The sequence below is a fragment of the Heptranchias perlo genome, chromosome 3, assembly GCF_035084215.1.
Source record: "Heptranchias perlo isolate sHepPer1 chromosome 3, sHepPer1.hap1, whole genome shotgun sequence".
Taxonomy (NCBI): Eukaryota; Metazoa; Chordata; class Chondrichthyes; order Hexanchiformes; family Hexanchidae; genus Heptranchias; species Heptranchias perlo.
The window spans coordinates 130,921,357-131,209,714 of NC_090327.1; the positions used below are offsets into that span (position 1 = coordinate 130,921,357).

The window sequence follows — 288,358 nt, forward strand, 5'->3', positions numbered from 1 at the left end:
TTTGCCTGAGGAAGGAGAAAATCTCCGAAAGCTTGTGAATTTAAAATAAAATTGCTGGACTATAACTTGGTGTTGTAAAATTGTTTACAATTGTCAACCCCAGTCCATCACCGGCATCTCCACATCATGACTACCATCGACACCACAAACTGCCGGCTCACAGTGGAAAGGATATCCAAGAAGATCGCGCATTTAGACACAGACATCAAGTTTTTACAGAGCTGCAAGAAAGCAGACAAGATCCCGAAAGGACTCCAGATCACGAACCCACTCAAGTCCACATACAACTCGGATTACGCTGAGAGCCTCTGCCGCCGTACCTCTCGCACACTCCGCAACCATCTCATACACCAACTCTACAGCAGACGCCACAACCTCGAAACCAAGATAGAGTCCATACTCTCAACCTGTACTCAGGACACAGCAGACCAGCTACGTTATACCGCCAAACAGACGAGGCAACGGAACTACGCTGCCTACATGAAAACCAAGAGCAGGAAGCTTGAGAAACTCGGCATCACCACCAGCAACGACCAAGCTTCCCCTGGTACCACGGTTGCAACCACAGGGAAGTCTATTGTCAATTTATCCGACCACACCCTTCAACCAGACGAAATCGAAGTTCTCAGCCGAGGGCTCAATTTCTGCCCCACTACCAAAATGGACCCCACTAGTCTCGCGGCGGACACAGAGGAATTCATCAGGAGAATGAGGCTCCGGGAATTCTACCACAAACCCCAAGATTTCAGCAGCGAACCCAATGAGACAATCGACGATCCGGAACAGCAGACAGAGGGATCCGCGGTACAGCAACCGAAGAGGAAAGAGTCAAACTGGACTCCTCCGGAGGGTCGCTGCCCTCAGCTGGACATGTATGCTCAAGCTGTCAGGAAATGCGTCAATGCCAGATTCATCAGCCGCACTCAGAAGACAGTCCAGAATGTCACCCGAGCACAACGCAACGCCATCAACGCTCTCAAGACCAACCGCAACATCGTCATCAAACCAGCGGACAAAGGAGGAGCCATAGTCATACAGAACAGAACAGACTATTGCAAAGAAGCATACCGACAACTGGACAACCAGGAACACTACAGACGGTTACCCGCAGATCCGACCAAAGAACACACCCACCAGCTCAACAAACTGATCAAGACCTTCGATCCAGACCTTCAAAGCATCCTACGCATTCTCATCCCACGTAATCCCCGCGTGGGAGACTTCTACTGCCTCCCAAAGATACACAAAGCCAACACACCCGGACGTCCCATCGTATCAGGCAACGGAACCCTGTGTGAGAACCTCTCTGGATACATCGAGGGCATCCTGAAACCCATCGTACAGGGAACCCCCAGCTTCTGTCGTGACACTACAGACTTCCTACAAAAACTCAGTACCCACGGACCAGTTGAACCAGGAACACTTCTCACCACGATGGACGTCTCGGCACTATACACCAGTATCCCCCACGATGACGGCATCGCTGCGACAGCATCAATACTCAACACCAACAACAGCCAATCTCCGGAAGCCATCCTACAACTCATCCGCTTCATCCTGGATCACAATGTCTTCACCTTCGATAACCAGTTCTTTACCCAAACACACGGAACAGCCATGGGGACCAAATTCGCACCCCAATACGCCAACATTTTCATGCACAAGTTCGAGCAGGACTTCTTCACTGCACAAGACCTCCAACCAACACTATACACCAGATACATCGACGACATTTTCTTTCTATGGACCCACGGCAAGGAATCACTAAAGAGACTACACGATAACATCAACAAGTTCCATCCCACCATCAAGCTCACCATGGACTACTCCTCAGAATCAGTTTCTTTCTTGGACACACGAATCTCCATCAAAGACGGGCACCTCAGCACCTCACTCTACCGCAAGCCCACGGACAACCTCACGATGCTCCACTTTTCCAGCTTCCACCCTAACCACGTCAAAGAGGCCATCCCCTATGGACAGGCCCTGCGAATACACAGGGTCTGCTCAGACGAGGAGGAACGCGATGGACACCTACAGACGCTGAAAGACGCCCTAGTAAGAACGGGATATGACGCTCGACTCATCGATCGACAGTTCCGACGGGCCACAGCAAAAAATCGCATAGACCTCCTCAGGAGACTAACACGGGACGCAACCAACAGAGTACCCTTTGTCGTCCAGTACTTCCCCGGAGCGGAGAAACTACGCCATGTTCTCCGCAGCCTTCAACATGTCATCAATGAGGACAAACACCTCGCTATGGCCATCCCCACACCTCCACTACTCGCCTTTAAACAGCCACCCAACCTCAAACAGACCATCGTTCGCAGCAAACTACCTAGCTTTCAAGAGAACAGCGTCCACGACGCCACACAACCCTGCCACGGTAACCTCTGCAAGACATGCCAGATCATCGACACAGATACCACCATCACACGAGATGACACCACCCACCAGGTGCATGGTTCATACTCCTGTGACTCAGCCAACGTTGTCTACCTCATACGTTGCAGGAAAGGATGCCCCAGAGCATGGTACATTGGCGAGACCATGCAGACGCTGCGACAACGGATGAACGGACACCGCGCAACAATCGCCAAACAGGAGGGTTCCCTCCCAGTCGGGGAACACTTCAGCAGTCATGGACATTCATCCACCGACCTTCGGGTAAGCGTACTCCAAGGCGGCCTTCGAGACACACGACAACGCAAAATCGTCGAGCAGAAATTGATAGCCAAGTTCCGCACCCATGAGGACGGCCTCAACCGGGATCTTGGGTTCATGTCACGCTACACGTTACCCCACCAGCGAACAAATGTTATCTGTTTTTAATATAATGGGTCATTTGCTGGCTCTCTCTGCCTTCCGGATGTTTCTGCCTCTCTCTGTGTTTTTTTTCCCTGTTTGTTTTTTTGTTGAATGTGTATTCGGAGGTTCTGCAGGTAACACCTCTCTGTCTGAACACGGTGATTGCCTTGGCAACGGGCAGTTGCAGGGGCAGTCTGTAAACACCATGTATTATTGTTCAATATGTATAAATGCGTAGGCTTCAAGGAGATCTTGAAACATTTGCCTGAGGAAGGAGAAAATCTCCGAAAGCTTGTGAATTTAAAATAAAATTGCTGGACTATAACTTGGTGTTGTAAAATTGTTTACAATTGTTTTTGTGAGTTGACGGCTTTTCTGAGGTTTGGAGGTTGGCTTGTAAGCAGAGTAGTTCCTGATCAGAATTGGCTACCACTGGTACCAATCATCACTAAGGTTGCCAAATCTGGTTGGATGTATTCCTGGAGATTTAATTCCATAACTTCCTACGTCTATAACTACCCTTCCTGGTCAAACCACCCTTTTCTCTATCTCCAATTCTTTTATAATAAATGAAAGTGTTCAAAGAAATTGAACAAAAAACCCCACTCATTTGATTCCAATGATCTTTCTCCTCGGCTCCTCTCAACAGTTTCCAGGAGCTTAGATTCCTGGAGGCTCCAGGGCAGTCCTGGAGGGGGGGTGGGTGGCAACACCAGCCTTCACGCACACACTACTTTCCTCAGGCTGGAAGCCTCTGAGGGCCCCGGGAGAAACTTGTCGTGTCGTTCAATAATGATGTTTTAACTCATCCTGGGCGCTAAGGGGCCGCCATCGGCTGACTGGAGCCGCACCGGAAAACCAACAGAGTGCCGCAGTGGAAACTGGCAGTCCGCGCGGCGCAACGGCTGCTGGGAGTTGTAGTTTCCCCGTCTCGAGCCGTCGGCAGTAAAGGGACGGCGGGAAACTACGAATCCCAGGGTGCTCCGCGCACCCGTCGGTTATTTGAATAGTAAAGGCGGCGGAGTGAGGCCGGGCTCCGAACCGTTCGGTCGGTCGGTTGAGTGAGTGAGTGAGGAATATTTAATTTAATTTAATTTATTACCATTAATAAATATATGGCTCAGGATTTGTTTGGGGTTTTTTTTTTTTTGGGTCAGTGACACGCTGTGTGTTTTCTCCAAGTCCCGGGACCGAGTCGCAGTTCACAAACACGCAGCAGTTTACCAGCCCGGACTCGGGGATAAGCTCAGTAGCCGCAAGCAGCAAGCAGCCGGCGGCGCCTGGTACTGGATTGAAAAGGGCGGGCCGTGTTAGTGATGCCATTTCACATCAGTGAGCGACCAATTCAAAAATATCAACAACTAAAAAAAAAACCCCCAGTGACGGTTCTCGTTTCGGTGGAGAATTGTTTATTTTGTTTTTGAGAGTGCTCGTTTGTTGACACTTGACAGGTCCGGAAAGGTCTTTAAAAGGGATGTATTTATGAACAAAAATAGTTTAGAAACTTTTGGGGGTCAGGGTGAGGATCTTAGAGTGTTGCAGCACGGAAGCAGGCCATTTGGCCCATCAAGTCTGTGCTGGTACTTTTTTTTTCTACCTGAGCTAAATAGTCTAATCCCACTTTCCTGCTTGCTTTCCATATCCTTTAAGATTCCTCTTTTCAAGCAATTATCTAGTTCCCTATTAAAAGAACTTGTGGACTCTACTTCAGTCTAACCATCCAGCTCGTAATTTTTTTCCCAACCTTATCGTTAATTACTTTGTGATCATAAATTTTTCTAGTTTCTGACTTGCTGACCAATGGGAACAATCACTATTTATGTTATCATTAACCCTTCATAATCTTCAAGTCCTTGATCAGGTGGTGAATGTCCCTCCTGTGTGGTGCTGAAAGTTAAGAACATAAGAAATAGGAGCAGGAGTAGGCCAATCGGCCCCTCAAGCCTGCTCCGCCATTCAATAAGATCATGGCTGATCTGATCCTAACCTCAAATCTAAATTCATGTCCAATTTCCTGCCCGCTCCCCGTAACCCCTAATTCCCTTTACTTCTAGGAAACTGTCTATTTCTGTTTTAAATTTATTTAATGATGTAGCTTCCACAGCTTCCTGCGGCAGCAAATTCCACAGACCTACTACCCTCTGAGTGAAGAAGTTTCTCCTCATCTCAGTTTTGAAGGAGCAGCCCCTTATTCTAAGATTATGCCCCCTAGTTCTATTTTCACACATCCTTGGGAACATCCTTACCGCATTCACCCGATCAAGCCCCTTCACAATCTTATATGTTTCAATAAGATCGCCTCTCATTCTTCTGAACTCCAATGAGTAGAGTCCCAATCTACTCAACCTCTCCTCATATGTCCGCCCCCTCATCCCCTGACCCAAAAAAACCCCAAAACAAATCCTCAGCTACATATTAATGGTAATAAATTAATTTAAATATTCCTCACTCACTCAACCAACCGACCGACCAGTTCGGGGCCCGGCCTCACTCCGCCGCCTTACTATTTAAATAACCGACGGTGCGCGGAGCACCCTGGGATTTGTAGATACCAGGTTCGAAACAAGTCGGAAGCGAGTGAGTTGACCTAAATCGTGGTGAAAGTAGGGCTGCTCGAGTTGCCCTTTGTCCCTTCCTTTTCCCAGAGGCACCATCAGTCAGGTCTCCAGTTATGACTGTTCAGTAAATCCCGCTCTGTGTTTAGCCTGGATGTATTCTTACAGATCCATAAATGATGTGCTGCACTGGAAGACTTTTTAAGACCACCTCTGAGTTTTTTTCATTGGAGGCAGGTTGCTGAGCTCTACAGACCAGGAAGCTCCCAAATTTAATCAGATAGATTTAGTTGTCCTCTTATTTTAATTTTACGTTGTCTGTGGTTAGAATTTTTAGAGGTGATTGTACAACTTGGTTTCAAGAACGTGATTTATTTTGTTCCCCCGTTTAGATGTATATCCTTCCGATTTAACTGTATGGAAATGGGTGCTTGCATAACAAATACAGTGGAATGTATGAACTATGGATTTAATTTAAATTCTCTGTTTCATTGTCTATTATTACTGTGCACAGGTTGATACAATTACAGGATGCCGGGACGGTCGAGCATAATGCCTGTGATCTCCTTCAACTCTGTGGATTCAGCATTGTCCTCGCTGAAAACATGTCAGGTGTCTATCAACACTGGAATTGAAGTCACAACAGATGTCGCACTTGCCCTTACTGAGCATGAAGGTAAGTGATGAAAGTAGATTTTTTTTTCCTGTTAAATATGTATTATGTCTTTTAAAATTGATGGTAACCCAGTTCTAAAATGTACTCCAAGAACTTTATTGAAAACCAAAATGTCCACTCAGACACATTTTGTTTAACTCAAAATCAGAAATCTCTCTTTGTTTTGTCGGCTCTATTACTTGCATCACCCTTTCAGTGGGGCAAATAAAAGTATCATTCATATAATTGTTTATGTTGGACCCGAGAATTTGTATTTTTTTAAAAAAGAGAACCTGAGGATGTTTTATATTTTTAAAGGAATTTTTCACAAGTATTGTAACAGTTTAAAAATGGCTTTTGTGACTGTTTTGTGGCAGAAATTTCTATTGTAGCTACAGAAGAGGGAATACACGAACTGCCTGGATTTGACATGGAGATATGGGGGTGTATGGTCTGCCTTTTTATGCAGTTCCTTCATCAGGTTACGATTGGTTGGTTAATCACCTCTGACTGCTTAATATATACAGGGTTGTCACTGGAAGATAAATTGCTATTGTTATCCCACGAAAAATAAGCTTTTCTTCCCCAAGAAGTTAGCCGAGTGTACATTATGTCATAAAGAGCATCTGAGTAAAGCAGATGCACGGTTGTTCTTGCCAATCACTGTGGTATGTGATCCATCTCCTGCTGTTATGTCTTTATTGTGATTCTTGATTGACAGTTCTGTAGCCAGAAGTTATCTAAATCTGGGGGACGAATATGGCAAGCTTTCCCGAGTTCTTCAGTTCACTTCACGGAGTTTCATCATATGTATGTGCCGCTGAAATGAGGCAGGGCTCTGAATTTGACAGTGGGCACTTGTGTAATAACAAAGATCTTTGTTACTTTGGCTTGACAAAATGTTTTAAAGGAACAGTGAGAATTAAAGACGTTTTAAATCTGATTTATGTAAGTTTACTTTTGAATAAACTCAAAATTAGTACATTTTAGCTCAAGCTATATTATCTGTTTTCTGTTGGTTCAAAGAGATCTTGAGGATACTTTGGGGAGGCTGTATTATTTCTAGACTTAATTCATACAAGGTTCATTATTCTCCCCGTGGTAATGCTATCATTGATACTGTGTGCATAAGGTCGTATTCTGGTTCGTAGAAAATGCAGGCTTGCCTATGGAAGCTGAGCACAAGTAAAAAGTATTGGAAGGAATTTTGAATCATAATAGGTGCAGGGAAGCTGGCTATTAAAAACTATTATTGCACTGGTTGCTAAGCTATTAATATGTTGACATTTTGTTTGTCTGACTTCAAAGAAGTTGCATGAACTTCAAAGGGAAAAATATCCTCTTGCAGCACTCATTAGTGTCTGTTCATCGTCATATGTAGTGAAGGTATGTTGAGCTATATAAGCAGCTCAAACTGTAATAGTAAGTTCTCTAAAACCTGTATAAACAATCAGAGACTGTATTTTTTGAAGAGTTTGCCAGAGAGGCTGGGCAAACAAAATACATGCTTTTTAAAAAAGCATCACAGTTGTGTGTAGTGTAAATTAAAGAAAGAAAGAACTTGCATTTATATACCATCTTTCACAACTTCAGGACGCCCCAGAACACTTGACAGCCAATTAAATACTTTTGAAGTGTAGCCACTGTTGTTTCTAGGGAAACACAGCAGCCAATTTGCGCACAGCAAGGTCCCACAAACAGCAATGAAATTAATGACCAGACACACTGTTTTAAGTGATGTTGGTTGAGGGAGAAATATTGGCCAGGACACCGGGGAGAACTCCCCTGCTCTTCTTAGAATAATGCTATGGGATCTTTTACATCCACCTGAGAGGGCAGATGGGGCCTTGGTTTAACTTCTCACCCAAAAGACGATACCTCTGACAGTGCATTAATTAAACCTGCATTAATTAAAATTGATGTCGCTGAGTATTCATTTTAAGTAATACATTTTTCCAGGTTTCTGATTAAATACTTCCATTGTTTTCAAACAGATTCAATTTTTTCTTTTTGTGCTTTCACTTGTGCATTGAGGAATCTTTTTAAATCTAGAGTTATATAATTACTGTTTCTACTCAGTGATTGTCACTTGTCAATGTCTTTGTTTCAGTTTTTCTCTTCTTGCAGTCTTGTGACAGATTTGTTGTTGTTTTTCTTAATTTCTTCCTGTTACAGTGCTCCCATTTGAAACTCCGGCTCCTTCTCTGTGGTCAATCTTCCAGCTCCCTCTCTAGGACTCTGCTGCCCGTATCCTAACTCGCACCCAGTCCCGTTCACCCATCACCCCCTGTGCTCGCTGACCTACACTGGCTCCCGGTCTGGCAACACCTTGATTGTTTTCAAATCCCTCCATGGCCTCGCCCCTCTCTATCCCAGTAATGTCCTCCAGCCCCACAACTCTCTGAGATCTCTGAGCTCCTCCAATTCTGGCCTCTTGCGCATCCCCGATTTTAATTGTTCCACCATTGGTGGCCTTGCCTTCAGCTGCCTACGTCATAAGCTCTGAAATTCCCTCCCTAAACCTCGCCACCTCTCTATCTTTCTCTTTTCCTTTAAGACGCTCCTTAAGACCTACCTCTTTGACCAAGCTTTTGGTCACCTATCCTAATATCTCCTTATGTGGCCAGTGTCATATTTTGTTTGATAACGCTCCTGTGAAGTGCCTTGGGACGTTTTACTACGTTAAAGGCGCTATGTAAATGCAAGTTGTTGTTCTCTCTGTTTTAGTTTCAAGATCAGTTACATTTTAAATAAAAATCCCTGTCCCTCTCTGTGATGTCCCTGTTCCACCCAGGTATTCCTCACCTCATGGCATATGTTGCTGAGACCCCCTGCGTAAGACTGAGCTTACCCAGCATGTCCTGCGATACCTAAACTCCACTGTTATTTTCCATGGAATTTAGCTACAAGCATCCACTGAGATTCAGAGGGCAAAGAAGTCCTTGAATCTCTGCTACTCAAGACAAAGAGATATGCAGCTTGAGCTGCAGCAAAACGCAAGATTTAATTGGACATAGAAAAGATTAGACTGTTGCAGGAATTCCTTGACTCTGTGTGTGTTGGGAAGCTAGTAAAAGGGAAAATTTCTATTGAGATGAGTGCACTGATTTTTAAAATTGCTGCTGATGTAACCACTTTAAAACATTTGGCAAACTAGAAAAGAGCTGAGAAGTGGAATTGGCTTCCATCATTTAAAATGAACTGCCCTCAGGACGTCCCAAACCGCTTTATAGCCAGTGAATTACTTCTGAAGTGTAGTTACTATTGTTTTATAGGAAAGATGAATGGCCAGTTAATCTGTTTTTGGTGGTGTTGGTTGAAGGATAAATGTTGGCCAGGACACCAGGAGAACACCCTTGTTCGTCTTCAAATAGTGTCATAACATCTTTTACGTCCAACTTGTTTAATGTTTCTTCTGAAAAACAGCACCTCCACCTGTGCAGCACTCCCTCAATACTGCACTGAAGTTGCTGCCTAGATTCTGTGCTGAAGTCCTTTTTCAGAAGAAACATTAAACCAGAGATGCAAGAGATGTCATGGATACACTGGCTCCTTATTGTAATAATCTCTGATAACCCTTGGACCTTTGATTCAACAAGTATTCGTTCTGACTCCATCATTAAAACAAAAAAACCCAAATCAAACAGCTTCTTTGTATGTTCTTTGTCAGTCTCCAAGAGACACAAACATCATGGTGGAACAGGGGTAGTGTGTCTCACGTTAGTGGGATTTTTAAAATCCTTTTTGCATAACTAACTTCAGAGTCCACAAGGTGGATATTGCACATGTATGAAAAATTATAATACAAAAGTCCAGGACGGTTATCGTTTACATACTATTTTCAGAATTCATTTCATGATGGCTCTCAGGTTCTACTAGTAATTGTAGAATAAATAAAATTTGGAATTGCTCACTAGCGACTGAGAGTTTATGGCTGTTTTTCATTGGTGCAAAAAACCTTCTTTGCTTGCCCAATACACCAAATTTGGTGCATTGTTACAAGGAGTTCTGAAGAATTAACAAATGCTGTTTTGATTGCAAGATCTTTTACAAAATTTTAAAAGAATTTAAAATGCTATGGTAGCATCTGATTACGATGCATGAATTACCCATTGACACTGTATGTGGATTTGCTGTGTTTTAGCTTACCGTACTAATTTAATATTATAGACATGTTTTAACCTTTTTTCAGTAGGGGGCAGTATTGACAATGATTTAAATACTCTGCAATAATAAGTTGCTTTGCACTCACAAAAATACTCCAAATTCCATTGTTAACAATGGTAAAAACAATCCTGATCGCTGGCAGTAATTGTTACCATCTGGAAGTGATCATTCACAAATTAAGCTGAGTGTCAACCGTGTGATAATGCTCCAAGTCGATTGGTGTATGGGTTACAATTGAAGTCAAATCGTTACAGTTTGCCACCTCAGCAGGTCGAATGTCTGTCTTGGACTCATAAAGTCCAAGAAAGCTCCAGGTGCGATCCTTGCTGTGTGCTTTTTTAAAAATTTGTTCATGGGATCTGGGCATCGCTGGCAAGGCCAGAATTTATTGCTCATCCCTAATTGCCCTTGAGAAGGTGGTGGTGAGCTGCCTTCTTGAACCGCTGCAGTCCGTGTGGTGAAGGTTCTCCCACAGTGCCGTTAGGAAGGGAGTTCCAGGATTTTGACCCAGCGACGATGAAGGAATGGCGATATATTTCCAAGTCGTGATGGTGTGTGACTTGGAGGGGAACGTGCAGTTGGTGTTGTTCCCATGTGTCTGCTGCCCTCGTCCTTCTAGGTGGTAAAGGTCGCGAGTTTGAGAGGTGCTGTTGAAGAAGCTTTGGCGAGTTGCTGCAGTGCATCCTGTGGATGGTACACACTGCAGCCACGGTGCGCCGGTGGTGAAGTGAGTGAATGTTTAGGCAGGTGGATGGGGTGCCAATCAAGTGGGCTGCTTTGTCCTGGATGGTGTCAAGCTTCTTGAGTGTTGTTGGAGCTGCACTCATCCAGGCAAGTGGAGAGTATTCCATCACACTCCTGACTTGTGCCTTGTAGATGGTGGAAAGGCTTTGGGAAGTCAGGAGGTGAGTCACTCACCGCAGAATACCCAGCCTCTGACCTGCTCTTGTAGCCGCAGTATTTATGTGGCTGGTCCAGTTCAGTTTCTGGTCAGTGGTGACCCCCAGGATGTTGATGGTGGGGGATTCGGCGATGGTAATGCCGTTGAACGTCAAGGGGAGGTGGTTAGTCTCTCTCTTGTTGGAGATGGTCATTGCCTGGCACTTGTCTGGCACGAATGTTACTTGCCACTTATCAGCCCAAGTCTGGATGTTGTCCAGATCTTGCTGCATGCGGGCACGGACTGCTTCATTATCTGAGGGGTTGCGAATGGAACTGAACACTGTGCAATCCTCAGCGAACATCCCCATTTCTGACCTTATAATGGAGGGAAGGTCATTGATGAAGCAGCTGAAGATGGTTGGGCCTCGGACACTGCCTTGAGGAACTCCTGCAGCAATGGCCTGAGACTGAGATGATTGGCCTTCAACAACCACCACCATCTTCCTTTGTGCTAGGTATGACTCCAGCCACTGGAGAGTTTTCCCCCGATTCCCATTGACTTCAATTTTACTAGGGCTCCTTGGTGCCACACTCGGTCAAATGTTGCCTTGATGTCAAGGGCAGTCACTCCCACCTCACCTCTGGAATTCAGCTCTTTTGTCCACGTTTGGACCAAGGCTGTAATGAGGTCTGGAGCCGAGTGGTCCTGGCGGAACCCAAACTGAGCATCGGTGAGCAGGTTATTGGTGAGTAAGTGCTGCTTGATAGCACTGTCGACGACACCTTCCATCACTTTGCTGATGATTGAGAGTAGACTGATAGGGCGGTAATTGGCCGGATTGGATTTGTCCTGCTTTTTGTGGACAGGACATACCTGGGCAATTTTCCACATTGTCAGGTAGATGCCAGTGTTGTAGCAGTACTGGAACAGCTTGGCTAGAGGCGCGGCTAGTTCTGGAGCACAAGACTTCAGCACTACAGCTGGGATGTTGTAGGGGCCTGTAGCCTTTGCTGTATCCAGTGCACTCGGCCGTTTCTTGATATCACATGGAGTGAATCGATTTGGCTGAAGACTGGCTTCTGTGATGGTGGGGATATCGGGAGGAGGCCGAGATGGATCGTCCACTCGGCACTTCTGGCTGAAGATGGTTGCAAACGCTTCAGCCTTGTCTTTTGCACTCGCGTGCTGAACTCCGCCATCATTGAGGATGGGGATGTTTGCAGAGCCTCCTCCTCCCGTTAGTTGTTTAATTGATCACCACCATTCACGACTGGATGTGGCAGGACTGCAGAGCTTTGATCCAATCCGTTGGTTGTGGAATCGCTTAGCTCTGTCTATAGCATGTTGCTTACGCTGTTCAGCATGCATATAGTCCTGAGTTGTAGCTTCACCAGGTTGGCACCTCATTTTTAGGTATGCCTGGTGCTGCTCCTGGCATGCTCTTCTACACTCTTCATTGAACCAGGGTTGATCCCCTGGCTTGTTGGTAATGGTAGAGTGAGGAATATGCCGGGCCATGAGGTTACAGATTGTGCTGGAATACAATTCTGCTGCTGCTAATGGCCCACAGCGCTTCATGGATGCCCAGTTTTGAGCTTCTAGATCTGTTCTGAATCTATCCCATTTAGCACGGTGGTAGTGCTACGCAACACGTTGGATGGTGTCCTCAGTGCGAAGACGGGACTTGGTCTCCACAAGGACTGTGCGGTGGTCACTCCTACCAATACTGTCATGGACAGATGCATTTGCGACAGGTCGATTGGTGAGGACGAGGTCAAGTCAGTTTTTCCATCATGTTGGTTCGCTCACCACCTGCCGCAGGCCCAGTCTGGCAGCTATGTCCTTCAGGACCCGGCCAGCTCGGTCAGTAATGGTGCTACTGAGCCACTCTTGGTGATGGACATTGAAGTCCCCCGCCCAGAGTACATTCTGTGCCCTTGCTACCCTCAGTGCTTCCTCCAAGTGGTGTTCAACATGGAGGAGGACTGATTCATCAGCTGAGGGAGGGCGGTAGGTGGTAATCAGCAGGAGGTTTCCTTGCCCATGTTTGACCTGATGCCATGAGATTTCATGGGGTCCGGAGTCAATGTTGAGGATTCCCAGGGCCACTCCCTCCTGACTGTATATCACTGTACCGCCACCACTGGTCGGTCTGTCCTGCCGGTGGGACAGGACATACCCAGGGATGGTGACTGAAGAGTCTGGGACGTTGGCTGAAAGGTATGATTCTGTGAGTATGGCTATGTCAGGCTGCTGCTTGACTAGTCTGTGGGACAGCTCTCCCGATTTTGGCACAAATCCCCAGATGTTAGTGAGGAGGACTTTACAGGGTCGACTGGGCTTGGTTTGCCTTTGTCGTGTCCAGTGCCTAATGGTCCGATGCTGGGTGGTCCGTCTGGTTTTATTCTTATTGTGACTTTGTTTAGTGAGATTTTACAACTGAGTGGCTTGCTAGGCCATTTCAGAGGGCAATTAAGAATCAACCACATTGCTGTGGATCTGGAGTCACATATCGGCCAGACCAGGTAAGGAATGCAGGTTTCCTTCCCTAAAGGACATTAGTGAACCAGATGGGTTTTTACGACAATCCGGTAGTTTCATGGCTACCATTACTGTTATGGAAGGGAAAATTGCCTCGGGGTCCCACTTCTGATTGCTGGACAGTGAGCCCCAATGGAACCGTGTTTGTGCAGATGTCAGGTGAGGACTGGATCAGGTTCAGTAATGATATCCTCTACAGTTGGCTAGTCCCCCAGCACTCTCAGTCAAGATTCACGCATGAATTGTAGTCACTTGGCTGAGATACTGGAGGGCAATCGTTGCCCTGAGCAGCACAAATAGAAAACTAGAAGCCAGCATCTATTTAAAACACTAGGAACATACAGGGAGGCATTCTATGACCGGTACAAACACGCACTAATAATGGCATCGCCTGGGGCAATTTAGCATGAGCTTAGAATTCGTGACAATAGGCTAACTGTAGCCATGTCTTCATTGAGTATTTGTCACGATCAGGGACTCAAAATCAGTATAACATGTTGTCTAGTGCCTTTTTAAATCATATTTTTCAGCACTTGGGTGAGTTTATAAAAACTCCTGTTACTGGGAGCTTGGATGGTGCAGTGAATACATTCTTTACTCTGGGTCTAAATCCTACCCAGACTGATGGGATGAAAGTTTTTTCTGTCTGATTGATCTAGTGATTCTATGTGAAATGAGTTTGGGCAGTTTTAATCTAGTCCTTGATGGGCATGGGCTCACAATACAAACTTGCCCCTAATTCTGGACCAATTACAGCCTCACTCAGAAATGGCGTGGGGGAAAATGCCACACTTGTGTAGCAGTAGGTTGTCTTCTGAGGTTAAGACTCAGATTGGATGCTGACAGGGAATGTCCTGAAATATAAAGTGTTCCATTCCCCAGGAATAAAGCCCCTTGTCTTGAGCACAAAATTGACAAAGTTTTTTAAAAAAATCTTCCTAATGTGGCTAACATTGCTGCCAATCTTCAAACAATTTAAAGGTTTACCTTGTTCTTTCACTCCTAATCGCAGTATAAATCATTAATGATTTGATCATAAATAGTAAAATTCGGCAGGGCCACACTTACAGGGATAACTGCTTTAGACTTAATGCAGTTTTCACAGTGGTCTGATATACTTGTGCTTCCTTGATGCTTTTAGTACATCACTGCAGTGGCGGGTGTTTGTGTGATCTGGTCACAAATGGTCAAGGCTCATTGCAACAAAAAATGTTGATTTTTGTGTTACAAGCTATTAGGTTTTGTTGTGGTAAGTCTTCGAGTCAGTTATGTATGGGCTGAATTACACTAAATAATTGTTTAATTTAACAATCTCAGTTTGAATATTTTTGGGATTTAAATTGTTTTTCAGGAATTGGGTGGCTGAATTGATTGTGTTGCAAATGTGTTTTTGTAATAAAATAGAGGCTGCAGTCTTATGTCTCTGTGTCAAGAATGAGCTCGAAGCACGGAATCAAACACTTGCAGGTTTATTGAGGGCTACATGAACAAACATACTCACAGCCAACAATTACAAAAGATATTTTGCTGCGGAAGAATGCACTTTACAGCCAGTTGAGCTCAACCTTCTTTCCTCTCTGTCTCTTCTTCTGATTTCTTCTTCTAACTTTCTTATAATGGTATTGCTTTTTAAGCTCAGCTAAAGGGTCATTCCATCGCCTCCTCCATGACCTTCACGCTTGGTTTTACATTAGGTATTGTTAGCTCAATGTACCAAGTCTCAAAAAGGCTCCACATCTCAGGGCATAACATAAACCACATTATCTATTTACATGTACAGAAAAGAAGATACATATAGATGTATCCATGAGAAGATTAGAACTATCTAAGGCTATTTTGTATGATGATAGTTACAGATTTGTTGACATTCTACGGATATTGCCTGTCCACTACATTTGCAGGTTTTTAGTTTTATGTTTTTAACCATGGAGCTTGACATAAAATGGAACCTAATATAAATAGATTCTGTTGTAGAAAATGGATTCCTTTACTAGCTCTCAATGATGATCTCTAACAGTTGGAATACTGTTCCTTTACCACTGGGACTAAACTAATGGAATGAAAACCCCTTCGCTTTGGCTCCTGAGAGAATGAATAAGGATAGTTGCAACCCACCTTGTAACACACACATGTCAACCACATAAAACTGTCTGGAATTCAGAACCAATTGATCTGTCAGCTGCCACAAGGGTGGTTAATGTTCGAGGTGGAGAGTGTATTCTATGTCTCTGTGTCAAGGATGAGCTTGAAGCACGGAATCAAACACTTGCAAGTTTATTGAGGGTTAAATGAACAAACATACTCTCAGCCAACACCGAGATTACAAAAGATGGTTTGCATTAGGGTGAGGATGTCTAAACTGCCGCCCTTGAGCCTTGATAAACCAAACCAGTATGTGGTTATATTTCCTGTTTGTTAGTTTGTCTTGTTTCAGTTTTGTGAATCTGAAGGTTTGGTATGCATTTGGTGCTTTTGCCTCATTGATGGATAAATCCTCAATCAGAATACCAAGATCTGCTGTTGTTAGCAACTTGAGATATATGAGGTTGTGGGACCGTGGATATAAACTTCACACCTGGCCCCCAAGTTTGGACACCCCTGCAGTTAGGGATGCTGCCCAAATAATGTGTACTATCGAAGAAGCCTTATGATTATGCTGTATCTAAATTACCCAGTCTGTAACGGTAAACTAAGGGCAGATTTTAAGATGAATATGCTCTCTTCAACTGGAAACATATCAAAACTGAGTTCAGAATTGTTACTATTTTGAACTAGGCCCCTTTCTGGAGTCGGTCTGATGCTACAGCCAGTTTGGGTTATGAATGTTGACATAACCCAGTATAAACTGGCAGCTGACTTGGAACTACCTTCCTTCTGTCCTCCCAATGCTATCTTAATCTGTCTTTGGATTTGCTGTGCTTTAGTTGTTGCTGTTGTATTGAGATGTGATTTAAGTAATTTCCAGTAGGGGGCAGTATTGCCAATGATTTATATGATCTGCTGTACAAAATCTGTTTCATCCTCGGAAATATTCTCAGAATTTCAGTGGTAATAATTGTGAAGAAAAATCTGATTACTGACAATGATGGTGATTGTGAGCTGTTATTTGCTGGCAGTTAAAATTTGATCATGGAACTATTCAGCAGTATAATTGGGCCAGCTGAGTTCATTTCTCCTATGAAGATTAAATTATTGAGCTTTGATTGTGGCATTGAGCTTTAGTATAAATGAAGTATAACCCTTTGCTGCACTTGACCTGAGAGATGTTGAGGCTGACACATGAGACAAAAGGTGAAATTAGCCCCATTCTTCACTATTAACATCAGTCTTCTTGATGAGCCTAGAGCATTCAATGTTTTTTTTCAAAGCAAATTTTTACTTTTATTGCATTCTGATCTGGTTGGGATGGAAAGTTACTTTTAGAGTAGACTGGTAAATATGTTCTGTGCAAAAATCCATTGAGATTCTGACAGCTTTCATTTTTTACATGATTCAGTGAACTGTACATTACCCCTTTCATTTGCTCACTGCATTGCCTGGAAACCTTTTGTAAGTCATGCACTTGGTGTTTTAAATAATGTGACATTTCAGAGCAACAAATGATATATATTTCAAAGTGCCAATATGATAAAAGTTGTTTAATTCTACTTCCACCCTCCCCTTCCATAATCATTGGATTCACTGTGTGTGGCTTCTATTAGTATCAATATTTATGTTTCGAAAGCATAAACCCAACTTCATTTTAAAGTGTAAACTACCGGAATTTGCTTCAAACTCTCTTTTGTGGAGATTTTAATTTTGTTTAATGGGGTTTTTTCTTTCTATTTAAATATTTTTTTAAGATTCATCTTAGGGCCGGAACAAAGCTAAACTTCAGTGCAGGTGGCATTCCCTCCTCCCCTGATTAAAGTTGCATGGTAATTAATTATTATACAATGTATTAAAGAAATTATTAAAAATTGGCCTGAGCCATCTGCATTGAGGTGACAATATATAATTTACCATAAAACTATCAAAACCTTTAACTGCTCTATTTAATATGGTCTTTATTTTTTAAAGTGCCGCATCAATCTATGTTTAATTAAAAGACTTGCATCTAGTGTGTCTGTCGCATTACACTTCAAAGATGTCACACCTCATATGTGTCAAAAATCGTGATTGGTTCAAATCACCATTGTCTGTTAAGTTAGCCATGCTGATTGTAATATTTCACCCAATCAATAACCAGTTCCATTCTCTAGACAAGTGGGAAAAAACCCATCAATTAACAACCAACAACTCCTAACAAATAAATTGCTGATTTGTTTTCACAAAAGTAACCAACCAAAACAGTCAAACAATTTTCTTCAAATCCTTCGAATGCCATGTTTTTCCCTCAAAGATACATACACTTAAAAATTACATTTATGTACCATAATAAATGCATTAAAATTACATAATTATGACTCCACCAACTAAACTTACCATTAAGTTAGCTTTGAACGCTAGTTATGCTTGCAAAAAGTTTCCCCCACATGGATCCAGCCTACTCGCTCTCTTTTGGAATTAGGGTTTGAGTCCAACTGTGTTCCTCGAGTTTAGATTCTTTAACTTGGGTGGGCGGTTTGCACGCGCTTGTGTGTGTGCGTGCGTGTGTGTGTGTGTGTGTGTGTGTGTCTCTGCTGCATCATGGCAATGATAGATTTCTTCCTTCTGTGGAACTACATTACCCAGTATGCATTGTGAAAACCTGCGTTACATGCAGAAAAGGATAGCGCGGCTCTGATTGACACATTCTGTGAGAGATGCACAATGGAAATTTAAAACAAAATTCCCCCAGCATTTATATTATTCAATTCAAAATCTGAACTAAAGATGTTTGGAGGATGTTGAGGAGGATCCTTAGAAAGGGCTGTTTATGAGACACTTTGATGCTGAGCAGCAAGACTCAGACCATGATGCATGACCGTCTGTTCAAGGCACCGGTCACTGGAGACTTGATGGCAAAAATCTCCTCGGTGCAGCGTCATGCCAATGATCCTCCTTAACACCAGCTTCACAAAGATCTGCAAATCCACTTTGGAAAGAGCAGGAGGAAAAATACTTTGGGGAGGGAGGAGGAAAGAATAACAAAATAAAGTACTTGCATCCTAAGTAAATACTGCAAATATAGTAACTAACTAAAATGAGAGGTTTTGCACAGGAAAAAAATGAACTTCTACTTATGTCTTGAGCACATTTTCTAAAATGGGAGATAAATAGCGTTAGAAAAATTATATCTGTGGACCCTTGTATCTAAATGTGATATTTTTACATCTTTATGAATCATGTTGTATCCCGTTTCAGTAAACTTGCTGCATTATAGTAATGAGCAAACATCTGTCATGTTTATACTGCTGTGGCACCATAGTTAGCATCAGAAACCACACTCCAGGTTCCGGACTACTTTTATGAACAATGTCACAGAAGATGACCTAGTACCTCCTAATAAGTTCTTTTAATTGTACAGTGCCAAGATTACACAGTGTAGTGAAGGCATTTTACTTAACCTACAGTATATGCAAGCTTGTGTTGAAGAGGTATGTCTTATCACATATCACAACTGTCTTGTTATTGAAGTATAATGCTTTATCAGCTGTTTGTACTCTAATATTCCTTAATAGTAATTGTCGGATGAAGTCTGCAATGAAGTTAGTCTGAAGACATTAATGTTCTGAGACCTTTCTGACTGAAATGTTTCATCTGTTGAATTATAGACCGTTTTTGTATTGTGTGCTGATGTTCATTGGGAAGTAGGTTGAGACTAATGGAATTTATTTCACTCTGCGTTCTCAATGTGAATTAGGGAGAGGGTTTTGTTCAATTTAAATGCTTGTACTGGAGAAGTGAAAGGCTGTTGTTCCAACAAAGTGTGATTATAGAAAGAACTCTGGCAAGAAGTCCATTGGGGCTTCTTAGAAAGGAAATGAGCAGTGTGCTAATCCTTCATTTTGAGGAACAAATATGTTATAAATTTCTGCCATTGGGCTTCAGCATATTTGTCACACTTTTCCTTAAGCTCCCCTGCATGACGCTGACTTCAGATTTTAAGTGTATTTGTAAGTGTGCCTGATTATATAAAAAAACGTTTTTGTATTCTAAAGTTGATGTTATATACTAACGTGAAAAAGGACAGAAAAAGACCAGCTGGTCCATTAAGCTTCCACATGGTGCAACCTCCTCACACCATGAAATCCACCCACCTGTCCCCTCACCCCACAGCTGTGCAGTCTCCTGGGAGAGAAAAAAAAATCCATGGGCTAATGAAGGGGAAAAAAAAAACTCTGGGAAATTCCTCTCAGACCTCTATGCCATCAAGCAAGCTCCAGGAGACCATGGTAACCGTGCGACTGTTCCCATCAACCCACCTACTTTCTATAAGATGAAATGTTTTCCACTCGCAGGAACTCATCCAGCTGCCTTTTGAATGTTTGCAGTGAATCCACACGCAGGTTGTTCCAGAAGTTGACGACTCTTAGTGAAAAGAAGAATCTTCTGGCATTTAACTTGACTTTCTGTTTATGTATTTTGTACTGATGTTCCCTAGTTCTCCCCTGCCTACCTACCTCAAGTAACCTATCCACTCGGACAGAATCTAATATCTTCATAAGTTTAAAGACCTCAATCATATCTCCGCTCACTCTTTTTCCATGGTAAAAAGCCTCTAAGCACGATAGCTACAGGCCCTTAAACTAGGTATCAGTCAGGTTTCCCTCCTCTGAAACTCTATACCCCGAACACGTGAAGGGACCAAAAGTGGACCCAATATTCCAGATTCTTTTAGTTTTATATTTAATTGTTCTAGCTGTGAATCCTAGCACTCTATTTGCTTTTGCAACAGCCTCGTCACAGTGGTCACGGACTTGTGAACTATAACCCCCAGGTCTTTTTCCTGTTTTAGCTGCCTTGAATGTGCAACCGTGCATGGTGTATCCATGCTTAGAACTGCAACTGGTCAAATGCATCACTCTACATTTAGCTATATTAAAAGACATCTGCCGGACATGGGGCCCATTCCTCCACTGCTTCATAATCTGTCTGTATCAGCTGCAAACTTGAAGATCATTCCTCCAATGCCTTCAAGATTGTAATTTAAAGATGCCACTTGGCAGGTGATATGATTATTATAAATAAAAAGGAAAACCTGTGAGTACTGGGGACCTGAAATTAAAAAGGAGGAAATGCACAGCAGGTCAGACATGCCTGAAAGGATAAATTTTCTAGTGGGGTCCTTTATCAGAACAATTCATTTTCAGATGCTGACTGACCAGATATGCATTTCAAGCATTTTCTCTTGTTCTTGCTTTATTTTGTTCATTCAGGGGATGTGGGATTGCTGCCAAGGCCAGCATTTATTGCCCATCCCTAATTGCCGTTGAGAAGGTGGTGGTGAGCCGCCTTCTTGAACCGCTGCAGTCCGTGTGGTGAAGGTTCTCCCACATTGCTGTTAGGTAGGGAGTTCCAGGATTTTGACCCAGCGACGATGATATATTTCCAAGTCGTGATGGTGTGTGACTTGGAGGGGAACGTGCAGGTGGTGTTGTTCCCATGCGCCTGCTGCCCTTGTCCTTCTAGGTGGTAGAGATCGCGGGTTTGGGAGGTACTATCGAAGAAGCCTTGGCAAGTTGCTGCAGTGCGTCCTATGGATGGTACACCCAGCAGCCACGGTGCGCCGGTGGTGAAGGGAGTGAATGTTTAAGGTGTTGGATGGGGTGCCAATCAAGCGGGCTGCTTTGACCTGGATGGTGTTGAGCTCCTTGAGTGTTGTTGGAGCTGCACTCATCCAGGCAAGTGGAGGGTATTCCATCACACTCTTGACTTGTGCCTTGTAGATGGTGGAAAGGCTTTGGAGAGTCAGGAGGTGAGTCACTTGCCGCAGAATACCCAGCCTCTGACCTGCTCTTGTAGCCACAGTATTTATATGGCTGGTCCAGTTTAGTTTTTGGTCAATGATGACCCCTAGGATGTTGTTGATGGGGGATTCGGCATTAGTAATGCCATTGAATGTCACGGGGAGGTAGTTAGACTCTCTCTTGTTGGAGATGGTCATTGCCTGACACTTGTGTGGCGTGAATGTTACTTGCTACTTATCAGCCCAAGCCTGGATATTGTCCAGGTCTTGCTGTATGCGGGCACGGACTGCTTCATTATCTGAAGGGTTGCGAATGGAACTGAACACTGTGTAATCATCAGTGAACATCTCCACTTCTGACCTTATGATAGAGGAAAGGTCATTGATGAAGCAGCTGAAGATGGTTGGGACTAGGACACTGCTCTGAGGAACTCCTGCAGTGATGTCCTGGGGCTGAGATGATTGGCATCCAACAACCACTACCATCTTCCTTTGTGCTAGGTATGACGCCAGGTATGTTGTTCTTCTAGATGATCTCTTGTGGTGTTGCTTATTGGTAGCCTGAGCCCTATAGTTGTGGTGGTCATTTATCTTCTTGCTATTTGCAAATTGGCTGCCATGTTGCCTATTTCACAACAGTAATTACACTTCACAAGTAAACCCAACCTGTTCCTTTGGAACAACTCCTTAAGTATTCCACTAGTAAGTCATCGAAGTAGGTCCCAAGGTCAGTTAGAGGCTGATCATTGTTGTTGAAGCAGATTAGCAGCTGCTTGGCTCTCCTGCTTGTTGATCCAGGTCAAGAAAAAAAGCAGGAAATAATTGGGATTTTTTTCTCTTAACATTTTTTTAAAAAATTGTTCAGTTGTGACTTCTGGTGTTTTATGCAGTGTGGAATGTGTCAGAAGCTCTCAAAACTTTCACTAGGCAACAGTAAAACATTCTATTTATATGAAACAGAAGTGTGTTATACATTTGAATCTTAACCTAGAATAGTAATTTATAGTGAGTGATATTTTATGTGCTGATTTCTCTAAGTGATGTACGTTCAAGATAGCTCATTTACTGGTATTCGTAGTATTCCGTCAGAATGTGACAAGCTCGCTAGAATAAAACAAGCTTTATTTATTGCTTCGGTCTTTGAGTAAAATTAAAACTTGTCAGTTTCAAAATGATGTGTCATGTCACCTGCCCCCTTGGGATTGGCTATTGCACAAGAACTGTGTTTCATCTGAAAGTATTGAGTATTGACTATATAATGTGGCATTTCAGCTATTAATAAATAACAGGTTGATTTACAGGTCCATTTTTCATCAGTGCTGTGGGGTTATTTTCAGTCAGAAAGCGTTACATGCCCTTTAAAGTATCTTGCATGCAAAGTAGCCAAGCACTTCTGACAGTTTGTAAATACTATCTGTATGTAGTTCGTTAACAGCCCTCTCAGATTTCTTCTTCTCTGTCCCTAGTCATTAAAAGTCAGATTTATCAGTCATAATTTAAAATCATAGTCTCCTGTTTTCTTGGAGCACCACAAATTGGCACGACATGTTCACATTGGCTATACGCCTAATTTGAGGTATGCCTAATCATGGGGAGACCTTGGGGGTAATTTCACCGCGCGCAGCCGAAACTCGGAAGTCCCGGCCTCACTTACAGCTGGCGGGCGATACTTAAAGGGACAATGTACCTCGTAGCAATAGGGAACGTGGACGACATCAAGTGGGCCTTGGAGAAGATCAGGGGTCCAGTCTGGATGAAGCACTCCTGCTCCTCCGGGCCCACAAGCAGTGCAATAAAGGCAGGAGTTCCTCAGAGCAGTGTCCTAGGCCCAACCATCTTCAGCTGCTTCAGGTAATATTTTCTGCATTACAAATATAAAACACACTTAACCTTACCTGTTCGGATTTCCCGTCGTTTCTGATTCACGTCAGGTGAAAGCAGGCGGGAAGGGCCGGATCCAGGAGATGAGTGCCTTTATTGCACTGCTTGTGGGCCCGGAGGAGCAGGAGTGCTTCATCCAGACTGGACCCCTGATCTTCTCCAAGGCCCACTTGATGTCGTCCACGTTCCCCACTGCACCACCCCCCCACCCCAACTCGCGGCTCCTTTCCCTTCCGACAGGCCGCTAGACTGTCAATCTGGCTGCCTGGTGCGTGGGAAATACGGATGCATAAATACTTACTTTTAATTGAGTTGCGATCACAGACGTGGCTTCTGGGTTCCCCACGTGAATACCGACAGACGTGCTGAGTTCCTGGCTCAGAGCTAAAATTATGCCCCTTGAATGGGAAAACCAGGCGACAGAAACTTCCTTGTGGTCATGTGGCAAGCAAGAAAACCACCTATCCATTTTCTCAACCTAGTATGGTGTGAGGAGAACACAAAAGGGAATTTTAAATCACGAATAGATTGGAAAAGCTACCATATCTATAGCTTCAGAATAAGTATTTTTCTGACTACATAAGTTTTACGGTGGAGTTTTGAACAAAGAAAGGACCTGCGTTTATATAGCGCCTTTTACATCCTTGGAACTTCCCAAACTGCTTCACAGACAATTAATTACTTTTGAAGTGAAGTTACTGTTGTAAAGTAGACAATATGACAGCCAATTTGCAAATAGCAAGAATATAAATGACCAATTAATGTGTGTTTTTTGATGGTGTTGGTTGAGAGATAAATGTTAACCAAGACACCAGAAGAACTCTGCTGCTTGTCTTCGAATAGTGCCATGGGATCTTTTATGTCCACTTGAACGCACAAATGGGGCCTCAGTTTAACATCTCATCTGAAAGATGGCACCTCCGATAGTGCAGCACTTCCACAGTACTGCACTGAAGTATCAGCCTAGATTATGTGTTCAAGTGCTGGTGTAGGGCTTGAGCCTATGACCTCCTGACTCAGAGGTACGAGGTACCACTGAGCCAAGCTGACTCTTGAAGGGATGCCTCTGCAAGATACTGTGCCAAAGAGAGGGGGAGGGCACATCTTAATGGCTAAACTAGTGGCAGTACTGAGGGTGCTTGCAGACACAGGACACACTGTCCAGATCTGCTGGTTGGAAAACAAGGGCTGTGTCTTCATATCTTGTACCACCTTAACCTAGCAATAAGGTCATCTGCTGATTGGATATTTTAAATTCATTTGTTGATCACAGATAGAAAGTAAAGAGTTTAGTTGTGTTTTGTTCATTAACTTGTGCCTCATCAAGGTCATAGCATGACCAACTATAGTACACGGGGCAAGATAAAGCAGAAAAAGAAAGCTTATGACTGTCACAGAAAACGAAATACTGTAGAAAGCCTAGAGGAGTATAGAAAGTACAGGGATGATGTAAAAAAGGAAATAAGGAAAGCAAAGAGAGGGCATGAAAAAATATTAGTTAGTAAGATTAAAGAAAACCCAAAGATGTTTTATCAGAACATTAAGAACAAGAGGATAGCTAAGGAAAAGGTGGGACCTATCAGGGATGATGAGGGTAACTTGTGTGTAGAGGAAGAGGATGTGGGTAGGGTTTTAAATGAATATTTTGATTCCGTATTCACAAAAGAAAGGGATGATCTGGACGTAGTAGTTAAAGAGGAGAGGTGTGAAATATTGGATACGGTAAACATAACAAGAGAGTAAGTACTAGAGGGACTGGAATCCTGGAAGGTTGATAGGTCACCAGGGCCAGATGGATTGTTTCCTCGGCTGTTGAAGGAAGCCAGGGAGGAAATAGCGGATGCAGGGGAGGTACCGGAGGACTGGAAGACTGCAAACGTGGTACCATTGTTTACAAAGGGTACGAGGGAAAGGCCAAACAATTATTGCCGGTCAGCCTTACCTCAGCGGTGGGCAAACTATTAGAATCAATACTGAGAGATAGGATAAACTGTCAATTGGAAAGGCATGGTTTAATCAGGGATAGTCAGCATGGATTTGTTCAGGGACGGTCATGCCGTACAAATCTGATTAAATTCTTTGAGGAAGTGACAAGGAGGATTGATGAGGGTAGTGCAGTGGATGTTGTCTACATGGATTTTAGTAAGGCATTTGACAAGGTCCCACATGACAGACTGGTCAGAAAGGCAAAAGCCCATGGGATACAGGGAAATGTGGCAAATTGGATTCAAAATTGGCTCAGTAGCAGGAAACAAAGGGTAAAAGTCGACGGATGTCTTTGCAAATGGAAACCCGTTTCCATTGGTGTGCCAGAGGGCTCAGTGTTGGGTCCCTTGCTGTTTGCGGTATATATTAATGATTTGGACTTGAATGTAGGGAGCATGATTGGCAAATTTGCAGACGACACAAAAATTGGCCATTTAGTCGATAGTGAAGAGGATAGCTGTAGACTCCAAGAAGATATCAATGGATTGGTGGAGTGGGCGGAAAAGTGGCAAATGGAGTTCAACCCGGAGAAGTGTGAGGTAATGCACTTAGGGAGGGCAAACAATAAAAGGAAATACGGAGTAAACGGGAATATATTGAGAGGGGTAGAGGAAGTGAGAGACCTTGGAGTGCATGTGCACAGGTCCCTGAAGGTGGCAGTACAGGTAGATAAGGTTGTGAAGAAGGCATACGGAATGCTCTCCGTTATTAGCCGAGGTATAGAATACAAAAGCAGGGATGTAATGATGGAACTGTATAAAACGCTGGTAAGGCCACAGCTGGAGTATTGTGCGCAGTTCTGGTCACCACATTACAGGAAGGACGTAATTGGTCTGGAGAGAGTGCAGAGAAGATTTACAAGCATGTTGCCAGGGCTTGAAAATTGCAGCTACAAGGAGAGATAGGTTAGGCTGGGGTTGTTTTCCTTGGAGCAGAGGAGGCGGAGGGGAGACTTGATTGAGGTGTACAAAATTATGAGGGGCCCAGATTGAGTAGACAGGAAGTACCTTAGCGGAGAGTTCAAGAACTAGAGGACATAGATTTAAGCTGATTGGTGGAAGGATTAGAGGGAACATGAGGAAAAACATTTTTACCCAGTGGGTGTATGGAATTCGCTGCCCAAATTGGTGGTAGAGGCAGGGACCCTCAACTCTTTTAAAATGTATCTGAACCTGCACCTAAAGTGCTGTAAGCTGCAGGGCTACGGACCGGGTGCTGGAAGGTGGGATTAGAATGGGCACCTGGTTGTTCTTCGAGCCGGCGTGGACACGATGGGCCGAATGGCCCCCTTCTGTGCTGTATCTTTGCTATGGTTCTATGGACTATGTTGCTGAGCTCCAATGTCTATACTCTCCTGTTCACACATTTTTCATGCAAGCCTTTGCTGAGTTTGCTGCTGTTTTTTTTGCCATTTCTTTGCTTTCATTCTCTTATAATATGCTAATATAAGGGAGTGAATTTAAAATATGATCTCCCACTGTTTGACTTTTCCTTAGTCTTTATTAGCTGCTTTTCTCTCAATCCCCAAGTTCTTTGTTTATTTGTTCTTGGGATGCAGGTGACATTGGCACGGCCACATTTATTGCCCATTCCTAGATGCTGTTACAAGGTGGCGGTGGACCATCTCTTTGAAATGCTGTAGTTCTTATGATGATGGAGCTCCCACAATGGTGTTTGGTAGGAAATTCCAGGATATTGACCCAGCGACGATGAAGGAACAGCAATATAAATCCTAGTCACGACTTGGGTGGGGAAATTTCAGCTGGTGGTGTCTCCATAACATTGCTGTTCTTGTCCTACTATACTAGCTCCAAGATAATGCAACAAAATTACCAGTGAAGTTCTCTGAAAATACGAGATTGTATTTCCTCCAAAATCTAGATGCTCATTTTAGTAGTTTGTTGGTATCTTAAAAATCCCATAGAAGTAGTGAATTAGTGTCTTTATCAATTTCTTTTTGTGTCCCTATTTAGGTCAATACCGAAATCCCTATAAATGGGAGTGCTATACAAACATTGCTGGTGATCAAATTAGGATAACTGTGGTAGATGTGTTACTGAGCTGAAGGGTACGGAGAGCTGAAGTAGCATCAGAAAAGGTACAGTCAAAAGGCAGATGTTTTGATGATCCATGCCATTTTACCTGCTGTATTTGAATTCAGCTTCCACACACACTTGATCTCAGTAACTTTTCCAAACCCTGACGATATCATCAATGTTCACTATTTAAACAAAAGAAATGTGGAAAGATGAAAAAGACAAATGCCAAGTGAATATTAGACAATAAGGTTGTAAAGTGGCTGTGTTATTTCATTCATAGACCTAAGTGCTCCTCCTTTAATTAAAATGGAAAACAAATCATGCAGTGCTGATGGGAGGCCTGCTTAATCTGTGCATTAGCTGTGCACTGTTTCCCAGGTTGAGCACTGAAACATGATGTTTGGCGACTTGGCTTTGGCCCAGAGTTGCTTTTTGCTTTCATTGAAGCAAGAAGGGAAGTATTTTGAGCTGAGGTTAAGTACCTGGAAATAGTAAGAAGATCGATGCCCCATTGGGAGGCCAGCCACTGCATGGCAAGTTTCAAAAAGTAAAAGAAAGCCAGGTATAAAAGCCTACGGGGCTGATTTTTTGCTTTTCACAGTGGCAGAAAAATGGCGCTAGCATATCGGCTGCCCGTTAAACACCCTATCCCAACTTTCCTTTCCATTAATTTCAGACCCCCAGTTTTAATATAAATTTTGCTCCAATTAAGACCATAGCTTCAGCTGTCTAGGCTCAAGCTCTAGAATTCCCTCCCTCAACCTCTCTGCCTCTCCAACTCTCCTCGTTTAAGACTCTCCATAAATTTACCTCTTTCACCAAGCTTTTTAGTCACCCCTCCTTTGGCTTGGTGTCAATCTTTGTCTGATTATGCTATATAAATGTAAGTTTTTTTAAAAAAAAATTGTCCTCCCGTTTTTCAAAATTATTTGAAGAAAAGCTACTAAGCAGAAAGTGAAGAAGCAGAAGAAAAATTTAGTATCTGTACAGCTGTTTGAACGGTACTGATGCGTCTAAACTGCACATGCTCAAACTACAGCATTCAAATAGAAAGTCACAGGTGCGGGCAGAAATATCTACTCCAAGGCCAGGCTTTCGGGAGAGGCTTCGGCCTTGAAATAAAAACTTTAGTGAATGGATTAAAAGTCAATTCAGTGGCTAAATTTAATCATGTGGCGATTAAATATTTGATTTTTGAATTTTTTTGTTTTGTTTAAACCCTTATTTCTGATGTTAGGAATTCTAGTTACTGAGGAAACAAATGGGAATGAAAAACATTTTCAGAAAGCATTTTGAGAAAATTTTTGAACCCAGTGGCCGTATTGTGGAATCAGATTTTACATGGACAAAACCTATAATAAATGTGAACTTGGAATATATAATAGAAGAAGTGGTGCAAACAGGAAATGCAAACACATGCAAGATTTTTAATATGTGTATGATGTTTACCTTGATTGGGTTTTCAGAGAGGCACACAAACTGTAACTGGTGAAATTCAATAAATTTTGGTACATTATTCATGCTGTGCTCAGGAGTATGGTTGCAATGCACTTGCACATTTTGAAGTGAGTTGTGCTGCCATCTTGACAATCTGGAGGAGTTCTGGTACCTGCTATCTGCTTAGTGAAGGATCAAACTGACACTCGTTAGTTGTCTAATGGTCAAGTAATGATTATCCTTCTTATTGGGATTAGGTTGGCTGCAAGGTGACTTGCCTGCTGATGGGAGATTGGAACTAAGTGAATTCTCTGTGGTAAACTCAGTAATCTGATGATTGAGCAGGCAGCCTGGCTCAATTATGGTACCTGGTTGAGTAGACGACTGGGGTAACACTAAGGACAGTTGGGAACTATAATTTTGGGAACTCGAATTTGAGCCAAAAGAGTATGATAAAATCTCACTCTTGTCTCACCCTGAAGCAGAAGAGAGAGCATTACCATACAGGGAAAGGTGAGGCAGTTGGATGGTGCCTGAATTGGGGCTCTTTGTTGTAGCTGCTGTCAGTGATGAGTTTGAGCACGGTGCAGGTTGTAGCAGCAAGAGTGCTGATCACAGACTGCTCTGTCCTGCATGGTGTCAAGATTCTTCAGTGTTGGTACCTTGAATGTTGCTGTACCCATCCTAGCCAATGGCGACTATTCCGTCAGACTTGAGTGTTGTATATGGTGCAGATGCTGTGAGAGGTCAGGTGGTAAGCCACTTGTTCTTGAGTACCCAGTCTCTGTCCTGCTCTTGTAGCAACCTTGTTGATTTGGCTAGTGTAGTTAAGCTTCTGATCAGCGTTCACCTTTCGCGATGTTGATGGTGGGGAACTCTGCAATGGTAGTGTTGTTGAAGGTCAGGGGTTGGTGGTTGGTCCTTTCCTTGTTGGAGATGGTCATTTTCTGACACTTACATGGCACAGATATTACCTGCTACGTAGCCTAAGCCTGAATGTTGACTAGGTCCTTCTGTAGGTGTAAGTCAATTGCTTCATTATCACAAGAGGTGAGTGGAGCTGAACACTGTGGAATAGTTGGTGACCATGCCCCACTCCTGACCATATGATTGAGAGATGTTCATTGATAATGCAGCTGAAGATGGATGGGTCAAGGATGCTTCCCTGAGGAAGTCCTGGGGCTGCAATGATTGGCCTCCAATAACCACAATTATCTTCCTTTGTGTCAGGTATGACTCTCGCCCCTGGAGAGTTCCTCTTGACTCTTATTGTCCTCAGTTTTGGTAGGGCTCCTGGGTGCCATACTCAGTCAAATGCTGCCGTAATGTCAAGGACAGATACTTTGCCCTCACCTCTGGCATTCAGTTCTTGTGTCCATGTCTGCATTGAGGCTATGAAGATTTCTGGAGCTGAGTGGTTCTGGCGGAATCTAATCTGAGTGTCAGCGAGAAGGTTATCGATGAGTAGGTGTCGCTTGACAGCACTATTGATGACTCCTTCCATCAATTTGCTGATTATTGAGAGAATGCTGATAGGGTGGTAATTTGCCAGCTTAGATTTGTCCTGCTTTTGCCAGTGTTATAACTGCACTGGAATAGCTTGGCGAAGGGGCGGGTGATGGACATGGCTAATTTTAGTGCAGAGGTCTTCAACATCTCAGCCGGGATGATGTCAGGGTCCATAGGCTTTGATGTCCAGTGAACTCAGCTAGTTCTAGCTGATCCTAAGATCTGACAGAAGAGTAAACAAAGAAGGATAAAAGTGAGAAGCTGAAATGACAAAGAATGAAAGGAAAAGAATAGAATTGGAAAGCAGAATTAGAAGTGTGTGTGAGGGAGAAAACATCTAAAGATGAACAGTGGAAATATATGTATAAGTGAGGAAGAAAACTGAAGACCGTTCAAATACCGTTATACCCCGCAAACTATATTCCAAACATGTCAGAATGGGAATCGAAGAACAATTGTGACAACATTAAATGTCCTTTTTCTTGAATCAACCAGGCCAGTGCCTTCATTGCACATTCACTCTGAATTAGAAGCTCAGGGTCATATTTTGATCTGTTTTTATCTGAATCTGGCATTATTCAAATAATGAATTTTAATTTTGTATTTTAATCATCTTTTTAAGACAGTTATATTGCTTTGGGTGATGGCATCAAATTGAACTGTGATTAAGAATTTTAATGATGAGCTTTGATCATGACATTGCCTTGCTAATTTGCTGTGGTAATTTGGAATTGTGTTGCAAGTTGAACGTACTTCCTCTTCAAAGTAACCTCACATCTATAGATGGGGGATTCAAAACCTCTGTGGCTTTACTGAATAAGGGTTTTGGTTTTCACAGTAATTGAGGTATCAGAGTATATTTAATTTCATCCTTTGTTTGCAGCCATCTATTGCATCAGGATTAACAGTTTGCAGTATAAAGGTGTGACAAAAAAGTACTTTTTGCCTGTCTTGACTTTTTTAAAACTTGTATTTTGTATTGCTAGAAACAGCACGTAAAGGGTTAATATCGATTCAGCCCAGTCCAGACAAGTTGGCTAGAAAGGACTCCACAAAGTGTGAGTTTCTACCACTACCACAATAATAGATGTTAGTTCTGATGAAAGGTCATCAACCTGATGTGTTAACTCTGCTTCTCTCTCCACAGATGCTGCTTGACCTGCTGCGTGTTTCCAGCATTTTCTGTTAATATAATAATGGCCTGAGATGTGAACTATTTAATTGACCAGGACCATTGCATTTAATGATCTAAAAACAGAAAATGCTGGACAACACTCAGCAGGTCAGGCAGCATCTGTGGAGAGAAAGAAACAGAGTTAACGTTTCAGGTCGATGACCTTTCATCAGAACTGGAAGATGTTCGAGATTAACAGTTTTTAAGCAAGTACAGAGCCAGCAAAAAAATGTGAGGTGGGGAGGAAAGAACAAAAGGGAAGGTCTGTGATGGGGTGAAGGGCAGGAGTGATTAAATGGTGAAAGGGATGATGGAGCAAGGCAAAGGAGGGTTAGTAATGTGACAAGTAAAAAAAGCAAAAGAGGGGCCCAGAGGAGGGGTAAATGGTTACATTAGAATATCAGAGGGGGAGGGAAGCATGGAAAATCTGGCAGAGAGGAGAAGGCTCTTGTGGCCCAGGAACGTGGCGGAGAAAGATGGGTAGACCCCAGGGGTGCCGACCACCCTGCTGGCTGTGTACCGATAGGCGATCTCCACCCAAAGCACCAGCCCGCACCTCCCCCACTCCCAGTGGCTCTGGTGCAGCCATCCTCCATTACCAGCACCTGCAATCTGAGAAAATGGGAGCAATGGTTAAGATCCAAAGTTCTTTGCCATTGTCAAAGTTGGCTATCCATTCATACTGATGAATAGTTGTTTAAATTAATGTAATTGAGCACTGCAGCTATCTATTTCCTTTTGTTTCCGGATACTTCAAAGGAGATTGGATTGTAATTATTTGAGAAGCCTGGTTTATCTGAAGATCAGTTTGTGGTTGGTGTTTGACTGTCTCAGCCAACAGTTTCAGAGCTGTGTGTTTTTAAAGTTTTCAGTCAGCCTATCAAGAGGGTTTGGCTAGATTGAGGCTGCTGTGAGTAAATTTCTGTTTAAAGACGTAATCTGGTCCGACACTCCAGTGCCAGTACTGAGGAAGTGCTACACTGTTGGAAGTGCCAGGTGAGACGTTAAACTGAGGCCCCATTTGCCCTCTGAGTAAAAGATCCCATGCCACTACTCGAAGAAGAGCAGTGGAGTTTTCCCCTGGCAAAATATTTATCCCTCAACCAACATCCCTAAACAGATTATCCGGTCATATATCTCATTGCTGTTTGTGGGATCTTGCTGTGTGCAAATTGGCTGCTGCATTTCCTACATTACTTCAAAATATCTCATTGGCTGTGAAGCGCATTGGGACGTCCTAAGATCGTGAAAGGCACTATATAAATGCAAGGTTTTTTATTCTTTATGTTTAGAGAGAAGTGAGTGGCATCTTTATTATGTATGGAAAAGGGTAGGCGAATATATATTTCACTGTTTACTGTTTATTCATCTGCCTTATGTAAATAAAACCATTTGTTGATTCAAAGTCTGAATCTCGGTTTAGCAAGCGTTCGTATCCAGGCAGTTTTGGAAGAGAGGAGAATCACATGGTAATAGTAGCCAGTGTGCAGGATAAGGGTTCTGTATTACAATCCCTGGGACTTGCTACTGTTTACTTAGCTATTGGATAGAAAAAGGCACACTCATGATCATAGTGGATGCAAAGCCCATTTATGGGAGTGGCCAGTGACAGTGACCCTGAGAAAATATTTAGCGCACAAACCCAAAAATGTAATAAAAGGAAACTGCAAATGGCTAATTTGGTCACCGTGAGCTGACTACCTTCTATGCTGATTTTGACCATTCAGCTGTGTTTCCAACAGACTACGGCAGTCAGTCATCTGCCCACATTTACTGATTTTGATATATTAAAGAATCTGTGCCTTCATCAGATCAGAACTTTGTACCATATGAAACGGTTACAAAGAATTGTGATTCATTTTAATGTCCATTTTATACATTTTGTCTGCCGTTTCTAAAATTGTGCTGGTGAAGTCATGATAAATGACCTTGTCAGGTGAACTGGCTAACTAGAGTTACTGAGCAGTGTGAGGGAGCTAAACAAAATCACAAACCATATTTACCAACCGTGCCACTGGGGATGCAGTCTAGTCATTTGTGTGATTCGCTACTAGCCATACAACCCAGGAAGGTTCCAGGCTTGATCCCTGCCTGTGCTGAATTAGCTGATCCGAGCTGGGGACAGTGGTGAGGCAATAGAGCAGGCCTCAGAATCTTCCAGACCAGGGAGGAAAAAAACAGCTGGGTTCCTGTTCCTGATCACTGTCCAGTGACCCACTGCTCTGCCTCTGTGCCTGTGCACACATCAGATGAGAACAGGATTAGGCTTAGCTCCCATCGTAGAACAGCCTGCTGACAATCACTGTTTAGACTCAACATGTGAGGAATGGCTTGTTGCACAAGGTACCCCAGAAGGCAGCCTATGCCTGTGGAGCTTTAACCTACGTGAGTCACCACAGTCAGTAGAGGTGTGTGGGGGGGGGGGGGGGGGGGTTGTGTGTGGAGAAGTAACAGAAATGACAAGATTTCTGAAACACTATTTAAAATGAAGCAACCCAGTAATATCATAGATCCCAACCTAAAGAACAAGCAAAAACAGCTTCTTAAAAGCTGACACAGTCACCCAAAAAGCTGACCACTTGAGTGGCCCTGACATTGCAAAACAAATAGCTATGAGTTTTGTAACTCAAGTGGTAGGTATATATGACTTGTATTGGAGGGGGGATAAAAGCACGTACTTTTCTTTTGCTCCCTCGCTCTGTTCATTCTGGCACTCTTTGCCTGCTGTTCCCTCCCAGTTCATACTATCACTGTTCCTCCCCACTCCATCTCTACTAATGCTGGTTCTTAGCTCAAACCACAACTCAAGCTTCTACCCCATCGCTCCCCAAAATGCTGCTCATCATCTTGCCCCCACCCCAGCACTGCTTCCAGATTCTGTCCAATTCTCTCTCCCTTTCATTACCATCAATTTCCCCCTATCCTTTGTTGCCATCCGTTTGCATCCCCTTTCAGTGTCATCCATACTCCCCTTCCTTCCTCTTAATTGCCATCCATTCCCTCTTTTCACTGCCAGCTACTCCTTTTCAGTGCTATTCAATCTACTTTCTTTACTGTCATGCATTCTGCTCCTCCCGTGCCATTCATTGGACCCCTCCCATCCCCTTAACAACGACAGCAACAATAATTTGTATTTATATAATGCTTCTAACTTGGAAATGTGTCCCAAGGCACTTCAGAGGGATAAGGCAAAAAATGGATGCCAAGCCAAAGGAGGAGATATTAAGTGGGGTGACCATAAACTTTAAGGAGGAGAGGAAGGTGGAGAAGTATAGAGAGGGAATTCCAGAGCATGGGGCCCAGGGAGCTGAAGGCATGTCCATTAATGATGGTGGTGCACTCGAGGCCTGAGCCAGACGAACAGAGAGGCTGTAGTGCTGGAGGAGGTTACAGAGATTGCCATCCATTCGCTCCCTCCCCTCACCATCCATCCCCCGCTGCGCCCTTATCCAAGTCCAGTGACTTGTACTTTTTTGTGAGAATTCCCAACCACAATATACAGACTGTGCAATCCTTGCCATTAGTGTTAGTGGCATGTTGAGAGGAGGAGCAGGGGACCAGAGGGGAGCTTGGTACTGTTTTTGTTGGCAAACACTGACATGCCGACTGGGCCCCGAATACGCTGACTATTGACGTGAAGTGCTGACGGTTGGTATGTATAGTATAGGGTAAAGCAATAAATTATAAGTAGTGCTAATACATTTGTGCTTCAAACAATAAGATAAAGTTATTTACTATACCAATTGGTCATTGTGAATTGTAGTATTTTGTATCTGTGTAGTTAATATAAATATGTATACTGCAGATAGGGAAATAAAGGTGTGGTTCTGGGAATTCATTGCAATGTTAGAGCATTTTGTTCTTGTCCAGATGGGAAGTTATAGATTTTGTTCAGATAAAAAGAAAAAAACATTGAATGCTAGAAATCTGAAATAAAAACAATGTGAAAATGCGAAAGATAGGTTAGCATTTCTGTGATTAAGAATAAAGCAGTTTTACTTGAGGTATTTTATAATTTCCTCTTACTACAGTAATGGGTTAAAATCAGGTACAGCTGCAGGAATGAACCCTTGCTGGCTGCTATGCATCAGATGCTAACTCCACAGTTGATGGGGCTACAAAATGCTGCTATGAAGTTAGGTGGCTTGATCGTGTTAATATATTTAAATGACCAAGCTATTCAATTCAAAATATACTGGCACACAGGAGGTCCAGACCTGGCCCAAGCATCGTCTGTGTTTATTGGCTGTGGCTATTGATCTAATGCAGTTATGAGAGATTCAAATAAAAATAAAAAAACTGAAAATGCTGGAAATCTGAAACAAAAAATCTATTGAGAGAACAGATTAGTTAATATAAATCATAGAATGGTTTCAGCACAGAAGGAGGTCATTCGACTCATCGAGCCTGTGCCAGCTCTCTACAAGAGCAATCCAGCTAGTCCCACTCCCCCACCCTTTCCCCATAGCCCTGCAATTTTTTCCCTTCAAGTACTTGTCCAATTCCCTTTTGAAAGCCACGATTGAATCTTCCTCCACCACCCCCTCAGGCAGTACATCCCAGAACATAACCACTCGCTGTGTAAACAAAAAAAGTTTTTCCTCATGTCACCTTGGGTTCTTTTGCCAATCACCTTAAATCTATGTCCTCTGGTTCTTGACCTTTCTGCCAATGGGAACAGTTTCTCTCCACCTACTCTGTCTAGAGCCTTCATGATTTTGAACACCACTATCAAATCTCTTCTCGTGTTTCACATCGTTCACCTGACGAAGGGGGAAGCCTCCGAAAGCTTGTGAATTTAAAATAAAATTGCTGGACTATAACTTGGTGTTGTAAAATTGTTTACAAATCTCTTCTCAACCTTTTCTGTTCTAAGGAGAACAACCCCAGCTTCTCCAGTCTATTCACGTAACTGAAATCCTTTATCCCTGGAACCATTTTAGTAAATCCTTTCTGCACCCTCTTTAAGGCCTTCACATCCTTCCTAAAGTGCGGTGCCCAGAATTGGGCAAAATACCCAGTTGTGGCCGAATCAGTGTTTTATAAAGGTTCATTATAACTTCCTTGCTTTTGTACTCTCTGGGCTCGATTTTAGCACCCGCGATCGGTTGCGTTCCTGGCGGGGGGGGGCTACGAAAATCGGGGATTCCCGGGGCGGATCCGGAGCCCGGCTCCAACCTGCCCCATTTCTGGGTTCCCCACTGATGCGCTGACATGCGCGCGCAGCCCCCGCATGGGGACTCCCGCCGGCAATTAAAGCCGGCGGGGTTCCACTTAAGGTATTTATTTAGGTATTTCAGGTCGTTTAGAGACCTGATTAACATGATATTTTAGGAGGGTTGGGATTTTGCAAACAACTAGGACTGTTTCCCGTATTGGGGGAAACACTCCCAGTTCAAATGGACATGTTGCAGGCATCAGCCTGTGGCAGCTGCAAAGGTCCATTTGACAGGTGGGGGGGGGGGGGGAAGACCCTCACTCATTGCAGGAGGCCACTCTGTCACCTTGGACAAAGTTTGGCCTCCACCACCCTCCTGCTAGCAAAATTCACCAACTTGCACACATACCCCGGTGTCCAAACACATGTACCTACCTAGAGGACCCCCTGAGATGTGCATCTTCCGGATGGGGGCCGCCATAGCTGCAGTCATGACCTCCTCGGAGGGCGAACAGCATCGCCAGCCACGCCGTCCACCTCTGACACGTGGAGCTCCACAACACAGTGCTGTGACACATCCACCTGCACAGCAGGAGGGAGGGCAATCGCAGAGAGAGATGGGTCGCAGAGGGCACTACCCTCGCCACAGGGTCCATAGACCGAGGCTCAGCTTCCTGGACCTCTCTGAGCAGCAGTGCACACGGAGGCTCAGAGTCACTTGACATGCAGTCGTGGACATCTGCAGCCTCTTTCATGCCGAGCTGCTCCCGGCTGGCCCGAGCACCATCTTCTTACCTGTCGCTGTCAAAGTCATCTCTGCCCTCAACAACTTCTCCGCATCCTTCCAGGGTGCCACCGGGGACATCGTCGACGTCTCTCAGTTGTCTGCACAAAAGAGCCCTGCAAATACACCTACACCCACTCTGCAGTGACACAATGGGTGGCATCAGTTGTGGGTCTTCATTGCGATCCTCAGGAAAGGGCATTATTGCACAAACCAGACAAGATTCGTAAAGACGTGGCAGTAGTGGTGCCAATGTAATTTGTAATGTGAGTTGGTCAGAAATTAAATATAAGTAAAAACCATGACAAACCCTCAAACACCCTTGTGCATCCCCTTCATGCTCACAACACATTTGCCTTACGCTTCCTACTACACATATGTGATGCATGCCCTGTGGCTGCAGCACAGATAGTGGCAGGTTGAGTGAGGCTGACTGTGAAAGAGATGCATGAGAGGGTGAGTATGAGATAGAGCCATGAGATTGAATGAGGATTGGGTTGAGTGGTAGTGGTGGGATGAGTACTGGGGAGGTGAGTAAGTGCAGGTAAGATGAGGATGATCTTTGAGTAGGTGTGAGGAGTGATGTGACAGAGTAGTGTTGGCAGTGCAGAAGGAGATGTGGGGTGGGGGCGGTGATGTGGCAGACGGAGTGTAGGGGAATGAGTAAGTGTACTCACTTCGGCTGACCTACTTAGGTCACTGCAGTGCCTCCTGCACTGTATGCAGGCGGGCGATATGTTGGTGGTGCTGGTGACCTCCTCTGCCACCTTGAGCCAGACCTTCTTGGTGGCAGAGGCAGGCCGCTTCCTCCCGCCCGCCGGGGGGAAGATCTCTGTGTCCCCCCCCCCCCCCCCCCTCACCCCATCCAGTAAGAGCTGGAGTGAGGCATCATTAACCTGGGAGCAGCCTTCCCCCTGGGCTGCTCCATGTTGTAATTTTTCCTATTTCTTGCAGCATCAGTCAGTGGAGGACTGCCCCTTTTAAATAGAGCTCCTTCAGCTGACAGACCTTACTGCGCATGCGCAGTCCGCCCGCCGCGCAGCTTAGCAGCGGGGAACCCGGAACAACAGGTAAGTGGCTTCAATCAGCCTGTGATTGCGCGTGGGGCAGACTGATTTCACTGGGCGCGTTACCCACGCGCCCAATCGACCCCCTGCCGCGAAACCGCCGCCTTGGTAATATCGGGCCCTATATCTCTATGTATAAAGCCTAGGATCCCTTAAGACTTTTTAACCGCTTTCTCAACCTGCCCTACCACCTTCAACGATTTGTGCGCGTATACCCCCAGGTCTCATTGTTCCTGCACCCCCTTTAGAATTATGTCCTTTACTTTATAATTCCTCTCCTAGTTCTTCCTACCAAAATGTAACAATTTGTACTTCCCTGCGTTAAATTTCATCTGCCACGTGTCCGTCCATTCCACCAGCCTTGTCTATATCCTCTTGAAGTCTATCACTATCCCCCTCACTGTTCACTATACTGCCAAGTTTTGAGGCATCTGCAAATTTTGAAATTGTGCCCTGTACATTCAGGTCCAAGTCATTAATATATATCAAGAAAAGCAGTGGTCCTAATACCGACCCCTGGGGAACACCACTGTACACCTCCCTCCAGTCCGAAAAACCATTCACCAGTACTCTCTGTTTCCTGTCACTTAGCCAATTCTGTATCCATGCTGCCACTGCCCCTTCTATTCCATGGACTTCAACTTTGTTGACAAGCCTATTATGCAGCGCTTTATCAAACACCTTATGGAAGTCCGAATACACAACATCAACTGCATTTCCTTCATCAACCCTCTCTGTTACCTCATCAAAAAACTCAATCAAGTTAGTTGAACACAATTTGCCTTTAATAAATCCGTACTGGCTTTCCTTAATTAATCCGCACTTGTCCAAGCGACTATTAATTTTGTCCCGGATTATTGTTTCTAAAAGTTTCCCCACCACCGAGGTTAAACTGACTGGCCTGTAGTTTCCGGGTTTATCCTTATACCCTTTTTTAAACAAGGGTGTAACATTTGCAATTCTCCAGTCCTCTGGCACAGCCCCCGCATCTAAGGAGGATCGGAAGATTATGGCCAGCACCTCTGCAATTTCCACCCGTACGTCCCTCAGTAACCAAGGATGCACCCATCCGGATCAGGTGACTTATCTACTTTAAGTAAAGCCAGCCTTTCTAGTACCTCCTTTGTCAATTTTTAGTTCATCTGGTATCTCAACTACCTCCTTTTTCTGTGACTTTGGCAGCATCTTCTTCCTTGGTAAATTCAGATGCCTCAGCCATGCCCTCTGCCTCCATGCATAGATCTCCTTTTTGGTCCCTAATCGGTCCCACCCCTCCGCTTACTACCCGTTTACTAATTATATGCCTAGAGAAGACTTTTGGATTCCCTTTTATGTTAGCCGCCAGCCTATTCTCATACTCTCTCTTTGCGCCTCTTATTTTCTTTTTTACTTCTCCTCTGTACTTTCTATATTCAGCTTTCTCACTTATTATCAACTTAACATCTGTCATATGCCCCCTTTCTCTGCTTCATCTTACTCTCTATTGCTTTCATCATACAGGGTGCTCTGGCTTTTGTTGCCCTACCTTTCTCCCTTGTGGGAATGTACCTGGACTGTACCTGAACCATCTCTTTAAACGCCACCCATTGTTTGATTACAGTTTTGCCTGCCAATTTTTGATTCCAGTTTACCCAGGCCAGATCCATTGTCAACCCACTGAAATTGGCCGCCCTCCAATGAAGTATTTTTACTCTACGTTGCTCCTTGTCTTTTTCCATAACTAATCTAAACCTTAAGATGCTATGATCACTGTTCCCTAAATGTTCCCCCACTGACACTTGCTCCATTTGACCCTCTTCGTTCTCCAGAACTAGATCCAGCAATGCCTCCTTCCTCGTTGGGACAGAAACATACTGATCAAGAAAGTTCTCCTGAACACACTTCAGAAATTCTGACCCCCTCCCCCCTTTGCCCTTTACACTATTACTATCCCAATCTATATTAGGATAGTTGAAATCCCCCATTATCACAACTCTATAATTCTTAGACCTCTCTGTAATTTCCCTGCAAATCCATTATAGCCTTCCCACTAGTTGATGGTCTATAGAATACACCCAGTAGTGTAATGTCATGATGTATCATTCCTCATCGTGCACTTATTGTTGCAGTATAAAAAGTGACCGTTTGTGTGTGTATCTATAAATTCTTCGGCTAATTGAACAGTAAACATAAGTCTTAAATTGGAAAAGATACCAATTTAAAAGTGCTTAATATAAATATTTTTCATAGACTAGTGGGATTGAAATTTATTATCTTGTATATCTCCCCAGAGGTACAATAAGGGTAGGTGAATATTTTTTCTACGGAAGTACTTGGGAAACAAAACAGCGCCAGCCTGTCTGCGTTCATAATCTGTGGTAAGTTTGTGCCTAAGGTTGATAGTCTGGAATTAATTGAGTGCCATATTGGATAAACATCTTGAATTATTGTGTTGATGCAAAGATTCCCTTTCCTTGAGTGGGTATGTAAGTCTCAAATGAAGGGGAAGCCTTAAGAGGAAATATGGTATTTGCTGAGTTGTTTGCTTCTTTGCTATGTGGAGTTGTGAGATGGCACATGATTGTGCAACACAAGTCAAGCAAACAAAGATTTGCTTGTTTCTTACTATTAAAAGCAGCTGAACACAGTTAACTGGTATGAAGCAATCTTTAGTGCAGATTGGTTCATCTGTGCAGAAGTAATGCATAAATAACTTCTGCTACAGCAGCCTCACTCAAGTGCTGGATTGCCAAATACATCATACCATGGGAATGTGAACAAAGTGGGAAATCAGAATCTTGGGGGAAAATAAGGTGTAGAAGTTGCAGCTTTTTTCCTTTGTAATCCCTCCATACAAACATACGAATTTAGAGCAGGAGTAGGCCATTCGGCCCCTCGAGCCTGCTCTACCATTTAATAAGATCATGGCTGATCTGATTGTGACCTCAACCCTACTTTCAAGTCTATCTACTATAACCTTTGACTCGCTTGTTAATCGGGTATCTGTCTAACTCAGCCTTAAAAAATATTCAATGACCCTGCCTCCACCGTTCTCCGGGGAAGGGAGTTCCACAAACTCACGATCCTCTGAGAGAAACAATTTCTCCTCATCTCCGTCTCCCATTCCAGTGGGGAGAAAAAATGAGCTGATCAATGAGTATTTTTAAGGGATAAAGTGCATTAGTTTATGTTAGGAGCCTGAATCAAGTCGCACCGCTTGAAACCTTTGCTGACAACAGATGTTGTTTCACATTTAAGCAGCAAAAAAGTTATGGAAGAATTGAAACATAGGAGTAATTGACTTTTATGGAATATTTTAAAATAGTGAATGTAACATCAAAGATGAGGCTGTTAATGTTCAAATATTTAAATGTAAGCCAACTGGGAAAAATGGTTTGTTTCTTGCTAAATATTTAAATGGCAAATTGGGGGAAAATCTGCCAAATAACTGTCATTTTGAAAGCAGCATACTTTCATTCTAGTTACTGTGAATGAAACCTGTTGCACATTAGTATTTCAAATAGGGAAATTACAGGAAAGGGGTGGCAAATGTGTCAGCACATAGTTCTGTTGCTTTTGGTACCAGATCCATCCCAGACTGATGGGACAAAACCTTTGTTTCTCTGATCGTGGAACGAGTACTAATGAAATTGAGCACTTTCAACCAAGTTAATGGAGATTACAAATTCATGGGATAAAACTACACATAATTCAGCATGGATTGACAATCTCAAGCTTCAAGTCAACTGATTTCAGAAAAGGGAGTGTTACCCTGGGACAATAGGGGGTGCTCTTTTAGGCCTGCCCACTTTTCTCTGGATTCTGGCATGCTAAGATTTTCCTCTGTGCACATTTCTATGCATATTTGGCAATCCAGTATTTGTGATGCCACTGTGGCTGAGGTTATTTATGTGTTGTTTCCACGCAAAATGAAGCAATCTGCACTGAAATAGCTGCATGCTTAGTTGCTTTTTATAGTAAGAAACAAATGTTTCTATTGGCTAAAGCACATTATTATGGCATTAAAGGGAACTTTATTCTGCCTCTAACCCATAATATTTCTGGTCTTGGATTCCTTCATGCTGATAATGGATACTAAATGTTAAAAAGCTTTCTTGATGCCACATTCACATTCCCATCCCATTCTTAAGCACAACAAACCTTTTCTAAAAAGTGTACAAATGACTGGACTTGTCTTTTTTGTTGAAACATGCTAACCACATTAAATAACAATGCTGTAACAAAGTGGAGTTTAAATTAGATCTAGGTATTTACAAATAATCCATTACATTGAAAATATATAAACACTGATATAGTAGTTCGAAGTACATTTATAAAACAGGCATAAGTACCAGGTACCTCTGCATCATGATTGGCAGGTATTGAAGCAATAAGATGTGATTAGTTTTGAAAAGTTGCCCAGGTAGAAGTACAAATAATAAGACTGTCTGACACCCATTTACAGTGAGATGCCAGAGGCTTGTGCCAGTTTGGCCCATGAGGAATTTAATTTTCAATTTGGATCTGCCCTTTTTTACTTATACCTTGGACCACTCTTCATTTCAAAAGATGTAATCTGTGACAAACCTCATCAGTCCTCATTGCAGGTGACGATCCGGATTCTTTCCCCTCAGTCTGGTTCAGTAAAAACTGAAGTCGAATACATTTTAAAGTTCAGCACAACTTTAATAGCAGGGTTCTTAGTCTGCAGCATTGATTTGGATTCCTGATAGAGTCCTTCTATGCTGGCAGAGCAAGAACAAAAACATACAGAAATCCACACGTTTTTATACAGATGAATAGGGTTGGAACATACTTAACGAGGGTCAACACCAATCATAAGCCGGGCACAGGTTGCCATGCGAGGTTACATTATTTCCGGCCAATCATAGATCGTCCATGTGCTGATCATGCTGCTGTTAGACATCAAAGGGGATACTTCCTCACCTTCCAACTTGGAATGTTCTTCCCTGTTCCTTCTGTTCCTTATCTCCCAACCTGGAATGTCTTTCAACTTTGGCTAAGCTCGTTACCTATATTGATCTGCCATAAACATGGAGACATTCAGACCAGTCCTTGAATCACATCAAAGACTCTACATTGATAAGACCATGCAAACCTGCTGACTACGCAAACATATGGCCCAGCAGGAGGGCCAGGCCACCTGTATCAATCTCAGTTACTAACTAATTAACCCTTTCTAACCATTTTGCATTCTGCTTCTTTGCCACGAAGACATTTTAATATTTTACAGAAAACTGACCACGTAGGGATTCTCACAGGTGCCAGCTGGTAAAGGCTGTGCCCAGTAAGTTGTCGCCCTGGATTCATGATTACTTGGTTCTGACTTCATACGCTGTAGAGTTCTGCTTTATCCACTCAACAGATGATATTTGACAGGGAAGGAGCACATCTGAAGTTAATGACTTTAATTTTGTAGTATTTAATTTCAGTATTTACACTTCAACATAATTTTATTTTTAAGGAAGGTGATACATTAACACTTTTGAGATACCAGTAGTTAACTGCAGTAGGGTTATTATCACCATGACTTACTTTCCTAATATATCAAAGAAAAGTCTCTTTTGGGTAAGGTAAATCATCAAGTGTTTTGGTGTTCAGAATTAATCCCCTCTGTATAAGTTGAGGGAAACATTATAGATTTTTCCTTGGTCAACCACAACAGTGGCAGAGACACATCAACAGGGTATACTAGTGAGGTGGTGGTTTTTTTTTGAAGAAAGCAAGCAGTAATAAATCTGCATACTTACTTGGTCACCCATCCACACACTTTTTTGAAGTGTATGCTCATAACACAAAAAAATGGGAGATGCACATTTGAATAGTACATAAAGGGTTGTAGTTCATTTGAGAGGAATATTTTGTTGCTGTTGTTGCTGAGCTATTGAAACTCGTGGAGAATAAGACAGTTACTTTAATTCTGGTGCTATGGTGGAGTAATGTCCTTTAAAGGTCATAAAATCTAATTGTTGTTAAGTAAACAGTTTCAGATAAATCAGAGTTTAATTGCTGGATGAGCAAATGGTGCAAATTGGAAAATGCAATTAAATTTTCAGACTGAGTTAGAAGAACACGGCATTGTCTTTGGCTTTCTTGCTCTTTTTTTTTAAGTGCAATTGCTAATTCCTGGGTGAATGAGGCATTTTGTATTGCTGGGAAGAGTTCCTCTGAAGTTGCAAATAATTTTTTTTTCTCTCTCAAAATACTTGTTTTTGGAAGTGTGGCATGGAACTTGCATATTAAAATTTGATGTGCTGTATTTTTATATATAATAGCCAATTTCTGTGGCGCTGCTAATGGTAAGTTAGTGATGCACTTTTAGATATAAAGACAGGAATATTAAATCATGTAAAATGTACGTGAATTCCTTTGAGACTACAAAGTCTAATTGTTAAGTAAACCCTGGCTTAGTTCATTCAATGGTTAATTACGATTTAGAATGGAGATCAGAATCCAGGTTTTGTTTGCTGAGACCCATTAAGTCTACAGACATTCCAGTTCCAGTATTTTCTGTTCCTGCAGAATTTTTCTGTACATTACAAATAACTGCCTTTGTTTCTGTATACTTTTTCTGTATACTTTTGCATTAGAAAATGTGACTTCTGAAATGTGACTGATAGGAAGCCTGGATATAATTTAAACAGATCTCCTGTGGCATTGCTCATTGAGTTGGACGATCTGTTTTATGCTATATAACGTTATATAACGTTCAATATGTTATCATAGCCATTGATTTATGGTGATTGAGTATTGATTGCACACCTGTGCTTGCTTTTGGTAATCTTCCCATTCTAGAACATTTTATTATTTATTTTCTCTGTGGGAAAAGTTGAATTGTGTCTTTTGTGTATAGCAATATTTCAATTTGTTTTTGAAAATGATTTGAATACAAACTGGACAAAGAATTTAGGACAGTTTGAGTTAAAATCTCACAAAAGCTATTGACTTTTTATCTTCAAAATGAGTGGAGCTGAGGGAGATGGAGCCACTGACACTCAACACCTTTCTTCTCTATTGAATACATTTAGATTCCAGGACAAATCGCTGTTTATGTAAGATATGTTTAATAGCTGCAGTGGGTGAGGGAAGCACTAATTATTTGTTGAGTGATAAAAGATCAAAACATGAGAACATTATTTTTATATAATAACCGGACAACATAAAGTATTTTATCATAATTTTATGCCCTTCCCTCCCCCCCCCCCCCCCAAATAATTTGGAACCCTTGGATAAATAATGTTTCCTGAGGTAAATTTTGCAGATGCTTATGATTGACAGCAAGATTGGCCATTCACAGAAAATGCTAATTTCAAGCCCTACCCCCTCCTGCCAGTTCTACCAAATCTTAGGTTACCCCTCTACAGTGCTGCCAACCCCCAGGACCCACCATCCCTAGTGCTACAAAGTTCCAGGATCATCTCCTCCAGTGCTACTAAAGTACGGGGCAAACTTCCCACTGCTGTTAACTCAACAAACCCCCAGTGCTGCTAAATACTAATTACCTCCAACCTGGCATATCTTGATTACTATCTTTCCTGTTTTTCCTGGGCTTTACAAAAGGCAAGAGATAACAATTAACTACATTGGTAAAGAAATATTTATTAATAATCAAGACCACTCATTTATGACTTTTACAGAGTCCTGGAATTTGATCCCAAAATACTGTTTAAATACCCCAATAAGAAAAAAAAAGCCATGCTTTTCATCTAGGAAAGGTTTTCCATAAGCAATAATGACACCTCAGTTAAACCTCATTAGCTACGATACTGTCACTGTGCAAAGATTGTTTAGTGAAGTAACAAATTTACAAGCAATTTGCTGACCTCAGCTACATTTTACAAGCATCTACAACTGTCTGGATTTCTACATATAGTACTTGTTCTGTGGTCTTAAAGGGATGGACCAGGTTTGCACCCAAACGTCACAACCGTGCCCTAGACCCCAGACATAGCCTCAAGCAATGGCTCAGAAGATCCTTCAATATCTAATGAAAAAGAATAGTTTACTTATTTTGTTAATTGAAAGATGTAATTAAAAACCCCGAGAGTCTTTGCAGTTCATTTCATGGTTATATATTTGTCACATAGGTGCTATTTGACATTTATAGTAGGACTGGTATAAAACTGTGTGTTAGAGCTTCATGTGTTGAATGTTCATACAGAATCATAGAATATTGTAGCAAAGAAGCAGCTGTTTCACCCATCAAGTCGGCACTGGTATTCTTCTCCATATGAGAAGTCTAATTCCATTCTCCTGCTCACTCCCCAGACCTTTTTTAATATTCCTCTTTTTCAAGCAATTGTCCAATTTCCCTCTAACATAATTTATGGACTCTGATTCAACAATGATTTGTGGCAGAGAATTTCACCTTCTAACCACTCTTTGTGTAAAGAAGCTTGAGTTCAAAGCTTTATCATCCCAAATTGCTGTTCACCAGACAATGAACATGCTTTCAGAACCTAGTTCTTGCTTCCTCAAGTTCCAGAAGCACTTAAATTGCAAACATTTAATACACTTAAAGCTTCAATGATCAAATCAGTTAGAGGTTAATTACCAGCTGATGCCGTCATAATTTATTGATGTGTTTGTTTTCTAGGTGGTTCAGAAGAAGTAAGCAACATGGAAGACCTGATGCTAAACTATGTATCTATGGATCGAGAGCTTGAGCAGTTCATACAGGCTGTGGATGACGTCACAAACCAGGTAGGAGATCAAGGCTGCTCTGATGCCTTTATATTCCACTACTTTTGTGAGCAGTTCTGCTATATTGACTCTGATTCCTGGGTATTGCAGAATCAGCCCTATTTTTATTTATGGGTGGATTTCTTAGCAGCTGGAAAAATGATTATGCTTGCCATTCAGAACTACGCATCTGGCTATAATACAGTTTCTAACGCCTGAGGAAAGTATGTACATTCAGCCTGGTGATCACAAAATTGCTTCACTGGCTTACTTAGGCAGGCTGAGCCACTCGTAGCCACATCCGATGACTAATCCAGTTCTGTTTATATTGATCTTGGGGATGGTGCTTTCTCTGGAGGTGTCAATGAGAAATAAATATAATTGTGAGGCAGTGCATTTTGGTAGGAGGAATCATAGAATCATAGAACAGTTACAGTGCAGAAGGAGGCCATTTGGCCCATCGAGCCCATGCCAGCTCTTTGTAAGAGCAGTCCAGTTAGTCCCATTTCCCCAGAGCCCTGCAATTTTTTTCCCTTCAAGTAATTATTCAATTCCTTTTTGAAAGCCACGATTGAATCTGCTTCCACCATTCTTTCAGGCAGCGCGTTCCAGATCATAACTACTCGCTGCCTTTGGTTCTTTTGCCAATCACCTTAAATCTGTGTCCTCTGGTTCTCGACCCTTCCACCAATGGGAACAGTTTATTTTTATTTACTTTATCTAAACACTTCACAATTTTGAACACTTCTATCAAATCGCCTCTCAACCTTCTCTGCTCTAAGGAGAAAAACCCCAGCTTCTCCAGTCTATCCACACAACTGAAGTCCCTCATCCCTGGAATAATTCTAGTAAATCTTCTCTGCACCCTCTTTAAGGTCTTCACATCCTTCCTAAAGTTGGGTGCCCAGAATTGGACACAATACTCCAGTTGTGGCTGAATCAGCATTTTATAAAGGCTCAACATAACTTTCTTGCTTTTGTACTCAATGCCTCTATTTATAAATTTTCACATCGTTCACCTGACGAAGGAGGAAGCCTCCGAAAGCTTGTGAATTTAAAATAAAATTGCTGGACTATAACTTGGTGTTGTAAAATTGTTTACAATCTATTTATAAAGCCTGTATGCTTTTTTAACCTCTTAAACTGTCCTAGCATCTTCAAAGATTTATGCACATACACCCCCAGATTATATTGCCACTCCTCATTCTTCCTGCCAAAATGTATGACTTTGCATTTCTATGCATTAAATTTCATCTGCCATGTGACTGCCCATTCCACCAGCCTCTTGAAGTCTATTACTGTCCTTCTCACTGTTTACTACACTTCCAAGTTTTGTGTCATCTCCAAATTTTGAAATTGTGCCCTGTACACCCAAGTCCAAGTCATTAATATATATCAAAAAAAGCAGTGGTCCCAGCACCGATCCCAGGGGAACACCACTGTGTACCTTCCTCCAATCCGAAAAACAACCATTCGCCACTACTCTCTGTTTATTGTCACTTAGCCAATTTTGTATCCATGCGGCCACTGCCCCTTTTATTCCACGGGCTTCAATTTTGCTGACAAGTCTGTTATGTGGCATTTTATTAAACGCCTTTTGAAAGCCCTTATACACACCATCAACCGCATTGCCCTCATCAACTCTCTCTATTACCTCATCATTATCCTTGCACCCTTTTTTGAACAAGGGTGCAACATTTGCAATTCTCCAGTCATTTGGCATCACCCCCGTATATAAGGAGGTTTGGAAGATTAAGGCGAGCATCTCTGCAATTTTCACCTATACTTCCCTCAGCACCTGAGGATGCATCCTGTCCAGTTCGGGTGACTTATTTACTTTTTAGTACAGCCAGCCTTTCTATTCTCCTATTTATCAATTTTTTTTTGCCCATCCAGTATCTCAACTACCTCCTCCTTCACTGTGACTTTGACTTCCTTGGTAAAGAAAAATGCAAAGTACTCATTTAGTACCTCAGCCATGCCCTCTGCCTCCAAGCGTAGATCTCCTTTTTGGTTCCTAATTGGCCCCACCCCTCCTCTTACTACCCGTTTACTATTTATATGCCTATAGAAGACTTTTGGATTCCCTTCTATGTCAGAGGTCGGTCTATTCTCATACTCTCTCTTTGCCCCTCTTATTTCCTTTTTCACTTCTCCTCTGTACTTTCTATATTCAGGTTGGTTCTCACTTGTATTTTTTTTAATTCATTCATGGGGTGTGGGTGTCGCTGGCAAGGCCAGCATTTATTGCCCTTTAGAAGGTGGTGGTGAGCCGCCGTCTTGAACCGCTGCAGTCCATGTGGTGAAAGTTCTCCCACAGTGCCGTTAGGCAGGGAGTTCCAGGATTTTGACCCAGCGACGATGAAGGAACGGCGATATATTTCCAAGTCGGGATGGTGTGTGACTTGGAGAGGAATGTGCAGGTGGTGGTGTTTCCATGTGCCTGCTGCCCTTGTCCTTCTAGGTGGTAGAGGTCACGGGTTTGGGAGGTGCTGTCGAAGAAGCCTTGGTGAGTTGCTGCAGTGCATCCGCCGGTGGTGAGGGGGGTGAATGTTTAGGAACCCAAATTGAGCATCGGCGAGCAGGATATTGGTGAGTAAGTGCCGCTTGATAGCACTGTCGACGACACCTTCCATCACTTTGCTGATGATTGAGAGTAGACTGATGGGGCGGTAATTGACCAGATTGGATTTGTCCTGCTTTTTGTGGACAGGACATACCTGGGCAATTTTCCACATTGTCAGGTAGATGCCAGTGTTGTAGCTGTACTGGAACAGTTTGGCTCAAGGCGTGGCTAGTTCTGGAGCACGAGGCTTCAGCACTACAGCTGGGATGTTGTCGGGGCCCATAGCCTTTGTTATATCCAGTGTACTCAGCCGTTTCTTGATATCACGTGGAGTGAATCGAATTTGCTGAAGACTGGCTTCTGTGATGGTGGGGATATCAGGAAGAGGCCGAGATGGATCATCCACTTGGCACTTCTAGCTAAAGATGGTTGCAAACGCTTCAGCCTTGTCTTTTGCACTCATGTGCTCGACTCTGCCATCATTGAGGATGGGGATGTTCACAGAGCCTCGTCCTCCTGTTAGTTGTTTAATTGTCCACCACCATTCACGACTGGATGTGGCAGGACTGCAGAGCTTTGATCTGATCCGTTGGTTGTGGAATCGCTTAGCTCTGTCTATAGCATCTTGCTTCTGCTGTTTAGCATGCATGTAGTCCTGTGTTGTAGCTTCACCAGGTTGGCACCTCATTTTTAGGTACGCCTGGTGCTGCTCCTGGCATGCTCTTCTACACTCCTCATTGAACCAGGGTTGATCCCCTGACATTTGTCATATGCCCCCTTTTTCTGCTTCATCTTACTCTCTATCTCTTTCGTCATCCAGGGAGCTGTGGCTTTGGTTGCCCTACCTTCCCCCCCTTGTGGGAATGTACCTGGACTGTACCTGAACCATCTCCTCTTTAGAGGCCACCCGTTGTTCGATTATAGTTTTGCCTGCCAATCTTTGATTCCAATTTACCAAGTCCAGATCTGTCCTCAACCCACTGAAATTGGCCCTCCTCCAATTAAGTATTTTTACTCTAGATTGCTCCTTGTCCTTTGTCCATAACTAAGCTAAACCTTATGATACTATGATCACTGTTCCCTAAATGTTCCCCCACTGACACTTGCTCTACTTGACCCACCTCATTTCACAGAACCAGATCCAGCAATGCCACCTTCCTCGTTGGGCTGGAAACATACTGATCAAGACAGTTCTCCTGGCACACTTCAGAATTTCCCCTCCCCCCCCCCCCCCCTTTGCCCTTTACATTATTTCTATCCCAGTCCGTATTTGGATAGTTGAAGCCCCCCATTATCCCTGCTCTATACTTCTTGCATCTCTCGGTAATTTCCCTGCAATTTTGCTCCTCTATATCCTTCCCACTAATTGGTGGCCTATAGAATACACCCAGTAGTGTAATGGCACCTCTATTGTTTCTTAACTCTAACCAAATAGATTCTGTCCTTGACCCCCTCAAGGATATCCTCTCTCTCCAGCACTGCAATATTCTTCTTAATCAATACTGCCACCCCCTTCCTTTTTTTCCTTGCCTATCTTTCCTGAACACCTTGTATCCAGGAATATTTAGTACCCAATCCTGCCCTTTTTTGAGCCAGGTCTCCGTTATTCCTACGCATCATATTCCCATGTGGCTATTTGCACCTGCAGCTCACCAACCTTATTCAATACTCTTTGTGCGTTTACACACATGCATTGTAAACCTATCTTAGACCTTCTTGTATTCTCTCTTAGTCTGATCCCACCTAATACTGTACTATCTCTCACTCTAGTGCTATTTGTCTCTCCCAGTCCTTTGTGCTCCTAGTTTCTCCTTTCTAATGCTACATCCTGGTGCCCATCCCCCTGCCAAATTAACTTAAACCCTCACAGCACGAGTGAACCTCCCTGCGAGGACATTGGTCCCAGCTGTGAGTTGCAACCTGTCCATCTTGAACAGGTCCCTCCTGCTCCAGAACTGGTCCCAGTGCCCCAAGAATCTGAAGCCCTTCCTCTTGCACCATGTCTCTAGCCACACATTAACCTGCCTTATCTTCCAATTTCTGTACTCTGTAGGAATAAGGAGGTTATCTATTGCTTGGAAAATAAGAATGGGGTAGAGGTGCAAAAGGATCTGGGGATAATGATTCACAAGTCATTAAAAGTAGCAATGCAGGTTAATAAAGCCATAAAAAATGCAAACAAAGCACTGGGGTTTATTTCTAAAGGAATAGAATTCAAAAGCAGGGAAGTTATGTTAAACCTTGGTTAGACCACACTCAGAGTACTGAGCTCAGTTCTGGTCTCCATTTTGCAAAAAGGATATAGAGGCACTGGAGAAGGTGCAAAAAAAATTCATAAGGATTATACCAGAACTGAGAGGTTATAACTATCAGGAAAGACTGAACAGGTCAGGGCCCTTTTCTCTAGAAAAGAGAAGGCTGAGAGGTGACCTGATAGATCTCTTCAAAATTATGAAGGGGTTCGATATGGTAGATGTAGAGAAGATGTTTCCACTTGAGGGCGAGGCTAAAACTAGAGGTCATAAATATAAGATAGACTGTAATAAATCCAGTAAGGAATTCAGGAGAAACTTCTTGACTCGGAGAGTGGTTAGAATGTGAAACCTGCTATCACATGAAGTATTTGAGGTGAACAGTATAGCTGTATTCAAGGGGAAGCTAAATAAGAACATGAGGGAGAAAGGAATAGAAGGATATGTTAACAGGCTGAGATGAAGTAAGGTGGTAGGAGGCTTGTGTGGAGCACAAACACCGGCATGGATCTATTGGGCCAGATGGCCTATTTCTGTGCTGTAAATTCTGTGGAATTCTATGTAAAGCTATGTCAATCTTGAAAATTACTGCTAGAGTTCTTTCTTTGTGTCAGCCTTGGCTCAATGGTTGAACTCTCACCTCGAGCACATAACCTTGGCTGACATTCCAGTGCAGTGCTGAGGGAGTGCTGCACTGTTGGATGTGTCGTCTTTTGGATGAGATGTTAAACTGAGATTCTATCTGCCCCCTCAGGTGGACATAAGAGATCCCAATGGCACTATTTGAAGAAAAGCAGGAGAGTTCTCACAGTGCCTTGCCCAATATTTTCCCCAACCAACATCACCGTTTAATTGGTCAAGTATCTCATTGTTGTTTGTGGGACTTTGCTGTGTGCAAATTGGCTGGTGAGTTTCCCAACGTTCCAACAATGACTAAACTTTATTGGGATGTTCTGAGGTTGTGAAAGGCTATAAATGAATGTTCTTTCTTTGAATCAGCCTGGGGCATGAGAAATAATGGAGAGAAGAGGTTTGAGGTGTGCCACTTGTTCGTATGTGGAACAATAACTTAATAGTTGATGTTTTCCTGGAGCTTGATGAGTAATCTATCAGGTTCATGATTCCACTTCATTTTTGAAATAGTTGATATTCTGTGATCACACTAACTTCTCACCTTAGTAGCTGAAATATTTAAAAAATAAAAATCTCCCTTTCCTCTCTCTCTTCCTGCTTGTGCATATGTCAAATGACTGTGTTTATGTTATCTATCAACAGGAGTTTTTTTGTTTTTAAGTGCTAATTCTTGCTAGTTTTAACTATTTGTAGACTTTTTAAAAAATAAAAACTAGTCTGTATCTCTCACTTCCACCATCCATACCTATAGACACACATTTTCATCTCTCATGGCCGTTCCGCTCCCAAAATTTTGATCATTGACAAGGCCACCTCTTATCGCTTCCTATTTCCCTTCACCTTCCTTCCACCTGCACCCTCACTAATTCACTCTCAAACTCCCAACTCCTTTTACTCTAGCCCTCTACTCTTTATGCTACCTTGCCACCGTCTGCACTGCCCTCATTCCCTCCAAATAACTCACCATCTGTCCCTCGTGCCATTCTCCCCTGTATCGTCCCAACCTTTCGTCCCACAAGTCAGAGTGTTGCAAACTTGAACACACCTGGGGCACAACTGGTCGAGTCATTCATCGCTAGATTTGGCTCAACCATGTTAAACACTACTATGTCTTGCTTTTCTCAGTGAAAACTGCCTATTATTTTAGGATCGCCCTGTATGGCAAGGATAACCCAAGGCAAGGCTCCCTTTCTCCATGACTTGTTAAGCCCCTATGCCCCCAGACCCCTCTACTCTCACATGTAAAGCAATTGTGAAAATTGCTTCGTCTCAATCTTGGAGATGATCATTGCAGCTACATCTGCCATTAATCGCCTTCCCCTTTCTCTCCTGACGCCCAGTCTCCCATCTATTCCAGTCCCAATCCCCTGTCATTTTGCACTTTGTCTCCCACCTTCCTTCCATGAAACCCACTCCTACTTCCTTGATAACCTCCCCACTCCACTCGATCACTCAATTAGCCATCCAAGTCCCCATAATGGCTGACTCCTCAAAAAGCCCACCTTCCTCCCATCTGTCCTCTCCATTTATAACATCCCTTTCCACTCTAAGGTCTTTGAATGTGTTGCCGCCTCCCAGCTCTGGCCCACCTCTCTCAAACCTTTCTGTGTGGCATTCACCATGTATACAGCACCAAAACTGTTCTGCCCAAAATCACGAATGCTATCCTTTGTGACCAAATTGCACTATCCCTCTCTGTCCTCCTTGGCCTTGCCATAGCATGTGATATGGCAGACTGTGCCATCCTCCTTCATCACCTCTCTGTTATCCAGTTGTGGGACTACCCTCACGTGGTTCCACTCCTACCTTTCTGAACTCAGCCAGTATGTCTCCAGCAATGGCTTTTCTTTTTGTCCCTCCCACCATCACCTCCAAAGTCCCTGAAGGATCTACCCATGGCACCCTCCTGTTCCTCATCTACATACTTCCTGTAGGTGACATAATTTGCAGGTATGTATGTGCTAACAGCACCCAGCTTTATGTCTGCACCACAAGCACAAGTCAGGAGTGTGATGGAGTACTCTCCACTTGCCTGGATGGGTGCAGCTGCAACAACACTCAAGAAGCTCGACATCATCCAGGACAAAACAGTCCGCTTGACCGGCAGCCCATCCACCACTTTAAACATTCACTTCCTCCACCACTGGCGCTTCGTGGCTGCAGTGTGTACTATCTATAGGATGCACTGCAGCAGCTCATCACGGCTTCTTCGACAGCACCTCCCAAACCACCTCCACCACCAAGAAGGACAAGGGCAGCAGGTGCATGGGAACACCATCGCTTCCAAGTTCCCCTCCAAGTCACACACCATCCCGACTTGGACATATATTGCCATTCCTTCCTTGTCGCTGGGTCTAAATCCTGGAACACTCTACCTAACGGCATTGTGGGAGTACCTTCACCATATGGACCACAGCGGTTCAAGAAGAAGGCGCGCCACCACCTTCTCAAGGGCAGCTAGAGATGGGCAATAAATGCGGACCACGCCAACAACGCCCATATCCCATATCCAAAAAACATCCCTCAACCTACAAGCCAGCTCCGTGCTTTTGGAATACCTGTCTAATTTTAAGTCGTGGATGAGTCTAAACTTAGTCTTGTTGAACATTGAGAAAAGCTAGGCCATAATTTTTGTCCCCTACCATAAACTCCGCGCCCTTATCACTGATTCCATCCCTTCCCCAGCCACTCGCTCAAGTTGAACCAGGCCATTCGCAACCCTAGCATCCTATTCAACTCAGAGCTGAGCTTAAAACCCACATCCTATCCAATAGCATGACCACTTATTTCCACCTCTAATAATGTCACCCGCTTCTGGCCTTACCTCAGCCCCTCTGCAGCTGAAACCCATATCCATACTTTTGTCATTTCTAGACTTAATCTCTCCAACATCCTCCTTTCCGGTCTCTCACCATCCACCCTCCACAAATTCGAACTCTTCTAAAACGCAGCCATTTTTATCCTGCTTGGCAACTTCCCCTTCCTGCTGAACTACATTGGCTCCCTTCCCTCAGTGCATTAAATTTAAAATACTAGTCTTCAAATCCCTCCACAGCATCATCCCGCCCTATCACTGCAACCCGCTTCAGTCTTGTATCTCCTTTTGCACCCTATGATTCTCTGGTTCTGGCCTTCTGTGCATCCCTGCCTCCCTTCACCTGACCATTGGTGGCAGAGCCTTCAGCTGACTTGGCCCTACTTTCTGGAACTCCCTCGCCGAATATCTCTGCCTCTCCATTTGCATCTGTATCTTGTAACAACCTTCTCAAAACTCTATATTCTTTTTGCACAAGTTTTCTGTCAAATAAATCTATCTCTTTACTCAGTTCCTCTGCCCTATTCTTCGTAAAATGCCTTGAGATGTTTTCTGCGTTAAAAGCATTATGATAGTGCAAGATGTTGTATTTGGATGATGGTTTGTGAGATTTTTTTTTCTTTTATAATTTGAAATTAAATCATAGTCCAATATTGAGATTGAGTGTATAAAAATAGCTAGCTTTTGGAATTGTAACTTATGAATAATTATTTTCATTTTGTAAAATTTTGCCTCTGTCCGTAATGTGTTTCAAAGTTGTGAAATTCTATTGTTCAAACAGAAATGAAGAAATTATAGTTTTAACAGAAATATGATACGTCATTTGGAGCGACATTTGTTCAATCTTCCCACTAGGTTTGTGTTAGTGAAAGAGTTAAATTAGAGACATAGGAATATAGGAACAGGAGTAGGCCAATTTGCCCCTCGAGCCTGTTCCACCATTCAGTGAGATCATGCCTAACTCCATCCACCTGCATTGGCTCCATATCCCTTAATCGCCTTGGCTAGCAAAAATCTCATCTCAGATTTAAAATTATTAATTGAACTAGCATCTACTGCTTTTTGTGGTAGAGAGTTCACACTTCTGCCACCCTTTGAATGAAGAAGTGTTTCCTAACTTCTCTCCTGAAAGGCCTGGCTCTGATTTTAAGGCTGTGTCCCCTTGTCCCAGACTCCCCCACCAGCGGAAATAGTTTCTCTCCATCTACCCTATCAATTTCTTTCAAAATCCTAAAAACCTCAATCAAATCACCCTTTAACCTTTTTATATTTTAGGGAATACAAGCCTAGTTTATGTAATCTCGCCTCATTATTTAACCCTTGAAGCCCTGGTAACATTCTGGTGAATCAGCACTGCACTCCTTCCAGGTCCAATATATCCTTTCTAACGTGTCCAGAACTGTACTGTACTCCAGATGTGGTCTAACCAGGGCTTTGTATAGCTGTAACAAAACTTCCTCCTCTTTATATTCTAGCCCTCTAGTTATAAAGGCTAACATTCCATTAGCCTTTTTGATTATTTTTTGTACCTGACTACTACATTTTAGTGATTATGTGTACACGGACCCCTAAATCTCTTTGGACCTCCACTATTTCGAGCTTTTTACCATTTAAAAAATACTCTGATCTATCCTTTCTTTGGTCCAAAATGGATGACCTCACATTTATCTGGGTTGAAATCCATCTGCCACAGATTTGCCCACTCACATAATTCCAGGAAAACTAATAATGAATCGAGGCATGGAACTCACTAAAGTTAACCAAAGCAAGAAAACCGTATTAGAAAAAATAATGGCACTAAAGACTGACAAATCCCCAGACCTGATGGTTTCCACTCTCTGCCTTCTACCGCCTAATCAATCTCCTAACCAGGTCAATAATTTGCCTTCAATTCCATGAACTTTAATTTTAGCTAACAGTCTCTTATGTGGACCTTATCCAATGCCTTCTGGAAGTCCATATAAACTACATCCATGGACATTTCACTGTCTACTACTTTAGTTACTTCCTCAAAAAATTCAGATCGGTTCGTTTGACATGATCTACCCTTTACAAACCCATGTTGGCTCTCTCTAATTAGCCCAAATTTCTCTAAGTGTTCAGCCACTCTGTCCTTAATTATAGATTCCAATAATTTCCCCACAACAGATGTTAGACCAGCAGGTCTATATTTTCCTGGTTTCTTTCTCTCACCTTAAATAATGGAGTTACATTTGCAATTTTTCAATCTAAAGGGACAGTTCCTGAATTGAGAGAGCTTTGGAAGATTATGATTTTAAAAATCTTCAGTTTCCTCACCTGTTTCCTTTAAAATCATGGGATAGAAACCATCAGGTCCTGGGGATTTGTCAGTCTTTAGTGCCATTATTTTTCCTAATACTGTTTTCTTGCTTAGGTAAACTTAAGTGAGTTACATTCCTTGATTCATTATTAGTTTTCCTAGAATATCAGGTGCATCATCCTCTTCCTCTGCTGTGAAGACTGACACAAAGTAATTGTTCAACCAAGAGACCAAAGTCTTTTGGATGAGGTGTTAAACTGAAGCCTGTTGTGGTGGATGCCACGATTCGAAGAAGAGCAGGGAGTTCTCCAGGTGATCCGGCCGACGTTCCTTTCATTAACACCACCACCAAACAAACTGGTTATTCATCTCACTGTAGTTTATGGAATCTTGCTTTTCACAAATTGGCTGCTATGTTACTTGCATAATAATGTTGAGTACTTTTCAAAATAATTAGATGAATGTGAAGTGATTTGGGGTTTCCTGAGGACGTGATCAGGTGTTTCGTAAATACAAGTTATTTATTTTGCATTACATATTACATACATATATGATATATATTACATACACATTATATATAATATTGATTTAATTGGTGGTATAATTGAGACCTAGATTACCTGTTTTGGAAATAGTTGTGCTTCCAATTTTATTTTCAATTTTACCTAAGAGCAGTGGGACTGTAGAATTACTGTTATAAAACATTACCAATGACCACCTCCCATGCATTTCCATACTTGGCACTTGAGAGAGAAAAAACTTGGGCTAATGCTTCCATTAAAATAGTGGACAGAGGAATGTCACCTGAATACGTTCAACATATGCTATTGGCAATAGTAAGTTCTAGGCTTGGCACATAACCCGTGGGAAGGTGAGGCCAAAATCCTTCATGGCACAGTGCCTACAATGCTTTGGAGTCCCCACAAACTGTGCTGCCTCTCACACCATGTGGTACAACTGCTAATGCTTCACTTGAGGATGTTAACTGCATAAATATTTTTTGTATTTTATGCAATGATACAGGTAAGGACATACAGTTTGCAAGAGATACATTTCACAGTGGTCTCACTGCAATTCATGCATCAATTTCCTTTCCATTTAAAGTTCAAATTTAGATCTAACCTTTTATCTTTTTTTTATTGTTACGAACGCATATTGTAGGCAGAATCCAAGACGAGGGGCCACTTGTGTGCTGCCCATTTGACTTTGTAACTAGGGAATTATTTGGTCAATCCACCCGTGGGATACAAATCATATCATGAGTACACATGATGTCAACTCCATTAAAGTTTTTTCTTATTTCATACAAATAATCTCATTATATTTTAGTCACTGAAACTATTTTCTCTGGAAAAATTGTTTGAAGAGAATGTCCAAAATACAAATATCCTAAAGTTGCGCTATCAACAGTGGAATAATTAGCACTAGAACTTTCTCTGTCTGTAATGGAACCAGACTACAAAGGAACGTACTGCGTCATTAAATGCCTTTTTAAAAAAAATCATTGCTGATTACCTTTTCAGATTCAGTTTTAGGAAAAAGGATAAATGGAATACATTTTGAAGACCTGAAGAATTCAATTGATTCCTCACTCTGCTGCCCACAATCCACTCATTATTTCATCACTTGTATGTCTTCATAATGTATCCTGTATATATTCTTCATAATGCACTATAATCTGTTGCATTCTGTGGGATCTGTTTTGTTGAACAACAAATGGAATAGTTGTGAAGTTGTTTTAATTGTGATGAACTATGACGATCTGTTGCTTAGCTGTAGCTCTAAAATGGGCTTTCACATAACACCAATCTATAAAAATTGGTTACAGAAACTTACAAAATCAAAAAAAAAATGAAATGCTTGATATGTCAGTATAAATATAAGTGTTTAAATTCATGGTATAAGTTGAGTGTTGGAACTTGTTGCTCTCTGCTGTTCGCAGTGGTGGTATGAATTGTGCTTCTGGAACCGGTTGAATGTGTTAGAAGAATTTCCATACCAACATTCTGATTTGTATAAATTATCACTGGGCAAAACAAAATATTCAAAATACTTTTCTCCCCAATTATCTGTTTCCATCTCCAAAACACTGCCCATTTCTGCATTTACCTCATCCCTTTAATACCTCACCCCCACTGCTACTGAAACTCATCCAAATCTTTTGTCACCTTTTGACTTTTCTTATGCTATCCCTGCTCAATTCCCAAGCTCCACCCTACATAAACTTTGAACCATCAACCGCTCTGCACCCCGCATCATATCCTGCACAAGATCCTGTGAGTCTATTACCCCGTCCTTGCTAACCTGTTAGCACAAAACTTCAAAATCCTTGTCCTCGTTATGAAATCCCTCCACAGCTGTACCTCTCCCTAACTTTAGAACCTCATTGAACCCTATGTCCCTGTCCACACCCACTAGTCTACTGTTGAGCTCCTGCCTCCTTCCACTCTGGTAGCTGAGGCTTCAGCTGTTTGCTGCCATATTCCATCCCTTTGCCTTGCTGCATCTCTCCCTACCTTCGTTATCCTCCACAAAATCTCTCTCTTTGACTCGCTTTCTCCATTTTACATGGTGTCACCGGACCACTTTCTAATTCATATATATCCCTCCTACTACTACTCTGGTCTTATTTGAAACTCTGCATTGCTTGTATCTCTCCGATATATTAAAGATGCTTCATAAGATAATTACAGATCAGAAAGGCCATTTGGCCAGTCTTAATTCATCCATCCAAAGAGATCCTGAAGTCTTCCCCCATTGTAGCATCCAATTGTTTATTAAATTATTCCTGGGTTTTTGCTTCCAATGTACTCTTTTCTTTCCTGAAGATACTTTCATGCTGGAGTTTTAATTCTATGGGCACCAACTCACCCTGTGGCCATTCTTCATGTAGGAACCTAAAACATGAAAGTTGAGAAGCTATTGACTGTGGGGACATCAATGTCACACATGAACTTGTCTTCATCCAATCTCCACACACGCAGATTGCAGCTAGAGTCATTGCTCAGCGATCAGGAGCAGGATGTAAACTTATGGTGTCAGTAATGGTTTGTGCTATTAGTGAGTGGGTTTTTCCAGTTGCCTTGATGTCATTGCTATGGCTACTGCTGGTATTTGTTAACTTTTATACATATGATTGCTTCACATTGAAGAAAATTGCTTCATACTCAGATTGAAATTCTGCTTCATTGGGTACTGAGTGTATATAAATCTGAATATCAACAAAATGTATTTGTTATATTCTGCCTTGCTTTTACATTGGAAGACTATCGCCCAATGTGAGCAGTTAATGTAATGTGATTAAAATTAAACATTGCAAAAGCCTTCACTAAACATTACTGGGCTTGGTTACAAGTTAAATAGTTCACTGATTAATATCTAGATAATGGTACTGATGATTTTGTTGATATCTGATTATGGAAAAAAATGTAAGTGGTATATTTGAAATTATTCTGTTTTTAACATTGAAATTTCCAATTAAGTCACTGTTGCAATGTCAAAAGACTTTTTCCTGCAAGAGTAGAACCGTTTTCTAATGACGGATGACTTTTGCACTCTGGTGTGAATTTAAATTTCAAATCATCAGAAAAATGCAACAAAGTAAAATGGCATCCACAATAAAGATATTGCTTACTACTAATATTTAATGATCGAAAGGGAGGTGGTATACTATGTCCACTCCTCTCCCTTTCTGTTTAGCACTTACGTAGTATAGATAATCAGGGCCACGAGTTTACTTTGAGTGAATAAGTCAAATACTGCTTTTATTGCTGTGAAAACCGCAAAAGAAGTAGCGTTGGTTATTACGCTATGCATTCACATCAGTTAACTGTAAAAGACTTGTCTTGAACACTAACCAGAGCAATAAGCATTGCACATATGCAGCTATGCATTAAAACCAGCAAAATGTACAGTACAAAAGGAGGCCATTCAGGCTATCGTATTTGTGCTGGCTTTTTACAAGAACAATCAAAACTAATCCCACTGCCACCAAATTGTACATCAATATATTAATCATGCATTCACATATTAACCGTGAGGCAGCCTGCAGAGACGTTGCACCACAGATTCATTACGCGTGAGCTCTCCCCATCAATTTCCCAATGTCGGACAGGACATTTCAGTGAAGCAAAGAGCTTCACGAGGAAGGGAAAGTTAATGAGCAGGATTTTGACCCACGTCATTCTTTCATACTTCTTTTGAGGTTTGACTTTTATAATGCTCTTCGAGCTGCCCTCAGTGCCTCAATTGTCCACATGCTTCAACTCATCCAAAATGCTGTAGCCTGTAGCTTCACTTGCATAAAGTCCACACTCCGATCACCATATCCTCTCAAAACTCCACTGGTTCCCTTTTCCTCCAACAAGTTGGCTTCAAAATTCTTATCCTCACTTCTTCATGGCCGCATTCTACCCTCCCTTAGTGATCTCTAGCCTTATACCTTTATATGTACCCTCTACTCCTCTAATACCAGGCTTCTCCATATCCCATGCTCTCAACACGAATGTTTGCTCATTCAGGCTACTCTAGAATGCCCTACCTGGTTCCATCTCCCTTACCATCTTCCTCCCTGCTTTCAGAAACCTCTTGAAAACCCACCTTTCGATCATAGCTTGAGTTCCTCCTTCCTAACTCTCTCCATTTTTCTTTTCCTCTTCTGCACAGTATCCAGTGTTTATTTTCTTGCTTAATGTATTACAGTGCTTTGCGATGTCTTCTAGCATGTGAGGAGCACAATAGAAATACAAGTTGATGTTCTTAGTGACTGGTTTAACAGTATATTGGCAAAAGCTTAGTAATGCCTAGCCCCCATCATAAGTAAATGTGGAAATTAACACAAGTCTAAAAATAACATAGCAATTGATTGAAAGGAGGTGGAGAAAAAGTTGCTTTTTGAAGGAAGGAAGGAAAATTGAATATGATTACATATGAATCACAAGTGCAGAACAGTGCTTTAAAATCTTCAAAGTGGCTTAAATTTCAATTCATAGACAGCATTAGGTCAATACTGATGAATCAACTGCTCAGAATCCATGCTTGTGCTGCCAGTGCCATGATTTTGACTGGTTGGTACATGAGTGATTCATAATATAATTAATATTAACCAGTACACTGTAGCATATTCAAGCTTAGTTATATAGCAATATAATGTTTCTGAAATTAATATAATTTATTTGAAATTTTGGATGAGTTAAATAAAGTAATATTGTATTAAACTGAGACTTTAGAGGAGTAATTTTACAATTTCACATTCCTGGTAAGGACCTTTGCCAATCAAGAGCACACAACAGCAATTTTGCAGGGAGGAAGACCTTGCTATAGGCTTTGGATAGGAGGATACACTGTTCATAAGGACAATAATATGGCAACAGGTAATGCAGATTGTGTTGTTCTGCTACTAAAGTACAACTGTGTGTATCTTAATGTGCCCCATTAAGATCACAAGTTCTATTTACTGTGCCTTCCTATGTCAGTTAAAGGCTAATTGGTTATAGGCAGATCCTCACAGAAATTGGAGGTCGGAATGTCTTCTTTTTGTCATGTACTTTTTTTATTAAGCGTAACTCAAATATCCATGTGTGACACGATAAGTGAGATGGATGCGTCTCCACTGCTATGTATACCAGTAGATTGCCCGTGACATTTTTCACAGTGAGTTAGAAGTTACACTGTTACAAGGGAGAGTTCTGGAGTGTGGAAGTGGGGAACAATGTATAGCTTTACTCAAAAAAAAAAATTTGGAAAGAAGTTTGTAAGAGATCTCACTAGTATTTTTTTTAACCACTGCAGGTAGACAGATAAAATTGTTCCCATTATATACTAAATTTACATAAGTGAATAAATCTCTGCTTTTAATATGAGGAAGCAGCTGTTCACTTGCTCTGTACCATCTGCATAAGGTGTAAGTTTTTACAGTGAAGGACAAGAAAAATGTCTAAAAGTTAAGAATAGATTAATTTGTATTTTTACTTCTATGCCAAATATCAGTGCAACAGTTACCAAAAGGTTCTGCTTAAATAAATGTTTAACTTCAGGACTTTTATGCAGAATTTGTCATTTGTGAAGACCTGAGTAAGCATCAGAAAAACAGATCTTCAATTTCTTCCAAAGCTCCAAACACAGTTATGTATACAGAACAGAATGTATTTAATAATAATCTGTAACTGTGATACAAGGCAGAAACTGTAAGTCTCGCACGCACTCACACTCACTCACGCTCACTCACTTGGATCATACACATTTTACATGCATATTTTGCTTTCCTGATTGTTTTTGAGTTCTGAGATAAAGATGATATAAAAAATACTCTTATTTTGGTCATGTAGAATACATTACAAAATATAAAGATTTGCTTTGAGCCTTTCTCCACCCCGCGGGTTTCCTCTTCAGGTGTGTCCATGTTCAGGGCTCTTACTGTGCTTGCCAACTATAGTGCTGCCTGTAGTTGTAGAAGATCAATTAGGTCAATGTTGTATTATATACTATGTAAACGCATCATTGTGCAGTCTAGCCACTAGATTCCCACAGATCGCTCGAACTGCTTTCTGAAAATATTTCCATCTGCCACTTTATTCTCACTATCTGAAGTTTTTAAAAGTTGTAAATAACTAAAATAAATGCAAAAATTACAGTTTACAATAATATGATTAAACATATCCATTACATTTTCTTTTGTGTCTTTTAATGCCTTCATTAGTTGTGAAAAGTTTTGGGACATCCTGAGGACATGAAAGTCTGTATGTAAATGCATGTTAATTCATTTGTTGTTCCTTCATCAAAAGTTTACCTGGAAGCCTCAGTGTCTTCCAAAAGCATGGGATTGGACTTGATGCTTTTGCCCAGAGCTGTGACTCTGAGCTGAATTTGGATTGCTCCCTAAGCTTTCCTTATATATCCCTGGCCCCACAAAGGAAAGAAAAAACATCATTTTTTTGGCCTCTTCTGGTCTAATCCTCTTCTGTCCTGGATTGGCCTGATGGGAAAACCACAGTGAAAATTGTTGTCAGGTCCTGACGATTTCATCGGGACCCCACATACATACGTAATGAAGAACCCCACTAGTTTTGGAGGATTGTCCTTGTCGCCTGCTCAGGAACGCAGGTTAAAATCGCAAATGGCAGGATCTTAGCAGCTGTCCTGCGAGTAATTGACCTGTTTGGATGAGTAGGATTCAAATTGGCTCCAGTTGAATTTTAAAAGCAACTAATTATTTCCTAGAAATGAGTCATTGCTAATCGCGTACACCTGAGACAGAGGTGCTAATTTATAACAACTATGTGAGAAAGAAAGAGGAACATTGTTGTTTCATTATTCTAATTGATTACTTTCAAAATTCAAATTTTTAAGAAAAGAAAACAAAGCCCCTGAGAGAAACAGATAGAAAGGGGGGGGGCGGGGGGAGGGAAACTGGTTGTCTTGAATGGTCCTCTGGCCTCTTGGCATCCACTCTTGAGGGCAGTAGGAGTGTGGGAGAGTGGATGGAGGGTTGAGTGGTTCATTCAAAGAGGAAAAGATAGGGATGGGAGGGAGGGGTGATATGAAGCAGAATGGGTGGTAAGGTGGAAGGGACAGGTAACGTGATGGGTCTGAGGGATGGGCAGAAGCATAAATAATTGGGGGAGGGGTGGGAAGGGAGCTGCTGATGGCCATATTTCCCTGCAGCCTGTTGCTGTCAGTGGATCCTTTTTCTGTCACACGACCCATCACCTCCGACCTGAAAGGAAAGAAGAAAAAGATAGAGAAACAGAAAGATGAGCAAAAATAAGAGTTAAAGGGAGAGAAGAGAAAGAGAGTTCAAAGCAGGGGAGAGGAAAAAGAGAATCAGCAACATGACAACCTCAGAGATAGGTGTGAGAGTGATTATATTCTCTGACTTTATGCAAGCAATGTGATGTTATGTTATTAGATGGGACCTAGGTTTGCATATTACTGGCAAAATAACAGTGAGTTTTAATGCGTACGCCATTATTAGTTTGTAAATCATCCAGCAACTTGTGGCAAGGGAGAGATACCATGTGCATTGCAAATCGCCGCCAGTTGCTGGATAATATGCGCTGCTCTGCCGTTAGCCTCATGAAAGCGGCAGCTCATCCTCAACCTCCCGTTGAGTTTCAAGAAATTGCTGCATTTGCACATTGCCAATTAAGCTTGCCGCAGAAAGTTAGGGCTGGTACTTAACAACGTAAGTACCCTTTTAATGATAAGGTTTATGTTCCTGCAATGCCACTCACCCTCTCTGGCCCAGAAAGGGATCAGTTGAAACTGTGGAGTCTGAGTCCTGCAGGTAGTAAATTGTTTTTAGAGATTACAAACTTGAAAATTCTTCTCTTACTTTTCCTTTCTGTCTCTTTTTTTCCTCTCTCTCTCTTTCCTCTCCCTCTCTTAATCCAATCTTTCTATCCCTCTCATTTATCTTTCTGTACCTTTATTTGACTCCAATTCACCCTGTTTCCTTCTCTGTCATTCCTGTGTTTCTTTCTCAATCCTTAAATCTCATTGGTTAAGGAGATAGACTATTGGTCCCGCCATTCACCAAGGTCCCAGATGCCCCGTTATAAGCTCTCACTTCCAGCAACTTGCAGTGCAAAAATTTTTTAAGCTGAAGGGTGAGGGAAAAAGTCTAATTTATGGGGCACGCCATGAGATGCCCAGTTCCAGCAAATTCTGGGCCAATATTACTGAATGGGAAGAGGCTGATGTGGAATTTTACTGAACAGGGACTGAGTTTCTATTTATCTATATATTTATATTAAATTTGCTGTGTATGTTACACACTGTATTTGGACATCACCATTCTGTGACTCATTGTCATATCTGCAGATGCTCACTGCTACCACTAAACTCCATGCCTGTACTACAACAAGAACAACTTGCATTTATATGGCGTCTTTAACGTAGTAAAACATCCCAAGGCGCTTCACGAGCGATTTTCAAATAAAATTTGACACCGAGCCACATATGGAGATATTAGGACAGCTGACCAAAAGCTTGATCAAAGAGGTAGGTTTTAAGGAGCATCTTAAAGGAAGAGAGAGAAGTAGCGAGACGGAGCGGCTTAGGGAGGGAATTTCAGAGCTTAGGGCCTAGGCTGCTGATGGCATTGCTGCCAATGGTTGAGTGATTAAAATCGGGGATGCGCAAGAGGCCAGAATTGAAGTAGCGTAGAGATCTCAGCGGGTGGTAGGGCTGGAGGAGATTAGAGGTAGGGAGGAGCGAGGAGGAGAACAAGGATGAGAATTTTAAAATCAAGGCATTGTCGGAGCAGGAGCCAATGTAGGTCACGGAGCACAGGGCTGATGGGTGAACGGGACTTGATGCGAGTTAGGATATGTGCAACAGAGTTTTAGGTGAGCTCAAGTTTATGGATGCTGGAAGATGGGAGGCTGGGAAGGAGAGCATTAGGAATAGTTAGGTACAGAGGTAACAAAGGCATGGATGAGGGTTTCAGCAACAGATGAGCTGAGGCAGGGATGAAGACGGGCGATGTTATGGAGGTGGAAGTAGGCGGTCTTTGGTGATGGAATGGATATGTGGTCGGAAGCTCACCTCAGGGTCAAATAGGACTCCAAGGTTGCTAATGGTCTGGTTCAGCCTCAGTCGGTGGCTAGGGAACGGAGTTTGTGGCGGGGACCAAAGACAATGGCTTCAGCCTTTCCAATATTTAGTTGGAGAAAATTTTTGCTCATCCAATACTGGATGTCGGACAAGTAGAGTGACAAATCAGAGACAGTGGAGGGGTCGAGGGAGGTGGTGGTGAGATAGAGCTGGGTGTGGTCGGCGTACATGTTGAACCTGACGTGTTTTCAAATGATGTCGCCGAGGGGCAGCATGTAAATGAAGAATAGGAGGGGGCCAAGGATAGATCTTTGGGGGACTCCAGAGATAATGGTGCGGGAACGGGAAGAGAAGCCGTTGCAGGTGATCCTTGGGCTACCACTAGGTAGATAAGAATGGAACCAGGCGAGCGCAGTCCCTCCCAGCTGGACGACGGAGGAGAGGCGTTGAAGGAGGATGGTGTGGTCAACCGTGTCAAAGGCTGCTGGCAGGTCGAGAAGGATGAAGAGGGATAGTTTGCCACAGTCACATAGGATGTCATTTGTGATTTGGATAAGGGCCGATTCTGTGGTAGGGACGGAAACCTGATTGGAGGGATTGAAACATGGAGTTGTGGGAAAGATGGGCACAGATTTGGGAGGCGACAACAAGTTGAAGGACTTTGGAGAGGAAAGGGAGGTTGGAGATGGGTGGTTGTTTGCAAGGTCAGAGGGGTCAAGGGTGGGTTTTTTGAGGAGGGGGGTGATGATGGCAGATTTTAAGGGGAAGGGGACAGTATCTGAGGAGAGGGAAACATTAACAATATCAGCTAACATGGGGGTACCGACAGTTTCACTAATTGGCTTGGAGGGAAATTTGCTTTTTCCTGACCTGTGAGCAAAGCTCTGGGAAATCCAGTAGTAATCTATTAGAAAGTGCACGCAGACATAAGATTTTTACCATCTTTTTCAATTATGAATTTCTTTGTCTATATTCATATTTAAACTTGTTACACTATAATTATATCCTCTCCTCAAATGAGGCGCAGTAAAGTCACCGGGAGGGTGTATTTACAGCTGACAAGTTTATGTAAGCAGTCTCCGTTATAAATAGGAATTTATAATAGAAATATATAAAAATGAGGACAAAATATATGACTTTAAAATGGGGGATGAATTACTTCTGCTTGCTCAGTTACAATTATTTCCCAACATCTGGCCCTGCTTCACCTGGAGACCAGTCTTATCTTGACTGCCCATGTGCAACATCATGGGAGATCAACCAGTCCAATGAAAGGAATTAGTTACTTTCATTGTTCTTGAATTGGTTTCCCTGGCGGTTTTTATCTGTAGCAATTTTCTATTCAAAATACACAAGTTGGAGAGGCATGGGAGAGGCAGGTGGGATGCAAACAGCAAGTTCTGTTATGCTCTGTCAATAGTCAGTAGTGCAGTCAATCATATACAAATAATTGTGGGTTTAGGCACAAATGCAAACTTGGAGCTGTAGCCTACTATCTTGAGTCTATTCAGCTGCGAGTGTGGTCCATCAACAGAAAACATTGGAGGCATTTTGAACAATTCTATTATATAGACAAACTTAATCCTCTTGCAAATTTTGTAATCTTTTTATTTTTATATTACAAATCTTATTTCCATTAGTAAATCTTCAGCTTGGTGGAAAAAGCAAGATAGTGGTTTAAAGGATTTTGAAAAAAATACTTAGCAATTTCAGTGGGTTCCCTTCTGCTTTTTGCTATTCAGAGTTATCTGCAGACTGCTGATTTTTAATTTGTATTCATGATAGGTGATTTACATTGCTGCTTTTTGATTATTACATCCCCCAGATGTTCAGTTGTATTTTGTGGCTGTTTTATGAATATAAAATTTGCCCAGTGTGAGGTGCAGATGTAACATAGAAATTTGCACGTGTGACAGACAAAAACAATTCTTGTGAATCTCCTGGGTCATTGCTTATGGGTAGTCACTAGTCTGGAGCACATTTGTGATACTTAGCTGCTAACCTAGCCTGAGCCTTTTAAGGCCATCTCTCTAAATAGCTAAATCCAGATAAGTGTAACTATGGAAGGTAGTTGTTACTGCTTGTAAGTTTTAGGCATCAGGCCAACACCTGGATTTCATTCATTGTTAAACAAAGATTATTTTGCATCTGCCACAAAGTGTGGCACTTGGTGGGTGACAGATGTGTGCTAAATGCAAGCCTTTTAAAATATATTTTGCTACTCTCTTTGGTGTTGCTTGAGTTAAGTCAGAGCATGTACTGTTTTAATAATGGCTGAAGCATTATACCATATCATGGAACTTGAATTTTCATGGGTAGTGTGTTTTAAAGTGCCATTTTCTGCCTTTCTCAACCTGCTTAGGAGTGAAGGGAATTTCCAGCTGGTTCCACTAACAGTTCCACTACATATGGCACTAGTTCTGCTCCCTGGTAATTTAATCTAAATTCTAATATTAAACAGTCAGTGAGCAGAGTTCTCGCTGACTGTATGGCTAGCTATTCCAGTAACCAGCTGGAAATCTACTTCAATGATAGGTGGGCTGAGGGCAGTAGAGAGCAGACATTTAAAAAAATGTCCCGTTGATTAAAATGGAGCTCTGACATCTCTCTCTCACACATAATTATAAGTCATGACAATTTCTAGAGTTTATCTCTGATAAAAACAATTTATCCCTGCTAAAGTCCCAAAATTTATTGTTTTCAGCTTTACATAGCAAAAATAGTTATTTTTTAGGCTTTCATGCTTTTCATACTGGACAGCACAGAGGGGATGGGGGACTTACAAACAAGTCCTGGCATGTTTTGCAAATGTTCACTGGATTCAAAAGAGAAGGATTCTTAATTATACTGGGAGCCCAATTGAAGAAGGGAGAAATTGATTGGTTACTTTCTATGTCAATCACAATCACAAAGCGAATAGTTCAAGCTCCAGGCAACTGCTCCAAATCAATCTCTCCAAGAAAACATTTTCCTGGGATTTACACCATCATGCAGGCAACATTATTGAGTATAAGAATTAGCATTTTATGCAGAACTGGTTAATTTTTTATGGGATTTTAGATTATAAATATTACCTTTATTAATTTTCAGCTGTGGAAAAATTTGAGATGGCTCAAACCAGCATCATAATTTTTGGAGTGATTTAATTGGTTCAAATTGTGCATTTTGCTTGATGCCCATCCTTGGTTCGTTCCTTTCATATGTGCTTAGTATTTTCTCCTTTTAAGTTTCTAGTTGCTTTGCTTGCTTTTGATTCATTTTGCACATTCTCTACCTACTGACTTCTGATTTGTTGCTCTTTTTTATTCATTCATGGGATGTGGACGACGCTGGCAAGGCCAGCATTTATTGCCCATCCCTAATTGCCCCTGAGACGGTGGTGGTGAGCCGCCGCCTTGAACCGCTGCAGTCCGTGTGGTGAAGGTTCTCCCACAGTGCTGTTAGGCAGGGAGTTCCAGGATTTTGACCCAGCAACGATGAAGGAACGGCGATATATTTTCAAGTCAGAATGGTGTGTGACTTGGAGGGGAACGTGCAGGTGGTCTTGTTCCCATGTGTCTGCTGCCCTTGTCCTTCTAGGTGGTAGAGGTTGTGGATTTGGGAGGTGCTGTCAAAGAAGCCTTGGCAAGTTGCTGCAGTGCATCCTGTAGATGGTACACACTGCAGCCACGGTGCGCCGGTGGTGAAGGGAGTGAATGTTTAGGGTGGTGGATGGGGTGCTAATCAAGCGGGCTGCTTTGTCCTGGATGGTGTCGAGCTTCTTGAGTGTTGTTGGAGCTGCACTCATCCAGGCAAGTGGAGAGTATTCCATCACACTCCTAACTTGTGCCTTGTAGATGGTGGAAAGGCTTTGGGGAGTCAGGAGGTGAATCACTCGCCGCAGAATACCCAGCCTCTGACCTGCTCTTGGAGCCAAAGTATTTATGTGGCTGGTCCAGTTAAGTTTCTGGTGACCCCCAGGATGTTGATGGGTGGGGATTCGGCGATGGTAATGCCGTTGAATGTCAAGGGGAGGTGGTTAGACTCTCTCTTGTTGGAGATGGTCATTCCCTGGCACTTGTCTGGCGCGAATGTCACTTGCCATTTATCAGCCCAAGCCTGGATGTTGTCCAGATCTTGCTGCATGCGGGCACAGACAGCTTCATTGTCTGAGGGGTTGCGAATGGAACGGAACACTGTGCAATCGTCAGCGAACGTCCCCATTTCTGACCTTATGATGGAGGAAAGGTCTTGATGAAGCAGCTGAAGATGGTTGGGCCTAGGATAATGCCCTGAGGAACTCCTGCAGCAATGTGCTGGGGCTTAGATGATTGGCCTCCAACAACCACCACCATCTTCCTTTGTGCTAGGTATGACTCCTGCCACTGGAGAGTTTTCCCCCTGATTCCCATTGACTTCAATTTTTACTAGGGCTCCTTGGTGTCATACTCGGTCAAATGCTGCCTCGATGTCAAGGGCAGTCACTCTCACCTTACGTCTGGAATTCAGCTCTTTTGTCCATGTTTGGACCAAGGCTGTAATGAGGTCTGGAGTGGAGTGGTCCTGGCGGAACCCAAACTGAGCATCGGTGAGCAGGTTATTGGTGAGTAAGTGCCGCTTGATAGCACTGTCGACGACACCTTCCATCACTTTGCTGATGATTGAATAGACTGATGGGGTGGTAATTGGCTGTATTGGATTTGTCCTGCTTTTTGTGGGCAATTTTCCATATTGTTGAGTAGATGCCAATGTTGTAGCTGTACTGGAACAGTTTGGCTTGAGGCGCGGCTAGTTCTGGAGCACATGTCTTCAGTACTACAGCCGGGATGTTGTCGGGGCCCATAGCCTTTGCTGTATCCAGTGCACTCAGCCGTTTCTTGATATCCCGTGGAGTGAATCAAATTGGCTGAAGATTGGCTTCTGTGATGGTGGGGATATCGGGAGGAGGCCAAGATAGACGATCCACTCAGCACGTCTGGCTGAAGATCGTTGCAAATGCTTCATCGTTGTCTTTTGCACTCACTTGCAGGACTCTGCCATCATTGAGGATGGGGATGTTCACGGAGCCTCCTTCTCCCATTAGTTGTTTAATTGTCCACCACCAGTCATGACTGGATGTGGCAGGACTGCAGTGCTTTGATCTGATCCGTTGGTTGTGGAATCACTTAGCTCTGTCTATAGCATGTTGCTTCTGCTGTTTAGCATGCATGGAGACCTGTGTTGTAGCTTCACCAGGTTGGCACTTCCTTTTCAGGTATACCTGGTGCTTTCATGGATATGAGGTGTGATTCCCGAAGTGGGATTTGACCCGCAGGAAATATGTCCATGGGCTATTGTACTATATTAAAAACTGTATTGTTATATAGAGATTATGTATTGGAATGTTCACATTTAAAAGGGTCTCCTATATGTAAATGTTTTTACTTCAGTAAAACATTGAAACTAATTTGCTGAGGTGATATAAGCTGAGGGGATTTTCATTGAGCAATCCACTTCAGACTGTTAGTGTCAGTGCACTTTGTTTCGTCAGTCATTGCTGAGTTTTAGTAAAACGAGAAGAATAAACTGCAGGTCGGGGGTGGGGTGAGGCACATGTTGCAAATCAATCTCAGAGCAGACAGATTCCACTGAAAATAATGGTAGAAAGTAGACAGTCTCCAAATTCAATTAAAAAGAAAACAGAATCTGCCCGTCGGACTCCTGGACCATGAAGAATGACATCATTTGATATTTATTTTTCCATACACCACACTGATGCGTGTGTGCATTGTAGAATTTATTTTTGTAGGCTTTTTACATTATGCAAATCGACTACCCAACTACAGAATTGTAATTGCAAACTGCAGTTGAACTAGGCCTGATCAGAACACAGACACTGAGTTACAACACGATACATTGCTGGTACAAATATGCCACTGGGGATATAGACTACTGATAATTCAAAGTTGCTAAATTCTAATTACTGGATAAGCAATTTCATATTGTGTTTAAAGCCCTCCATTGTTGTCTTAATTCAGTTTCTTAATTCGAGTTACTGGATGAAATCAATGACTTAGAGCAAAAAAAACACTTTGAATTATCAGGAGTTGACTTGTACTGTTCTGACCATAATCATTCAACAAACAAATGCCCAGGCATATCAGTCGGTTCAGCCATCTTCCTTGGTAGTAGCAACACATAGTTTGTACATCCTTGGGGCCTGACCTGCTTCGCCGGTGGAAACACAATAGAGGAAGACGCAGACTCTGACCCAAATCCTGGGGATGAGGCCCTTTAAACGATTGGGATGGGCGGCCCGGACTTCTAAAGGCACGACAGATGCCACTGCCCTATTGCACCAATCGAAGTCTGAGTGGTTCCCAGTTGCTCCAACGGGAACCATGGGACCCCCTCCCAGTCTGAAGAAAAAAGGCCGGGACCGATTACCTTTTGTCTCTAGAACTTCTGGAAAGGCCCACACGTTTCAATGGAACTCACGCCTGGTCTTAGATGGTGAGAGTTCTGTTCAGACCTTACATGGGTGGAATCCCTCGGGTCGCCAGCTAACTCTCCACGATATGACCCCTTGCTGTCGAGGGGCCAGTGGAATGTTTGCCCAGTCCCCCCCCCAGCCAGCCAGCCAGAATGGGGTGGAAACCTGGTTCAGCCCCAAATTCAGACCCCCTTCTGTCCCTGCACCCTCCCCCTGAAAAGCGAAGAGCCATCTGTCCTCCCACTTTGGCCCCAGGAATTTCAGACCCTTTATTTCCTTTTATAATACATCTATTTGGTGTTTGCTGTCAATTGTTGTGCATCTGTTCATTTAAATCCTGCATGTTTATAGGTGTAGCACATGGGAATAACCATCATGTAAGTTGAGTTTCATTTTGGGGAGCAATCTAAAATGGATGATAAATTAGGGGATCTGGGGTGGTGCTATGAAGGGATAATATCCTGAATACATCTCTGGCACCTGAGATTGAGTCTTATTCACATGACGTGACTTGATCATCTTGTTTTTTTTAATGGTGCTAAAGGTTCTTATTGCATTGATAAAGGGAATACTCACAGGTTCAAATCACTCTCCCAATCAGCCAACTGATGATTAAGGTGGAAAAGGAACTAGTTTACATAATGTATTTTCTGGAACTAATTTGTATTTTTGTGTTCAGTGTTTTGTAACCGTACAATAAATGAAGTCTCGGACTATGCACACCCGATTGCTTTATTGTTCTTGAACATTTGACCTTTACTTGGATTTAAGCTTTGATTTTAACTGTAGCAGGGCATTTTTTGGTAACCAAATGCAGCGATTTCTTATTTTAGCAGTTTGGTGACTCATAAATTCTAATATAATGAGCATTGTTCCCCTTTCAAGATGCTTGAATGTGGCCTACTACCAGCTCAATATATCAAAAAGATTTGCATCTAGTGCACGTCTGTTGTGTCACAATTTTAAGGCATCCATTGGGCAAAAATTAGGGACTGGTTGAAATTAAAACTTATCTATTAAATTATCAATGAAATATCTGATTGAATAAACATTGAATGAGTCAACAATAATTTGATTCAGCCGCTAAGTATAAATGAGGAATGAGTAAGCAGCAAAAAATTGAACATCCGAGTCACCCAATTTTGTTTTGAAAGCTACCAATCCCAAACTAGCAAATCAGAGGGACCAACTTGTCAAATCATTCATAAAATTTTGTGAAGTTGATTTGAACTGCTAAATGAACAATTCAGAAAATGCTTATTCTTACTCCTAGAGTTGCCTGTGTCGTGTTGTAAATCCTTGGAGAGGATTTCTTTCATGGGCCTACTCCTGGATTGTGAATGCGAGGCCTGAAGAGTCACTCGTTGGCTTGGGCTTTGCTGTGGTCAGAACAGTTCCCCAGTATGCATAAGCAGCCTGCAGCCCAGTGGCATGCAGTTTTTTAAGTTATGATGCAGCTTTGTGTCTTGTGCTGTATTTGCATTCTAACATCCTGCTGTGACCGATTTTCTTCTCTGCTTTGCAGCTGTTTTCTGAGCCCTTCAGGGTAGCACTTATGTGTCCTCTTTCTTCCCTCTGCCCCCTCTCCCCGTTCTCCTGTTGATTGTTTCTTTACCCAAAGCTGTCAAATCTCAGTACCCTTGGTCCCAGTGCTGCTAAAATCCATGAGCACCTCTCCCTTGGTCCTGTCAAACTGGTCCAGTGCTACCAAGCTTCAGGAGCCCTTAGTGTTTCCAAACTTCCACCCCACCGTGTTGTCAGTCCCCAGATGCCAACCTCGAAATGCTGCCATGCCCAAGTGTTCCTGACTCTCTGAAATCAGCAGCCCAAGCCCTCCCTGTGAAGTACTGACAGACGCCACGTTCCAGCTTCTTCCACATAGCCAATCAGATTCCAGTTGTTATCTTCACACCCACCCCCAGCGCTTCCAAAATCCCAGGTCTCCCAGACCCATTAGTACTTCTAACCAGCGACTTTCTTTCAGGTCTTTGTCTTCTGTGCCCACTCATTTCCATGTGCCAGCCCAGGTCACACCATCTTCTGCTTCCTTCTGGTCCCTGCCTCCCCAATCCCTCCCAGGCAGAGCTCCCTCCACCCGCAATTTCTCTCTCTTGTTGCCACTCCGACAGCCTCTGCTTGTCTGATCCTGGTACCTACCTCCAATCTAATACATGTTGCCTACAATCTTATTGCATATCCGAGCCTTTAAAGAAAATAAAAGATTGAAAAAATGTAATATTAGCAATGGATCATATGTGAGAGCCGTGTAGAGAGGGGACACAGTAAAAGAGGGACTTACACAAGCAGTGAGAGAAACTGTTAAGCGAGTAAACAGACACCACAGTGACAAAAAGTGTCAACTAAATAGAGGGAAAGAATGGAAGACAACAATCAATTACATTTGTGTAACACTCTCGGGTAGGAAAACTCCTCATGGCACTTGACAATGAGGAGAAACAGCACACTAAGTGAACGGGGAGAGGGGTGAGTGAAATTAAGGGGAGGAGGTAAACCAAGAGCACCAAAGAAGGGAGAAGATGTTGAGAGGCTTTTGAAGGAAGTGAGAGAAGTTGTGAGGTAGAATTTTTCAGAGGGCAGCGGTGTCATGACTGAAAGATTGACCATGGATGGTAGAGTGGAGGAAGAGGAGCATGAACAATAAGGCAGTAAGAGGGGTGGAGGGTGCATGCTTGGATATTTGGTTGGAGGAGCTCACTGTGGAGGCATTTGTAAATGAGGACCAGAATGTCGAAATCAACTTGCTGGTGAATAGAAGTCAGTAGAGGTTGGCAAAAATAAGGTAATCCTGTCTGCGAAAGATTTTGGGATGCAGAGTTTCTGGATAATTGATATTTGTGAATGTTGAATTTGGGGATCCTGTGATGATGGCATTTGAAATGTCAATTTTTTTACATTGGTTAGGATTTCAGTGGAAGAGGGAGAAAGTAGGGTGGGTATAAACCCAGACTTGATTTCTCTAACTCCTTCTCTGACAGCCTTTCAACTCTGCACAAACTGCAACTTGTTCAAAGCTGCATAACATGCATTCTGTCTCATCCTAAATCCCACTTGCCCATCAAGCCTGTCCTCGCTAACTTCCACTGACTTCCTGTCCCCAAACACATTGAATGCAAAATCCTGTACTTTTGTTTACAAATCCCTGTATGTCTGCAACCTCATCCACTTCACATCTGTAACCTCTGCCAGCCCTACATCCCATTTTGTGCCCTTTGATCTTTCAACTCTGGCCTCCTGTGCATGCTCTTTGCTTTCAGTCCACCATCAGTGGCAAAGCCTTCAACTGTTAAAGCTCTACTCTGTTGAACTCTCCCCTAAACTCTTCCGCCTTACTACTTCCCTTCCTTCCTCCTCAAAATATATCTTTTCAACTATGCTTTCTGTCATATCTGCTAACTCTTCTGCTATCACTTGACATGTTTTTCCCTGTTTGTTCTCCTTAGCCCTAGGACCAAGCATTTCCAAATTCCTTCTCTGGAAAGAAGAGTTATGTTTAAATGCTAATTTAAAAGCAAAGTGTGTTTGAATAAGTTTTTTTTTAAAAACCACACTGAGATGAAAGGTGATGAAAATGCTAATGAGCTCGGCACTGAAGTTGTTCCCCAAGGACTGAAGAGAATAAACAATTTGTTAGCCTGCCGTGGTAATCAAAAACACCTCGCATTCATTGTGTTGGCAAGTCCCGGGTGCTTGGCAGGGGTTGTCTGGCTGGTTATGAACACAAATAAAATAGGGACAGAAACACATAGTGACAGAGAAATTTTAAAACACAAGGCTGCTAGGCCAGGCTTTCATCCAGAATCAGAAGGTTGGGATGCAAGAGAGTAGTTAGAACTAGTTATTTAAATCGAGCATGACAATCCACTAATATGGGGATGCATGCTGTGGCGGTAGGCAGTTCTGCTTTCCTCTGAGATGCACCGGCTTCATCCTTGGGGAAGCCTTGTGGCAAGCTTTGTGTGGTCGTCTTTCTTCTCCTGTCTTCCTAGTGTTTTTTAACCTTGCAAGTACCTGTAGTATAATTATCTGTAATGCTGTGCTGGATTTTTCTCTGTGCTTAGAAACTTAAACTGTTAGATTAACTGTTGTGATACACTTTGCAGTCTTTTACTTCTGCTTGGCTAACCTTTCTTAAACCTTCCAGCTTCTGCTCGTATAAACCTTTCAGCTTTTGAGAATCTGCTTCAAAAGCTCTTAATCACTTTCTTGACCTTCCTTCTTACCCTTCTCAGCTTTCTTCAAAACTCTCTTGACCTTCCCGAACCTTCTCATTTGGGTATGATCGTAAATATCTTAAAATATCACAAAGGACATATCTCTTGAGGGACAGGACCATTATTGACATATCAAAATGATCAATTTAATCACATTATCTTTTTCCAAGATGTCATTTAATTGGAAAGATAAATATTAGAAACTATAATTGCTAGATTTTAAATATTTTTGATAAAAATAAGTCTTCCAGTGAGGTGGTTCACTCCTCCCTCTTTCCGAGTGCTTAAGTTATGTTTAAAAATACGTATTTTCTGATATCAGTGTTTCCCTGAGAGGTAAGTCATTACTCAAGGACTGTAGCACAGTTTGTTATGCTGTTTCTATGGCAGGCCCAGCTCAGGCTGGCAGCAGTGTGCTAATTAGGGAATTCTGGCTATACCAGAATATCTGAATGCTTCATCCATGTTATAAGGAGCTTCGAGAAAGTGAAGATTAACTTGCTTAATTGATGGTATCCCAGAATGTGTAAAGTATCCCTACAATATTTTTTTATCTTTTCTATATACTGTAATATCTAAATTTAGAAATAAGGTTAGTGAACATTTCTTAATTGTTTTTCATTTGACTGAATCTTGCCAGCTGCATTTATACAAGCTCATGTTCCCAACAGTCTTTGCTGACCCTGGGGTCAAACCCTCCAAGTTCATCACAGTCTGCATTTATTTCCAAAGGAAACTGGGATTTAAAGGTTTATCTTCTGTATTAGAAATGTTGTAAGTTTAAGTCCAAGCAAATTCATGATATTTTACTTACCACTGATACGTTCTTTTTATCTTAAAATGAACGCTTAAAATGTCACCATACAGTTTATAGAATTGAAAAGCAGCCCATTGTGCCAGTGGCGGCTCTTTGAAAGAGCTATCCAATTAGTCCACTCCCTTCTTTTGCCCAGAGCCCTGCAAATCTTACCTTTTCAAGTATTTATCCAATTCCCTTTTGAAAGTTACCATTGAATCTGCTTCCACCACCCTTTCAGATAGTGCATTCCAGATCATTATAACTTGGTTACCAACCATCCTGCCAATGGAAACAGTTTCTCCCTGTGTACTCTATCAAAGCCCCTTATAATTTTGAACACCTCTATCAAATCTCCCCTTAACCTTCTCTGCTCTAAGGAGAACAACCTCAGCTTCTCTAGTCTCTCCACATAACTGAAGTCTCTCATCCTTGGTACCATTCCAGTAAATCTCCTCTGCACCCTCTCCAAGGCCTTGACATCCTTCCTAAAGTGTGGTGCCCAGAATTGGACACAATACTCCAGCTGAGGCCTAACCAGTGATTTATAAAAGTTTAGCATAACTTCCTTGCTTTTGTACACTCTGCCTTTATTTCCCTAATGCTTTTTTTAACAGCCTTATTAACTTGTCCTTCCACCTTCAAAGATTTGTGTACGTAAATCCCAGGTCTCTCTGTTCCTACAGCCCCTTTGAAATTGTACCATTTAGTTTATATTGCCTCTCCTCATTCTTCCTTCCAAAATGCATCTCTTCACACTTCTCTGCATTAAATTTCATCTATCATGTGTATGCCCATTTCACCAGTCTGTCCATGCCCTCCTGAAGTCTGTTACTATCTTCCTAACTGTTTACTACATTTCCGAGTTTTGTGTCATCAACAAACTTGGAAATTATGCCTTGTATACCCAAGACCAGGTCATTAATATATATTAAAAAGAAGAGTGGTCCTAATTCCACCCCCTGGGGAACTCCACTGCCTACTTCCCTCCAGTCTGAAAAACAACCATTCACTAAGCCAGTTTCGTATCCACGCTGCCGCTGCCCCTTTAATCCCATGGGCTTCAATTTTTCTAACATGTCCATTATGTGGTGCTTTTTTAAATGCCTTTTAAAAGCCCATATACATAACATCAACCGCACTACCCTCATCAACCCTCTCCATTTCTGCATTTACGTTTTTATACACTGAGTTAGGCTAACTGAGGACTGGGGGTGTGTCTACTGTGTGCACACTTCAGTGTGGAGATGTGCAAGTTAATGCATATTGGAACATGCAACACAATTGCAGAATTATAGGTGACCATTTTAAAAAAAAAAGAAAAGAAAATGAGAGTGTCCAGTCAATGTAAAACTATTGGTTGACCAGGTTAATAAATGGGATACATTTCAAGGGCAGCTTATTGGAAGCCCAAATAAGTTATTAAAACCCTGCACAAACCATTATTAAGCATGGTCTCTGCTGTGTTGGGGAACTTATCAGAAAAATGAATGCATTGGGGAAAGTTCAGAGAAGGAAAAGAAAAATAATTGTGGAACCTGTGACTCTAGGCTGTGAAGAGAGACTCAGAACTGAGTTGCTTTCATTGGGGGGAAAACAAGACTGGAAAAGGAAAACTCAGCGGGTCATTCAGCATCTGTGTAGAGAGCATTTCCAGTATGGACCTTTCATCAGAACTAAAAGATATTTCAGATGAACAGTATTTAAAAGGAAGGGGAAGAGAAAAATATGTGCGCACACACGAGATAAAATAGAATGACCTGTAAAGTGCATAAGTGGATTAAAAAAAAAGAGATGATTAAATGACAGAAGTGATATTAGCGTGACACAATAGGAGGCATAATGAGAAGGATTGAGACTTCCAACTGGAAACTCAAGTGGACTAGTAACAGGCTCACAGGCATGGATCCGAACAGTTTTTTTTAAACTGTCAGGAAAAATAACTGGGTCATTTGTTACGGAATTCAATTATTGTGCTGTTGGTCTTACACTATACAGTAGCCCGAGGTGGTTGTTGTGGTGTGGTTCAGAGTGCTGGTTAAGCAGTGACTAAACACAAATTAAACAGCTGCCATTTTAAGATAGCAGTAACCAGGTTTTAGATTCCTAGAAATGACAAATAATTTACAAATTGATCTCATAACCAGGAGTTATTATAATACTTCCCTGAACTGTTACATTTTTATGTACTGTGTATGACTGAACTGACCTTTGCCAATTTTTCTTGGGAAATAGTTTGTGCTTTAAGAACTGGAAAGCTGCTGCTGCATGCGGTTTAATGCTGCACTCAATGTTCGTTTATTTTAAATATTAAAAAGATCTTCGACAAACCTATTTCCAACATGGGAGGATAGCAACCAGATGCCAATTCCAGGATGCCTTTTGGTGTTCATCAGGGTCTGGGTGCGACTTGACAAAGTGAGGTTAAATTGGCACCATTTGTGGAGCAGTGTGAGTACTGCCCACAAATGCTGTTTTCCAGTTACCTAAAGCAGTGCAATGTGCATCTATAGATGTACTTCGAGTTCTTGCATCACATTACACCTTACAAAGGCACCACAAGTCCAAAGTCTCGTACCTTGTGGTCTTGTACCTCCAAAGTACCACATGTCCATAGGGCAAGTATGTGATTGGCTCAAATAATAATTAATTTCTTAAATTATCAAATATCCAATTGACTAAATGTGAATGAATCAAACAGAAGTAGAAAGTATCCATGAGGGATAAGTAACCAGCAGAAATTAGATCCCTCAGTTTTTTTTTCAAAACTACCATTCACGAACCAACAAGTATTACAAAATCAACCAAATTGCTGAAATAATCTTGTTTTTGTCTACCATTTTTCTATGATTGCATCATTTGTGCACAACTTGAAATAAAATTTATGTAGCATTCCAAACAAATAAAAAAAAGTCTGAAAAATAAATCACTAAACTTCTCCATAAATTGGTTAATTTATGTTACAAATGCCTGCAAGAAGTCTCCCACAGATTTTGTTGGAGCAGGGGCTAGAGCCACAAATTTCATCTGGGCCTGGGTGCATCTGTTGTCAACAAATTGTGTGTGTGTGTGAGTGAGAGAGAAAGATGTGCATAATGGGAATTATAGTTTCATCATGCTACTATGGAACTACAATACCCAGATACACTAGGGAAACCCATGCAACATGACAGCTTGGTGGGAAAGGGTCATAAAGTTCCAGCTCGTGGAGAAATCTTGTGCATGAGATGGATCTTAGAAATTACAGTTTGCACTTTCTTCCTGTAGAACTAGAGTGTACTGTGACTTGGGGATAAAATTTGTAACTGACAGTGGAATGTGAATGTAGGAAGAAAAGTAAAAAGCTTTCATTTTTTCAGGTTTCTATACAGTTTAAGCCATAAATAAAACTCTGAGCTTACAACTCAGGGTTGAGAGTTTTTCTTGTGTTGCTGATGGGGGCCAATTTTTGCATCATTGGGGGAGGGGGTGGGGTAGGGTGTTTGACATGTGTTGATGATGTGGCCATACAATATTGAAATTCCACCTCAAAATCACTGGATAGTTATAGATGGGAAAGGCCATTTGGTTCAACTTAGTTCATCCACCCAGGTAGATCCTATTGCCAAGTGTTTAATGACCAACATCTGGACAAGTGAAGATGAAGCCCAAAGTCCCTCCATCTTAGCATTCAATTGATTCTTAAAAGATTCTGGCGTTCTCTTCTCCACTTCTCTTCCCGGCAGTCTGTATCTAATGGTGGTCACTCCTTGTGCAAAGAAAAAATCCTGACATCAGTCCTAAATTTACCATTTGCTAGTTTGAATCTATGCCCCAGCAAGCAGATGAACAGAGCTCCGGTCTCTGAACGCTGTGTTGATATCCAGCAGGGTTCCAGCATCCGATGGGAATGGAGTGGTGACTCCCCATTGCATCTAGCCGATTCTCCTGGTCGGGAGTTGTGAGTCATGCTAAGGACCTGCCTATGTGAGAAGGGACTTCATTACCGAAACAACCCAGAACACAATCTGCTGGATGTGAACGGAAGAGCAGAGTTTGCATCTATGCCCCCTTACTCTCATTGTTTAACTTAAAGTAATAATCTGGGTTTACTGTTTCCATTCCCTTAACTATCTTATAAGTGGCTTTAAGATCACATCTCAGATGCCTCCTTTACACGTTAAGAAGCCCACGTTTCTTGACTGTACCCTTATAACTCATATCTTTGACATTAGGGATCAGCCTTGTGGCTCGACTTGGCGCTGCCTCCAGTGCTTGAATGTTTCTCTTTGTCTTGGCAACCAGAACTAAATGCAGTATTCAAGATGTGGCCTGACCAGAACACGATGTAGTTTGCTCTTGATTTATTCTGTCTGGTGTTCTATTGTTTTGGCTATGTAGTTCAACATTTTGTTGATTACTGCTGTGCAATGTTGGTAATTTTTTGGAATTTTTTGTTTTGTTGAAACCCTTACTTTGGACATTAGAACTTTCAATGACTGGAAAAAAAATACTGGATTAAAAAAAAACACAATTCAGAAGGCATTTTGAGTGATCTGTGGAAACCTGGTAACCAGACTACAATCACGGGGTATATTCTTACTTTGGAATAGCATGATGTGGAGATGCCGGTGATGGACTGGGGTTGACAATTGTAAACAATTTTACAACACCAAGTTATAGTCCAGCAATTTTATTTTAAATTCACAAGCTTTCGGAGATTTTCTCCTAAAACATTTGCCTGAGGAAGGAGAAAATCTCCGAAAGCTTGTGAATTTAAAATAAAATTGCTGGACTATAACTTGGTGTTGTAAAATTGTTTACAATTTGGAATAGCAGTTATTGTGTGTCATGTATTGTGAACCTTTAATATTGAAAAGGCTGAACACAGCACCACCTACTGGAGTAACAAGTACTTCAGGTACTTATAATGAGTTTTCAATTAAATGTGTGCCCATGTACCAAATTTAATATATACTGTAATAGATAGATGTTCACTGAGATTTTGTAGACCTGTGTTACAGTAGATAAATCAGAAAGAGTTAGTTGACTTTTCTGATCGGCGCTATATATCTTAATAGGGTGACTGTTACAAGGATAATAGGCACTCGCATCCTTCTGCTGCCTGTGTTGGTGGTCAGACTGAACAGAGATGTTTATAACTGGACTGCAGCAAAGCTTTAGAGATTTTTCCTGGGCACGTTTGATCTAAAACCTTGTGTTTGAAGCTCTAATTGTGTTGCTCTGTAATCCCTACAGATTTTAGCTGCATTCCCAACCAAACCACAGAAGATCTAAATATAGGTTTTGAAGCTTCAAGACTTCCAGTCCAACATGCACGTCAAGTCTTGAAGCCAAAAATCATATTTAGAAACTAACTTTACGCTGCCCATAACAGGAATAGTTACAGTACATCAGCGCTGAGTATGTTAATTTAAAAAGTTGGTACTTAGTAAAGATGTGTCTGTTAGCAGTTTGCCCATACTTGATTTTCATAAATAATACAGACTTGCATTTGCATCTATATGTAGTTCATGTTTGCAACACTTCCTGTATCCACGCAAGAATGGATGTTAACTTAAAAAATAATAATTTAGGCAGGGTTATCTTCAAGACAGAGTACTCCCTCCATATGGTTTAAGAAGACTATTTGAAAATTTGTTTATTCTTCTATCTATTAGGATGAATTAATTTATCATTTGCTGGCTGCACACTAGCAATCTGCCATGTTAGGGTTTCTGTGATCTGGGAGAGGGCTGCTCCATTGGTGTATGGTCTAAACAAAGCACACTCAGTATGGAGTACAATATATTTACCAATTCTGGACACTGTTAAAGTAAAATATGTAATTATTGTTTGGAATTCTTCTGGGTGGGAGACCCAGCAGGAAACTTCCCTAATAGGGTGGCTGATCCATGTTTCACACTTAGTAAGTTGTAGTCAGTGTCCGTTTATTCTCATTTGCAGACGTAAATCTACATCAGTCCTGGGACAGAGAGCAATTGAATTACCTTGGGAGCAAATAATTATGGTGGAAGAAGTACCCACTGTTCAGAATGCAAGTGAAAGCCCTCGGAAAGTACCGTGCAAATGTTTAGTACAAGTTCTCTGCATTGTGAGTACCTCCAGGACTTGGATTCGAATCTATTGCAGGCCTATGAGATGAAAACCTCTGTTTGCTGGCCGTAAGGTTCCTCTGTAAAATAAGTTTGGACAGTCTCAATCCAGTTCTCGTTGGGCATAGTCTTTTGCACAAAACTACCTAATTCAGCTCTAATTGACAACTGCACTCAGAAACCTACGGCTGGTTGGCATGGGAAATATGCCACACTGATGTAGGAGGAGGTGCTGATCTGAGGATGGGGTTGAGGCACATTGTTGGGCAGAATGGAGGAGATTTGTTCCGTATCTAGCTGTGCTACACCTGACCTGGGAGTGCTTGATGCTGACACTGGGCACTGGAAATGGTAAGTGTTCCATTCCCCAGCAGTAACATCCCTCACCTTGATCGCAAAAAAAAGTTAACAATCAAATCTAGCAACTGAGAGGACCAATACAAATCCACAATAGTCCACCCTTCTCTGCAACAAATGAGGGTAAATACCCAATATTTTAGCCACAATCTTCTACTATAAAAGTAAATATGAAGTGGGTCAAACAATGGTAGGTGAAGTTTAATGTGGATAAGTGTAATGTACTGTATATGACAAGGAAAATGGGTGATAGACGTACTCCACGAATGGTGTTAAAATAACTAAGAATGGATTTGAAAGAGTCTTGGTACACACAATGGTCAACATGGCCAACTAATGCAGAGCAGCAATCAGCAGAGCCAATAGAACTTTAAACTATATAGCTAAAACAGTAGAATACAAATCGGAGGAAGCCGTGATCAAACTGTACAGTATTGGCCATTGAGACACTAGGAAGACATTCAAGCATTGGAGGCAGTGTAAAGAAGAGCCACAAGGCTGATCCCTAATGTTCGAGGCCCGAGTTAAGAGGAAAGATTGGAGAAACTTGGGCTTTTCAGTCTGAAAAGGAGGCACCTGAAAGGTGATCTTATAGAGATATATAAGATAGGTAACAGTAGGAAAAATTATTTTAAACTAAATTGCGAGAGTAAGACATGGCGACACAGGTTCAAACTTATAAAAAGCTAATTTAGAACTGCTACCAGGTAATTGTTCTTGAGTCACATGCTAATCCATACATAGACTGGACTTTTGAATAGAACAGTGGAAGCAAAAACCCTGGAATCATTTAAGAACCAACTAAATTTCTGGGTCTTTCTGAATGGCCTTCCTCATCCGCAATTATCTTGTGATGGAATGTTAGTTATACCTGTAGCTTCAGTCATGACAATCCTGTGTCCACTGCACTTTTAGTGTAACTACATTCATAGGCCTGCCTATATTCCCAGCTTTTTCTTTTAAGTTGTCAGCTTTTTTGAGGCTGTGCAGCTTTTGCTGTGTTTTTTTTAATGTTAGCATGTATATGGACAACATTTTTATGACATCACCTAATAAATAGAATAAGCAAATTATTGGGGGAGAAGTAGTAGCAGACTTCAGGAGTACATAGACAAACTGGTGAAATAGGCAGACACGTGGCGGATGAAATTGAATGCAGAGAAGTGTGAAGTGATACATTTTGGAAGGAAGAATGAGAAGGGTACAATTTTAAAGGGAGTGCAGGAACAGAAGGACATGGGAGTTTACATATACAAATCTCTGAAGGAGGCAGGACAAGTTGATAAGGCTGTTAAAAAAGCATATGGGATTCTTGGCTTTATAAATAGAGGCACAGAGTACAAAAGCAAGGAAGTTATGCTGAACCTTTATAAATCACTGGTTAGGCCTCAGCTGGAGTATTGTGTCCAATTCTGCGCACCACACTTTAGGAAGGATGTCAAAGCCTTGGAGAGAGTGCAGAGGAGATTTACTAGAATGGTGCCAGGGATGAGGGACTTCAGTTATGTGGAGAGTCTAGAGAAGCTGGGATTGTTCTCCTTAGAGCAAAGATAGTTAAGAGGAGATTTGATAGAGGTGTTCAAAATTATAAGGGGTTTTGATAGAGCACATAGGAGAAACTGTTTCCACTGGTAGGAGGATTGGTAACCAGAGGACACAGATTTAAGGTAATTGGCAAAAGAACGATAGGGAAGATGAGAATCTTTTTTACTTAGCGAGTTATGATCTGGAATGCACTGCCTGAATGGGTTGTGGAAGCAGATTCAGTAGTAACTTTCAAAAGGGAATTGGATAAATACTTGAAAAGGAAAAATTTGCAGGGCTATGGGAAAAGAGGAGGGGAGTGGGAATAATTGGATAGCTCTTTCAAAGAGGCAGCACAGGCACGATGGGCCAAATGACCTCCATGTGTGCTATTCGATTCTATGATTCTATAATTCTATTAATTACTCTACATTGAAAGCACTTCTCAATTAGAACCGTAATCAAATATTTCTTTTGCTGTTTGAATGCCTTGTTTATTTTTTTTTTAAAAGAGTCTTCCCCAATTTTCTCTCTCCTGTCCTGAAAGCAGTGACTTAAGCTGGGATACAATTCTATTGACACCGCCTACTCTCCAGTGCCATGCCCAAATGCCATTCTGTTTGTGTGAGCCAAGAAGGTGAGTATAAACCCTCAACTGAGCTTAAACTCCACAACCTATGTATCGCCAAGATCACTTAACTTCTATTTCCACAACATTCCCCTGCCTATCCCCCTATCAGCCCCTCTGCTGATGTAACTCATATACATGCTTTTGCTACTTCTAGACGACGATTCTTGCACCTCCCTTGATGACCTCCATTCTTTATTCTTCACTCTCCGCTCTCCAAACCCATTCATTCCAACTTGTCCAAAACTGTGCCACAAATATCCTCTCCTGTGCCCTGCTCGCCCATCACTGCCTTCCTCATTGAACTGCATTGGCTCCTCGTCTCTCAAAACATTAAATTTAAAATCCTCAGCTATAAGTCCCTTCATGGCCTTATCACTCCAACTCCTCTGGTCCTATATCTTCTCCTGAATACTCTGTTTCTCTGGTTTTAACCACCCCTCCCCTCCATTTACCTTCACCCCACCATTGGTAGCAGAACTTTCAACTGTCTTGCTCCTAATCTTTGGAACTCCATCACAAAACTTCTCTGCCTCTTAAAAACCTTCTTAAAACACATCTCTTGAACCAAGCTTTCAATTCCTCCTCCTAAACGCTTCCTTCCTAGCTCAAAGTGTGCTTCCTTACACCTATTTGTGAAGCGCCTAGGGAATTTTGTTAAAGGCACTATGTGAATGCAAGTTGTTGTCATTGTTGTTTGACAGTAAAGGTATCGTAGCTGAGCCCAAGTGTGTCTTTACCCAAAATTGGTGCGTGCATTTTCCAGTAGCAGTCACTGAATATCAAGAAGCAGTATTCTGCTCAAAATATTCCCCTCCTTAGCCCATGGGTGTTAGCATCCATGGTAGCACTCCAACTGCTACCTTGGGTGAAACTGCCTAACTCACCAAAGTCAGTTAATTGAACCGAAGCTTTCCTGGTTTGTATGGTGAGGTAGCTAATTAATAACTGAGCCATCAGAGAAGATGCTGCTCTAAATTTTTGACTCTTATTTCAGAATCTATGTCTTTTCAAAGTAACTTTTGAAAATTAAAGATTTTGGTTAACTTCTGTTTATGTATTTTATAAGTGAAATATCTTTCTTTTTAAATGATGAGTGCAATGAAACCATCTCAGAAACTGCCTTGGAGGAGCCATTGCGTCCAACAACATGAGGTGGCTGAATTACTGTTTACAGTCACAATGACCTGGTTGCTAAAGCTGCTTGGGTTAAAAACACTCTCTCAGGACGATAATTCACCCTCTTCGTATTGCCGCAATTCAGAACTTTTTCTCTTCAGTTCCCTGGATGACACATTAGCACGCATTGTTCATTTTTCTTTTTCATTTTTAGTATTTTCTGAGGGGTGCAGCGGGAAGCTATGGTTTCTTATGAGCCATCAGGACTGGCCAATAAGGGATTTGCATCCCTGTCGAGGATTCCAGCAAGACCATGACTCTGTCTACAGCCAGGAGAAAACTCTTAAGTATTTGGCAAAAAAGGATTTGGGATTTTTTTAAAAACAATTCTGCATAGTTGGGGGTGGGTGGGGGGTGCAGATGTGGGGGGAGGAGAGAGTAGCGCAGTGCAAGATACCCATCTTGAACATTCTGAATTACAGTTCACAGCTGAAGGTATATAAATAATTGGCTATTTGTATTGTCCCCAAAAAAGCGTGGAGCATTTGGCATGTGATAAAGGTATCTTGCTAGAAGCGGTCATCAAGCCTTCAGACAGTAGCCTGCTCTCATAGCACTCTGGTGCTAGAAAAGGTCACTGCGTGTATAAAATGCCCTATTCTGTTAACTGGTGACATTTCATTGACGGCATCTACAACAGTGTAACAAACCTAATTGTATATCCAATTAAACAGTTCGAACATTGGACTGTCCATATGACCTCTGCTTCCCATACAAGATAATAAAGAGGGCAACCAGTTCAGCTATACCCTATGTATCATACTATTCGCAAACTCAGTGTCCTATTCGATATCGAACTGAGGTTCTGACCCATATCCTGTCCATCGTAGAGACCATCTACTTACATCTCTGTAACCTCGCCTGAGATACTTGTCTCAGTCCATCTGCTGAAACCCTTGTGTATTTCTTTGTCACCTCCAGACTCAACTATTCCATTGTTCTTCTGGCCAGACTCTCATCCTCCACCCTCTAAACTTCAGATCATCCAAAACTCTGCTGCTCCTATCCTGTCCCACTCACCCTCACCCCTGCCTTCTGTGACCTATATTGGCTTCTCGTGTTAAAATCCCTCATGGCCTAAACGTTGCCTATCTCTGTAACCACCTCCAATCCTACAAACACCGCCCCTCCGAACTTTACGTTCCACTGGCCTCTTGTGTATTCCCTTCCCCCTTTGTCCCATCATTGGCAGCTATGTCTTTAGACACCTAGGCCCCACACTCTGAATTCCTTCCCTAAACTCCTCTGCTTCTCCACCCCTCATCTCCTTTAAGACCTCCTTAAAACCTACCTTTTTATCCAAGTTTTAGTCCCCCACCGAATCGCTCCTTTGGCTTAGCGACATTTTCTCTGATTACGTCTCTGTGAAGCCACTTGGGATGTTTTTCTATGTTAATGGCATTTAAATGCAAGTTGTGATTGTTGTTTTGATATGGAGCTAGCTCGGAACTTGGACCACAGAATGTCGGACCAGAAGAAAATGGATGTGTAATAAAATAAGGTATCCAGCAGTAATAGCTCACCAGTCAAGTGGATCCTTGTAAGACAATATCAATTCATACAAGGATTTACCTCATCCATTGAAACTTGGTGAACATCCTGCAGATTCTGGTAAAGGTACAGATGTGGCTCATTAGTTGCGATCATTGAGATATATAATAAATATATACCTCAATATGGCCTAGAAACATATGCAAGAAAGGTGTCCTATAATGGAAATGAAAAAAGAATGGGATTTGTGAATGATTATTGTCAATTCACTGAAAAGTCAACGTGAACCTATAATTCGCCCAGCTGATCGGGTACTGGGATGCCTCAAAGATATTTGATCATAAATTGAAACAGGCTGTTTTAACTCTGTGCAACTTATTGGCAAGGCCATATTTAGAATATCTTGTGCAACTTTTGGCACCATACCTTTAAAAGAACATTAATTCATAGAAAAGAAGCAAGAATAATCTCAGAATTATGACTTCAGGTTATGGAGAAACTCAGACTGATACTGTTTTACTGGAGGAAAGGTTAAGAGGTGTGGGGTGGTCTTTTGGCATCTCTGAGTAAAGGAGGCCGTTTGACCCTTCATCAGAACATGGCTCTGGTGGGTGAGGGATCTTCATCTTCAGTTGTAGCTTTTTTCTTTTTTCGGACAGGCGAACCTACTGTGTGATGCCAGCATTTCCTGTTCTCATGTTGGATCTCTTGCATCGTTTTTCCTCCTTTTTCCATCAGCTTCCCTATCCTCTGGCCTTTTTTCTTGTGTGGGCTTTCCAATGCTTCTATTACATATTCTTTCATTTCGGTAATGTTTTCACTGTTTCACTACATCTAAAAGGTTCCTACTTGTCCCATTGAGCAGTTTGCATGTCAGTCAACCACCCCTTTCTCTCGCTCTCTCTTTTCTCTTCTGCCCAACAAATGGGTTTGATTATCTTTCAGTTGAAGTTCTGAGAAAGGGTCTTGCATCTGAAATGTTAACCTGTCTTTTCTCTTTACAGATTCTGACAGAACTTATATAAATTTCCAGCATTTCCTGTTTTTATTTCAGATTCCAGTATTTTGCAATTTTTTTTACAGTCTTGCGAATATTGGGAGACTTGCTCCCTGCATTTACCTTACTGATGCCAGCTGATGATGCTTCATAAAAACTCACATTTTCAGAGTTCTGTGATGTTCCCTTACTCTCCCTAGCCTCTGGGCTCTTCCCCCTCCTCCTCCTCCGGGCTCTTTCTCCTCCTCCTCCTCATCCTCCTCCTCCAGGCTCTCTTCCTCCCTCCTCTTGTATTTGTCAAGGGATTGGACAAAATGTAGGGTCTTAGCTGTGCAGGCTGACCCATGAAGCATGTGAGAAGTTCACAAAGCATTGGAGAGCTTCATGAGGCCTGGTGGGATTTGTTTTGGGGAAGCTGTGGGACAATGGGTTGGGTATGGTTATGGGTGTGGTTTATGCTCCATATGAGCCTCCTCCCACCCCTCTTCATCTAACCCTATCAGCGTACCCTTCTATTCCTTTCTCCCTCATGTGCCTATCCAGCTTCCACTTAATGCATCTATGCTATTTGCCTCAACTACTCCTTGTGGTAGTGCATTTCACATTCTTATCACTCTTTGGGTAAAGAAGTTTCTCCTGAATTCCCTATTGGATTTATTAGTGACCATCTTATATTTATGACCTCTAGTTTTGGACTCCCTCACAAGTGGAAATATTTCCTCTGCATCTACCCTATCAAACCCTTTCATTATCTTAAAGACCTCTATCAGGTCTTCTCTTTGAGCCCCAGCCTGTTCAGCCTTTCCTGATAAGTATACTCTCTCAGTTCTGGTATTATGAATCTATTTTTCACCACCTTCAATGCCTCAATATCCTTTTTTAATATGGAGACCAGAACTTTGCACAGTAGTCCAAGTGAGGTCTAACCAAGGTTCTATACAAATTTAACAAAACTTCTTTGCTTTTCAATTCTGTCTCTCTAGAAATGAACCCCAGTACCTGGTTTGCATTTTTATGGCCTTACATTGCTACTTTTAGTGATTTGTGTGTCTGTATCCCTGGATCCCTTTGCTCCTCTACCCCATTTACACTTCTTATCCAAGCAGTTTGTGGCCTCCTTATTCTTCCTACCAAAATGCACCACCTCACACTTGTTTTGTTTGTGTTTTTGTTCCAAAATTGTTGAATTTTTCTGTGTTTATCATGTTCTAAATTTTATTTTATGGGTGTATAATGGACTGGATGGAGATATTTGCAACGAATTAAAATTGGGGAGAAAGATTTTGCTTGGAGATTAATGAATAACTAAAGTATGAAGAAAGTAGAAAATAAGCACTCAAGAAGGCCACAGATTTACGGTAACTGAATAATTTGAATTCCATTTTAAATTCCATTTTTATTGCACAGGATTCAAGATTTTTATCGGGTTTCAGCAATTGCATTCTGCAAGTTAAATTCTATTTTTATTAGATGGGATTTTGGGGCATTTTTAACCAGTGTTTTGTGGATTGGATTTCATAATTGCATCCATTTTCTGTGAAGACCGCAAACCAATGATCTTGCCAATTAGAAAGGAGAAAAACTGAGACCTAAGCAGTCGACTGATGAGGAAGAAAATTGACTGATCGCTTGATGGTCACATAGATGGTAGACACAAGAAAACTTGCCTTCAATAGATTGAGGGGCTGCAGTATATACAACTGTGCTTGTGTACTGGCCTACAGTTCGGTGGTTGAGTGCTAATTATATGCAGATGATGATTAAAAGAGATTGAGTTCATATGACTACATATATAAACCTATTGTGTTCATTATTATTGAATAAATCTTTTCTAGATAAAGCAAGAGCGGCCAGAACGAATGCCTGATTTGAAAGCATTAGTGGATAAAAGGTTTAATGAACTGAAAAATCTGAACAACTTTGAGGATCTACTCAAAAGTGATAAATTTATACACTTTAAAGGACAGCTGAAGGAGATGAAAAAGCAAGGTAAGTGTTTTTGTTATTTAAAACATCTGTATCATTGTTTGCAGTTTATAATCTCATATTGGAAACCTGACATTGCATAATAGTTTGTATGGGTGCCACATACCCTTAATGAAAACTAATAGTAGCAGTTCAATAAACATGGAAATATAAAAATTGCTAAATGACAAAAGACCAAGGTCCATCTAGCTCGCTTTCTACCATCCTGTTGGTCGCATGATACAACGATCCTGTTATTGTTTCTATCTATTTGTCATGTGTCTGTAATATTGTATGATAGTGACTCTCTAACATTGCTGATTGATCCATGCTGACCTATCACTTGGATCATTTTGAGAAAAAAAATCATTGTTTTCAGCATTGTGGGAGCGGGCTTGGAAGCCGGCTCCAACGCGCCGACTTCCAGGGTTGCCACAGACGCACCTGTGTGTGTGCGTGCGCTCCCACAATTTGATTTTAAAATCGAGCCCTTGGTGTCAATTAAAGCCGATGGGACGAAAGGTAAAGAACCAAATGTACTTCATTGAGGTACTTAAGTTACTTTATTTCTGACGTAGTAGATCGTTAAAACGATTTTAAACTTAACTGGGCGGCTTTCTCACAGCTTCCGATTCACGCCTGGTTTCACCAGGTGTGAAGGGCTGGATCAGGCAAAAATAAACAAAATAAATTAAGTAAAAAACCATTGCACAAAGTTTAAAAAAAATAAAATAAACCTACCTTTCCACCCTGCTCCGCTGTCCGATGTCTCCCTCTCCGATGTCCCTCTCAGCCCCCGAAGTCTCCCTCTCCAATCTCCCACTCTCCGATGTCCCACTCAGCCCCCGATTTCCCCCCCCGATCTTCCCCTCCCTCCCCCCTGATCTTCCCCCCTCTCTTCCCCCTCTCTTCTCCCTCCCCCCCGATCTTCCCCCCTCTCTCTCTGCCCCCCCGATCTTCCCCCCTCTCTCTCTGCCCCCCTGATCTTCCCCCCTCTCTCTCTGCCCCCCGATCTTCCCCCTCTCTCTCTCCCCCCGATCTTCCCCCCTCTCTCTCTCCCTCTGATCTTCCCCCTCTCTCTCCCCCCCCGATCTTCCCCCCCTCTCTCTCTCCCCCACGATCTTCCCCCCCTCTCTCTCTCCCCCATGATCTTCCCCTCTCTCTCCCCCATGATCTTCCCCCCTCTCTCCCCTCCGATCTTCCCCCCCTCTCTCTCTCCCCCTCGATCTTTCCCCCCCTCTCTCTCTCCCCCCGATCTTCCCCCCCCCCTCTCTCTCCCCCCGATCTTCCCCCCCCTCTCTCTCCCCCCGATCTTCCCCCCCTCTCTCTCCCCCCCTGATCTTCCCCCTTCTCTCTCTTCCCCCCCCCCGATCTTCCCCCCTCTCTCTTTTCCCCCCCCCCCGATCTCCGCCCCCCCCCCCCCTCTCCCCCCCGATCTTCCCGTATCTCTCCCCCGACACCACAGTGCAAAAGGAGATCTCCTTATTTTTGTTGAAATTTATAATAAAAGTTGCATTTTAGTCTTTGGTTGGGCTAACCCCTAATGGCGCATAATAGGTTAAGATGGATGGAAAATTGGGTTAGATTGTAGAGGGCAGAGAGAAGAGGCACTTGAAAGTGGGTGGATGCAGGACGTTAAGTTTTTTTCATTGGGCAGAGCTTCTCGTGAGTTAGATTACCCAGTTGCAAACACTGTAGCTTTTTTCTTGAAGGAAAATCCAGCTGTAAAACAAGATCCAAAAACTAATTCAACAGCAAGAAAAATGTTAATGGTAAAGAAGCAACGGTGCAGGTGCTTTTGTTTAAAAAAATCCCTCAGGTAGACATTGTAACACGCAACACCTTTAATGTTGGATTTGCAGCTTAATTTGTAATCGTAGAAGCTTTCTTTTATGTTTTGAAGCTTTGTATAACAGGACTACTATTTACATATATTTTAAGTGATTATTTTATTACAAAATATATCATTATTTTTGGCCTGTGAGGTTATATTTAGTAATAAAATTGAAACTATAAAGCCTATCTTTCCACAGTAGTTACAGGTAGGCTTTTTAAAATGAAGTACAGACCAGATGACATTATCTTTTGTACTACTGTTGAGCTGAATTACTTGGTGTAGAGAAGGTTATGATTCACTGGAAATTGCTTCTGTTGTGCAAATTTGATTTGCATTGTTTAGTTTAACTTCTGCAAACCAACAACAAGGATATTGAAACATTATTTAGTGATAATTTAATTGTGCATGCTCACTACCTCTACTGGAAATAGTAGTCTACCTTTACAGATACTGAAAAAAAAATATTTTGTTTATAGAATAACAAGGCACGGATGATGTTGATGTGCCTTGTCGCCATAGTGTGTATGATCTTTATATTGTGTCACACACGGATACCTGTAAATGTGCTGGTCATTCTCAAATGTGTTTGGTACTACTGCTGGAGTTTAACCAATTGAAATACAATAATAGAGTACTCTTCCTTCTCAGAACAGTTACGAACATACGAATTAAGAGCAGGAGTAGGCCCCTTGAGCCTGCTCTGCCATTTGATAAGATCATGGCTGATCTGATTGTGACCTCAACCCTACTTTCCCATTTACCTACTGTAACCTTTGACTCCCTTGTTAATCAGGAATCTATCTAACTCAGCCTTAAAAATATTCAATGACCCTGCTTCCATCGCTGTCTGGGGAAGGGAGTTCCACAGACTCACGACACTCAGAGAAAAAATTTCTCCTCATCTCCATCTTAAATGGGAGAACCCCTTATTTTTAAAATGTTTCCCCTAGCTCTAGTCTCTCCCACAAGGGGAAACATCCTCTCAGCCTCTACCACTTCAAGTCCCCTCAGGGTCTTATTTGTTTCAATAAGATCACCTCTCATTCTTCTAAACTCCAATGTATACAGGCCCAAATTGTCCAAACTTTCCTCATAAGATAACCCCCTCATCCCAGGAATCAGTCAAGTGAACCTTCTCTGAAACACCTCTAAAGCAATTACGTCCTTTCTTAAATAAGGAGACCAAAACTTCACACAGTATTCTAGATGTGGTCTCACCAATGCCCTGTACAAATGTAGCAAAACATCTCTACTTTTATATTCCATTCCCCTTGCAATGAATGACAACATTCCATTTGCCTTCCTAATCACCTCCCAAACCCACGACCTCTACCACCTAGAAGGACAAGAGCAGCAGGCAAATGGGAACAACACCACATGTACGTTCCCCTCCAAGTCACACACCATCCCGACTTGGAAATATATCGCCATTCCTTCATCATCGCTGGGTCAAAATCCTGGAACTCCCTTCCTAACAGCATTGTGGGAGAACCTTCACCACACGGACTGCAGCGGTTCAAGAAGGTGGCTCACCACCACCACCTCAAGGGCAATTAGGGATGGGCAATAAATGCTGGCCTCGCCAGCGACGCCCACATCCCATGAACGAATAAAAAAAACTTGCTGTAGCTGCATACTAACTTTTTGTGATTCGTGTACTAGGATACCCAGATCTCTCTGCAATCTCTCTCTACTTAAATAATATACTGCTTTTCTATTCCTCCTGCCAAAGTGGACAAGTTCACATTTTCCCACATTATACTCCATCTGCTAAAGTTTTGCCCACTCACTTAACCTACCTATATCCCTTTGCAGACTCCTTATGTCCTCTTCACAACTTACTTTCCTAAATACCTTTGTGTCATCAGCAAATTTAGCAACCATACATTCGGTCCCTTCATCCAAGTCATTGATATAGATTGTAAATAGTTGACGCCCCAGCACCGAGCCCTGTGGCACTCCACTCGCTACATCTTGCCAACCTGAAAATGACCCATTTATGCCTACTCTCTGTTTCCTGTTAGCTAACCAATCCTTTTTGTAATGTGTTTTCTGTTACAAAATTCAGAATATGTATCTTGTTATAATTAATTTAATTTATTCTAGAGCATTATGTTATAATGAGGGTTGAATATATTGCATTGTCTTGTATGCCTGTATGACGAAATCTGTTGCTGAGCATTGCACCAACAAATCCAAGATTGATGATTATGAAGAGGCAGTAATGCATTCTGGATGTCTACTAATATTGCATTTGAGCAATTTCAATAATCACCCAGGGATCAAAATACTGTAGCTATATCTTCTCTTGAGCAGGACAGACAGGAAATCAAATAAGGAACGCTGGACTGTATTGCTTCAGGACCAAGTACAGTACATATCATTCGTATTTAGCATTGCATCACAAAGAACATAACCAAGATTGTTGGAGCACCAATGGGCAGTAATTTGGCCTACAATTACTGTGTGCTTAGGAATCTAATGTTGATGAGTTTGAATTTGCATTTTAATTTCTGCACTATTTTTATTTCCCTACCTTTTGTATCATTTCCAGGCCAAAAGGATGGGCAGATAGCTTGCTTTCAAGCCACTGCCAATTCTGCTGTGCAACTCATTGCTATGGCATGTGTAAAAGTAGCTCAACTGACATTCCCCATCATTTTTGCCTAGAAGAGAAATCTGATACGCTCTGTAAGAGAACTGATCCCCATTTGATCACAATATTAGTGAGTAGACGTGTTTAAAAGGGATACCAATAGTCGGCATCACTCATCGCATTTGGGCCTCTGAAAGTTCTGAAAACAGGGACGAATGCCTGAACATTGGAAAGTAGCTGATGCAACACCATCTTTAAAATAGGGCAAGGGAACAACCCAGGAAACTATGGGTCAGAGAGTCTAATGTGATTATTGGTAAAGTATATGAAGGCACCCTGAAAGAGTGGATAATAAATTATCTAGATGGGTATGGAAAGAGGGAATTCAGCCTCGATTTATGGAACGGAAATCTTGCCTAACAAATTTACTGAAGTTTTTCAAGGAAATGATGGACCTTGTTGATGCGATTATATAGTGCAGCAAGGCATTTAACAGCGCCACACAACTGATTAGTGCACATGGTAGAACGGCACGAAATAGGAGAAAAGCCTGCAAGGTTGATTGAAAATTGATTATCTGAGAAAGCAAAGGGTAGTTGTGATAGGAGCTTCATCGACACAGCAAAGGGGGTCACTAGGATGGTGCCAGAGGGATCGGTGTGGGGTCACTACTATTTACAGTGTATATAAATGATTTGGAACTGAGGACAGAAACTAATAGGGTGGGAGGAGGGGGTCTGCTAATAGGGAAGAGGCAACCCAAATACAAAGGGATCAAGATAGATTGGGAAGACGGGCTGATAAGTGGAAAATTACACTTAATGTGGACAAAATGCAAAGTAATGAGACTAGGGAAGGAAAAAAACAGTTGGAATATGCTAAATCGCTCTAAGCTGCAAGACACAACACAAGAGAGAGAGCTGGGGTTTTGGGGGATAGATCACTGAAGCCAGCAGTACAATGTATGGCAGCAGTAAGGAAAGCTAACTGGATTTTGGGATGTATAACCAGGGGAATGGAGCACAAGTTCTGGAAAGTAATGAGGCTGTAAAAGAGATACAATACTGGTCGCTGTGACAAGGCATTTTGAGCTATCCCAACTGATTTTGAAATCTATGTTGTCAGAACTGGCACTTCAAACAGCTGAGCAGTGCTGAACTTAGTGAGTGACTATCTGAATTCCATGAAGTTCAGAGCCCTCACCTCCTGGAAGAGGTCATTATGTTGGTGGTAATGGGGGAAGTTATTGGTGGCAAGCTTATGGGTAAGTTTGTTTGTAATTTGTTGCGGGGGAGGGAGGGAGAATTTTTTGTCTGTTATGTGGCTTTATTTTTAGGGATATATGAACTGTCATGGCAGCTGTATTTTGGAGAATTTGTTTGGTGGAATGTAATTGGAGAGAAAGGGTTTGGTGAATAATGAAAATATAAACAGTGGCAAATGGATTTCGATGTAGGAAAGTGTGAGGTCATCCACTTTGGACCTAAAAAGGATAGACCAGAATACTTTCTAAATGGTGAAAAGCTCGAAACAGTGGAATTCCAAAGAGACTTAGGGGTCCATGTACATAGATCATTAAAATGTCATGGACATGTACAGAAAATAATCAAAAAGGCTAATGGAATGTTGGCCTTTCTATCTAGAGGACTGGAATACAAGGGGGTAGAAGTTATGCTGCAGTTATGACACGAAGCCCTGGTTAGACCACACCTGGAGTACTGTGTTCAATTCTGGGCACCGCACGTTAGGAAGGACATATTGGCCTTGGAGGGAGTGCAGCATAGATTTACTAGAATGATACTTGGACTCCAAGGGTTAAATTACGAGGAGCGATTTCACAAACTAGGGTTGTATTCCCTGGAATTTGGAAGATTTAATTGTAGTTTTCAAGATATTAAGGGGAACTGAGGGTAGATAGAGAGAAACTATTTCCACTGGTTGGGGAGTCCAGGACTAGGGGACGTAGCCTAAAAATTAGAGCCAGGACTTTCAGGAGTGAAGTTGGGAAACACTTCTACACGCAAAGGGTGGTACAAGTTTGGAACTCTCTTCCGCAAATGGTAGTTGATGCTAGCTCAGTTGTTAATTTTAGATCCGAGATTGATAGATTTGTGTTAGCCACATATCCCTTAATACCTTTAGTCAAAGCAGGTATATGGAGTTAGGTCACAGATCAGCCATGATCTCGTTGAATGATGGAACAGACTCGAGGGGCTAAATGGCCTACTCCTGTTTCTATGTTCCTATAACAAAGTAGAAAATAGCCAATTAGCAAGAGAATAACTTTCCTAAATACCGAGGAAGAGAAACTTGACTGGCTGGGCAGTGACTATGTGAACAAACTCAACATTGTGACGAACAGAAAATTTTAGTAAATGTGCAGATTATGAATGGTGCTGACATAACTGTATGATGCGATGTCTAAGTTTCAGTGATTTTGGTTAGAGCATATAGTTTATTGTTAATGCAGGCTATGAATTTATAATAGTGGAATTTTCATTTTAAATAACTTTTTCTAACATTTTGAGCCTTTGTTTTCCTGGAGTTAATATAATTAGTGAACTTAACTTGAAAGGAACAAATTGTGAATTTCTTTTTAATTCATGGTTTCAGTGGGCAGACGATCAAAGAGTCTCGGATGCTGCAGATTTACTTTGCAGTTTCATTTTCACAGTATGTTCTACTTTTTGGTTTATAATTTCAAAGTGTAGCAGACCAAAGCCACAATATTTTCTTTTTAATATTATTTATAATTATTTTTTCTCTTCCTCTGAAGTTCTCAAGGGCATGTTGTAACCTCTGAATGCCACTTTGAAGTAATTGCCTTTGGTTCTGCTTTGATTGTGGAAGCTCCTTAAGAGGGTTTACATTTTGGGGAATTTTGGAGTTAGACGCAGTGTCTGTGTTTTGACATAAAATAGAGACTTGCCAAAATGTTCCATTTGCCCTCTTTTGTGTAGAGCAACTACAGTTCTAGTGTGAAACATTACCAGTTAAATGAGCATTGGTGATAATTATTCAATAGGGACTCTCCATAACACTGACTTTGAAACCCTGTCAGAAAGTATCTTGTAAGGACGATATGTTACAGAATGGTTTGTTGCTGTCTTAACGAGGAAGCCATAAAAAATTACAATAGGTTTACACCACAGGTTGTGCTACATGGTGCCTCTTCACAATGTTATCTATTAGCAGATGTCAGCTTCCAGAAGGATGCTGGTGGCATCTTGCTCTAATTCTCTCCATCATCCTTGATTCCATAAAAACGACTATGCTGTACTCTAACTTATGTTTGAAAAGTCATCCTGTTCAGCTCCTAACAAAAGCTCGGCACGCTGTCCCCCAAATCTATCCCCGTCACTGAATGCTTGCTCAGACTGAGCCTGAAGATGTGTAGCCTCAGTGTCCTTTTTGATGCTGTGATTCAAACCCCATATTCATTCTATGACTAAGACTACCTATTTCTACTTTTGCAATATTGTCTATCTCTGCTCTCACCTAGCACCCATTGCTGGTGAAATCTTCATCCATGCCTTTGTCGCCTCTAAAGCTCCAGCCCACATAAACTTCAGTTTGTTCAAAGCTCTGCCACTCGCAACTGATGCAACACCAAATCCTGTTCGCTTACCACCTTTGTTGAGATGGTAACCACAATGTGGCTTTATATAGTGCCTTTTAATGTGCCAAGGCGCTTCATAGAGGAGAGGATGCAAACATGTATTGAGCATTCAGCAAAGAATTGAGGGAAGTGGCCAAAAGGCATGGTTGCTCTGTATGTTCATGATGAGAAATAAACCAGCTTAACATTTCATATCAATCTTCCCCTCACCAAATGTTCACTTGGTCCTGAGAGATTGAAGAACACACATGCAGAAGACATAGATATCCAGTTCAGGTCACAAGAGGGTGCCATTGTTACACCCTTGGGTCCTGCTGTTATACAAGTACATACAGGGCAGTATCAGTCGACTCTCATAAAAGTAAGACACTCAGACTACTTAAAGCAGTGACTGATGTCACTGAACCCAAGACGGTATCTAAGGCAGCTCTGAATCAATAACAACATAGAATGGACTTTGAGATATAGTAGTTGATAAGAAGACCCTGGGATTATTTAAGAAACAGTGGGATGCTCCACTAGAGAGACAAAAGGGTCTCTGGATGAATGGGCCGAATGGCTGAATATCTTGTGATCACTCCATCCTACCACTACAACCTTCTTCAGACCTATGTTCCAGCTTGTAGCCTCTGCCCTCTTGACTCTGGCCTGCTGTACATACTCTCCTCACTCCACAACACCATTGTTGGCAAAGCCTTTATCTATTTTAGGCCTGACAATTTAGAACTCTTTCCCTAATTTCCTCGGCATTGCTCCTTTTCTCCCCACCAATACCTATCTCTTTAGCCTCGCCTTTGGTTACCTTCCTTAATCCTTAATTAGTATCCTTCAACAACAGCAACTTCCATTTATATAGGGTAACTGATAGCTTGGTTAAAGAATAAGGAGTCGCACAACACCAGGTTATAGTCCAACAGCTTTATTTGTCCACCCCAGTCCATCACCGGCATCTCCACGTCTTGGTTAAAGAGGTGAGTTTTAAGGAGGATCTTAATGGAGGAGAGGGAAGTAGTGAGTTTTAGGGAGGGAATTCCCAGGTTGGCAGGTGGCAAAGTACCTGAGAAGAAAAATGAAAGGTGGCATGACTAGGCGACAGGAAGGGGAGGAGGTAGAAGAGAAGGGCTCCAGCGGGCGAGGACCTGCAGCCAAAATGCGGATGTGAATGGCCGCAGAGGGAATTCAGGCTACAGAGACATGGCAAAGATTTGGGGAAGCATGTTCTGGTCGTATACAGAGGGCAGGGAGGAGACAATATGAGGGAGTCCAAAAGTAAAAATCGGAGGCCCTGTGGTGGGAAGACGTTGACTTGTTGACACCCACCCCTTACTCTGTGAAGCACTTTGGGACGTCAAAGGTGCTATATAAATGCAAGTTTATGTTGCTATTCCAAATAGTTATTGTGAACTCTTCTTTGACTTCAAAAATGTTCTGCAGTAACTAGGAAACTTAGTCAAAGTACAAAACCAGGATCCTTGATTAAACCATGTCTGCCCTGAGCTAAAAAAGAAATCAAATGTCTTGCATCAAAATGCAATTATTATAACCAAGGGCTTTTGAACAGACTGTATAGCACTTTGTAAAATAGTGCAAGTATTCAGAGATGTGCTGTGATTCCCTCCCCCCCCCCCCCCCCCCCACTGAGTCTTAATTTTTAATGAGTTTTGATCATGTATTTGATGTACCTGTATACTTCAAATGTACATGAACAAGCTCTGGATTGTTTTGTACATCATGCACTATAATTGAAAACAAAAGCCTGCTGACAGTCATGCAGAAACTTGTAAAGGAACAGCAGCATACTTGTTAATGACCTACTTCAGTTCTAGACTTTATTTGCAATCAATGTGTAGTTGTACGACAGGTACTATTAAGAGGTATTTGTCTGACTTGGGGTGACTGTCTCATTTTTCTTTGGCTACATCACAGTCGCAACTACACTTCAAAAGTAATGCATTGATTGTGTAGTGTTTTGGGATGTCCTGGTGACGTGAAAGGTGCTATATAAATGCAGGTTCTTTATCTTATTTTCATTTGTTTATCTTTTATATTCTTTCATCATTTTCAGTGACAAAGCATCTGATCCCTACATGGCACCTCTTGAAAATGGTGTGTTAAGACTGGTAATTCACGATAGAACAGACCATGTACACAACTTTGAACTTACCACATGTGTGCCACAGTGTGTTGGAGTCATGCAGTCCTATGGTTTTTTAAAATTATATATTTGTTATGGATAAAATAATTTCTATATATATGTATTTTTTAAAAAGTTTATTCCGAAAAAGCTTTATAATATAATGAGTTACCATCTTGCTTGGAACAGTATTTTCTTAAATGCGATGCCATTTTTAGAGGAAACCATTATCCTTCATTATGCATCTTTGGCATCTGTCATGATTCATGATTTGGCTTTGGATACTGAGTAAGATAAGACTATGCCACTAAAGTTAACTTGGAAATGCATCAAGATTTCACTTGCAGATTTCTTCATTGGTGTTGTTCTACAACTGCAGGTTCCAGTTTGTTACTGGTATCTGCTTAGAGCGATGCACTTCACTGCTCCGTACAGAGCTATGTATATGTGCCAATGCACAAGTGTAGAGCTCCATTCACCAACATCCAAATGCTGGTGACAAATTTAGTGTTAACAAAGTGTTGACTATCCTGATAGCTTTTTACTAACACTAAAACATTTAAAAATGAACTTTTGAAAGTTCGCATCATACCAGTTGCAGATAAACCGCAAGTCTTACAAAAGCAAAGCAGTGTGAGACTACCTCATCAAGGTGCTTGCCAAAATGCAATGTGTTATCGATTTGGCACTTCGGTCCCCAGTTATCCTACAGTTTAATTGTCAATGTGAAAACTGTAATGTAGCAAGGCTATTCATTTTAATAATGTATAATTCAAAATTTACATATATGAGGTGTGTGCAACCTAAAATTTTATTTAGGCAAGTGAACCATGAATACTGTTTATCCGCTAGCATGTGGCCAATAAAGTTATTAGACCATAGGCTGAATTTTAAAAGCAATGTCCGGGTGCGTTGTGGGCGGGGGAGCAAAGAAAATCGTGTTTTTTTTGGAGCGGGCAGAAATCCCGGCTCCAACACGCTGAAGCACGCGCACAACCCAGTGTCATCTGGGTGCGCGCGCTGCTCCCGAACCCAGAAGTCCCACCAGCGGGACGATATTTAAAGCAGCAATTCAACTAGTTGAAGTAGTTTAAAAATGAATAAATGCAATTTATAACGAAGGCAAGCGATTTCGACGCTGCCTCAAAGTGTTTCCGGTGCTGTGTGAAACACACCATGGTGAAGAAGTCGTGTTTCAGCCGGCAGCCATTTGGACATTTAAATGCCTGTTTGACAGATGGGGATAAAAGGTGAGTTATTGCAGCAGGGCACTCAGTTCTCTCAGACAAACTTTTGGCTGGGAGTTCTTTGTATTTAGACTGAGAATTCTTGGTTTCCACTCAGAATTGTTCTGTTTACACATGTGTACCAACTTTTTGGACCCCTCCCAAATTGACACCATCAGGATGGGGGGGCGCGATGGCTGCATTCACCACTACATCCGAGGACGGGCAACATTACCAACCTCGCCAGGCATGGCGTGCACTTCCACCACTTGTAGCTCTACACCACAGTGCTGCGCCACAGGCACCTGCACAAGAGCACAGAGCGGAACAAAGTCGCAGGAGGCACTACCCTCGTCAGAGGGCCTATAGCCAGAGCCTCAACTTCCTGGACCTCTCTGAGGCTGAGGATGAGTCGCCAGGTGGTCGCAGAAATCTGCAGCCTCTTTTATGCCGAGCTGGGCCTGGCGGCATCTCATTACCAGTCGCAGTTAAAGTGATCACTGCCCTCAACTTCTTCGCCTCCGGATCATTCCAGGATGCCACCAGTGACATCGCCGGGGTCTCTGTCGTCTGCCTATAAGTGCATGAGGCAGGTCACCGATGACTTGTTTTGCAGAGCCTCACAGTACATTAACTTACCCACGGACGACCTCAGCCACACGGAGAAGGCAGTGGGATTCCGCTGTGTGGCTGGCTTCCCACGTGTACAGGGTGCAATCGATTGCATGCATATAGCAATCCAAGCACTTCCACACGAGCGAGGACTGTTCATCAACAGAAAGGGATATCACTCCAGCACTCAGCTCGTTTGTGACCACCGCAAAAGATTTCTTCATGTGTGTGCCTGGCAACTGCCACGATTCGTTCATTCTGAGGGAATCCAACATCCCGGGCCTCTTCTACGCACCGAACACCCTTAAGGGCTGGCTCTTCGGGGACGAGGGATACCCCCTGCACACTAGGCTCATGACTCTTCTGAGGTACCCCATCAGCGAGCAACAGCGTCGATACAACGACAGCCACTTCGCCACCAGGTCTATAATTGAACGTGCAATAGGACTGCTGAAGATGCGATTTCGGTGCCTCGATCGTTCTGGGGGAGAGCATCAATAGGCATCAGTGAGAGTGGGTCGCATTATTGTAGTGCGTTGTGTCCTGCGCAACAGAGAGGGGTAATGGTTGAGGAGGCCCCATCCCCCTCATCTGCCATCCACATTGAGGAGGAGCAGGAGGATGAACCCATGGGCAGAGCAGCAGCTCACCTGGCTGCTCGTGAGGCCAGGGAGTCACTCATTTGTGAACGGTTCTCGTAAGATCAGAAAGTGAGAAGAGTCCAGTCCTCTTACCACCTGGAATGACCAACACCATCACCTCCCCCCTGCCCCCCCCCCCCCCCCCCACCACACCACACGAAATGGTCCTGCAACTGCACATACACCCACCGTAAAGTGACCCACTGGCATCAAGTGTCAACGTTCATGACGAAGCACATGAAAGGGCGCTATCACAAAAGCCAGTTAAGAGTGGGCAAGACGTGGCAGTAGTGGTGAGAATGATAACATTTAATGTGACTGTAACAAAAAACAAATCTAAATGAAAAACATGACAGCATGTCAGACACCCTTGTGCATACCCTTCGTGATCACTAATCCTTAGCTTTTCTCTTCCTACTGCTTCTACCGTGGTGCATCCCCTGTGGCTGCAGCAGAGGTAGTGGCAAGTTGCTCATGTCCATGGCCAGACTGCTAACATCAATTCTTAACATCAATTCATGTTGTGTGTGATGAATGTTAAAGTTGTGTCACCAGATGTTTGTGGGGTGCCAGTCTCAGCATCTCCGACGGACAGGCACTCGAGGGTGCAGCTGATCTCCAGGGCCGCCTCCTCCACGTCTGTCAGGACCACTATTTGTTGTGGCCCCCCTCCATTCCTCGCCCTCTCGCATGCATTTTGTGCACCCTTCTCCTAGAAGGGGAGAAATACAGATGTGTGTGAGTGAGTGACGGTGAAGTGGTCAGCCAATGAATGCATTTCTTTGGGTGAGGCTGACCCTGAAAGAGGTGCATCAGAGGGTGAGTATGAGACAGAGACACCACATTGGATCAGGATTCGAGTGAGTGGTAGTGGTGGGGTCACAAATGGGGAGGCGAGGAAATGCAGGTAAGTTGAGGATCAGCCTTAAGTGGGTGTGAGATGTGATGTGATTGAGTAATCTTGGCAGTGTAGGATGAGGGGGTGGGGGCGTGATGTGCACCACGGAATGTAGGAGAATCAGTAAGTGTACTCACGTTTGCTGACCTAGTTGGGTCATTGAAGCGCTTCCTGCACTGGACCCAGGTGCGGGAGATGTTGCTACTGCTGGTGACCTCCTCTGCCACCTTGAGCCAGGCCTTCTTGGTGGCAGAGGCAGGGCGCTTCCCCTTGTCGGCCTGGTAAAATAGTTCCCTTCTCCTCCTCACCCCAGCCAGTAGCACCTGAAGTGAGGCATTGCTGAATCTTGGAGCAGCCTTGCCCCTGTGCTGCTCTATTGGGTCGTCTTGCTCTTTGCTCCAGCAAAATCCATTGGAGCAATGGCCCTTTAAATCTAGATGCTCCAGCTGACAGCCTGTCATGCGGGTGCGCAGTCCGCCCACTGCGCAGCTTTCGGACGGCAAACCTGGAAACCAGGTTAATGGCCACCAATTAAGTCGCGATCATGTGGGGAAAGGTAAGTTTTTATTAGTCGGGTTTGCCACGCGCCCATTGACCCCCCGCTGCCCTTTTAAAATTGAGCCCCATGCGTCTCAGAAACATATCAATTAATATATTAAAAATCTTGAACCTGGGCACACTTCCTGTTTACAAAATCTTACTCCCTGTTGTTACTGCAAAGAAAAACTCCTTTAACTCCATTGCTGCGATCATTTCTACTTCTTCTCAAATTGCCACATTTAGTATTTAGCTATAAATAATATAAAAACAAAGTACAGAATATATGACTTTAAACTGGGAACTGAATTATGTCTGTCCACTTCGGTCCAATTTATCCCTTGCCCTCTAATTTTTCTTCACCTGAAGACTAAATATGGTCTTGACCTGCCGTGAGAAATGCCATGTCAATAGCTTTTGCATACAGTGCCTGAAGAACCTGGCTCTGGCACCAGGGCCGCATTGCCCACCCTCGTATTTCTTGGTAAAAAGGACCTCCTTCGAACACGGTTGTTAAAATCTAATTTTTCTAAATTTTACTTGTGTTGTGGTAGCAGCTGTCGTCTTGTTGCAAGCCACATGTTGACCTATTGTCTTCTGGGCGGCAAGGGAAAGTAAAAGCTGTAATGAACTCTGGTTATTACTGTGGGTTGCTTAAGAGTTTCTGTGTACCTTGGAGTGGTTTGATATATTTTTCCATGATATGTCGGCAAGGTGACAGTTTTGGTAGCCATTAACCTTGAGTCGCTCTGGCATCTGTCCACAGCTGAATAAGAATGTTGCACTAAGTAAAACTGACGTTATTGCAGGTGTTTAGTATAAATAGCCTGCTTAAACTTTAGAAAGTGTCATGGAAACCCGTGTTTTCACAATTTGCTGAATTTACAGTGAGTTGAATATTAACTTGGATCCCTGGAAGCAGTATAAATCTAAAAAAAAGCAGTGTGACTCAGTATGAGTCATTCACTTCAAGTGATACTGAAGTTGTGCACATTGAATAATTTGGCAGGCATTCTGTTTACTGTGCTATAGATTTTTTTTCTAGGAACTCATGATTACATTTAGTTCTTCTAAATCCTCCTTTGTAACAAGATTAGTTAAAAGTGCCCATGTGCATTCAGTCTTTGATTGCAAAGTGAATCATATTCACAACTAGCACAGAACGTATAGAGCAGATTACTTAGTGACAGCCATAATGTACTTACGGTTCTGTACTTTGAAGAATGAAATTTGCAGTTCCTGGTTTGTTCCCAGTACATTCCTGTTATTGTGATTATAGATATTGGAATTCCATTTGCAAATCAAGAAGGGATTTTCTGATTCAAGAAAATATAACTGATAACTTTAAATGGAGATTGGGATTACATTTTTTATTGAACACTCAAATATAAGTCAGCAACTACAACAGCAATTTACCTTTTGTCCCTCGCTCTCGCTTGCTTTCTCTCTCTCTCTCTCTCTCTGGCTCTCTCTCGCTCTCCTCCACCCCACAGAACCTTCTGTCTTTTTGTGTTATATACCAAACTTCCCCGTCACCTTTTCCCCGCAATCCAACCCATTGGTTGTTAAAGACTAGCTAACTACTAGTCTCTTGTTGCTTTGCTTTGTATGCTTAGATATAAGTTTAATATTCACATTCAGTAATGCATCTTTGGCCTGATTTCTTGATCAAGTGTTCATAGGAAATGCTGGCCAGCAAATCATAGGTCTGCAGCCTTGGTCCAAACATGGACAAAAGAGCAGAATTCCAGAGGTGAGGTGAGAGTGACTGCCCTTGACATCAAAGCAGCATTTGACCGAGTGTGGCACCAAGGAACCCCAGTAAAATTGAAGTCAATGGGAATCGGGGAAAACTCTCCAGTGGCTGGAGCCATACTTAGCACAAAGGAAGATGGCAGTGATTGTTGGAGGCCAATCATGTCAGCCCCAGGACATTGCTGCAAGAGTTCCTCAGGGCAGTGTCCTAGGCCCAACCATCTTCAGCTGCTTCATCAATGACCTTCCCTCCATCATAAGGTCAGAAATGAGGATGTTCGCTGATGATTGCACAGTGTTCAGTTCCATTCGCAACCCCTCAGATAATGAAGCAATCCATGCCCGCTTGCAGCAAGACCTGGACAACATCCAGTCTTGGACTGATAAGTGGCAAGTAACATTCGTGCCAGACAAGTGCCAGGCATCTCCAACAAGAGAGAGTCTAACCACCTCCCCTTGACATTCAACGGCATTACCATTGCCGAATCCCCCACCATCAACATCCTGGGGGTCACCAATGACCAGAAGCTTAACTGGACCAGCCACATAAATACTGTGGCTACAAAAGCAGGTCAGAAACTGGATATTCTGCGGCGAGTGACTCACCTCCTGTCTCCCCAAAGCCTTTCCACTATCTACAAGGCACAAGTCAGGAGTGTGATGGAATACTCTCCACTTGCCAGGATGAGTGCAGCTCCAACAACACTCAAGAAGCTCAACACCATCCAGGTCAAAGCAGCCTGCTCGATTGGCATCCCATCCACCACCCTAAACATTCATTCCCTTCACCGTTGGCGCACAGTGGCTGCAGTGTGTACCATCCACAGGATGCACTGCAGCAACTCACCAAGGCTTCTTTGACAGCATCTCCCAAACCTGGAACTTCTAGAAGGACAAGGGCAGCAGGCACATGGGAACAACACCACCTGCACGTTCCCCCTCCAAGTCACACACCATCCCGACTTGGAAATATATCACTGTTCCTTCATCGTCGCTGGGTCAAAATCCTCGGCCTCCCTACCTAACAGCACTGTGGGAGAACCTTCACCACACGGACTGCAGCGGTTCAAGAAGGCAGCTCACCACCACCTTCTCGAGGGCAGTTACGGATGGGCAATAAATGCTGGTCTTGCCAGCGACGCCCACATCCCATGAACGAATAATAAAAATAAGCCTGTGAATTTCCGTTCATTTAAATTTCTTGAGTTAGTGCTTTCTATGAGGGCTGCTCCTTACCAAAAGTGCTGAATTGGGGAATAAGCCTTGCTTTGTCCATTTGACAAGTTCTGCCTTCCCTCAGTTTTTTTAATTCATTCTCAGGATGTGGGCATCACTCGCAAGGCTGGTATTTATTGCCCATCCCTAGTTGCACTGGTTTGATACAACTGAGTAGCTTGCTGGGCTACTTCATTTTGGCATGAAACTAGATTCGCATATGAGCCAGACTGGGTAAGGATGACATGTTCCTTCCCTAAAGGATGTTAGTGCATTCAAATTCGCAAACTGCCATGGTGAGACTTGAACTTGGATTTTCTGGATTATTAGTCCAAACTTCAGGATTGCTACTCCAGTAACATAACCACTGCACTACCCGAATTGTATTTCAGGCATACACATAGAGATGATGCAGTGGTTTGTTTTCAATTTAACATTTTTAAACTTGTATAACCATTTATAATGGGAGTGACATTAAACATTTGATTATTCAGAATGAGGAGCACTCTTAAGGTTTTTTCTGTAGTCATCTTGGAAGAAGAAAGAACTGCGTTTGAAATTCACCATTGTATTTAGGTGGTAATATTCCTGCTGTTGGAGAGGGCAAAAGGAGTTTCCAACAATCTACGTATGGCACAGTTAGTTAATAGGTGTTAGAAATCCTATTTGAAACCAGTATTGTTTTCCTTAAATATAACAATAACAAAATATAATTAACTAACAAAAACAAGAACTAAGTTTTTTTTTAAAAAGCAATAACATTATAAACAGCTTAAAACCATTCTATTCAGGGAAGAGATAGGATTAAATCCTATCATGTGACGCAGACCTGTCAGGTGTTCCGCCAATGTGCCAAAAACTCATGCATTTTCAATTGCAGTCCAGGGTGGCCACCACTGTTGCCTTGTTCTTCTGTGTCTTATGGACAAAAACAAGTTTCATATACTGCTGAAAGTCCAAATTGAAAGTGATTCCTATTAACTGCAGAAACATCAAGTAAGCATTTGGCATTTCAATGGCCAAGCAGTAGCTCGCTTTTCATTTTGAAATTTGCATCAACGGAAAATTTAAAAGACATATGTTTTACCTATTAGTTGCCTGGAGTATAGACTCAGTCTGTTTGTTCACTTTCACTGTGCCATATCTGGAGGATCTGGCTTGGAAAATGGAAGAGAGGAGAGAGTGCAGGTCAAGAGAGCATTTTATGAAGGCAAAGAAAGCAGAGGAAAGAGGGACCACCACAGCACTAATGGAGAGAAAGCTGCAGTACCTCAGTCTTAAACCTGGAGGACTAAATCCTGTATTTGGCTTTCATTGTTTTATTTAGTGTAATTTTGCTATTTGCTCTGATTTATTAGAATTTTTTGTTTTTTAGACTAGATTTTTAATGTTGCATATTTTAAACTTTTTTAATGTGAAAAACTTAAAACTTCAGAAACAAGATTTTAATTTCCTTTATTACCATAATCATTTTGTAGCCACATTTTTTTATGGCCAGCTTTTTCAACATGCTTTTCCATGGATCTTGTTTGTTTAATTACATTAAATATTTTAATTTTAATAAAGTCTATGTTTAAAACAGACTGTGGGCAGCTATCTGTAAATTCAGGTTGTTGTTACATTCTTTTATTTTACAATAATGTTTTACATCTAATTTTGTATGTGCTTTGTATTTTATTATCTTAGTTTTAGATTTTAATTTTTGTTAAAATGTTACATATACTGAAGAGATGATGTCCCACCTTTTAGTGTTTTGTGTCCCACATTGCAGTCAGCAGGTTGAGAGGGATACTGGTGCTTCTTGTGAAATGATGTATTAAGACTATTAAACATGTTGATGAAAATGTTTCCTCACGCATTGCACAGGACAACTGCCCTTTTGATTTATTGGGCTGATTTCATACTGTAAATGTTTTAATAATCACTCTGATTAGTTTTGGATAACCTCAGCTATTTGATTATACATGATTGGAAAATAATTTGTTTTACTGTATTATATTCAAAATGTACATGATTTCATACATATTAAGCAAGGATAGTTATACAACCCAGTAGATGCTGGAAATGGAGTTGCAGGTTTGTGCACATAATCTGCCTGCCATTTTATTTCTAGGAGGATGTGATCTACTCAGCTCAGAATTCAAACATTTAAAGCGCAGGGCCTGGACTGTATCTATGTCTTAGAGAATTACTAACCTGATAACGACATTATCATTAATATGCTTGGATACAGTTCCATGGCACCAGTGGTCCTCCAAGTAACCATTCTTCATACATAAGTGTTAGCTGTTTGACCATGAGGAGTATCACATCTGAACTCAGCCTGTCCTCACCCATTGTCTAAACATGTACGTTTTCCAGCGAAGCTCATTGGATAGCAGTCAGGGTAATCCCTTTTCCCCCCAACCCAAGCCATATGTAACTCCCTACTACTGCCCAAACTAAGATCAGGAACCTTAGGACAAACTAGAGATCTAACTTTACTGATTATAACTCTACTGATCTGTACCACACTCGGCAGTACATGCAAATAATATTGTTTTTCTCGAATTGAAGTTTTGTTTGGCTCAGTGTCACTTCTCTATCAGCAGTTTCAGTGTAATTGGTAGATTCTGAATATTACTAATCAACAGTTAATGGAATGGAGAAAACATTGGTTGCAAATCTGACTGTGTCTCTGTACTATGACTATTTCCCTAATTATTTGAAGATGCATTTCCTTCTATAAATTCAAACCGGTTTCCTACTTCTTAAAAAAGGATTGTGGTCCTGAAACTGACTTTCCTATGGTGGAATTGGAATGAATGTTGTTAATCTATTTGTGGTAGAAAACGGGAGCTGACTCAGCACGGCTCGTGTCTGTCACTGTAAATGTCACAAGCCAAATTTCTTGAAACTTTTGTCATCCTGCTGGTGAACATTACTACATTATAAATGGGTTGATTTCACCAGCAGAAGGCTAAAACCTCAAGTGTGTAGAGATGCTTTCAGAGAGGGAGGGGGGAGAGACGAGGGTATAAAACTGTAAATTATGACTGAAATTTTGACTGTGGAGGTAGAGATTAAGTGCTTTAGGACTGAAGGCCAATTCCAATGATCTCTTAGGAGCAATTTACTGCTTTGTATTGAGGCTAAGCAATAAAAGGGTAACACTCAGATTTTTGCAATAGTTTAAGTATAAATGAGTTTAATTCCATTCAGTTACATAGAAATAAGTAAGTTTGGGATATTGAAATTTCTTACGATACATAATGGAAGTGCATTGCATCATGTGTATATAAATGCAAGTTATTATATCATTAGGACTGTATACGTGATCCTGCTAGTTCCTCTGTTGAAGTATGTACAACAGTATTCGTAATGTATGTTGTAAACGGGAGAATTATGTTGTAAATGGGAGAATTTTCAGGGTGGTAGTTGAATAATTTCTCAATGCCTTCTTTTACATATACTTTGGGAATGTCATTTGTGTTTCGGTGATATCAAAATAAGCAGAGCCAACCTGCTTTGAATCCACTGTCTGCTCCTGTTTTGAACCAGTTTCTAGTCTTGCTACTGAGAACATTTTTAAAATGGTTGTCCTAACAATGCACTGAGCACCTTGTTGGAGAACTGTCTGGTGAGTCAGTCCCCTACTTGGCTGAGTTTCTGACTTTCACTGTGCTGCTGCCTATGTTTAGGTTTAAATGACTTATTGGAAAGAAGAAAGACTTGCATTTATATAGCGTCTTTCACAACCTCAGGGCGTCCCAAAGTGCTTTACAGCTGCTGAAGTACTTTTGAAGCGTAGTCCACTGTTGAAATGTAGAAAATTAGGATTGCAAACTACCTAAATTATTTACTGTTATTACATATTGATTGTTATGTTTCTTTGTGATGCTTTTTAATCACTTCCTCATTTAATGTTGTGTGTAAAGAACTTTGTACAGGCTATTAATTGTTTACTTTTGTGGGTGTATATATACTGTAGGCTCTGTCAATGATGGGTGGCACTGATGAACTAACTGTCACAGTATCCCTGTTGTGCATCTATGTAAACAATGTATTCAGGGAAAATAACTAGGAAATGGGCTGACTAATTGAGAAACCTTGTGAATGGCAGGTTTCACAGTAGAGAAGCAGTGGCAAAGTTAATTTTTCATTCATGAAGAGTTAAAATAAATAAAGATTTATACTCGCTAGTGTTTGTGTTTTTTGTCTTTTTCTTTTTCTCCCTCAAATACAGTATAATTTAGAATGTGCCGATATTTCCTTATAAACAAAAATTGTCATTTCATTTTTGGTATAAATAAAAATCCACAAATTGTGATGGATTTATATCATAATACGTTCATTATTTAGGTTGCTTTCATTGCAAGCTGGTGAGAGGCAACCTCCTGGAAGGGAGTGGAGGGTAGTTAGTGCACTCTGTAGTCAGTGAGTAATATTGTGTTTATGGCATCTAAAACCACTTTGCACTCTGTGTGAGAATGGCATGATGACGGCACTGTGAAACAGATTGAGAATATTGTGAAAAGTTGATGTTTGACGATCCCATGGCCACATTTGGCCAGTGGACTGCCTCATTCATTCCTTTGAAGATGCTGTTTTTCTGACTGTCTGTCCTGACTTTTATAATTTTTTATTGCATCAAGTCAGTAAACAATTACTTTCATGAAATAGGCTGAAGGAAGTAAGATTTTAATATTGTACTCAAACATAGAAACAGAAGGTGTATGGGCACATGCCAATAGACCCTTCCATTACATGATTTTTGTTTGTTGTAAATGACAGTAGGGAGTGGCAGGAGACTAATGAGGACAGAATTGAGTCTGGTTGTTGCTGAGAAAACATGAAGTTATATTGAGTCCATTGGCATCGGTTTATTAATGGATGGCCCTGCAAAATGTCCAGCCACTGCACCATAAAACTCTGGGGAACAAAAGAAATTGCACCAGGTTATTGTACTGGGGTACCAAAGGGAAAGCCATAGATTTCCTGCAGCTTCATGCACCTCTAGGCACCTTGGTTTTTGAAGTGATGGTTAACTTTGCATTTAAACTTCTTTCTTAAAGGGACAGTGTTCCTGTTGATAAAATTGTCAAAGTTCTACAGGTAGGAGAATCATTGCATGAAGCTTCACTGCTGGCAGTCAGGACACCCACTCTAACAATAGAAAAATCGAAAATTGAAATGCAATAGATCATATGACAGTGAGCTTAAGGCAATAATTCAACCTACTGGTTGGTCTTAAACTACTTGGTTTGTTCTCGCAGCTTGTGATTTTCTCAAAAATATTAGTTGAATTGCAAAATGTTTTTACGCGTCTGGCCTACTCCTCCATCAACCGTCTGCTGCTCAGTTAGCAGTCCTTTCCTGTTCACTTAGGCTTTCTCCCTCTTTTTTTTGCCTGCAGCAGGTCATCGATGCTACTTCCCAAACCCGTGACCTCATCACCTAGAGGGTTAAGGGCAGCGGGTGCATTGGAACACCATCACCTCCAAGATCCCCTCCAAATCACACACCATCCTGTCTTGGTCACGTATCACCACTTCTTCATTATCACTGGGTCTAAATCCTGGAACTCCCTCGCAAACAGCGTTGTGGGAGTATCTTCACGGCACAAACTGCAACAGTTCAAGAAGAACTACCACCACCTTCTCTAGGGCAACTCTGGAGTTGGGCGATAAATGCGAACCTTGCCAGCGATGCCCATATCCAGAGAATAATTTTTAAAAAAAGGTTCCCTCCACTGTACGTGTGCCGTCATGTATTGCTGATTCCCACACATGCATGATCTTGCCATTTTGTTCTCATGTCGTACACTTCTTTATCTTTACTTTAGCACCAAAATAAATTCTTCATTACATATTTTAATTCTTGTCCCCTTATAAAGACATCATATCATCTGACTTACATACCATTAACATCGTTATGAGAGAGCCACTTGTGTAGGTACAAAAGTCTTGTGTTTAGTGCACATTAGTTACACTTGAGACATCACATTTCAAACTTTCAAATGGATTTTAGGAAAAGAAAGTCATCTGTTCCCTCCTGATTTTTGTGACCTTGATAATCTGCTGTCTCCTCAAGGGACAGGAGCTAAGAGTTTACATGTAAGTGCTAATCCGTAGAAATTTCATTTAGCAATTAGCCTATAATAAACCTCAAAATGTGCCTATTTTGATTTAGCCTATAACGAACGTCAAAATGTGCCTATTTGAATCACCTCCGCAAAGGGACCATCTGAACGGTGGCCTTAAAGGGACAGAAAGACATGACTTAATTACTGATGCTCAATATTATAGGGACATTTTCTGACTTTGACAGACCTGCATTTATATAGCGCCTTCCATGACCTCGGGACGTCCCAAATCGCTTTGCAGCCAATAAGTGCTTTATTTTGAAGTGTAGTCACTGTTGTAAGAAATGTGACAGCCAATTTGCGCACAGCAAGGTCCTACAAACAGCAATGAAATAATGACCAGATAATCTGTTTTAGTGATGTTGGCTGAGAGACAGACAAAGACACCGGGGAGAACTCCCCTGTTCTTTGAATAGTGCCATGGGATCTTTTACGAAGACCTGATGGCGTAGACGGGGCCTCTGTTTAGCGTCGTCCGAAAGACAACGGGGACTAAATTGGGCCATGTAGTGCCCGAAAATGGTGTCTGGAATGCGCACTCACACTTCTAGCGTGATGTGCGCCGGACACCATCTTGGTAAAGGCGTTCGCGCACATGCAGGTAACTAACGCCGGCACCATGTAAAGTAGGTAGAATATGTGGTAGATCAGTGTGCAACGCTGATTTAAAGGGACAGATGCAATTTTGAAACTCAACACTCCAGCCAAATGCCCTCTCTTAACCTCGCACAGCTAAACAGATCTTAAACAGCATGGAGGACTTCCCACCAGCACTATTTAAAGGAATCATGCAGAAGTTACAGGTTAGTTGCTGGATTATTGCTTCTGGCTGCTGATGCATTTGTACCTGTTTTTGGGGTCTCTTATACTTGAATACTAGGACTAGGGGACATAGCCTAAAAATTAGAGCCAGGACTTGCAGGAGTGAAGTTAGGAAACAGTCCTACACACAAAGGGTGGCAGAAGTTTGGAACGCTCTTCTGCAAATGCTAGTTGATGCTAGCTCAATTGTTAATTTTGAATCTGAGGTTGATAGATTTTTGATAACCAAAGATATTAAGGGATATGGGGCTACGATAGATATATGGAGTTAGGTCACAGATCAACCATGATCTCATTGAATGACGGAACAGGTTTGAGGGACTAAATGGCCTACTCCTGTTCCTATCTTCCTATGTTCCTAAAATAAATTTTCAATATCCTCCAGGGCATTGGCTGGCTAGCTGACAGGGAACAGCAAGGGCACTGGCAGAGTGGCAGGGGTGGGACAGGAATGCTGTCATTCTGAGAGAGGACAGCTAGTTCAAGTTCCATGGAGCTATTGCCACCTGCTGCTTCCTGTTATGCACCTCCTTCTCCTGCAAGAAAGTGAGACGTGCGTCGGCGAGTACCCTGCAAGATGTTTGGGTGATGTGGCTGTCATGGTTGAATAACCGCCAGTGTGTGTGACCTGTGCATTGTGGGTTTGCAGCTTGAAACAGTAGTAATGTGTAAGAGTGAGAGGAAGCATCTGATTGAAAGAGTTTGTTGGTAAGTGGGTGATGGGGGGGTGTAGTACGTGGAGCAGTGGATACGGCTAGTGGTGCAGTTGATAGGAGACGCCACTTGACAGTCGATCTCACTCGCCTTGACTACTCGTCATAGCATTGAACTTCTTTCTGCACTGCATCCATGTTCATGGTGTTATGCGCCTGGCATTGACTTTGTCTCCTACTGCCTCCCACTGCCTCGGGAGCATATGTCTGGAGGGCCTCTTGCCCCCACCCCACCCCTGCGGATATAGGGGGCCCCTCCTTCTTTCCACCTCTTGCACCCAAGGTCTCTAGTGCACCATCACAGAACCTCGGTGCACGCTCTCTCGCAGGCCTGGTACAAACTCAGATCGGCAGATTGGTGAAGTCTGGCATGCAGGTTGGAGGATGTGGGAGTTAGCAGTGCGCAACCTTTATTCAATGTTTTAACATAACTCAACAGTTTGTAAATATAGGGACGGGACCTGCATCTGTGTTTTACGTGAGTGATGTCTGATCTCCGTTCAGACTCCATGTGGACCCGTATCTTATATTTTGGAAATATCAGAGTCCTGCAAACATTGAGCAGCCCAGTTGTTGCTCATTAAACATTCCAGAGCTCCCATCATCACCATGTTTTATTATATTGCAGCAGAGATTTACTTCACCATTGACTTCCACCACTTCCTGCAGCTACAGTGGACTTTCCCTTTAAGAGGTGCAGGCTGCCTTTAAGTGGTGCTAGCCACTCTCGATATCTGGGCCTCCTGTTGGTGAGCAGACTCTCAACAGCGCAGGTAGTGCTGGCTGCACGCAGCAATCATAGAAATCACCAGGCAGCACGAATGTTACGACCCCCATGCCCGGTGTCGGAGGCTATCCAATATAACCTCCAATAGTGCAGCACTCCCTCAGTACTGCACTGCAATGTCAGCCCAGATCATGTGTTCAAGTCTCTGGAGTGGGACTTGAACCCACGACCTACTAACTCAGAGGTGAGAGTGTTACCACTGAGCCACAGGTGACACTATGTGTTCCGAGCGATTGAGACTCCCTGCCGGAAACATGAAGTTGGACAATCTCCCCATATATCTTCAAGATGTGGAGATGCCGGTGATGGACTGGGGTTGACAAATGTAAGGAATCTTACAACACCAGGTTATAGTCCAACTGTTTTATTTGAAAATCACAAGCTTTCGGAGGCTTTCTCCTTCGTCACCTGACGAAGGAGAAAGCCTCCGAAAGCTTGTGATTTTCAAATAAAACAGTTGGACTATAACCTGGTGTTGTAAGATTCCTTCCATATATCTTCAAAGTAAATGCAATGTATTTTCTACTAGGGTAGAGAATTCCAAAGATTTAAAACCCTCTGAGTGAAGAAATTCCTCCTCCTCATATTTATCTAATTGGCGAACCTGAACAAATAATACATAGCAATATGTTTTCTGTTAATCATGGATATAAATGGAAATAAATATAAATAATACATTTTAGAATTTAGAGATTATTTTGTTATAAAAGCAAGGTGGGCTAACTGGATTAAAGTGATGTGTCATAGGGTGATTTCATAGAAGACGTGACATCTTTTCAAAACAGCAGAAAAAAAAATTCTGCTCTTATTGTCATGTCTATGACCACTCAAACTATTTAAATTGGTTAGTTTGGGTTTCTTCATTGTTGGCATCCTGGTTGCTAAGTGAATATTTATTTGGCATAGGTTTTTCTGCAGTATGCCTGAGAAAAGGAAACATACAGCAAAAAGCACCCATATGAGGGGGAAAACAATCATATAAAAATCGTGTCTCATGAGTTGAACAGTGCAGCCCACATAAGGTGGCATCAATAGAAACTATTGTTACTGAGGGATGAAAGAAAAAGAAACAAAGTAAGATGGATGAAAAGGGATTGGGTCAAAGTCTGAAGGGTGTAAGTGATAAAGGAATCTTACTCTTAGCAAGGCATAAAAGCAATTTAAAATTAGCCATCCCTTGGTTTAATATCAGCTGGATTTCAATTACCTGTTGAAATCCTTCTGAATTTTGAAATTAGTAAAAGAGCAATTGGAGAGATCCTACTAAAGGCAAATAATTTTTCAGAGGTACTATAATACAGAAACTTATTGGGTTGATTGCTTCAGACCACCTTAGTAATATTTTTACACAGATTAAACTTTTTGTTGTACTTTCCATTTTCACTGAAACTACCATTTTATGCAATGCTTTAGTCAGGTGAAACAATTTGCATGGTTTTTCTAAAATGTTACAGAAAATTGTAAAAAAACAGATATGGCAAAAATAAGTCACATTCTTAAAGAAAGAACTTATATATAGCACCTTTCATATCCTCAGGATGTCCCAAAGCACTTCACAATCAGTGATTTACTTTTAAGTGCAGTCAGTGTTGTTACATAGGTAAATATGATAGTCAATTTGCACACAGCAAGGTTCTACAAACAGAAATGCAATGAATGATCAAATAATCTGTTTTTGGTGGTGTTGGTTGAGGGAGGAATGTTGGCCAGGACACTAGGAGAACTCCCTGTTCTTTGAATAGTGCTATGGGACCTTTCACAGTCTGAACAGGCTTATTGTCTCATCCAAAAGATGGTATGCCCAACAGTATAGCACTCTCTCAGTGCCGCACTGAAGTGTCAGCCTAGACTATGCGCCGAAGTTTGTACTGGGACTTGAATCAACAACCTTCAGACTCATGGGAGAGAGTGCTAACTGAGCTAACCTTGGGTGAAAAATGTTGCGGGATTTATTATAGTTGATGAGTACAATGCCTTTCACCTCTGTATGTGGAGATGCCGGTGATGGACTGGGGTTCACAATTGTAAACAATTTTACAACACCAAGTTATAGTCCAGCAATTTTATTTTAAATTCACAAGCTTTCGGAGGCTTCCTCCTTCGTCAGATGAACGATGTGAAATCACATCGTTCACCTGACGAAGGAGGAAGCCTCCGAAAGCTTGTGAATTTAAAATAAAATTGCTGGACTATAACTTGGTGTTTTAAAATTGTTTACAATTTTCACCTCTGTAGGAAGGGTTTGGGCAATCCCTAGTGGGTACAAACTGCATCCAAAAACTGTACACAACTGGGCAACACATTTCCAGTCTTGAGCCACAAAAGTGGCAAATGTAAAAAGTCAAACTGATGCAGATGATGGAGGTTGGGTTTAGAGATCTTACAGCAGATTAGAGGAATCTTTACTCTGAATTTGATCCATGTTAACCTAACCAACCTGCCAGTATTTGACACTGACACAGTTCCCAAAATGAAAAAGTGTTCCATAAATATTCATCAACATTTTTTTTAAAACATGGCATCGTCCCATGCTCCCACATTTCACCAGTTTAGCAGGATTTTTTAATCCTCTTTTTGTTTCCCTGTGCTGCACACTGCTCTCCAAATCGAAACAGTACTGTGCCAGCCATTAGAAGTTGCACAAAAGTATCCTGTGTAACTTAACCTCCAGTTTTTCATTCACTGTAATAGTAATATTGCACTCACATAGCACCTTATTGTACCAAAATGCCTCAAACTTCTTGACACAATGAATTGCTTTTAGAGTAAAATGACTCTTGCATATCCAGTAAATAGCTGAGTCAAAAAGACCAGAAAGACCTTCTGGTACAGATCAGCTGTGATCTAATTGAATGGCGGAGCAGGTTCGAGAGGCTGGGTGGCCTACTCCTGTACCTAATGTTCTTTATGTTCCTAAGACTAAGCTGAACTCAGCCGGGGCAGTGGTAGCAGTGCTACAATTCATTTTAACACCCATGCATTATACAGTTGGAAATGTTTAACATTTTCTCACTGCTGTGTCTTGATGGTATGGTTGAAGTTGGGAAATTGCCATTCCATGACACAGCATTTTGAAATACCAATGCACTTGGTTGCCTGCAATTTCTCTCGACCCCCTTAAATTAATAAATCTGTTGGATTGACCTATATCACTAATCCATTGCTTTATTCGCCTTGAATGAGAGGTTTTGGAGTTAATACTTCAGATTGAAAATGAATCTGATTCTAAATAGAAAGGTACTCCGATTACTAGAGCATAGTCTTTATCAGTTCTTATTTATTTTAGAAAATAAACCTTGTGGTAAATACGTTTTATATGAAAGTCTTCAATTGCCAAATCATCATATACTCCATGCAAGGTAGTAACAAAAACTCACTCCATTAACTATTATCTACATTTCTTGATAGTACTGTACTTATAACTGAATACTCCGAAATGAAGTGAATAGTTGCTGCAAAATGTCACTGTCTATTTAGTTTTTTTTTTGAAGATGCATTAAAATGTTAAGTTTGGTGGACCAAATATATTCTTCCCAGTTTTATTTTCGTTTTCATAATCTGTTCTACTGGTTGTGATTTCATTTTACAAGGTGTAATCCAGTTGAACAAATTATGAGAAAAATAAAATTCCTTCACCTCTGCCTTTGATGCCCTTGTCACCAGTAAAACCCTTACTCCCTCCCACCCTGGTCGTTCCCACTGGTACGGGCCCACCTTCGCTCCCCTAAGATCAAGGAGCGCAGACTTGAACGTCACGCAGCGAGTTGTAATGGTCTGGAATGCACTGCCTGAAAGGGTGGTGGAAGCAGATTCAATAGTAACGTTCAAAAGGGAATTGGATAAATACTTGAAAAATAAAAATTTGCAGGGCTATGGGGAAAGACAAGGGAGTGGCACTAATTGGCTAGCTCTTTCACTGGCTCGATGGGCCGAATGGCCTCCTCCTGTGCTATATTTATTATGATATGGCGCATAACAGGTTTAGCCACTCATCGCCAGATCATTCACTATCGAGCCCTGCTCTCCTCTGTTCATTACTCCAGAATCATCCTGTAATGCAAAGATAAATCCCCGGCTTCTTTTCTTTACTACCAACTGTCGCCTTAAACCACTCTCTCCTGCCCCCTCAACCCTCACCTGCAACAATAAGTGTGAGGACCTCATGGACTTCTTTGTCACTAAGATTGAGGCCATCCGTTCAGCTGCCTCAGCCGCATCCCTCCCTTTGGTTTGCTCACCAAGGCAAGCTTCTCCCTGCCCTAGCCCTGAATCCGCATCTTTCTTAAGTTTCTCTCTTTTTGTCCTCTCTGAGTTCATCTTGTCCATGAGCCCCACCTCTTGCTCTCTTGACCCTATTAGGTAAGGAGTTCCAGGTTTTTGACCCAGTGACTGTGAAGGAACAGAAATATATGTCCAAGTCAGGATGATGTGTAACTTGGAGGGGAACTTGGCGGTGGTGGTGTTCCCAGGCACCTGCTGCCCTTGTCCTCCTAGGTGGTGGTGTTCCCAGGCACCTGCTGCCCTTGTCCTCCTAGGTGGTGGAGGTTGCAGGTTTGAGAGGTGCTGTCGAAGAAGCCTTGGCGAGTTGCTGCCATGCATCCTGTAGATAGCACACATTGCAGCCACGGTGCGCCGGTAGTGGAGGGAATGAATGTTTAAGGTGGTGGATGGACTGCTGAACAAGCGGACTGCTTTGTCCTGCACCCACCCAGACAAGTGGAGAATATTCCATCATGCTCTTGACTTGTGCTGCAGGAATAGGAGCATTGGCTTCACTGTGAGCCTTCTCTTTTTACTCCAGTTAGCATAGAGCAGGTCATAGAGTGAGAGGAGGGTTTCCTCCTCTGTGGTAGGGAAACAGCTGTTTGTGGCTGAGGAGGTAGCCTGGCAAATGATTTCAGCTGTCAAAGGGGCTTCAATTTGTTCGCCCCAGTGTGCCTCCACGTAGGCCGCGTCTTGGAAGGGTAAGTGGCACAGGAAGTACTAAACACTGCCTCCATCACTAAGTGTAAAATACAGCATTCTGCAACATGTACAGAAGCAGCAAAATCATTTTTTATTCAAAAAGGCCAAAAACAAAGACCGTTCTTGGCAATACCAGAAAACAGATGGGGCCCAAACGGCAGTTCTGGGGAGTTGTTTACACAGATGTTTATCGTATAGATATTTTTAAAATACTAACAATATTTTCAAGCCAGTAGAATTGGGTAGACTTGCGTTACTTTCAATGCATTGCACATCAAAAATGGCTGCTTATTTTTAAAAATGTGTTCACAGGATGTTTGTGATGCTGGCAAGACTGCATTTATTGCCCCAACAAGGTTGTGGTGGGTCTTCTCCTTGAACAGGTGCCCATAGGTTTTGCCCACTCTCTTTGTCTATGTCCCTTGGTAACTTCCTGCTCCTATCTATATAACATTTTGCCCCGTAACATTGCCCAGTGCTATTAGAAGTCTGAGCATTGATCTCTGACATTAATTTGCATGAAAGTTATATTGCTGTGCCCTCTTCAGATAATGATGCCCTAAAAGTCATAGAGGAAGTTTGTGTTCAGGACCATTCAGGAGCAAAATGGAAGCAAAGGATTAGCACCCATTCTTCCGCAGCACTACATGCATTTTTTGGTGTTACCGGCCCTCCCATTTTTCCTTATCCTTCTCAATCTCTCTGATATCTTTGATGCAGGCAACCGCTCTAGCCTCTTTCAACGTCTCTTCTCTGCAGTTCACCTCTGGGATGCTACCCTAAATGTATGTCCAAGTTTGCAGGTGGTACTAAGTTAAGCACAGCATGTTATATAGATAGGAGCAGAAAGTTACCAAGGGACATAGACAAAGAGAGTGGGCAAAGCCTATGGACACCTGTTCAAGGAGAAGACCCACCACAACCTTGTTGGGGCAATAAATGCAGTCTTGCCAGCATCACAAACATCCTGTGAACACATTTTTAAAAATAAGCAGCCATTTTTGATGTGCAATGCATTGAAAGTAATGCAAGTCTACCCAATTCTACTGGCTTGAAAATATTGTTAGTATTTTAAAAATATCTATAGGATAAACATCTGTGTAAACAACCCCCTTTAAAATACCTATTTGTAATTCTCAAGACCATCTCAGGGACTTCTAATCTCATCAGGGATTGGACTGTCAACCCATTTTTTTTACTTCATTGGCAATGCACAATTCTGTCTGTAATATGGCAAATACGTTTGCAACACACAAGCAAGCTTGTGCAAAACCTGAATAAGACTTCCCTTTATCTTGTGCTGCTGTATGTCAGGTAACACCTAGTAGAACATGGGAATAGGCTTGAAACACTTGAAAATATCACACTGACACTAAACGTAAACACAGTGTAGAGAAACTAATTGTTTGCTACGGTATTAGTGATAAATAAATGTTAAGATTCACTCAAGTTCCTGCAGTTTTCAGTGTTTTTAAGGTTTGGAAATATGTGAGCTGCTGTAGCATGAATGGGAGCTGTGTGCTTTGTTCATACAAAAGACTGTAGGCTTGGTGAACTTTTTAGAATGGGAATGGGGAAAATGTAGATGGAGCCCACCAAGCATTGAGCCATTGTATTTGTGAAGGAAAGGTCTTCCAAGTGAGATGGATTTCTGAATGTCTTTGGCATCTGGCAAAGGGTTAGCCTCATCCTTTCGCCATTGCTGTTGCTGGGTGCCGTCATCCCCCTTGTCTGTCTGGCTTCCTCCGAGCCCTCTGTGAGGAGACCTCTTTGCAAAGCAAAGATACGGAACATGCCACCACAGACTTGAGCTGTACTATATTGAGAGCCCTTCTAGATTGATCCAGGCAACTGAACCATAACTTCAGCAATCCAAAGATATGTTTGATGAGGACCCTGAGGTGGCAGAATAGATCTCATTGTAACAGTACCCTGGTGTCCTGAGCAAAGTACACAAATGCCATCAACCAAAGCTGCACGGGGGAATCTTGACCTTCCAGGATCCACTCCGAAATTTGCCTCTCTGGCTGGAAAAAGTGGTGGCATGATTACTATCTTAATCGAAAAATAAGCATTGACTTGTATGATACAATGTTGAGGGTCACAGCTGGGCTGGACATTCAGGAAGTGGTTAAAACGTCCTATTATTGTAAATGACTGGATTGATGGAGGGAGTATGTAAGGCCACATGGGTGAACCCATGGCAGGATTCCCCATGGATAGAATTGCACGGCTGCTTTGTGTTGATGCTGGGCATCCACAGGAAAGCTAATAAACTGGCTGGCTTGAGCAAACAATGCATCAGTTACCTGCCTGATGCACAGGCGACTCAGTAATCTTTGTAATATTTCCAGAAACGGACCGAACTTAGCTCATGGCATGAAAGTTCGGTGCAATGGTGTGTTTGACGGCCACTAGTACCGCATTGTGCATGTTGGCAGTGGTCTGCAGGTTATGTTGCAGTATGTTGCCCAGTTCATTGATGGTTCCCTTACAGAGTAGAGCCTCCTCACCCCTTTCTCTGGGTGAGGTACATGTACGAATTTGTAGATTCTGGTAGTTGGAAGGCAGCCGCCTGACCAGCCTGTCTGTCTTCTATTTCTGCTCCTCTTCCACCATGAAAGTCAAATACATGGGTATTCAGAAAGAGAACCCCACAGTGACCACTGCAGAATGAGTAAGTGTCCAAAAGCTGGCAGTAACCTAGCAGTAGACCTCAAGGTATAAGTTACCGTCTTAGAATATAGCAAAAAGAAAATAGTCTAAAATGTTTGCAGCAGTGAGATTTGGCAGCAGCTGCAATGTTTTCATATTAAGTTGCAGAAGGGGGCATACTACGTTGGGAGAATTATTCCTGGTGTATGAAGGAAACAAAGTCAAGCTGAAAAATTGTTTATTCACTGAAGGTGTAGTTGGCCTTGTTTTTCAATTTAAGTTACATAAGAATATGAGAAATAGGAGCAGGAGTAAGCCATACAGCCCCTCGAGTCTGCTCCGCCATTTAATAAGATCGTGGCTGATCTTCGACCTCAACTCCACTTTCCCGCCCCATCCCCATATCCCTTGATTCCCTTAGTGTCCAAATATCCATCAGTCTCAGTCTTGAATATATTCAACAACTGAGCATCCACAGCCCTCTGGGGTAGAGAATTCGAAAGGTTCACAACGCACTGAGTAAAGAAATGTTTCCTCATCTCGGTCCTAAATGGCCGACCCCTTATCTTGAGACCATGACCTCTAGTTCTAGACTCTCCAGCCACGGGAAAGAGCCTCTCAGCATCCACCCTGTCAAACCCTCTCAGAATCTTATATGTTTCAATGAGATCACCTCTCATTCTTCTAAACTCCAGAGAATATAGGCCTGTTCTACTCAATCTCTCCTTATAGGACAACCCTCTCATCCCAGGAATCAATCTAGTGAATCTTTGTTACACCCTTTCTAAGGCAAGTGAATCCTTCCTTAGGTAAGGAGACTAAAACTGTACACTGTACTCCAGGTGTGGTTTCACCAGAGCCCTATATAATTGTAGCAAGATCTCCTCACTATTTTATACTCCAACCCCCTTGCAATAAAGGCTAACATACCATTTGCCTTCCTAATTGCTTGCTGTTCCCGCATGTTAACTTTCTGTGATTCATGTACAAGGACACCCAAATCCTTTGGCCTACTAACATTTCTTAGTCTCTCATCTTTTTAAAAAATATTCTGCTTTTCTAGTCTTTCTGTCAAAGTGGATAATTCCACATTTCCCCACATAATACGCCATCTGCTACCTTCTTGTCCACCTACTTAACCTGTCTATATCCCTTTGCAGCCTCTTTATAGAATCAGAGAAGTTTGCAACATGGAAACAGGCCCTTCGGCCCAACATGTCCATGTCGCCCAGTTCATACCACTAAGCTAGTCATAATTGCCTGCACTTGGCCCATATCCCTCTATACCCATCTTACCCATGTAACTGTCCAAATACTTTTTAAAAGACAAAATTGTACCCGCCTCTACTACTGCCTCTGGCAGCTCGTTCCAGACACTCACCACCCTTTGAGTGAAGAAATTGCCCCTCTGGACCCTTTTGTATCTCTCCCCTCTCACCTTAAATCTACGCCCCCTCGTGAAAGACTCCCCTACCTTTGGGAAAAGATTTTGACTATCTACCTTATCTATGCCCCTCATTATTTTATAGACTTCTATAAGATCACCCCTAAACCTCCTACTCTCCAGGGAAAAAAGTCTCAGTCTATCCAACCTCTCCCTATAAGTCAAACCATCAAGTCCCAGTAGCATCCTAGTAAATCTTTTCTGTACTCTTTCTAGTTTAATAATATCCTTTCTATAATAGGGTGACCAGAACTGTACACAGTATTCCAAGTGTGGCCTTACTAATGTCTTGTACAACTTCAACAAGACATCCCAACTCCTGTATTCAATGTTCTGACCAATGAAACCAAGCATGCTGAATGCCTTCTTCACCACCCTATCCACCTGTGACTCCACTTTCAAGGAGCTATGAACCTGTACTCCTAGATCTCTTTGTTCTATAACTCTCCCCAACGCCCTACCATCCTCCTCACAGCTTACTTTCCCACCTAGTTTTGTATCGTCAGCAAACTTGGATATATTACACTCGGTCCCCTCAGCTGTGTCATTGATATAGATTGTAAATAGCTGAGGCCCAAGCACTGATCCGTGTGGCACCCCACTAGTTACAACCTGTCAACCCGAAAATGATCCGTTTATCCCTACTCTCTGTTTTCTGTCCTTTAACTAATCCTCTATCCATGGTAATATATTACCCCCAATCTCATGAGCCTTAATCTTGTGTAACAACCTCTTGTATGGCACCTTATTGAATGCCTTTTGAAAATCCAAATATACTACATCCACTGGTTCCCCTTTATCTACCCTGCTGGTTACATTCACAAGAAACTCTAATAAATTTGTCAAACAAGATTTCCCTTTCATAAAACCGTGTTGACTCTGCCTATTCATATTATGATTTTCTAAGTGCCCTGTTACTACGTCCTTAATAATAGATTCCAGCATTTTCCCTACTGATGTCAGGCTAACTGGCCTATAGTTCCCTCCATTTCTTCTCCCTATAACAACTTTCCCACGCTCCTTTCGACTGGATGTTGACCTATGATGTCGTTATAAGGTTGGATTCTATTCCTGCATATCCTGTGTGCAAGAGGTTGAAATAGCCTTTGGCATGAAAAAATAAGCAAAAACCAAACAAGAAGACAGTTGCTCTGGGAAATAAGGAGCAAAGATCTAGCTGCGGAGAAGTCGACTCTTGTTGGATGTTCCATTATGAGTGCTCTATATTACGCAGAAAAGTCCCTTTGTTGTAGCGTGCCATTCCATCTCACTTTAGTGCTTTTCACCTGGTGGAGTCAGTTGACAATCAATATAAAATAATGCTTCTGCTCATTCAAACCTAATAATGTTAGCACAATTACCGGTTAAAACAAAGAAAGGATACTTAATATCACTAATTTTTTCTGATTATAATCATTGCTTTGAAAGAGAAACTGAACACAACTGTTTGAGGGTGCTGGCTTAACATGCACATGCTGATGGTGAACAATGCTCTCTGACCATATCTACTGATACTGAGGTTCCTCACAGGTTTGGGCTCTGTAACTAATCTAGCCTAGTTCCAGCAGGGGGCAATACTCTGTTCATGTAAAAATGTTTTTAAAGAAAGGCTAATGGTGATTGATTTGCAGCTGTATCACCTGCACATAAAATTATGTTTAAACAATAGGCAATGATTACAAAAAAAAGGTGTATGTTGCCACGCAGGCATAAAATGGGTCTTGAGCTGTTACTGGATACTACTGGTGTACATTGAGTGCTAAGAGTTTTCACTCTCAAGGGTTTTGATTTCTAAAGAAGTGAGGCAAATCCTCACATATGCTTAAGGTGCAACTATAATGTTGTTATAACATTTTACATTAACATAGTAATAGATCTTTGCAGTAATCTGTCCCTAATTTGCACAAAACAGATTTGTTGGATTAACACTTAATTGTCATACACATGCATGTAAATCGAATTACCTGTGCAGAGCTGCATATACATAATGCTCACACCATGTTAGCACGGTAATCCCCCTATATACTGCAGAGTTACCTCCTTGAGTGGAGAGGAAGAGGGGAAGTTTGTAGATCCCTTCAGTGGAAAATGCCAGTGACAGCAAAGCTAAGCAGCTTCTACTAGTGGTATTTGGAGTTGGGTTCCATGGCTTGGGCTTTGCAGTTGGCAAACTGACTTTCCTGCCCATGCATAAGGCAGCAGTACATTTTGCTGGTCTGTACAGACCTTCCCCTGACATCAACCAAATAATTGTATGTTCTATATTCATGTTTGTCCAGTGGTCAATTTGCAACTAATAACTTAAGGAATATGTTCAGTAAAATGACGCCTAGGTCATGCTGGTGTAAAACTCACATGGAGGTTCACCGAGTGACAAACATGACTTACACCTTGGGTTTCCAAGGTGCATCAAGGAGTGACTTGTACATTGAAATTTATGTAAAGTAGATTTAGGATTTACCTGTTTTTGCATGTGCAAATTTAATTGTATATTTTTACATAGTAGCTTGGTACTGCAGCCTAGATTGAAATTTACTTGAAAGGTTTGAAAGGTCATCCTTGCAGTTAGGTTAGCACACCCAATGAGTAATGTACTTCAATGATTTGAACTAACTTTCCTAGTAACTTGTGGGAGAATAGTTTTATGATGGCCTGCTATAATTAGAATACTGAAATGGGATGTTATACAACAATGACTTCAATGGCAATGGTAGAAAAAGGGTGTGTTGCAAAATTGTTTGTTGGTTTGTCTACATGACGCACATTAATAACAACTGGTGATGCATTGCCTTGGTTAGAATGAGTTGAATGTTATTTATGAATAATTCCTTTGGTGTATTTCAGGATGTCAGTGGGAAGATAACATGGTATGAAACAGGGCTTTTACACATACAGGAAAATAGTTCTATTCTGGAAAATTGTTCTTAAATAAAAATTCTCTCCTCCAGTTCTCTAATTTTTTCTGTATTTTTGTGCGTGAAAATATATATCACACTTTCTCTTGTTCTATGTCTCAAACTCTCTGCCTTCAACTTTGTCTCAATTTCTGACTTGCTGTTTTTCTACATTGTTCTCCTCTACTTCATCCTTCTGCATGTCTCTCGTTGTTTCTCCACATATCTTATGCATTCCTTGACTGATTTAATTTGTATACTTTACATTTGTTAAAAGGTCAGCTATGCAGTAAGATGATACCCAACATGGTCAGAGGTGGATTTTTGGGCGAAGCAGGGAGAGGCCAGAGCTGAGCTAGGTGTAGCCATTTTAGGAGGTTTTGCAATCAGCATAGGTTTGAGAGAAACTGCCAGCAAAGGTTCTGGCCAGGAGGATTGAGGGATACCACAGCTTGTCTTGGGAAATAGCAAATGGTTGGGGTGTGTGGGGCGGGGGGGTGGGGGGTGTGGTGGAAGGGGAAAGAGCTGGATAGCTGGATATGTCCTGAAAGAGAGCAGTGGATCTAGAGTTACCCTTGGCCAGATGGCATCCTTTTGATATCATGACTGACAGTGCGGTGTCTGTGAGCTAAAAGAGCAGGTGTGGGCGAGAGAGGAACTGGGGGGCATGAGCTGAGGCCTGGAACAGAGACATCATTGGTCCAAGACAGGAAAGTGGAAAGAACTGGATAGGGCTTACAGCTCAAAGCAGGAAATGTCATGGTTTAGAAGCATGAAGATGCAGCGCATAAGAACTGCAGCAGATCTTGCAGTTGGAGCAGCAAAGGAGTGGAATACAGCCGAGAGCAAGTACTGAAAAGGAGGCATGGGAGGGAACGCATTGTCATCCTGGTCACTCTGTGTTTGGGGAGTGTTGTCCTTGTCCAAGCTGAGCGTACAGCAGAATGCTGCTGTAGATTCGCAGTGCAGTTTAAGAGGGTGCACAGACTGAGCAAGCATTGGGACTAATCAGTTGATTTGCCAAGTGCTGAATCTGCTGTTTCTGTGCTTCAGTCTTTAGAAGCTGTGAATCTGCCAGTCTGTAAATTGAATGAGCCTGCCTTCCCACTTCAAACTTGCACTCCCAGTCTGCCCGTTGATTTGGTCAGCAGGACATAGAGGTGGGAGTGGAGCCATTCCTACAAGTACTGCAAGAGGAGAGAATGGCACTGGAGCTGACCTGTTTGGTGGGCTTCAGTAGGAGGGAACAGTTAAAGTGCTTGGCAATTGAGGAGGAAAAGCTAGAAGCTGAGCAGCAGGATGAAAGGGAAAATGGGAGAGGGTTTGGGGGGGGGGCTGAAAATGCACAGTTGCAGAAAAGGGTTTTAAAAAGCTTTTAGAAGGCAAAGAGGGAGGTGACAAGGTGGAAGTATTTGGGAAGGGTGTTTCACAGGGAACAAGTGTCGTGCCTGAAAGAATGACCAGGAGTACAGAGAAAGGAGTTGTCTGGTATCGAAGGAACAGCGGATACGTGTTCACATAAGGCTGGAAGAGTGGTTAGCAAAGATCAGTCTGCAATGGTAGAGATTCTCTACAATGAAGTATTGTTGCAATATCACAGACACAATATTTTTGGTAAAATGAAAGATGGGAATAAATTGGAATCTAGGTATTCTGTTCTCATTTGTTCTTAATGGGAGTAGTTCGATCGTCGGTTTCAAAATTAGATTGGGGGGGTGGGCGGGTTAGCTCACTTTATGTATAGGTATATTACTTCTGATGGAAGATGATCCCCAAAACATGCCGCCTTGGTTGACATATATTTTGTTGCTGCTGTGTAATCTGGATTTTCAGAGTATTTGTCTCATGTTATTCTTTAAGTTGCTGAGTATAGTTTCAATGGAATAAGTTAATTTGCATACTGTGAACAGTTTAAAATGTTGCAGTGAAGTTAATCAGTTGTTATAGCTATTCTAAATAGTTTTTGAGTTTGCCATTTCTGTGCGCTTTATTCTGAATTATTTAGCAAATTATGTTAGGTTATGGTTTCCTTGGCACAGAATTCAGTAAGAGTAGATTCTCTTCTAAGAGGTAGATTTTATGCTAATATAGGCCAGGTACGATGGCCTCTGTGGCAGATAGTTTAATACTCGCTGTGATGTGAGTGGTCCCTTTTGAAGGGATTAACTTGGAGATTCCCTGATCGTGGCTGGCGAGATGGTGCAGGAGGGAGGGCTTTAGATTCCTAGGGCATTGGGACCGGTGCTGGGGGAGGTGGGACCTGTACAAGCTGGACAGGTTGCACCTCAACAGGGCCAGGACTAATATCCTCGCGGGGAGGTTTGATAATGCTGTTGGGGCGGATTTAAACTAGCTTGGCAGAGGGATGGGAACCTGAGCGTAGATTCAGAAAGGGAGAAAAGCAGAGCTGGAAATGGAAGGCAGAAAATTAGTAAATGTGTTTGGAAGACAGAGGAAATATAGGTTAGAAACTAGACAACAAAGGAGTTTGGCAGTGCTTAATGGTATATACCTCAATTTAAGGAGTATAGTGAATAAGGCAGATGAGGTAAGGGTACAGATAGACGCGTAGAAGTACGATATCTTAGCTATTACTGAAACATAGCTTAAACAGGGGCAAGAATGGCAACTCAACATTCCTGGTTACAGGGATTTCAGATGAGACAGGGGTTAAAAAAGGAAGGGGGGGCGGCAATATTGGTTAAAGAAACAATTACGGCTGTGAGGAGGGTTGATATGTTAGAAGGATCATCAAATGAGGCCATATGGGTTGAGCTAAAGAACAAAAAAGGGGCAGTCACACTACAGGGAGTGTACTATAGACTCCCAAACAGTCAGAGGGAGATAGAAGAGCAGATATGTAGGCAAATTTCTGAGAAATGCAAAATCAATAGGGCAGTAATAGTAGGGGTTTTCAACTACTCTAATATTAACTGGGATACAATCAGTGTAAAAGGTTTAGAGGGCACAGAATTCTTAAATTGCATTCAGGAGAACTTTTTTAGCCAGTACATAGTAAGCCCAACAAGAGGAGGGGTAGGCAGTTCTGGATTTAGTTTTAGGGAATGAAGCTGGGCAGGTGGAAGGAGTATCAGTGGGAGAGCATTTTGGTGGTAGTGATCATAATTCAGTTAGATTTAGCATAGTTATGGAAAAAGACAAAGACAGAACAGGAGTTAAAGTTCTAAATTGGGGAAAGGCCAATTTTACTAAGCTGAGAAGTGATTTAGCAAAAGTGGACTGGAAACAGCTACTTGAAGGTAAATCAATGTCAGAACAGTGGGAGGCGTTCAAGAGGTAGATTGAAGGGGTTCAGAGTAAACATCTTCCCACAAAGAAAAAGGGTGGGACTACAAACCCCTGGATCTCATCTGAAAACCCTGTAACCAGCAATGTTGAGCTGCCATGCCTGCCCCTGTTTAAGCAGATGACACAAAACTTAGAAGGGTAGTAAACAGTGAGGAAGATAGTGATAGATAGCAAGAGGATATAGACAGGTTGGTGGCATGGACGGACATGTGGTAGATGAAATTTAACGCAGAAAAATGCAAAGTGATACATTTTGGTAGGAAGAACGAGGAGAGGCAATATAAATTAGAGGGCACAATTCTAAAAGGGGAACAGGAACAGAGAGATCTAGGGGTATATGTGCACAAATTGTTGAAGGTGGCAGGGCAGGTTGAGAAAGCAGTTAAAAAAGCATATGGGTTCCTGGGCTTTATAAATTTAGTATAAATACAAAAGTATGGAAGTCATGATGAACCTTTATAAAACACTGGTTCTGCCACAATGGAGTATTGTGTCCAGTTCTGAGCACCGCACTTTAGGAAAGATGTGAAGGCCTTAGAGAGGGTGCAGAAGAGATTTACTTGAATGATTCCAGGGATGAGGGACTTTAGTTACGTGGATAGACTGGAGAAGCTGGGGTTGTTCTCCTTGAAACAGAGACGGTTGTGAGGAGATTTGATAGAGGTATTCAAAATCATGAAGGGTCTTGACAGAATAGATAGAGAGAAACTGTTCCCATTGGCAGAAGGGTCAAGAATCAGAGGACATAGATTTAAGGTGATTGGTAAAAGAACCAAAGGTGACATGAGGAAAAACTTTTTTACACAGCGAGTGGTTAGGATCTGGAATGCACTGCCGGAGGGGCTGGTGGAGGCAGATTCAATCATGGCCTTCAAAAGGGAACTGGATAAGTAGTTGAAAGTAAAAAAAATTGCAGGACTAAGGGGATAGGGCAAGCGAGTGGGACTAGCTGGATTGCTCTTGCATAGAGCCGGCACGGACTCGATGGGCCGAATGGCCTCCTTACGTGCTGTACCCATTCTATGATTCTATAAAGAGCAAGAGGATACCTAAGGAAAGAGAAGGGCCTATTAGAGACTAAAAAGGTAACCTATGTGTGGAGACGGAAGATGTGGGTATGGTTCTTAATGAATGCTTTGCGTCTGTCTTCACAAGTGAGGGGGACGATGCTGAGATTCAGGAGGAGAAGGAGTGTGAAATATTGGATGGGATAAACATAGTGAGAGAGGAAGTATTAAGGAGCTTAGCATCTTTGAACGCAGATAAATCGCCAGGCCCAGATGAAATGTATCCCAGGCTGTTAAGAGGAGCAAGGGAGGAAATAGCGGAGGCTCTGACCATCATTTTCCGATCCTCCCTGGCTACAGACGTGGTTCCAGAGAATTGGAGGACTGCTAAAATTATACCATTGTTTAAAAATGGAGAAAGAGATTGACCAAGTAATTATGGGCCAGTCTAACCTCGGTGGTGGGCAAATTATTGGAATCAATTCTGAGGGACAGCTAATTCGTCATTTAGAAAGGCACAGGTTAATCAAGGACAGTCGGCATGGATTTGCTTAGGGAAGATCATGGCCGACTAACTTGATTTAATTTTTTGAGGCGGTAACAAGGAGGGTAGATGTGAGTAATGTGTATGATGTAGTGTACATGGATTTTAGCAAGGCTTTTGACAAGGTCCCACATGGCAGACTGGTCAAAAAAGTAAAAGCCCACGGGATCCAAGGGAAAGTGGCTAGTTGGATCCAAAATTGGCTCAGTAGCAGGAAGCGAAGGGTAATGGTTGACGGGTGCTTTTGTGACTGGAAGGTTGTTTCCAGTGGAGTTCTGCTAGGCTCGGTATTAGGTCACTTGCTTTTTGTGGTGTATATTAATGATTTGGACTTGAATATGAGGGGCTTGATCAAGAAGTTTGCAGATGATACAAAAATTGGCTGTATGGTTGATAGTGAGCTAAAAAGCTGTAGATTGCAGGAAGATATCAATGGACTGGTCAGGTGGGCAGAAAAGTGGCAAATGGAATTCCAGAGAAGTGTGAGGTAATGCATTTGGGGAGGGCAAACAAGGCAATGGAATACACAATAAATAGGAGGATACTGAGAGGTGTGGAGTAACCTTGGAGTGTATGTCCACAGATCCCTGAAGGTAGCAGGACAGGTAGATAAGGTGGTTAAAAAAGCATATGGGATACTTTTCTTTATTAGCCGAGGCATAGAATATAAGAGCAGGGAGGTTATGCTAGAACTGTATAAAACACTCGTTAAGCCACAGCTTGAGTTCTGGTCACCACATTACAGGAAAGATGTGATTGCATTAGAGAGAGTACGGAGGAGATTTACGAGGCTTTTGCCAGGGCTGGAGAATTTTAGCTATGAGAAAAGATTGGATAGGCTGGGGTTGTTTTCTTTGGAACAAAGGAGACTGAGGGGAGATTCAATTGAGGTATATAAAATTATATAGGGAGGACCTATTTCCCTTAGCAGAGGGGTCAGTGACCAGGGGGCATAGATTTCAAATAATTGGTAGAAGGACTAGAGGGGAGCTGAGGAGAATTTTTTTTACCCAGAAGGCGGTGGGGATTTGGAACTCACTGCCTGAAAAGCTGGTAGAGGCAGAAACCCTCAACTCATTTGAAAAGTACTTGAATGTGCACTTGAAGTGCCGTAACCTACAGGGCTACGGACCAAGTGCTGGTGAGTGGGATTAAGCTGGATAGCTCTTTTTCGGCCAGCAGTGACAGGATAGGCTAAATGGCCTCCTTCTGTGCCATAACTTTCTAAGATATGCCAGGACATGCACATCTCTTTGGCAAGCTACTTTTAATGACCTGGCCTCCAGGTTTCCACAAATCACTCCAAATGGCAATCTGAACATTTTCTTAAGTGCCATTTTTTTCTCTAACTGAAATTTCTAATGTCCAAAATGAGGGTTTAAACAAAATAAATTTAAAAAGACTTATTTCACAATAACAGGATTACATTTATCTATTGAATTATCTTTTAGCATCTTCATTAAATGTTTAACTTGAAGGCCACAGCCTCTCCCAAAAGCCTATCTTAGATTTGATATTTTTGCCAGAGCTGTGACTGAACTGAATTTGGATTGGGCGCTCTGAGGGTGTGTAGGGCACCAGATTTCCCAGCATGCATCAACACTGTTCACTCAGTTATAGTGATTGGATATTTTTCCAGTTGTGTGCAAGGATGTGTTCTATAATCTTATAATCTTTAAAAAGTGTATTAAACTGAGGGTTTCTTCATTTAATATTACTTCAGTTTTAGAAAAGAAAGCAGTTAAATTTTGATGCCGACTAATTATCTCCATCAGCATGTGTTGACATTAAGCAAGGGTCAATGGTAATTACATACACTTGTTAGACAAAGGTTATAATTTCTAACATATATGAGACAGGGGAGGGGGGGAGAGAGAGAGAAACAGGTTGGAGTTTCTTTTCTCATTCTAATTTGATTTTTTTTTCATGTTGAATTTTAAAAGCAAAGAAAGTCTCTAAGGGAAAAAGGTAGGATGGGAAGGGAGGAGGGAAACTCATTAATGGTGAGGGGGTTATCTGGCCTCATGGCACCCACCCTTGACAGGAGAGAGTGGGAGAGAATGGGTAGAAGGTTAAGTGAGTGACAGCAGAGCAACGGAAGATTCAGGGGTTGAGTGTTCAGTTCAAAGGGGAAAGGGGTAGTGAGGGGCTGCAAGGAAAGGGAATGAGCAGTGGGAAGATGAAGGGATAAGGGATAGGAGTGAGGTGGCAGGGGACAGACAAGAGATGGGGAATGGAGCTGCTGAACGCCACGTTTTCCCTGCAGCCTCCACCTCAAATGCAGCCTGCAGCCATTTGTGGCTCCTTTCCCCTGTCATACTATGGCACACTGCCCACCACCTCCCAACTGAGGTGAGGAAAGAAGAAAAGATAAAGACAGAGAAGCCAAAGAGGACAGAGAGAAGCAAAAAGAAGAGACAAGGGGAGAGAACCAGCAGAAGAGAGAGAGAGAGAGACAGAGACAGAAACAGAAACAAGAGAAGAAACAGAGGAAACAACACACAAAGACATCAGGAACAGCTGTGAGAGTGTCCACATTCTCCAATTTACTGTGTGCTGTGCCAAGGGAGTTTAACCAATATTAGTATAAATTTAATAATCTTTTAAGTGCTTACTAATCCCAGTTGAAGAACTTGAGCACCGATAATCAAAGGCACTGATTATCAGAACTTTCAGGTATCTTCAAAAAGACCATTGTCGTGCAGCAGCAAGCTTTGGTAGTTGCATCACCTGGATTTATTGAGATGATAAAAGTTTTGTTATGAGCAACAAAGTACAGTAACCGTGGTTACCAGACAGCAAGGCTTGATAACCATTGTATTGCTTGATGTGTCATAATGTTTTCTTTACCAGTTAAACAAATAGAATTCAATTTATATGAAGTTTTATGGCATCTCTCCCTAAATGGTTCACTTCAAGATTTTTAGAAAATCACAATATATCTGTGCCATTTTTTTAAAATTGCAGAAAGTGAAAATTATGTAAACCTTTGCAAACAAATTCAACTGTGCAAGTTTCTTATAACCTCCAGCAAAACCATAAACTATATTCTTTGTCTTCACTCATTCCTGGGCTACATTTTATTTTGGGCAGATTGGAAGTATCAGTATTAGTGGCACCATTTAACATGCCTCTGCTCGGTGGGTGAATAGTCAAAAGATGGGGCTGAAAATCCTTGGCTCTGCTCTGCTGGTGGAAGTGCAGCAGAGCAGGCACCGGTGACCTCTGCTCCTCACCCCACTGGCACATCTTCAGAAAAGTGTGGTTGATTTTCCTCTGAAGTAGAGTTTGAATTTGATCATTTCTTTTTATATGAAATAAAACTTCTCCAACAATGTGTTGGGAAATAATACTAAGAACCAAGTGTTTCATTCAGTAGAAACATGCAAAGTATTTTGTAACCGCATCTGTGGAAAAAGGGGATGAGCTTTTGACTTTTTATGGTATGATCAGGTTTAGACTATCAAATGACTGTCCACAGAACAGGAAGTTGGGTAGAAATGCTCCCAAGTGGAACTAGAAAGGTGGAAATTACATGATGTAATTTTATCAAAGGTTCCTGTGGTCCTTCTTCCACATAGCAGAAGAAGTATGCTGGTTCCCTATGTTATGAAATTGGTTTTGAATGGATACACAAAATAATTTTCCAACTTTTAAAAAAATCATTTTATTGCAGTTATTCTCGGCTTATCTTGTTCATATTCCATTCGCATTATACAAGTTACTGTGTACGTGGGACAAAGCAATAGGTGAATGATCCTTTACACTGGGTCTGGCTTGTGGAATTGGATTGGATCAGTTATGGGATTGTGACATTTGAAAGAATATTGAACTTTGTGAGAATACTCACTAAAGTTTGAATATTTGTTAGTACCAACACTGACAACTGATATGAAGCGATTGTATGGCAATTGCATTACGACTATTATACTGCGAGCGGATCAACCTATTTGGATTGTGAAATGAATGTCTTTGCCCTTTCTGGGAATTTCCAGGGAGGCTTGCTTCCTCAAACACTGTGCTTTGAAAACAGACCTCACATTAATCACCATTTTGACCAGTAGAAAAGCCTGTGCTTCAGCGAGTATGATGCCCACTGTATTGTGAAGTGCTGCAGTAGAGTTTTCACTGGGCTGTTTTTACCCTTCAAAAGTGGCACAAAAATTAACTGCTTCTTTGCCAACTTTTGCTAACAATTATCTGGTAAACAGACTTATCCAACAATGTGGCTTCCCCTTCAGTGTCTGTTCCAATGAGAACTGGGTCGCTGAGCGCTGTTCAGGTGCTCCAGACGCAGTATGGGGCAACTGCTTAACTGAAGCGAAGCTCGTGATAGGGGGTGGGATCAAAACGAGCCGAGTCCAAGCTAAGAACTGTTAAATCCTGTAACCACACATAGAGGAATCAGACTCCAAAGGATCCCCAAGAAAGAAATCAGTGGCCGACCCGCTCTCTCGACCCCCTCTCTCTTGCTCTCTCGACCCCCTCTCTCTTGTCCCCTATCTCTCCATGCCTCCAGTCCCTCTCCCCTCTTCTGCTCTCTCTCCTCCCCCGCCCCCTTCCTTGATTCTCCTTCTCCTTACCTGAAAAGTGTCCTTGGCCTTGACCCCATGTGCAGTGCTTAGGGATATCGACTAGTAATATGTTAAAAATCTTATATCGGGGCACACCTCTGTGTCATCCTTTTTACAATTATAAATTTCTATGTCCCCATTTATAATGGAAACTGTCTATGTAAACTTGTTACAGTGTAATTACATCCTCCAGCCAGTGGTGGCGCGCTAGTTCTCCAATTTTGCATCTCTCAACTCCTGACCCTTTACTTCCATAAAACTGTTACACTCCAACCAACTCTTTCTCTAAATTCCAAACTGCGAAACGTTTTGCTAATGTAAAATCAAAGTATTATATCAAAATAAGGTCGCAATGTATGCCTTTAAAATGATGACTAAATTACTGAATGCCCTGGTCCCAATTATTCCCCGTTCCCTAACCTCACTTCAACTAAAGACTACACTTGGTCTTGACTTCCTGTGTGCAACACCGCAGGAGACTCACTAGATTTTTTAAAAATGTAGCCATATTGATACCTTGCCTTCCCACTAATGGTTAGGATCTTGTATGTAATTGTCTGCATTGTGTGTTACGTATTCTACGTAAGTATTTTGGCTCGGAGAGTTTCCCTCCTTAATGAGGATTGATCTCTGAAATACAGTTCTTCTTGGTTAGTTCTCAAAAAACAACCGTTAGAAGTTAAATGCTGCATTGGAGATTTTCACAGTTTAAGATGAACTACTGTTTAAACAAGTGAACTCTTGTGTAATCAGATTTTGTCAGAAAGTACCTTTTGAGAAATGAAAGGAGCACTGTTGGAATTTAATTCGGATATTTGCCACCACTTACTTTTGTCAGTACATGTTGCAACATAAACCTTTCCTTTCCCTCACAAAAGCAAGAGAGCTTCTATTTCTGTTCGCCTCCTGCCAGATTTTGTTGTTTAATCCGATTTTCAAGGTGTTGCTAAACAGGTTTATGTAGCAAAAATCCACTCTATGCTCAATATTGCTGTCTTTTTTTTTAAGAAATAGCATACCCAGCTAATTTGATTCCGCAAACAGAAATTGTGCAACCTCTATCACCATTGTACATGAACTTCAATCAACCTCCAATCGTACAGTAGTTTTCTTTGAAAATGTTGACTAATTCAAATCTGGATTAAAATTTAACTAGTTATTGTTACCCAATGTAAAAATGCTATCGCCAAGCTAATTTATTAGAACTAAAGGAAATGGCTTTACCGATTGCTTGATGGATAAGGGCACAGCCCAGTGTAGAATGAAGCCAGACAGCCACAGGTTCAGTTCCTGGTCTGTGCTGAGTTAGCTGATCTCAGTCAGGGCACATTTGGGGTGCTACAACTGGCCACAGGCTCAGTCCAGGTTCCTACTCCCGATCCCTATCCATTGATTTCTGCTAGAAAGTGTGTTGTGGAAATTGGATAAGAACATGTTTGTGTTAGTTGCAAGGCCCCCTGCGATTAGCTATCTAGCCTCACACATGAAGAATCAGAATGCTGCTGGTGTCCTTGGAATCGTGCCCCAGCAAAAGTCAGTACCTTGAGGAGCGGAGGTTGACTAGTGGGGAAAAAACTGATGGGATAATAAGGTAACATTGGTGTCTGACACCTTGAACTTTGGGTAAACTTGCCACCAGGAGTAACTTATCAGAAAACTGCCTTATTCAAGATTAGTTGGTGGTATCTTTCAAACATTTGGCTATGTTAAAGCCATTCCCTTTGTGACAGTATTTGTTGGTTTATTTTATACTGCCCTTTTGTTTTACTTTATATAGGACCAGTTTGTTTCTGTGTCACAATACAACAATTAACTGCACTTGGAAGAGATGTAATTCTACTTACTTAAAGCTGAGCTTTTTCTCTCTTGTTAAGTCAAAAATTACTCGCTAAACTGGTACTCCGATACCCAGTACTGTGGGCTGGTAGGACATGGGTTCCACCTATGATTGCCTGCATTGTGACTTACTCATCTGAATTATGTTATTGAGAAGGTGCAAAACGGAAGCTTGGCAAATCCCCACACAAGGAGAGAGAGCAATTGCAGGCTAGTCACTTGGCTACTGTCACACATCTTTGAATAGCAGTTTTAAATGAGGCTTAGTGGTGGGAACTGTATATTAAATGATCTATTTCTCATATCCTATCCCGCACCAAGTCCATCACCACTGTCTTCGCTTACCTACATTAGTTTCCAATGCCCAGCACCTCAAATTTAAAATTCTCATCCTCACGTTTAAATTACTTCATGGCTTCACTCCTTCCTATCTGTGTAACCTCCAGCGCTACAGCTCCCTTGCCGGAACTCTCCGTTCCTCTGACTCCGACACTCTTGTGCATTGCTCACGTCCCTTTGCTCCACCATCAATGGTCACCTAGGCTCCACGCTTTGGAATTCTCTCCCTAAACTCCTCTGCCTCTCCACCTCCCTCTCCTCCTTTAACACCCTCCTTAAAACCCACCTCTTTGACCAAGCATTGGTCAACTCTCTTATTACCTCCTTTATTGGCTCGGTGTTCATTTTTGTCTGGTTACACCTCTGAAAAAGAAAAAGAAAGACGCATTGATATAGCACCTTTCATGACCTTAGGACATCACAGCCAGTGAAGTACTTTTGAAGTGTCATCGCTGTTGTAATGTAGGAAACGCAGCAGCCAATTTGCACACAGCAAGTTCCCACAAACAGCAACTAAATAAATACCTAGATCATTTGTTTTACGTGTTGGTTGAGGGATACATGTTGGCTAGGATTCTGGGAGAATGCCCCTTCTCTTTGAATGGTGCTGTGGAATCTATTACATCCACCTGAGAGGGTAGATGGATTCCCGGTTTAACGTCTCATCTGAAAGATAGCACCTCCAACAATGCAGCACTCCCTCAGTTCTGCACTGAAATGCCAGCCTAGATTATGGATTCAATTCTCTGGTGTGGGGCTTGAATCCACAACCTTCTGACTCCAAGCCGAGAGTGTACTTTAGGATATTTTTCTTCTTTAAAGCCGCTATAAAAATGCAAGTTTATGTTAAGGAAATGAAGCAGAAAAATATTAGTTATTAGGAAAGATTAAGGAAGTTGTATTTGTGCTTTGGACAAGAGCAGACTTGGAGGTGATTTAATTGTAAATTGTCAGCATTCTAAAGGGCAGTGCCAAAATTGATCCAAGCAAATTATTCACTATGGTGAAGGTTCAAGTATCAGGGCACAATAGTTTAAAACTTGAGAATTTAGAATTAAGAGGAAAGTCAGAAGAACAAGGGAGCAAAATCTTAAAATTAGAACTAATCCATTTAGGAATAAAATCCAGAAGCATTCTTTCCACACAAAGGGTAGTGGAAATCTGGAACTCACTTTCCTCTAAAGGCTGTGGATGCTGGGACAATTGGGAAAATTGAAGACTCAGATCAGTTGATTTTTGTTAGGGATGTGGAGCAACGGCAAGTAAATGGAGTTGAGGTACAGATCAACCATGATCTAATTAAATGATGGAAGACACTTGTGGGGCTAAATGGCCTACTCCTGTTCCTATATTTCTAGTTTGCACTTCAAAGGTAACAAAGTTGTAAAATAAGTTTTCAGGGAAAGCCACTAGAGCAGAGAGTATAAGTTGGTTTCTAGAGATAATCGTATGCATTTCTGAAGAAAGAAGTGATTAAGGATTATGGTGAGAAAGCGGATGATGGAGTGCCATGCTTCATGCTCCGGATTCCATTTCCACGGAAAAGATCTAGATGCGAGTTATTTTAAAATGTGTGTTTTGAGTTGAAGCTTGCTTTTACAGTGGTTAATTTCTCAGGACAACCCCAGTAGATTGTGAATCCTAATATGCTAATCGAATGTTGTTTTTCCCAGTGCCCAAATAATAAGCCATTTGGGGCTTGTTTCAGTAAGAAATAAATACCTTGCACCCATTGTATTGGGGAGCTGTTGATCTCTTCCTGACTGTAAACAGTCAATAATAAAGCAGAACACAGACACCAAGGAAGGCTGTCTGATTTTTGGGAACCGGGCTACAGTCAGTCAGGCAGCAAAAACCTGTGAAAGGAGAGTGATTCTGATCCAGGACTGCAGGACAGAATGCAGAGAGATTATTCTGTTTAAACTAAGTAAGACAACCCACCAATAGCACCACATGTACTGTATTTTGTACCATTACACAAACATGTTGTACCAGTTGAACTAAGCAAGTGTAATCATACCTTTGTGTTTCACTTTATTGTGGAATTAAGTTGTTTATGAATTAAACCAAACCTTGCTCCATCTGGTGGTAACTCGGTCTGCTGACATTGCAATTGAAGAGGTACTAGTGAATAAGCGATCCAGACCAGATCTCAAGGGAGTTTCATTGTTATGCACCCAAGTCCCACTATCTTATAGGTAGATTTGGGACAGTGTAAGTCAATACTCATCAAAAATAAGGCACTCAAACTGCTTACGGGAGCAACCGACATCACTGAACACACGAATGTATATGCGCAGACCTGAATTCGTAATAGTGGCATGTATTTTACTGATATGTCTCAGCAGTGGTCAACTGACCTCAGTTGGGGCAGCAGAAAAAAGAAAGGACAGGTGCTAATTCACCTGGTCTCTCTTTTATTATATTGTTAAGGATATTGATGGTTTTTATTTGCTGCAGCACAGCATATTTAAAGTAAGAATCTAAATCTCTAGAACCTTTTTAAAAGGTGTTTTATGACAAAGTAATAACTGGTTCAGAAAGTAAATGCTTTTCCTTATCAAATCAAAAATTAACTGCTGTGGTGATTCAGAAGCGAAAGGCTGCTGTAAGCCACAGCAGATGTGCTTTAGCTGCTGGCATGGTTGTAAAACATTTTTATCATAAGAACTTGAAGCATCTCTGCGACTAGAAGAAGGTTTTCACGAGTCATGTTGCTGCCAAGTTGATTCAATTTTTTTGTAATATTCTCCAAAAGTGTAAATACAAATCTTACACAGTTGAAGTGTTACAAAAATATGTGTTTCTTTCTAGAGATGAGCAAACTCCACCCAAACCTTTGATAATTTACACAGGATCTTTGTGCTTTTTCTAATGTTTTCTTTCAGGTTGTGTTTGGCACACTCTATGCAGCCATACTTTCACATAAGCATAAGGAGAGGCAGTGTGAGACAGTTCTGAAAGTCAAAATGGTGGAAACTTCCTGTAGAGCAATTTCACCAATGTTAAAGACGTTGCATAAGAAGATTCATTTTAATCTGGTTATAGCATGCTCTTTGTATCTCAATGAAAGAGCACTTTTTTAAAAAAAACAGTTTAACCAACATTATGGAGGCCGCTTAAGATGGCATTTTGTTTTAACTTTGTTATAGTGTGCTCTTTGTACTTTAATAAAGCCAGTCTAAAAAGCATCTTCACATACCATGGGATTGGCACCATGTAAACCCAGGTAAGGTTTTTTTCTGGAGTCTATCACACGGAAGACAAACTTAATTCATTGTCATCTGTCTCAGTTTTCCAAGTTGAGCAGGCAGGACTATTTAACAGAGGGACATTCTGTGTGCATGGTGTCAGCAGATCAACCAACTGAAAGATTTGCTTGATGATTTTGGAAAGTGAGTGTCTTTTAAGACAGTCAATTTTCCCCCTATCTTACAGGTGATTTAGTTTAAACTGAACTCATTTAAGTATATGTCAGAACTGGAATTTTAATTTGTGCATCCCAGGTTTGTTGCGTTGAATGTTGTCCTTTAGAACATAAGAATTTATAAGCCTGCCTCTTTTTCGGTGATCATTCCCACAAGGCAATTTCCCTTACCTTTCTTCATAACTTCTTGCTAAACCTTTACAAATCACTGGTTAGGCTCAGCTGGAGTATTGTGTACAGTTCTGGGCACCACACTTTAGGAAGGATGTCAAGGCCTTGGAGGGAGTGCATATGAAGTTTACCAGGATGATACCAGGGATGAGGGACTTCAGTTATGTGGAGAGATTGGAGAAGCTGGGATTGTTCTCCTTAGAGCAGAGAAGGTTAAGGGGCAATCTAACAGATATTCAAAATAATGAGGGGTTTTGATAGAGCAAATAGGGAGAAACTGTTTCTACTGTCAAGTGGATTGGTAACAGAGATCATAGATTTAAAATAATTGGCAAATGAACTAGAGGGGAAATGAAGAGAATTTTTTTCACAAAGAGGGTTGTTAAGATCTGGAACACACTACCTGAAAAGGTAGTGGAAGCAGATTCCATAGGAATTTTTGAAAGACAATTGGACATGTACTTGAAGTGGACTAATTTGCAGGGTTATGTGGAAAAAGCTGGGGAGTGGGACTAAATTGGACAGTTCTTTCAAAGAGCCGGCACAAACACAATGGTTCGAATGGCCTCCTTCTGTGCTGAAGATTCTATGATTCTATTCTATGATTCTATTTTAATTACTGATACTTAAATCATTTATGTTGCTTACATCTGTATCCTTTCAAGGGCATTAATAACCTTCCTAAATGTCCAGAACATCACATCCTACTTCAGATGGGATCTGACAAAAACTTCTATAGGAACAATACAACTTCTATTCTAATAAGCATGCTGTGTCACTGCTCCACTTACCTAGTGCTCCTTACTCCCACACAAATTATTTTATACTTATCTACGTTAAATTATGTCTATTGGTTTCAGTTGCATAAAAGATCTAAATGCTTTTAAAACTGTTTGCATCATCCTTCATTATTTATCTTGCATCACAGTTTGTTATCATCTGCAAATTTGGAAATTTTGCTTATATATCCGTGTGTGTGTGTGTGTGTGTGTGTATTTATGTAATACATATAATCAAGGATCCCAAGACTAACTCTAGGTCATGCTGCTCATAACCACTTTCTGGTCTGAAATTTTCCTGTTTTTAAGCCAATTTTCTGTCAAATGCTATACATTACCTCCTGTTCAGGGACTCCTTGCTTTAGTCATTAATCACTAATGTGGAACTTTGTCAATTACTTTCTGAAAATCTGAGGATAACTGCATTTGTCCTGTTAACCAAATTAGTAATGTTTGTTAATCAGCAGGTCAGCTAAACATGACCTCCCTTTCCAGAATCGGTGCTGACCGTCCTTTACATTTGATGCTTTTTCAAGTGTTCACTAGATCTCTCAATCGTTTAACAGATATTAAACTTACTGATCTGTAGTTTCCAGGCATGCCTCTTGACTCTTTTTTAAAAAAGATAACGGAGGTTAGTCAATTCTTAAACATCAGGATTCTTTCCCAAATTTAGCAAACTTGCAAAAAATGTAAATCTTCACAAATATGGGTGTTAGCTTGGCTCAGTTGGTAACTCTTCTCTGATTAAGAAGATTGTGAGTTCAAGCCCTACTCCAGGACTTGAGTACATCATCTTGGCTGAAACTTCTGTGAAGATGTAAAGGAGCGCTGCACTTTTGCAGAAGAAACATTAAACTCATGTTCCATATGCCTTTTCAGGTAGATGTTAATGATCTCATGGCAATATTTGAAGAGGAACAGGGAGTTCTCCCCATGTTCTGGCCAATACTTCTCTCTCGACCAACACTACCAAAAGCTGCATTTGTCCTTATAACCACAGTGACTGCACTTCAAAGTAATTAAGCTGAAGCCCTTTAGGACATTTCTGAGAGACATGGTCAGTTACTACAGAAATACAAGTCTTTCCTTTAATTTCAGTCACCATCTCCTTTTAAGAAAAAAAGAACTTACATTTTTATAGTGTCTTACCATGTCCTCAGAACGTCATAAAGCATCCAATGATTTCTGAAGTGTACTCATTGTTATGTGGACAAGTGGAGCAGCTAATTTGCGCACAGCCCACAAACAGCCAAGGGATACAAATGACTAGTATCTGTTTTTGGTGGTATTGGCTGAGGTAGAAATGTGGGCTAGGATAGTAAGAGAACTCCCTCAGCAATGCAGCAGTCCCTCAGTACTATTTAAATTATGTGCGCAAGTCCTCTGTCATAGAAACAAAAGTGCTACAATCCCAGCCAAACTGACACTAAGGGGTCAATTTTCAGATGGCCGAGTGGGTGCGTTCGTGGCGGGGGGGCTCCTAAAATTGGGGATTCCCAGAGCGGGTCCGGAGCCCGGCTCCAACCCGCCCACTTCCGGGTTCCCCAATGAAGCGAATCGGTGCGCGCGCAGCCCCCGCATGAGGGACTCCCACCGGCAATCAGAGCCGGCGGGATCCCACTTAAGATCATTATCTGAGTACTTGAGGTCGTTTACAGACCTCATTAGTTGGAGATTTTAGGAGGATTCGGATTTTGGACTACCCAGAACATGTTTCCCATGCTGGGGGAAACACTCCCTGTTTAAACAGACGTGTTGCAGCCAGCAGCCAGTGGCAGCTGCAAAGGTCCATTTAACAGGTGCGGGGTAAACCCTCATTCATTGCAACAGGGCACTCTGTCACCTCAGACAAAGTTTTGCCTGCCACACCGTTGACTCCACACTCCAAATTATTAAATCATACCCTAAACTCTGCAGTCCAAACACATTTACCTACTTTGTGGACCCCCTCACACTCACACCGTCAGGATGGGGTGGGGGTTTCCATTGCTGCATTCATTACTCCATTGGAGGACGACCAACCTCACCAGCCTCCCCAGGCATGCCGTCCACCTCCGCCACGTGGAGCTACACAACACAGTGCTGTGCAACAGGCACCTGCACAAAATAGTCGTGCAACTACACATACACCCATCTTCAGCCAGAAGTGCAGAGTGGATGATCCATCTCGGCCGCCTCCCGATATCCCCACCATCACAGAAGCCAGTCTTCAGCCAATTCGATTCACTCCACGTGATATCAAGAAACGGCTGAGTGCACTGGATTCAGCAAAGGCTATGGGCCCCGACAACTGTAGTGCTGAAGCCTTGTGCTCCAGAACTAGCTGTGCCTCTAGCCAAGCTGTTCCAGTACAGCTACAACACTGGCTTCTACCCGACAATGTGGAAAATTGCCCAGGTATGTCCTGTCCACAAAAAGCAGGATAAATCCAATCCGGCCAATTACCACCCCATCAGTCCACTCTCAATCATCAACAAAGTGATGGAAGGTGTCGTCGACAGTGCTATCAAGCGGCACTTACTCACCAATAACCTCACCAATGCTCAGTTTGGGTTCCGCCAGGACCACTCGGCTCCAGACCTCATTACAGCCTTGGTCCAAACATGGACAAAAGAGCGGAATTCCAGAGGTGAGGTGAGAGTGACTGCCCTTGACATCAAGGCAACATTTGACCGAGTGTGGCACCAAGGAGCCCTAGTAAAATTGAAATCAATGGGAATCGGGGGAAAACTCTCCAGTGGCTGGAGTCATATCTAGCAGAAAGGAAGATGGTAGTGGTTGTTGGAGGCCAATCATCTCCGCCCCAGGACATTGCTGCAGGAGTTCCTCAGGGCAGTGTCCTAGGCCCAACCATCTTCAGCTGCTTTATCAATGACCTTCCCTCCATCATAAGGTCAGAAATGGGGATGTTCGCTGATGATTGCACAGTGTTCAGTTCCATTCGCAACCCCTCAGATAATGAAGCAGTCCGAGCCCACATGCAGCAAGACCTGGACAACATCCAGGCTTGGGCTCATAAGTGGCAAGTGACATTCGCACCAGATAAGTGCCAGGCAATGACCATCTCCAACAAGAGACAGTCTAACCACCTTCCCTTGACATTCAATGGCATTACCATCGCCGAATCCCCCACCATCAACATCCTGGGGGTCACCATTGACCAGAAACTTAATTGGACCAGCCAGATAAATACTGTGGCTACAAGAGCAGGTCAGAGGCTGGGTATTCTGCGGTGAGTGACTCACCTCCTGACTCCCCAAAGCCTTTCCACCATCGACAAAGCACAAGTCAGGAGTGTGATGCAACAGTCTCCACTTGCCGAATGAGTGCAGCTCCAACAACACTCAAGAAGCTCGACACCATCCAGGACAAAGCAGTCCGCTTGATTGGTTCCCCATCCACCACCCTAAACATTCACTCTCTTCACTACCAGCGCACAGTGGCTGCAGTGTGTACAATCCACAGGATGCACTGCAGCAACTCGCCAAGGCTTTTTCGACAGCACCTCCCAAACCCACGAACTCTACCACCTAGAAGGACAAGAGCAGCAGGTACATGGGAACAACACCACCTGCACGTTCCCCTCCAAGTCACACACCATCCTGACTTGGAAATATATCGCCATTCCTTCATCGTCGCTGGGTCAAAATCCTGGAATCCCCTTCCTAACAGCACTGTGGGAGAACCTTCACCACACAGACTGCAGCGGTTCAAGAAGGCGGCTCACCACCACCTTCTCAAGGGCAATTAGGGATGAGCAATAAATGCCGGCCTCGCCAGCGACGCCCACATCCCATGAACGAATAAAAAAAAACGCCCTCTGTAGGGTGACACAATGGGTGGCATCAAGGGTGTTGATGGAGAACCTCATGAAAGGGCATTATTGCACAAGCCAGTCAAGAATGGCCAAGACGTCGCAGTGGTGGTGACAATATAATATGTAATGTGAGTTGATCAGAAATCAAATACAAGTAACAACCATGACAAACCCTCAAACACCCTTGTGCATCCCCTTCATGCTCACGACACGTTTGCCTTACGCTTCCTACTACACATATGTGATGCATGCCCTGTGGCTGCAGCATAGGTAGTGGCAGGTTGGATGAGGCTGACTGTGAAAGAGATGCATCAGAGGGTGAGTATGAGATTGTATGAGGATTGGGTTGAGTGGTAGTGGTGGGATGAGTACTGGCGAGGTGAGTAAGTGCAGGTAAGATGAGGATGAGCTTTGAGTGGGTGTGAGGAGTGATATGATAGAGTAGTGTTGGCATTGCAGAAGGAGATGTGGGGTGGGGGCGGTGATGTGGCAGATGGAGTGTAGGGGAATGAGTAAGTGTACTCACTTCGGCTGACCTGGTTAGGTCATTGAAGCGCCTCCTGCACTGTATGCAGATGCGTGATATGTAGGTGGTGCTGGTGACCTCCTCTGCCACCTCGAGCCAGGCCTTCGTGGTGGCAGAGGCAGGCCACTTCCTCCCGTCGGCTGGGGAGAAGATCTCTGTCCTCCCCCTCCTCCTCACCCCATCCAGTAGGACCTGGAGTGAGGCATCATTAAACCTGGGAGCAGCCTTCCCCCTGGGCTGCTCCATGCTGTAATCTTGGCTCCTTTCTGCAGCATCAGTCAGTGGAGGACTGCCCCTTTAAATCGGACTCCTCCAGCTGACAGCCTATGATGCGGGTGTGCAGTCCGCCCGCTGCGCAGCTTTCTAGTGCGAAACCCGGAAGCCAAGGTAAGTGGCTTCAATTTACTTACGATCGCGTGAGGAACCCACCGATTTTACTGGGCGGGTTACCCACGCGCCCAGTCAACCACCCGCTGGCAACCCGCCTCCCTCCTAATATCAGGCCCTAAGACTCATGGATGCAGGTTGTCTGGGCCAGATATCTTGTTTTAAGAGCATCAAATCTTTTTATGATCGTATCCTTTTTGTAAATCTATCCTTCATTATTTGTATACTGTCCAAGTGCTCCGGTGATTATTTTTTTCATTCTCGGGATGTGGGCGTCGCTCGCAAGGCCAGCATTTATTGCCCATCCCTAGTTGCCCTTGAGAAGGTGGTGGTGAGCCACCGCCTTGAACCGCTGTAGTCCGTGTGGTGAAAGTACTCCCACAGTGCTGTTAGAGTGTTCCAGGATTTTGACCCAGGGACGATGAAGGAACAGCAACTCGGGATGATGTGTGACTTGGAGGGGAACATGGAGGTGATGGTGTTCCCATGCACCTGCAGCCCTTGTCCTTCTAGGTAGTGGAGATTGCAGGTTTGGGAGGTGCTGTCGAAGAAGCCTTGATGAGTTGCTGCAGTGCGTCTTATAGATAGTACACGGTGCGCTGGTGGTGGAGGGACTGGATGTTTAACGTGGTGGATGAGCTACCAATCAAGCGGACTGGATAGTGTTGAGTTTCTTGAGTTGTTGGAGCTGCATTCATCCAGGCAAGTGGAGAGTATTCCATCATGCTCTGGATTTGTGCCTTGTAATTGGTGGAGAGGATTTGGGGAGTTAGGAAGTGAGCTACTTGCCACAGAATGCTCAGCCTCTGACCTGCTCTTGCAGCCACAGTATTTATGTTGCTGGTCCAGTTGAGTTTCTGGTCAGTGGTGATCCTAGTATGTTGATGGTGGGGGATTCGGTGATGGTAATGCCGTTGAATGTGATGGGGAGGTGCTTTGGCACTCTCTTGTTGGAGATGGTCATTGCTTGGCACTTGTATGGTGTGAATGTTACTTGTCACTTATGAGCCCAAGCCTGGATGTTGTCCAGGTCTCGGTGCACACGGGCACGGACTGCTTCATTATCTGAGGAATTGCGAATGGAGCTGAACACTGCAAACAATCCCACTTCTGATCTTATGATGGAGGGAAGATCATTGATAATGCAGTTGAAGATAGTTGGGCCTAGGACGCTCAGAAACTCCTGGGGCTGAGATGATTGTCTCCAAACAACCATAACCATCTTACTTTGTGCTAGTGACTCCAGCCACTGGAGAGTTTACTTCCTGATCCCCCATTCACTTCAGTTTTATTAGGGCTTCTTGGTGCTACACGTCAGCCGAATGCTGCCTTGATGTCAAGGGCAGTCACTCTCACCTCACCTCTGAAATTCAGCTCTTTTGTCCTTGTTTGGACCAAAGCTGTCATGAGGTCTGAAAGCCAAGTGGTTCTGGTGGAACCCAAACTGAGCATCAGTGAGCAGGTTATTGATGAGTAAGTGCTGCTTAATAGCACTGTTGACGACTCTTTCCATCACTTTGCTGATGATTGAGAGCAGGCTGATAAGACAGTAATTGGCCGGGTTGGATTTGTGTGCAGGACTGTCAAAACCTGGTATCTGACTTTGGCAGCATTCTTCCTCTTCCTTGATAAAGGCAGATGTGAAGTATTATTCTAAAAGTAACTTTAATAACTATGTATTTCTTTGTCTGAAGAATCCAGCTCACTCTATCTTATCCAAGTCGACCAATACTTTTGCCAGTATTTATTGCATATATATTTGAAAAAATCTTTCATTGTTACTTGAGATATTCTCAGCAATCTGATAATGCAGTTGAAGGTAGTTGGGCTTCTTTTATTTGTTCTCTTAGCTTTTATTTGTTTTGCATGCCCCTAGCATGACAATAAAATACTTAGCTTTCCCTCTCTGTTTTATTATTTCTCATCTCTCTTTTTGTCCTTTGTTCTTTTTTTCTCACCACTTCCTTATAAGCACTTTTCCCTATGAAAAATGTTCTTCATTGGTAGCTAGTCTACCTACTATAGTCCATCACTTCTCTAATACTCTGGTTTACCCTATAACAGTCCCAGTTATCTGTAACTCCTAAAGGCATCATCTGGCCAACCACTCATTTGCAACCAAAATTGTACTCAGGAACTCATTGCCTTCACCATAGACTGAAAACACAGCTTTACTCTCTTTCAATTTTCTTCAATATGTCCAAGCGTTTCTCTTGCAGACAAAAGACCACAATGTTGGTCTTCTCTGTGCGGCAGAAAAATTTGTCCACATTTGACGTTATTCCCACTACCATTTACCTTCCTCCTTTCTGGCACCACTGAGTTCTCCCTCATTTCCCAAGCTGCAATACAAGAGTACTGCAACTACAAAGAGTACAGTACAAAATCACTGCTCTCCCAATGGCTCCTCCATACAGTGCTTTACTGGCCTTGATGCACAAAATTGAAATCAAAAACGCTACATAACTTTTTAAAAATCTGCGGACAGATTTTTTTTCCCAAGGCACATACCGTTGGTGGCAAACAGTAAAGAGGCCTGCTGTTAAGCCTCCATCAATGCTTATCTGAAACTAGGTGCTCAAAGGTGTATGAGAGCAATCTAGAATAGACTCAGATTCCTCCCTCCCTTCCCTAATGAAGTGTAGCCTGCATCGCATTGTTTTTGACCAATAGCTTCGGTCAATTGATTTTTAATAAAGAAACTTTTTTTTTGCTTCCTGATTCTTGGAACTGCTCATAGTGTAAGCCTGGAAACACCAATTTCCAATATGAGTTCAGGGTTCAACTAATGAACAAGACAGAAATCATACTTAACTAGCTGATCATAAGTAGTGGTGAGCTTTATAGCTTTTGGGCAGTTGCTGTTAATGAGAGGACCACACCAGGCAGGAGCCTAGCTCACATGCAACAAGTTTGAGTAGGTCTATTCCTTTTAATCAAGGATGTGGTCTTCAAACGGTTAATCAGAAGTGTACTTGAATGATCAGCCACAGTTGCCAACACAGCTCAGACTGATGAGACAGAAACAGGAAGGTCTGCATGACTCATGAACCATTCTGAAGTGTGCTCTCGCAGATTTTGTCGTGAGTCACGTTATTACAACAGGTTATTTCTTCATTTTGCGCAGTGCTTTTATTCTGTCATCTGCCATTAATAGTTATATTAATTTTAAAAATTTAAGAAACTATTCACATATGACTGCAAAGGTATATTGCATCTTTCTAACATGCAATTGGTGGTATCTTATTTAGTGCATAAATATTCACATGATAATACGTCTTTATTTGTACAGAAGTCTGGGTTTAGTGATCCTCAGCATACAGTATTTATTTTTTGATCATGCTTTTTGTAAATGAGTTTAGATGCTGTTATGCAATGGTTATAAGTTTCAGCTCTGCCACTTTCATGGCAAGTAGTAACCACCTTTCCCTTCAATTTTGGTGCAAATGAATGATAATCACCTGTTTTTCTGAAGGTTGTTAAGCAGAGCAATAGAAAACAACAGAAAACATATTTTGTTAGCAAATGAACATCTGTATACTGTATTCACGACATTTTGTAATCAATATAAGCAGCACGTATGTAAGTTGATATTGCAAGATTATGATTTTAGCTCCATGGCATCAGATTTGAAAATAGCAATCCCTTCTTTTGATCATGAAATGTATCTGCTGCAGTTCTTAATGAATACGTTTCATCCCAATACAGTCATGTTGTTTGTTGCTAACTAATGTTTGTGCACAGTAAGAGTAGAATACGCAATGATAAAAAGCTCCTTTAATTCAAAGTAGCTAATTAGTAATTAAACCAGAATCGAGTGAACAAAGATGAACTTGCAGAGGCCAATGTATTCACCAATCACCTTAGCAGCCGTTGTATTTACATCAATTTTGTTAATCATTGTCATTGTAAATTTACTGTGTAGCCTTTAGATTCCTCTTCCCACCACGATAATGAGGAAACATAGTTGAAAGTTAACCCTATTGAACGTAGTTGAGTTTTTTTTTAGGTTAATTTGTTATCTACAAAAGTGTAATACTGAAAAAAAAAGTTTTCACTTTTCAGCTTTTTTAGAATTGTGGGAAGGGCTCTACTTGTGAATTTCAAAAGAAGAAAAAGGAGAGTGATAAGAGTTTAATATTTGTGTGAATTAGTGTGGGAACAAATCTGAACTATCCAGTGCCTTAATATGCAGTCAAAAGAGAAAGTCCACTTTTTTCCCCTGTGTTACCTTATCTTGTCACTTTCTTATGACTCCATTAAACAATTATTAGTTCTGAAAATATCTTAACTCCTATATTGTACAATAGCTTTTTAAAATTCTGTCCCTTAGTGTTCCTTTGTTTTAAATGATTTCCCCTTGTGCTACGTGCCTTCTTTTGGCCGAGAGTGCAGTACCAAGTTTACTCTTGGGTCTCCGCCAGTATGAATCTATGATGAAAGAATCTTACAATCAGGACTCTTATAAGAATCAAACAATTAGAAAGAATTATGATTTGCATTAGAATTCTTTTCTCCTCTTTTCAGTTGATTTTTCTTTTAAAAACCAAAAATCTTTGACATCAGCATGGTTATGAGGCCCTACAGTGCAGGGGAGATGAATTAAAATACACAACTGACAGTATATCATCCCTGCATTTATGATTATATCCCTACCAATGTTGATTCTGCTCATCCATAGAAAGTTTCAGGAATCCCTATAATTCAGTACTTGCCAGTGATTTCACTAGTATTCACCGTTTAAACAAAGATATTTCAAAAATGTATTTCCAAAAAAGGAACAAAACAACAGGATGTTAATGTTTCTTTGTAACTTTTTTAAAAGGGCACTTAATGGTGAGACTCCTTCTTTAACTAGCCATTATGAAGTTTGAGAGACTGGCACACATTGACGACCCATAATTTTTCCTCGATCCTGGTAAATAATTTTTCTCTTTTCCTGGAACTCCTCCAGGTGGCTTCTCTGAGGTTGGGAATTCCCTGTACAGTAAACATGCTTTTTATACCATTTGGTGGCTTGATTTTTTTTGTGTGCATTTGCTACGTTACTGTTAATATTCATCAGAGACTGAAAAACCCACAGACTAATTCCACTAATCCCCAGTGTTGTGAAGAAAGTTGCATCCAGTGGGCATTGCCTTAGCCCCACTGTCTGCTAAAGGAAACAGTCAAAATGCAATGCCATGAGAAACCTGGTAATTTTTTTTTAAATTGTGCTTTTATGAATAAGTTCTCAATAATACAGTAAGACCCAGCCTACTAAAGCAAACAACTGGCACTCATTCAGTAGACCAGAAGTTCACTAGTGCTCAATTTACACTTCAGTACAAAAAGAAAATCGTGGCAAAAAGAGTGCCTGCCTGGTCCTATGGTATTTGCCACAAAACCTACGCACTCCTGACTAATCTATAACTTCTGAGGCCTTTGGTAAAGCCAAAGTTTTGTAATGTCAGGATTTGGTGGCATTGGTAGTAAAAGCCCATGGGATCCAAGGGAAAGTGGCATGTTGAATCCAAAATTGGCTCAGTGGCAGGAAGCAAAGGGTAATGGTTGACAGGTGTTTTTATGACTGGAAGGTTGTTTCCAGTGGGGTTCCACAGGGACCTTGCTTTTTGTGGTATATATTAATGATTTAGACCTAAATGTAAGGGGCATGATTAAGAAGTTTGCAGATGATACAAAAATGGGCCATGTGGTTGATAGTGAGGAGGAAAGCTGTAGACTGCAGGAAGATATCAATGGCCTGGCCAGGTGGGCAGAAAAGTGGCAAATGGAATTCAATCCAGAGAAGTGTGAGGTAATGCATTTGGGAAGGGCAAACAAGGCAAGGGAATACACAATAAGTGGGAGGATAATGTGAGGTGTAGAGGAACAAAGGGACCTTGGAGTGCATGTCCCCAGATCCCTGAAGGTAGCAGGACAGGTAGATAAGGTGGTTAAAAAGGCATACGGGATACTTTCCTTTATTAGCCGAGGCATAGAATATAAGAGAAGGAGGTTATGCTAGAACTGTATAAAACACTGGTTAGGCCACAGCTTGAGTACTGCATACAGTTCTGGTCACCACTTTACTGGAAAGATGTGATTGCACTAGAGAGGGTACAGAGGAGATTTATGAGGGTGTTGCCAGGACTGGAGAATTTTAGCTATTAGGAAAGATCGGATCGGCTGGGGTTGTTTTCATTGGAACAGAGGATGCTATGGGGTGATTTTAATTGAGGTGTATAAAATTATGAGTGGCCTAAATAGAGTGGATAGGAAGGACCTATTTCCCTTAGCAGAGGGGGTCAGTGACCAGGGGGCACAGATTTCAAGTAATTGGTAGAAGGATTAGAGAGGAGCTGAGGAGAATTTTTTTCACCCAGAGGGTGGTGGGGATCTGGAACTCACTGCCTGAAAGGGTGGTAGAGGCAGAAACTCTCATCACATTTAAAAAGTACTTGGATGTGCACTTGAAGTGCCGTAACCTACAAGCCTACAGACCAAATGTGGGAAGTGGGATCAAACTGAATAGCTCTTTTTCGGCCGGCACGGGCACAATGGGCCGAATGGCCTCATTCTGTGCCATAACTTTCTATGATTCATACAGTCCCATTAGTCTTGCTTATAATTGTCTTTACTATTAAGCTTCCTTTCTGTTAGTTTTTTGTTTGGATGGGTATAGCTGTGTAATGTTGATGCCAGGTGAAATGTGATTACAGCTTTTCAGGGCAGTGCTATATCTGTAGAATGTTGGACTTTGCATAATCTTTAAACTCATTCTTGACTGACATTTGAACTCACCTGAATGATTTGGTCTGCATCTTGGCCAAACTCAATGTTCGTCAGTAGAGTACATGGATTTTTGGAGTGGATGGACAAGCACAAGGAGAACCAATTCTGACCTGTAGAAATGGCTCAGCGAGTTTATCCAGTGAGCAGTTGAGCTATACAGACCAGGAAGATCCCAGGTTTGATCTCGTCTCTGTACTGTCTCAGCTTGCGGCCAGTATGGTACTGCAACTGACCTCAGTGCCACTCAGTACTGGAGGGAAAAATCAGCCATTGTCTCCTCTCCGGCCTCTGCTGGAAGTGTGTGTATGTGGACAGGAGAAGGTCGTCTTGGTTGCGATGACCCCTGTGCCGAAGCCTTTCAGTGATCACCATCAAAGCTTGCACATGAAGAATGGCCACTTGGGTTACATACCAAGGATTGACCAGCACCTGTGAAAAGGCATGCTGCTACCGAGTCAATACCTTCCCTTTGGGAGAGGGCATTCAGGGGTGGAGGGGGAAATGAAAAAAAAAACAATGACGTAAACTAGAATTTGTACGCTGAATGCAAATTAGAATTGATCAGAGCCATGGCAAGTTCCGAAGCCCAAAGCAACCAAGCCTTTTGCCACAAGGAAGTATGAATCAGCACAAATATGTTTTAAAGAAGAAGAAATGTTAGTAGTAATTATTTTTAACAAATTTGTGTGAAATCTAAAAACGGAATGCATTGTTTCTAAGAAGTTGCAAGGAACTTGAACATGAAACAGATTATTACTCATTGCACATAACAACGATGCTCTGTTACATTTATGGGATTTGGGGAATATTTTAATTTTCTATGTTAAGTTTATTTATAAAGAAAATAAAAATTAAAAGTACAATAGAAACTTAATTGCAATAAATTTGTCTTCTGAAGGACATTTTATAACAGAAGCTTGCCGTTAGCTGATACATCCCCTCTTGAGCAGCAAACATTACAGAAGTATCCTGATTATTGAACTGCCTGCTGTGTGTTTTCCAGCACCAGAATCCTTGGAACAGACAGGGCCTCGTTTTAACATCTCATCTGAAAGCTGGCATCTCCTGACCGTGCAGCACTCCCTTAGTACTGCACTGAAGTGACAGCATAGGAGTGCTGTGTGAACGTGGAAATCGCATTCAGTACCCACTGCAAAACTTCTCCCCTACCATTGTTCTCCCATTTTCCCCTCCTGAAACAGTTTTCCCCATTGTATATTGCAAACAATGCCTGATGCACCAATATCTGGTGACCAGATCTGTTGAGTATTAACAATCTTCTGATCTCCATTGATGTGCAGTTTCTTAATGCCCATGCATTTTACACCTTGCAGTCTTCATCTGTAAGATATGAAATGCACAGGGATTATGTATCCCGATTGCTTAATCAGAAGCTCTTTGTTTTAATTTAGTGGTGTACAATGCCTGGAAATCCATCATCATGTTTGAGTCCCCAAACCAAACTACTGAGAAATTTACACATACAGAATTTTTGTTGCCCCCACCCCAGCCAATATGGGGTGCACACTCCCTTCTTCATAGGGACACTTGGCTAAATCCAAAGAGTTCAGCTGCAGATTGATAAAATAATTGCCTCGGGATCCCAGGTGTATGCAGGGGGACTGATAGAATTTAGCCAGTGAAAATTGTGCATTTTACCAGTACACTTACCACTACTTGTTCAGCTATAACCACCCTTCCTCCTAGGACATTGACTTGTAGGGTTATCTGAATTGTAGCTTCTAGCCATGGGTCTACCACCACCAACTCCCCTTCCCCTCTCTGCCCCAAGATCCATTGGTAAGGCAGGCTGGTTGGCCAGCCATAAACAGTGTCCTGGAATACTGCTCACCTGATTGGTTCGGGTCTCAGATTACTTAGCCTACCACAGAATGTTGGCTTGGTTCTCAACTGCCATTACCAGCAATGTCATCTTGAAGCCACATCAGCCCGAAAAGTGATATAGAAAAAGGGCAGGGAAATGGGACTAAGTGGATGGCTCTTTTGGAGAGCTGGCACAGGTGTGATGGTCTTCATGGCCTCCCTCTGTGATGTAAAATTCTATGATTCTAGACCCTGACCCAGAAAGGAGTCCAGGACATATTGTAGAATGAATGATTTTCCTACCTTGTCACTTGATTACTTGTACCCCAGTCCTTATTTGGATAATTAATTATAATTATCATGGCCCTATTCCTGCATTTTTCTCTAATTTGTTTGCATATAGAATCATAGAATCTTACAGCACAGAAGGAGGCCATTCGGCCCGTCATGTTTGTGCCAAAAGAGCTGGCCAATTTAGTCCCACACCCCAGCCTTTTCCCCATAACCCTACAAATTAATCCTCTTCAAATACATGTCCAGTTGCCTTTTGAAAGTTCCTATGGAATCTGTTTCTACCACCCTTTCAGGTAGTGTGTTCTAGATCTTAACAACCCCCTGTGTGAAAAAAATTTTCCTCATTTCCCCTCTAGTTCTTCTGCCAATTATTTTAAATCTATCGCCTCTGGTTATCGACCCACCTGCCAGTGGAAACAGTTTCTTCCTACTTGCTCTATCAGAACCCCTCATCATTTTGAATACTTCTATTAGGTCTCCCCTTAACCTCCTCTGCTCTAAGGAAAACAATCCCAGCTTCTCCAAACTCTCCACATAAATGAAGTCCCTCATCCTGGTAAATCTCCTCTGTACCCTTTCGAAGGCATCCTTCCTAAAGTGTAGTGCCCAGAATTTGTACATCATACTCCAGCTTAGGCCTAACCAGTGATTTGTAAAGGTTTACCATGACTGCTTTGTTTTTGTATTCAGTGCCCCTATTTACAAAGCCAAGTATCCCATACGCTTTCTTAACCGCCTTATCAACTTGCCCTGCCACCGTCAAAGATTTGTGACTATGCAACCGCAGGTCTCTGTGCTCTTGCACCCCCATAAAAATAGTACAGTTTAGATTATACTGTCTCTCCATGTTGTTCCTCCCAAAATGCATCACTTCACACTTATCCGCATTAAATTGCATCTGCCATGTGTCTGCCCATTTCACCAGCCTGTCTATGTCCTCCTGAAGTCTGCTACTATTTACTATTTGTAGTAAATAAGACTTTACTACAGTGTGTGTGTATATATATATATATATATATATATATATATTTTCACCGTAGTAATTGAAGATGTGCATTACTATAGTAAATCTTTTACGATATCCCTTCCTCTATTTCCTTTCAACTATTCAGTCTATAATGTAGTTCCAATAGAGTAACTGTTACCTTCATATTCTCTTATCTTTCTTAAATTCCCTGTCGCTTTTTGTTTTCCTTTCTGCTTTCTCATCTCATTATCTCCCTTCCCCTAACAAATTAGTTTAAACCCTCCGCCACAGCACTAGCTATACTTGAAACCAGGATATTTCTCCCTGCCTTCTTCACTTGAAGCCCATCCATCCTGTAAAGGCTACTCCTGCCCCAGAATTGATTACACTATCCCAAGAATCTGAACCCTTTCCTCCTCCACCATCTTTCCGGCATATATTTAACTCCATTATCTTACTGTTCCCATGCTGACTTAGTATGTGACACATGGAGTAATCATGAGATTACTACCCTGGAGATCATACTCTAATTTATTTCCAATTTAATGAAACCCCCTTGCAGGACCTCAGTTCTGTTTCTTCCTTTGTGATTAGTTCCAACATGAACTTTGTTCCCTGGGCTGTGCCCTTTCCCACTAAAAAATCTTTTGCACCCACTCAATGACATCCGCACCCTGGCACCTGGAGCAGCACATCATTCGAGGCCCTCGATTGCAATTGCACAAGTACTTGTCTATTCCCCGGATTATGGAATTCCCCCATTACTACTGCATTTCTGCACTTCACTTCCCCACTATTTGGTAACCACTTGCTCCATGGTGGTGTGGTTTGCTCATGGTTGTTCTCTTCTGACACTGCGCTATCTACTCTTCCTACCCCAAGGGGTGGTCACCCACTTGCCTTCTTCTCTAACTTGCTCTGAAAGCAAGATAGCTACTTTCTGTAATATATCTTCCCAGAACCCTTCAGCCTCTCAAATAACAACAGTGTCAGTAGCTGCTCCTTAAGCTTAGAAACCTTGAGCTCAAGAGCAACAAGTCAATGACATTGCTGCATGTGTGGCAGGTACCGCACATCACGGACTTCAGCTGCCCACCATACTAAACTAAAGTGTTTTCTCTTAAAAGTCTAGCAAAATTAAACCCAACCCGTCAAATATAATTTTAGATCACATGCACCTCGAGGATGAACTCCTGCTGAGGCTAGACATTAAGCTCCATACTTTCCTGGTCTTTCACTATTCACTGGCCTCTGTGCTCAAGATGAATCTCACGGTTTATCTGCTGGAGTCAGGCTAATTATAATAATTAAGGTGGCCTTCCTGTAGTATATCCAGTCTCACTGGGTCAATTACTTTGGGTGAGAGAAGAGAAATTGCTGCGGCACTTGCCACACGTAGCGTGACCAGTGGCGCCATTTTAAAAAATGTTAAATGTTTTCACATTATCCTGGTTTTCCTAGTGCAATTGATTTCACTAGGCTAGCATTCCCGTTAAATTTAATCCCCCCCCCCCAAGAAATGCTAGGAGCTGGGAATGCAATAGCATTCCTGACAACCAGCGTTGTTATGAATTAATGATGGAGAATAGTTTGGATGACCTATTTTCATCATTTCATTTGAATGCACCTGCTCAAATAGGGACGCTGTATTCAACATCCGCTGTTACTTCTTGCACTTGCCACCAAAAAATGTCAAAAAAACAGATGGTAAGGAATTGATAAATCCGGACCCATGTTTTTATTAATCAACAAATATAGACAAATTGAAAAACCTAATGACAGGCAAGCAGAAATCTAATGACCTCGAGGACCCACCCTCCAGGATCTCCCCATGGACCAACTATGGTCTGGGACCACAGTTTGAAAACCTATGCTGCGAGGTGTGGCAGTCTGAGGTGTGACACTCTCCAGTGTAATGCATTTCATGGGGCACTCAAGAAACCTTCCAGTTTCCCATATGGCCAGTCCATGCCGGGAGGTGCCATGGGAATGGATTGATCTTTGATGGAGAGTGGACATTCCAGCACTTCTAATCTGAGAGCACCTTCTGTGATCTGGAAGATGCTATGTCACTTTATAAATACAAATAGAATATTCAGTTGTGGAGACCTGAATGCTTACTGCTTTTTGTGGGATTGTTCAGCACAATCTTACGGTTATAAAATAATTTCTTAATCAAATTGCTAAAGATACCTTATTAAAATTCAGAATATTCTTACAAACCACAGTACAGAGCTTTGGCATATTGGTACTGCGCGTTTTTAAGGTGCTATCACAGTAGCTTCAAAGCACCAAGCTTTACTGACTAGTCAGCAAAATGCTATCCACCTTAAATAATAAAGTAATGAAAGGATCGGTGTCAGAATTAAGGTATTTTGCCTGCTACCTATCCAGATTAACAGCATTCTTGTACCAGATAACAGTCAGTTCCTTTCCATGGAAAGTTGCGTAATTATTGATGATGAAATTACAGAGGTATTAAATGCTGTTTGATGTGGGGAGCAGATTTACGTTGGCTGTTGCATCAACGGTTATAAATGAACAGGGTAGATCACTGCTTCATGCAATGTTTAGAAATGTTTTCATCAAACTCCAGTTAGTATGTGGAAAGTTTTTTGGAGGCCACAGTTAGTCACTGCTACTGCTTACAGAGCTTTCCAGAATTTTGATAAACAAGTATAATTTTTCCAAGTTTCCAAATTTTAGGTGCAAGATTGAATGGTGTGGCGTACCAATAAAAGGCTAAACAAACAGCCAGGTAAATTAACATAACTAAACAAATCATTGGCAACACCATTTGCACTGTTTGAATCAAGGTCACCTTGATAAAACTAGGTTGAGAAACTGGTGGCTTTAATGCCAGCAGTTTGCGAATTATCACTTGCAGCTATAAATCTGTCTTGACATGGTTAGCCAAAACCGGAATTTTATGCAATCACAACTTTAGCACCACAGACTGCATCTTTATTTATCCCAGCTTGAGTGAAATTCTTCACATTCTTGTCTTGTTCATCGTAGTACTCAATCTGCTGTCAAGAATCACGGTCATGAGCCCAACTTTGATGGCTCGAGCCCTGTTTGTATTGGCTACCAGTTGGGTAGCTCTGCTGCTGATCTATGTGCTGACTCTCAAATTCCATTCCAGTGACGTGAATGGGAAGTGATGGTCACAGTCTACTGTTCCCATTCACAAAGTTCCTGGGATGAAACTTTTTCACATCACAAGGGTAGAGGTCTACACAAAATATCTCTGTCCAAGCTGCATGTTACCAGTCACTCTAAATCAGAGGAATAGGAATGACTGAGAGCCCCATCAGTGTAGTTTTCTTTCTTTACATCATTATAGGATTATATTACAGTTCACTTCCCCTTTAAGTCACAAGCAATTTGGCCATCACACAGTTGTACCTGTATCCAGAACTTGTGTGTTACTTTAATAAATTTATAACCAGAGTGAAATTCAGGTTAATCAACAAAATGTAGTTTAAAAGCTGGTTTCGAATCCCACATAAAACTCGGAACTATACTCAGTTTGTATGTAAATGTTAAAGGATGTCGCGAGGGTGGTGATTGTTATCTATGTGGGTGCACGAACTACACTCTAAAATGAGTGCTCGTGAAGTCTAAGTAATATATTTATCACATGCTCATAATTTATATTCACTTAGCAAGCACTGATTCATCAACAAGGATGCTTGATTTTCTGCATGTACTGTAGTTATTTTAGGTTTTGCATTCTGAACAAGGCGTTCTTTTAAAAAAAAATCTTTTTTAGAAAAAATTTACTGAGAAGTGCTTTAAATCTCTCCTTTCACAGTGCAGCTATTGTTGTTTGAGCTGAGTAGGGCTGAAGCCGAATGCTTAATAATACAGGCTGGACTACAAGGTCTGCAGATTACATCAGGGCTGGAAATGTTTGCTTGCCAACTAAGCTGGGGTGAGTTACTTTTCAGATTTGGCTGGCTGAAAAATAAACAAAACTCACCAATTTGCAAGTGACATAAATTTGTTTCATTCTTTATTCCTCTGCTGCCTTGCAGCATCTAATTCCATGTAAAAACAAAAAAAAATCTTCAACCAGCATTTGCAAAGAGAAAAGGCAAGTTAACATTTGGGTGTAACTCTTCACCAGAACCCCGCATTTGCAGTTTTGCAGTCTTTTTATTTAATCCTTCATGACCTGTTGCAACGTTTTCCTACCTCTGCGGATAAGGGTGTTTTGGTGTGAAATTATGGAGTACGATAGATTTGTGATTAACATTCTTCCACTTGTAATCAAACATTATTCTGATTGTTTGAAATGTTTATGGAGATAGAAAAAAGTCTAGAATTACTATATGCTTTCAGTATAGCTGCTAGCAGTCTTTCAGATTGATGGGTGGTAGACGATGATGTGAGTTGTTTATTCAGCATAGGTGATTGAGAGCTGATAGTCGTGTGCTTAGTTGCTATGACCCTGGCCTTCACATTACTGTAATGACGTGAATGATGATTTTAGATGCAAACTTCCAGTGGTCTGATTACGTCACTTGTTGCACATGAGCACTGTGCCGGGCCTTCCGAAATCAACTCGCTGCCGTTCAAAGGCCTTTAGATGCCGCGCATGCGCGGGACTCTTCTGGTTCGATGACACCACTTGCCGTGGTGTCACTACGTTTCTTTATTAATCGTAACGTCATGGTCGGCAAACGCTGCCTATAATGGCCCAGATCTTGCAGGGCATCTCGCGGCATGCGCCATTCGTTAGACTTTTTCCTGCACCCTTTAGTTTTAAAATCTTTTGCCCTGTAAGTTGCTGGCAGTGCGAGCTGGTAACAAGGGCAACGGGGCATCCGGGACCTTGGTGAACGACAGGACCAACAGTTTATCCCCTTAACCAATGAGATTTAAGGATTGAGAAAGAAACAGAAGAACAACGGAGAAGGAGTCAAATTAGATACAGAAAGAAAAATAAAGAAAGGGAAAGAAAGATTGGATTAAGGGAGAGAGAAAAGAGACAGAAATGAAAAGCAAGAAAAAAATTTGAAATTTAAATTTTTTTTTAATCTCTAAGAAGAATTTACTACCTGCAGGAATGAGACTAAACAGTTTAAATAATTCTCTTTCTGAGCTGGAGACGTGTATTAACAATTAGCACGTCATTAAAAGGGTACTTACGCTGTTAAGTACCAGCTCTAACTTTCTGCGGCGTGTTTAATTGGAGTTTAATGTGTAAATCCAGCAAGTTCTTAAAAGGCGTAAATAGACTAGCAAATTATGGTGATTTGCAACTCGTGGCGAATCTCTTCTTCGGCTGACCCTACTACCCCATACATACATTAATAACAGTGTGCATCGTAAACTCGCCGTTATTTTTCCAGCAAGATTTGAGCAGATCAGCTATCAGTAAGATTTCCAGATTAAATAGCTGTTGGCATCTGCAATTTTTTTTTTAAATACCCCAAGACTAGAAGATTCTATGTTCTGATCCTGACCGCAGGTGATTTTATCTTTCCCAGTATTGTGTGTGACGAATTCTCTGAATTTCAGTTACAACATCACAGTAGAATAACATAGCTTTGGCAAAAGCTGGAAATGTTTGATTCATCCCTGGAAATTTACCATTTGCCAGCCAATTCTCCAAGCAATGTTGCCATTGCTGTCGATGAATATGCAGATTTTCCACCTCTCTGTCAAATGAGGATAGTGCTGAGGTTGACGACTATAAAGGCAGTGGAGAGATTGTTGAAGATAACGGTAAAAGACGATGCAGCCTGAATTTCAGGGAAAGAATAGTTATGAAAAATTATATGAATAAAAGACTGGTTTCTGAGAGCAAACACATTTAGGTTTAAAGGATTGCTTGGAAGATTACCTTGCTGGACTATTTATCAGGTTATTAAATAGATGACTCGGTCAGTTGTGCAGTGATCATCTTCCACACTTTTTTTTAAACCAAAATGCTTTTCGAAATGGTGAGAACTAAACCAAAAATGAAAGAACGCATTGGAAAAGTTTGACTGGCAGCTAGTATGGAATTTATAGAGTGTACAGAGAAAATCTCCCATGGTGGTATTACAGCCTAGTTAATGGAAGAGGCTATTTTGGGGTTTGTGATAAAGCAAGTCTGTCCTGAAAACACTCCATTAAGACAAGAATGCTCCTTGTAATAGTATTTAAAGGTATTTACAGTGCTGAATTTGATGCATGGGATTTATTTTGATCAGCTAAAATTCCTGATTTGTACTTTGCTAATCAGTTATGTATATAGATCCTACTCGTATGTTGCATATTGATCAAATAACTATCTGTGTGCTCCTGTAAAATGACATGCTTCAATCTCCAATAACCGTTGTAATTGTTGATAAACTGAAGGTTTTGCAACTCTGACACTCTTGAGTATACATTCTGTGCTTAGCACAGTGCACCATGCAATGTTTACATATGTTATCAGAGTTTCCATGAAAAGGTAAACTAATTGCACATCTTTTGGCACAAGATTAATTTGGTTTCATTGGCCTTTATGTTCAAATTTTATTATGACAGTTCCATTTAAAAACAAGTGTGATATTTATCCTGCTTACAATTAAACCTTTGGACCAAAATGTGAGTATTGACTAGAGAAAACAGTTTGCTAATAGCTTTCCGTTTTGGTATTGGATGTTAAGAATACCAAAAACAGGTGTAATGGTATAACTAATCTTTAAAAAAATATATAGTTTGCCTTAGTTTTCAAATATTTACTTATCTGTATAAAAGCCCCTCTCCATACACCACTTGTAAATGAGGGAGCGACCTGCTCCTAGCTTGCAGCAAATGATATTCCGTGACTGCCTTGTAGAGAGTGGTAAATGAGCAACATATGTTCATTAACCCTTTCAATTTTTGATTTCTTCCAGGAGAAAGTCTTTAGTCTTGGTACCTCTTAAGATTACTTCAGTGGCTTAGTGAGTAAATGTACCACGTAGTGTGTTTGGTACTTAGCCATACAGACTAGAAGGTCCCAGGATCAATTTCTGGTGTGTTCTGATCTCGTTTGAAGTACTACAATTGGCCTAACTCTCCTTAACTATTGAGAAGAAAAATGAACTAGGGATCATGCTCCTAATTGCTATCTTGCTGTAAAGTGTTTAACTGAGGTGAGAACAGGATTGAGCCCAGCTGTAATGCTCCACATTCATTCATCCTTCAATACATCATTTAATGTGCTAAGTGTAAAACAGTGAGCTTTTTTTTATTCGTTCATGGGATGTGGGCGTCACTGGCGAGGCCGGCATTTATTGCCCATCCCTAATTGCCCTTGAGAAGGTGGTGGTGAGCCACCTTCTTGAACCGCTGCAGTCCGTGTGGTGAAGGTTCTCCCACAGTGCTGTTAGGAAGGGAGTTCCAGGATTTTGACCCAGCGACGATGAAGGAATGGCGATATATTTCCAAGTCTTTCCAGAGCTTTGCAAAGATAGTATACCAAGTGACCTTGAGGAACATACAACCCACAAGGTAATGAGCTGGATTATTTTGTTGTCTGTCTTCTGACAAAACTGTGTGTGGTATTTATACAAGATATGTGGTGTAGCGGCCCACAAAAGAACACTTAAATCAATGAATACTAGTGACATTAATGAGTTCTAGATTGTGACCTAATTGACAAAAGGATGTTTAATAAAATAATGGTAAAATGTCCAACCAGCTTGAAGCCACATATGTGATCTAATGCATCTTATTTGGTTTTATAAGTTTGTTACCTTTGGTAGCCTCAGCTAACCTGATTTTGAAAAGGTGTCAGCCTTGGCTCAGTGGTAGCACTCTCACCTCTGAGTCAGAAAATTGTGGGTTCAAGTCCCACTCCAGAGATTTGAGCACAAAACTCAGGCTGACACTTCAGTGCAGTACTGAGGGAGTGCTGTCAGAGATGCCGTCTTTTGGATGAGATGTTAAACGGAGGCCCCGTCTGCCCCCTCAGTTGGATGGAAAAGATCTCATGCTACTATTCGAAGAACAGGGGAGTTCTCCCCGATGTCCTGGCCAATATTTATCCCTCAAGCAACATCAATTTAAAAAAAACATTATCTAGCCATTATCTCATTGCTGATGGTGGGATCTTGCTGTGCACAGATTGGGTGCTACATTTCCCACTACAGCAGTGACCAATTTTTTTTAAGAAAAGAACTTCATTGGCTGTAAAGCGCTTTGGTACGCCCTGAGGTTGCGAAAGGCGCTATATAAATGCAAGTTCTTTCTTTATTTTCTTTCAAAACCACAAATATCTATTCTCAGTTGTAATGTTATCTCCACAACGTATATTTATAAAGATGATGCCATTGCTTGTGGTATAAAAGGCTATAGTCTAGCTAGGAACTATGGATAATGTCATTAATAAAAACTGGAGCCCAACATTGGCTTACATAATTTTAGCTGTCTCCTAGTTATCCATTATTTTGTGCTATTTTTGTTGAATTGAAAAAAGGGCTATTATGTGTACTGCAGGCTGATGGTGCTGCATAGTGCACACTGACCGCCATGAGTAGGATCAGGTAACTCCGTGCACCATATTACAATCCTCTGTGCTGCAATTATTGAAGGATTATATCATCAGGTGACTAACAAGATATTGACATTAGGGGATGTTTTGGCATTAGATTACATAGTTGTTCACTGTACAGTATTGTACCCTGTTACCATGAACTTTCAAAACAATATAACTCACAATTGTTTATCAGATCATTCAAACTATTGATCAAAAATGCAACGGGAATTAAGATATGAGCAAATTCTGCAGTTTCGTTCTGAGGATGATTTTATAGTCCCGCAAGTCTTAATCTTTTTAACTCGAATAAAAACAAAGTGCCTGGAAAGTACAGCAGGTCAGTCGACATCAGAAAGAGAAAGATATACCCAGTTCTGATTCACACTCCCACTTGAAGTGTTAACCTTTCTGCTTCGGATGCTGACTAAACAGCTGTGTGCTTTCTGTTCTCAGCTCAGATTATCAGCATTCACATTCTTTTATCTCCATTAATAATGTCTGCTGAACTGCCTCTCTAAAAATGCTTTCACCAAAACATGGAAAAATGCTGTTTAAATTTATTAAACTGTAGAGAACTTAAGTAACTGAACTTTTTTTTAAACCTGGAGGACGTAAATTTAAACTGGTACTGAGGAGTTCAAAGCTATAACCTTGTATATTCTGATAAATAGTTACAGATAGTGTATTTTATTGGCAAGAAGGAAGTAATATGTTCCGCAAAAGTTGTTCCTCAGTGATAGAGTTGTTTCAGTCTTTGAATAAACAGTGTAAGCTTTAGGATTGGCCTTTTCTGCCAACAGTGCCAAAACTAATTTTATGTTGGATTCCTTTTTTTTAATCATTTGTAAAGTAAGGAGGAAATGTGATTTTAATTATTTTCTGTCTGTTACCGAGCCATACACACCAGCGCTGATGTTGCCAGGGACATCAGTGGGTCCCTACTGTTGGCTTCAGCATCGTAGGAAATAGAAAGGGAATATCAGCAAGGGTTCCTGCTCCAGATCATCATCGATGACCCCTGTAGGAAACGAATATGCGTGAGTGCCTGATGAGTACAAGGGTGGGATCAGCTGGGATTTCCCCCTGATTAATAGCCTGCTGGCACTTACTGTCTGGGTTCGCATGCCATTCCCCAGCTTGGCATCATTACTATCAGCAGAGGGGAAGAATTGCTTTTTTACAGGGCAGGTAGTCCAAAAGCTTCCGAGAGAAGATTTTTTTTCAAGGGCTGCAAAATACAACTTTCTGTATGCGATGCATAGAATGTGAAATGGGAGAGAGGAAAAGCACTATCCTTGGCCAAATGAATAGCACAAATCAGAGATACCAGTTGCTAAGATTATAGCTAGGCCTTAAGAGTGCTAGTCCACAGCTGCTTTAGTATGTTTTTCAGCTACCAATGGCTTGTTGTGAGAAAGTAATTTCTGTTAGGTTGTTATGTCAGGTACATGGAATAGATTTCTATATTCTCTAATGTGAGATAACTATTTATCGTGTTGCATTATTGACCATGCATATGGTTTATAAACAGGCTGAAAATCCTTGTGCATAAATAGAAACAAAAAGTAATGTTGTTTCTCTAACTAGTTGGATGGACTGTAATACTTTTTTCCAGTCCTGTACACTCCTACGTTCCCATCAGAAAGCAGCTTCATCTGATTTTCTTGGGGCTACAAAAGCTAAAAGAATTTTAATTGAATTCATATTTTTCCACATTGAAAATCTGTTGCAAGTGTTGTCTTGAATAGTGATGTGGTAAATATCTCCACTTATCTGACGGATCATATCCCATTAATGACTTCCTTACTCATGAGTTATTTGTTCAGCGTCACTGTGAAGCTATCTAAAATATACAGCTGGTTTATTTAGACCACATTAAAGAGGAGGGGGAAACAAACTGGAATTTTAAAAAAATCATCATCCAGACTGAAACAAATTCTTTGTGATCTTACTGTTCCACGGTGGTTATTCTGACCTCGGGTCAATAAAATTTGAATGTGACTTTGCTGTCATCTCATTGAGTCACATGGGTTCTAGTAGTACCTGCACATGGGCCCCCCTTATGTTTAACATTAATTTGTTGCACTGTAAACATGTCTAGTTCATGTTTGTCACTTTTGGGTGGTCTGCAGTTTAGCTGCAATTCAAGTTGCACAGCATTACTTCTTACATCATTGCTTAGTTTTTCCATTCTTTGGAATATGCGAGCTGTCTGCGCAAATTCGGCCTAGGTTTGATATATCCAGTATACTCCATTAGGATATCGGAATTGAAGTCTTCAGCTAAACTTCATGCTTATTGATTGTCTTCATTACTTTTGCTATGCTTTGGTCTGTGATATTCGTTAAGTTGTTTAGATATGGTAGTGTTTAGTGCCTTAACTTTTTCTTACAAAGTAGATTTCATAAACAATACTTTCATTTTGCATTACAGAACAGATTTCAGGGTCTTCTCTGTGGGTGGTCCAAATAATAGCATACTTGCTGTGTTTTCCCATATCAACCACAGCACACTCTAACACAATTTGCTGGTGTTGAACCTGATCTCTGATGCTTAATTATATTTCCTGTGCTGCAAAGAGCCTGACACAGTAAATGCTTTGTGATTGGTAGGGGGCTGGTGTTAAATTGGAATGTATTGGTCAAAACTTTGCTGATCCCTTATTCCAAGCTTCAAAGTTTTGTATTTTATTTACGCCTAAGATTTAAAGCTTCCGTGTTTAGGACTGAAAGAAGCAGAGTTGAAAGCAAGAGAAAAAGCTAGGACTGATGCAGAAAAGGCTTCAAATCAAATATTTCAGCATTGAAGCCACACAAAATGATAACATTTCTGAGGTACAAGTCTAGAAGTTTACCTGTCCATGCCCTGAATATGTTTTGTTTTGCGTCTTAACTCCAGAAACAAAATGTAGGCTGCTTTATCAATAAATGATTCCTGCACTTAAACTTAGCCCTGTGGCGGGAAGAGAACATTGAGTTTAGTTTCTAACCATGCCTGTTTAATAGCAGCTATTGTCCAAATGTTCACCCTTTCTTTCCCCTGTACTGTTTGTTTTATTTAAGCTATGATTCTTTTATAATCTCTTCCTCTTGTTTTCTTTTCATATTCAATTGCAAAATTATTTTCTCAGTAGCTGGTCATTTATAAGTCCTTTTTTCAGAGCATAATGTTATAATGAAGCTTTGTCATTGTGATAAATTCAGTTAAGCAGAATTGTGAGGCTTATGGTTTCAAGCTATGGAAGGTACCACTGACTTAATGCATGTAATTTAATTTTGCAAACTGGCAACTTTCTAACTCCACCATGAAGGAAGGAATACGATTCTAAGAGATCTCTGCAAACATCAACTTCAGTATTTTGTGACTGGTACCTGGTTATGTGTTTGACTGGCTCTTCTCTCATAGCTGTTACTAATTGTTTACATTTTCTAACTATCAACCATACACAGGTGATAGTAATTAGAGCCTTTCAGTTTGCCAGAAGCTTTCAAAATTAACTTGTTTGTTTTTTATTTTGGAGAAAAACAGAACTCAATTTAGGATGAGAAAAGACATTGCTGGTGTCTCTGCGTGTGTCTCTGTCTTCTCGCTCTCTCTCTGCTTCTCGCTTTCTCTCTGCCTTCTTGCTCCCTCTGTCTGTGTGTCTTGGGGTCTCTGCCTGTCTCTCTGTGTCTCTCTGCCTGTCTCTCTCTAGGTCTCTCTCTAGGTCTCTCTGTGTGTCTCTCTCTCACGGGCTCTCTGTGTATCTCTCTCTCGGGCTCTCTGTGTGTCTCTCTTTTGGGCTCTTCCTGTCTCTCTGCGTGTCTCTCTCTCGGTCTCTGCCAGTCTCTCTGCGCATCTCTCTCTCTGTCTCTGCCTGTCTCTCTGCGCGTCTCTCTCTCGGTCTCTGCCTGTCTCTCTCTCGCTCTCTGCCTCGCTTGCTCTCGCTCTCTGCCTGTCTCTCTCTCGGTCTCTGCCTGTCTCTCTCTCTCGGTCTCTGCCTGTCTCTCTGCCTGTCTCTCTCTCTTGCTCGCTCTCGCTCTCGCTCTCTGCCTCTCTCGCTCTCTGCCTCGCTTGCTCTCGCTCTCTGCCTCTCTCGCTCTCTGCCTCTCTCGCTCTCTGCCTCGCTCGCTCTCGCTCTCTGCCTCGCTCGCTCTCGCTCTCTGCCTCTCTCGCTGTCTGCCTCGCTCGCTCTCGCTCTCTGCCTCTCTCGCTCTCTGCCTCTCTCGCTCTCTGCCTCGCTCGCTCTCGCTCTCTGCCTCGCTCGCTCTCGGTCACTGTCTGTCTCTCTGCCTGTCTCTCTCTCGGTTCTCTGCCTGTCTCTCTGCACGTCTCTCTCTCGGTCTCTGCGCGTCTCTCTCTCGGTCTCTGCGCGTCTCTCTCTCGGTCTCTGCGCGTCTCTCTCTCGGTCTCTGCGCGTCTCTCTACACGTCTCCCCCTCGGTCTCTACCTGTCTCTCTACGCGTCTCCCTCTCGGTCTCTGCCTGTCTCTCTCATTCTCTGCCTGTCTCTCTCTCTCGTTCTCTGCCTCTCTCGCTCTCTGCCTCGCTTGCTCTCGCTCTCTGCCTCGCTCGCTCTCGCTCTCTGCCTCGCTCGCTCTCGCTCTCTGCCTCGCTCGCTCTCGCTCTCTGCCTCGCTCGCTCTCTGCCTCGCTCGCTCTCGCTCTCTGCCTTGCTCGCTCTCTGCCTGTCTCTCGGTCACTGTCTGTCTCTCTGCCTGTCTCTCTGCCTGTCTCTCTCTCGGTCTCTGCCTGTCTCTCTGCGCATCTCTCTCTCGGTCTCTGCCTGTCTCTCTGTGCGTCTCTCTCTCGGTCTTTGCCTGCCTCTCTGTCCGTCTCTCTGCACGTCTCTCTCTCGGTCTGTGCCTGTCTCTCTCTCGGTCTCTGCCTGATTCTCTGCCTGTCTCTCTGCCTGTCTCTCTCTCTCGCTCTCTGCCCCTCTCTCTCGCTCTCTGCCCCTCTCTCTCTCGCTCTCTGCCCCTCTCTCTCTCGCTCTCTGCCCCTCTCTCTCTCGCTCTCTGCCCCTCTCTCTCTCGCTCTCTGCCCCTCTCTCTCTCGCTCTCTGCCCCTCTCCCTCTCGCTCTCTGCCCTCTGTCTCTCGCTCTCTCTCTCCGCCTCTCTCTCTCTCTGCCTGTCTCTCGGTCACTGTCTGTCTCTCTCTCTCTCTCTGCCTGTCTCTCGGTTGCTGCCTGTCTCCCTCTCTCGCACACAAATAAGTCTCAACACAAATATTACGTGAATAAAGTTTTTGAAATTTGAAGCGAAGCTTTATGTCAGTAGGGATGACTAAACGTTTTAATATTTTCATTTTGTTTAACATATATATTGGACAATAACAATTTTGGTTACTGAGAAAAAATGACAGTTGAATTTTATTCCCAAGTAGCAATTATGTGATTTTTTTAAATTAGTGATTCCACCTGACTGATCATTCAGGATTAGTTATGTTCATTTGTCTTTAACAATTTTTCATCACCAACATCCCTTCCAACCCCACTTCCTTCTACCCCTGGGAAAAAAAAACTTTTCCCTCAAGTTAACATTCACCTCACATCCACCTTGGATGCCCTTGTCCGACCAAAACTTTTAGTGTCTTCCATCTTGGTTGTTCCCCAAGGCACTCCTCCCATCTTCACTTCCTCAAGTCCAAGGGACGCAGACTTGAGCATATCCCAACTGCACAACTCGGTTAGCCATCCGTTGCCAGATCTGGCTAGATGACATCAAGTTCTATCAGACCTCACTCTCCATCCTGGAGAGCAAAGATAACGCTTAGTTTCTTTTCTCCACAATCAACCCTCATCCTAAATTTCCTCTCCCCTCCACCCTCACCTCCCACAAGTGCGAGGAGCTCATAGACTTCTTTGTCACTAAGATTGAGACCATCCATTCTGCTGCCTCCCCTTTCCCCTTGGCTACCAAGCCAAACCTACTTCCTGGACCCTTCCCCATACCTAGCCCTGAACTCCCCTGCCCCCCCCTCCGGATCTCTAGTTTCTCTACCATTTCTTTCCATATCTTCTCTGAACTCATGTTGTCCATGAGACCCACCTCCTGCTCCCTCGACCCAATTCCATTGAACTGCACTCAACTTTCCTTTTGTAATCCCCATGCTAACTGATATTGTGAATAATTCCTTTTCCTCAAACACTGTTCCCCTCTCTTTCAAAACTACTGTCATCATCCCCACTACTCAAACACTGAACCCCTCTCCTTGTGAAGTACTACACTATCTCCAACCTCTCTTTCCTCTCAAGTCTTTGAATATGTTGTTGGCTCCCAGATCTGTGCCCATTTGTCTCTCAATTCCCAGTTTGAATCTCTCCAATCAGTTTCCACCCCTCTCACAACACAGAAATGGCTCTATCCCAAGTCATCAGTGACATTCTCTGTGACTGTGATCTTGGTTCATTATCCCTCCTTGACCTCTCTGCAGTCTTTGACACAACCTCCTCCTCCTACACCTCGCCTCTGTTGTCCAGCTTGGTCGGACTGCCCTCACTTCATTCTACTCTTACCTATGCAATCATAGTCTCTAGCAATGGCTTTTCCTCCCATGCGGCACTGTCACGTTGGGAGTCCCCCAAGGTTCTATCTCTGGATCCCTCCTCTCCCTCATCTACATGCTACCCATTGTCAACATAATCAAAAGACATGGGGTCAGCTTCCACGTGTACGCTGATGACACCCAGCTCCAACTCCCCACCATCTCTCTTTGTTCTTCCACTGCCTCTGCTGTCAGACTGCTTTGCGATATCAATTCTTGGATGCGCCGCAGTTTCCTCCAGCTAAACATTGAGAAAACCAAAGCCATGCTGTTCAGCCTGCCACAAGCCATTGACCCTACTCCCGTTCCTGACCATTGTCTTGGGCTAAACCAGGCTCTTTTTAGCCTTGGCATCCTATTCAACCCCAATCTGAGTTTCTGGCCCCATATACTCTCCATCACAAAAACCACCTACTTTTATTTGTATAGTAAGAACATAGGAACAGGAGTAGGCCATTTAGCCTCTTGAGCCTGTTCCGCCATTCAATGAGATCATGGCTGATCTATGATCTAACTCCATATACCCGCCTTAGCCCCATATCCCTTAAAACCTTTGGTTAACAAAAATCTATCAATCTCAGATTTAAAATTAACAATTGAGCTAGCATCAACTGCCCTTTGTGGAAGAGAGTTCCAAACTTCTGCCATCCTTTGCGTGTAGAACTGTTTCCCAGCTTCACTCTTGAAAGTCCTGTCTCTAATTTTTAATCGCTGTTTCCTAGTCCTAGACTCCCCAACCAGCAGAAATAGTTTCTCATTATCTACCCTATCTGTTCCCCTTAATATCTTGAAAACCTCGATCAAATCACTCCTTAGTCTTCTAAATTCCAAGAATACAACCTTATTTATGTAATCTCTCCTAGTAATTTAACCCTTGGAGTCCAAGAATCATTCTAGTAAATCTACGCTGCACTCCCTCCAAGGCCAGTATATCCTTCCTAAGGTGCGGAGCCCAGAACTGAACATAATACTCCAGGTGTGGTCTAACCAGGGCTTTGTATAGCTGTAGCATAACTTCTACCTCCTTGTTTCCTAGTCCTCTAGATATAAAGGCCAGCATTCCATTAGCCTTTTGGATTATTTTCTGTAACTGCCCATGACATTTTAATGATCTACGTACATGGACCTCTAAGTCTCTTTGGACCTTCACTGTTTCGAGCTTTTCACCATTTAGAAAGTACTCTGATCTATCCTTTTTAGGTCCAAAATGGATGACCTCACACTTACCTACATTGAAATCCATTTGCCACAGTTTTGCCCATTCACTCTATTAATATCTCTCTGTAATTTTATGCTTCCATCTACACTGCTTATAATGCTGCCTATCTTTGTGTCATTGGCAAATTTGGATAATGTGGCTCTCTATCCTGTCATCTAAGTCGTTAATAAATACAGTGAATGGTTGAAGCCCCAATGCGGATCCCTGTGGGACACCACTAGTCACATCCTGCCAATTTGAGTACCTGCCCATGATCCCCACTCTCTATCTCCTGCCGCTCAGCCAATTTCCTAACCAGGTCAATAATTTGCCCTCAATTCCATGAGCTTCAACTTTAGCTAACAACCTCTTATGAGGGACTTCTGGAAGTCCATATAAAAAACATCCATAGACATTCCCCTGTCCACTACTTTAGTCACCTCTTCAAAAAAAAATTCAATCAGGTTTGTCAGGCATGACCTACCCTTTACAAATCCATGTTTAGTCTCTCTGATCAGCTGGAAATTTTCAAAGTGTTCAGTCACTCTATCCTTAATTATAGACTCCAGTAATTTTCCGGCAATGGATGTTAGGCTAACTCGTGTATAATTCCCTGGTTTCCCTCTCTGACCTTTCTTAAATAGCGGAGTGACATCTGCAATTTTCCAATCTGAAGGAACAGTTCCTGAATCAAGAAAACTTTGAAGATTATAGTTAGAGCATCTGCAATGTTCTCATCTACCTTTAAATCCCTGGGATGGAAACCATTTGGTCCTGGGGATTTGTCGCTCTTTAGTGCCATTATTTTCTTTATTACTGTTAATTTGCTTCGGTCAATTATGGTGAGTCCCCGTCCCTGATTCAAACTTAGATTCCTTGGGGTGTCTAGTATGCTATCCTCTTCCTCTCCTGACACAAAGTAATTATTTAGTATATTTAGTTTATTTAGTATCACCAGCATCCGCCTCTGCTTCAGTCACTGCAACCCGCATCCATGCCTTTGTCACCTCCAGACACAACTATTCCAATGCTTTTCTGGCCAGCCTCTCAATCTCCACCCTCTGTAAACTTCAGTTCATCCAAAATTCTGCTGCCTGCATCTTATCCTGCACCAAGCCTCCCTGGCCCATTATCCCTGTCCTCACTGGCTTACATTGGCTCCCAGACTCCCTGAGGCTCCAATTTCAAATTCTCATGTTCACATATAAATCCCTCCATGGATTCACCCCTCCCTATCTCTGTAACCTCCTCCAGAACTACAACTCCCTCCTTCAAACTCTCCATTCCTCTGACTCTGGCTCTTGTGCATACCCACTTCCTTTTGTTCTACCATTGTCAACTGTGCCTTCAGCAGCCTAGGCCCACACACTAGAATTCCTCCCTAATTCCCTCCATCTCTCCAACTCCCTCTCCTCCTATAAGACCCTCCTTAAAATCCACCTCTTTGACCAAGCTTTTGGTTAACCCTCTTGATATCTCCTTCATCGGTTCAGCATCCATTTTTTTCCCCTTATGTTTCCCTCTCTGAAGCACATTTTTCTGCATCAGAAACACTATATAAATGCAAGTTATTGCTTTTATTACCTATGTTTTCAGTTCTGACTTCTTGCTGTTTTACTTTGAGCCAATCAATAAAGTGTGACAGGAAAAGTGATACAGGAAGAAGGTGTACTATTACAGGAAATGCACACTATACACACAATTTTAATACATAGCTATATAGATGCATATTGTACTCTGTACATCTTCATAATGAATGGGTAGCTGTAATAAAGGAATTCGTCTAATATCTTAAGTATAGTAAAATGGGTCTAACTCTCTGGCATAAAAAAGCTGATCTGTTTTTGTTTGAAAAGTTTGGTACACTATGTGTTGGTATTTTATGGCTCGCATATGGACCAGAAGGTTGTCAGTACAGAAGCTCCTCCTATAGAACTGAGTTCTGACTTGTGAATTTGTGATTAACATCCTATTTTCTTTAGAACTGTGTGTATGTGTGTAATTTATTAAATTGTGTTTGCTTCACATTGACTTTATTCTTAAAATGCACACAGAATTGAAATGAGATTAATTATGCATTGGGAAACATGCAGACAAATATATAGGTTGGTGTTTTGTTCAGACCTGGAAAGTGCACTTATTTTAAGCACACCCAGTTTCCTGAGCTCTTTTGGGTCATTTATTGCATTAGAACTTTCATGTAACTCCTAAAGCTGCCAGCTCACCATGTAAAAGCATCCAGTCATTTTGTTTAACCAGTTTCAATACTTAAACAGTTAAGACAAAATTCAGAGAACAGATTTTATTAAAAATGTATTTGCAGTAAATGAAGAATTAATACAAGTAATATAACCATTATGCTAGCCCTACTTTAAAGTTTAGTTTACATTGCATTTAATGAAGGGTAAGCTTTTCCAAAAAGGAATCTGAGCACTAGTAATCTGTTTTTTAAAATGGAAGTTTTATTATAGAATTAGAAAGAATTTACAGCACAGAAAGAGGCCAATTGGCCCAACTGGTCTGTGCCAGTGTTTATGCTCCACACGAGCCTCCTCCCACCCTACTTCATCGAACCCAATATGCATATCCTTCTACTCTTTCTCCCTCAGGTACTTATCTAGCTTCCCCTTAAAGGCATCTATGCTATTCGCCTCAACTACTCCATGTGGTAACAAGGTGCACATTCTAACCATTCTCTGGGTAAAGAAGTTTCTCCTGAATTCTTTATTGGATTTATTAGTGACTATCTTATATTTATGGCCCCTAGTTTTGGAAACCGCACAAGTGGAAACATTTTCTCTACATCTACCGTATCAAACCCCTTCATAATGTTAAAGACCTCTATTAGGCCACCCCTCAGCCTTCTCTTTTCTAGAGAAAAGAGCCCCAGCCTATTCAGTCTTTCCTGATAGTTCTGGTATCCTTGTAAATCTTCTTTGCACCTTCTCCAGGGCCTCTCTATTCTTTTTGAAAGACGGAGACCAGAATTGTACACAGTACTCCAAGTGTGGTCTAACCAAGGTTCAATACAAGTTTAACATAACTGCCCTGCTTTTCAATTCTGTTTCTCTGGAAATGAAGCCAGTACTTTGCATTTTTTATGGCCATGTTAACCTGTGTTGCTTTTAACAATTTGTGAACCTGTACCCCTAGATCCCTTTGCTCCTCTACCCCATTAAGACTCTTATTTTCCAAGGAGTAGGTGGCCTCCTTATTCCTCCTACCAAAATGCCCCATCTCACACTTATCTATATTGAAATTAATTTGTCATTTACACACCCATTCTGCAAGTCTAGTAATGTCAATCATCAAGAACCCTTGAAAAAACAAAGAGGGATTAACTTTGTTGTCTGTTTTTCCCCATTTATTTCTTCTGAATTTTAAAAATGTTTTTGTTTTCTTAATGAATACTGATGAAGAAGTCTGACACATAGGTTCAAGATGCCATAATTACAGATGTACCTTGGGTTAATGATCATTTTAAGAGATACTAATTTAATTCCATTGCTCTCTCTCGCACAGGCCTCCTCCCCCAACTGTGATGCCATTAGTTCTCAATGTTTAAAAAGGAGTAAGGTTACAAAGATGTTAATGTTAATTATAATTATTTACAACTATTTTTTAAAAGCCATACTGCTGATATTTATTCTGTAAATGTCTGCTGTGTATATTGATACAGAAATATAAATTAAGTTGAATGTTACCTTTTGTGTTGTACACATAACAGAACAGGGTTCCAGAAAATATTGATTTTTCAAACTCTGCATGTAAGTGGACTAGCCTTGTAAATATATTGTCCTGTGTGTAGGATGTATGTCTGTAAAGTGCTGGAGGTTCTGAGATTTGTGATCTCTTTGGTATCAGTATGTTGTTCTACAGTTTCTTCTTCAGAACTCAAATGAGTGAGTAATCCAACAAATTTGAATATCTAGCATAGCTTCAGCAAATCTCTGCATTATCATAAGAGCAAAGGGTAATAGGAACATAGGAAGGCACATAGGAACAGGAGTAGGCCATTCAGCCCCTCGAGCCTGCTCCGCCATTTGATAAGATCATGGCTGATCTGTGATCTAACTCCATAGACTTGCCTTTGGCTCATATCCCTTAGGCATTGCTCGTAAATCTGATTTCCTTGTGGAAGGGCAGATGTGACTTTGTGTGCTCTTAAGTTTGGTCCCTCACTGTTGCACCACTTTTAGACAGTAGGTAGAATGATTTTTTTTTATGTGGAGCTTTTAAACTTTACAGTTTTGTTGTTGGGTTAGAAATGTTTTCTTTGATATCCAAGAACTCAATGTTACCACAATTTTCAGGATATACTCGGTGTGATGGAAGCAGAGTTCACCATGCCTCAGTGTAAACAGAGTGATGCAAATTAAGCTGCATCTTTAAGAGCGTTCTTTTGTCTTGATTCAGGGATAACCTATACAAAATTGCCCAGAGAGAGCTGCTTTTCCATGAAGGTCATCTGACCTAATCAGTTTCTCTCATTTGATGTTGATGGCGGTATTCAGACATTTTTTCAACAGAAGATTACTTGATGTTGGGATATGCTAATGTGAGTTTGCAGACGGAGCAAAATGAGAAAATTCATTATTGCTATTCTGACCCATCAAGGGAATTTAAAAAGGGATGATTGTAACTCAAATTTAACACCAGTAACAATCTTAATTGGCCATTGAGGAGAATCCATTTGATGTTCAAATATGCCTTCTTGGACTTGGAAGAAAAGATTTAGGGCTTTATATCCCTGCTTTGCAATGTGAGGTGACCAAAAAGGAGTTCTGTGGAATCATGCTACATAATGGGCTCGATATTACCAGGGCTGCGGGTTCGCAGCGAGGGCGCCACGCGCCCGGTGAAATCAGTCTGCCCCGCGCGTGATCGCAGCCTAATTGGATCCACTTACCTGGTCTTCCGGGTTCCCCACTGCTGAGCTGCGCGGCGGGCGGACTGCGCATGCGCAGTAAGATCTGTCAGCTGGAGGAGCTCTATTTAAAGGGGCAGTCCTCCACTGACTGATGCTGCAACAAATAGCAAAAAATACAGCATGGAGCAGCTCAGGGGGAAGGCTGCTCCCAGTTTAATGATGCCTCACTCCAGGTATCATTAGATGGGGTGAGGAGGAGGGGGAGGACAGAGATCTTCCCCCCAGCGGGCGGGAGGAAGCGGCCTGCCTCTGCCACCAGGAAGGCCTGGCTCGAGGTGGCAGAGGAGGTCACCTGCACCACCAACATATCGCCCGCCTGCATACAGTGCAGGAGGCGCTCCAATGACCTATGTAGGTCAGCCAAAGTGAGTACACTTACTCATTCCCCTACACTCCGTCTGCCACATCACTGCCCCCGCCCCATATCTCCTTCTGCACTGCCAACACTACTCCGTCACATCACGCCTCGCACCCACTCAAACCTCATCCTCATCTTACCTGCACTTACTCACCTCGCCAGTACTCATCCCACCACTACCACTCAACCCAATCCTCATACAATCTCATGGCTCTATCTCATACTCACCCTCTCATGCATCTCTTTCACAGTCAGCCTCACTCAACCTGCCACTACCTGTGCTACAGCCACAGGGCATGCATCACATATGTGCAGTAGGAAGCGTAAGGCAAACGTGTTGTGAGCATGAAGGGGGTGCACAAGGGTGTTTGAGGGTTTGTCATGGTTTTTACTTCCATTGATTTCTGACCAACTCACATCACATCCCCTGCACCGCCCCCCCCCCCCCCCCAACTTGTCAAATGGACCTTTGCAGCTGCCACAGGCTGATAGCTGCAACACGTCCATTTCAACTGGGAGGGTTTCCCCCACTACGGGAAACAGTCCCAGTTGTTTCTAAAATCCCACCCCTCCTGACATAGTCCCTTAATCAGGTCTGTTAATGACCTGAAATAGCAAGATAAATATTGTTAAGTGGCACCCCGCCGGCTTTAATTGCCTGCGGGAGTCCCACATGAGGGGGCTGCGCGCGCACGTCGGCGCGTCTGTGGGGAACCCGGAAGTAGGCGGGTTGGAGCCGGGCTCCCGACCCGCTCCGGGATTCCCCGATTTTCGGAGTCCCCCCGCCAGGAACGCACCCGATAGCGGGTGCTAATTTCGGGCCCAGTGTCTCAGCAGAGATTTAGTTAGTGGTTACTGAAAAGAATTCGGGCCCAGTGTCTCAGCAGAGATTTAGTTAGTGGTTACTGAAAAGAATTCCTGAATGTAATTAGCTGAGCTGTCAATCAACAATCATACCTTCTGTGACGTTGAGCCACCATAACTGAATAAAAGGAGAAGAAATTGCTAATGGTTTATCATTTGTCTATACCACAGTAACAATGAGTGTGGATAACCCCATTGTTCCTGTGATAGTATGTTTTCTTTAGAATTACGGCCAGAAGATAATTCTGTTTAAAACAGGGGAGGGTAATATTCAAATTTGTTGGAGGGGCATAACTGGCGGTAGTGGATCGGCTGTCGATTATACATCCTTTCCTTTCTGACTTCAGTGGAAAGGAAAAGTTGTGGTATAAAACGAGTGGTCAATCTGTTACCACCTGCTTGCACCCCCGCCAAAGTTCAATTTCCCCCCAGAACCTGTTTTCCGATTCAACATGTGTTTGATGTTTATTTGGCAAGTGTCCTATTGTACTCTAGATCTAATTCTGAATATATGTAGTACTAATGAGCATTATCCATTTAAAACTAAATCCGCAATCCATGGTTACTCCTCCATGCCAATGAGTTACTGAATCTCCTGATTGGATATAGGTAACATTTACATGACTTCCCTACATGTATAAGCGCTAAAGAAACAGTCACAATGCACAAAATGCCAAGCAAGCAGATTATGAATCGCAACTCCTTCCCAGATGGTGCCAACTCTAACATCTTATTACTGACACACAAATATATATAAAATTAAGTCCATCCTACAATTACTTGGGGAAGTGGGTCAGGAAGGCAAGGACAAATGATGTTACCCTGCTTTTCATGAGGGTTTTGCAAAAGTAATTATAGTGAGCTTTTTTCGGTTTTAATTCTTTTGCCAATTTTCTCCTCCCCTCCCACCTCTCTTGTAGGCATCGACTGTTACTGGGGTGTGGTACCATGGTTGCTGTGTGCCTCAGGTTTCTTACCCATCTTAGTCATGAGTGTCAACAGGTTGTCAGCCATGGACAGCACCACAGCCAAGCCCAACTGTCCTCATCTGACATCCACATCTGGACTTTCCAGTAGGTATTACTGGATAGCAGTTCAGAAATAGAACATTGGCTAATTTTCCCCTCCCTAGCTCAAGGTTCTGACCAGGCCACACTTTGAATATTGTGTCTGGTCATCGAGCCACAAAGTAGACATTCAAGGTTTGGAGGCAGTGCAGAGAAGAACCAGGAGGTATGAGAAAAGATTAGAGAAACTTGTGCTTTTCATCCTTTAAAGGAAAGATGATCTGTAAGATAGTAAACAGTTTTGAAAAGTAAATCCAGAAAATTACTTCATATTAAATTGAGAGTGTAGGACCAGGGGAAACGGGCTCAAACCAGTAAAAGGCACATTTAGAAGTGATATCAGGAAGTTCTTAACATAAAGAATGATCAGTATATGGAATGGAATCTTGAATAGAGTAAGAAAGGTGAGAACCATGGAGTCATTTAAGTACCAGTGGGGGGTTTTTAGGGTCAGTTTGGCTGGATGAACTAAGATGGGCTGAATGGCCTTCCTCAGCAATAATTATCTTGTGACCTTCAGGATCCAGCAATGATCTGTAAGCCGAGAATCCAGCTGACCCCTCCCCGCCCCAGAACAATAAGTCCACTCTGGCCAACCTCTGCAAATATATCTCTACTCTCTACAGCATGTTCATGTTAAATGTAATGCATAAAGCCTGCAAGGGGGCTTGAGAACACGAGAAGGAATAAAGGCAAACCCTCAGAACCACCACAATCACCAAAATTTGCAAGTACAATCTCAAAAGAATTTACAAAATGAACCACAGCCCGTGTAAATTCCATCCTTTCGTGGCCAATAATTGTGAGAAAGACTATAGCCAGAAAAGCACACTGCTGCACCTGTTCCCATCATGTCCCCACCTCCAACCATGTTAAGCAGCAGTCCAGTAGGTCACAAAGGCCATGACTAGATTTGCAGTCGCTGCAGACGCAGATCCAATCCTGTTCACTGGAGAGTATCCCTCCCCTGCTCTTCAGCATGTAAGCCAGCACATATATCTTGGTTAGTAGCAATTGGTTGCATTTTCCCCTCCCCAGTTGTGTCAAAGTACAACCCTCCCCAAAATAAACATGGGCAAAGCACCTATGGAGCATAAGACAATTGGAACAGCCTCTATGTAGAATTTGGGAATTAGGGATCAGTAATAGGAGACCCTTTCTGGAAATCTACACAATACAAGCTCCTTCTCCCCCTATCATCTTACTGGAAGGAAAAAACAAACCAATCAGGAGTGGAAAATAAGTTAACAGCAATCCCCCACCTGAAGGACAATGACCTAATCCTGTACAACTTCGAGTCTATGTAGTCATAACTCCTTACATTCCTCCAGCGAACTGAATCCCAAGGGTCATGACCACATTTCAACATTGAAGCATTGTCTTCAATATATATACACCATACTAGTAATCCTATTGTACGAGTGTGCTCTTCTGCAAAGTTGCACAGTGTCTTAACAAATTATATTTATGTAAAACAATAATATGATTGAATGAAAGAAAAAGCATTAACTCACTGAAATTGAAAATTTCTGGAAAAAAATTAAAATTAAGAACAAAGTTTTTATAAAAATTGTTTAGCAATAGAATTGCTGTTATAGTGATTCTGTTGCTGACACCTTTAAAAAGAACGGCACTAATACTAAGTTGAATGCTAGATAAACAAACACTGATCTTTAAAAGAAGCTGAAGCATATCTAGGTGCATACATAAAACAGTATCATCATAGAGGAGGTTAGGTACAGGAAGGATATTCTTGCCTTAGAGGGGGATGCAACGAAGGATCACTAGATTGATTCCTGGTATGAGAGGGTTGTCCTATGAGGAAAGATTGAGTAAAATGGGCTTATATTCTCTGGAGTTTAGAAGAATGAGAGGTGATCTCATTGAACCATATAAGATGCTGAGAGGCTGTTCCCCCTGGCTGGAGAGTCTAGAACTAGGGGTCATAGTCTCAAGATAAGAGGCCGGCCATTTAGGGGTGAGATGAGGGAAAAATTTCTTCACTCAGTGGGTTGTGAATCTTTGGAATTCTCTGCCCCAGAGGGCTGTGGATGATTAGTCGTTGAGTATATTCAAGATTGAGATCAATAGATTTTTGGACACTAAGTGAACCAAGGGATGATGGGGTTAGGACAGGAAAATGGAGTTGATCTCGAAGATCAGCCATGAATGGCGGAGCAGGCTCGAGGGGCCGTATGGCCTACTCTTGCTCTTATTTCTTATGAATAATCAATTAGTTATAGCCAATATGGGCATGGATGACATAACACTGCATTATTACACTGTCCCCTCTGCCAGCTCTGGACAACTTTCTGCACATTGTTACTCTTCATTCAGTACTTCCTGTATCATCTCATAGTCCATTTTTTCCATCTGGAACCTAATCCATCACCTTCCACAGATACCTTATGCCAGATTTTTCCTAAATGTTGCAATGTTCTCACAATGATGGACTCTATTACAGCACACATGCAAATGGGCAATTATAAAGGCAAATTACAATATCATTAGTAGAAAGAAAATAGAAGTGAGAGTCATGCCCAGGTTGTTCTCACATATGCCCAGCAGCCAGCTCAGAGCAGCATTGGTGGATCATTGACTTTAGCAGAAAGGTCAAAAGGATACTAAGGAGAAAATGAAACGCTTCATATTCTCAGTTTGTGGGGCAGGGGAGGAAGTGAGAGAGATGGGTATATGTCACCAGATGCAGAAGTAACGGTATCAATTGGGGTACAAGTCAGATACAATACAATATCATAAGTGGGGGAAGGGTCTAGGTGCAGGCCTAGTTTGGTATCAGTGGGGAAAGAGCCCAGCTGCAGGTGCAAAATAGCATCTTGGTGTACTTGAGATTAAAAGTATTTTGAGCCAGCTGCAAACATTGATTTTTCAACCAACCAGAAAACTTGTAGGTGGAAAATACATTCAAACTCCATGAGGCGAAACAAGCAAGCTTCCGATAGGCCAAAACTTTACATGTTGTTATGAGGTCTGAAGAGACTACCTTTGTCAGCTTTGAAAATTACATTTTCTGTATGTTTCCTATTTTAAACGTGCATAGACTCATTTTGGTAGACTAGCAAAGGCACTGGTTCATTTCCGTAGTGGGATGCAGTAACATATTCTGTCAAGGGGCTGTTGAGAATATGAGTCATTCTTTAATTGAGTTTCAGATAACATTGAAGTAGTCAAATGTTCCCAAAAGATATGCAAGAAAACTATCTACAGACTTGACCTTCAGAGGAAGTATCTGTATCTATTTTGAAATATAATGAAGCACACAATATATTCAACACTTGTGTATTTTTGTTCAGTTTAACAATGTTTTAAATTGTCAGTAATTTTGTGTCTATGTATCATATTTAAAATTAAGTTTAATTTTATGAAAGTAAGTTTTTTTTACATAGTGTCTTTCACATCCTCAGGATGTCCCAAATCATTTCACAGCCAATGAATTACTTTTGAAGTACAGTCAGTTTGTAGGCAAACATGGCATCCAATTTGCACAAAGCAAGATTCCAATAACAGCAAATGAGATAATTAAACAGTTAATCAATTTTGGTGGTGGTGGTTGAAGGATGAATATTAGTCGGGTACTGTAGCATAGTGGTTATGTTACTGGACTAGTAATCCAGAGGCCTGGACTAAAATCCGGAGTCATGAGTTCAAATCCCCTCACGGCAGCTGGCGAATTTAAATTCAATTAATTAAATAAAAATCTGGAATTAAAATACCAGTATCAGTAATGGTGGCCATGAAACTACCGGATTGTCGTAAAAACCCATCTGGTTCACTAATGTCCTTTAGGGAAGGAAACCTGCCGTCCTTACCCGGTCTGGCTGAGATGTGACTCCAGACCCACAGCAATGTGGTTGATTCTTAATTGCCCTCTGAAATGGCCCAGCAAGCCACTCAGTTGTAAAATCTCGCTACGAAAAGTCATAATAAGAATAAAACCGGACGGACCACTAGGCACCGGACATGACAACGGCAAACCAAGCCCAGTCGACCCTGCAAGGTCCTCCTTACTAACATCTGGGGACTTGTGCCAAAATTGGGAGAGCTGTCATAGCCATACTCACAGAATCATACTTTTCAGCCAACGTCCCAGACTCTTCCATCACCATCCCTGGGTATGTCCTGTCCCACTGGCAGGACAGACCCACCAGAGGTGGCAGTACAGTGATATACAGTCAGGAGGGAGTGGACCGAGCAGTCCTCAACATTGACTCTGGACCCCATGAAATCTCATGGCATCAGGTCAAACATGGGCAAGGAAACCTCCTGCTGATTACCACCTACCGTCCTCCCTCAGCTGATGAATCAGTCCTCCTCCATGTTGAGCACCACTTGGAGGAAGCACTGAGGGTAGCAAGGGCACAGAATGTACTCTGGGTGGGGGACTTCAATGTCCATCACCAAGAGTGGCTCGGTAGCACCACTACTGACCGAGCTGGCCGAGTCCTGAAGGACATAGCTGCTAGACTGGGCCTGCGGCAGGTGGTGAGCGAACCAACACGAGGGAAAAACCTACTTGACCTCGTCCTCACCAATCTACCTGTCGCAAATGCATCTGTCCAAGACAGTATTGGTAGGAGTGACCACCGCACAGCCCTCGTGGAGATGAAGTCCCCTCTTCGCACTGAGGACACCATCCAACGTGTTGTGTTGCACTACCACCGTGCTAAATGGGATAGATTCAGAACAGATCTAGCAGCTCAAAACTGGGCATCCATGAGGCATTGTGGGCCATCAGCAGCAGCAGAATTGTATTCCAGCACAATCTGTAACCTCATGGCCCGGCATATTCCTCACTCCACCATTACCAACAAGCCAAGAGATCAACCCTGGTTCAATGAGGAGTGTAGAAGAGCATGCCAGGAGCAGCATCAGGCATACCTAAAAATGAGGTGCCAACCTGGTGAAGCGACAACTCAGGACTACATGCGTGCTAAACAGCGGAAGCAACATGCTATAGACAGAGCTAAGCGATTCCACAACCAACGGATCAGATCAAAGCTCTGCAGTCCTGCCACATCCAGTCGTGAATGGTGGTGGACAATTAAACAACTAACGGGAGGAGGAGGCTCTGCAAACATCCCCATCCTCAATGATGGCGGAGTCCAGCGCGTGAGTGCAAAAGACAAGGCTGAAGCGTTTGCAACCATCTTCAGCCAGAAGTGCCGAGTGGACGATCCATCTCGGCCTCCTCCCGATATCCCCACCATCACAGAAGCCAGTCTTCAGCCAATTCGATTCACTCCACGTGATATCAAGAAACGGCTGAGTGCACTGGATACAGCAAAGGCTATGGGCCCCAACAACATCCCAGCCGTAGTGCTGAAGACTTGTGCTCCAGAACTAGCTGCGCCTCTGGCCAAGCTGTTCCAGTACAGCTACAACACTGGCATCTACCCGACAATGTGGAAAATTGCCCAGGTATGTCCTGTCCACAAAAAGTAGGACAAATCCAATCCGGCCAATTACCGCCCTATCAGTCTACTCTCAATCATCAGCAAAGTGATGGAAGGTGTCGTTGACAGTGCTATCAAGCGGCACTTACTCACCAATAACCTGCTCACCGATGCTCAGTTTGGGTTCCGCCAGGACCACTCGGTTCCAGACCTCATTACAGCCTTGGTCCAAACATGGACAAAAGAGCTGAATTCCAGAGGTGAGGTGAGAGTGACTGCCCTTGACATCAAGGCAGCATTTGACCGAGTGGCACCAAGGAGCCCCAGTAAAATTCAAGTCAATGGGAATCTGGGGGAAAACTCTCCAGTGGCTGGAGTCATACTTAGCGCAAAGGAAGATGGTAGTCGTTGTTGGAGGCCAATCATCTCAGCCCCAGGACATTGCTGCAGGAGTTCCTCAAGGCAGTGTCCTAGGCCCAACCATCTTCAGCTGCTTCATCAATGACCTTCCCTCCATCATAAGGTCAGAAATGGGGATGTTCGCTGATGATTGCACAGTGTTCAGTTCCATTCGCAACCCCTCAAATAATGAAGCAGTCCGAGCCCGCATGCAGCAAGACCTGGACAACATCCAGGCTTGGGCTCATAAGTGGCATGTAACATTCGTGCCAGACAAGTGCCAGGCAATGACCATCTCCAACAAGAGAGAGTCTAACCACCTCCCCTTGACATTCAACGACATTACCATCGCCAAATCCCCCACCATCAACATCCTGGGGGTCACCGTTGACCAGAAACTTAACTGGACCAGCCATATAAATACTGTGGCTACAAGAGCAGGTCAGAGGCTGGATATTCTGCGGCGAGTGACTCACCTCCTGACTCCCCAAAGCCTTTCCACCATCTACAAGGCACAAGTCAGGAGTGTGATGGAATACTTTCCACTTGCTTGGATGAGTGCAGCTCCGACAACACTCAAGAAGCAGCCCGCTTGATTAGCACCCCATCTACCACCCTAAACATTCACTCCCTTCACCACCGGCGCACTGTGGCTGCAGTGTGTACCATCCACAGGATGCACTGCAGCAACTCGCCAAGGCTTCTTCGACAGCACCTCCCAAACCCGCGACCTCTACCACCTAGAAGGACAAGGGCAGCAGGCACATGGGAACAACACCACCTGCACGTTCCCCTCCAAGTCACACACCATCCCGACTTGGAAATATATCGCCGTTCCTTCATTGTCGCTGGGTCAAAATCCTGGAACTCCTTCCTAACAGCACTGTGGGAGAACCTTCACCACACGGACTGCAGCGGTTCAAGAAGGCGGCTCACCACCACCTTCTCAAGGGCAATTAGGGATGGGCAATAAATGCCGGCCTCGCCAGCGACGCCCACATCCCATGAACGAATAAAAAATAGTCAGGACTCTGGGAGAACTCACTGCTCTTCAAATAGTGTCATGGATCTTGTATATCTGCCTGAACAATAACAACAACTTGCATTTATATGGTGCCTTTAGCATAGAAAAATATTCCAAGGTGCTTTACAAAAGTGTGTTCAGACAAAAATCGATGCCGAGCCAAAGAAGGAGATATTAGGAGTAACAGAGTTTGGTTAAAGAGGTGGGTTTCAAGGAGGGTCAAAGGAGGAGAGGAAGCTGAAGGAATTTAGGGAGGAAAGTCCAGCGCTTTGGACCTAAGTGGCTGAAGCCATGGCCGCCAGTGGTGGGGTGAAATGAGTGGGGGATGCACAAGAGGCCAGAATTGGAGGAATGAAGAACAGGCAGACAGAGCCTCGGTTTAATACCTCATCTGAAAGACAGCAACTCCCTCAGTCCTGCTCTGAAATGTCAGTTTAGATTATATGTTCAAATTCTGGAGCAGGGTTTGAACCCATTAACAGCTGACTCAGAGGAAAGAGTGCTAATAACTGAGCCAAGCTAACACTTGAATGACAAACAATTTCTTTCAAAAACTTTAAATCTGGCTTCTTTTAAAGTTCTATGCAAAATTGTGTACTTTTCAATCAGGTGGAATATTTTGCTAAATGCACATGAGAATTAAATTTGGAATGGAAGATCCTAGCCTGACTGAGGTTAGGGTTCCTGTGGTGTGAGTTCTGATTTCTTTTTAAATCAGACACTCCAATCCGATTCAACTTATTCTGATCAGTATATTTTCTGTCATGACTCCTTATACTTCCAACACTGAAAGATGGAAACTGCAAGTCAGCATTGAACACTCACCATACATTGTACATGCAACAATCTCTGTACTAAATGTACAATTTAACAAGAGCTTTTCTTCCAGCTTTCTCACCCTTCCACCTCCTCCCCCATATCTGTATTTTTTGGTCTCTTTCAGACCAATAGATCTGGAGGCTTTTGTTCAAAATTCTTGCACAAACAAAACACTAATGTCCATGGCATGAGAAGCAGATACTGAATTTATTAAACTGGTCAGGGCGGCCTCCATGACTCATTTTTTGGGTAATAAAATCTCTCATTAGTCCATTATAGTAAGAGGCTATGAAAGCTTCTTAGGGAGAAAAGTATAACACGATCATAGGTGCAACTGGATAGTTACAGTTATCATGACTTATTAAAGCCAATATGAGTTTAATATGACTGTGGTTGTGACAGGAAGACTGTGAATGACATTCCCACTAATCATCTATGAATCGCAGAAATCCATATTGCAGTATAAATGGATATTTTTAAATAACTGGTCTTTGTCACTGAGGCCAAGTGCTGTAACAACTGACAATATGAAAGCAAAAAAACTGTGAAGTGGCAGTTTGTGTCACAAAATTCCTTTAAAGTGAGAATCAATCTACATTCATTTGCTATTTTGAAATTTCGTGGAGGTTGCCAAATGGGCAGAGAGACAAGTCTAGGCACATTCATACCATTTGAAAATGGCCTTCAATGAGTATCAAGTAACACATGTTTAATACAAGGGCTCGAGGCTGGGCGTGGTACTTGGCTAACTGGGGACTTTCCATAGCAATAGTAAGTGTCTTAACACTCCTTCGGCTCAAACAATTATCTGATGTAGTTGGTCATGATTTCACCTCCACCAAAAACAGTACCAACGGAAAAATAATTTTTAAAATCTCAAAATATATCCGGTTTTGCAGCACTCAGCGAAAACCTGCATTACAAAAGGCTGAATTGTCTCAGTCATACGTAGCATGTGATGGGCAAATGTGCAAAATGAATCCATGTTCTCCAGAAGTATTCCCCGTGTGTGTTTTATGAACTGTGGAGCAATGGGATAAAATTATCAGCCACAATTCAGTTTTTCAGCTAGCAAAATCATGAAGAGCCATGATGTATATTGAGCAAAAATATGTATGATTTTAATAGCCCTTGTATGCCTGACCAGATTATGCTGTTCGCTGCTTATTCCCAATTTAGCTTTCCGTATCATTGTGCAAGGAATAAATGAAAAGAGAGTTTAAGCAGATTTGAGAATAGAGAAACTGATATTAAAGACTGAAGATACTGAAGAAAAAAAGCCAAAAGCCAATTACTGCCATCCCAACATCAGCTAACTCAGCTTAAACTGGGTATCGAATATAGGACCCTTCAGGCCTATTTTGCTCAGGTACACATTGGATAAATGCAGTGGGCCATCAGGGAGCTAATACTGCTGATGGAATGATGTTTGCAATTGAGAATGATTAGGTCATCGAGACATGTTTTGTGTACTTAAGAGACTTAAAATGTTATCTTCTGATGAACCCCCAACCCTTCTAGATTTGGGCCAGATTTCCCACAGGAATCTTATTTGCTAAATATTTAGATGTAGTTTGAGTGTGCATTTTCTATACAGTGGTAAAGCTGAGCTACCTTAGGGTGACATTGCAAATTAGTATTTGTTTTATGTATCTTTGTTGCAAAACTTAGCAAAATATTATTTACAACGTTAAACACAATTTTATACAACAGGGAAGGTTAGGTATTTAGATAGTTTTGCATTCCATTTCCTGCCTTAACCCCAGTAACAACATATTGTACATTATGCAAATTTAGAAAAGGGCTACAAAAACCTGATGTTTTTGGTTTCCTGCCTTCTTCAAAGAACTCAAACTTGGGAGTAACACTTTGAAAATATGTTGTCAGCTGAGCTCTATAGCTTCATTTTCCAGATGGTGCCCAACTGAAATCCTTGGTCAGCAGGCCAAATTGTTAATGGCTTTCCTAAATTTTTAGTGGCCAGCTACAAAAATCAAATTGTGTATTTGATGGCCACCAGTAAAAGAACAAGTTGTAGAAGGAGCTCCAGTATACTATGACAGAGACTAAGGCATCGACCTAAGGGATACAGCCTAAAAATTAGAGCCAGGACTTTTAGGAGTGAAGCTAGGAAACACTTCTACACACAAAGGGTGGTAGAAATTTGGAACGCTCTTCCGCAAACGGCAGTTGATGCTAGCTCAATTGTTAATTTTAAATCTGAGATTGATGGATTTTTGTTAACCAAAGGTATTAAGGGATATGGAGTTAAGGCGGGTATATGGAGTTAAGTCACAAAATGGTGAAACAGTCTCGAGGGGCTAAATGACTACTCGTGTTCCTATGATCGACACCCGTAATGACCTCTCATGAATTTTCTGATCTTGCCATACTATCAGGAGAAGCACTGAGTGGAGACAAGGCACTTGCACACATGGCGAGAAAATTGTAGGGCTACACCATAGATTGCTTTAGCGCATACATAGTGACTAGTTAGCAATAGCCTGGGTGCAGATCTCTAACCAAACCTTCTGGCTGAGGAAGTTACATGTGGGAGACTTCAGCAAAATAGGAGAAGGGAAAATGCAATAAAATAATCTGGGCTATGCATTACAAGTTTGGTGGAAAATTGTGATGTTTTTAGCTAGCCCTTTATACTAATTATTTGGCAAGGAGCATTTGGATCTGACGCATATTATTTTAGGAGCTAATTACAAAACGAATTTACATCCAAGCCTCACGTGGAATGTCACGTTTCTCTGAATCAAGAACTCAGTTGCATCTGGATGAAACTCTTAAAAGGAAGTGAATCTGTCATGGTGTTATTAGGATCGGTAACATACAATAGAAGTTGGGGGAGAAGGAAAAAAGGACAGCGGGGAAGAGCAGTTTAGAAAAAACAATGAAAAGATACCAGGGAAAAAGAATTTGGGAGAAAAGAGGTAGTGAGAAACAGTGTTTATAAAACAAATCGGGAACAGGTATTTTAAAAAGGATTAGGAAAGGAGAAAAAGCATCGCACAATGGGGCTTGAAACAAAAGACAGCCAGAAAGAAAAAAGATGGGTTTTGAGAAAAAGAGTAGACGAATAAAAAGAACACAGAAGATATGTCACAAATGCAGAAAATGCAAATATTTATACTTCCTATACAACGAATGAACTAAACTTCCAAGATTTGTTTACTTCCTAGAATTATTTATGTTTTGGCCAACAAGTCAAGCACCTGCACCAAATTAATGATTTTTTTTCCATATTAGTGGAGCTATGCAGCTGCCATGTAAATAAAATTAATCAGTTGATACCAGCAGCACAGCCATTTTATTTTCAGCCAGTGATCTGTGTAGACTTGTTTTCAGTTTTAAGTCACTGTTTTATGTTTAAGGAGGAAGAAAGGAAATAGAGTAACAGGAGTTTGAAAAATACTTTTGAAGTTGCTAACTTAGCACAGAATGAGGATTATTGTCAGAAAATTGGACAGGGCCATGTGTCCAGGTGATCCCAAGCTCAATAAGAGGAAGATCTACACTTTAATATATTACTAGCAGATTTCCTGTGGTGTTACTCGCTTTGAGTCAGAGGAAATTATGTTTTAAAACAAAAGTGCTGTTATTTCATGTAGGTCTACCATCAGGTTCATTGATGTACAGTGACTGAATAAGTGAAATTCCATTTTTATAACATGGTGGAATTTTTACCTTTGGGAATTAGATTCTGAAGGTTTGTCCATTTTAATTTTGTAAAAACCATATGTAAGTGGCCATTATTATATATAAAACAGGCTCCAATTAATGACCCAGCAAATAATGATAAAATTAAGCAAAACCCTGTACAACTCACAAGTGAGGAACAAAACATGGAGGGGAGAAGGAATCCCCTAAAAGTTTATGTAGTGCAAGGAAGCACTTGCAAGAACAGGTCCAGATCAAATTTAGTGGGTTTCTTGGAATTAATTAAATAAATAAAACACACCTGTAGAATTAATGAAATAAAATACACCAAGAAAAAAGAGATGGCAATTATTTGGAGCAGGTTTTTCCAGCAATAAATTAATAATTAAGTTAATAAAACACCATACAACTTCAAATTAAATGTGAGAAAGAGGAATCCAATGAAAGTTGTACTGCTGAAGTAAAAAGTTATATGCTGCAAGTAAACATTTATAACAATAGGTACCAATACAAGGAATAAATTATAAAAATAGTAAAAAGAGATCCTAATTAAATAAAGATCTAGTGGAAAACCCTTCAGTGGCAGGAGGCATACCTGACAAAGGAAAATGGTTGTGCTGTTGGAGGCTAATCATCGCAGCCCCAGAACATTGCTGCGAGAGTTCCTCAGGAAAGTGTTCTCAGCCCCAACATCTTCAGCTGCTTCATCAATGGCCTTCCCTCCATCATAAGATCATGAGTGAGGCTGTTTGCTGATGATTCTACAGTGTTCAACTCCATTCACAATTCCTCCAATAATAAAGCAACCGTTGCCAGCCTACAGCAGGACATGGACAATATCTAGACTTGGACTGACCAGCAGCAGGTAACATTTACGCCACATAGGTGCCAGTTAATGATCATTTCAAACAAGAAAAGAGCCAGCTACCTCTGTAAGGTGTTCCGTTCCCTTCCACCTTACACCGGTTCTTGGACCTCGGAATTACAAGAACTAAATTGCATGCGACAAACAGGCTTTGGCTTAACCCAAACTTGTTAGTTTATTAGACCAACAAAACCCCAGTACAAACCCATCTATGATTTGACTGAAACTTACAATCACCCATGCAGCTAGTCGTTACCGATGCTGATCGTAGGCCTGGACCTGGAAAGGACCAGTTTCCGTCCTTCTTCCCTTGACTGCAGCCTCCCCAGTGCAAACCCCTTAGTGGTTTGCCTGGAACTTACAATCACCCACGTGGCTGGTCGTTACCGATGTTAATTGTAGGTCTGGATCTGAAGGTGACTGGTCTCCATCAGTCTTCGCCTGACTGCAGCCTCCAAGTGCTGCTGTTGAACCTTCTTATAGTGTTCCAGTCATGCAAATCCCCACCTGGGCCTCATCTGTGGTTTCAGCTATCAATCTGTTGGATTGCTTGACATTCACACCTCTTCATCTGGGCATCTCAGTGATTCAAAACTCCTTAGTTGCGCAGAGCTGTGAGGTCGAGAGACAACTCCTTATCTCCTCCCCGCCACCTGCACAGCATCAGGACAATGCGGTATTCCTCACTGTGATGGGCCCTTGACTCACAGCATTGTTTCGGTGTAAAAGGCCTTCCATTCTTGTCCAAGACTGAGGCTCAGTTTGATTATACATTGTCTGGATGTTAATGTGTCTTCGCCAGGGCCTTGTTGTTTGATGTAAATGAGTCTCCGAAACTGATTATGGGCTGGAGTCAGTCTCTGTGACTGGCACCTGGGGTTAACTGTTTCATATCTCACAGCCTGTTTCATGTCTTGCAGTTTTACAGTGTTTTTACAGTATTTTCCATATTTGTAGTCTTACACCTCCCACCGACCTCCAATGCTGTGTGGTTCAACTCAAGAGTCTGATGGAGTACGGGCCATTCGCCTGGGTGGGTGCAGCTGCAACAACACTTAAGCTTGGCACTATCCAGGGCAAGCAGTTCGTTTGATTGGGGCGCCTGCCACTGGATTCAGTATCGACCCTTTCACCAACGGCGCTCTGTAACTGCAGTATGTAATAGCTACAGAATGCACTGCAGTAACTCACCAATCTTACTTTGAAGGCATCTCCCATCCCTGTGACTTGTACTGCTGAGAAGGACAAGAGCAGCAATATAATGGGAGTGCCTCCAAATCGCACACCATTCTGGCTTGGAAATAGACTGCTGTCCTGTCATAGTTGCTAAGCCAAACTCCTGGAATTTCCTACTCAACACCATCTCTGGACCACTTTCAGCAAAAGTGGTTCAAGGAGAGACCCCACAACAATCTCTCAGGGCAACTAAGGATGAATAAAGAAAAATGCATTGTTGCTAGTGTCATCCACAGCTCAAGAAGATGAGGATAATATACCTGACTTTCCAGGAAAACTAATAATGAATCAAACACGTGAACTCACTAAACTTAACATAAGCAAGAATTGAAAGTATTGAAAAAGTAATGGCATTAAAGACTGATAAAATCCCCAGGATCTGGTGGTTTCTAGCCCAGGGTTTTAAAGGAAGTAGGTGAGGAAATTGCAGATGTTTTAGCCGTAATCTTCCAAAGCTCTCTCGATTCAGAAATTGTCCCTCTAGATTGGAAAATTGCAAATGTAATTCCATTATTTAAGAAAGGTGAGAAAAAGAAACCAGGAAATTATAGCTGTTAGTCTAACATCTGTTGTGAGGAAGTTATTGGCATCTATAATTAAGGACAATGTGACTGAGCACTTAGAGAAATTTGAGCTGATTAGAGAGAGCCAACGTGGACTTGTGAAGAGTAGGTCATGTCAAACAAACCTAATTGAATTTTTTGAGGAAGTAACTAAAGTAGAAGACAAGGGAATGTCAATGTAGTTTATATGGACTTCCAGAAGGCATTCGATAACGTTCCACATAAGAGACTGTTAGCTAAAATTAAAGCTCATGGAATTGAAGGCAAATTATTGACCTGGTTAGGTGTTAGAAGACAGAAAGTAGGGATAGAAACATAGAAAATAGGAGCAGGAGTAGGCCATTCGGCCCTTCGAGCCTGCTCCGCATTCAAAATGATCATGGCTGATCCTCCATCTCAATACCATATTCCCGCTCTCCCCCAATACCCCTTGATGCCTTTTGTGTCTAGAAATCTATCTCGCTCCTTCTTAAATATATTCAGTGACTTGACCTCCACAGCCTTCTGTGGTAGAGAATTCCACAGGTTCACCACCCTCTGAGTGAAGAAGTTTCTCCTCATCTCAGTCCTAAATGTCCTACCCCGTATCCTGAGACTGTGACCCCTCGTTCTAGACCCCTCAGCCAGAGGAAACATCCTCCCTGCATCCAGTCTGTCTAGTCCTGTCAGAATTTTATATGTTTCAATGAGCTCCCCTCTCACTCTTCTAAACTCGAGTGAATACAGGCCTAGTCAACCCAATCTCTCCTCATATGACAATCCTGCCATTCCAGGAATCAGTCTGGTGAACCTTCGCTGCACTCCCTCTATGGCAAGTATATCCTTTCTTAGGTAAGGAGATCAAAACTGCACACAGTACTCCAGGTATGGTCTCACCAAGGCCCTGTATAACTGTAGTAAGACATCCTTGCTCCTGTACTCAAATCCTCTTGCAATGAAAGCCAACATACCATTTGCCTTCCTAATTGCTTGCTGCACCTGCATGTTTGCTTTCAGTGATTGGTGTACAAGGATACCCAGGTCCCTTTGCACATCAACATTTCCCAATCTATCACCATTTAAATAATACTCTGCCTTTCTGTTTTTCCTTCTGAAGTGGATAACTGCACATTTATCCACGTTATACTGCATCTGCCATGTATTTGCCCACTCACTGAACTTGTCTAAATCGCCTTGAAGCCTCTTTGCATCCTCCTCACAACTCACAATCCGACCTAGTTTTGTGTCGTCAGCAAACTTGGAAATATTACATTTGGTTCCCTCATCCACATCATTGATATATATTGTGAATAGCTGGGGCCCAAGCACTGATCCCAGTGGTACCCCACTAGTCACTGCCTGCCATCCCGAAAAATACCCATTTATTCCTACACTCTGTTTCCTGTCTGTTAACCAATTTTCAATCCATGCCAATATATTACCCCCAATCTCATGTTTTTTAATTTTGCACACTAACCTCTTATGTGGGGCTTTATCAAAGGCCTTCTGAAAATCCAAATACACCACATCCACTGGTTCTCCCTTATCTATTCTACCAGTTACATCCTCAAAAAACTCTAGTAGGTTTGTCAAACATGATTTCCCTTTCATAAATCCATGTTGACTTTGTCTAATCCCGCTGATATTTTCTAAGTGTCCTGTTATCACATCCTTTATAATGGACTCTAGCATTTCCCCTACTACTGATGTTAGGCTAACCGGTCTGTAGTTCCCTGTTTTCTCTCCCTCCTTTTTTAAATAGTGGGGTTACATTTGCCACCCTCCAATCTGCAGGAACTGTTCCATAATCTATGGAATTTTGGAAGATGACAACCAATGTATCCACTATTTCCATGGCTACCTCTTTTAGTACTCTGGTATGTAGATTATCAGGCTCTGGGGATTTATCGGCTTTCAGTCTGATTAATTTCTCCAGCACTATTTTTTTACTAATATTAATTTCCTTTAATTCCTCCTTCTCACTAGACCCTTGATTCCCTAGCATTTCTGGGAAGTTATTTGTGTCCTTTTCTGTGAAGACAGAACTAAAGTATTAGTTTAATTGCTCTGCCATTCCCTTGTTCCCCATTACAAATTCTCCCGTTTCTGTCTGTAAGGGACCTAAATTTGTCTTCACTAATCTTTTTCTTTTTACATACTTGTCGAAGCTTTTACGGTCCACTTTTATGTTCCTTGCAAGTTTACTCTCATACTCTATTTTTCCCCTCTTAATCAATCTCTTGGTCCTTTTTTGCTGCATTCTAAACTGCTCTCAATCCTCAGGCTTGCTACTTTTTCTGGCAACTTTATATGACTCCTCTTTGGATTTAATACTATCCTTAATTTCTTTTGTTAGCCATGATTGGGCCGCTTTTCCTTTTGTGTTTTTTGCGCCAGAAAGGAATGTATAACTGTTGCAATTCATGCATTCATTCCTTAAATGTTAGCCATTGCCTATCCACCGTCATGCCTTTAATGAAGCTTCCCAATCTATCATAGCCAACTCACTCCTCCTTTGTTTAGATTTAGGACCCTAGTTTCGGATTGGACTACTTCACTTTCCATCTTAATGAAGAATTCTATCATGTTATGGTCACTCTTCCCTAAAGGATCCTGCACGACAAGATTATTAATTAACCCCTTCTCATTGCACAATACCCAATCTAATCATGGATGTGTACTCATATTGGAAGGAAGTGACTAGTGGTATCCCACGAGGATCTGTGCTGGAGCCTCAACTATTCACTATATTAATTAATGACTTAGATAACACAATAGAGAGCCATATATCCAAGTTTGCCGATGACTCAAAGATTGGTGGCATAGTAAGTAGTGTAGACGGGAGCATAATATTACAAAGAGACATTGATTGATTAAGTGAATGGACAAAACTGTGGCAAATGGATTTCAACACAGGTAAATGGGAGGTCATCCATTTTGGACCAAAAAATGATGGATCAGAATATTTTTTAAATGGTAAAAAGCTAGGAACAATGGAGGCCCAAAGAGATTTAGGGGTCCATGTACACAGATCACTAAAATGTAGTAGTCTGGTACAAAAACTAATCAAAAAGGCTAATGGAATGTTAGCCTTTATAACTAAAGGGCTAGAATATAAAGGGGAGGAAGTTTTGCTACAGCTATGCAAAGCTCTGGCTAGACCACTCCTGGAATACTGTGTACAGTTCTGGGCACCATACCTTGGAAAGGATATATTGGCCTTGGGAGGCGTGCACCTCAGATTCTCCAGAATATTACCAGGGCTCCAAAGGTTAAATTATGAGGAGAGATTACATAAACTAGGCTTGTATTCCCTGAAATATAGGAGCTCAAGGGCTGATTTGATTGAGGTTTTTAGGATTTTGAAAGTGATTGATAGGGTAGAGAAACTTTTTCTGCTGGTGGGAGAGTCTAGGACACGGGTACATAACCTTAAAAATCAGAGCCAGGCCATTCAGGAGAGAAAATAGGAAACACTTCACGGTGGTAAAAGTGTGGAACACTCTCTCAAAAAGCAGTAGATGTTAGCTTAATTAATAATTTTAAATCTGAGATTGATAGATTTTAGCTAGCCAAGGGTATTAAGGGATATGGAGCCAAGGCAGGTAAATGGTTAGCATACAGATCAGCCATGATCTCAGTGAATGGCGGAACAGGCTCGAGGGGCTAAATGGCTTGCTCCTGTTCCTATGTTCCTAAGAATAAAAAAAAATAGGAGTTGCTAGGTCACAGGTCATGATGTGGGATGTATCATATAATTCAATCAAGTTATTGGTTGAACATAAGAATTAGGAGCAGGACTAAGCCCCTCGATCCTGCTCCGCCATTCAATAAGATCATGGCTGATCTTCGACCTCAACTCCACTTTCCTGCCCGATCCCCATATCCCTTGATTCCCCTAGAGTCCAAAAATCTATCTATCTCAGCCTTGAACATACTCAACGACTCAGCATCCACGGCCCTCTGGGGTAGAGAATTCCAAAGATTCATAACTCTCTGAGTGAATAAATTCTTCCTCATCTCAGTCTTAAATGGCCGACCCCTTATCCTGAGACTATGCCCCCTAGTTCTAGACTCTCCAGCCATGGGAAACAACCTCTCAGTATCTACCCTGTCAACCCCCCTCAGAATCTTGTATGTTGCAATGAGATCACATCTCATTCTTCTAAACTCCAGAGAGTATAGGCCCATTCTACTCAATCTCTCCTCATGGGAAAACCCTGTCTTCCCAGGAATCAATTCTAAGGCAAGTATATCCTTCCTTAGATAAGAAGACCAAAACTGTACACAGTACTCCAGGTGAGGTCTAACCAAAGCCCTGTACAATTGTAGTAAGACTTCCTTGCTCTTGGACTCCAACCCCCTTGCAATAAAGGCCAACATGCTATTTGCCTTCCTAATTGTCTGCTGTACCTGCATGCTAACTTTTTGTGTTTCTTGTACGAGGACATCCAAATCCCTCTGAACACCAACGTTTAATAGTTTCTCACCTTTTAGAAAATAGTCTGTTCTTCTATTCTTCCTACCAAAGTGAATAACCTCACATTTCTCCACATTATACTCCATGTGCCAACTTCTTGCCCACTCACTTAACCTGTCGATATCCCTTTGCAGACTCTTTGTGTCCTCCTCACAGCTTACTTTCCCACCTGGCTTTGTATTGTCAGCAAACTTGGATACATTACACTCAGTCCCTTCATCTAAGTCATTAATATAGATTGTAAACAGCTGAGGCCCAAGCACTGATCCTTGCGGCACTCCACTAGTTACAGCCTGTCAACCTGAGAATGACCCATTTATCCCTACTCTCTGTTTTCTGTCCGTTGACCAATCCTCTACCCATGCTAATATATTACCCCCAACCCCACGAGCCCTTACCTTGCATAACAATCTTTTATGTGGCACTTTATCGAATGCCTTTTGAAAATCCAAATATACTACATCCACTGGTTCCCCTTTATCTACCCTGCTAGTTACATCCTCAAAAAACTCTAATAAATTTGTCAAACACGATTTCCCTTTCATAAAACCATGTTGATTCTGCCTAATCATATTATGATTTTCTGAGTGACCTGTTACCACTTCCTTAATAATGGATTCCAACATTTTCCCGACGACTGATGTCAGGCTAACTGGCCTGTAGTTCCCTGTTTCCATTCTTCCTCCTTTCTTGAATAGCGGGGAGTACATTTGCTACGTTCCAATCCGCTGGGACTGTTCTAGAATCTAGGGAATTTTGGAAGATCATAACCAATGCATCCACTATCTCTGCAGCCACTTCTTTTAGAACCCTAGGATGTAGGCCATCAGGTCCAGGGGATTTATTGGCTTTTAGTCACATTAGTTTCTCCAGTGCTTTTTCTCTACTGATATTAATTACTTCAAGTTCCTCACTCTCATTAGCCCCTTAGTTCCCCACTATTTCTGGTATGCTTTTTGTGTCTTCTACTGTGAAGACAGATACAAAATATGTGTTTAACGTCTCTGCCATTTCCTTATTTCCCATTATAATTTCTCCTGTCTCAGCCCTCAGCCTCTAAGGGACCAACGTTTATTTTTGCTACTCTCTTCCTTTTTACATAGGTTGATAACTATGTTGTTGAAACTTTTTTTGCTACGTTTTTAGGTTCTTACACTAGATATTTTCTTGGGTTCAGTATCACCAGACACACCCGTAAGCGGGCTTCACATCTTGTGTAATTTAGAGTGCAACCTTTTCCGCACAATATCTAGGTAAACAATAGCGAAACACAGGGATCATACTCTGTACACTGGCTACTGGTATGTATATATGCTGCCACATGATTCTCCTCTCTTAGAAAAGTGAACTGAATGTACTCTCTTACCAGGCCGAGCCTTGGGAGGGGGGATTGGGAATTTCAGCATGCTTGCCAGTCAGAAACAGGGAGGCAGTGCCCCAAAACAGTCGGTATGACTTATGGCCCCATTTCCACGGGCAGCATGGATAACGCTATCTTCCCAAGGACCTACCACTGGGCAGCCGGAGCGCCCATCTGAGTCAGGCTTTCTGTCCTTTTAATATCCAAATTGGGGTCCTATGACATACATAGGACCCGATTGCCAGTTTAGGTCTCAGCTGGTGGTCCAGCCGAAAAGGAGCCCAGATGGTAAGTTTTAATTTAATTTGGGGAGCGGGGAGAAGCAGGAGTGCTGCTCTGGGCTGTACGAAAACAACCTGGGCTGCTGCCGCACCAGGTCTCCCTCCCCCCCCCCCCACCCCCCCTCAAGGACCTACCTTTTTATGGGCCCGCAGGTACGTGGGCTCCTCCAAGGAGTTTGTTTTCTGTCCGTAGCCTGCTGGCCTTATGTTAATTAGGCCCAACCCTGAAGATGGACCAGTCCTTCCATCAGCGTTATTGGGCAGCTGGCCGGTGTGCTAAATAGGAAATAAGAACTATTTCATCAATGTCTGGAAAGAAGAAGACGGCTTAGTTTTGGGTAAAGAGCCTTGATCAAAATTGAAATGGAGAAGGTCGATGAGCCAAAATACAGAGGGGAGAACAACTTGCATTTACAGAGTACTCCACATGTAGAAGAACATCTCAGAGCACTTCAAGAGGGGGAATAGATAAAAGAAAGAATAAACTTGCATTTACAATCTATTGCTCAATTCAAAGTCATTTAATTTCATTTTGTTTTCAACACTAAGCTTCCACTTTGCTGTGTTATTTACGTTGCACATTTCAAATTATTAGATAATTCAAAGTTTTTTTGTGCAAAAAAAACTTTTGAATTATCAGGAATAGACTGTACATATTGCACCTTTCATTTGCTCAAGATGTCCCAATTTGCTTTGCATCCATTGTTTTTGAAGTGCGGTTACTTTTTGTTTCCCCATCTCGTGAGACCCACCTCCTGCTCCTTTGACCACATTTCCACTAAAGTGCTGACCACCAAACGTCCCTTCCTGGCCCCCATGCTAGCTGACGTAGTAAATGGTTCCCTCCCTTTGGGAACTTTCCCGCTCCCTTTCAAAGCTGCTGTCACTCTCCCTCAAAAAAGCCCACCCTCAACCCCACTGTCCTTGCTAATTACTGCCCTATCTTCAACCTTCCCTTTCTCGGCAAAGTCTTTGAGACATGTTGTCGCCTTCCAAATCCATGCCGATCTTTGCCACAATTCCCTTTTTTTAAATTCGTTCATGGGATGTGGGCGTCGGTGGCGAGGCCAGCATTTATTGCCCATCCCTAATTGCCCTTGAGAAGGTGGTGGTGAGCCGCCTTCTTGAACCACTGCAGTCCGTGTGGCGAAGGTTCTCCCACAGTGCTGTTAGGTAGGGAGTTCCAGGATTTTGACCCAGCAACGATGAAGGAACGGCGATATATTTCCAAGTCGGGATGGTGTGTGACTTGGAGGGGAACGTGCAGGTGGTGTGTTGTTCCCATGTGCCTGCTGCCCTTGTCCTTATAGGTGGTAGAGGTCACGACTTTGTTTCTATGCAGCACCTTGGGATGTTTTCCTACATTAGAGGTGCTATATAAATGCACGTGGTTGTTCTTCATCTCATTGCTGCTTGTGGCTGTATACATGCAAGTTGTTATTTTTGTTGTGTGCAAAATGACTACTTCAAGTAATCCACTTTATGTGAAACACTCTGGGACATTTCTGAGAGGCGTAATAAGGTGGTGTATAAATGCAAGTTCATTCTTCTATTTATTGTAAAAGGTGTATTGTTTTTGTGATACGTAGCCAAGATGGATCTCACACAGTTCAGTGGATGGAGAAAAGTAGGAGTGTAAGTGGACAATGTTCCTGGGTGACTGGCTGGATATGGATGAAAAGGTCAGCTCAGGGTATACAGAACATCTACTTTGCGCACCTTCTGATTCACAGCAGCATTTTGTCTTTTTATTTCATGTTTCTACTTTACCTTTATGTCCCTTTGTTTTCTCTTTAAAATTCATTCATGCATTAAAATGATTATTTTATTTTCCATGTTTCATTTCTCCCTTGCCCTGGATTGCATCTTATGTTTATGCCCATTTCATGCTTTAATTCTAATGTTTTTTGAATGTTATTGCCATGATCTTATTTAATTAACTAAATTTATTTCCTGATGGTCAAGTACACTGTTGAATATTTATCTGAATGTGATTTTTAGCTGGGAGGGGAGAATGTTTACTGTTGCACCTGCTTGAAGAGACTTTAAAATATCCCCTTTTCAAAACAAATCCTGCGCACTGTAACTGCATGAAAACCCATGCAGTTGTTTGAAAATGTTCACATGCATGGAATTGGCCTCCACCATTATCCTTTACTCAAATCCTAGTATGAACGTTGGATAGACGGGTTAAATAGGCTGCAGTAACTTTTTAATCATTTATGCCAAATGACGTCTATGCATAAATAGATTATTCATACCTACAATTTGCATAAAAGTGGAACTGATGGTGACTGCCATATGTTATTTTAATGTTGGATTCAAGGACTTCAATCAGTAAATAAATAATTAAGCTGCATATAATTGGGAAAGGTGGCTTATTCATACTGTTCCTCTTGGATTTCCAGTTGGTGCCGAACCACATAATGAGAGCACTTCAGCCAATGAGTTGGATGAAGACATTGCAGTGACCCAGAGCCAGAGGAATTTCATTTGCCCCATTACACAGGTACAGAACAGCATATTCTGAGAACTAAGTGTTCAAGTACATTTTTCTTTGCAGTTAACTATCAATGTTAGCTATTGAACGTGTTTTGAGTTCTTTCAATACCTCTAAATTAATTTTGAAGAGCTTTGTCTTTAGCTTGAAGTTTTGTTGTTGCTGGAAAGCGAGGTCTGAGAATTGGAACGTCAGTTGATTGTAATAATAGAGAAAGATTGTCATATGGTCCTACTCCTAGCCTCTGAGCAAGGGCAACTGGAAGGGCAGGGATACCATCTGAATTTCATTCAGTTTTCCTAGTCGATGAGCGAGGTGCCTCTATTTGGCGTAACTCCCTAATGACGTGGTTGATTAATCACAGGAGCAAACCTGAACTGCCCCGCAACACTGCTTTTTGAGGTTAGTTCAATAAAGTTGATAACGATTATCAAGATTGATTTTTTTTTATTAAACTATAAAGAGTTTTCTAGCTTTCTCCTACTTCTACTGTCCCCTGATGATCCCCGGTTCTGGATTCTTTAAAAGGAAAAAGGAAAGGAAGGCTTGAATATAGGTCCCGGTTTTATGTCTTTAATTTAAAGATCATCTCAATTCCATTTTGAATCTACATTATACTTTTTCCAGGGACCTGGTACAGGGCACACTTTAAAATCTACAACAAAACAACAGTAATGTGGCACCATCACATTTCAGTCTGTTTTTCAGATTTCCCTTCCCTTTTTAAAAGCTGCTGATTATTTTCCCCATTCACAAAGCAATTACTCTTGCTTCTGGATGGACAGAGATCACTAGTATGTCTGATGATGACAGTGATCTGAAACTGACTTGTAGAAAAAGGACAACTGGCTTTATTATCAACATTTTAGGTACTCCAGTCAGGGCAGAATTAAAATATATTTGGCAACTCTTAGTATTGCTGCCTATTATAGTTCACTTCGAAAATAACTTAAATGTATATTGTTTCCAATTTTTTTTGTTGTTGGGTTGGAGGGGGTGGAGTTTACATTTCCTCAGTATAAATGGTGTTTATTCTTGCCTTTGTGTTAATAAAAGTTTTTTTTTGGATAGCTGGTGGCAGTTCTCCTCTGCTATCTTGCCCGAAATCAAAGGTGAATGTCGGAAAATTCAGGTAGAGAAGCCTGCACCACCGCTGTCCACTCCTTCCCCACCCACCACATGTAAATGGGGGCAGGACCTGTAGTCCTGGCAGATTTTCCTGCTCTCCGCCACAGTCACCACTGCTTCCCGAGACAGCCATGTGAAAAGGGGCGATCGGCTTCATAAGCGGTGGTAAATACCCAAATGGAGACCCCGGGGTTTTACCTGCTGAAGGTCTTGTTCTCAGTGGAGGTCTTCAGTGGGCTGACTCATTCCAGACTTCAGTGCACCTCTGCCCCTTTAAGTCCCTCTGGTGTCTCCACTGCAGCACTGCATACGTTTCCTGGCTAGCGCTGGCGGACTCCCTCTTGACAGTAGAAATCCCACCAGGAGCCTGCCATGCATCTCTAATGAGCCTCAACCCAGGAAAACATGTTGGTGCTAGTGTGTATATAGAGAGGGGCAGGCCAAGGTACTGCCCTGTCGAAGCTGTGTCCTGAAGAGAAAAAGCCAGGTCCACATATCTTCGTGACCAGTTAAAGAATAGTATGCTCACTGGGATTGAACAAATTGACTTAAATTTGTGGTCAAAAAGGATATGAGAGACCCTGAGAAGGGCAAATAAGTTTTTTGAACTGGTATTGTAGTTTTATTCACACTGGTTTTAAAAAAAGAAAATGGACTCAGCCTATGCTGGTTCCCAGAACAGCATTGGTGTCAAATGTTGTGGAAAATTGCTGCTTTGTTTAACCACTCTGTTGCGAAAAGGAAAGGATGGAGGAATCAGTCATTTTTTTTTCTTTTTTAACTTGTGCCTTTGCAGAGGGAAATGGAATGTCCGGTGAAGAATAAAGTTTGTGGTCACAGCTATGAAGAGGAAGCCATAATCAAAATAATCCAGAACAAGCACAAACAAAAGAAGAAAGCCCGGTGAGTTAAAAGTGGAACATGTCCCAACTCCATCCTAATAGGGGCTTGGATACCTCAAGTATCATCACTCCTCACCAAAACGCGGTCTAGAGGTTTAAATGAGTCCGTCTATTATTGCAGTCATTGATGCATGATGGACTACTCTTCATAGCACCGCCTAATGTATAATAATTAATCACAACAAATTAGAATTACATGTGAATGATTCAACAACAACTTGCATTTATATAGCGTCTTTAACGTAGTAAAATGTCCCGGGGCGCTTCACAGGAGCGATTATCAAACAAAATTTGGCACCAAGCCACATAAGGAGATAGTAGGATAGGTGACCAAAAGTTTGGTCAAAGAGGTAGGTTTTAAGGAGCGGCTTAAAGGAGGAGAGAGAGGTGGAGAGGTTTAGGGAGGGAATTCCAGAGCTTGGGGCCTGGGCAGCTGAATGCATGGCCGCCAGTGGCGGAGCGATTAAAATCGGGGATGCGCAAGAGACCAGAATTGGAGGAGCACAGAGATCTTGGAGGGTTGGAGGGCTAAAGGAGGTTACAGAGATAGAGAGGAGCGAGGCCATGGAGGGATTTGAAAACTAGGATGAGAATTTTAAAATCAAGGTGTTGCCAGACTGGGAGCCAATGTAGGTCTATGAGCACAGGGGTGATGGGTGAACAGGACTTGGTGCGAGTTAGGTTACAGGCAGCAGAGTTTCGGATAAGCTCAAGTTTACGGAGGGTGCAAGGTAGGAGAGAGCATTGGAATAGTCGAGTCTAGAGGTAACAAAGGCATGGATAAGGGTTTCAGCAACAGATGAGCTGAGGCAGGGCGGAGACAGGCGATGTTATGGAGGTGGAAGTGATGGAGCGGATATGGGGTCAGAAGCTCATTTCTGGGTCATATAGGATGTCACAGTTGTGAACGGTCTGGTTCAGTCTCAGACAGTGGCTAATCCAACTAGGTCAGAGAGCAGATGTTAGAGCGGCCACAGTCTTTGTTGGTAACCCATTTTGTTTGCCAACTAGCGATGCAGTTTTCCTCATTGCGCTGTTAAAATGTTGTTAGGTTAGTTGCATGCAGCAAAAGTATTAACTGTCTCCAGGTTTAAAACAACATTCCTTTAATGTGCTGCAAAAACCCACATTCTTAAAATAATCTTAGCAGTTTAAAAAGCATTGCTGGATAAGTTTTTTAAACTGACTGTTATTGACTTGGGTTAGCCTTTTTCCTACCTACCACTGATTACATGAACATTCCAGCAGTACTATGCTGTAGCTGGAAACTGCAAGATGGTTAAGCTCCCTATTCCTGCACGAAGCACACTGGAATGTTCATTACAACCAGAACAGTCTGACTTCCAGACATGTTTAACATTTTTAGCAAATGGATTGGCCACAGAATTAATGGAATATTGCAACACTAGCTGTCATTACTGATCTTCTTTCATGCAAACTCACTGCTTCCATGCACCCACAGTGCTCGTTGTATTTCTATCAGAAATTGTATTATTTTAATGACCAGTTAAAGGAGTGTAATGTTACTATTAAAGTTGTTAGGTCATAAAGGAACTGACTTCTTGAAAAAATATTTTCTCAAAGACTGGAAATCTACATTTGGCTCCTTTTTCTTTACTCCTTTTTTTGATCGATGCACTTTGTTTCTGCAATAGGTGCCCTGTTGTTGGGTGTGATAATGGCGATGTGAACCAAAATGACCTTTCAGCGGACACAACCCTGAGGAGAGCTATTGAAAATCACAAAAAATATCAAATGCGATGATTATCTGTCACACTCTTAACAGGCAATTATGATGAAGGAGAAGCTGTCAGATCCATTTACTTCGGAGGTTATCTTGTGGGAGGAAAAAGTTCTGGTTAATCAATGATAATTATATAATTTGACTAAAATTTATGCTGATTTCCATTTGGCTTGTGTGTGTTTTCTTCAAAGCACATCACAAAGGTGTAAAATGTTTAAAGTAGAAAATTAAGCTAAGAGTACAAACAGAAATCCAGGCCTGCAGCATTTGAAGTGTAGTTTGTCCAAACCTAAATATAGGTTTGCGCCAATGAGAGCCTAATTAGGGAAATTGAGCATAATGTTTTCTAAATTCACTGTTTAGCTTTCTAAGGTGGTAGTACTGAACTATGAGCAGTTCTGTATAGCAAAGGATTTCTTACTAAAATTTGAAAGTTTTATAATTATAATTTCTGCACCCTCCCCTACAATATGGATAATCTTTGATATCATTTTTATGTAATACGATGCACCTTAAATATAATGCTGTATCATTTATCAACACTGCTGTTTGGTATTTCCCTTTGTAGTTATTTTCTATGTTTCTTGCATCTAAAATAAAGTTGCCTTTTTTCTTACTGGTTTTCTGATTAAATTACGTGCAATAAATCATAGGCTGCCAGCAGAGCATGTTGCAGTATGATGCAAATTACTGTTGCAAAAATTGGAGTAGTTGACAGTTCAATACACCACCTCAGTAATGCTGTGTGTGTGACCCCATGAACCAGCCAAAAGGACATTAATAACCGGGTGCTACACAGGAAGATTTGCATTGATCCCCTAACCAAACATTATGTGGAATGTGTTTACACTGAATTGATGGTCCTTTCCTTCAAAAAAAATGCTATGGAATCTTCAATGTCCATCTGAACCACTGGAACAGGCAGAATGGAATTAACATCTCGTTTGAAGAGAAGCACCTTTGACACTCTCACTGCTGCATTGAAGTATCAGCCTAGATTATGTACTTAAGCCCTGGAGTGAGACTGGCACCATCAACATTCTGAATCAGAGGCGAGAGTGATACCAACTGAGCCAGCTGACTCCAATCCAGCAATGTGGCCAAATTTTAGTGCAGGCAGCTCTTGGCTGTTTTTAAAATTAAATCTACTTGGAAATCAACCCTCCACACGTTTCTTTTTGTTTCAGTCCACTTTTCTCCCCTCTTGTAGAGCATACTTACTCGGCATGGTAGCAGCTTTTCTGTACCTTGCCCAAATAATCATTCTTCATGGGTTTGTTTGAATAGTCTGCTGGCTAGTCAAAAGTCGTCTGTCACAGCTGATTCTGATCCTGTTTGCCTATGTCCATCCATATTGCATTTCAGCACCGGTTGCTGGAACTGTGATCAGTTACAGAACCCTGACCATTGTGGCTGAAGTTGGCAAATTATAGAGACCAGTACCAGAACTTGGGACCTTTCTGATCTGTATGATTCTGTACCTGTATTTACATGCTGAGCTGTTAGAGGTGCTAATACTTCTTAAAGGAGCTTGAGATTTTTTTGTGCTTTTCTAATATTTCTGCTTACAAACATTTTAATTAAATAAACAAAATGGCTTTCTGGTTGCTGCAATTATAACTGAAAAGATACTTTTAGCCTTGCTTTGGGCTGGAAGAATAATACTTTATATCCGTTTGCATTAGTCTTACAAGATACAGTAATACTATAATTGTTTTAAGTGTCATTTCTATTTAGGTTAATCTCCATGGTAAATAACCTAAATCCTTTAGGAGAATTTAAAAGTTGAGCTCCTGCCAAAAATTAGGGTGTATCCTTTCTACCTCTACTTTAGTAGAAGTGAGCAGTTAAAGTTGCTGCTAAATCACATTGGTTCGTTTAAATTAAAATGCAGTTCTGTGGTTAAGCAAAAGAGAAACGAAATTCTGTATTTCATTATTAAGCATTCTGTGTGTTACTGAGTGACATTCCTGTTTTGAACGAAATCGTAGAATCCAATCTTACAGCACCGAAGGAAGCCATTTGGCCCAAAATGCCTGTGCCAGCTCTTTGAAAGAGCTATCCAATTAGTCCCACTCTCCTGCTCTTTCCCCGTAGCCCTGCAATGTTTTCCTTTTCAAATATATATCCAATTCCCTTTTGAAAGTTACCATTGAATCTGCTTCCACCGCCCTTTCAAGTAGTGCATTCCAGATCATCATAACTTGCTGCATGAAAACATTTCTCCTCATCTCCCCTCTGGTTCTTTTGCCAATTATCTTAAATCTATGCCCTCTGGTTATCAACCCTCCTGCCAGTGGAAACAATTTCTCCCTATCTACTCTATTAAAACCCTTTATAATTTTGAACACCTCTATTAAATCACCCCTTAACCTTCTCTTCTCGCCACATAACTGAAGTCCCTCATCTTTGGTACCATTCTAGTAAATCTTCTCTGCGCCCTCTCCAAGGCCTTGACATCCTTCCTAAAGTGTGGTGCCCAGAATTGGACACAATACTCTAACTGAGGCCTAACCAGTGATTTATAAAAGTTTAACATAACTTCCCATGCTGTTGTACTCTATGCCTCTATTTATAAAGCCCAGGATCCCGTATACTTCTTTTAACAGCCTTATCAACTTGTCCTGCCACCTCAAAAGATTTGTGTATGTGAACCCCCCCCAACCCAACCCCAGTCTCTCTGTTCCTGCACCCCCTTTAAAATTGTACCATTTAGTTTATATTGCCTCTCCTCATTCTTCCTACCAAAATGAATCACTACACACTTCTCTGCATTAAATTTCATCCATCATGTGTCCGCCCATTTCACCAGTCTGTCTATGTCCTCCTGAAGTCTGCTACCATCCTCCGCACTTAACTACATTTCCAAGTTTTGTGTCAGCTGCAAACTTTGAAATTATGCCCTGTATACCCAACTCCAGGTCATTAATATGTATCAAAAATGTGATGGTTAATTTTAGTTTCCACTTTTGAATTGATACAATAGATCTTTATGCTTAGAAGTAGATTTTAACATAATAGGTAACTTTTTCCAGTTACCATATAGCCATGAAATCTATGATTATCTTGCAAGAAACAATTTAAACTGTCTCTGTAGAGCATCTATCCTGACCAAGCGTTGAAATTAAATTGTGTATGTCATTTTTATTTTGTTGCTGTACAAGTGCCTGTTCTAACAGAGCTTGCTGTTTGTTCATGCTCGATATAGCAGTCAGTGATTCCATGAAGTACTTCTAGATCAAGTGGACTGTGCATGGATTGACTGTGATTCAGAACTTCTGCATTGTCCTTACAAGTTCCATGGCCTCAGAAAAGTGTTTCCTTTCCACCTCACTAACATTGTGGTTTTTCTGAGAGAGACTCTCAATTGGCTTGTAATTTCAGGGCAATTTTTGTGTTCTACATTCCTGTCTAATGGGAATGGGATGATAAGAGTACAACACCCTGAAGAGGGAACGCATCCTGATCTAATAACCAGGATAGTAACTACCAAAATTCAGCCAGCTGACGCGGCCATAACAAGTAATCCATCTAGGAACTTGAACATGTCCCCGTTTAGGTTGACTGTTGAGCATCAAACTGCTTACGTTACTAAACAACAAGATGCTTATTGTTTATAAGGGTGAAGCCAACATGGGTATGTTGATGTAAATTGTAGGATGCAGTAGTGAGATGATGTCCCGAGCATATTACAGCAATACTTGGGTGGTGGGACTTGCAGCAGCAAATATCAAGACAATCTAATCTACACTTGACATAGAGGATAATGAAGAAGTCTGTTACAAGGCAGTAACCCAATCTTGGGAGTTTAAATGACATCACTTTTGTGGTTTATAGGAGTCATTTTAACCCTTGGCTTGGATTAATGCCATTGTAATTTGGTTACAAATACCTATTATAATTTACAGTATATGTCAGCTAATTTTTTTCATTAAAACTGTACTTCTTACCAATACCATTAAACAACATCCTCGTTGTTTGACGTAAATGTATTACCAATTTTATGAATTTGAACCTAAGAAATTATGTTGGACCATATGAACTGATCTATAGCTTTTTTTTTGTGTACAATTTATTACCGGAAAATTCATTGGCTAAGGAACATTAAACAGTACTCTAAATGGCCCAAAAGTTGCTGTCAAAATAACAGCGAGGCTAATAGTGTTTGCCGTTATTTATGTGCATATGCCACAGCAACGTCAGGTGAGGGCAGAAGCATGATTAAATGCGGAAATTGAAAAGTTGCTGTCGGAGATGTGCCGCTCCGCCATTAGCTTCGCAAAAACAGCATCTCGCTGTCTGACTCACCATTGAAGTGCATTGAACGGTGTGAAATTCCTGTATTTACACGGTAGATATGAACTAAACTCGCCATGGAAAGTTAGGGCTTGTACCCTTTTAATGGCATGGTAAGTGTTAATTACTGCCAGTCAACCCCTCTGGCACTGAAAATTAACTATTACAAGTGTGGAGTCTCATTCCTTCAGGTTTTAATTGTTGATGGAGATTTAAAAGATTAAAATTAAAGATTTTTCTTTACTTTTTCTTTGTCTCTTTTTTCTCTCTCTCTCTCTCTCTCTCTCTCAATTCAATCTGTCTTTCCCTCACTTTATTTCTCTTTCTGTACCTGATTTGACATTGAATTCACTATTCTGACTTACACATCCTTGTTCAGTCCTTGCACGGTTCATTTCACAATCCTTCAATCTGATTGGTTAAGGAGATACACGGTTGCTTGCCCTGTTCACTCGGATCCTGGATGCCCTGTAGAGGGCACCGCACTGTTTCCCTCTCCCACTTCCAGCAACTTGCAGGGCAAAATATCATGGAAATTAAACGGGCGTGGATAAGTCTGACTAACAGTGCATGCCATTCGTTGGCCTGCCAGAGGAAATTTTGGGCCAAAATTCTTTTGGAACCGTTAATCCTCCCTTCCTCAATCTCCAATATTAAATTAACTATTAAACCAGTGATTCCAAACCATGTCATCCACTTCAAACAAAATGAATGGCTTAAGCTCAGGCTTTCTGATTTTCAGGCTTTGTATTTTCCTAAATTTAGATCGCAAAATTGGGTGAAATCAGCTGCCAGCAAATGTTTTTTTTAAAGCTGAAAAATTAAGAAAAATATCTGTAATCAAAAAATTTGGGGGTATAATCAGGTTCATCAGAACATTAGAGCCAATATACAATACTTCGAAGCGAGACAATTTTTGAAGGAACAAATGCAGTACCCTAAATAAACAATAAATTGCCACAGCTGTCTTCAAAATGTATAAAACTAAAAGGTGTTGATGTGAATCATCAGCTGCAGTGTCACTTCTCCCATGGAACTTTGTTCAGCTGTCTCTATATAATGCGGGCAACTGAACGTACACTGTGTTAGTACTATCTGCAGAGCTGGAGAAAAGATTAAATGTTCTCTGCACCGAACAGGGAAAACCACACTAGAACTTGCAGTATGCCTGTATTGATATTTCGAGCTTTTATCTGGTTTAATAATTTTGAAATTCATATTTTGGGGAATAATGGGATTAATTGGATTTAACCCTAAAATCCAACTTACTGAAAAGAGATGCATGGAGCTTAAAGAGAATGCTGAAATATTGTTTTGCATCTATCTGCCAAAAGAAAAATATGCTATAAATCAAGCACAGGATGGTAGCAAGGTGCACTGGAGTTCCAATGTGCAATGCTATAAAATAGCACAGTGCAGGTCCACAGTCCTAGACAGTACATTTCCCATTTCAATCATCCTGTTGACTGAGAGGGGAGGCACTTCCCACAGGGAAGCAGTCATCATGAGTTCATTTTATGAATCTTCTAGCATGTAGAATGGCATAGGCAGGGGTCAAGGATATACATGCCAATTGTCTGTATTTAATGTGGATAATCAGAATTTTGGGACACGGACAAAAATCAGCACTGATGGGGCCCCTCTCCTCTCAGCACCACTCCTACCTGAGTCATTCCTATTACTGTAAGGGATTCTGACCACTGCCTGCTGGACCAGGATTTCCTGACCACTATATTCAGCAGACTGAATCACTTACAGCATAAACAGGGCTTGAGTAAAAGCAGTGCTGAGGATACGAGCAAAGGAGAGAAGCTGGGAACGATATTTAGCAGGAGGAAGAGGAAACAAACCAGAGCAGTGTTTTGGGAGGGCAGGAAGAGTGGGTAGAAATGGGCAGTGATATTTTGGGATGGAAAAGGGGAGAAGCAGGTGCCTCTCCCATGGAACCAAGGCCACTCTCCCTGGATGGTGCCTCAGCACTCCTACGGCTCTGCGTGAGAACACAATGCAGGATTGCTGTGATGCTTTGGACACCCCTGTCAACATTGGCCTCCAGAGCCATGATGGCAGCCATCTGAGCTTCCATGGTAGCAGTGTTAGCTACCATGGTGGCTGCCAACTGAGGCTCCATTATGGTATAAGCCACTGCTGTTGATAGAACTAACCGCTCAGTCAGTGATGGACAGATGGTCTCCATGCTCTGCACGAAACCTTGACACAAGTTGGAACTGGACTCCTACTATGTGACATTGTGCACAAGCTCACTGGCAGGCTGCACTAAGCATCGCCTGGTGTAAGCCCAACAGTCGTCTTCAGTGGCCTGGGCCCTCGAATTCAGCATCTGAGTCCCCTTTAGCAGAGCTAGTATGTGATCTCTCCCTCTGGTGAGCTGCTACCTGTAGCGTCTATACCCCTGCCCTAGCTCCTGCACACTTGCTCTCGCATTGTTACCTCTGGAGTCCCCCAAGGCTCTATCCTTGGCCCCCTCCTATTTCTCATCTACATGCTGCCCCTCGGCGACTTCATCCGAAAACACATCAGGTTCCACATGTACGCTAACGACACCCACCTTTACCTCACCATCACCTCCCTTGACCCCTCCACTGTCTCTGATTTGTTACACTGCATGTCCGAGATGAGCAAAAATTCCCTCCAACTAAATATTGGGAAGACTGAAGCCATTGTCTTCGGTCCCTGCCACAAACTCCATTCCTAGCCACCGACTCCATTCCTCTCCCTGGCCACTGTTTGAGGCTGAAGCAGACTGTTCGCAACCTTGACGTCGTGTTTGACCCTGAGATAAGCTTCTGACCACATATCCACTCCATCACCAAGACCACCTACTTCCACCTCCTTAACATCTCCCGTCTCCACCCCTGCCTCAGCTCATCTGTGCCTTTGTTACCTCTAGACATGACTATTCCAATGCTCTCCTGGCCGGCCTCCCATCTTCCACCCTCCATAAACTTGAGCTCATCCAAACCTCTGCTGCCCGTATCCTAACTCGCACCAAGTCCCATTCACCCATCACTCCTGTGCTCGCTGACCTACATTGGCTCCCGGTCCGGGAACACCTCAATTTTAAAATTCTCATCCTTGTTTTCAAATCCTTCCATGGCCTTGCCCCTCCCTATCTCTGTAACTTCCTTCAATCCTACAACCCTCCGAGATCTCTGCGCTCCTCCAATTCTTGCCTCTTGAGCATCCCTGATTTTAATCGCTCCACCATTGGCGGCCGTGCCTTCAGCTGCCTAGGCCCTAAGCTCTGGAATTCCCTCCCTAAAACCTCTCTACCTCTCCTCCTTTAAGACGCTCCTTAAAACCTGCCTCTTTAACCAAGCTTTTGGTCACCTATCCCAATATCTCCTTATGTGGCTCGGTGTCAAATTTTGTTTGATAATCGCTCCTGTGAAGCGCCTTGGGACATTTTACCATATTAAAGGCGCTATATAATTGCAAGTTGTGGTTGTGATGCACCACATGTAGACCGCTTCTCTACAACAGCAACTTGCGTTTATATAGCGCCTTTAATGTAGTAAAATGTCCCAAGACACTTCCCAGGTGCATTATCAAACAAAATTTGACACCAAGGAGATATTAGTACAGATGGAGGTAGTGTTTAAGGAGTATCTTAAAGGAGAAGAGAGAGGCAGAGAGGTTTAGGGAGGGATTTCCAGAGCTTAGGGCCTAGGCAGCTGAAGACACGGCTGCCAGTGGTGGATCGATTAAAATCGGGGATGTGCAAGAGGCCAGAATTGGAGGAACATAGAGATCTCGGAGGGTTGTAGGGCTGGAGGTTACAGAGTTGGGAAGAGGCGAGGCCATGGAGGGATTTTAAAACAAGGATGAGAATTTTAAAATCGAGACTTTGCTGGATCGGGAGCCAATTTAGGTCAGCAAGCTAGCCTACCCTCTAAAGTACGTGTGATGCCAATACCTGAGCTTTTGTGGTTTCCAGGGTCAGATCAAGACCACGGCCATGGCTCTCCACCTGCCTATCTTCAGCAAGGTTGGCCTCCTCTTCCTGAAGTGGCAGAGGTATCTCCAATTTTCAGCACCTGAAATGAAAGAAGGGTTAGCTTTTAGTGTAAAGGGAACGAAAAGAGAGAGCGAACTGGCTGGTGAAAGCAGCTGCAGTTTGTCATGCAGGGCGAGATAGAAGAAAGAAAAGAAAAAGAGGATAAGACGTGAAGAAACCCTGCGTGACGTCTCCTCCAGCGTTGCCTCTCGCCACGGCCATGACTCTCCACCTGCCCATGTTTTTGCACGGGGAAGAGGATGTGCAGGTGGGCTTGGCTGCCTCCGACAGCAGCCTTCTGTCTCAGATGTCAAAGCAAATGTTTTTTCTTGTTTAGATTGAAAAAAATGCAATGCTCATGTTTGTTGCATATTCCAAAATACTGGAAATGCATCAAATAAAGCGTTAACAATCAACACTTTCTGAGGGTATACCCACCGATCCCATAAAACTTGTGCCTTCCATATTTGTCTCCCTCTTCAGGCTTTCATGTGTTTGTACTTTTTGCTCCAATGCAAATGAAAGAATGTTAGGTATACCTACAACTTAAGTTACAAGCCGGTGTCCAACTGTACTTTTAGAGTAAACGCTTGTTTTCAGAAATCATAGACTTATATTGAGGCTATTTTTGTTGTCAGTCTGTGTTGGTGTTTTTGAAAGCTGCAATGTTTCTATTGTGACAAGAGTGTAAAATGTATTGTTCCGATGTCCATTTTAAATTCAGTACGGCCCTTTCATCTTTAAATGCACCTTGTAGGACTTGAGTATCCACAGCTCATGTGGCCATATAACATGGATTGCTAATGCCCATGGATTTGAAGTGCATGTCTACTTATTTACACAACAAACCTCTCATCATATTCCAGTCTTGGTAAAACATTTCCTGTGTTCCTTCCCAGTAGTTGGCAGCCTGTTCTTCTAGTCGTACTGCTATGTTTTGCAATACCATTTCACAGATGGAAGCTTTGAGTTCTCACGGTTATGCACGTATTTCTATTCTGTTGAACTGCATTCTCAAGCTGTCGGAAGAATAAAGGTTAAATTAAACTTTTACAGATCAGCAAAAGAAATACTGTCCTCTTAATGATGATTGGAAACTGAGCCAAATGAGAAATTAAATGTTGACATTTTTCAACATCAGCAACTTGAAAGGCTGACTTTCTCTTTCACCCTCCCCCTTTTAAACATACAAAACTGCTTTGTATCTTTGTCAGGTGCAAAAAATTTGAAAAGGACTTGATTTTTTAAATTCTTAATTCATTAAGTCATGTTTCCAATTATCCATTGGCTGTCTAAGAGACAAGTACGTGACTGGCTTTAACACTTGTGTCACGCAAGAAAAAAAATAATCTAACGATGACACACAAGCCTGTTCCATGTGGGCAGATTGGCTTGTGCTAATTAGGACAACTACTATAAATTAATGAAGATTACAAAGTTAACCATGTGGTCTTGAATTGTGATAACACTTATGGCTGTTTCTGTGGGGTTGTGTTTCTGCTGAATTGTGGCGAATGCATTAAATGCATTTCCATACAAGTTGCCTTTATCAGATAATGTTGCTTTATTCCACAAAGTACAATTTAGAGAAAATCTGGTGCAGTGATCTACAATTACTTGCAAATGTTGAATTAAATATTACAAAATGACAAAATTAATGACACTTCTAGAAAAGTCATTAATTTTCTAAAAAAATGTCATTAATTTTGTAATATGTAATTCAACATGAAAAATACTTTTAGAGAGGAATTTGCATACATTCTACATTAAGCTAAAAATTTGGCCTTCTGCATGTTTTTGCAGGATAGCTGATATGAAATTTTAGCAAGAAATGGTGCCTCTTTCCCCTCGCTCCAATTTTCTCCCTTTTGAAGGCACTGATTTGTGGCGAGCTAGAATTTCATGACCATTGAAAGTCATTCAGTGCCTTGGCCAAGTTGTCATTCTTCATGTATGAATCTGTGTCAGCAACTTACTTGTGGTGGGGGCATTAAAACCAAGAGTGATCCTATCCTCACCCAGCATCCATACATCGACCCTTCCCACAGGGATAGTGTCCAGGAGCCAGAATCCAGGCTTGTTTTAATCCTCTCTACCCCAGGGGTGCTGAGGACACTTGTAGTCTACCTGAAAACACCCGAAACTGAGACCAGGAATTGAACCTGAACCCTTCCATGGAGTATATGGCTCATGTACCACAGTTTAGTGGTACATTTGCCCAGGGAGCCATCAGGGAAGTTATATAGTGTCTCTTTTAATAGTTGGCTTTCCACATCTTGTTATATAGGGATTGCAGCATTTCTACAGTAAATCCCAAATAAAATTATTAACTGCATTCAAATGCAGTGATGAAGATTAAGCTACAGGCAGAATGACTCATTGCTGGAATTATTTGGGGCAGGCCTTTTAATCAACAAAGTATTGCATAAAACTGCAATAATAGTAAACCTCTCCTGTAATATGAATGTAGGCCAACCAGTATTCTGAACGATTCTTCATTTTGACGTCCTCTATGCAATACTGGAGTAAGCAGATACTGGGAAATATTCCTAGGAAAAAATCATACAGAGGGACCGTCTCTCAAGACATTTTTTTATGCAGTCCATGTGATCACTCCATTCCTGCTTTGCAAATAAAGCCTGAGCATGCATTGAGATGTCAGGTTTTCCACCAGATGGATTGAATATTTAAACACTGTTTACATTTTTCAGTCTAGTATGGTGTTGAGTATCTACCTCATCGCCACCATAGGAATTTAAATGTCACCATCAGTGTGCGCTGACATTCATTGTGGCAAATGGGCACATGTGTCTCAGATGTATGTCTTCAATGCATAACGTGGTATCATGCACCATGTGCCTCGTGTTCTCCATCTGCACCTATTAGGAACAGCTCTGAAGGTGCTCAAATTTACTTGACGACAAAACTCAAGAACATTCAAATTGAAACCCTCAGTGCCAGTTGGTGCTGATCAGTCTCCTCTGTCTGCCAGTTCCATCTTACAATCTACCAAACACTCCACACTGGCTGGTGCCAAACCACACTCCAGCTCCACCCCCATGAATGGGTGCTACCAATTTGGACTCAGCCACTCCACCATTGGCTCAAAAGTTAAAGACAATGGGGGTAGAGATGCAATAGCGTTGCGCCCAGTTTTCAGGCTCTAGATGAGCGTTCAACATATTGATTTCGCAATGGGATATCCTGCACTGGAAGTGTGCACAAAATGCGGCAGCCGCCATATTGGTTAAGGCACTCCTTTGGTGGCCACCTGAAATGATCACTGGGCTCATTAAAATCTTTAAATAGGGGTCTTGCACTTGTATGAGGACCCTTAGTGCCTGGGAGTGTTTGATTCAATCATTCTTAAGCCTGTCCAGCAAAACATGCTGGGTACACTCAGGAAGCAGGCTGTAGCAGTGGTATTTGAAGAGATCCTCACCTTTCACCTCTGGATAGTTATTTTAGGCTGCTGGGAATTTTTGGAGCCAATTTGTGGCTCTTTTGTCTGAGTTTGGAAAGGTTTTGATATAACAGAGCTGTAGGAGAACTGACTTTTGTCTGCAGCAGTACTTTTTTACTTCATTGGCTGCAGTAGCACTGGGCAAAATGAGGACGTGCTGGGATTGCCATTGAAGCTGCCACACCAGGGGGAACAGCAGCAGCAGCAGCAGCAAGCATGGCAGCAGAGACCTGCGGAAGCTCAAAGAAGTGGGCGAAGGAGGCACGGGCACAAGAGACCTTACAGGATGCGGGTCTTCCGGAACAGAACGTCTTACCTGTATGGAGGAGGCTCCGCATCAGCAGTCAGGGGACCTATGTCATCCGTTGCAGCAGGAACTGGAGCCAAACACCAGAGTGCACACTCAGCATTGCCTGTGGCTCTAATGTTAACCCTGGCCCTCAACTTCTATGCCAGAGGCTCATTCTAGGTTGCAACAGGTGTCATCAGCAACATCAGTCAGTTTGCTGTCCATACGGCCATCGGGCAGGTGACGGATGCCCTCTTTGTAAGGATGATGTGGAGATGCCGGTGATGGCTTGGGGTGGATAAATGTAAGGATTCTAATAGTAGGAATCTTACAACACCAGGTTATAGTCCAACAGTTTGACTATAACCTGGTGTTGTAAGATTCCTTACTCTTTGTAAGGAGACTGCAATACATCACCTTCCCTATAAATGCTGCTGCTCAGGGTGAGAGAGCTCTCCAATTTGCCCGCATCGCTGCATTTCCCCAGGTGCAGGGCATATTTGACTGCACACGAGTTGCCCTGCGTTGTCCCCTTCAAGAATCAAGCATGTTTTATAACAGGAAGGGGTTCCACTCCCTCAACATGCAGCTAGTGTGTGACCACAGACAGCGGATAATACAGGACTGTGCCTGGGTTCCTGGCAGTAGTCATGATGCTTTCATACTGCGCCACTCCTCAATTCCCCCCCCACCACCTTCCATGCTGACTAGTGGGTCTCAGTCTGGTTACTTGGAAAGGGAGAATATCCCCTCTATACCTGGCTCATAACTCCTGTCAGGAGCTTGGCCACAGATGCAGAGCACTAATATAATGAGAGCCACACAAGAACAAGAGCTCTCATTGAACATATCATAGTCATCCTCAAACAAAGGTTATGATGTCTGGACAGCTCTGGAAGAGTCCTACAGCATAGCCCCAAGCAAGTCTCCAGATTTATCATGGTTTGCAACACGCTCCACAATTATACGATCCAGAGGGGCCAAACCTTGCCACAGGAGGAACAAGTGGACGAGGAAGGTGAAGAAGCAGAGAATAACGAGGAAGACCAAGACCGAGGAGTGCTGCCAGAGCTGTAAGCATCAAATTATTGAAGCGAAATTCTCTTGAGCAATCCCTCCCCTCCCCAGCACACCAACAGTCCCACCTATCATTTGACCTAGTCCTTCCACCCACTCAGTGTTAGCTGTGGCTCAGTTGATAGCACTCTATACCTCTTGAGTCAGAAGGTTGTGGGTTCAAGTCCCACCCCAGAGATTTGAACACAAAAGCTAGGCTGATCCTCTAGTGCAAAACCGGGGGAGTGCTGCATTGTCAGAGGTGCTGTCTTTTGGATGAGATGTTAAACCAAGGCCCCATCTGACCTCTCAGGTAGATGTAAATGATCTCATGGCACTATTTTGGAGAGCGCAGGGGAATTCTCCTCGGTGTCCTGGTCAATATTTATTCCTCAACCAACATCACTAAAACTGATTGCCTGGTCATTATCACATCGCTGTTTGAGGGATCTTGTGAGTGCAAAAAAAACCTCTGTACTTCACACCTTGAAGGTTCTGGATTTAACAATGTTTTGTTCCCTTAATGGTGAAGTTAAATCGCCCTAAAAGGTAAAGAAAGACTTGCATTTGACCTCTGGATATCCCAAAGCACTTTACAGCCAATGAAGGACTTTTTGAAGTGTAGTCATTGCTGTAATGTAGGAAACGCAGCAGCCAATTTGCATACAGCAAGCTCCCACAAACAGCAATTAGATAATGACCAGATATTCTGTTTGTGACGTTGGTTGAGGAATAAATATTGGCCAGGGAGAACTTCCCAGCTCTTCTTTGAAAAGTTCCATGGGATCTTTTACGTCCACCTGAGATGGCAGAGGAAGGCCTCGGTTTAACATCTCATCCAAAAGACAGTACCTCCGACAGTGCAGCACTCCCTCATTACTGCACTGAAGCGTCAGCCTAGATTATGTACTGAAGTCTCTGGAGTGGGGCTTGAACCCACAAGCTTCTGACTGAGATGAGAGTGCTGCCACTGAGCCACAGCTGACACCTTAGTGTAATTCCTTAGTGCCTGGCCTCTGTGCTCATTTACCTATTCTAGTGGTTCCACTGTCGCTGGAGCCTAGGATGTGGAAGATTGTTGGTCGTCCACTGAGAGCATTTGAGATGGCCATGGTGGGTGACCTCAATGTTAAAATTGGATAGCCCAGTGGTGAAGGATAGAATACTAGAGCCTGGTCTTTAGTTGCTTCCAAGCCTTTATTCACAGAGATTCCCCTTACACACACACACACCACACCCTAACTAAGCGCTCCTATAAAAAGGATACAAGAGAGTCCCTAATTGATACCCACCACCTGAATACAATTAACACTCATTGATATAAATCATACAATTAACACTCAAGCAGATTTAGCCCTTGAGGACCTGGCTGCAGACTGCTTATGTCTCAGCATTGGCTGGGGCAGTCTGGGCCAACTGGCAGTGTGGATCCAACAAGGGCAATGGGTCATAAGTTGGCAGGGGAGCAGGCATTCTGTCATCCTGAGAGAGGATAGCATGAGCCTCTTCCATGGAACCAATGCCATTGTCATGGGGCTGTGTCTCTACACTCCCACTGCTCTGTGTGAAGAAGTCCAATGGTACTCTGGAAGCCCCTATCCATCCTCTGCAAGTTCCTGTCCATGCTCTGCACGATCCTGTCCATGCTCTCCTTCATGGATTGAAAGCCTGAGGAGATGGTAGACCCCAGAGCCACAATAGCAGTCTGAGCTCCCATGCTATCTAATGCTATCAGAGCTCTCACCAGAGGTGCCATCCTTGTGGCCCCCGCTGCAGCGTGTATAGAGTTGACCAGATGCTCCATGTTCGATTGCACAGTCTCAATGCCCTGTTGGGTGACTCCACACAAGTTGGAGCTGGACTCTTCCATGTTCTGTGCCATTTTGCTTAAGCTCGCTGGTAGGCTGCCCAGTGCAGTTGGAAGGTCCTGGAGTATAGTGATCAGTCTTTTTAATGTAGGCTATGCCCTCGAGGTCTTCATCTGTGCCCTCTGGCAGGCTGCTACCTGAGCCGCTCTATCCCCCTGCCCATGCTCCTGCGCACTAGAGCTTGGTGAATCTCCCAGTGCAGATCTGTCCAGCCTATCCTCTAGTGGCGTCAGTCTCTGAGTTGGTCCTTTCTAGTGTAAGGTCAAGTGATGCTGTGTCTTCATTAGTGCTGCCCTTTTCCAGCTCCTTGTCCTCTGAGTGCTCTACATTTGAAAGGGAAGAGAGGGACAAGGATTAGTGTCACAGACAAGAAGAGACAGATGAGTGAATGCTGAAAACTGCTGCATAGTGTGTGAGGGTGAGATTTTACTGAGTAGGGTCAGAGTGTAAGATGGCCAAGAACTCTGTAAGAATGCGTCGTCCAGCCTCGCCACTCACCATGTCCCTGACGCAATCTATCCCTACGATCTCCATGATGTCCCCCTCGACTGGAGAGAGGACGTTAATAGATGCTCTCCCACCTCATGTCCACACCTGCTCCGCTATTGGTTGCAAGCTCGCTCTGGAAGTGTTAATGAGATGCTTTGAGGATGTGCATGTCAAGTTAGAATAGTGGCACTAGCGTGTGAAGGGCTGCATACAGTTTTGGTCTCCATACTTAAGAAAAGACATACTTGCTCTCGAGGCAGTACAAAGAAGTTTCACTCGGTTAATCCCGGGGATGAGGGGGCGGACATATGAGGAGAGGTTGAGTAGATTGGGACTCTACTCATTGGAGTTCAGAAGAATGAGAGGCGATCTTATTGAAACATATAAGATTGTGAAGGGGCTTGATCGGGTGGATGCGGTAAGGATGTTCCCAAGGATGGGTGAAACTAGAACTAGGGGGCATAATCTTAGAATAAGGGGCTGCTCCTTCAAAACTGAGATGAGGAGAAACTTCTTCACTCAGAGGGTAGTAGGTCTGTGGAATTTGCTGCCCCAGGAAGCTGTGGAAGCTACATCATTAAATAAATTTAAAACAGAAATAGACAGTTTCCTAGAAGTAAAGGGAATTAGGGGTTACGGGGAGCGGGCAGGAAATTGGACATGAATTTAGATTTGAGGTTAGGATCAGATCAGCCATGATCTTATTGAATGGCGGAGCAGGCTCGAGGGGCCGATTGGCCTACTCCTGCTCCTATTTCTTATGTTCTTATTCTTATGTTCTTCGAGGTGTAAGGAGGTGAAGGCAGTGATAGGAGGAAATTAGCAGGTGCAGTGTGTGCCATTAGGAGCTGAAGGGGCTGGAGTACAGTGTGCTGCAGTAATTGGAGGAGAGTGGTGGTAATTGGGGGAGGGAAGGGTTAGGAATGTAGGAACATGAGTAGGCCATTCAGCCCCTTGAGCCTGTTCCACCATTCAATTAGATTATGGCTGTTCTGTATCTTAACTCCATCTACTCGCCTTGGTTCCATAACACTTAATACCCACTTAATACTTAAAAATCTATCAATCTCAATTTTGAAATTTTCAATTGACCCCCAGCCTCAACAGCTTTTTGGGCGAGAGAGTTCCAGATTTCTACTACCCTTTGTGTGAAGAAGTGCTTTCTGACATTACCCCTGAATGGCCTAGCTCTAATTTTAAGGTTTTGTTCTGCACTTTCCCATCATAGGAAATGGTTTCTCTCTATCTACCCTATCAAATCGTTTAATCATCTTAAACACTTCAATTAGATCACCCCTTAATCTTCTATATTCAAGGGAATACAAGCCTAGTCTATGCAACCTGTCCTCATAATTTAACCCTTTTAGCCCCTAGCGTTTAGGTTTATGAGTGCTAGGGCTATAGGTAGTGCAGGGTTAAGCAGAGATTGATGCGAGATCTGAGTAAGAAATCTTATCTTAGCAGCCCTGGTCAGGTCATTAAACTTCTTCCGGCATTGCAGTCAGGTCCGTGGCATGATGCTCCTGGCACTGACCCGCACTGCCATCTCTGTCCACTGCTGGCTATTTAAAGTTAAGTACCTTGGCTCAGTAAGTTCACCTTAATGTGTTGCACTAAGTTGGACAGCCAAGAAATTCCCAGGTTCCATCCCTTGAGTTTACCAATCTCAAACAGCACGGCAATGGAGAGGGGGAAATACTTCAACCAACCTCACTGTCTGCAGGCTAGGAAGTGAAAATCAGCCTTGATTATTGTTCCTGATTATTATCCAATGATATCTGCTCTAAGTGAATGTGTAGTCTCTATTGAGGACGGAATCAGGTTTGGCTCCTGAGTTTGAATATCCTGCTAACACCCACTGACCAGACACATGAAGAATGCTTTCTGGAGGGCCACTGATGTCCATAGTCCAGGTAAGCTGCTGGCTTTAGGATTAAACAACTGGATGGAGGAAAAGAACAAGTGCTTGTAGTGCTTAGAGAAATAGAATATAATATTCCTATTTTAAAGGATTTAAAAACACTAATCCTGATTGCCCGCTCATTCTTTTTTTCCTTCTTATGCTAGTTTTTTCTATTCTTACTTTATCTTTCATCTTGCTGTTTTTCTAATCTTCTGTGTTAACCCTTTTCTGGCTTAAAAAATATAACTTTCAAATCTTTATTTCGCTTCTTCCTCTTGGTAACCACTCTCTATTTGGACCTGGAGCAAATTCCAAACTATTGCTATCATTGGCAGAAAACTGACATTAAAGCCTTGCTTTCCAACCAATCAAAAACAACAACTAGTAACATTGACACAGTTGGATCGTTGACATGACCAGACCAAACCTTTATGTGTAACATATCAAACTAGGAGGAAGCTCTAGATCTCAAAAAGCATGATCGTCAGCAGGACATGGAGCCTGACAGTGCCTGGATGAGTAACTCATCCGTGGCACTTTAAGGGTTAGAACAAATCTCATCAGAATAAAAATTTTTAACAGTGATTCTTGAGAAACAGATATCCAAGGAATGTTGACTGATTTGCTCCAGACTTAAAGATTGTCCAGTTTTAAATCCTTAATTTTTGATGCCTTTTTTTCATTACAAGAATAAAAAGTAGATAATTAAAGGCATTCAACAGCCTTCTGACTTTCATGTTGGTGCTGAGTCTTGCACATCTGTGTTCTATTTCATTCTTCTCTCGTTCCTCCTCCTGCTCCCACACCGTTACCCCTTCTCTTATTGACTCATACTGGTACCTCATCCAAGCACCAATTCTGCATGTGTGAGCCCAGACAGTGAGTGTCAGTGACGGCGATTGTAGTCAAGGTCAGTGCCAACCTCACTCCACATCCTTGCACATGTAAGTTTGACAAGGCTCACCGGATTGTAATTTTTTTCCCCTTCATTAGCCTAGGAACATGGAGGCCAATTGTACACTCCAACTGCTTACTTGTTTTAAATAACTTTTGATTTTGGACACTAATCCCAGAAACAGCATCTTACATTTATAGAACGTTTTTAATGTGATAAGATATACCAACACTCTTAAACCATCCTCACATGATTTACTTTAACACCGTTGATGCTTTAAGTACGATGGTTAAAGTGTAAAACCATTGCACCCTTTATTTGATCATTATATTTTGCAGCTGTATTGTAGTTAAAATAAATTGACCCAGGATATTCTCAAGGTTGTGTTCTCTTATTCATGCATATTATCATCACAATGTTCTGCATTTAATGCCAATCATTTTTCTCTGGGAGAACAGTAAACCAGAGAATTTGCAGTTTTCCATGAACAACTGATATTAATTTGAAATGATGGGCGCTGTTATATATTGACTGTTTCAATTTTATTTTTGCTTCCTGTTTTATTCCCCTGTAAAACACGACAGGAAAATGAGTACAACATTCTGACCCCACCAGGCCACCCACAAATCACCACAATGTAGTGATTAAAAAGAACACTCCACAGTCATATGGAAAACGATTCTTTTTATGCAGCAGAAGTTTATACACAAATACCTCATATTTCAGAGGGGAAGTTAAGATGCAAGTCACTGGCAATTTAAATTCCATTGCATTGATAAACAGTTTGGTTAGTTTGTGTGATTTTCATATAAATTACTATTTACAATTCATATATATTAGTAGATCTCCCATGGTATAGCTTATGATAAGTCAGGATATGTTCTGTCTTTTAACCCTCTCTCTGGCAGCTTCTCTCTCTCTTCTGATTGGATGTCTTTCTCCCTTTCTCTTCTTTTCTGATTCTCTACTTTTTTACTTGTTTACCCTTTCTTTTTTTAATGTGTCTTTTTCAGGTTTCCTGTCTCTCTGTGTCCTTTAGCTGGGAGGAGACGAAGGGCACATGGAACTTAACGCAGGACAGCATTTGGACGGTGGAATTTTGGACGAGTTGGAATTCCTGTAGGGTATTGCTCAGAAGGTGGGGAGGAGAACGTTGGAGAAGTTGAGTGTGAACAACAAATCTGTAGATGAGGATTTAAGCAGCAGATAAAGGGAGAGATGGAACTAGGAGGTCTGGTGATGGATAGGATGTGAGGCTTAACGTTCAGATCCGGATCAAATTGGACACCGGGGTTGTGTAGCATTGTGTTGAGTCTGAGCTAGCAGCTGAGGAGGGAATTGGAATCAAGGGTAAAGGTGTGAGGTTGGCAGGCCCCTGAAAGGATGGCTTTGGTCATATTAGTGTTAGGTTGGCGAAAATAGGTTGGCTCATCCAAGACTTTGCAAACAGTCAGATAATACATTGGTGGCTATGGGGTTAAAGGCGGTGATGGAGAGGTAAAACTGGGAATTGTCAGCATACATGCAGAAGGTGACCTGATACCTATGGATAATGTCACTGAGGGATAGGAGGAAGCCAAGGATAGAACTTAATAGTACTCCCAAGGTGACCTTATTTGGAGTGGGGGGGGGTAAGAAGCCATGGCACAACATATTCTGGCTATGTTAGGAGAGGTAAGAGTGGAAACAAGCAAGTGCAATGACATGGAGTTGGATTGCAAAGGAGAAATGGGGGAGAATGGAGTCGTTGACCGAACGGAATACAGCCAAGCAGTCATGGGAGGATAACACGCCGGGAGCAATCTTGGTGCTTATGTCAGGATAGGACATAGGAACATAGGCATCTACACGACAATGTGGAAAATTGCCCAGGTATGTCCTGTCCACAAAAATCCAATCCGGCCAATTACCACCCCATCAGTCTACTCTCAATCATCAGCAAAGTGATGGAAGGTGTCGTCGACAGTGCTATCAAGCGTCACTTACTCACCAATAACCTGCTCACCGATGCTCAGTTTGGGTTCCACCAGGATCACTCGGCTCCAGACCTCATAACAGCCTTGGTCCAAACATGGAAAGAAGAGCTGAATTCCAGAGGTGAGGTAAGAGTGACTGCCCTTGACATCAAGGCAGCATTTGACCAAGTGTGGCACCAAGGAGCCCTAGTAAAATTGAAGTCAATGGGAATCAGGGGGAAAACTCTCCAGTGGCTGGAGTCATACCTAGCACAAAGGAAGATGGTAGTGGTTGTAGGAGGCCAATCATCTCCGCCCCAGGACATTGCTGCAGGAGTTCCTCAGGGCAGTGTCCTAGGCCCAACCATCTTCAGCTGCTTCATCAATGACCTTTCCTCCATCATAAGGTCAGAAATGGGGATGTTCGCTGATGATTGCACAGTGTTCAGTTCCATTCGCAACCCCTCAAATAATGAAGCAGTCCGAGCCCGCATGCAGCAAGACCTGGACAACATCCAGGCTTGGGCTCATAAGTGGCAAGTAACATTCACGCCAGAGAAGTGCCAGGCAATGACCATCTCCAACAAGAGAGAGTCTAACCAACTCCCCTTGACATTCAATGGCATTACCATCGCCGAATCCCCCACCATCAACATCCTGGGGGTCACCAATGACCAGAAACTTAACTGGACCAGTCATATAAATACTGTGGCTACAAGAGCAGGTCAGAGGCTGGGTATTCTGCGGCAAGTGACTCACCTCCTGACTCCCCAAAGCCTTTCCACCATCTACAAGTCAGGAGTGTGATGGAATACTCTCCACTTGCCTGGATGAGTGCAGCTCCAAAAACACTCAAGAAGCTCGACACCATGCAGGAAAAAGCAGCCCGCTTGATTGGCACCCCATCCACCACCCTAAACATTCACAGGATGCACTGCAGCAACTCGCCAAATCTTCTTCGACAGCACCTCCCAAACCCACGACCTCTACCACCTAGAAGGACAAGAACAGCAGGTACATGGGAACAATACCAGCTGCATGTTCCCCTCCAAGTCACACACCATCCCGACTTGGAAATATATCGCCATTCCTTCATCGTCGCTGGGTCAAAATCCTGGAACTCCCTTCCTAACAGCACTGTGGGAGAACCTTCACCACACGGACTGCAGCGGTTCAAGAAGGCGGCTCACCACCACCTTCTCAAGGGCAATTAGGGATGGGCAATAAATGCCGGCCTCACCAGTGACGCCCTCATCCCATGAACGAATAAAAAAAAACATAGGAACAGGAGTAGGCCATTCAGCCCCTCGTGCCTGCTCCGCCATTTGATAAGATCATGGCTGATCTGTGATCTAACTCCATATACCTGCCTTTGGCCCATATCCCTTAATTCCTTTGGTTGGCAAAAAGCTATCTATCTCAGATTTAAATTTAGCAATTGGACTAGCATCAGTTGCCGTTTGCGGAAGAGAGTTCCAAACTTCTACCACCCTTTGTGTGTGGAAGTGTTTTCTAATCTCACTCCTGAAAAGTCTGTTTCTAATTTTTAGACTGTGCCCCCTAGTCCTCAAATCCCCAACCAGCGGAAATAGTTTCTCTCTATCCACCCTATCTGTTCCCCTTAATATCTTACAAACTTCAATCAGATCACCCCTTAACCTTCTAAACTCTAGAGAATACAACCCCAATTTGTGTAATCTCTCCTCGTAACTTAATCCTTGAAGTCTGGGTATCATTCTAGTAAACCTACGCTGCACTCCCTCCAAGGTCAATATGTCCTTTCGAAGGTGCGGTGCCCAGAACTGCTCACAGTACTCCAGATGCGGTCTAACCAGGGTTTTGTATATCTGCAGCATAACTTCTGCCCCCTTGTACTCCAGTCCTCTAGAAATAAAGGCCAGCATTCCATTAGCCTTATTGATTATTTTCTGCACCTGTTCATGACACTTCAATGATCTATGTACGTGAACCCCTAAGTCCCTTTGGACATCCACTGTTTTTAACTTTTTACCATTTAGAAAGTACCCTGTTCTATCCTTTTTTGATCCAAAGTCGATGACCTCACATTTGTCTACATTGAATTCCATTTGCCACAGTTTTGCCCATTCACCTGATCATGACACTTCAATATCGCTTTGTAATTTTATGTTTTCATCTACACTGCTTACAATGCCACCAATCTTTGTGTCATCGGCAAACTTAGATATGAGACTTTCTATGCCTTCATCTAAGTCGTTAATAAATATTGTGAATAATTGAGGCCCCAAGGCAGATCCCTATGGGACTCCACTAGTCACATCCTGCCAATGTGAGTACCTTCCAACTATCCCTACTCTCGTCTTTCGCTCAGCCAATTTCCTAACCAAGTCCGTACTTTTCCCTCAATTCCATGGGCTTCTATCTTAACTGACAGTCTCTTGTGTGGGACTTTATCAAATGCCTTCTGGAAGTCCATATAAATAACATCCTTTGAGATTCCCCTGTCCACTACTTTAGTCACCTCTTCAAAAAATTCAATCAGGTTTGTCAGGCACGACCTACCTTTCACAAATCCATGCTAGCTCTCTCTGATTAACTGAAAATTTTCAAGGTGTTCAGTCACCCTATCCTTAATTATAGACTCCAGCATTTTCCCCACAACAGATGTTAGGCTAACTGGTCTATAATTCCCCGGTTTCCCCCTCTCTCCTTTCTTAAAAAGCGGAGTGACGTGCAATTTTCCAATCTAGAGGGACGGTTCCTGAATCTAGAGAACTTTGAAAGATTATAGTTAGGGCATCTGCAATGTGCTCACCTACTTCCTTTAAAACCCTGGGATGGAAACCATCTGGTCCTGGGGATTTGTCACTCTTTAGTGCTATTATTTTCTTCATTACTGTTGTTTTACTTATGTTAATTTTATTGAGTCCCTGTCCCCAATTCAATATTAGTTTTCTTGGGATTTCCGGCATGCCATCCTCTTTTTCTACTGTAAATACTGACGCAAAGTAATTCAACATGTCCGCCATTTCCCCATTGTCAATGACAATATCCCCACTTTCAGTTTTTAAGAGGCCAACACTGCTCCTGACCACCCTCTTTTTCCTAATATAACTATAAAAGTTCTTCGTATTGGTTTTGATATCCCTTGCAAGTTTCTTTTCATCCTCTCTTTTTGTAGCTCTTACTATCTGTTTTGTGACCCTTTGTTGATCTTTGTATCTTTCCCATTCGCCAGGATCTGTGCCATTTTTTGCCTTTTTGTATGCCCTTTCCTTATGTCTTATACGGTCCCTTATCTCTTTAGTTGTCCATGACTGTTTTTTTGGCAAGTAGAGTTCTTTACCCTCAGGGGTATAAACCGGTTCTGCATCACGTTAAATGTTTCTTTAAACTTTTCCCACTGATCATCAGTCGTTTTACCCATTAACAGATTTGCCCAGTTTACTTTGGACAGTCTCTGTCTCATCCCATTGAAGTCGGCCTTACCCAAGTCTAGAATCTTAGCAGCTGATTCACTTTTTTCCCTTTCAAACACTACCTTGAACTCGATCATGTTATGATCGCTACTGGATAGATGTTCACGCACAGTTAAGCTGTTAACTAAATCTGGTTCATTACTCATTGCTAAATTTAGTATGGCTCGCCCCCTTGTTGCCTCTAGGACATACTGCTGTAGAAAACTATCCCGGACACACTCAAGAAATTCACTACCTTTCTGACAGTTGCTAATCTGCTTTTCCAATCCATGTGAAGGTTAAAGTCCCCCATTAAGACCACTATGCCTTTGTTACACGCTTGTCTAATCTCTGCATTTATACAATCTAGCACTTCAGAGCTGCTGCCAGGGGTCCTATACACAACTCCCACTATAGCCTTAGATCCTTTCCTATTTCTCAATTCAACCCATAAGGTCTCTGTTGGCTGCTTACCTCTCGTTATATCCTCCTTTATCATTGAAGTGATTTCATCTCTAATCACTAAGGCTACTCCTCCCCCTCTTCCATTTTCCCTATCTCTCCTGTAGACCTTATAACCCGGTATATTTAGTTCCCAATCCTGACCATCCTGCAGCCATGTCTCAGTAATAGCTATCATGACATACCCTCCAATTTGAATTTGTGCCTGTAGTTCATTTAATTTATTCCTTATACTCCGTGCATTTGTATATAGAACTCTTAGTTGGGCCACACACCCTAGTCTGTCCTTCAGCTTTGATGCTGGGTTAATTGCTTTACGCCTTCTAGTTTTCACTTTATCTGTAGTGCCTAAAGTACACTTTCTTTCTGCTGCTCTAAGCTTTTCCCTTTCACTTGTTCTTGAACAACTATTTGTACTATTTGTATTGTAAATTTCCCCTGGGTCTTCCCCTCTCTTGCTGCTTCCAACTTTACTCTGTTCTGACTCCCCGCTCAGGTTCCCATCCCCCTGCCACTCTAGTTTAAACCCTCCCCAACAGCAATAGCAAACCCCCCTGTGAGGATATTAGTCCCGGATCTGTTGAGGTGCAACCCGTCCGGCTTGTACAGGTCCCACCTTCCCCAGAATCGGTCCCAATTCCTCAGGAATCTAAATCCCTCCCTCCTGCACCAACCCTCCAGCCATGCATTCATCCGGTCTATTCTCCTATTCCTATACTCACTAGCACATGGCACTGGGAGTAATCCTGAGATTACTACCCTTGAGGTCCTGCTTTTTAACTTATTTCCTAATTCCTTATATTCTGCTTGCAGGACCTCATCCCTCTCTTTACCTATGTCATTGGTACCGATATGTACCACGACCTCTGGCTGTTCACCCTCCCCCTTCAGAATGTCCTGCAGCCGTTCAGCAACATCCATGACCCTGGCACTAGGGAGGCAACATACCATCCTGGAATCACGTTTGCGGCTGCAGAAACGCCTGTCTGCTCCCCTAACTATAGAATTCGCTATCACAATTGCTATCACAGAATCTAGATGGAGGGTATTCAAACAGGGAAGAGATGGCAGAGGAAGCCAAGGCACCTGTGTGGATATTCCTAAACATGAGGTCAGAAAAATCCATTAGCTCCTAACACTTGGCTTAGAGGTGAAGATGGAGGGGCTGGAGGAAGGAGGTTAGAAGAGGCAGTTTGTAATCAAAATAAGTAATTTGTGATTGTCTTTGCCATCCAGAATAAACCCGGAGCAGAGGAGGATTTGGCTGCTGAAAGGGAGAGGTAGGGTTACTTGAGGTGTTGCACTAGGTGTACACACAACCAAGCCAGTTAGTTCAGGTGTGTGTCTCATGGACTTCAAGGTGAGGTAAGAACTGTACTAGGGAATGGTGGAGTGGGACACTGTGAGAGACTTGGTAGGGATTAGGGTGTCAAAGGTGAAAGCAAAGGAACGGTTGAACAGTTTAACAGAGGCAATGGTGCCATGGAAAGTGCAGGGCCTGAGGAGAGGAAGTTGGGAGCTAGTGAGAGAACAGGGGCTCGTTTTTCAATGGCATTGGCTAATCAAGAACAGTCAGCGTGGATCTGTAAATGGCGAGTCATGCTTGACTAACTGAATTGAATATTTCAAGGGTCTCTCAGTGTGTCATAAAGAGTGTTGTATATGTGGTTTTTCAGAAGGCATTTGGTAAGAGACTTTTTGAAAAAAAGTAAGGCACATGGTTTCAAAGGAATGGACAGGGAGATGGCTAAAGTAAGCAGAGTATGGATAAATGAATATTTTTCAATTTTGGCAGGATATGGGTAGTGGTTGCACATCAGGGATCTTATGTTGGGACCTCTATATAACTTATGTGTGCATAGGTATAAAAAGAATGATATTGAAGTCTGATGCTGACACCAAATAAGGAATCATGAGGAAGAATGCAGGAGATTGCAGGAGGACATACACAAGTTAGCAGGGTGGGAAGACAGTGCAGAAAACTGAAGGAGTACACTTTGAGAAAAAGAACAGCAAAATAACTCTATCCTAAATGGTAAGAGTCAAGCATGGATGGATAGAGAGATTTAGGGTGCAGATACATAGACCTTTAGAGGCCATAATAAAGGCAATTGGGATTACAGGGCATTGAATACAAAAGAAAGCATCAATGTTGAATTTGTACAAAACATTGGTTAGGTTATTATTGGAGTATTGCATGAGGTTTTGACCATCCTGTTCAAGAAAGATGCACTTCAAAGGTTCACTAGAACGGTATCAGGAATGAAAGGTTATAGTTGTGAAGAAAGGTTCAAATAACTGGGCATTTCCTCGCTGGCACAGAGAAGGTTAATGGGGATCTAATAGCAGTTTTCAAAATTATGAAAGCCTAAAAATTGCAAGATTGTTTCTGCTGGCTGGCAAATTGGTAACAAGAGTGCATAGACTGAGGGTTATCGCTGGAAAATGAGGGATGAAGATAGAAGAATTTTCTTTTACACAAAAGATTATTATAACAAAGAACGCTTTACCACTGATGGTTATTGAGGCAAAGATTGTAACATCATGTAAAAGGAAATCGGATAAGTATTTGAAAGGGAAGAATATAAAAGAACATGGGAGAGATCAGAAAAATGGGATTAAAGAACTAACTTCAGTTCAAATTGATGGGCAAAATGGTCTCCTTCTGTGCAGCAATTGCTATGATTCTATATCTTCTTTCCCAGTCCAGGTCAAACAATATCTCGTTCAAATTGCCAAATAACAGAGGGGATTATTTTAACAAATAAAACAATACTTAATGCATAAATTGAATTAAACAGAGGAGACAAGCTTCACAATATATAAGACTTGACTTGGAGACTGTCGAATGTGATATATGAACACGTCACACATCTGCATCAAAAAAGTTTCTGCAATGAAACAAACCAATTCTTTGGATCAAAGAAATGATCTGCTGATTATTAAACCAATTAACCAATATGATCTAAAATCAATGATATTAGTGGAATGTCACAGTCAAAGAGAGAAACACTTCGGTCAAACTACAATAGAAACCCAATTCCAGCCATGTCCAAGTCTTAGAATCATAGAATCATGGAAAGGTTACAGCATGGAAGGAGGCCATTCAGCCCATCGAGTCCGCGCCGGCTCTCTGCAAGAGCAATCCAGCTAGTCCCACTCCCCGGCCCTATTCCCATAGCCCAGCAATTTTTTTCCTTTCAAGTAGTTATCCAGTTCCCTTTTGAAGGCCATGATTGAATCTGCCTCTACCACCCCCTCGGGCAGTGCATTCCAGATCCTAACCACTCGCTGTGTAAAAAAGTTTTTCCTCATGTCACCTTTGGTTCTTTTACCAATCACCTTAAATCTATCTACTCTGTCTAGACCCTTCAAGATTTTGCATACCTCTATCAAATCTCCTTGCTACCATCTCTGTTCCAAGGAGACCAACCCCAGCTTCTCCAGTCTATCCACCTAACTAAAGCCCCTCAAACCTGGAATCATTCTAGTAAATCTCCCTTCACATCTTTCCTAAAGTGCAGTGCCCAGAACTGGACACAACACTCCAGTTGTGGCTGAACCAGTGTTTTATAAAGGTTCAACATAACTTCCATACTTTTGTACTCTATGTCTCTATTTATCAAGCCCAGGATCCCATACACTTTTTTAACCACTTTCTCAACCTAACCTGCCACCTTCAACGATTTGTGCACATATACTCCCAGATCTCTGTGTTCCTGTACCCCTTTTAGAGTTGTGCCCTCTAGTTTATATTGCCTCTCCTTGTTCTTTCTACCGAAATGTATCACTTTACATTTTTCTGCATTAAATTTCATCTGCCACATATCCACCCATGCCACCAGCCTGTCTATATCCTCTTGATATCTATCACTATCCTCCTCACTGTTTACTACACTTCCAAGTTTTGTGTCATCTGCAAATTTGGAAATTGTGCCCTGTACTCCCAAGTCCAAGTCATTAATATATATCAAGAAAAGCAGTGGTTCTAGTACTGACCCCTGGAGGACACCACTGTACACCTCCCTCCAGTCCGAAAAACAACCGTTCACCACAACTCTCTGTTTCCTGACACTTCGCCAATTCTGTATCCATGTTGCTACTGCCCCCTTTATTCCATGGGCCGCAATCTTGATGATAAGCCTACCGTGCGTCACTTTATCAAACGCCTTTTGAAAGTCCATACACACCACATCAACTGCATTGCCCTCATCGACCCTCTCTGTTACCTCATCAAAAAACTCTATCAAGTTAGTTAAACACGATTTGCCTTTAACAAATCCGTGCTGGCTTTCCCTAATCAATCCACACTCATCCAAGTGACTGTTAATTCTGTCCCGGATTATTGTTTCTAAAAGTTTCCCCACCACTGAGGTTAAACTGACAGGCCGATAGTTGCTGGGTTTATCCTTACAAGGGTGTTACATTTGCAATTCTCCAGTCCTCTGGCACCACCCCCGTATCTACGGATGTTTGGAAGATTGTGGCCAGTACCTCCGCAATTTCCACCCTTACTTCCCTCAGCAACCTAGGATGCAACCCATCCGAACCAGGTGACTTATCTACTTTAAGTACAGTTAGCCTTTCTAGTACCTCTTCTTTATCAATTTTTAGCCCATCCAGTATCTTAACTATATCTTCCTTTACTGAGACTCTGGCAGCATCTTCTTCTTTGGTAAAGACAGATGCAAAGTACTCATTTAGTACCTTGGCCATCCCCTCTGCCTCCATGAGTAGATCTCCTTTATGGTCCCTAATCAGCCCCACTCCTCATCTTACCACCTGTTTACTGTTTATATGCCTGTAGAAGACTTCTGGATTCCCTTTTATGTTGGCCGCCAGTCTATTTTCATACTCTCTCTTTGCCCCTCTTATTTCCTTTTTCACTTCCCCTCTGAACTTTCGATATTCTGCCTGGTTCTCACTTGTGTTATCAACCTGACATCTGTCATACGCCTCTTTTTTCCGTTTCATCTTACTCACTATCTCTTTTGTCATTCAGGGAGCTCTGGCTTTAGTTGCCCTACCTTTCTGCTTCGTGGGAATGTGCCTAGACTATACCCCACCCATCTCCTCCTTAAACGTCACCCATTGTTCAATTACAGTTTTGCCTGCCAATCTATGATTCCAATTTACCCGGGCCAGATCTGCTCTCATCCCATTGAAATTGGCCCTCCTCCAATTGAGTATTTTTACTTTAGAGTGGTCCATGTCCTTTACCATAGCTGTGCTAAACCTTATGATACTATGATCGCTGCTCTCTAAATGCTCCCCCACTGACACTTGCTCCACTTGGCCCGCCTCATTCCCCAGAACCAAGTCCAGAAATGCCTCCTTCCTCATTGGGCTGGAAACGTACTGGTGAAGAAAGTTATCCTGAACACATTTCAAAAATTCCACCCTCTCTTTGCCCCTTATTATTATTATTGTTATCCCAGTCTATATTAGGATAGTTGAAGTCCCCAGTTATCACTGCTGTATTGCTTTTACACCTCTCTGTAATTTCCCTGCAACTTTGTTCCTCCATATCCTTCCCACTAGTTGCTGGCCTATAGAATACACCCAGTAGTGGAATGGTATCTCTTTTATTTCTTAACTCTAACCAAATAGTTTCTGTCCATGACCCGTCCAGGACATCCTCTCTCTCCAGTACTGCATTATTCTCATTAATCAATACTGCCACCCCTCCTCCTTTCTTTCCTTTCCCTATCTTTCCTGAACACCTTGTATCCAGGAATATTTAGTATCCAATCCTGCCTTTTTTTGAGCCAGGTCTCCATTATCGCCACATCGTATTCCCATGTGGCTAATTGCACCTGCAGCTCACCAACCTTGTTTACCATGCTTTGTGCGTTTACACCCATGCACTGCAAACCCGTCTTAGACTTCCTTGTACTCTCTCTTGGTCTGATCCCACCTAATACTGTACTATTTCTTACTCTAGTGCTATCTTTCTCCCCCGATCCTTTGTGCCCCTTGTTTCTCCTTTCCAATTTTACATCCTGGTGCCCATCCCCCTGCCAAATTAGTTTAACCCTCCCCCCACCAACAGCACTAGCAAACTTCTACGCGAGGACATTGGTCCCAGCTCCATTGAGGTGCAACCTGTCCGGCCTGTACAGGTCCCACCTCCCCCAGCACCGGTCCCAATGCCCCAGGAATCTAAAGCCCTCCCTCCTGCACCATCTCTCCAGCCACGCATTGATCTGCTCTATCCTCCTATTTCTATACTCACTAGCGCGTGGCACCGGGAGTAATCCGGAGATTACTACCTTTGAGGTCCTGCTTCTTAATCTCTTCCCTAACTCCTTAACTATGATCCTCTTGTTTGAGTTTTGTTAGGAAAACATCCTCTGATTTGATAGAAGAGCTGGTTTATCTGGAATTAGTTTCCAGACCCCCCTCATGAACTTTCAAATGAGGCTCTCAACTTGGCCTAACAATAAGTTGATGTACCTTCCCTTCAAGGGCTTTTAGCACTTGTGATCTGAAATTCTTGGGATATTCATGCACGTTTACCTACACTTCACATGTGACTGGAACTGTCACTTATTTCAGTCATGTAATACAGACAAGTGTAAAGTACTGCATGTAGGAAGGAAAAATAGACAACATGCATACTCCAGGAATTGTGCTTAAATAGCCAAGCATAAAGTTGAAAATGACCAATAAGTCATAGTCATAGTAGACTCAATACTCATCATGTCCAACCAATGCAAAACAATCATTAACAAAGCCAATAGAATGTTAAACTATATAGACAAAATATTAGGATATAATATTGTGATCCTGTGTATAAATGACCTTCATAACACTGATAAAGATATCAGGATGAGTGAAAACTATCATACAACTTGGGTTCGCCAACATATGCCTATCACAAAGAGCCACAAAAAGTTTCCAAGATATTACATTATCTGCATGATAAGAAGTCTATCTGTATCTCAATGCATGTATCTGCAGGTTTTACATTTTATGACAGCAGTTTGAAAAACCACTGTCTCTCATCAGGCCACAATTGGTGTAGGAGAATTGGACTTAGTTTTGTACCTCCTTTTGGGAACACTGGCCCTGAATTTCTGCAGGGTTCTCTTGATCTTTTGTAACTTTGGAGAAATGACGTAAACAGCCATTTTATGCCATTTCTCCAGGGGTTCTACTGATCACCTGCTGGAGAACCCCATGAAAATTCCAGGCAATTGTTTTTTGGGACTTGAAGTTTCTGACTTTGACCTTGCCTAGATGACCCAACAACCTTCAATCAGTAAGTATGGCTATCATTAGGCTGTCACAAATGTTTATGCCATAATCTACATTCTTACCAAAGGTATTTGCTGAGTTCCACTTAGCACAGAAGCTCACCATCCCTTTCACAAGTCAAAATGGAACATAGGTTTTGCTACATCAATGGTTGTAAAATTTTGTACCACTTGACAGAACAAAGAACGTGATTACATCTAGACATCTGATTTACGGGAACAGAAATTACCCTTGTCCAGAAATAGCTTGCTGAGATAAACACCAATTATCTCATTCAATCTTTCTATCAACTGGCAGGAAGAGAATCTGTAGGTAGATTCTGCATCCATTCAAATATTGTAATAGCTACAATGTGGAACATTTTCCCCCAAAATTTTCACCCATCCTCTCTGGAAAGGGCTGAACTTTTGCTGGGCTTTTAGCCCTCAGGTATTTCACTCAAGCCATTTTTATGACCTTGTATGTATATGGAGGGTGGTCTTCAAATATTCAAGCATATATGACCATATTGGTTAATGATGCAATTTACGTGATAAGTTTATGGGGTTATTTTATATTACTCAGGTATATTACTTTACAAATTGTTTTATGGTATGTTTATATTTCTTTAAAGACAATTTCCAAAGTTTTTAAATAAACAGAGCTTAAATGCCAGTGTATAAAATTCACTCGGAATCATATTTTCAATTTTTGTCTATGTTCCTATGAAGCGACTTGGGATGTTTTACTATGTTAAAGGTTCTATATAAATGCAAGTTGTTGTTTTAAGCGTATAATATCACATTCAGCTGCATAGGCCCTAAGCTCCAGAATTCCCTCCCTTAACCTCCCTGCCTCTCCCTTTTCCTTTAAGACACACCTAAAAACCTATCTCTTTGACCTAGCTTTTGGTCATCTATCCTAATATCATCTATTGTGGCTCAGTGTCAAATTTTGTTCGGTAACACTCCTGTGAAGCATCTTGTGACGTTTTACCAGCTACTCAAGAAAGGAGGGAGAGAGAAAACAGGAAATTACAGGCCAGTTAGACTGATGTCAGTCTTCGGGAAAATGCTGGAATCTATTATTAAGGAAGTGGTAACAGGGCACTTAGAAATTCATAATATGATTAGGCAGAATCAACACGGTTTTATGAAAGGGAAATCATGTTTGACAAATTTATTAGAGTTTTTTGAGGATGTAACTAGCAGGGTAGATAAAGGGGAACCAGTGGATGTGGTATATTTGGATTTTCAAAAGGCATTCGATAAGGTGCCACATAAAAGGTTGTTACGCAAGATAAGGACTCATGGGGCTGGGGGTAATATGTTAGCATGGATAGAGGATTGGTTAATGGACAGAAAACAGAGAGTTGGGATAAATGGGTCATTTTCGGGTTGGCAGGAAGTAACTAGTGGGGTGCTGCAAGGATCAGTGCTTGGGCCTCAGCTATTTACAATCTATATTAATGACTTAGATGAAGGGACTGAGTGTAATGTATCCAAGTTTGCTGACGATATAAAGCTGGATGGGAAAGTAATCTTTGAGGAGGACACAAAGAGTCTGCAAAGGGATATAGACAGGTTAGGTGAGTGTGCAAGAAGGTGACAGTTGGAGTGTAGTGTGGGGAAATGTGAGGTTATTCACTTTGGTTGGAAGAATAGAAAAACAGAATATTTTAAAAATGTTTTATATGTTAAACTATTAAATGTTGGTGTTCAGAGGGATTTGGATGTCCTCGTACAAGAAACACAAAAAGTTAGCATGCAGGTACAGCAAACATTTTAGGAAGGCAAATGGCATGCTGGCCTTTATTGCAAGGGGGTTGCAGTACAAGAAAAGGAATTCTTGCTGCAATTGTGCAGGGCTTTGGTGACACCTCACCTGGACTACTGTGTAGTTTTGGTCTCCTTATCTAAGGATGGATATACTTGCCTTAGAGGCGGTGCAACAAAGGTTCAATAGATTGATTCCTGGGATGAGAAGGTTGACCTATGAGGAGAGATTGAGTAGAATGGGCCCATGCTCTCTGGAGTTTAGAAGAATGAGAGGTGATCTCATTGAAACATATAAGATTCTGAGAGAGCTTGACAGGGTAAAGGCTGAGTGGTTGTTTCCCCTAGCTGGAGAGTCTAGAACTAGGGGGCATAGTCTCAGGATAAGGGGTCGGCCATCCTGAGATAAGGAGGAATTTCTTCACTCAGGGTTGTGAATCTTTGGAATTTTCTACCCCAGAGGGCTCTGCATGCTGAATCGTTGAGTATATTCAAGGCTGAGATTGATAGATTTTTGGACTCTAAGGGAATCAAGGGATATGGCGATCGGGCAGGAAAGTGGAGTTGAGGTCGAAGATCAGCCACGATCTGATTGAATGGCGCAGCAGACTCGAGGGGCCGTATTGGCCTACACCTATTTCTTACGTTCTACCTTAATGGGCGCTACATTGATGCAAGTTGTTGTTATTTAAAATAGCCCCACAATGACATAAAATGTAAATGCATACATCAGATTATACATTAGTCTGTTTTGTTTTTCCTGGGTAAAACCGATTTTGCTGATTTGGAAATGTTGCCGCTCAACCGTGTTTCACATCTGAGGGAAGTGCATTTGGCCGCTGAAGTGACCTGCTGGAGGTGCTGATTGAGTGACATTTAACGTGCCCCTACGTCAAGAGAGTTGCCTAGACTGGAACCTTGCGTCATTCAATACAGGCCATGTGATGGTCATGAATTGTGTTTGGAAAGGATCGAATTCATTTACCGTAATATATGTAAGGTTAAATGTGCATCTGCGGAACGAACGAAAAATGAGTAAATGCATACTGACAAATTACTTAAATATCTTTATTATTATGGCCATTATAGGCTTCCCTTATTCGACACTGTTTAGGTACCTTATTTCTAACCAACTCGGTAATAAATCTTTGGTCGAGTTGTGAATTTCTTAAAATAGAACTGGAAAAAGAAAACACTGCAACGTTTCTTTTTTTGTAAAAAAAAAAATTTGTTCTGTTTTTATTGGAGGTGCAAACAAAAAAAAGAGGGGAAAAAAATCGATAACACAGGTTTGACTATCTGCTTTCACAAGCATTATGCTGCGGGCGGTGCCAGATTGCGCAAATTGGCAGGCGAGCTCTCCTCGGTGCAGGTAAAGGCAACGGAACCTCTTGTGTTCTTGCCGCTCACATGCAGGGTGACTCTCATTCAGTGCGTGATGTTGCAATCTCTCAGACTGTTATATTCAGACACACTGTGACCCAGCCTGCATTCCACAGAGACACACACACACACACTCTCTCTCTCTCTCCCAATTACTGCAACTTTTGCCAAACTGGGCATCTGTCATTCAAGCTTCACCTAAGAGACGACTCCAACCCCAGAGACCGGGTAAAGTTTGCAATGCGGTCCTTCGCCTGGATCGGTTCTTTTACAGCAGCGCGACCGTGAACACACCTGCACCACAAGCCGGGGATCCTTTGCAGGAGCCGCGACCTTACTTCTTTGGCAGAGGAACACCATCGCTCGGCGGCGGGGAGAGGAGGGGGGAAAACCCCCACAATTTTCTTCACCCTGCTGCCGGTACCAATCCAACGAAAGGAAAGTGAGGGTTTCGTGCAATTTTGTAGAGGCGGATGTGCACGAGTTGTGCAAACGGATTCGTGGATCAGGCACTTTCGCATCGCTCTTCCCCCTTAAAATCGCTCTTTGTTACAACAGTCGCTTGGAGGAGGGGAGCTCGCTACTGTGATCTACCCGAGGAATTAAAAGGCATTTCTACAAGAAATACCTAACGCCCTGGGCATCGCAAAGTGCCTTTGCAATCTTGACTTGAGCCCCAGGGGGAAAAAAAAACTTTCTTCTTTGTATCCTCCCCCCTCCCCCAGCTTTTGTTAAATGTTAAATACCCGTTTCTTATTTCATACACCGAGCAGTTTTTGAATGAGTTTAAACGTGCAGAGAACGAGCCCCATCCCAATCCTCCGAAGCAGCCGATGGAGACAGAAGCGGGTGGAGGCCGACGAGCCGGCTTCCAAGTGCCCGCGGTTGAGTGACTCTCCCCCGGACAGCGCTTACCTCACCTCCCCGGGATCCCCCAGCCCGACCGAGTGCAGCCCCTGCAGCTCGCAGGCGTCGGCTCGAATCGGAAACTACATCCTCCTGCAAAACCTGGAGAGGGACAACGTCTTCAGGGCAATCGGTAGCCACACGGGGGAGGAATTCGTATGCAAGGTATGGAAAAATAACCCCCCACAAAACAAAAAGTGTTATTGCAGGTTTATAATTCAGTGAGGATGGGTGCATTTTTAAGGCATTGTATTAATAAGTTTAAATGTATTTTCTACAGCGACGCGAGCCTTGTATGGGTGTATTTGTACGTGACGCCGGGAGACTGTATTAAAAGGGTGGGAGTTTGTGTGCAACTTGTGGGGGTTTTGATTTCGAGCAGATGCAGTGATACCGCGGCCCGTGAGGTGGAACATGTTGTGGACAGTCAGTGCGGTGCTGCCATCTACAGCTCACCGTGTGTGGCCGGGAAACTCTGCACACTTTCTTAACATGAATTAGATTTCCCACTCCTAAACAATGATGGTTTAATATAATTAATCGGTAAAATCTATTTTTTTGTTTTGCACTGTGCTTGATTTGAGTCACAAACCAATTAAGTTTCCTTTTGTAAATGTTGCTCTTTCATTTTTTTTCCCGACGACTATTTCTGAACTAAACAATCAGCAAGTTTCCATTAAAACATGCTCGGTGCTGATAAAACAGTCGGCTGCAAAGTGTTGAGGGGTCTTGACATTTTTTTTTTGTCGTTTCCCCCCCCCCCCCTTCCTCCTCCTCCCATTTAGGTTTTTGACATCAAGCGTTACCGGGATGAAATCGGACCATATCTGCAAATCCCAGCCCACAGGAATATCACCGCGATTGAAGAGATAATCCTGGGAGAGCAGAGGTGCTATGTGTTCTTGGAGAACGGCCACGGCGACATGCACTTGTACATGCGGAGCTGCAAACGGCTGGGCGAGGAGGAGGCGGCGCGGCTCTTCCAGCAGATCGTCTCGGCCGTGGCCCATTGCCACGATTCGGGCATCGTCCTCAGGGACCTCAAACTCAGGAAATTCGTCTTCGCTGATGAGCAGAGGTGGGTTTGTAGAAAGGACAGTGCGCCAAGTTCAAGAGGTGGGTTTGTAGAAAGGACAGTGCGCCAAGTTCAAGAGGTGGGTTTGTAGAAAGGACAGTGCGCCAAGTTCAAGAGGTGGGTTTGTAGAAAGGACAGTGCGCCAAGTTCAAGAGGTGGGTTTGTAGAAAGGACAGTGCGCCAAGTTCAAGAGGTGGGTTTGTAGAAAGGACAGTGCGCCAAGTTCAAGAGGTGGGTTTGTAGAAAGGACAGTGCGCCAAGTTCAAGAGGTGGGTTTGTAGAAAGGACAGTGCGCCAAGTCCAAGAGGTGGGTTTGTAGAAAGGACAGTGCGCCAAGTCCAAGAGGTGGGTTTGTAGAAAGGACAGTGCGCCAAGTTCAAGAGGTGCCTAGAAACTCCAAATTCACCATAGTGTAAAAAACAAATTGATTTCATTTAGGGGGTAACCAATTTAAAATGGATTGCATTTTAAAACTGACCAATCCCACGCTATGTCCAACAAATAAATATGAATTGATTCGACGATTGCACTTACTGTGAATGCCTCAGTAAAGCTGAGTTTTTTTTTAATGGACTGTGCTATACCCATAATATAATCCGTATGGTTACATGGGACGGGTTAGGCCGGTTTCCTTTTAAAAGATTTGAATGACATATTTTATACACTTTGTAAATATACCAGACTTGAGTGACAAGGTAATTGACAGTCTTCAGTAATATTATTTTACGTGTCCCAACCTCATCTAAGACATCAGTGTAGTATAAAAGCTACACAATAAAGGAGAATTATTTATTAAGCACAGTGAAAACACTGCTGTAAATAGAACCACCTGTTTAATAAAAAGTTGTAATTCTGGAATGGTAATTAGCAATGAAGTAAAGCTGCAAATGTATTAATGAATCTGTCAAAATAGTTAGGCAGTACGTTGCTATCCTTTTTTGATGATATTAAATCTTGCAAAATAGTGCAACTTCATTTAAGTATTCAATGCAAAATATGTATGTGAATATATTTTATACGCGCCTAGGATTATATTGGCGTCCTCCGACACTCACCACGAAACCATGCCATCTTGCTATGATTTGAGAACCCAGTAGATTTATTCATTAATTGAATAAATTATTTTTTATAGAATGAAAATGATACTGTACATGGTACAGAAGTGTGGAGACAAACCTCAGGCAGTGAATTAACGTGTCTGTAAATGTTTCAAAACTAGTGTTTATTACAGATGAATAAAACGTATTGCACAAGGTTATCAAACATTTATAGACTAGTTAGAGTTGGGCAAGTACAGGTTTACTGAAATACCATTATCTACAGTCTTTTTAAATTAGTAAATTATTAATAGAAATATTAAAACTTTAAAAAATGTAGTTAACGGTCCACGCAGTTTTGATGGCTGTTTCAGCACGGGATTGCTGCAGATATTTTAAGTGACCCGTTCCCTATATTTTCATTAGTTGCACTGGTTGTTAGTCCCCATGTCATTAAATCTTCTTGCTCTCGTGGTCTCTGAACCGACTCCTGCAGCATTTTAGAACAAGAGAGCCACAGTTCTTTTTTTTGCATGCAGTACAATCTGCAAATATATCCTTACTGCAAAAAAAGACCTCGTTTAACCCGAATATTAACTTTAGTTTGCTATTATGCAAAAGAGCCCTTGTCAGACTAACGAACTAAACTGGCCTATGATGTGATTCTCGCACGAGGCAAACTGGAGAAGGTGAGAAGGGACTTCCAAAATGTAATTCTATTTTAGTGTGTTAGTTTCACAGACATGGTTAGAATGTGGAACTTGCTACCACATGGAGCAGTTCAGGCAAATAGCATCGAGCTGCATGTGAGGGAAGGCTAGATAAGTACATGAGGGAGAAAGGAATAGAAGAATTACGTTGATAGGGTTAGATGAAGTAATGTTGAAGGATTGTGGAGCATAAACACCAGCATAGAATAGTTGGGCCAAATGGCCTGTTTCTGCGCTGTAAATTCTATGTAATTCAAAATATATGAGGTTATTTGTGCAACGGGAGGCATATTATTTATATAGCACGTTAACAAGAAGGATTTGAGTTGGAAGTGAAATTGAAGTTTTGCTGCCTGTGTTAATTTTTGCAGCAGGCATTGTCAGACTTTCCCCCCCCCCCCTCATCATGTGCTGCAGATTTGGCAACGTGGGGCGGTGTTGCAATTTAAGGTACTCTCGGTGTCAAAGCAGGTGTTGATTGATTCAGTGTCGTAAGGGACCATAATACACACACAGCAGGCTGCATGAGTCATCTTTTCCATTTACAAAACACAAGAGCTGACTGAGGGTTCTGCCCTTTACACGGCTGAAGAGTTCAGATATAGGACACGTCCCCGCAATCATTCAATCGATTTGCCCTCTTCAAAGTACAGCACATAAATAGCTCCAGATACCAGTATAAGATCAAACTGATGGTACTTTAAAAAAAAATATTTATAGAGGTTTTCATCTCAAAAATAACCCTTCACTTGATTGAAAATAGATTTTATTGCAGTGGGCAGTATATAAAACGTTGCTTTTAAACGTTACAAACGAACGAACTTAAAAGGCAGCTACAGATTGGGACATAATTAATATCGATCATATGTTGAAAGTTGTAAATCTGCATTTCAGTTTTGGCCGTGAACAAAAAAAAACTGAATGCCTGTCAGAATTGTGATGACAAGAGACCTTGTCCCGAACGTGCACTAAGTGAGATGCATGGATATGTCTGTACTATTTAAGGGTATTTTGTTCGCGATTTCTGCCTTGAGTCTGACCAAGCATTTTTTTTTCAGACAGCGTGTGGGAAGGGGGCAGTTTTGCTTCTCAGATTCCCCAACGAAAAGGGGGGGTCTTTCCTCTTGCGGCAAAGTGTATTTCGCACCCAGCGTCTGATCATTTTTTTTTTTGTGTGCGATTCCCACAGGAGGAGGCTGAGGCTGGAGAGCTTGGAGGACGCTCATATCCTGAAAGGAAAGGACGATTCCCTGTCTGATAAGCATGGATGTCCGGCTTACGTGAGCCCGGAGATCCTGAACACGAGTGGATGTTATTCCGGTAAAGCAGCCGACGTCTGGAGTCTGGGAGTCATGCTTTACACCCTGCTGGTGGGACGCTACCCTTTCCACGATTCCGACCCCAGCGCCCTGTTCAGTAAAATCCGCCGCGGCCAGTTCTGTATCCCGGACAGCGTCTCGCCCAAAGCCAAGTGCCTGATCCGCAGCTTGCTGAGGCGGGATCCCCCGGAGAGACTGACAGCCGGCGAGATCCTGCTGCATCCCTGGTTCCGAGCCGTCTCTCAGCAGCTCCACGCCGATCAAGAGAGCCACAGCTCGGACCAGACAGTCCCCGAGCTTGAGGGCGACCAGCAGGAAGGCAGCTCCTTTTTCTGTTGACAGTCTGAAGAACTGAGAAACTTTTTTTTGTTAACAAACAGATGACTGGAAGAAAGACAGGAAGCGAAATTACCCATCCCTTTCCTTTCTCACTAAAGATCTTTGTACACACTTACACATGTAAACTTGCACAGGTCTGAAACGGGCATTTAATCCTTCAGTTTGCAACGGCAGGTTAGAATTTTCCACAACATAAATCATTCACTTTGACCCCAGTTTAAGACCAGTTCAGATTACACAGTTAGAACCCTCAGTTTGTGGTGCAGTTATCTGTTGAAAGTTCACCATATCATCCTCACCGTAATCCCGAATCTATTTATTCATTTAAAGATTTATTTAAAAAGAAACAAGTGCAGCCACTTTAACTTATTGTATTTTGTGTAATATGTTATGAATTCTGTTAATTGTCTTATAATCAGTCGTTTTTTTAAAAAAAAAATCCTTTCCTCCTCCAGGCTTTTTTGCAGACAGGCTTTCTGCATCAGAAGGATGGGCTGATTCCTTCATGGCTGTTGCCAATGGGCCTCTGTATGAGATCATTGGGCCGTTGAGGTGATCTTGGAACAGCCCAAGAGAAGCTGTGTCATTTTTGTAAACTGTATAGGCCATCCATTCCCAGTGATGGGACTCTCTCGTTGCACACTGGCAGTGCCGAAACTGACCAAGCAGCTAACAAGTGCAGCACTGAACCAGAGCGATGAACAGCAGCCCTTACCGTTCAAACTAATGGCTATCTGGTAACAAGGCCCACAACAAGCTGCCCAACCATAGTGAATAATATAACTTGGCAATATTTTGAAATGAAATCTTTTTGAAAATATGAAATGGTACCCTGTACCTGGAGGATGCTTTTTATTTATGCACTATGCAACTGCCATTACAATATTGTGTAAACATATTTTAACAAATGGCAATGAGTCAGTTCAAGGCAGCTGCACAAAAATCAGGGCTCAGATGACATTGTATAGTACTTGAACTGTGCTTTGTGGCTTTGTGATGTCATCTGGCCCCATTGACTATATAGCTGTCTGTTTTTGCTTTGGTTAACTATCGCATAATGTATACAAGACCATTATAACCCAGTAAAAGAGTGCATTATTTTTCTGTATTGCACTCTCTTGTCAGCCCATAATCTTTTAACCCCCTTTCTGTCACATAACAGAAACAACTAAGCATAGTGCCCAAAATGACTACAATCATTTGGGAATAATTGGCAACTGGTAAAACTCAGATGGTAAAATTCACCAATGGAAAAAAAAAGGGTAGCTTGTATATATACAAGGAGTAAAAATTCGGGGATGTGTTCAAGGGCGTAGTATACTCTCAGGGTTTGGACTTCTTGCATAAGTGTGGCACAGCTTTGTAACACACTCCCAGTCATTTGTCATTCACTGTATAAAGGTGGGGTTGTACCAGAATGTGTAGGTTTGCAAGAGTCAGGTTAAAAACCCTGAATTTTACTAGCCATTTCTGACATACAAGCCAGACAAATCCTGCTTGCAGGCTTTGAGATATATTATAGTCAGCGCTGCCACTCTGAGATACAGCCAGTTTTACAAGGTGTAAGTGAAACAGGTCTATATTTTTCATTTAACAGTAAATATATTTTAATTAATTCTACAAGTGCAAACTTCATATAAATGAAGCTAATATTTTTGAAAACAGCCAAAATATTGCATTGTCTATTGTGCCCTTTGATTTTGCTGACCATTTCAAGATGTGATGCAGATGCCATGAGCACCTATACAGTTCATATTATTGCAAACGGTTGCCCTGACCTTGCCGCCTCCCCATTTTCCCTGCCGGACTTCAAAGTAGACCTTTAAATGCAAGTGTGTTAAAGGGTACATATGTCAATACAATCACAAAACACATATATTAAAAAATGTACATTAAAAAGCACTGATGTTATTCATGCACTCGTTACCCGACGACCACTCTAGACCTTCAGTAAACTGTAAACATATCTTGGCTTTATTTGTTATTGTTGTGAAACGTCAAAAAAGATACTTGATTTGTACCTAAATATGTTACACGCATTTGATCCTCAGTTGAAAGGTGACCATTATTATTTTTTGCTATGTCTCTTTTATTGTGTTCGTGGAGAAATTATGATGAAGATTTTTTTAAATGTGCATCCATTAAAGAGCTCGTTAATTAGATGTGCAGCTCTTGAAATGAGGCTATCAACTGCAGGGGTGAAACCAAAGGATGAGATAACAGTGGGAAGATCACGTTTGAGTTAGAAGTTGCATTTTTCATTAACTGCTGTGTATGTTTTGTTTATACCTCATGTACAGTGTACATGTAATCTATGTCTTGTCATTCCTGTTGTACTCTGTCAGAAAATATCGTGCTGGTGTTGTGTAAAAGATCAGTATAAATGTGAATTATTATAAGCAATACTAGTCAGATGAAAATCATGAGGTTTGAGGTTTAAAGGACAGTAAGATATTTCTGTTGCACTGGTGTTCTCATGGTTGTTGAGCTTATAGTATCTGTGATACAAGTTTAAAAAAAACTACTGGCAAATGCGAAACTATACTGGCAGCAGTGTCCTGCTGAAGAATATGAAACACTATTTTAGAAATGTAAATATGTGAATATGTACAGCTGTAGATGAACTTACAGCAATAAAGGCAAAAATACCTGAATGAATAATAGTTTTTCCTGTGTGCTATATTAATGTAAGTGCAGCGAGAGCATGAAAGTAAAATCATGCCCTTTAACATTTCAGCTATTATTTTCCTTTGTGTCTGACTACACATAACTCAAAATCTGTCATGTTAGATTCTTTTCTCACCTGAATTATCGTATTGCATTTGCAGTAGTCTGCATCAAGACCCAGGCTGTTTGTTGTTAATAGTGATAGGCAGGAAATGACTCCTTATCAAGAATTCAAACTTGCGTTATGTCTGCTGATGCAGTCCAGTTAGTGCTATATGGGACTAGTGGAGACGTTGCAAAGCTTTCAAAGATTGAGCTGATGAATGTGAGGAACAAACATAGGAACAGGAGTAGGCCATTCAGCCCCTCGAGCCTGTTCCCCGGAGTTGGGTGAAATCTGATAGACTGGTGCGTCAAACCTTCCTGCACTCAGCTGCACGTCCAAAATTCTGACTGGTCACTTGTCACAGGGGTGTGCTATGTTGTGGTTAAGCAGGTTTGGCAAATTCTTACCGTGGAAATTACGCCCCCATTTACTTCACAAAAAATGGGCTTGAGAGAGGGGAGCCCGACATACAGACTCTGCATTTATTATTTCCACCGGCTTCGACATCACACACTTGCAAATCTGCTATGATGTCATTGTGCACGATTAAAACGTTTTGCTGAACAGACTTTACTGACGGGAGGCCAGAGGCGTTCATTCAATACGCTGGCCTACACGTGGACATCACCTCCCAGAACTGACACTGCAGTTAATTGTGGCGCTGCGTTCAGAAGAGGAGCATAAACCTCCCCTCCGCGGGTGTCCGCTGCCTGTAGCTTTTTATATCTCCTGCTGGCAGCAAAGGGTTAAAATAAATAGAGTGTCAAAGTGCTGAAGGCAGTGTAGGAGCACAGGCAACGTGGGAGGTTGCTGCACATTTTACACAATCGTTTTCTGCCCTCCCCCCCCCGAACGCATTGACTCGGGGTCTGGACCCATGGGCACTGCTCGGTCTCAGATTCCTTGCCAAAGTCGCCACTCTTCCTTCTTGAGCCTTGACAGTCAGTGCTGGCAGGCTATTTGACTGCAGGAGCATCACCTAAACTCAATCCTCCCCTCACCCGATGACTACACACGTGCACTTTCAGCAGGGGTCACTGGATAGTGATCAGGAGCTGGAACCTTGACACATTCTTCACTCTCTAAACCGGGACACTGAGGCCAATTAAACTATCCTGGCTGTGATCAGCTAACTCTGTACAGACCTAGGATCAAATACTGCCTGGCTGCTCACTGGGTAAACTTGCTGAGCCATTAGAAAAGCTTATTGTTGTACATTTAAGTTTTGGTTGGCTTGTTCATATTGCTGACCTGAAAGAGGCCACTGTGCATGTGTAGTTTTAAGTTTATTTTTCAGCTTGCCAGCTCTCAAGGTAGCAGACTCCTTAGATTTAGGCAGAGGCAGAAGAGTAAGTACAAATATATTTTCCTATGTGGGTCATACCTGTTCGAACTGGGGCTGGTTTTTCAGTAAATAATAGGGCAAGTTTTGCCACTGTTGGTGCTCTATCCAGTGATATTGTGCACACTTCAAAGCTATTTTCAGCCGATCTGCTGGTGAAACCCTCATCCATGCCTTTGTAACCTCCAGACTCAACAATTCCAATGCTCTCCTGGCCGGCCTCCCATCTTCCACCCTCCATAAACTTGAGCTCATCCAAAACTCTGCTGCCCGTATCCTAACTCACACTGAGTCCCGTTCACCCATCACCCCTGTGCTCGCTGACCTACATTGGCTCCCGGTCCAGGAATGCCTTGATTTTAAAATTCTCATTCTTGTTTTCAAATCCCTCCATGGCCTCGCCCCTCCCCATCTCTGTAACCTCCTCCAGTCCTACAACCCTCCGAGATCTCTGCGCTCCTCCAATCCTGGCCTCTTGCGCATCCCCGATTTTAATCACTCCACCCATTGGTGGCAATGCCTTCAGCTGCCTAGGCCCTAAGCTCTGGAATTCCCTCCCTACATCTCTCCCCCTCTCTACTTCTCTCTCTTCCTTTAAGATGCTCCTTAAAACCTACCTCTTTGACCAAGCTTTTGATCACTTGTCCTAATATCTCCTTATGTGGCTTGGTGTCAAATTTTGTTTGATAATGTTCGAAGCGCCTTGGGACGTTTTACTACATTAAAGGCGCTATATAATTGCAAGTTGTTGTTATTTTCATCATTGCAGGCGGTTGTATCTGTTGGTACTTCACCAATGCTGTATTTGCTGGCGCACACATTACATGTGCTGATGTGGGTGTTATATAGGTTGGTGCTGTTACAGTTATTGTGTACATATGATAGATACACCTTTTTGTATACTCGACAGACAAATATTCTATATTAGGTCCAAAAAACATGCTTATGGAACAGGATATCAGCTTGCTGGGTTTATAATCTTAACCCTCCCTCTTATAAATGTGGCATGAATGCGTACATGTAGGATCAATAAAGAGCCATACTATCGCCGAGGAATATTTATATTGCCTGATAGGTTTTTCCATCATGTCCCGTCCCTCAGCCAAAATAGTCAGCAGGTAATCCGCTGTCAGATTTCTGCCCAGAAGACACATGGGGAGTTGCCCAGGGGCAGGAAGCACCTGATCTGTCCTCAACATCTCACTGATGGCCAGAAACTTGGGAAATCATGGGCGCAGGCCCCGATCCTGTTACTCCTCGAGACAGTGCTATGGTACACAGTGCAAGCAGGCCTGCGTAGTAGATCCAACCAGATCTTAATCTACTGAGCTCAATTGACCAGAATCATCACCGTAAGAAGATTTGGTTCATGCCTAGTGTTTTAAGAGAAAAATCTCATGAGATTTCGCAATTTTCTGAGAGAAGTTAAAAAAAAAAGTTTTTGGTTACTTGCAGAAATCAAGGCAGAAACATCGGGGGGGGGGGGGGATTTTAACCTAACTCAGCGGGCGGGAAACCCATGGGATCGGGTGGAACTCCTGTTTTACACCCCGCCCAATATTACCCTCCACTGGCTTCAATGGAGAGTAAAAACCGGGAGGGATGTAAAACCAGCATTGTGCCCGATCCTCTCAGTTTCGCATCGGGCGGGTTAGGTTAAAATTGCTCCCATCATCTCAACATTCTATCGACTTCTGGCAAGATCTCTCCAACCTCAAGACTGCATGGTATAAATTTTCTACTCCAAGAAAATGTACCACAAGCAAAATAAATGTGTGAAAATGTGCAGTGGTCCGGGGCTAGTGGAAGGCTCACTTGTGGCTTCTTGTTTCAGAGACGGTCATAAAATTAGCACACTGAAAGTCACAGTCTTCAAAAATTAATGATGCAGAGAACACAAAGCAGCATACTGTTACACAGAATCTTTGTGGTAAGTGGTTTTGGTTTGAATCATAGCACAGAGTCTGGCTGTATCTGTGTAACCTGCTTTGTGCAGTCTTTGCCTACAATAACCTTTTATTATTGATAAAAGATTGAAGCATTGACTCACATGCAAAAAAATATTTTTTACTATTTCCCATTGAAAGACATCAGTCAGCAATATTTTTTAGTGAGTGAGATCAATGGGCAATAAGATAGAGACTCCTGCAGTAATTTAGCACACTGTCCTTTCACCTGTTAACTGGGTCTGAATCCGACAGATGGACTGAGCATCTCTTCTTGCTCTTTGCTGGTCTCCTGTAAAATGAGGTTGGACAGTCTCACCCCCCCAGATTTAAGTGGACATGGATCCACAGCACAATGTCCAACATCCAAGATGTTCACAATTCTGTACAAGTTCACATTTCACTTAAGGATGGCAGGTGTGGCAAACAGAATTGTCACACAGGTTGGGCTGCAGCTCTGAGGCTCATGCTTCAAGTATATTTTGGGGTAGAATAGAGGGAGTGTTACTGTATACTTTGTGACACTATTGTCATTGCACTTGTTTCTGGTTAATACTTGTACTCATTCAGGAGAGGCTCTTTGACTTCTTTGCAGCCTGCAACACAATTGACCATTCTATCCTTCTCCACCGTCACTCATCCATGGCACATCATCTCTGTCCTTTCTGTTCCTACCTGTCCTAATGTAGCTAGTACATCTCCTGTGATGGCTTCTTCTACCTTGCCCACACAGTTTCCTCTGGCGTGCCCCAAGTCTCCATTCTCAGTCCCTCTGATTCCTCATCTACATGCTGCCTATTTCTGTAGGTTTCTGTAAGTATGCAGTGAGCCTCCATATATGTACACTGGTGATATTCAGCATTACCTCTCTGCTGTCTATTCCACCCCCTTTCCAAGCTGCTCGCTCAGGCTGAGCCCGATTTTGCAACCTTAATGACTTTCGAGATTTATTTCTCTGATCTACTTTTTTTGTGAGTAGAATCCTATGTAGGAAAATTCAGACTTCACAAATCAGGAGGCATGACTGCAGGACTTAACAGAGATCCTGTACCTCTCTTGGGGGGAAAAGTTACTGAGAGTTTGATTCTGATTTTTAAAAAAATCCATAACAAATTCAAATCGAACACATTTAAAGTTAAAGTCAAATCAATAGTTGATTTTTTTATAATGCTTTGGAACTAAAATTTTATCTGATTTATCAGTATGATGAGTCACTAATTGAGTCTTTATATTACATAGTACATAGGGGAGTATTATAATCCAGTCAAGTAGAATGTATTACTTGTCAGTAAAATATTTTTTTATCTGCCAGCTAATGCTATTCCAATTTTGGTCGACCATCACCAACTTAATTAAAAACAACAGGATGTAAGACTGAATTGTAAAACGTGGCAACTTTGATGGCAGCAGTAATAGAAGGCACAAGCATTAACAACACAATTAAAATAAGGAAGCTTACAAACAATTTTTATTTTAATAATGGAAGACTGCCATAAAGGGTTGATTTTAGCTCGACCTGCCCGGTGGAGACAAAGCACTGATGGAGTTAACATCGCTGTGCACCCCGTTAACCGTCCGCTGCCATTTTTACTGGGGCCTTCCAGTGGGTGGCTCAGGTGCCTGCCTGAATCAAAAGGGAGCCTCATTACTGTATGCAAATTGGTGTCTTATGATGTACATAGGACCCCAGTGCAATTCAGAGGAACAGCTGGGTGAGGGTGCGCCATGTACAGTTTGCCCAATTGTACTAGGGGGTAAAGCAGAAAAGGCCCGAAAAGCTAAGTTCAGAATTATATTTGTGGGGCCAAGAGCTGTGGCTCGATGGTAACACTCTCGCCTCCGAGTCAGAAGGTTGTGGGTTTAAGTCCCACTCCAGAGACTTGAGCATAAGATCTAGGCTGACACTCCTGTACAGTACTGAGGGAGTGCTGCACTGTCGGAGGTGTCGTCGTTCGGATGAGGCACTAAACTCTCAGGTGGACGTAAAAAATCCCATGGCACTATTTTGAAGAAGAGCAGGGGAGTTCTCCTGGTGTTCTGGTCAATATTTATCACTCAACCAAAATGACTAAAACAGATTAACTGGTCATTATTTCATTGCTGTTTGTGGGATCTTGCTGTGCGCAAATTGGCTGCCGCGTTTCCTACAACAGTGACTACACTTCAAAAGTACTTCATTGGCTGTAAAGCACTTTGGGACATCCTGAGGTCGTGAAAGGCACTGTATAAATGCAAGGCTTTCTTTAAGGGCTCCACAAGAATAATGTGGGCCGCTGCCGCCCGGGGTCCTCCCCCCACTCCATCACCCTCCCCCACAATACCACTTATCTGCCAGCCGGCCAGGTTGGCCTTCAAGCTGCCTGATATTGTCCATTCGGGCCGTGCAGCTCGCTGGGAGCATGGTGATGAGGCATTGAAATTGCTGCTGCCTGCCCGTTCCATGCCTGGAGTTAACACCTATTCCAAAGTGCCTGAGAGTGTGTTTTGGGAATATTCGTTCAAGGGGGCATTGAGAATCCTCTTGTTTAATGGCGCCTTTCAAACAAGCAAGATTGTGCTGCAGTCTTGTGACATGTTCTTGGCCATTTTTTGTTCTCTGTAATATTTATCCTTTGTTCAGTTTGTCAATTGGGAAATATTGAGTGCATCAACCAATGTCTGTAAGATGCAGACGTTCCACCCAACTGTGCAAAATATGGAATCTTTGAAAGGATGGTTCTCTCCTTCAATGGATATTATACTTTCAAACCCTTCCCATGGACATTATACTTTCCACATGCTTGTTAATGCACGTTCATCTTCAGATCAACATCAGATCAACATCACATTGAAATATGAAAGTCTGACTTCATAAGATCAGCTTTCCCCATTTCTCTTTGAAAGATTTGACTTGCACACAAGTAGGAGTGAAAGATAAACCAGCTTGTCTCAGCACGCTACTGCTCGAAGAAACAGGTGAGCATTCTACACTGTAACACTGCGCCTGTCAGGTGATGACCTCAGCTCGCACTAACAAAGCAACACAATTCAATAGCTCGTACAAAAGTTGCATGAGCAACAGATTTATTCATCCTCAAACAAGGCAGAGGCCAATGTGGGAAAAGCTTGGAAACAAATTTCCATCCATTCAGTTCAGTCTGAGTGTTGGGGGTGTCAGAGCCTGAATTCTGATAGGGTTAGATAAAGTAGGGGGGGAGGAGGCTCGTGTGGAGCGTAAACAACGGCATAGACCAGCTGGGCTGAATGGCCTGTTTCTGTGCTGTAAATTCTATGTAATTCTATGTAAACTCGACACTGTCCTCACTCTGCAGCAGGGGTCCTGACCAGGAAGTGCGCTGGATTTCCCCCTTCCTAGCTCTAATGTACTGAGGCCAATTGCAGTACTCCCACTGCCACTCCAGCTGAGATCAGCTTACAAAGCACAGGCTGCGGACTGAACGTAGGTCTACCCTACGTTCAGTATGGCTGAAACATATAATTTGTCCTTGTATGCAGCCACTCACATCTCTTTAAATTTGACCTCCTGGCCAGTTTTTTTTTCACCCTCCATTGGGCTGGTTTCCTGCACAAGGCCAAAGCTGCATAGATAGCACTCAATAATTATTCAATGAAATGACCAAGGAAAATCGGGGCAGTTGAGTGTCTTTGTACCAACAGCTAGTCTGAAAAGCCCAACCTTAGCTTGCAGCATGAAATTGGCCCGATGGTCTGGAATTTCCTTGTCTTTTTCACCGTAAGTACGGCGTACGAGTGGAGTAATGCCGATGGTTAGTGAGGAAACTTGGGTGCAAGTGTTTTCCGCCGCTGTTGCGCTGTAAAATCACTGCACGCGAGCTCCCTCGCTCTTATTGGCCGCTTCCGCCATCCGCCCGTCGAAACCCATTCCGCTCATTTCCATAGCTCCGCCCCCATACAGCGATGCAACTGACCCAGTGTTTCCTGCATTATCAGCCTCACTGCGATGGTATAGATTTATTCCCAGATACAAGAGGCGTCAGTCATCTGATTTCAATGTAGCTGAAGAGTTTGAGCACTGAAGAGTCCCCAAGCTTATTTGCTGGATTTCTGTAGTTTGCTTGCGAGTTTTATTTATGATTGCTGTGACTTTTTCACAGTGAGACCTGCACTATACCTTACTCCAGTGCCTCCGGTCTCACTGCACTCTACATTTTTTTGGACCCCAACCACGTCCCCACGCCCTCCCCCCCCCCCCCGCCCTCCCGCCTCCAGCCACCCAGTGTGTTCAGAATGATTGAAGAGCAGGTATGGACTATCCACCTCTGTACTCTATCATAATGAAGGAGGAAGTGGAGCAGCAAAGACAAGAGGCTATGAGAGTACCAGAAGACAGTAGCCCACTCGCTATTACCCCCTCCTCTCAGAGAATAGACAGGCAGCACGGGTCGTATCAAGACCTGTCTGATCAGCCATGTGTCAGGAGACTGTGCTTCTCAGGTTCTCAGGCCTTGGCTCACTGGTAGCACTCTCATCTCTGAGTCAGGAGGTTATGGGTTCAAAGCTCCACTGCTTAATCTAGGCTGACACTCCAGTGCAGTGCTGAGGGAGTGCTGCACTGTCGGAGGTGCTGTCCTCCAGATGAAACATTGAACTGAGGCCCCACCTGTCCTTTTATGTGGACATAAAAGATCCCACTGCACTATTCGAAGAAGAGCAGGGGAGCTCTCCACGGTGTCATGGCCAATATTTATCCCTCAACCAACACCTAAAAAACACATTACCTGGCCATTATCATATTGCAGTTTGTGGGAACCTTGCTGTGCACAAATTGGCTGTTGCATTTCCTACATTACAGCAGTGACTACCCTTCAAAAGTACTTCATTGGCTGTAAAGCGCTTTGGGATGTCTTGAGGCTGTGAAAGGTACAAGTCTTTCCTTTTTTTCTTGCAATGCTGCCCTTCCAGTTGGCCCTGGATCTGTGGCCCCAATCATCAGCTGGATGGCTGGTGAGCTGGCAGCCATCAAATCCTGGAAGCCCTTAGTCGTGGAATTAGTCAAGGACTGGAAGGCATGATTAAAGGTGCCCTCCTCTATTTCCCTTAATGCCATGCAGTTTCAGTCTGTACTTCCATGGCGAGGAAGGCCCGAGCAGGTCCCTGGCTGCACCTTACCCGGGGATCTACTGCAGACCTAAATGCAGCTGCCACTTGCTGTATCAGATGCCGCAGAGCAAATCACAGCTGTCAACTGTGCAGCCACATCTGCGAGATGCCACAGATCACGGGAGCGCGTCCCCAGAGCACTCACGTACCTCTCAGGTCGCTGGTACGTGCGTCTTTTGAGGCGAGTGCCCATGAAGCCTGAAGCCCCATCGCCAGCTGGCCGGCGGGCGGGAGCAGGATTTCGGGGGAGATGGAGGCCACCGGCCATGGATCCGAAGGAACGGTTCCCCGGCACTCAGGGAAGTGGTTGGGAGGGAGGTCAGGAGGGCATCGCGGTCAGGGGAAGGGGAGCTCGGGGCAGGGAAGGCCGTGGTGGGGCCTCGAGCTGAAGGAGCCTGCCTGCTCCTCCCGGCCCAGGAGGAAACTGAAAAAAAAATAAAAACAGCTTACCCCTCTGGGCCTCTTCTGGCCCCGGCTCCTCTTGCCATCAGGTTGGCTTGGTGGGGAAGCCACAACAACTTCTCCACTCAGGCCTCCGGTTAAAATAGCAGTTGGGCCCCGATGATGTCCCCGGAGTCCGGTCTGCATATTTAAAGAAGGACCCCGCTATCTTCCTGCAGGTGTCCCTCTCGCCTGCTCGGAACCCCCGGGAAGGCAGTGGGATCGGTGCAGGTAACTCGCACCGGCCATTCTAACTACCTGCCCAACACTTTTAAAAAATATTTCAAAATATACTTATTTCACAAAATTTAAAGATAGACACGGTTCAATGTACAAGGTCACAATTTCAAGCAATGCAGTTCAAACCAATACAATGCAGATCGTACGCACTACGACCCCATTATTACAATTCAACATCCCATTATCACTGTACGTATCTTCTAATGCATTCTGTACAATACAAAGTGGGGTGGCCTTAAACGGTGGCCTTTTCCCACAGAGCCTTTGTGTAGGCCGTACCTTGCTTCAGTGCTTCCCGCAGAATGTACTCCTGGACCTTGGAGTGTGCCATTCTATCTGCCTGCCCAACCACTTTCGACCCTTTAGCTTCTACTTCCAAGCCCACTGTGGAAGGATGGGGTGTGAAAGGCCTGCTGCATGCAAATTTCCTCGGGCCCTTATTGGTTACGCTGAAGTTGCACATGAGCTAGTACATGAGCTCCGTAAGAAACTGGCCATGTAACCTCCTGTCTGAGTGATCGGCGATTGCAATGGTGTAAATAATGGCGTATTTACGCCAGAAATAAGATTGAGGAAATTCAAGGCCATAATTACAGCAGTGGTTCCTGAAATGTATATTATTGGTTATAAGGACTCAATGGTAAATGAAGTCCATCCTTGAGGAACAAATCCAAATAAACGTTCAGCTAAATGCTGTACCATTGAAATCAAAAGTTTATTTTGAAAAACCTTCTTCCTGATCTGATTCACCAGCACCACAGGGATGACACTGAATTAAGGGCTAAATATATCAGTGGGTTGGATTATATTGCAGGAATACAGACATCATTATGGCCTGAGGAGGTGCCCTGAGCAGGTATAAATTAATAATGCTTTCAGAGACCTCCCAGCAGGACTTTCACAGCAAGTTTCAGGCTGGTCTTATTTGTACAATGATTTTATGAAGCTTGCAGTGTAAACAAGATTCAATTCAGCTGGAGGACAAGATGCCATTGGAAATGCATCATTTTGCAAAAGAAGATAATGCTTATTGTCTTGAGGTTTGAAGGCTATGAGTCAGAGATGTTATGGACTAAATTCCGTGGGAAAGTGAAATGTTAGAATGAGAAGTTGCTGATATTGAGAAATGAACAGGTTTTTTTCAGACGTAATCAGAAAAAGATCCACTACTTTCTGTTCCCTTCCCTCCCGAACCATAGTCATGAGGAAAGTGTAACACAGAACTTGTCTCTAATTAAACGCATTCATTTCCAGTTTAAACAGCTCAGACCCTGAATTTCCATGGGGTGGGGGGGATGTCTCCTGACCTTCGGACAAAGAATCTTTGGTGTGTTCCCCGCAGACACTCCAGCCTCTGGAGTATCCGGCCCTAGCTTTTTGGACCACCTCACCTGAAGGAGGCGCAGGCCCAGTCTTGCACGTTTTGGGAAGCACTGGATGTTCTGGGATAGTGTTATGGAGGCTGAAAACCAATGCCATGGTGTCTGCCCTCCCATTTCCTCTTTGCTCCATCTGGGAACTGAGTCTTTCACTGGGTGCAATGAAGAGGGATGTCTGCCCCCATATTTGTTACAGTTGAAAAGGAAAAACTTGCCGGGCTATGGGGAAAGAATAGGGACTAATTGGATAGCTCTTTCAAAGAGCCAGCACAGGCACGATGGGCCAAATGGCCTCCTTCTGTGCTGTATGGTTCTATGAGTCGGAAAAGTGACATGATTTTTGGATTAGATGGTCTCTTGTAGACCTGGACGTGTTGTACGTGAATAATGTGAATCTCACTTCACCCATGGAGTTCAGATTTCTGGTAAGAACCAAAACTTAAGAAAGTGTTCGGCAGACTCAGTCTGCAAGTCTCTGAAGTCACATCTTAATTAATGTCACAATGGTAGAGGACAGGTGAACAGGGGAGAGGAGGGCAAGAGAAAGGAGGGAGGTGAGGAGAGGGTGGAGAGAGAGGAGGAAGGAGTAGAGGATAGCGGAGGGACGAGTAGAGGAGTGAGAGAAGGTATGGCTTTAGGTTGTGAGAGGCAGGAGCGGAGGGTGAGGGGTAAGGGAGAAGGGAAATATTAAAATGACCTGTCACCATGCTTTTCCCCTTTGAACTATTTGCCCAACGCCTGCACCCTTCCATCTCCTTCACTGACCTCCTCCCCTCCACTCCCCTCTTTAGCCTTCCCTCCTTCCACCCCTTCTCTCCTCACCCCATCCTTTCTCTGCAGCCTCCTTTCCTCCACCCCCTCATCTCCCACCCCCTCTACTCCATATCTCCACCGTCCCCCTCCCCTCCTTCTACCCTCCTCTGCCCCCTTGATTTCTTTGGTCTGTGCATGGTGCTAATAAACTGATTATAGAATGTTACATTGTGTGAAAAGTGAAATTATGTAACTAGGTTAGTGTCCCTTCCAATCTACTGTATCGTAATGTAATTAAAATCACTATTTTTCATAAATACTTGGTTAAAATAATTATATTGCATCAGGTATTGTATCAGCATAAAGGATAATGAGAACTATTGTTATCTGACCCTTAAGAAATGGATATCTGTAAAACAAAACTCAACGTGAAGCAATGGAGGTAATAGAGAGCAATAACAGAGCGTTGGGAGAGTGCGGAGCACTGTGGGAACGGCCCCATGTACTTAAACCAGAGCGTGGCAGAGCAGTAACAGAGCGTTGGGAGAGTGCGGAGCACCGTGGGAATGGCCCCATGTACTTAAACCAGAGCGTGGCAGAGCAATAACAGAGCGTTGGGAGAGTGCGGAGCACTGTGGGAATGGCCCCATGTACTTAACCAGAGCGTGGCAGAGCAGTAACAGAGCGTTGGGAGAGTGTGGAGCACTGTGGGAACGGCCCCATGTACTTAACCAGAGCGTGGCAGAGCAGTAACAGAGCGTTGGGAGAGTGTGGAGCACCGTGGGAACGGCCCCATGTACTTAAACCAGAGTGTGGCAGAGCAGGGAAAACAAGCTCTGAGAAAATTTTGCAAAAGTGACGTTGCAGTTGATGTAACGGAAGAGCCCGCGAAAGCTAAGGTCAGTCAATTTAGTATACACTTTGTATAATTAATTGTATTTGGTTATCATTGATTGAGAAATAACTATCTTAAAAAAGAGTAAATAAATAATAATCAGAGAAATTAGTTAATTTTGAAATCAAACTAAATCCATTTACTAATTAAAACCTAGACCTCTAGTGAGCTCTAGAAATAAAGTGTTTTGAACTAATAAACAAAGAAGGATTTAGGATAAGCATTTAGGATAAGTATCAAAGGGGATAAAATAAACTAGCACTAAAGGGACCTGAAATTCTATTAAATAAAAATTTGGTATAGATAAATATTAAATAAAGAAATAATAAATCGGGTTTAAGGAGGTACTAAGATAAAACATATAAATAACATAAGAGGCATATATATATAATATAATATAATATAAGTAGACTTTAAATAGAATGGAGGGACAGCTGAAACCTGTTGCCTGCAATTCCTGCGCCATGCGGGAACTCCAGGATACTTCGGGTGTCCTGGGTGACCATGTGTGCAGGAAGTGCCTCTGGCTCCTCGAGCTCGAGCTCAGAGTTTCTGACCTTGAGTTCCAGCTGGAATCACCGCAGGGCAGGCGGGAGGCTGAGAATTTCCTGGATCGTACGTCCCAGGAGATGGTCACCCCACAGCCACAGAAAGCCCAGGACAGCAGATGGGTGGCCATCAGACAGGGTAGGAAGAGGCAGGCACTGCAGGAATCCTCCAGGAGTGTGTCGCGCACTAACTCCTCGAAGGAGTGCAGTCCGGAGCATGGCACCGTGGGGCAAAGGACTGCACGGGGGGATCAGCGAAGTGTAGGAATGTGTGGTTATAGGGGATTCTATAGTCAGGGGGACAGACAGGTGTTTCTGTGACCGCCGACGTGACACCCCCATGGTGTGTTGCCTCCCTGGTGCCAGGGTAAAGGACATCACTGAGAGGGTGCAGAATATTTTGAGGGGGGAAGGGGAACAGTCAGAAGTCGTGGTCCATGTGGGAACCAATAACATAGGAAGGAAAAGGGTCCTGCAGTCAGAGTTTCAGGAGTTGGGGAGGAAGTTAAAAAGCAGGACCTCAAAGGTAGTAATCTCTGGATTGCTCCTAGTGCCATGTGCTAGTGAGTATAGGAATAGTAAGATAAGACAGGTTAATGCGTGACTGGAAAAATGGTGCAGGAGAGAGGGTTTCAGATTCTTAGGGCATTGGGACCAGTTCTGGGGCAGGAGAGACCTGTTCAAGATGGACGTGTTGCACCTCAACTGAACCAGGACCAATGTCCTCCCGGGGAGGTTAACTAGTGCTGTGGGGGAGGGTTTAAACTAATTTGGCAGGGGGATGGGAACCAGGATGAAACATTAGAGAGGAGAAACAAGGTGCACAGAGGACTGGGAGGGACAAGCATCACTAGAGTAAGGAATAGTTCAGAAATAGGAGGGATCAGACAGGGGGCATACACGAGGCAGTCTAAGACCTGGCTCCAAGAAGGGGAGGATTGGGATTGTAATATTCCTGGCTACAAGCTATGAGGGAAAGATAGGGAAGGAAGAAAAGAATGGGAAGTGGCAGTATTGATCAAAGAAACAATGAAAGCACTGGAAAGGGATGATGTCAGCTGTGGTCAGTTGGTAGCACTCTCACCTCTGAATCAGAAGATTGTGGGTTCAAGCCCCACTCCAGAGACTTGAGCACATAATCCAGGCTAACACTCCTGTGCAGTACGAAGGCAGTGCTGCACTGTTGGAGGTGCCGACCTTTGAGTGAGACATTAAACCAAGATAGATATCTCTGGATTACTCCTTTCAGGTGGACATAAAAGATCCCCTGGTACTATTTTTGAAGAAGAGCAGGGGAGTTTTCCCCGGTGTCCTGGTCAATGTTTGTTCCTCAACCCACATCACTAAAACAGATTATCTGGTCATTATCTCATTGCTATTTGTGGGAGCTTGCTGTGCGCAGATTGGCTGCCACGTTTCCTACATTACAACAGTAACTACACTGTAAAAGTACTTCATTGGTTTTAAAGCGCTTTGGGTTAGAATTAAGGAACAATAGAGGAGCTATTACATTACTGAGTGTATATTATAGGCCACCAAAATAGTGGGATGGAGATCGGCAAATTACAGAAAGATGCAAGAACTATAGAGTAGTGATAATGGGAGACTCCAATTATCCCAATATAGACTGGGATAGTAACAGTGTAATGGGCAAAGGGGGGGAGGAATTCCAGAAATGTGTACAAGAGATCTTTCTTGAACAGTGTGTTTCCAGCCCAATGAGGAAGGAAGTAGTGCTGGATCTAGTTCTGGGGGATGAAATGGGGCAAGTGGAGTATGTTTCAGTGGGGGAGCATTTGGGGAACAGTGATCATAATATCATTAGGTTTAGAATAGTTATGGAAAAGGACAAGAAACAATCAAGTGTAAAAATACTTAACTGGAGGAGGGCAAATTTCAGTGAGTTAAAAAGGGATCATGCCCAGGTGGATTGGAATCAAAAATTGGTAGGCAAAACAGTAATTGAACAATGGGAGGCCTTCAAAGAGGAAATGGTTTGGGTACAGAGTGGACACATTCCCATGAAGGGGAAAGGAAGGGCATCCAAAGCTACAGCTCCCTGGATGACTAAAGATATAGAGATTAAAATGAAACAGAAAAAGGAAGCTTATGACAAATCTCCCAGGGATGAGGGACTTCGGTTATGTGGAATCTGAGATTGTTCTTCTTAGAATGGAGAAGGTTAAGGGGAGATTTGGTAGAGATGTTCAAAATCATGAACAGTTTTGATAGAGTAAACAAGGAGAAACTGTTTCCAGTGGCAGAAGGGTCGGCAATCAGAGGACACAGATTTAAAGTGATTGGCAAAAGAACCAGAGGCGACATGAGGAAACAGTTTTTTATGCAGAGAGTTGTTGTGATCTGGAATGGACTGCGTGAAAGGGCGGTGGAAGCAGGTTCAATAGTAGCTTTCAAAAGGGAATTGGATAAATGCTTGAAGGAAAAAAATTGCCGGGCTATTGGGAAAGACCAGGGGAGTGGGACTGTCTCTAAAGCTGTGATAAGCATTAAGTGGAGAATGCAGAGTCACTATAATTATCTTCAGTATTAGATCAGTGGTGACACATTGTAATCAGTTGCAAATGCACAGTAACGGTACCCTACACAGGACGACCCAGGCATTAGTTCTTATCCTCACTAACAATAAAATAATGTTCATGAGCTTGCCAATGGTCTATTGGGTACAGGCATGGCCCGATGGAGCATTAATCCAGAAGGGCCCAGGTTTGATTGCTAATCTATGCTGAGTTAGCTGATCTCGACCAAGGTGGCAATTGAAGCATTATAATTGGCCTCAGTGCCCTTGCGATAGGAAGAGGATGAATCAGTAAGGGTTTCTGATCCAGATCATGATCCAGTGACTTCTGCTAGAAAATGTGCATCTTCGGATGTCTCCACTGTGATGCCTTCCATGATCAAATAGCTCGCCAACACCCAGAGTCTGAATAATGGCCAGCTGGATGAATTATGGGAGGGTGACTGGTACCTATAGCCCTGCAAGAGATAGTACTTTCAGGAGAGGAGAGGGGTGGAGAAATTGGTAAGGGAAAGAAACACAAAGCGGTCGAAATTCCTTGGTCTTCCAGCACATTCCCGCCATAACTCAGGCAGAAGGATGGTGAATAGGTTGGAACTCAGATGTGCCCTGGCCTGCCCTGCCAGTATCCATTAAGCCTTATAAGGGGTGGATCCCTCCATCTGCCCTTTACAAAGGTGCCTACATCAAAGAGGACTAGGTCAATAGCAGGGGCTCCCTACCCTGGGAGTTTCAGCATCCTCAGCCTCACAGGCCGTAACTTCGGGGGTTGGTATTTCGAGTGAGAAGAGGTGCAGCAGCCAATTCAAGGGTGCAAGGGGGAGCCACAATAGGGGTCCATGCCAGCGAAATCCTGGACCCCCAAAGGCTGGCAGTGAATTATTTTTTTTGTGTGTGATCAATGCTGCCCTCTTTCAAAAGGATCCATTTGAGGCCAATCTTAAGTGTTTCCAGAGGGGGCCCCTTGATATCCCTCTGGAACTGGCAGCAGGGGCCAGATTCCCTGGCAGCTTGGAGCAGGGGGACAGCTTAGATGTGCCCATAGTGGTGCAAGTGTCAGCCAGCCCCATGGTTAACTAGGTGCCCTCCCACTGACCCCTCAAACCCAGGGTAAGGGCCATGTTCACAGCCCATGTTCTTGGGCAGCCCATCTGATTCATTCCTTTCGAATTTTAAAGAAAATAAGTACCGTTTACATTTTGGAAATGTAATAAAAAGCAACTTAAAACTCATCGGCTGAGGTTGAATTCAGCAGAGCTTCTTAATTGAGTTTTTGTCGAGTTTGTTGTTGAGTCTGATACATGTCTTGCGTAACCTGTGGATCAGTAAAGGATTAAGCAGGAACAGTGCCACTGAAGCATTACAGATAATGCTGGGCGCCTGCCAAAGAATGTTGCATGCAAAAGCCGAGATTGCTTAATGTGACCAGATTTAGCCCAGGGTAAATTTCAGCAAACATCTTCCACCACCTAAGATTAGAAGATGATATCCAGAAAACTATTTTCTTGTCCCTGGACTCTCCACTCTGCTCTGTCCCACTGAGACTGTCCAAATCGAGTGAAAGGAGTTCCTTCTGAAAATACCTCTCATTCAGCCTTGCTGCTACAGGCAGTGTTACATAAACCGATTACAGTGCACAGAAACTCCCACCCAGCACTGTTATGCCAATGTGGGTTTTTTTTTCTCTTAAAATGCAATGGTGAATCACTGCTTAAATAAATAAAACTGAAAGGAGCTAAAAAAAAACCCACAGCCTTTTTTGGGAATTTCTGGTGTAACTCAGGTGGGAGTGCACTGGAAGGGTTGGAAAATAGACTGGGACCTGAGTATGCCAGATCCCAGCCTGACAAAGGGGATTCTCTGGGGCCTTGTAAGGCCAGCGAGGGTGGGGGGGGCACGGGGAGTTTTAGCATGGTCAGCAGGGGTAGGAATGCCCCCCCAAATGAGACCATGGCGAGCTGAGCCACCAAAGGGTGGATGTGGAGTCCCGGGCTGGGACCATAGCCTGGGCGCCCCAAAGAAAACCAGATACATTTTTTCAATTATTTAACTGTGGCCATTCAGCCCCTCGAGCTTGTTCCGTCATTCAATTATATCATGGCTGATCTGTACCTCAACTCCATTTACCTGCCATTGCTCCATGTGCCTTGACAACCTTATTTAATAAAAATGTCAATATCAGTCTTGAAAATTTAATTCGACCCAGCACCTGCAGCCTTTTGGGGAGAGAATTTCAAATTTCCTCTACCCTTTGTGTGAAAAAGTGCTTCCTGATTTCACACTGGGATGGCCTAGCTCTGATTTTAAGATTGTGCCCCCTTGTTCTGGATTCCTCCCCACAGAGGCAATGGTTGTTCTGTATCTACCCTATCAAATCCCTTTATTATTCTAAAGACCTCAATTAGATCACCCCTCAACTTTCCAAACTCACGGGAGTACAAGCCAAGTTTCTGCTACCTGTCCTCACATAATTTAACTCTGGTGAATCTGCACTGTACCTTTACTCCAGGACAAATATATCCTTCCTGAGATGCGGTGCACAAAACTGAACGCAGTACTCCAGATGGGGCCTGACCAAAACTCTATACAACTGAAGCATATCTATCTCCCATCAGTATTTCAGCCCCCTTAAGATAAAGGCCAACATTTCATTAGCCTTTCTGATTACTTTTTGCACCTGTGCACTAGTTTTTAATGATTTGTTTACATGGACACCCAAATCCTTTGCTAATTGTACCATTTGATTTATGTCAATTAGTGTTAATTGTATTCAGGTGGTGTGTATCAATTGGGGACTCTCTTGTATCCATTTATAAGAGAGCTGATCTAGGGTGTGGTATGGGTTGTTGTGTGGAGCTCTGTGAATAAAGGCTTGGAAGCAACTGAAGACCAGGCTCTAGTACTCTATCCTTCACCATGGGACTATCTTTTTGCTCCTCCGCAGTTCCCAATCTTTCACCATTAAGAAAATATTCCGATTTGTCTTTCTTGGATCCAAAGTGGATGGCCTCACACTTCCCCACATTGAAATCCATCTGCCACAGTTTTGGCCACTCTTGCTCCCATCTGCACAATTTACTGTGCCTCCTAACTTGTTGTCATATGCAAACTTGGATGTACAACTCTCTGGGGTCCATATTGGCCGCGGAGCACCCGTTTTGTAGGCGCTACGTGGACTCCTAAGGACCTAAAATGGCATCTGCAATGCGTACGCACACTTCTGGCATGACGTGTGCCGGACGCCATATTGGTAAAGGTGCACGTTGACGTGTGACGCACGCGCAGATAACGAACGCCGGCGGCATGTAAAGTAGCGAGAATACGCAGTAGATCAGTGTGCAATGCTGATTTAAAGGGACAGATGCGGTTTTGGAACTCAAAGCTCCATCCAACACACTGTCTTAACCTCGCACAGCCGAACAGGTCTTAAACAACATGGAGGACCCCCACCAGCGCTATTTAAAGGGATCATGCAGGAGTTACAGGTTAGTTGCTGGATTATTGCTTCTGGCTGCTGATGCATTTGTAACTGTTTTTGGGGTCTCCTATACTTGAATACTAGGACTAGGGGACATAGCCTAAAAATAAGAGCCAGGACTTGCAGGAGTGAAGTTAGGAAACGATTCTACACGCAAACGGTGGTAGAAGTTTGGAACTCTCTTCCGCAAATGGCAGCTGATGCAAGCTCAATTGTTAATTATAAATCTGAGATTGATAGATTGCTGATTACCAAAGGTATTAATGGATATGGGGCTAAGGCGGGTATATGGAGTTAGGTCACGGAACAGGCTCGAGGGGCTAAATGGCCTACTCCTGTTCCTATGTTCCTTTGTTCCTATAATAAAGTTTCAATACTCTACAGGGAGTGGGTTGGCTAGCTGACAGGCAACAGCAAGGGCACTGGCAGAGTGGGACAGGAATGCTGTCATCCTGAGAGAGGACAGCAGGTTCATGTTCCATGGAGACACTGCCACCTGCTGCCTCCTGTTATGCGCCACCTTCTCCTGCAAGAAAGTGGGAAGTGTGTCGGTGAGTGTCCTGCAAGATGTTTGGGTGATATGCCTGTCATGGTTGAATAGCTGCCAGTGTGTGTGACCTGTGAGTTGTGGGTGTGCGGCTTGCAACAGTGGTAATGTGTGAGGGTGAGAGGAAGCATCTGATTGGAAGAGTTGAGTACTGATTGAAAGAGTTTGTTGGTATGTGGGTGAAGGGGGGTGTAGTGCGTGGGGCAGTGGAAATTTTGACCCCCTCCCCCCTCACCCACAGTGAGGGCTTATATGGAGCAGGTATGGCATTCTCTATGGGCATAATTTAGTATGCTATTATCATGGAGGAGGTGCAAGAGACAATGGAGGAAATGAGAGTCAGGCAGCAATTAAGGAGCATGCACCCCCATCAGATATTACCCAATCCCCAAGGCAACAGAGATCCAATGCGAGGAGATGTGTATTAAAAGAGTGCCCTTCACCAAAGAGGCAATTGAACAGCTCTGCCACCTACTGCATGGGGACTTGCAGCCACAGTTATCTGCTTCATTGCTCTCTCTCTGGCTGTGAAAGTGACAACCTCACTCAACTTCTATGGAACAGGGTCATTTCAGGCAGCCAAGGGGAATCTCTATAACATTAGCCAGAGAGCAGTAGGGGCATGCATCCCTCAGGTGATTTATCGGATATCTTTGTCGCCATATGCTAGTAAGAATCACCTGATTGATTAAGCCAGCACCACATCAATGCATCCTTTCCTGTATGACTCTAACCTCCATTAAAAAGAAATCACAATATAAGTGCACATTCTATTTTTTAACAACAACGTCAAAGTGAACACAAGCCAACCTAAACTTGCTTAACACCATGCTTCCCTTGGGTCCTTTCTTTCACCTGTTCTAGTGCTTTTCCTGATGTGCAGCCTGAGAGCCAGTATTGCAGGAGGTAGTTTGCTGCTCATGTGACACAATAAGGTTATGGGAATGAGGTGGCCGACCTCTCGGGGAAGCCAGCTGCTGGGAGGGAGACACTGCTGGTTGCATCTCTGGAGCTTGTTCCTGGACAGCCTGATGTTGCCTCCCACGTTCCACTGGTGTGGTGCTCTGAGAGGGAAGGCCGGAGGCCTGACATTGCTGCTGTTCCGAGAGACGGCAGTATCAGGCAGGTGGACTCCAGCACTGGGCCCTGGATCTGTATCCCCACTGATCACTGGGATGGCCTTCTCCAATGGTAGCTGCCAGATCCTGCAAGCACTGAGGGACAGCAGCCTGCATCCCAGCTGCCATGGTCTGGAAGCTAGTGTGCAGGGTGCTTCTGTGGAGGTGAAATCACCAATTGGTCCCTGGATTCTCCTTAGTTGAGGTCTGCTGCAGATTCCAATGAAGCTGCCACTTGCTCCATTGATGACTGTAGTGAAGAAAAAGCTTCCCTGATGTTGCCACAAATGAGAGATGTAGACTGAAGCCAATGACACAGGCGGTGAGTTTGCTGGAGTTGGGGCGGAGCAACATGGGCAGGAGGTCTTTGCAGGAACTCATGGGTAGGCTTGAGTCCAAATTCACCTCCTTCATCTCCTTTTTCATCATCATAACACCTTGTTATCATCATTGTTCTCAAGGAGGTAGTTTTGTCTTTGTTCCTCCTCCTCACCACCATTATCTTCCTACTCTTCCTCCTCCTGTGCTCCCCATTGCTGTGGTGGATCTGCAGGAAAGGGAAAGCTTGTAACGGTTAAGCATTACCCAGTTTGGATTCAGGAGACAGGGTAGGGGGTAGAAGCTTGTGGCTGTGTGGTGCTTCATAGGGATGCCACAGTGACAGTGCTGGTGTTCAGTCACTGACCTGGCAACATGTCCCCGGCTTTACTATCTCCTGTGGCAAGAGCAAAATGCCTCCCCATGAGCTCGATGGCCATCTCCTCATAGGCTGTGATGTGTTCCAGGTTGGGAATGCTCCCTCTGGAATTGTCATGCACTCTAGGGTTGACTTCAGTGCTGAACGCACAGCTACCGTGGTGCCACAGAGGTGGGTGGTGGACTCCTCCAACTGAGCCACCAGTGCCTCTACATATGTTTGATGCTGTACAAGCGTTCCCTCTTTTAAATGTTGGAGTCCTGAGATCTGAATCCTGATGCTCCTCAGCCCAAGGCAAATATCTTCTGATTATCCAGTCATTAACGAGTGCTTCCTCACCATCCCCACCTCCTACTTCCTGCTGGCCACCTGTCTTCGATGCGTCACATCCCTTCCGGCTCACAAACTATTCCCTGCCTCATCCCCCCCACCCCACCCCCAGGTGGGGTCTCTGAGTTGGTGCTCAGGAGGGAGAGATTGAATGATGCAGTTTGTATATAGGGGCTTAGTAGCCCTGCATGTTGCTGTGACACACCTAGGAGGGTGAAAAAGGAACAAGAGATATGTAGGGGTGGATGAGCAGCACAAAGTCTACAGTACTTTCAGTACAAGGCACGACCTTAAGCATTCACAGTGACAGCAATTATGTGTGTGCTGCAAGAGCTGAAGAGACGTGATAAGATGAATCATAAGACCAATCTGTAGCTGGCGCCTTCTCTCCTACTTGTCCGTCTCCTCCATGCCTGCCCAAGAGTTCCAGGGTTACCTCCTCGCATGGTATGAGAGGCTAGAAGCTGAAGGTACCGCTATCTGTGGCTGATCTCTGCCATTGGTTATGGGCCACTTTCTTCTTTAAGAAGTACATGATGTGAAGATTCTCTACTCCCTATCGTGCGGGTCGTAACCCAGATATGGGTAAGCATTCCTTTATGGAGGAATTGAGCATATACTTACCATGTGAGGCTTTTGCTGCTTGACCGTGTCAGGCTGAGTGAAGGTGCACTCACAAGGGAAAGAAGAGTGTGTGCAGCATCCCATGGTACCTTGTGCACATTTCTGGTAAGTCATAGTTAGCGTTTAACATGTACAACGCAGTAAGGGCAAGGTGGCTGCAAATGTGAAATTTGCTTCTTCTATTGCACTGGGGGCAATTTTAACCCAACCTGTTTGTCGGAAAACTGACGGGATTGGGTGGAACACTGGTTTTACGCCCGCCCGATTTTACTCTCCACAATGGAGAATGATATTGGGCGTAGTGTAAAACCAGCGTTCCACTCAATTCCCACCTGGCGGGTTAGGTTAGAAGTGCTCCTGTTATTAGAAGGTATGATTACCTCCTCTTACCTTGGCTAGCCTAGTGAGGTCATTGAATGTTTTTCAACACTGAGCTGCTGCGTTGGACTTTGTGGGAGGTAGCACCTCCTTCCACTGTATCTGAGGGGGATTGACAGTGTAAATGCTGAGAGGTTGTTTCCCTTGGCTGGAGAGTCTAGAACTAGGGGACATAGTCTCAGGGTAAGGGGTCGACCATTTAGGACTGAGATGAGGAGGAATTTCTTCACTCAGATGATTGTGAATCTTTGGAATTCTCTACTCCATAGGGTTTGTGGATACTGAGTTGTTGAGTATATTCATGGCTGAGATGGATAGATTTTTGAACTCTGGGGGAATCAAGGGATATGGGGATCGGGCGGGAAAGTGGAGTTGAGGTAGAAGATCAGCCATGATCTTATTGAATGGCGGAGCAGGCTCGAGGGGCCGTGTGGCCTACTCCTGCTCCTATTTCTTATGTTCTTATGTATCAAGACCATCCTTTGATTGGCTTCCCTCCCTCAGTGCCAAATAACCGCTCCCTCCTTCCCCTTGGTTGGCCCAATAAAACCTCTACAGAGGAGTCTGAAAGCTTGGGAGCTGCGTTTCCTGCTGCAGCACCCTCAACATACCTCTTCTGGTCTTAGAATGTTGCTGCTTCCAATTTTAAAGTTGCTGACCTGCCCGTTTAAGTTTCTGTAGCCAATTGAACATTGCAGGAGTGCTAGTTTCCTGTCCCACCCTGAGGCAAGTTTATAAGAGCGGGCTGAGAGTCCACCCAGAATATGGTAATAAACCTGTTCGAAGGAAAATAGGATGACGTCAGAGTGGTTGTCCTGGCAGGCGGTGATCCTGCCCTAACCCACTTCTGGTACAAATTCCACCACAGAGGGAAAATCTAGATAGCACTGGCATACACGGGATAGGACAAATGACCACATTCTGCGCTGTAATTTGAACGGTTCTGTGATTCAGTCTTAAGCCTGCCGCTGTAACAGCTTGGCCGTAACTGATCAAGGAGAACTTTCTTTACGTTTGCCTCAATTCTTTGTCATGTGTGTGGCTCTAGCCAAGTGTCACATAGATTCTCATTGGATGGCTATTCTCATTGGCCCCGACATTCCACGGGGATTCTCCCGATCTCCTGTTTGAGTCATGGCGGGAGACCAAGAGAACCCCTTTGGAATTTCAGGGCCATTGTTTCTAAGTAATTGTCCCATCCCTGCCTCCAACAAAGTCTACCCTTCCTAGGCACAATGTGGGCAAAGTCATCTCCTTTGACCAGCCAGGCATGACATACTCATTGACTGAATCAGTTGTGTTCACATGTTTTATATTCAGATTGGAGTTTTGTAGAACACTTTTCCGTTTAACTCTACAGCTGGGAAAATGTCCACTAACGGTATTAGTGGTAGAATCTCAAGGGAATTTACTGGCTCTGTCACAAGCATTATTAGTCAACCTTTTTTCTAAATGTATGGAAAGGGATCAGTCTTCTGCGAAAGACGCAATAAACACCCTAGAATTTGTGTCAGATCAGGATGTGTGGGTTCCAGCTTATGCTTCTAATCTTAAATTTCCTAGTCAAAGGGTCTCCAGACATCCATAGTTAAATCCTGTGCCTCTGGTCTAACATCTGTTTTCCGTTCAAGGAAAGATTCCCATGACCTTCACTTATTTTTCAGGGCATCCTCTCAGATTCACCCTGCAAATCGTTACTATGACAGCTTATGGGATATTGTCCCTCATTTATTTTATTGACTTCCTTTTACATATCCTACTTTCAGTTTTAGAAATGCAGTTGGAATTAAATGGAACAGGAAGCAAAACATGATCTTTGACTGCGTCTTCAAAAAAACACCCAATCAAAATGGCCCTTCTGATGGCCGCTACAGTAAATTTGTACAATAAAAATGAGAACATATGACAACTACATTGGTATCAGACTGGTATAGATATCCAATGATATAATCCACTGATACTACTGTACACAACAGAAAAAATATCTTTTTGCTTTCTAACAGCACCATAAACAAACATGTGAACAAAATATTGATCTCCACAGAGCTGGAAACTACCTTTAATTTATATCTACAGTGATTAGAAAATATTATGACTTGAAAGATTAAAGTTTATTGGGTGGGACCGGGTGACCGTCAGACAGACAAGGAGAACCAAGCAGGTAGTGCAGGAGTCCCATAAGTGCATCTCACTCTCTAACTGGTACTGGTGAGGGAGAGGGTCCCTCTGGGGAGTGCAGCAAGAGCCAAGTCCATAGCGCCGTGGATAGCTCAGCTGTACAGTGGTGGGGGGGGGCGGGGAGGAGAAAGGTCAGGAGAGCAATAGTGATAGGGGATTCTATAGTCAGGGGAATGGACAGGCATTTCTGTGGCCGCAGGCGTGATTCCTGAATGGCATGTTGCCTCCCTGATGCCAGGGCTTTTTTTTTATGTCTTTAGTTTATTTCTATTAAGTTTAGTTAATAATCTAATAAATCAACGCATGGCAGGGCAGCTCAGAACTGTGGAATGCACATCCTGTGCCATGTGGGAACTCCAGGATGCTTCCCGTGTCCTGGACAACCACATGTAAGGAAGTGCCATCAGCTGGAGGAGCTCCAGCTCCAGGTTTCAGAGCTTAAGCAACAGCTGGCTTCACTGCAGTGTATTCACGAGGCTGAGAGCTACATGGATAGCACGTTTCAGGAGGTGGTCACCCCGCAGCTTAAGAGAGTGCAGGCAGAGAGGGACTGGGTGACTGCCAGACAGACAAGGAAGACCAGGCAGGGCATCTCACTCTCTGACCGGTATTGGAGAGGGAGATGGTTCCTCTGGGGAGTGCAGCCAGAGCCAAGTCCATAGCACCATGGGTGGCTCAGCTGTAGAAGGGGGGAGGAGAAATGTCAGGAAAGCAATAGTGATAGGGGATTCAATAGTTAGGGGAGCAGACAGTGTTTCTGCGGCTGCAGATGTGACTCCAGGATGGTATGTTGCCTCCTTGGTACCAGGGTCAAGGATGTCACTGAGCGGCTGCAGAACATTCTGAGGGGGGAGGGTAAATAGCTAGAGGTCATGGTCCATATAGGGACCAATGACATAGGTAGAAAGAGGGATGAGGTCCTGTAGGCAGATTTTAAGTAGCTAGGAAAGGAATTAATAAGCAGGATCTCAAAGGTAGTAATCTCCGGATTACTCCCGGTGCCACGCGCTAGAGAGTACAGAAATAGGAGAATAGAGCAGATGAATGTGTGGCTGGAGAGATGGTGCAGGAGGGAGGGCTTTAGATTCTTGGGGCATGGGACTGGTTCTGGGGGAGGTGGGACCTGTACTAGCCGGAAGGGTTGCACCTCAACAGGACCGGGACCAATATCCTTGCAGGGAGGTTTGCTTGGGCTGTGGAGAAGGGTTTAAACTAGCTTGGCTGGGGAATGGGAACCTGAGCATAGATTCAGATGGGAGAGAAGTATAACTGGAAATGGAAGGCAGAAAATTAGTAAGCAAGTTTGGAAGGCAGAGGAAACAAAGGTTAGAAAATAAACAATAAAGGAGGTTGTCAGTGCTTAATGATATATACTTCAAGGAGTCTAGTGAATAAGGCAGATGAGCTGAGGGCACAGATAGACACATGGAAGTATGATATCATAGCTATTACTGAAACACGGCTTAAAGAGGGGTAGGAATGGCAGCTCAACATTTCTGGTTACAGGGAATTCGGACAAGATAGAGAGGGGGATAAAAAAGGAGGGGGATGGCAATTTTAGTTAAAGAAACAATTACAGCTATGAGGAGGGATGATATGTTAGAAGGATCATCAAATGAGACCATGTGGGTTGAGCTAAGGAACAAAAAAAGGAGCAGTCACACTACTGGGAGTGTACTATAGACCCCCAAACAGTCAGAGGGAGATAGCAGAGCAGATATGTAGGCAAATTTCTGAGACGTGCAAAAACAATAGGGCAGTAATAGTAGGGGATTTCAACTACCCTAATATTAACTGGGATAAAAACAGTGTGAAGAGGGCACAAAATTCTTAAATTGCATTCAGGGGAACTTTTTTAGCCAGTATGTAGCAAGCCCAGTAAGATAGGGGGCAATTCTGGATTTAGTTTTAGGGAATGAAGCTGGGCAGGTGGAAGGAGAATCAGTGGGAGAGCATTTTGGTGGTAGTGATCATAATTCAGTTAGTTTTAGCATAGTTATGGAAAAGGGCAAAGATAGAACAGGAGTTAAAGTTCTCATCTGGGGAATGGCCAATTTTACTATGCTGAGAAATGATTTAGCAAAAACAGACTGGAAACAGCTACTTGAAGGTAAATCAGTGTCAGAACAGTGGGAGGCATTCAAGGGGGAGATTCAAGGGGTGCAGAGTAAACCCGTTCCCACAAAGAAAAAGAATGGGACTGCCAAATCTAGAGCCCCCTGGATGTCAAGGGTAAGATAAGGCAAAAAAGGAAAGCTTATGTCAGACACCGAGAACTAAATACTACGGTAAGCCTAGGGGAGTATAGAAAGTGCAGGGTGAAATTAAAAAGGAAATTGGGAAAGCAAAGAGAGGGCATGAGAAAATATTGGTAAGTAAAATCAAGGTTAACTCAAAGACATTTTATAAATACATTAAGAGCAAGAGGATAACTAAGGAAAGAGTAGGGCCTATTAGAGACCAAAAAAGTAACCTATGAAATCGGCTGGCTCTTATGCTGTGACAGCTGGAAGGTTAGGCCAGGGTGGGAAGGGTAGCCAATCCAGAGTGGGGGGGAGGGGTGTGGTTGTGAACAGGGGCCAGTAATGGGCTGTTGTATTTTTGTGGAACCAGGAGGAGTTGGCTGCATTCAGGGCAATCCAATCTTACACAAGGAGCCTCAAACAGGTGTTGGGCCCCTTATTTGCATATGCAAAAGGACACCTTTTTTTTGCCTCTACCAATATGGCGGGCGGCACACTTATGGCTTGTAATGAGCACATGCTTCCTCCTGCCATATTGGAGACTTAGGTACGTGAAAAATCACAGAATTTTAGTCTCAAAGTGTTTTGGATATGTTGGCAATGAAATCCATGTGGGATAAAAAGGCTCTATGTTAGAGTGACAATAATGGATAACTGTTCGTTGGTGAGTTAGCTTAAATGCCTTTGGTTCTCTAACTTAAGATTCAGAGATAAATATGAATCATTAATCAAAAATTTAACTGATTTAATATCACTCCCTGAAAATCCTACAATCCATGAGTCCAGCCTCCCTTGTTTCTACTGTCCAAGTTGACAGAGGGATTCCAGCTGTGAAAGCAAATTATCCACATAATTCCACTGCAAATTGTCCCGCAACGGTTTGGATTAATTGCGTGTTCCCCAACCAGAATGTGTCCTTTGGAAATAATCCAGGACTTGACCCCTGACGTGGAAAAGCCTGGATCATTCTCTAGAGTAAATCTACTTAGTTTCACATGGGTATTTGAAAACATATTTATAATGGAAAAGTGAATCAGCACAGGATCCAGCTGAAGTACATTTAACTGGGTGGTGTTCTTCCTGAGCTAGTAACAATGGGTGAAGCTTTAAGAACGCTAAGATTGGGAGTCAATACATGTTGGCGGATTCCAAGAAACAAATTAATGCACGGTATATACAGGTCTTCACAAACATGCAACTGGGCACCTCTGACTTCAAACTGTAGAAGAAATCTATTTGTCAGTCGTGGGATCGGTGATATCGCTGCTTCCAGTACTATAAAAATAGTTCAGGCCAGTAACCTTCAAATGGCAGCCGACCAGATAGTTACTTGGGCAGCTGACCAAAGTCAAAAGCTCCATCTGACAAAGTACAGGGAAATGATAGTCAGTTTCCTATGCACTGCTCCCACTTCCACTTCTCCTGTACTTAAGTGTCACTCAACTCGAGAGAAGTGAATGGGAAAATATACTATGGATCAAATAAGGTGGTTTGAAAAGCACACGCTTAGTACACCTTAAAGGATATGAGACTAGGTTTCTCTGTCACGTGCCAGAATTCTCGCGGTACAAAGCCTTGTGCAAGACATTCCCCCTTTACACTGCCAGCTAGCGTTTGTTTTCTTATCTGTATTTCATCTTTTCTTGGCCAATAAAACGACAGAATGTTTCTTTTGTTATTGTTACTGTGATTGTCTTCATTTTCATAATTTATTTGCTATTTCGTATGTGGAGGATCAAGTTTTGGCGACTCGATTATGTGCCAGTTTCCACTGTCCATCAAGGGGGAAGGGGAGGTTTCTCGCTATTATGACTGATAATGGGGAATCGATGGTGAGAAAAAGAAAGAAAGACTTGCATTTATCTAGCGCCTTTCACAATGTCCCAAAGCGCTTTACAACCAATGAAGTACTTTTGAAGTGTAGTCACTAATATAATGTAGGAAACGCAGCAGCCAATTTGCACACATGGGGCTAGAAATTGGGCCGTCCGGCTACGCAGCCTCCCGAACATCCAAGATGGCGTCTTGGATGCGCATGCACGCTTCTAGCGTAAAGTAAGGTAAAATGCGTTTGATCAGTGTGCAACGCTGATTTAAAGTGATAGACACCATTTTGGCACTTAACGCTCCATTCAGTGCACAGTCTTAACTGCGACCATGTCTTAGAGTGCCTGGAGGACCCACCTACAGCGCTATTAAAGGGACCATGCAAGATTTACAGGTTAGTTGCTGGATTATTGCTTCTGGCTGCTGATGCATTTGTAACAGTTTTTGGAGGTCTCCTAGACTTCAATACTAGGTCGAAGGGACAGAGCCTAACACTTAGAGCCAGGATGTGCAGGAGTGAAGTTAGGAAATGCTTCTACATGCAAAGGGTGGGAGACATTTGGAACGCTCTTCTGCAAACAGCAGTTGATGATAGCTCACTTGTGAATGTTAAATCTGAGGTTGATAGATTTCTGTGAGCCAAGGGTAATAAGGGATATGGGGCTAAGGCGGGTATATGGAGTGAGGTCACAGGTCAACCATGATCTCAATGAATGGCGGAACAGGCTTGAGGGGCTAAATGCTACTCCCACTTGCTGCCTCCAGTTATGCGCCACCTTCTCTTGCAAGAAAGCGGGATATGTGTCTGGGTGATGTGCCTGTCATGGTTGAATAGCTGCCAGTGTGGCCTGCGAGTTGTGGGTGGGCGCCTTGCAACACTAGTAAATTGTAAGGGTGAGAGGAAGCATCTGATTGGAAGAGTTGAGTACTGATTGAAAGAGTTTGTTGGCATGTGGGTGATGAGGGGTGTAGTGCGTGGTGCAGTGGATGTGGCTGGTGGTGCAGTTGCTAAGAGACGCCACTTGACAGTTGACCTCACTCATCTTGACCACTCATGTCAAAGCATTGAACTTCTTCCTGCATTGCATCCATGTTCACGGTGCTATGCGCCTGGCATTGTCTGCGTCCCCTGCTGCCTCCCGCTGCCTTTTGAGTATATGTCTGGAGGGCCTCTTGCCCCCTCCCGTGGGTATAGGATGCCCCTCCTGTCCACCTCTTGCACCAAGGCCTCTAGTGCATCAGCAGAGAACCTTGGTGCACGCTCTCTCGCAGGCCCGGTACCAACTCGGCAGACTGATGGGGTCTGGCGTGCAGATTGGAGGATGTGGGATTTAGTAGCGCGCAACCTTTATTCAATGTTTTAACATAACTCATCAGTTTGTAAACATAGGGATGGGACCTGCATCTGTGTTTTACCTGTGCAATGTCTGATCTCCGTTCAGACTCCGTGCAAACAGCAGACTGTTATTTTCAGCAAATAACAGACACCGGCTACCTTTAAGAGACTTTGGCTGCCAGTCAGAGAGACAGTCTCCCTTTAAGAGATTTGGGCTCCCCCTGCTGGTGGAAAGTGTGCCTGTCCTTGAATCCTCGTGTCAGGCCTGGTTTTTAACGCCTCGTCCTGCCTACGCCAGAAGCACCGGACGCGGGAAAATCACAGATCGTGTTACCCACGCCGGGTTTCGGGGGTTAACCAATTTAACCCTTCACAAGCTCCCACAAACAGCAATTTGTTAATGACCAGATAATCTGTTTTCGTGATGTTGGCTGAGGGATAAATATTGGCCAGAATACTGGGGCGAATTCCCCTGCTTTTCTGCGAATAGTGGCTTGGGATCTTTTACATGCACTTGAGAGAGCAGACAGGACCTCGGTTTAATGTCTCATCTGAAAGGCGGCACCTCTGAAAGTGCAGCAGTACTGCACTGGAGTGTTAACCTGGATTATGTGCTCAAGTCTCTGGAGTGGGACTACGAACCCACAACTTTCTGACTCATAGGCGAGAGTGCTGCCCACTGAGCTGATATTGTGAGCAACACTGATTAAAAACAACTGCACATGCAGGAAATATGAAATTAATCCATAAAGTTCGAGAAATACACAGCGATCTGGAAATTCCTGGGCCCCGCTCTGCTGGCGCAAGTGCGGGGGGAGCTGGGGAACGGGGCTCATGGTCACCAACATTGGCCCTTGTCAGAAATCCATTTAAACAATGCTGGTGGGACAATGGTGGGATAACCACCACCATGGGGCCAGGCACACTGGGGGAGCCCGGAATATTTGGGAAAGGTGGGGGGGGGGGGGCAACTTCTCTCTTTCAAGCTGTTAAAGGGCTGAGCAGGCTCTTGGAATTGATACTGAAATGGCTGGAACCAAAGAAGGAGACAGGTCTGCTTCTAATTTTACAGAGGCTGAAGTAGAAGTGCTGCTGGCACAAATGAGAGAATGGAGAGATGCCATTCAATTAACAGGGAGGAGGTCACCACATGCAGCAGCACAAGTCATAGTGGAAAGAGGTGGCTGTGGCTGTGAGTGGGACCTCCATAACCACGAGCAACTCTTTACAGCGTCAGAACAAGTTTAATGACCTCACTAGGTCAACAAAGGTAAGAGTGTTTTCAAATGGATAACAGGGCAGATAACTGAATCACAGAGAAGGACATGGGTATTCCCTAGAACCATAGTCAAGTATTGCCCTTTAGGGTATTACATAGCACCATATCCCTTGACCCAGAAGCAATGTCATTTTATAAAAATCTTTATAAAACACTGGTTTGGCCTCAACTGGAGTATCATTGCCAATTCTGGGCACCATACTTTAGGAAGGATGTCAAGGCCTTAGAGAGGGTGCTGAGGAGATTTATTAGAATGGTACCAGGGATGAGGGACTTCAGTTGAGTTGAAACTGCAGTGGTTCTTCTTAGAGCAAGGAAGATTAAGGGGAGATTTGATAGAGACGTTCAAAATCATGAAGGGTTTTGACAGAGTAAATAAGGAGAAACTGTCTCCAGTGGCAGAAGGGTCAGTAACCAGAGGACACAGATTTAAGGCAATTGGCAAAAGAACCAGAGGCGACATGAGGAAAACATTTTTTTATGCAGCGAGTTACGATGATCTAGAATGCACTGCCAGAAAGGGTGGTGGAAGTAGATTCAATAGTAACTTTCAAAAGGGAATTCGATAAATACGTGAAGGGAAACATTTTGCAGGGCTGTTGGGAAAGAGCAGGGGAGTGATTAATTGGGGACTAATTGGATAGCTCTTTCAAAGAGCTGGCCCAGGCATGAAGGGCCAAATGGCCTCCTTCTGTGCTGTATCATTCTATGATTCTATGATTTGGATGCTCTGGCTCTCCTCTGGTGTTTCCTGATTAATTTGGCTTCCTGCTCTTCCTCATATGTTGGGAAGCCCACTGTGCAGTCCTCAGATCCGAACTCAGTCACTATCTTAAAATAAAATGCTTTCCAAGGATGATACAGAATGTCGAGGAAGGCTTCCTGAGTATAAGCATGGAAAATGTTTGCAATACTTGCAGTAAGTCCCAAAACATGGTCAAAAGTTTCCACAAGCAATCTCAGTGAGCAATGTCCCTTTAAGTGCTTCCACTTTGATGAACGGGTCCTGGCAAACTGCACCTTTGAAATAATGGCACGCATTCTCAAGGGCAGATGGAAAGGTGGAAGTCCTGGAATTTAGAATGGGTGACATTATCCCGCCCTGACTGCATCAGTGGCTGCTACTGTGATGGTGCGTGATTTCTCAACGCACCCTAAAACTGAATGGAATTTATGCCGGGGCATTTCAGAAATTCCTGGCCCCACAGAGGCGCAAGTCCCCTCTTATACCCTCCCCCAATCCAGGAATCTGAAGGCCAACAGGTCTGACAGCACCTGCAAGGAGAATAGAAAGGTTACAACTTTGAAAGTTGGCACTGACAAAATGTTAACCATGGAATCTGATCTGAACAAACACCAGTATAAAAGGTGGTTTGTATTACTTTCCCTCTCTCCGACACTTGCTGCGCCCACAAAACTGTACACTGAAAATGAGTAATATATGTGACACTGAGCCTCAGCACTCTGTTGTACTGTATGTTGGAGCTTCAACAAGCTGCACCACTGGGCTGTGCTATGAATATTGATGCTCTATTTACATTGCAGGCAGCACTGTAGTATAAACCTGTTATTTGTTATTGGCTTCTTCTCATTTTAATACTACTGGCTTCCAACTAGGGTTGCCAACCCTCCAGGATTCCCCTGGAGTCTCCAGGAATTAAAGGCTAATCTTCAGGACCCTCCTGCCGGCAACCCAGGAGTTGTCCTACAATCATCCAATCGGGTAATGAAGAGTCTGTTCGCTTTCCAATTGGCGTGGGAAGGCCGTGCACCGCGAGTCTGGACATGTTGGATGGCCAATGGGGGGGGGGCGGGGTCAGGAGGTCATGTGATGAAACCTCCAGGAATATGTCCAACCAGAGTTGGCAACCCTGCGCCCAACAGGCAGAGGTTTTGCGCAGCCAGTAGCAACTCTAAAGTAAACTTGCTGGATTTGCTACGACTGACAGCCGAGAAGATACGGTATAAAATTAGTTGTCTGGTGGTTGTCCTTAGTGAATCCAGGCAGTTTACTTGATGGGGTTACTGCCATCGGGAGCCAGCTGTTCCAATGTGGCAAGAAACAAATGTAGAAGTAGCTTTTATTGGGGAGAGTACATGTCTCCAGGGCCACAGCAGTGAATGCAAATGACCAGCAGTACTTGGTGACAGAGCCACCATTTTGTATCAAGGCATGGACAGGCTGAGCTCTTCGAGCACTCGTGCAGGACGTCAGTATGACTTTAACATTGATGGCCTGTTCAGAGCTACCTCTTCCCACTGCTGGTCACACTTGAGAAGGTCTTCAGCCGGAATCATAAACGGTATGATTCTGTACTGCTGGTCATTTGCATTCACTGCTGTACGTGGAGACACGTTCGCTCCGTGATAAAAGCTACTTTTACATTTTTCTGGAGGGAGGCAGTGGGAGGACGTGGCGCTGGAAGTGAATGCCAGAAGCATTGCACCACATACGTGGATGCAGTGTAGGAAAAAGTTCAATGATTTGACACGAGTGGTCAAGGTGAGTGAATTCAAGTGTCAAGTGCCAACTGCACCACTGCTCCACGCATGACACCCCGGTCACCCACTCACCAATAAACGCTTGCCCATCCGTAAGCAATGCTTCACTTCGGATGCTGCATCTCACCCTCACACATTACCACTCTTGCAATCCACGCACCCACAACTCACAGGTCACACACACTGGCAGCTATTCAACCATGACAGGCACATCACCTAAACATGTTGCAGGACACTCACTGACTCACTTCCCTCTGTCTTGCAGGAGAAAGTGGTGCATAACAGCCGGCAGCAGGAGAGACCTGAGGGAGGACAGGCACGTCTACATGTTCTCATCTCCATGGAGGAGGCAGTGCTGTGCATCATTGGGCGGGCCATCACTGCGGCCGTGGTCACTGGCGGCGCTGGAGGTCCTGACGATGAGTGTCTCTGCATACCTAATCCTCCTTCGCATTCCCCATGTCTCCCTCGTCCCACAACCTTTTCAGACTCACGTGCTGCAGATGGTGTCAGTAAGCAAGTCTTACTTTCTCCTTTCCCCTCACCACAACCCAACCCGTCTCCCTCTGTCATTGCAGATTCCGAAGAACTGGAGCCGACACGGTGCGAGGTGGAGGAGGAGGAGGAGGAGGAGGGGGAGGAAGAGGAGGAGGAAGAGGAGACCAACAATGCAGGTACATCATCACTCGATCTTACACTCACAGCTCAGAGACTGACACTGTGCGTCCTTTAGAGGTTAGGTTATAGGAGGGATCTACACGTGGTGAGACACCGAGCACAAGTGCACAGGAGCCGGGGCGAGGGGAACGGATACCACAGGTGCCAGTTCCCTGGAGGGTGAGGTCGGTCATTAGTTCTGCTGCCAATGAGTCAGATGAGGACTTTGTTGGGCCAGGCTACAGAAAAAGGCTGATGGGCGTACACAACCAAATGATTGGGGCACTGGAAAACTGCCAGAAAGCCTGCACACAATGTCAAGGAGCATGGAGGAGTCCAGCTCCAACTTGGCACAAGGCTTTGCGCAGAGCTTGGAGCCCATCCTTTCCAACATGGTCATC

General features: G+C 42.8%; 2 protein-coding genes and 1 non-coding gene across 4 annotated transcripts; 2 read left to right on the plus strand and 1 right to left on the minus strand.

The window, feature by feature from the left end:
* Window positions 1–3,781: 3,781 nt before the first annotated feature.
* On the plus strand, window positions 3,782–212,035 carry nsmce2 (NSE2 (MMS21) homolog, SMC5-SMC6 complex SUMO ligase). 2 transcript variants are annotated; one of them, XM_067981980.1, is made up of 7 exons: window positions 3,782–3,876; window positions 5,881–6,042; window positions 47,114–47,220; window positions 92,887–93,040; window positions 207,010–207,110; window positions 209,026–209,132; window positions 210,787–212,035. In XM_067981980.1, exons 2-7 carry the CDS (start codon window positions 5,898–5,900, stop codon window positions 210,893–210,895), a joined length of 723 nt encoding a protein of 240 aa, XP_067838081.1. In that variant the 5' UTR covers window positions 3,782–3,876; window positions 5,881–5,897; the 3' UTR covers window positions 210,896–212,035. The 2 variants fall into 2 exon arrangements, with proteins under 2 accessions (XP_067838081.1, XP_067838082.1); XM_067981981.1 differs by lacking the exon at window positions 3,782–3,876 and adding an exon at window positions 3,937–5,388.
* On the minus strand, window positions 46,164–46,301 carry LOC137320302 (U4 spliceosomal RNA). Its single transcript, XR_010962461.1, has one exon. It is a non-coding gene; the product is annotated as a U4 spliceosomal RNA (small nuclear RNA).
* A 33,367-nt stretch (window positions 212,036–245,402) lies between the features above and the next one.
* Window positions 245,403–251,337, plus strand: LOC137320237 (tribbles homolog 1-like). The gene is made up of 3 exons (XM_067981982.1): window positions 245,403–246,474; window positions 247,095–247,387; window positions 250,321–251,337. The coding sequence occupies exons 1-3, from the start codon at window positions 246,184–246,186 to the stop codon at window positions 250,787–250,789; spliced, it is 1,053 nt and encodes a 350-aa protein (XP_067838083.1). The 5' UTR covers window positions 245,403–246,183; the 3' UTR covers window positions 250,790–251,337.
* The last annotated feature ends 37,021 nt before the right edge of the window (window positions 251,338–288,358 follow it).

What these genes read in the sequence shown, in the direction of transcription:
- LOC137320237 (XM_067981982.1), top strand. Translation starts at nt 246,184, where the DNA reads ATGAGTTTAAACGTGCAGAGAACGAGCCCCATCCCAATCCTCCGAAGC. An exon ending in GGGAGGAATTCGTATGCAAG is followed by an intron (nt 246,475 to 247,094) that starts GTATGGAAAAAT and finishes CCTCCCATTTAG; the next exon opens with GTTTTTGACATCAAGCGTTA. An exon ending in GTCTTCGCTGATGAGCAGAG is followed by an intron (nt 247,388 to 250,320) that starts GTGGGTTTGTAG and finishes CGATTCCCACAG; the next exon opens with GAGGAGGCTGAGGCTGGAGA.
- nsmce2 (XM_067981980.1), top strand. Translation starts at nt 5,898, where the DNA reads ATGCCGGGACGGTCGAGCATAATGCCTGTGATCTCCTTCAACTCTGTG. An exon ending in TGCCCTTACTGAGCATGAAG is followed by an intron (nt 6,043 to 47,113) that starts GTAAGTGATGAA and finishes TTTGTTTTCTAG; the next exon opens with GTGGTTCAGAAGAAGTAAGC. An exon ending in GAAGGAGATGAAAAAGCAAG is followed by an intron (nt 93,041 to 207,009) that starts GTAAGTGTTTTT and finishes TTGGATTTCCAG; the next exon opens with TTGGTGCCGAACCACATAAT.